The sequence below is a fragment of the Equus asinus genome, chromosome 6 (genome assembly GCF_041296235.1).
Source record: "Equus asinus isolate D_3611 breed Donkey chromosome 6, EquAss-T2T_v2, whole genome shotgun sequence".
In the NCBI taxonomy this organism is placed as follows: domain Eukaryota; kingdom Metazoa; phylum Chordata; class Mammalia; order Perissodactyla; family Equidae; genus Equus; species Equus asinus.
Window position 1 is genome coordinate 62,990,298 of NC_091795.1, and position 232,114 is coordinate 63,222,411.

The 232,114-nt window shown below is 48.8% G+C and overlaps 3 protein-coding genes across 6 annotated transcripts; 2 read left to right on the top strand and 1 right to left on the bottom strand.

The window, feature by feature from the left end:
• Positions 1 to 10,130: 10,130 nt before the first annotated feature.
• On the top strand, positions 10,131 to 24,321 carry CALM2 (calmodulin 2). The gene is made up of 6 exons (XM_014833107.3): positions 10,131 to 10,264; positions 16,062 to 16,092; positions 22,268 to 22,411; positions 22,507 to 22,613; positions 23,031 to 23,166; positions 23,673 to 24,321. Exons 1-6 carry the CDS (start codon positions 10,262 to 10,264, stop codon positions 23,699 to 23,701), a joined length of 450 nt encoding a protein of 149 aa, XP_014688593.1. The 5' UTR covers positions 10,131 to 10,261; the 3' UTR covers positions 23,702 to 24,321.
• Positions 24,322 to 24,431: 110 nt separating this feature from the next.
• Positions 24,432 to 75,547, top strand: STPG4 (sperm-tail PG-rich repeat containing 4). The gene is made up of 7 exons (XM_070512141.1): positions 24,432 to 28,490; positions 30,471 to 30,530; positions 31,727 to 31,984; positions 42,636 to 42,700; positions 42,919 to 42,973; positions 71,754 to 71,781; positions 74,376 to 75,547. Exons 1-7 carry the CDS (start codon positions 28,455 to 28,457, stop codon positions 74,459 to 74,461), a joined length of 588 nt encoding a protein of 195 aa, XP_070368242.1. The 5' UTR covers positions 24,432 to 28,454; the 3' UTR covers positions 74,462 to 75,547.
• Positions 75,548 to 85,465: 9,918 nt separating this feature from the next.
• TTC7A (tetratricopeptide repeat domain 7A) lies at positions 85,466 to 206,493 on the bottom strand. Of its 4 annotated transcripts, none has more exons than XM_014833136.3 (20): positions 206,034 to 206,493; positions 198,464 to 198,627; positions 192,703 to 192,871; positions 177,339 to 177,469; positions 174,673 to 174,788; positions 160,228 to 160,306; positions 159,252 to 159,409; positions 158,591 to 158,654; positions 148,787 to 148,924; positions 147,179 to 147,262; positions 142,909 to 143,013; positions 133,414 to 133,531; positions 131,302 to 131,359; positions 130,018 to 130,090; positions 126,812 to 126,972; positions 111,336 to 111,452; positions 107,668 to 107,765; positions 105,838 to 105,972; positions 98,132 to 98,334; positions 85,466 to 87,543 (listed from the first exon to the last, which is right to left on the bottom strand). In XM_014833136.3, the coding sequence occupies exons 1-20, from the start codon at positions 206,215 to 206,217 to the stop codon at positions 87,322 to 87,324; spliced, it is 2,577 nt and encodes an 858-aa protein (XP_014688622.1). In that variant the 5' UTR covers positions 206,218 to 206,493; the 3' UTR covers positions 85,466 to 87,321. The 4 variants fall into 4 exon arrangements, with proteins under 4 accessions (XP_014688622.1, XP_044628306.1, XP_070368243.1 ...); XM_044772371.2 differs by lacking the exon at positions 206,034 to 206,493 and adding an exon at positions 191,046 to 191,103 and having other exon boundaries at positions 198,464 to 198,603; XM_070512142.1 differs by lacking the exons at positions 174,673 to 174,788; positions 177,339 to 177,469; positions 192,703 to 192,871; positions 198,464 to 198,627; positions 206,034 to 206,493 and adding an exon at positions 161,407 to 161,497.
• Positions 206,494 to 232,114: the final 25,621 nt, after the last annotated feature.

Genomic DNA, 232,114 nt, shown 5'->3' on the forward strand with positions numbered 1-232,114 from the left:
GTCCAGGCGCTACCTGTATAGGCCTTTCACCCGCAGCTTCCCTATGGGCTTTGTGATAGTATCCATTTTCCACTTTGACCCACTGCTCACTTTTTACATCCAAAGATATGACACCTTGGGGAAGGACTGAAGGAGATGCTAAGAACTACACAAAGATAGCGCAAGGAACCGAGCACTGAGAACAAGGGTCTGGGATAAAGTCTGCATTGAAAAGAAAAACTTCTGAGAACCTAGGGAAAACCGCTGAAGTGTTTATGGAAAGGCTGACAACAACAAATACAGAATGATGACTTTTTAAAAAGTTTGGAATGCAAAACAAAAAAGGATGCATCAAAACCTCTGAGGATCCTTGAATAAAAATGGCTGATTCCAGGTCTGGGCAGAGAAAGTACAAGGTGAGCCTGGAACATTTTGTGCCAGAAAGCAAGAAACTACTCAAAAACTTATGGAGGTATGTGGAAAGGACACAGGAGCTGGCCTGAACAGTACATACTGGCCAAATTTGGGACAACTGGTGCACCAAAAACTAAAATAAATGTAATTGATTTATAATATACTGAATTATTTTTTTTTAAAAAATCCCCCAGTTAATAGTAACACTCACAAATGGAGAGAAAGGGAGAAGAAAGTACTTCTTTACAGAAAGAATGCCAGCTGGTACACATAGAAGGGGTTTTAGAATTAGAAAAACCACCATTTTGCAACCCCCAATATTATTATTAGTCAAGGATCATCAACGGATGATCAAATCACCAGGTGAAGAGTTGTTGGGAAACAGGATATTTACATGGTGGCAGAGTATTGTCCCATACATTACTTACTAATTAAAAATGGAAAATGTGCCTTTATAACCGTGAGGTCTAGTAGATGCCATCTTAACTAAGTGGTCAAATTTATTATTTCTAGTAGTGAGACAATGGTTATTATGTGCTCTTGACATGATGCAATGTGAAATATACGAAACTACTTGTGAAACTTGTGAAGTATTTTTGCTAAGTCTTCAACTTAAATCTTGTCATGCCTTTAAACCCAAATTGTAGTTTATAGGAAATAAGGGGATAGAGGAACAAATTAAATGACACTATGAGGAAACAGACAAATCTAGAATATGGGCGTTGTAAAAAGAGAACTGCCTTGGATTCTTCAAAATATCAAGGTCATGAACAAACAAAAAAAGGTAGGGAAACTGACCTAGATTAAAAGAATTAAGAATCTAAGGAGATATAACCTTGCAAAGCACAACCCTTGTCAGATCCTAGTTAGAAAAAATAAAAGAGCTCTAAAAAACATTTTGGGGACAATTAGGGAAATTTAAATGCAGATTAAATCTAACACGATATTATGGAATCTTTTTTACAGTTTGATGAGCGTTTTGGTTTTGTAGAAGAATATCCTTACTCTTAGAAGAAATATGCTGAAATTTAAAGCCAAAGTATTATGTCTGAAACTTTCGTTCAAATGGTTTAGCCAAAAATAATTGCACGTGTTTGTGTGTGTGTGTGTGTGTGTGTGTGTGTGTGTGTGTGCGTGTGCGTATGCAGTGAGAGAGCGAGGGATGAAGAAAGAAAGCAAATGTGGCAAACGTTAGCCATTGCTGAATTGGAGTGGACAGGATTTGAGTGGTTTATTGTACTATTCTTTCAACTTTTCTGTACATTTGAAATTTTTCAAAATAGAGAACTAAATTTCTGAGGCAATATTTGCCAGTTAAAAAAAAAAGGCTTATATGTGGAAAAACAGAAGCTCTTTCATTCCTAATCAATCCTGTTATTGTAATAGGGGCACATCTATGTCTCCCCCAGCCCCCGCATGAATGGCAGGGGCTGTGACTTATTTCACTTTGGGCTCAGTGAAAACAAGAATGTGGCAGTAAGATAAAGATGTTTTCCCTAAGCAACACCCATTTTCTCACGCAGAGGGGAAACGGAGCTCTCTCCTTTTAGGAAAGACCCTCTGCAGATTTTCTGAAGTCACAATAAATACACTTTCTTTTATTTATACGATTTCAGAGCATCAAAAATAAAAACAAATAACATGAGTGATTTAGAAAGCCCAGAAACTAATCCACAGCCTTCCAATCAAGCTTTAATAGGGTGCATTTGATTGCATAGCCTCATCAAATTGTGAACCATCTTCTTAGACTGTCTGGCTGCTAGTTCCTGGCTTCCCTTCAGAAGAGAGGTCAGTACACTGCAGAGGGCAAAACGGTAGACGAGCTTCCAAACTGATATGTTACAAAGAGTTCCATGGAACACAAGGTAGACAACGTGATCCTAAGCACAGAATAAAGAAGATTGAGGTATGGAAAACGAAAGAGAGAAGGAAAGTAGGTAGGTAGTTTAGTTTAGAATATTTTAAGATAAGCAGACAATGATTTACTCCAAGTTTCATGAACAGAACCTAGAGATATTGGCTAGATAGTTAAATAGGGAACAGAAAACAATGAGAAGAAGGGAAGAGAGGATCTCAACAATGCTGACTTACCATCTTGAGAATGGAAATCTTGGTTTTATTCTTTTAAAGATTGGCACCTGAGCTACAACATCTGTTTCCAATCTTCTTCTTTTCCTTCTCCTTCTTCTTCTTCTCCCCAAGCCCCCTAGTATATAGTTATATATTCTAGTTGCAGGTGCTTCTGGTTGTGCTGTGTGGGACACCCCCTCAGCCCGGCCTTGCCAGTGGTGCCATATTGGTGACCAGGATCCGGACTGGCAAAACCCTGGGCCGCTGAAGCAGAGGGCATGAACTTAACCACTTGGCCGTAGGGCCACCCCCATGGGAATCCTGATTTTTACCTTTTAAACCAGCCAAGTGATATTAAAAAAACCAAGCTAACATGAAGAAAATGAAGTAAAAATTTGAGGTGCCATTGCAGAGAATTCACACCTCCATGTAGCTCCCCACGCTGCCAACACAATACCAACCACAGCATCAATCACCTCTTTTATGTGAAAACATTCAGAGTTGAAATTACAATTTTTTTTAGCTTAATTATGTGGTGGTTAATTGCTTTAATGCTTAATTTCATCAGGCTGTTATAGTCTGAACTATAAATTCTCTAAATAAGAAGAAAAAAAATATGGGGCCGGCCCGGTGGTGATGCAGTTAAGTTCACATGTTCCGTTTCAGCAGCCCAGGGTTCACCAGTTCGGATCCCAGGTGTGGACATGGCACTGCTTGGCAAGTCATGCTGCATCCCACATATAAAGTAGAAGAAGACGGGCATGGATGTTAGCTCGGGGCCAGTCTTCCTCAGTAAAAAGAGGAGGATTGGCGGTAGATGTTAGCTCAGGGCTAATCTTCCTCAAAAGAAAAAAATAGTTTAAAAATTGTATAAACAATTCTCGTACAATGACATAAAAAAAAATCTTAAGTAGGGGCCAGCCCCGTGGCCGAGTGGTTAAGTTCACATGCTACGCTTCAGCCGCCCAGGGTTTTGCTGGTTGGGATCCTGGGCGCCAACATGGCACTGCTCATCAAGCCATGCTGAGGTGGCATCCCACATGCCACAACTAGGAGGACCCACAACTAAAAATATACAATTATGTACCAGGGGGCTTTGGGGAGAAAAAGGAAAAATAAAATCTTCAAAAAAAAAAAGGAATCTTAAGGAATGTAAAAATTATATTTAAGTACATATTTATCATTTTCAAATTGATTTAAATAATAACTTACATAAGAAGATCAGAATTATCCTGTTGGTGACTTTCTCTGATAAGAAAGATCTTCAGTATGTATAAAACAACTCATACTTTGTAAAAATCTTCTGAGTGTTTATTAAGAGCCACATGAAAAAGGCATATGCAAAACAATAATATCTTTGTCCATTCATCCATCTATTCATTCAATAAAATTCATTGAGCATAAACTATGTCCCAGTACTAAGCAAGGTGGTGAGAGTACAAACATAAGTAAGGTCCCTCAAGGAACTCAGTCTAGGTAGGGTGACCAATCTGTAAGGAAATAGTACCTTACAGCATTACAAGAATATTTTGACAGAGAGTGATTATTTTTCTTTAGGTCAAGGGGACAGGGCAGGTGGTGGGGTTAGGAAGACATCACAGGGGATATGAGGCTTGGGCCAAGTATGAGCAGATGTGCAACAGCCAGTGGGAAAGGGAGGAAGAAGATTCCAGGCAGACGGAGCAGCAGGAGCAAGGCATGGAAGTGGGAAACAGCATAGCGCATCCAGATATCTGCAACTAGTTCACTGTGGCTTGGGAGACAGGGTAGAGGGAGGGACTTTTCAAAGAGACCAGAATGGAGGAGAACAGGTCTGGGAGAAAGGACGATGGATTCAGTTTTGGATGTAATCTTGGAGGGCCTGAGGGCCTCAGGAGGAGTAGCTAGTAGGCATTTTCAGGACTGCAAGAGAGGACTCTGCTCTAGCCTCAATTTAAAGGGCCCAGCTTTGGCCCTCCTCCAGATGCACCCTTTCACACAAGGCCAAGGGGACCTCCCTACCCGGAGCCCACACTCCCTCCATCCCTTCAAGACTACTCTAGGCCCCCAGGTCACAGAATTCCTTGCTCAAATAGCACCAAGCCTGCATCTAGGGCCTGTGTAGGCTTCTTCCTCAGCTCTACTCTCCAGAGAGCAGACTATATCTCTAGGGTGCATGTCCATAGGCCCTAAAGGATGGTTGAGAAGAAGCTATTTGTGGGGCTGTGGATGGAGCTTGGTATGAGGACTAGAGTATGCACACATGTGAATCAAGGCCCCTTGCAGTGTAGATAGAGCAGGGGTGAGAAGAGAAAAAAGTGGGCTATGGGTTAGAGGATGGCTTCCTTACACTTCCATGATCTGGTGTGGAATCCAAGGTTCTAAAATTGACCATGGCCTCCCAGGTTGTTATGAAAGTTTATTTGTCCAGGTAGGAGGATAGAACATATTTTATTTGCTTGTTTTCTTGATTTATAACTTTAACACATTTAACATGTGCTATGTAAGCCTCCAGTTGTACTCTTGACTGAGCCCACAAATGTTAGGGCAGGCCAGAACAGCTGAAAATACTGCTCAGGAGTTTAGGAGAGACTTTAGGAGAGAGGCCATCCATTTTTGTAGGTCATCAGCACAGAGTGAATGCTGTGGAATAGGGAGAGTGCCTAATGCAGGTGTCAAAAGTCACAAGAGACCCATGGCCTAAACCTGGAGGCACACCATCTTTTAAGCAACAGGTGAAGGAGCCCACAGTGGAGCCTCCAAAGAAGCTGCCAGAGAGGTCGGAGAAGTACTAGCAGAGGGGTGTTCCAGACGCCAAGCAAGAAGAGTGTTTCAAGAGGAACGGAATGGTCAAAAATACCGACAATGTACGTAAAGTAATCAGCGCAGAGCCTGGCCTGTGGTAAAGACCCAATCACGAGTAGCTGTGAATATGGTGATGATGATGTCAGTGATTGGGGTGGTACTGATGACATATGTCTCTGTTCCTTTGTGCTTCTTCTTTCTGCCTCAAACACCTTTTCCTCTTTCTCTACCTCTTCTCATTCCTATGGATCACATTCTCTAGGAAGTCTTCCCCTTGCCTGTTAGCTTGTCCTCCTATATGCTCCCATGGTCTCCTATGACCGTTCTAATCATAGGAAATTTATTGTACATAATAGGCTACTGGTACTTTTTGAATGAGTGGTCACGGTTTCTAGGATGACCAACTACCCTGGTTTGCCTGGGACTGTCTGGTTTTAGCACTTAAAGTCCTGTGTCCCAGAAAATCCCTAAGTCTTAAGCAAACCTAGATGGTTGGTCACCCTAAATTGACATTTCAATTTTTTTGAATGAGCAAATGAATGAATGTCAGGGTGTCAATATCAAAGCTAATGACCCTCAACTTTTCCTGTGTGTATATGAGCATGAGCCCATTCAGGATGTCTGGAGGATTCAGTTCTTTCTCCACACTCTTCACCCCTCATTGAACTGAGGATGCTATGGGCAAAACATTCTCATGACCTGGTTGAATTCATGTCCCAGCTCTGTTTTTCCCCATAATCCTGGAAGAGGATAGCTTCACTTTCTCAACCAGGGCTCCTTATTTGAACCACAGAACAAGAAAACGATTTGTTATTTTCTCAATTCTCTTAAGGTTGGCACAAAACAAGTACCATTCTAGATGCAGAGGAGAGAAGTTGCTGCATGCTATTGATGCCTCAGGGCATTTAGGGCTTAATGCCTTCACCTGTCAAGAACCGCATAGGCCCTACAATCAAGAATGCCACTGTGATTGTCCTCTGCCCTCGTTCTTTAGCACAGCTGGCTGGAGGAGAGAAGCTGTGGGAAGGAAGTGTCAAGGGATGGAGTTTGTGTTAGCTCTGTTCTGCAAATCGAGGAACTGAGGCCAGGAGAGGAAGTACATTCTCATTTTCCCAAGACAGACAAAGGTAGAAAGCTCTAAGATCTCACCCGTCAGGAGGGGCCAACAGAAAGACAGCCAACCACCTCCTAAGCCTTGATGTGGTGGTTGTCACCAACTTTGCTTCTCAGCTGGCAATTGCCAAAGTCAGGCTGCATCTTGTGGAAGACAAATGCTCTATAAATAAATTGACTTGGAACAGTCTCAAATACACATAAACCACAATGGCTTTAAAGCAAGTCTTGACTTTTTCTCATTTTCTTTCTCTTCTCAGAGAGGTCAGCGAGGAAGTTTCTGAAAGAGAGGCCTTGCTGAAATTCAATCTAAGAAACAAGGAAGAACTTTTCTGTATTCTCTTTAACAGATATATTTCATTACCGAATGTTTGTTTAAAAATTCCTTAATTCAAGACATACATCTCTAAGCATGCACCTGTATATTAGACTTAAGCTCATGCTTGTTGTATGTTACGCATCAATCCTTTTAAAAATTCATTTTCCAGAGGAGGTGATTATTCATTTTGTCATTCAATTTCCCATCATTAAAAATTTCATATGTGAAATCACTGCACACTGATGGGATACTGTGTAAAGAGAGAATATTTTTAGTCACTAAGTTGAAAGAAAGGATTCTTGGTGGCTCTTCCATCCGAGAAGGAATTAGAGACAAATTTCTGAGGAATACCTTAGAAAGACTTGAGAACTACCAGAATACAAAGTAATGGAACAGTGGCCTAGGGCTCTGTTTTCAGCTCAGATTCTGAAGCAGAGGTACCCACTTTTAAGAACCATTCTCAATGGTTTTTCATTTATGGGATAATATTAACTAAATCTCCCCCCCCCCCCCCCCCACATCGCCATGCCATCATTACATCACCAGATCAGCAAGGACAATAGAAGCACAGCCTCCTGAGTTCATTGAATAGTCATTCACCTGAAAGGAAGGTCACAGGATTGCCAATACTAACTGAAAGAGCACTCACTTTAAATCTGAATTGCATGACTGAAAGAAAGAGGATGCACCTCTGGCCCAATAAAGGAAATACTTCTGATGGCACGAGAAAATGTCTAACTTGGCTAAACGGAGGTTAAATTCCACTGAAGCCTTACAAACGGGTGCAGACAGCCATTAGAAAGCATCTTGGTTTTGCTGGGCAGGAAGATGTTGCGGAGGGCACCTTCTTCTCAGTAGGCAAGATTTCACCTTGGCCTGCTAGAAAGGCTGTTCCCTAGGTTTCAAGGGTCCACATGCCTGTGCTTTTCGCTGGGAAATTCTAAAGCCTTGACAGGCCTAAGAGGATTCTTTCTGGACTGTGGTTCTACCAACAACCTTCTTGAGGAACTGCAGTTTGAGCACTAAACTCTAGTTTTTTTCTAACTTCCCAGCATCCTCTCCCATGCTCAGCTGCTATAGTAATGCCTAACCACTGGCAGCTCCTCCACTGTGCCATGCAAGTGCATGCCTCTGGACTTTTGCTCTGTTCTTTCTTTCATCCAGAACTTGCTTCCCTCTTCCTTCCTTGTCTTTTCCTAGCCCATTTATTGTGTCAGACTCAACAGAGGAGACATCTTCCTTAGGAACTCGTTGTGGAACCTCTGTGGTGAGCTAAGGTCCTCTCTTCTGTGCCTTGTAAGAGCCCTCTGTGGTAACAATTACAGTATATTCAAATCGAGTCACACAGTAGGTGTTCACTATGTGTACTATATTTGTTAAATATTCCGGGTTATGCATACCCTTGCTTATTTATGGTGGGACCAAGGAGCTAATTAAAAAAATTTTGTGTGTGATAAAAATGGTTACCATCTTGACCATTTTTTTTTTTTAAAGATTTCATTTTTTCCTTTTTCTCCCCAAAGCCCCCCAGTACATAGTTGTATATTTCTTGTTGTGGGTTCCTCTAGTTGTGGTATGTGGGACGCTGCCTCAGCGTGGTTTGATGAGCAGTGCCATGTCCACGCCCAGGATTCGAACCAACGAAACATTGGGCCGCCTGCAGCGGAGCGCGTGAACTTAACCACTCGGCCACGGGGCCAGCCCCCCATCTTGACCATTTTTAAGTGTATAGTTCACTGGTATTAAATGCATTCATAACCTTGTGCAACCATCACCACTATGCATCTGTTAACTCTTTTTATCTTGTAAAATGGAAACTCTGTTTCCATTAAACAATAACTCCCCATTTTCCCTCCTCCCAGCCCCTGGCAATCACCATTCCACTTTCTGTCTCTATGATTTTGACTACCCTAAGTACCTGACTGAAGCAGAATCATGCAGCATTTGTCTTTTTGTGACTGGCTGATTTCACTTAGCATAATGTCCTCAAGGTTCATTTAGGTTATAGCATATTACAGAATTTCCTTCCTTTTTAAGGCTGAATAATATTCCATTATATGTATATGCCACATTTTGCTTATCCATTCTTTCATGGATGGACACTTGGGTTGCTTCCACGTTTTAGCTATTGAGAACAATGCTGCAATGAATATGAGCATACAAATATCTCTTCGAGACGCTGCTTTCAATTCTTTTGGGTATATACTCAGCAATGGAATTGTTGGATCATACGTAATTCTGTTTTTAATTTTTTGAGGAACCGCCATACTGTTTTCCACAGGAGCAGTACCATTGTACATCCCCACCAACAGTGTACAAGGGTTCCAATTCCCAGGAGCTAATTTTTCGTGGTTTTTAAAACATCCAGTTAAATCTGTGAGGTTAGAGACCCAAAGGGGCAAATTCGCTATGATGAGAAGGTATATTATAGTGACCACTTGTTGGGTGCCTGTGTCAGGTACTTTCACATTTTACATTAACTCTATAATCTTTACATAATTCTAATTCTTACAATAACCTTTCGATAGGTATTATTACCTCCATTTCACAAAGGAGACTAAAGATTAAATGACTCATCCCAGGTCGTACATCTAAGAAAGTAACCCAACCAAGACTTATACGGAGGTCTGACTCCAAGTCGAAACCCTATTATTCCACAATATCAAGGGGTTATTGGGGGTGACTAATCCCACAGAACCTCGGACATCGTGGTTTTTGAGTGACTTTTTCTCTCTGGTAACTGACCCTTGGCAAGGAACGCGAAGGGGAAGTATAAACGGAAGACCCTTTCAGATTACTCTGTCAGCTGGGCAGCTGCGTTTGCCATTTCCCAGATTTTCGTGGTTTTTACGAGGGAGCGAAATGGGAAATGTGTGGCCTCCACGAGGAAGAAATACGAGCTGAGAAGCTGAGCGCGGAGGACGGGTTTACTGGGGTCTTTCTGCTTCACCCTTGACCAGCCTGAGTTGTTCTCGTCGACCCCCTCCACAAGAGGCGGGAAAGCGTGTGTGTGACTGTGGCAGGGAAGGATGGGTGGAGGAGGAAGATTCTCCAGCCAAGCGCAAGGCAAGCGACTCTGCCTACTGGCGCAGTTGCCAGGACAGCGCGAGCACAGCAGCAACGGCAGAAGCCGCACCGCGTCCCGGCAGCGGCTGCGAGCCCGAGTGACGCATTGCAGGTACGAACCAGCCAATCAGAGGCCGGCTCAACGATCATCGGCGTTCGCGTCGCCACCACAGTGTTCTTCCGCGCCGCAAATTAGCGCCCCACAGGCGCAACTCCACCGGCCTTTCAACAGCTCGCTGGAGAGTGAAACCCACTGACGTCACCCGCTCGCTCATTTCCCTTTATCTCTTGCATTGTCGACCAAATAACTGTGGATATAGGGGTCTCGAGAAGAGTTTGAGGGGAGGGGGTTGGCCGGGACTCGTTCGTGATGTTCCGTTATCTGGCGTGCGGCGGAGGGATCTGGCGGAGGGAGGTGTTTATGAGGCGCTGGGGGCGGAGGCGAATTAGTCCGAGTGAAGCGAGCGAGCTGAGTGGTTGTGTGGTCGCGTCGCTGAGACCGGTAGCGCTAGCAGCATGGTGAGTGCGTCGCTAAGCTGCCGGCGCTTGGGCTGTGGGGGGAAGAGGCTGAAGCGAATTGACCAAAGAAAGGGAAGTCCCCTCCCCTCCACCCTCCAGGAGTGGTCTTCGCCAGAGCGCTAGCGCGGAAAAGGCTGGGGGCGCCGGCGGCGCCTGTGTCGCAGGTGCTCCCCCACCCCCATTCTCCTCAGGGAGGCGTCCCCGGGTGTGCTGGGGGCCGGCGCGCTGCCCGGGAGCCCGCGAAGCTCCTCAGGGCGCGGCGGGATGGGGATGGCTCCGGGGTGGGGGGCAGCCCGGCACCTGGGGGCGGCGAGAGGGCGGAAGGGCGGGGGAGCGGGAGCGCAGAAGCGCGGGCCGGGGCGTCTGGGAAGGTCAGCCCCGGGGCCGGATTCAAAGCCCAACGGACGTTAGTGCGGGCGCCAGGAAGCGCCTTTGTCCGCGGCGGCCGCCATGCGCCGAGGGGCGGGAGGGCGCGCGCGAGGCCCGGCGAGTGCCGGCGCCGCCGTTAGCCCGCATCTCCCGCGGGCCGGGGGGGTAGGGGGCGCCGGGGCGGGCGCGCGGTGGGGGCCGAGCCCGCGCGGCGCGGGGAGCGGCCGGGGGCGGGGCGGGAGCCGCCCGCTCGGCTCGGCTCGCGCCCCAGCTGCTGCGCTGGCACCTGCAGGGCTGCGGAGGGCTCGGCGGGCGCGGCGCGGCCTGGCCGGCGGTGGGGGGTGGCTGGGGGAGGGCGGGTGCGGCGGCCCCCATCCCCCTCTGGCGGCGAGAAGGAAGCGCGCCGAATCCTTATCTGTCGACTCTCTCCGGGCCCTTGTTACCCCACCCGGGCTGGACGCGGGAAAGAAAAAGAAATATTTGTGAGCAGCTTTGTCTTTGAAGGCAGTGAGCTTCATCCCCCGAGTCAGGCACATCCTCGCGGTACACATCTCGGTAGACAGCCGTCGGCTGCGGCCGGGGTCTGAACGGCGTTCTCTCCCCGCCGCCCATCGAGAGCCAGCTGCGGGGTGACTGCCTGCCGGGCCGTGGTGAAAGTCGGTCTTATTCTCATGTGACAATGGGACGGCCCTTTGAAGAGGGCCACTCTCTGTGTCCTGTTCCTGCGTCCTCACTCGCACCCTTAATGTTACAGGACCACTGCTAGACACAGCGTCGCCCCCGCTCCAGCCCGGTTGAAAATGACTGGTGCTTCCGTAGAGGAATTGCCAGATTGTCTAACATGTAGTTCAGTTCGTTTGTGCAGTACTGGCTATCAAACTCGGTAGTGAGATAGGAGAGTGTATTGGAGGGCAGGGAATTTTAAAAGCGTTTTCCTGTCCCTTGAGAGCGGAACTCCTGTTCTTTCCGGTAAAAAAATAAAATAAAATCGACTGAGGGCGGTAATTTGCAGTACTCATTTTGTGGTTCCTTCTGCCAAGTGGTTACGGCGATGGGTGTGTCCAAGAGGCAAGGTGACATCTTAAACAGGAGTGGGGAATCCTTGCCAGCTGAAACCTCCGGCATGCGTGGGTGTGGGGAGAGGAGTTCACCTTGGATGAAACGAGTGTTCATTTAAGTCTGATGCGCTCCTTCCATCTTGATATTTTAGGTTATTTTATTCTGATTTGAATATGTTGGTTAGATTTACTCTTGTAGGTGGAACGGTGTACATTATAGGCATGTAATCAACGTTCTAAATTGGAGGGTAAATTTTTAAAAATGTATTTACATTAAGGATAAGGTTTTCCCTTAATCAGTCTGATAATTGAATCAAGAACTGGAATAGATTTTCTTGCATAGAAATTTGCATCTAAGCTTTCATAGTCTTTTTTCAGTGAAGTTACTGTTTTTATTATAGGTGCTTTGGCATTTTCAGTTTGTTAAATTGACAGTCACCGTTAACTAATTAATTTGGAAATTGTCCTCAGGTAACTTCATAACTATAAGACTTGGAGATTTAAAATGAGGATTCCATGAAGTTAAAGAATAAAAATTTGATATAGAAGTGGAATAAGATTGCTCACAGAGCTTTTGGTTTACATTTAGTCAGTGTATGCTCATTGAAAGGGGGGTTGCTTTAAGAAGACTTGAGGCCAAACAAAAGATATGAAGAGGTAGAAAATTTTGTCACTTGATTGTAAACAAACATTTCATGAAACTGCAAGGAGATCTGTTTCTGTTAGACTGAGAAAATTCACCCTGGCTCTATTAGAATGTAGAAGGTTCTAGATTCAGCTGGTATGATCAAATTAGGCCTTTATTAAAGGTCTTAATTTTTATAAAGTAATTTGTTCTAGTGGTCTCTCTTTTGGTCCAAGATGCTACATAGTAAATGGTGTTTTACCAGAATTAAGGTATCTTTTAACTCTACTAAAATCATTTAGAGACTGCTTTTCATACATACAGGTAAAACAACAAATACCCTGACTTCTGAAATTGTAGGAAAAAAATTTACGTACAGAGCCTTTGTTCTATCTAAGTAGCACTGGGAATACACAGGAATGAATGAAGGATAGAATTTTGTGTTCCATTTAAAGCCTGTGGATTCATACATTTATTCGGATAAGAACTTGGTGTTATTTTTACATCACCCTTCAGTAGATAAGCTCCAAGACTATCCATACCTGCTTTTGAATGCCCTGTAGGAAATGTTTAACAGGTACATAACGTATGCACTCGAGGTCATACATGTAGTCTAGGTTAGTGTTTCTTGATATTTACAAATCACCCTTGGTTCTCCAAAACGCATATTCTAGTTTGGTAGGTCTGAGAGTGTGCTGATGCCTGGAGCTTTGGAGTGACAAGAGCGGTAGGGATCATATCAATTGCTGCAGACGTAAAGGAGTAAGAACTAGTCATCTCTCAAGTGAATTATTCCTCCCTTTAGTGAGGTAAACACATGTTAATGAGCTTGAGTTTTCCCAAAAGTATAATTCTTCTAGTTCTACTAAGAAAATGGCACTCTCCATAGACAGAAATAAGAACCAAATTTTTGTGTATGTAGTTGGAAAAGGCTTTCAAGTTAAAGTGCTAGGGAGTCCTGTGTTCTCTCTTTTACTGGGCTTCAATGTGAACGTTGTTGGTATTGTTTATTTTAAAACCTTGAACTGTGGACTAGTAGTAAATATAAAAAAGTTCTTAAAGTCAGGGAGCGCTGTTAGGCTATGTGAGTAACTTAGTTTCTTGTGTGCTTAGTTCATTCCTTGAAGGTCATTTGTGGTCTTTTTCCATGATTGCCTGGAGGTAAGGAGCTAAACAAAATGACGTGGGCCTATTAAATTTTGATGTTTCCAAGCAAAATTAGGTAGTTTGAAAGTTTTCTTTTATAGCTAATATTATTTCTTCCTAAAGTCGTCTCAGCTTTCATATGAATGAGCCTTCCCCAAATCTCCCCCCTCAACATGTTGAGAGAACAAACCCCGCTGTCTCTCTGCATAGCAATCATTCCTTCAGCTTTCACACATGCTGCAGTGTATTCCACATGTTTAGCTTAACGTTTTTAGTCCTAAATTGATTTCACCTGCCACCCTGGGCTGCACCTTCTGGTTTCAGTTTGTGGAAATGTATTTTCTCAGCTTAAATAAAGTTTATATGGAACACGGTAGGCTTGCTGTCAAAGTTGAACTAGTCAGGTTGATATTTAATGTTATAGGTTCTTTGATTAGTTACTTTACATAAAATAATTAGCACAGAAGTCTTCAGGCTAGCCATTTACATAGCTTCTCACTTACTCTGTACAATAACCCTGCAAGGTAGGTATTAGTATTTTTGCCTTACAGATAAAGTTGGCTATGAGAGGTTGAGTAATATGTCCAAGGTCACACAGCTGTTAAGTGGCAGAGCTGGGATCCTAGTCCAGCGGTGACTCAAAACACCATGCTTTTTTCTCCACCATCCCTTGTTGCCTTCCTTCAGAAATGATAAAGTCCTGCAAAAACGGAATCAGACTAGAAGTAAATCCTCATAGGCTCCTAACAAAGTAAACATCAACTGAGTGGATTTACTGAGTTTTAAATCTTATTTTTAAGGAAAACAATCTATGACTGATTTTATACCAAATACTTGGTGGAGTATTGGGATTTCTAAATATAAAAGTACATAATTTGGGGGATGGCCCCGTGGCCGAGTGGCTAAGTTCGTGCGCTCCGCTGCAGGTGGCCCAGTGTTTCGTTGGTTCGAATCCTGGGCGCGGACATGGCACTGCTCATCAAACCATGCTGAGGCAGCGTCCCACATGCCACAACTAGAAGGACCCACAATGAAGAATACACAACTATGTACGGGGTGGCTTTGGGGAGAAAAAGGAAAGAAAATAGAGTACATAATTTTTTATTTTATTGACTTCTGCATTTGAACTTAATTATTGGCTCTCCAGTTTTAAGTTACCAGGCCTTCGCTTTTTTTTTTTCTTCTTTTTTTTTTTAATAGAAATGAGTTTGTATCGAGGTCAAATCAAAATTGTTGAGGAGGGAAAGAAACTTCTGCTTTCTGGGTTCCTTCTCAGACTTTCTCCTCCTGTTCCCTAGAGAAAATGTGATGCTGTTCTACATTAAGGTGTTATCCTTTCTAGGGATGTGTTCATTTAAAAATCATGAAACCAAGTAGCATTTATTCTTCTTTTAATACCAGTAAATGAATGGATTAATCATAGTACTCTTGACTCCATGTAGGTAGGAATGTTAGCTAGGAGGTTATTTCTTGTCAGTACCTCCTAGTACTACATAAGCAGTTGCTTTGTAGGTATATGTACTAATAAAACAGAGAAGATTAAGGTCACGTGAAGAACAAGGAGCCTTGATATTTTGTAAATATCTTTATATATTATGATGCTCTGAGTTTAAAACTTAACAGGCATTGGCCATGTCTAACACCTTAGTGTTACTAATTTTGTACTCCCACTTCCCAAAATTTAACCTTGAGCCTCTTTCCCTATCTATAATACAGGGGATAATATAGAGTTATTGTGAAGATTGAATAAGAACAGCATATATAATGGCTGTTAGCAAATGCCTGAAGTCTCTTTTTTAAAGCAAAAACAAGTAACTCTTCTCCATGTGCTAAAAGAAAAAAAAATCACAAGCATCAGGCTCACTTTGGGATTTCAAAAGTAAAGAGAAAATGGATGGCTTGGGAGTTAACATTTGGTAAATAATGTAGTTCAAATGTTCAGAATCCTGGATTCTCTGCACTTGCCTGGCAGGTTAGGAGGAGTAAAAACTGGTAGCTTTCCTGTTGCCCCAACTAGGACGGTTTGGATTTTTATCTTTTTAGTAGATGGGAGTTTTGCTTAGTTCTTTTTTTTTTTTTTTTGAGGTTTGCAAAATCGATTTCGTGTTCAAATGATGTGTTTAACCATTTATAGTGGTAATTTTGCATGTAGTCCTGGGACATTATTTTTGGTTCACTGGAGATTTCTGATACTGGTTTCTCTTTACCAGAGGAGGTGAGCTTAAGTTTGGGTATCCTAACTTTGAAAAAGGAAACAATGTTTCTATTGGATTCTAGCCTTGCTTTAGAAGAATAACAACTCCAATTAAACTTTCTAGTATGCCAGATACGCTTTTTTTCAATTTGTGCAAAATCTAGATTTTCAAAGTATTCTGACATATTTTCGTGTCTTAAACTTGGGGTCAAGCCAGCTTAGCTTTGAAGATAGGTCAGATGTGTGCATTTTCTACCCAACTGTGTTTGTTGATGGTACTAAGGAGTGTTGAACTAAATGAAGTTGATGGTACACAGTGAACCTTGAAAGTTTTTAAATTTTTTTCTCTGACTGCTAATCTACATACTCTCAAGTCACTTACCCATCTCTTTGATCTCTTTGTAGGCTGACCAACTGACTGAAGAGCAGATTGCAGGTGAGAAATACTTTGCTAGATTATATCCATTAGATTTTATTATAAATTGAGTAGCCAGCCTCAAGACAGATACTTGTATGAAAGAATTGACTTTTTGATCTTTGTGGTAGATGATAACACATGGGTGTAATATAATATAGTAATTAAAGCTGCTTTGGCAATTGAGAAGGTAAACTTGCCTGTGAAAGATGTTTAGGGCTGATTTAATTAAAGGCATGTTTTTAGGCTTTGTGGATATACTTTGGAGCCTGGTGGTTGTGGTCTTTGTTTTTGTTGAAGATTATCTTACCCTAAAACATGAATTCTGCGCAGTTTTTAACACTACGTCTCCAAATCAGTCTCCACAAGAAAAGTGGGCCAAGTAGTAACTAATAGGTAACTTGAAATGTAGAATCAGAAAATGAATGTTGAATTTACCTCGGTTTAAAGTACCAAATATTTTAACCTTAGAATTGTATATATAATGAGGGAATAATCATTTCTCTAGTGAAAAATTTAGATAAAAAAGTTAGCATTCTCTTTTACAGATGTAATTTCGATTTTGTCTCAGAAAGCAGTGACAGCCTTTGAAATGAGCTTCTTAAATCGTCTCCTTTGGTTTGCTATGGAAATATGTGAAATTGTTATGTAAAACCTGTTATGTCTCTTTATGCCATACCATTAAATATTAGTACTTTTGATTTTATTCTAACACTTTGAGATGGCTAGTTAACATCAAAATGTTGGGAAAGGTTGCTAAAGGTGTTTTGTTTTTTAAAATTAGTTATAGTGTTGAAATGCTTTTCATAATCTATTCCTTTGTTTTCATTAGAGACTTAATTACACAAATGTCAACCACGTTTTAACTGCCACAGATTTCCTGGTAGGCAAGGCTTTTGAAGTGCTCAAAAGCACTAAAGCTTTTTTTTTATGCTAGAGAAAACTGAAGTCCAGTTGGAACTCAAATATATAGCACATTTAAAGTAAGCTCCCTCCCCCAAACACACAAATTTGAAGGAGCCAGCAATCATTAGTCTCCTCAAATACTCATCACAAATATTATTTGATAGGACTATATAAACAGAAATCTGTTAGCATCAAGGACCAAATTTAAGCAGGTTTTATTTTTACTTCTCGTTGTGTGAATTTGACTTAAACCTGGGATTTGCTTTCTAGGGTTGGTAGATTACATGAATTGAGTGTGTTGAAGTAATCAAGCAGAGCTTTGGAAATAATTTCTTTGTTCATTTATACTATTTTATGTGTATCAGTGAAATGTAAATTATGCTGAAATAGTTTTTTATATAATGCCTCCTTCAGGAACTGACTTGGGCTATCTAATATTTCTGGTCTTACCTTCTCTAATACCCCTGCCTTCCTCTCTGCCTTTAATTTTTGGGTATTCCAGCACTGCATGTTCACTTTAGGGTGGAAAATGTATTACTGGAGGTGCCTGTCACATAGTTGATGCTCATCACTGCCCTCCCAAACACGTACAGCTCTTTTAAAAAAAATTGTTTCTGTTAAATACAAGAGGATCAATTTTCAATGACTGGTAGTATTTTTATAAAGAATATTTGTAGTTCATTGGAATGTTGTCTTTAAGATATATTTTGTCTTTTCATTGACTACATACAATTAAATTTGTAGTGGGAATGGGAGAAAACTATTTTACGTTCTCTCCCTACCCTGCTTTTTATTAGTCTTTTAAAGTCATTTTTTGTGCCCCACGTTTTGGTGAACCTTTAGGGTAGAAGCTCCAAAGTTTTTATGCTACTAAAATAAAAATACTGTGAGATCAGGGACCTTTTCATTTCCTCTTATATCCCCAGTGCCTCCCACATAGTAAGGACTGAATAAATATTTCTTGAGTGGATAAATTTCATTTTCGAAGAAGTGTGCCACACAAACTGTTCTAGAACACTACCTACGCTATCCTGAGAATAATTCTGCCTCCTCTCAAAGTCCCTTCCTTCTAAATTTGGTATGTTTCAATATCCACCTTTGAGGTGAAGGCAAATTTTTTCCCTCATCTGGTGAATTGTAATCCTTGACCAGTGACATCTTAGAGTCTAAGACCTACTTGTTTTTACCAAAAAAAAAAAAAAGTTAACAAGCTTCATACATACAGTGTAACGCTGAATATACTAAGGTATATTTTTATCTTCATATGATAATCATTACTATTTCAGATTTGTTTATAAAGCAAATAACTTGGTCTACAAAAAAAGATGCTTATTATTAAGGTAAAGTTACTACAATTGTTTACATTACCTGGTCTTAAAGAGAAATCCAGAACAACATGACAGCACTAACACATTAATTTTCTTGATGACTCTGCCATGATGTCATTAGTTGTTGGTGTTTGACATTGAGAGGACTAATAGGAAAAGCATACAAGAATTTTTCTTTCCTGCTTTTAAAGAAATTTGTGCCTAAGCCTTCATTAAACTTTCAAGGTCCAGTGTAGGGATAAAACCTACTTGATAAAAAATATTAACCTCGCTCAGTTTATAGCAACAATTATATAGTGCCAACAAAGGTCTGATACATGACCTTTAAGAGATTATTAAGTTTAGAATTTTCTAAATAAATAGAAGCTGGTGAACATTTGATTTTTCTTTTGTTGTATTTGTTTCATGATAACTTATTTTAATAAAATTATAAATTTATGTAATAAATAATTAGAAAAGTATCTTGGGGTTGCTAATGAATAAATAAAATTTGAGTATGACTTTTTGAAGTTTCAATTTAGGCATAACCAGAATGGATTTGGGGAGGTCCTGTCAATTATGTTGAAGATAGTTGTTCTGTGACATTTAGGACCTGTTGTTTTCGTACTGTGTTATTTAGGTTTTGACTCCTGGGTTTATATTTCAAGTCATTCCTGGGAATTACTGTTTAAAATGACATGCTCTTCTATACATGCAGACTGTACTAGTTCTGAAGTATAGGTGGTGCACTATAAAGGCAGGTGAATTTAAATTGCACTTTTGAGTCTATTCTTACTTGAAGGAATTTTTACAGGTATTTCAGCTCTTTAGGGTAAAAATACAAATAGAAATTTGGAATAAACGTTGACCTTTAAAATATTTTCATTTGTTCGTTCCTTGTATACATAAAGTAAATTGATAGATACTGTTTTATTTTCTGCTTTTCACTTAATTCCAGCAAACATTTTAAGAGTTATTAGATTTTAAAACTTCTTCATATTTAGAACACCCATATATAACTTAAACCATGCATGTCGCTTTAAGTTAAATCATATAGTAGAATGATTATAGCTAGTTACACATTGGGGATTTTTGCACATAAGAGTGGTGTTACACAGTTCCTATGGCTGAGCGTTGTAGCAGAGAATGTAATGTAAATAAATACAAATGTCTAAGTACTTTAATTTTCTTGTAGCCTAAGTTGTTAGATGATAGATGCTCTGTGTTCAAACCCTAATAGTTTATATTTCTACATCTTGTTTAAGGAAAAAAAAAAAACCTTAGTGAAATGGCAGTGTCTTCATCAAATTCTGCTATTTGTAGGACTTACTAGTCTATTTTTGTCATTGGGTTGATCTAGGTTAGTACTGTATACTATTTTCCTAAAATCAATCAGTAGTTTGGTACTAAGCTTCTGATATCAGGTGAGTTCCTATGAAAACAAATATTTAAACAAAATGAAACTGTTATTTACTGCTGAATGTAGCAAACTACAACTAGTTAGTGATTCCTGGTCTAAAGCTAAAGACTTTAAGCAGAAGAAAGTAAGGTGGTGATCCAAAAGGATAATAGGATCCAGGTAGTTGTGTGGATGATTTTAAAAGAAGAATCCAGTTAGGAAGCTGTCGTAATAGTCTAGGCAAAAGATGATGGGGCCATGAATCAAAATATTGATTGTAGAGATGAAAAAAGAATCAGGCAGTATTTAAACAGAATTCAACAGGACTTGACAGATTTCAGGGGGAAAGAAAAGTGGCTTTTACTTGTGTTCTATGGTTGCTGGGGAGTACAGAATTCATTTTTACAAGTCTTGTTTGAGATCAGCCAGGAGAGATGTCCTATAGGAAGTCAGAAATAAAGGTATGTTAATGAGAGAGATGAGTAGACTAAAGATAGGAAGTCTTCTTTATAAGTGGGCATAGATGAAATGGCCAAGGAGAGAAAAAATAAGAAAATTGATCACATCTACATGTAAGAGACAGAGCAAGAGCTTTTGGCACTGTAAGGTAGGAGGTAAATTAAAGTACCATTGTGAAAGCTAGCAGAAGTCTAGAGTTTTTCAGTGTAGTTTTAGATGCTGCAGGAAAATGAGATCATCTCTTTCTTGACTTTTACTAAGTACTTACTTGCCATATATAGTTCTCCGTGCTTTTACACATAGTAATTAATTAAATTTAGGAAGTAAGTACAGTTATCCCCATTTAACAGAAATGAGGAACCTGAGACAGAAAAGGTTTAGTGACTTAATTTGCCCAAGGTTACATTACTACTAAGTAGCAGAGCTGGGATTTTTTTAGCACAGGAAGTTGAGTTCCAAAGTCTGCTTTTAGTTTCTGTGCTATATGCCCTTACATACTGAGGCATATACTTGCTGGATTGGGCAACTAGGTCGTTATTGGTGAATTTAGTATTTTCAGTTGATGTGCTGAAGCTGGAAATAATTTTTAATAGTGGGTTGATAGAGAAGAAAGAGATGTGAGTAGTGGTGCCTTCCAAAATTTGGGGAGAGAGATGTTTAGGCATTTAAAAGATCTTGTGACTGTTTGAATTTAGTTTTAGGCCAAGAGACATGAAGATAACTTCTATGTTAATGGAAACATCAATGGAAAAGTACTTGAGTCCAGAGAAGAGATTATGATGTAATGAAACTGGGAGGTATATGTATATGAATTAGAGCAGAGATAGACAGGCAGGGAATAAATAGCCTTGGACTTGGACTGTAAGAGGAGGTGCACCATTTCTTAAACGTGTCAGGTGTACATTTTCAACTGTATTGATTTGTTGGGGGAGCTTAATGGTCCCATGAACTTTTTTTTTCTGCTTTTGTATTTGCTTGTTGATAGGGGCTAATATCTTTTAGAAACTAGCTTTGTTACTAGCTCATTTATATAACCTTGCACTACCAAATTTAATCTCTGCTTTAGTTTATCTGTAAAATAAATGGTGAAGCCAGGAAAGCTGTTTCTCCAACAGCTTTCTGTATAATCTAGTGGTGAATTAAAAGCAATATAATTCTGCAAAAAGATCTTAAATATTTTAGATAGTAATATATTTCATTCTATTACAAGCTTGAGATTTTATCTTCTAAAGAAAGATTTAAATTATCTTCTTAGTGATATAGCACTTAACTAAAAGTTCATTCATATCTTGATCATCCCATTGTTTACGTCATTTTAGATTATTTGGTGATAGTCCCCTCTATCTTCCAGAAAAGGGAAATAGCCTATTGCATATTGCTCTAAAGTTTAAAGTTTTTTTGTTTTTAATTTAGTAGGTGACATATAGACTTAATTTTAGCTTTTGAAGGTTACTGTAAACCTAATGCAAATAGTATAGTTGCTCTGTAGAAATAGGTATTTGGCACCAATAGTCTTATTTTTCTATTCTGAGTGTAGGTTAGATCTGTAATTTTGAATTGTGTTCCACAGAGCAGCTTCAACAGAAAATAGAGAAGCCAATCATCTGGAGCTTTGATTCTTTTTCCCTTTGAACCCAGAATAATTTGACTTTCATCTGGTCTAGATATTAGAGTTCCCTGTAAGATTTTAGATGAACAAACTACCTGGTATGATTAGCTAAACATGTTTGAAATATCACAAGGTTGCCCACCTAATCCTTCAGGAATCAAAATCCCATTTAGGTGTTGTCTTCTCCATGTGTATCTTTGCTTTAAGAGTTGATTAATACAGGGCTCCCCCATGGCTGAGTGGTTAAGTTCTCGCACTCCACTTCAGCAGCCCAGGATTTCGCTGATTCGGATCCTGGGCACAGACGTAGCACCGTTCATCAGGCCACGTTGAGGCAGCGTCCCACATGCCACAACTCGAAGGACCCACAACTAAAAAAATACACAACTGTGTACTGGGGGGATTTGGGGAGAAAAAGCAAGAAAAAAATTCAAAAAAAAAACGAGTTTAATACATTTCATTTAGGAGGATACTTTTTTATTGTTAACCTGTACATTTGGATTCTCTCTCATACAGAATTCAAAGAAGCTTTTTCACTATTTGACAAGGATGGTGATGGAACTATAACAACAAAGGAATTGGGAACTGTAATGAGGTCTCTTGGGCAGAATCCCACAGAAGCAGAGTTACAGGACATGATTAATGAAGTAGATGCTGATGGTAAGACTTTTTAATTTGGGGGTTGGGCGAGTGGGCAGTTGAAGAAGTGGCATTTAAATTCTGTTGTAATGTTTCAACTAAACAAACCATTTTAGGTAATGGCACAATTGACTTCCCGGAATTTCTGACAATGATGGCAAGAAAAATGAAAGACACAGACAGTGAAGAAGAAATTAGAGAAGCATTCCGTGTGTTTGATAAGGTAGGTATTCAAGGACTGGGTTTGTTAAATTTTAACTTGGGGATGAGATGAAGATATCAGCATCTTATTCTTTGAAGACTTGTTTTTCTGATAACTTACTGTCATACTTTAATATCAAGTCAAAGCTTTTTAAGAGTTCTGTATAAACTGAAATTTCCTGATAGGTATTGCATTAATCTTGTGCCAAAGGAGACATCATTTGAGTTTGGAACTAAGAAATAGTGATTTCCATATAGGATATCTTGCTTGGCTCTTAGTGACAATTTATAGGTCAACTATTTGTGCATTCTCTTTAGTTTGGATGGATTTCTAAGTTTTTTTTTCTCCCTAATCTGAAGTTTAGTAAGCTTATTGAACTTCCATTCCAACTCTTAAGCCTATGATTTTACTTAGAAATTTTACTACATTTTTTTCTAGGATGGCAATGGCTATATTAGTGCAGCAGAGCTTCGCCACGTGATGACAAACCTTGGAGAGAAGTTAACAGATGAAGAGGTTGATGAAATGATCAGGGAAGCAGATATTGATGGTGATGGTCAAGTAAACTATGAAGGTAAGTCTTTCACTCTCACCATCTTTTTGGAACTATTTACTATCAGGTCTCACCCCTAAACCTAGAATCTGCATTTTAATAAAGTTCTTGGGTGATTTCATAGGCACATTAAAGTTTGAAAAGCACTGTACTCCAAACTGTGCTAAAACAATTTTTGTGTAACAATTGTGGAACAGTTTGAAAAGCTTCAAACTTTCTCAAAATGAAGTTAAGGTGACTTTCTTTCCTTAATTGGATTTTATTTCCCTCTAATTAGCTATGCTTTGATTAAAAAGTATCAAATGTGATACTAAATTAAGAGCAAGAATGCTTTTTATACTAGCTTATCTAAAGCATTAATTTGGTTTATGAAGTTCCAGCCTTGGCAGTAAACTGGTTTTCCTCTGTACATTATGATAACTTTGAGCAAAGAAAAGGGAATGGAGACTGCTTAGTGATTGAGTGAATTTAATTGGTTTTGCCAGTCTTTTCCCATTGACTCAACTTTTTCTGTACTTCTTTTTCAGAGTTTGTACAAATGATGACAGCAAAGTGAAGACGTTGTACAGAATGTGTTAAATTTCTTGTATAAAATTGTTTATTTGCCTTTTCTTTGTTTGTAACTTATCTGTAAAAGGTTTCCCCTTACTGTCAAAAAAATATGCATGTATAGTAATTAGGACTTCATTCCTCCATGTTTTCTTCCCTTATCTTACTGTCATTGTCCTGAAACCTTATTTTAGAAAATTGATCAAGTAACATGTTGCATGTGGCTTACTCTGGATATATCTAAGCCCTTCTGCACATCTAAATTTAGATGGAGTTGGTCAAATGAGGGAACATCTGGGTTATGCCTTTTTTTTTTTAAGTAGTTTTATTTAGGAACTGTCAGCATGTTGTTGTTGAAGTGTGGAGTTGTAACTCTGCGTGGACTATGGACAGTCAACAATATGTACTTAAAAGTTGCACTATTGCAAAACGGGTGTATTATCCAGGTACTCGTACACTATTTTTTTGTACTGCTGGTCCTGTACCAGAAACGTTTTCTTTTATTGTTACTTGCTTTTTAAACTTTGTTTAGCCACTTAAAGAAAATCTGCTTATGGCACAATTTGCCTCAAATCCATTCCAAGTTGTATATTTGTTTTCCAATAAAAAAATTACAATTTTACCCAACTGTTGCTCTCAATCTGAGTCATTTAATTACTTGAGGTTGAATGATTTTGAGAATCAAATGTGGAGGTGGTTTCTACTTTTAGATAAGTATTTTTTTTAACTATTTAAGATTGTGTTTAGTTTTTAAATTACGATACTTCCTTCAAAAGGTCTAAGTAAAAGATTAAAAGGCCTTTTGCCAGTGTACCCAGCATGGGACGGCCTAAGGTGGGTGTTGGGTGTTTCCTGCCTTTCTAAAATATTTGTCAGCTTTGGCTTCAGTTTGTCCGTATTGACTTCAGCCGTATAATGATTATTTAAAAGTGTTAAAAACACAACAATCCACATCTAGGGGTGAGGGTCATTATGTTTTTACCTCTGTTTCCTAATGTTTTACTCACAGTGCTCTTTAATTCTTATACCATAAGGCAAAGGAGAATTTTCAGTTGTGCCTGCCTACCTGCAACATGTTTTACAAAAAAGGTATCTTTGGGAGTGATTGGCAGTAAACTAAATCTTGTTTTGGTTTTTGCTTCCTTCTAAACCATTGCTTTCTCTATAATTTAAGCTACTTGAAAGGTGGTTATCAGGGTTTTTGTTTTTTAACTACCTGTTAAATACTTAATGAAAGATTCCATAGCAAACCAGAGCCAAGATTAAAACATTAGGTATAATTATTACCTGATTATTATAGCCACAAGGCTTTTCATTTCTCAGAGGGCAATTCATTTCACTAGTTACTGCCTGTTTCTGACTGTTTTAATACTACTGTTTTTGAAAATAGAAAACTGGATGGTTACTGAAGGAAAAGAGTGATAAGTATGTTTTAGATAGGACAAGGGAAGTTACAGGCACTGATAATCCTAACGGGTATTACATTATTACATATTAGGTAGGCAATCAATTAAATAGGAAGACCTTCATTAGATACAGGAGTTTAGTAAAAAGGAATGCCAAACCAAGGGTATTTGGTGGGAGAAATTCATGTGTCTGGCAGTTGAGGCACAGGAATCTCCAGAGTATTAAAACATGGGCTTTGGAGTTATTGCAGCAGTGTTCAGATCACTGCTGTGTATAACCTTGAAGAGGTCAATATTATCCAAGCCTCAGTTATCTTACCTGTAAAATGGGCATAATTTACCCAACTGGTTTCTAGCTTTGATAATAATGAAGGTAAGGCACTTAGCATAGTCTTCGGCATTTGCAGTAAGTGTTCAATGATGTTACTAAGCTGTTAAACCAATTACGACCGTATAAAATGAGGAAATTGGGCAAAATTGGTCTTGATGTTTTTCCAGTTTCATCAGTTTGAAGTTTATCTAAGTTGCTGACAACAAGGTGGAAGGGGTAAACAGATTTTGGAGTACTTTTGTGTGTCCTATTAATTGCTGATTTTATAATCTTCACAAAAGTCACAAAGTAGGGATTGTTTTGATTTTACTGGAAGTTGAACTATAGAGCAGTTTTATATAACTAGTCATATTGAGCACATACTAAGCTAGGTTCAAGTTTCAGTTCTACTTCTATAACATAATCTTACTCAGACCCAGAACTATAATTTTGAAACCTTCAAATCTTAACCATATTACCTCTTTCCTACTAGCAAGATCATGGTGATTGATCATTCTTTCCTCAGTACTATGTGTAGCATGTTTGCTCTCAGACAATTCTAACAAAAACCATCACTATTGCAGTTAAAATGATCCTAGGATGTGAAGTATTTTACCTAGAATTTTTATTAAAGATATGATACACAGCAGAGGCACTGTAGAGCTCTACTTAGTATATAGTTCTGGATTCTCAGAAATGCCTTCCCCCTTTTTAAAACTGGTTATGATAACCTAAAAATAAATCTGAAACTTTGATAACTGTATAAAACAGTGCTTTCTTAAGAGGACATTTTGTTTTTCCTACATGCTTAAATCTGTTTCATTGGTAAAGTCCTTGAAATCATTGACCCATGCCGTTTCTATTTTTGAGATACTCAAACTATTTTCTCACCTAGATGTTCCCTTCTATTTCACATTTTGTATGGGTTTCTGGACTTCTCTGTACCTTTCATCATATTCTTTTAGTCTCTAGGGTACCAGTCCCTAGTCTACTGAGCCAGTTTTACAGGTTCAGCCAAAATAAGAAAATGAAATGAGGCACAGCGATGGACTTGATTAATCTCTTAACATTTGTGAAAACTCTAGTTTTTACTTGCCTCTTGGCCTTATAATTTCACTTCTTAATTTCAAACCCAGTACCTGGTGGTAGTGGTGGTTTTCTTTTTTTTTAAGGCTATGTTACATGAACTTAGAACCTCAGTATTTTAAGAGAAATTAAATGGCGTCCTCTAGTGTGCTACTCAAAAAGTTGCCCACAGAATCACTTGAGAGTTCATTGGAAGTGTGAATCTTAGTCCTTGCCCCAGAATCTGAATCAGAATCTATTTTAACAAGATCCCCAGATGTTTTGTACACATTAATTTTTGAAAAGCATTACCGTGGTCCATCCTCTGGTTTTATTTGTAAAGAGGAAAACTAGTCAGTCATTTATTCAACAAATGTTTTAATCCCTCCTGGTTTCAAAGGGCTCAGGATTAAGACAAAAACCTGTGATTTTGGATATGTTTAAAATTAGAGGAGAAACAATTTGTCAAAGACCTCCAACCAAGATAAGCACAGGGTCTTTTGGGGTCAAGGGATTAGGCTTAGGAGGACTTCGCAGAGGAGCTGACCCCTGGGGTTTGGCAGGCCATCAAAGAAGGGAATAGTATCTTAAGCAGAAGGGCTGGCATATTCGGGGACAATAGGGTGTGAAGATGGCATGTTTGGCGTTTGCAAGTATACATCAGGGCATGAGGTTCTAGTGAAGGAAAGGAAATGAGATTGGATTGTAAACTTTGCTTTTGTCCTAAAGACAATGATAGTCCATATTTAATGCATTGTGCCTGACATGGTTCTAAACATTTCACTCAAGTTAATCTTGATAATCACCCCATGTGGGGTACCAATTTACTATCAACTTTATAGACAAGCACAATAAATCACAGCAAATGCAGCCAGTGTTTAAATCCTAGTCATGGGAGGAGAGGGATTCACGAATGAGGGAGTGGAGTGGAGTAATAGTGCAGTAATGACAAATGGAGGTCAAATTTGATAAAAGCTGAAAAATCCCCATTGGTTTTGGCAGTTGGATCACTGGCTAGTTTAGCAAGTGCAATTTTAATTGAAGGGTGTGTGCACATGTCAGATTAAGATGGTTTTAGGAAAGTATAGGAGATGAAAGAATTGAGTCCCCATTACTCTTGAAATTTTGTGAAAAGAAGCAGAAACTTTATGGCGTAGTGGACAGTGGGGTGCTGGATCTAGCCCTGGATTTGAACTCTGTGCCATTTCTGTATGATGCTGAGTCAACTGTACTAAACTGTCCAAGGAAGCTTCTGTTTGCTCATCCACAGAATGGGATTAATACCTACTTCACAGGATCATTGTGAGGATTAAATTAGGTTAATGTATGTGAAGTATCTGGAACACAGCAGGTACTCTATAAAATGAAATTATTAAGGTTGAGGGGAGGGTTCGTTTTTAAAGATGAGAATGTTTATAGGTTGATAAGCTATAGCCAAGAAAGATTGAAAGTGAAAAAGGTCTATACAGATAGGAAAGAGGGTGGTCCGCGGTTTAATGCTCACTCCACTTCTCAAATCAGAGGCAAGAGAAGTGACACTCCCAGAATTTCCATCTGGAGTTTAGAAACTAATCTAAGGCTGATTTTTTGCCTTAAAGCTCAGTATGCCTCCCAAGCACGGGGTCTCCCTGCCTGGGGGTGTGGGATGGGGGGCGATGGGGAAAGGGCTTAATTTAGATTCCGGTACACTCAAGCCTTTACCAGCCGCCTTTACGAGCCTCCCTTGGCGCAGGTACTTAGCGAGGGCTCTCTGGCGACTCTAGAGCCCTCTAGATTTTCTTACCACACGTGTGCGTGACCGTCTCGAACGATTTCCTCTGCGCGAGGCTTAGCGCGGGGCCTCAAAGCGTGCGCCCGCCTCCCTTCCCCCACCAGCGGAGTCAGACCTTGGCTGGTCCCCCGCGCACGCTCGGGAGAGGGCCCGAGGTGCCTCCTGGCAACCGGACGCCGGCCTGGGCCTCGGGAGCGAGGAGGCCGCAATGGAGCCGCCAACCACCGCCATCCCCGCCGCCTCGGTAAGGCAAGACGTGGGGCATGGCGGTTCGGTGGTCTTGGCCCCGGCACCACCGTCCTCCCCTGGTCCCCCACTACTGTTCCCCTCGCCGGGCTGCTCCGCCAAAAATCCCACCTCTCTCTCATCCCGGGCTCTTGCGCCCCTCCGGTTCTCTCTTCCTACTTTTCTCTCCCTGCCCCACATCTACACCTGGAGTCCATTCTTCCTGATCTTTATTTGAGCTCTTCGCTTTATTTTGTCTTCCCTTGCTACTCCCTTATCCTTCCCATTCGCCCTCTGTTTTCCTTCCTCCCTGCTGCTGATTGCGCTGGACGACAGCTTTCACAGGGTGACTGGATTTCTTTCATTTTCTCCTGTCTGCCTAGAGAATGGGTTTTTCTTTCAGTAGTCTATTAGACACGATTTTGCCTCACCTTTTTTATAAATAGAAATGTATTTTATATATTTATATTTTATAAAATATTTGAAACTACCGTTGCTTAGTTTTAAAATAAATTTGGGCGAGGGATGTTTAGCTTATCTTTTGTAAAGCAATTCACCCCTAAGGAGGATTTGAAGTGGTAGGTGGGTGTTTATATCACCTGCCTTGGACGAAAGAGCAGCTGCCAATTACTTTCCTTTAGGCTATCATGCTGACCTCCTCCTTCTCCCCGCCTCATTTTCCCCATCCTAGATGGAGGTGGGAGACCTGTCTTGACCTGCCTGCATGAGAAAGTTTGATTTCTGTGACTATAAATGTGCAGCATAGAAGATTCAACATAAACCTAATAAAGGGAATATATTGGAAGAAATTCAGACTTAGCAACATGTATGAAACACATTTTTTAGAGAAACGCACGTATTTCATAGTAAAACTAAAGCCCAGGGGTACTCATAAGTAGAGTGGATATAAGTTGCTAAGACAGGAAGAATAAATTATATCAGTTTTACTGATGAGATGGTTTATTTTTAATCCATTATTGCTTGAGATAACCCATGTTTCTTAATAATAACAAAAGCATTAGAAACTAGAACTCACTATTTTAATGATTTTACCTAGTGGAAAGAGAACAAAAGGAAAAAACTAAACAACTGTGTTCTGATGACAATGAGGCTAAAACAAATGTGGAATAAAAAAAAATGGGTAGAGAGTACTTCCTATGGAAGACAAGAGTGTCCTTGGACACTGAGGAATACCAAAATAATCTGCTTCTTAACTTGGCAGATGAAATGTCAAAAATAAAAGCTACCATTTATTGAGCACTGGTTTTGGTTGCAGATCTTTATGTGTACAATGCCTGATTCTCATGCCAACCCTGGTGGTGCCTGATTTTTATATTCCCAAGAGGAAGCTGAGACTCATAAGGGTTAAGTACCTCGCCTAGTGCTGCTAGCTGCTAAGTGGCAGAGCTGGAGGTCAAGCCCAAGTCTGTCTGACTCCTCTAACATTTTGTCTCTGTAGTGTCACAGCATGCTGGACGAGCTGAGAGACCTGGCTGTATCATATTTATATGATACATATTTCATAATATATATAAATCTAGGAAATGGCAGTTTTCAACATTTGCCGTATTGCCAGGGATTTGTATCCCAATACATTAATTTGATGACTACACTTTTACCTTGAGCTCTCAGCACAATCACTTGAGCCATAAATCTTAATAACAATGATAATAATACAATTTTGAATTTATACAACTCTTTTCTTCCTAAGAACACCAAACTTTGTCATAGCTAATCATCCTGTGACATCTCTGTGAGTTGGGGATATTTATGCCTCTAATTTTCCCAAAGGGAATTTAGATATTTAAAAAGCACTTGAGATAATAGCAATTTAAGGAAATATTACAGGCAAAATTTGTCATTATGTAGGTTTTATTTTAATTCAGGCTGATCAATTTGGTGCAAGTATTAATTTCTTCAAGTAAATGTTTTATAAATTACATTTAACTTCCAGGGATCACCTCTCAAATGAATAAGCATATTTTATGTTTGTTAATAGAAACTAACCCGGAAGACGTCATCTTTGGAAAGAGAAGGATGGTGGAGAACGGCTTTAACAGTATGTGCATTTCTTTCTTTCCTACTTAGATCATTATTCTTCTCATTAATATTTTAAGCAGTCTTACCTTTTAAGTCACTAACACTTTTTGTAAGAAAAGTTGTTTTTCTTTTTACAAAAAAGTTGCTTTTCTTCCTAGAAAGAAAAAGTTTTCTAAGAAAACAGTCATTCAAATCTACGTAGGCCTTATTTCATACTTATAATTTTAGTATCAGCATATGAATGAGAAACTAACTTTAAATTTTGAATGCATTAAAAGCTTAGAAAAGTAAAACTTTAGAAATCTAGCTACTTCACAGAGTATCTGGATAAGATCAGCTTAGTTTATGATGGTGGTGAGATTACACAAGGAAGAAAAAGCATACATTCTGGAAAGGTGTTTGGGTTTCAGTTTTTCTCTTACTTGGATGGCATAGAGCCTATGATAACTTCTGTTAACATGGCCAGTGTATAAAAACAAGATGGTAATATATGAAAGAAAAATGACCAGATGTTTCCCCTCTCAAGACACATAGTTTCTGTATTGCAGAAATATTTTTCTCTCAACACCCTTCAATAACACAGGGAGCCCGTGGGCCAAAGCCTTCTTGGAATTGAACTGATTTTAATGGTGGAACTGAGCTTGAATGCTCAATGAAGGATGGCCACAAAAGCAGCAGTGACTAAACTTTCGGGTCTGGCCATTCAGCCACATTGGGTTGTGGTTTGAAAGTACCAAACCTCTTATTGGTCCAGTTAGACCCTAGGCTCTGCCAATTCATCTGCAGTCTCATGTTAGCATCTGTTAGCTGCGCACTTGAGAGCGAGAAAGGAGCGTGTAGTATCTACTGAGCAGAAGGAGGATAACTTCCATTTAGTCAAGAAACTTAATCCCGAGTGGTCTCACTAGAGGCCTAAGATTTATAGTCAAATTGAATCTCCAGTTTAAGTACCTCTGGAGCTACTTTTTAAAAAGTTAAAGCTTCAAGTATGGCTATAACCCATTTGCTGTAACTCAGCAGTTGTCTCAGAAAGGGGATAATCATGATTCTCTTGAAATATTGTTCTTTTGAGAGTGTTTAGTATGTTTGATAGAATTTTATTAACCTTTAAGACAAAGAACAATGCTGCTTAGGCGTGATCCTTCTGAGAATGAGGCTTTAGGAGATGTTACGGGTTTACATGCTGATCTGAAAAACGATGTCGGTTTTCCACAGAGTACTCCTATCCCTGGCACTTACCACTTGAAAACTTTTATTGAAGAATCCCTGTTAAATCCGGTGATAGCAACCTACAATTTTAAAAACGAAGGAAGGCGAAAACCACCTCTTGTGCAAAGAAACAATCCGGTAGTAAATGACCTTCCCCAGTACATGCCTCCTGACTTCTTGGACTTGTTAAAGAAGCAGATGGCCACTTACTCGTTTAAGGACAAACCACGGCCCAGCCCCAGCACACTGGTTTACAAAGATAAGGTAAAGTGCTCCCAGCAGCTGGGTTTTTGTGGGAAAGCTACCAAGAGCACCTGAGGAAAATATTTTATATACTTACAATGTGTCTTCTCCAGGAGAGATTGAAAACCTTTAGGATGCCTTATTTTCTACAGAAATCAAATACGGCCTGCCTGATTTGCAAACATATGCACAAGAGTTTTCCCTGTGAGGCCTCTCTAACCCAAGGAGGGTCCATGGGGGAAAATTCTCTCTCTGGGGACACTTGGCAGGATTCCCCTGATTTGGGGAGCCTCTGGGATCTTCTCTGTGGTCAGGCCCTGCTTCTGGTGTCTTCAAGCGGCTGTCTACAGTGTATTCTCTTCTTTTAAAGAGAAAACTCTGGGGCCAGCCCCGTGGCCGAGTGATTAAGTGCGTGTGCTCTGCTTTGGCAGCCCAGGGTTTCGCCGGTTTGGATCCTGGGTGCGGACATGGCACCGCTCATCAAGCCATGTTGAGGTGGCGTCCCGCATATCACAACCAGAATGACCTACAACTAGAATATACAACTATGTACTGGGGGGCTTTGGGGAGAAGAAGAAAAAGAAAAAAAAGGATTGGCAACAGATGTTAGCTCAGTTGCCAATCTTTATAAAAGAAAGAAAATTCTGCCTTTTGGTGAGTAGTACCCTTATTAGTGTGTGAATACAACTGTATACCATAGGGAAACTTTTTCAAAAATTTCTTGTAGAGACTCGGCTCTCAGCTCCACCAGTTCATTCATCACCTTGGCAATACAGGCACTGCTATGCTTACAGCCCTGTGCCAGGTTCTGTGGAAGGAAGATGTAAGTAAAATACAAGAGCAAATATATCAAGTGCTGAGATAAATAGTGCAGTAGGAAATGCCGGGGGAGGGTTCAGTGTAGGCTGGACTGAAAGGCTGGAAGGCTCCCTGGACTAAGTAGGATGCAAGCTGGACCTTGAATAATGCATGACATTTATGTGGCTCTTAATAGTTTCCTGTGAACTTCTGCATATATTCTCTTAGGTGTTCTTCCCAAGCATTCTGAAATAGGCAGAACAGATGGTATCCCCATTTTACAGGGAGAAAACTGAGGTGAAAAGAGACTAAGTAACTTATTCAGAGCACATAGCTACTGAGTAGGTGAGGTGGTACTTTTTTTTTTTTGCTGAGGAAGATTCGCCCTGAGCTAACATCTGTGCCAGTCTTCCTCTATTTTATATATGGGTCCCTGCCACAGCATGGCTGCTGACGAGTGGTATAGGTCCACACCCAGGAACTGAACCCAGGCTGCTGAAGCAGAGTGCACCAAACTTAACCACTAGGCCATGGGACAAGCCCCAAGGCAGTACTTTTAACTGAGGGCTCTGAGCCCATATTTAGTGCTCTTTCCAGTTTACCCTGTGCCTCTGGCCTTGAATGAGGAGCAGGGTTTGGATGGGTGGAATCTGAGGGAGGTGTTTCAAGGGAGGGGCATAGCATTGTCAAAGGCCTGTTCAAGGGACAGAGTCCTGACTTGGACTTTGTTACTTGAGACTTTGGACCTTAATATCTCCCATTTATAGTGAAACTAGTAATAGTATCAGTCTTCCCAACCTTATCAGAACATTGTGATAATCTGAGAAGAAATGCACTGCAGCTGAAGGTTGAATGAAATACAAGGGGTTGTGGTTATTAGGATGGACCAGAAAATTTCAGCCAAACAAGTACATGTCGTATCCAACAGGTAAACCCTTCCTACTGCTTTGCAAATTACAGCTTTGAAACAGGACAGAATGATAAATGTTCACTGGGTAAATCTTGTCCTGTTGGCTTCAGTGGATGAATGACAGACACTTAGACTTTTGCAGCCGGGTATCTGGTAACCACGCTGTGTGTGAAATCGTCCTGGCCGCCTCCACTGCAAAATCATTCTTCTTCATCCACTGCTCTGTTTACTTCCCTTCTGCTTCCTCTCTTCTTGCTCTTAGGGGTTTCTGAGGGTAGGCCAAAGCCCACTGTTGAAAGAAGAAAGCATGGAAGGTTGCTATCAAGCAAAATTTAAAGCTTTAAAAGACCAAAAGAATTTGGCTTACCCAGAGGGATGGATAAAACCTTCTGAAAACATACTTTTTCTGTTTCTTTCTTTTCTTTCTCCTCTCTCTCCCCACCTCCCACAAAGGATTGAGCTCCAGAAACTGGAAGAATTAAATGTTTTCCTAATTTTATGTTTCAAAGGTATATGATAGTACATTCACAAGAGGAGAGATATTCAGGCGTAACATTGTTCACCAACAAAATTCGTAATTCTGGTTTTTTAAAAGCAGAACTCAGTAAAATAATTTGAATTTGAAGTCAATATAGTATACATTATTGTTATTTATTAAGATAAAACAACATTCTCAAGCTTCATAATTTTTAATAGAATATTCACTTTATACCTATTAGTGCTGCTTTTTATTTGTAAGAAAGTTTTTACTATTTTTAACACCTTTATTCTGAAGCATGTAACTCAACTGGAGAATCTGTATCAAAGAATCTCATCATATATATGCATGTATATATTTATGCACATTTCAATGTGTGTATGTGTGTGTGTGCTCATCTATATCTGCCTCTTTCCAAAGATTATTTGAGATGGCCCTACAATTTTTACAATAATTTTTTTCTTAACAGAGAAGCATTTTTTTTTCATAGAATATATGTACAAAAGTGGGACCATATTTATATGTTTTTTATATATTTATATATTTATATGTCTCTCCATATTTATAGTTTTATGACCTGCTTTTCCCCCAATGTTGCAGTCATCCACTAACACCTGGTTTGCTCCCCCTTATTTCTGGATGATTTTAGCTCCCTTTGCTCCCTGTCGCTCTTTCCACTACTACTGTCATGATTTCAGTACACCCGTAGATCCTGGCTTCTCAGTTTCTTGAATTCTCCTCTACCTCAACAACTCACTCCTTAGATTTTTTCAACACCAATTATTTCAACCTTCCATAATCTCAATTGCATGCCTCCCACTCTGATCACTCTTTCCCCTTTTTTTTTCTTCCCGAGGAAGATTAGCCCTGAGCTAACGTCCACTGCCAATCCTCCTCTTTTTGCTGAGGAAGACTGGCCCTGAGCTAACATCCGTGCCCATCTTCCTCTACTTTACATGTGGGACGCCTAACACAGCATGGCGTGCCAAGTGGCGCCATGTCTCCACCAGGGATCCGAACTGGCAAACCCTGGGCTGCTGAAGCGGAACGTACACACTTAACCACTGCGCCACTGGGCTGGCCCCTGATCACTCTTTCTTAATCTGCCTTACACACTCTAGTATCCCAATCCCAACAATTTTTCCATTCCCCCAGTCTATAATCCATCGATCCCACCACCTTTTCAGTACCTCTCAGCTTTCTGATGTTTTCCTTCCTTGCAAATCTGGAATTCCATAGTTAATCATTAGTTAGTCCCTGCACATGCCCTCGATTCCCTTGTCTCTGATGGCTCATCTTACTTGTTTGGCAAAGCGACAACCCTGGTTAAATCTAACTGTCTGGGAACTTTGTACCTGTACCCATGTAGCTGAATGACTGGTCTCATTTTAAATTCTTCACCTCACGTGGGCACTGAATGGACTTCCCTAGCCTGTTTACTCTTCCACTCTCCTGGGTGGCTTTATCTCATGTCTCCCTTCTTTCCAAACCCCTGACACTCCGCCCCCCCCCCCCCCCCCCCCAAATCCTCATTCTTGTTTTCTCGTCTCAGCCTGTTTGCTTCTCCCTGACCTCTTCACTCGGGAGGGCCCCAGACACTCAGACCTCCTCCCCATCTACGCTCACTCCCTTGGCGATCTCATTCAGTCTCAAGGCTTGGAACACCACCTATTTGTGATTTCCAAATTTATATCTCCTGCCCAGACTTCTCTCTGGATCTCCAGACTTTTATCTCCAGCTGCCTTTTGACTTCTCCATCTGTGTGTCTAATTCAGGGTTTGTCAACCTTGGCACTATTCACATTTTGGACAGGAGAATTCTTTGTTGTGGGGGGCTGTTTTGTGCTTTGTAGGTTGCTTAGCAGCATTCCTGGATAATTATTAGATGCCATTAGCTAATTAGAGGCCATTAGCAATCCCTGCACCCAGTTATAACAACCAAAACTGTCTCCAGACATTGCCAAATGTCCTCCGGGGGGCAAGAAACCCCCAACAACAACAGCAAAAATCCCACTCCTGATTGAGGAACACTGGGTTAAGGCTTTGTGATAGTGGGTGTGGTCTCAGAGTGGTTGTTCTCAGGGTCAACAGGCTTATTGTGAACTGGCTTCATTTGTGACCTCATCTCTTACCACTTCTCATTCTTTTCCTGCCCCACTGGCCTCCTCGCTGCTTCTTGAACTTGCCACTCCCACCTCAAGGTCTTTGCGCTGGATCTTTCTTCTTCTGGAATGTTCTTATTCCAGATATCAGCATGACTCACTCCCTCTCCTTCTTCAAGTCTTTGTTCAAGTGTCACCTTCTCCATCAGCCCCATTTATGTTGACCACCTGACACTCCTGACCTTCCCTACCTGCTCCTGTTTCTCTTTCCTTAGTACCTGTAGCAATCAATATACTGTAGAATTTACCTGCACTTTGCATTTATTTTTGTTGTCTGTCTTCTCCTATGAGAATGAAGGTTTATGAGGACACGAATATTTATCTGTTTTGTTCACTGTTCCATCTTGGCCTCTAGAACAGTGTCTGACGGGTTAATATTTGTTGAATATGTGAATGAATTCATAATTGCTCCAATATCTGAAATCTGACTGGGCTTTACTCAATTTGTTTCCTTGTATGTATGAGTATCTTTGACTGTTTGTTGCTCATTGCTCCTGAAAATTTATCTTCATGAATTCCCCAAGGCCCAAGATGAAAGTGTTTTCTTTCACAGATGGTTTGCTTTTGATTCTGCTAATACTTAGGGGACCAGCCAGCCTGGTGCCACTTGAAATGCACTACTTATGTATTCTTAGATCACTAGAGTGACGGACATTTGGACTGGAATCCCTGAAAGGGACCAGCCCATGGTTACCCTCTCTCAAGCATTGGTTTCTTCCCCCTCTCCCAGTTCTACTTAGCACCAGGACAACTCTTTCTGCGTCCCCTTAGCATTGGGGCGAGGTGGGAGGGTTTACTTTCAGGAAGTGCCCTATTAGGGTCTCCAATTCCTGTGCATAGGACTCCCATTAGACCACCATGATTGATGGGCCCAGGCTTTGACCTCCGGATCCTTCTAGGGCTCTGAAGTTCCCTCATATCCAGCTCTGTTCTTTTGCTGAGTTTAGTCTGGACCAGCAAATATCCTCTGGGAAAAACTGGGCTACTTGCCTCTCTGGTTTCTTGCTATCTCTTGGTTTGGGGGGGTCTTATAATTTCTTATTATCTTATAAGCAACTTCATATCTTTTTAAAAACCCTTACTTGCTTTTAATATTTTATCCTTCATTTCTGTTAGTTATCATCTGCAGTGGAAAGGTTCTTCATCCAAATAACATAGCCTGACATTGGCAGAAACCAGAACTTTTTTTTCCTTAGAAATATATTATGAATCTTTTCCACGCCATCATGTATTCTCTACATCATTTTAAATAGCCGCATCGTATTCTACTGTACAGACACGTCCTAATTTATTTGACCATTTCCTGCTCTTAATCATAGATCGGAATTGTTGGGGAAAGGGTATGTAGACATCTAAATCTTTTGAGATGCATTGCCAAAATGCCCTACAGAAAAGTGATTCTGTAATGCAGCTCCACCTTGCAGAGTATAAGTCCACTGCCGTTTTAAATGCGCTGTTAATGTTTCCAACTGGAAATATGGACCAAATGACTTAAATGGGAAAGTTCAAAGTATAAGCTTGAAATCAACATGCTAGGGGAACTTCAGAACAACCTGAAGTCAGCTAAGTTGGTGCCAGAGTCTCCCTACAATGAACGGGACAAGGTGAAGGTGGTGGCTCTGCCCCAGTCTGTAGCCAGAGGGGCAGTAGTGACAAGGTCAGTCAACCCTAAGGAGAGAAGTGAGCTACCATTGTGAAGATGCAAGAGAGTTTCAAGAAAACGCCAACCACCAACTGTGTGGCTTCAACACTCTTGCATCAAAGGGTAAAAATGGGTCATGTTCTCTTATAATCCAATTGAAATAGACATTCTGATTTTAAAATGAGCAAAGGATATGAACTAGAAGTTTACAAAGAAATATACCAGTTACTAAAAATCGTAAAGCGGTGTTTGACTTCAACTAATAATGTAATAATTACAAAGGAACAAAAGCAGCTGGATACAATTTCTCACCTGTCAGATGATCAACAATTTAAGTTTGATAATACCCATTACTAGCAAAGGGGATACAGAAACAGATATTCTCATACACTGTATGAACACAAATTGTTACAGTTTGGCAATTCGTAGCAATATTTTGAATGCATGTAGTATAACTCCACTGTCAGGAATTTACAAATGGTCTTACAAAAGTACAGTGAGGGGCTGGCCCAGTGGCACAGCGGTTAAGTTCACACATTCTGCTTCTCAGTGGCCCGGGGTTCGCCAGTTCGGATCCTGGGTATGGACATGGCACCGCTTGGCAAAAGCTGTGCTGTGTTGGGCATCCCACGCATAAAACAGAGGAAGATGGGCACGGATGTTAGCTCAGGGCCAGTCTTCCTCAGCAAAAAAAAAGAGGAGGATTGGCAGTAGTTAGCTCAGGGCTAATCTTCGTCAAAAAAAGAAAGTACAGTGAGATATTTATACGTAATACTGCAGCATTGTTTGTAATTTTATTTAACTAGAAGACTAATTATATAGTGGTGCATCCATACAATGACGAAGTGTGCAACCATTAAAAACAATAAGGTAAATCTGTATGTGTTGATGGGGAACCATCTTCACTTCCTAAAAGGGAACATTTCAATGAAAATCACAATTAAATAACATTTAAAATTGCCTCAAACTTCTATCCAGGTTAGTGTTAGCATTGCCTTGCAAGCTCATATAAAATGAAACAAATTTGATGATTCTGCCTCTCCCACTCCTCAGTATCTGTTTTATGTCAAAAGGAGGTAGCGGGGCTTGAAAGTCACCCCTATAAACTTAGAGAATGAATGAATGAATCAAAGAGAATGAAGCAAAGAATCCATTTTATTGTGTTCAAAAGACAGCCTTGAACAGCTGATTGGGAGACTGAAGTTGAGAAAACCTGGCTGGTTCATTGATCTTTGTTAGCTGTGTTTATAGCTGTGATGATGACCTCTGAAGAGACGTTAACTTGCAAAGTGCTCCACGGTAAAATAACGGCTGAAGGAGTTTTCAGCAGGATGGTTTTCCAGTGAGTGAGGTATCAGCAGAGAGAAACCTTGTGCCCGAAAAGGGCTGGCAAGTAACACTGCAGGGAACTCAAGACTTCAATGTTGGGATAATAAAGAGCAAAACGTAGACAAGAGAGAACAATTCATTGTGCATTTAAATGAAAAAAGTGACCCTCAAATTTGGCTCATTTAGCAGATACTTTTTGAGGCTAAACTCTCAAAAGGCGACTTCAAGTAGGACAAATATAGAAGCCACAGGCAACCAATCTTCTTTCCTAGACTAATGCTGTCTAAGAGTTTTTCCGTCAGTATTTCATTACAAAAACCGTATGTGATTGCCAAGTATAGATAAATAAACAGCTGCTTTAAGGATTTTTTTTTTCACTTTTCAGTTGTCTTTCTCCTTCTCCTCCTATGTATGTGCATATATGTGCATGAGAGAGAGAGGAAGAGAGAGAGCAAGAGTGAGAGCAAGGAACATAAAACATGTGTGCACAATTTAAAGTAATAGAAAGCAAACACCCATGTAACCATCATCAAAGTCAAGAAACAGAATGTGGCAGCCCCCCAAAAAGCTCCCTGCTTAAAATACATTTCTGTACTTCCACGGTATGATAAAAAATATCTGTGTTTCCTTAGTCTTTATTATGTCAAGTGAGCAATTAACAAGGCACAAGTGCATCGAGGCAATATGTGTATTTCATCATAAAATTTGTATTTATTGTTGTTATCACTATATCCACAAAAAGCTCCCTCTGTGATCAAAATTGTGTGTTAATATGTGAGACTACTGCCGGGTGAAATATCATAGCTGAACTCCCATGTGGGAGATAATGCCAGGGTACGGATGCCTCATTTTCAACAAAGGCAGTATTGTATTTTTAAATCTGATTTTAAAATAATAGTGGGTGGGGGGTAATTGTTCCCTTTGGGAAGGCTTCTTCCCAGGATTTTGTAATGTAACTCTTCCCTGCCAGCTCCTTCAACGTAGGAAGTTCTGGAACTCCGGACAGTCTTCCTCTGGCTTCTCATTCTCCTTCCTTCTCTCCCTCCCTTCCTTCACACATCCCACTCTCTATGCTTTCCAGTTCCTGACCCTGCCTTACTTCGTGTACCTCTGGGCTAATAACCACAGACCCAGGGACAATGGAGCCACCCAGGTAGTTTGCAACAAGTTTGACAATGGGCAGAGAGATAGTCTCTTAGAATACCCTCCCTCTCCCCTCAAAGAGGTCTCGCCTTCCTTAAAACCCTACTCAGATCTCACTGTCTTTACCATCTTTACATCGCCCAGTTGGATTTATTTTTTATTTAATTATTTACATTCCCACCAACAGTGCACAAGTGCTCCCTTTTCTCCACATCCTCACCAACACTTGTTATCTCTTGTCTTTTTGATAACAGCCATTGTAACAGGTGTGAGGTAATATTTCATTGTAGTTTTCATGTGCATTTCCCTCATGATTAGTGATGTTGAGCACCTTTTCATGTACCTGTTGGCCATTTATATGTCTTCTTTGGAAAAATGTTCAGGTCTTTTGCCCATTTTTAAATTGGATTATTATTATTATTTTACTGTTAAGTTGTATGAGTTCCTTATATATTTTGGATACTAACACTTTATCAGTTACACGGTTTGCAAAGACTTTCTCCCTTGCCTTAGGTTTCCTTTTCATTTTGTTGACGGTTTCCTTTGCTGTGCAGAAGCTTTTTTAGTTTGATGTAGTCCCACTTGTTTATTTTTTCTTTTATTCCCTATGCTTATGGTGTCATATCCAAAAAACTCATTGCCAAGACCAATGTTAAGGAGCTTTTCCCCTATGTTTTCTTCTAGAAGTTTTATCATTTCGGGTCTTACATTTAAGTATTCAGCCCATTTCGAGTGAATTTTTGTGAGTGGTATAGGACAGGGATCTAGTTTCATTCTTTTGCATGTGGATATCCAGTTTCCCCAATATTATTTATTAAAGAGACTATATCCTTTCCCTGTTGTGTAGTCTTGGTGCCCTTGTCAAAGATTAGTTGACTTTATATGCATGGGTTTATTTCTGGGCTCTCTGTTCTATTCCATTGGTCTATGTGTCTCTTTTTATGCTAGTACCATTCTGTTTTGATTACTATAGCTTTGTAATATAGTTTGAAATCAGGAAGTGTGATGCCTCCAGCTTTGTTCTTCTTTCTGAAGATTTCTTTGACTGTTTGGGGTCTTTTGTGGTTCCATATCAATTTTAGAATTGTTTTTTCTGTGTCTGTGAAAAATGCTATTGGAATTTTGATAGGGATTGCAGTGAATCTGTAGATTGCTTTGGATCGTATGGATATTTTAACAATGTTAATTCTTCCAATCCATGAACATGGAATATCTTTCCATTTATTTGTGTCTTCTTCAGTTTCTTTCCTCAACGTCTTGTCGTTTTCAGTGTACAAATCTTTCACCTCTTTAATTAAATTTATTCCTAGGTATTTTGTTGTTTTTGATGCTATTGTAAATGAGATTGTTTTCTTACTTTCTTTTTTTAGATAGTTCTTTGTTAGTGTATAGAAACACAACTGACTTTTTTGTGTTTTTTTTTTTTTTGTATCCTGCAACTTTACTGAATTTGTTTATTCTAACAGTTTTTTGGTGGAGTCTTTGGGGTATTTTATATATGAGATCATGTTGTCTGCAAACAGGGCAGTTTTACTTCTTCCTTTCCAATTTGGGTGTCTTTTATTTCTTTTTCCTGCCTAATTACCCTGGCTGAGACTTCCAGTACTATGTTGAATAGGAATGGGGAGAGTGAGCACACCTCTCCAGTTCCTGATCTTAGAGGAAAAGCTTTTAGCTTTTCACCACTGAGTATGCAATGTTAGCTGTGGGTCACCCAGTTGGATTTAATCTCTTCCTACCCTCCAAACCTCCCTAACCCCCAAATCTGTTCTTGAGCATTGATATAGTGTTTTATATTAGAATTGTTTATGTATGTGCCTTCTCACCCCTGCTGGTTAGTGACCATATCTCTCTTACTGTTGTATTTTCTACCACACGTAGCAGAGTTCTTTACCCACAGAGCAAGCTCACTAAATGGTGGTTAAATTGACTTGTTGAATCTAGTCTACTTAAAATATGATCAGTTGTATAGCATTTTTCTACATATAATCTCAGGCCTACTGTCATAAAATTCACCAGGAAAAGTGAATATCTGTTGAACACTTTGAAGCTCCACCTCTGAAAATGTACCTTTTCCCTATTAAAATAGAGAATAAATTATATAGTATCATATGGTCATAAAATAAAGGATTATGAGTGACAGATAATAAAATAAAGTGTATTTAAGACCTGTATTAATCTATGATTGGTGTTCTTGTCCATTCTGTGTAGTCACTTGAGCTTTCACCAGGGCAATACGAGCTACTTCCTGCTCCAGTTCCCAAGTATGCTTCCAGGTAATTATCTACTTATTAAGTTGCTTTTAATAATTGCACTCATGCCTTTCTATTTACACACTTAACAACCAATACTAATGGCTTTTAAACCTACTTTATGCCCATCATATCCAAATTAGCATTTTAAAATATTTAGTGAGAGATAGGGAATAGATTAATAAAGATCCTCACATTAAAAAATGGATTTAGCAAATCATATCTTTTTTTTTTAAATATAGGAGCTTTGTATTTCGTTCTTCAGTTCAGAGATTTCCAACAGGCTGCTTCACTCCTGTAAGTATATTGTAGACAATTAACTCAGGATGTATTTGATGTTTAAAATATGCAATGATTCCTTTTGATATATCAAGATTAACATTTTGCTCATTGTAGTAGATAAGTAATGAATGATTGGTGTAACTGACTTAGGATAAACTAAATCAATAAATCTGAAGGGGCCAGCCCGGTGGCGCAGCGGTTAAGTTTGGGCGTTCTGCTTCTCCAGGGTTCACCAGTTCCGATCCTGGGTGCGGACATGGCACCGCTTGGCCAAAAAAAAAAAAAAAAGACACGCTGTGGTAGGTGTCCCACGTGTAAAGTAGAGGAAGATGGGCATGGATGTTAGCTCAGGGCCAGTCTTCCTCAGCAAAAAGAGGAGGATTGGCAGTAGTTAGCTCAGGGCTAATCTTCCTCAAAATAAATAAATAAATAAAATAAATCTGAGGATATACTAGGGATTTCAATGTAAATAATCCATTTGTGTCAAGTTATAGAAGAAAAATAAAGGTTCGTTTACTTTTTTTTTTTAAGATTTTTTTTTTTACTTTTCCTTTTTCTCCCAAAGCCCTCCAGTACATAGTTGTGTATTTTTTTTAGTTGTGGGTCGTTCTAGTTGTGGCATGTGGGATGCCACCTTCAGCATAGCTTGACGAGCAGTGCCATGTCCGAGGGGGATCCGAACCGGCAAAACCCTGGGCCGCTGAAGCGGAGCACACTAACTGAACCGTTTGGCCACAGGGCCAGCCCCCTCCTTTACTTTCTTTAGGTCTTGACTCTTATCACCTTCTTAGTGAGGTCATTTCTAGTCACCTGTTCAGAATTTCCTGGCCCCCCCATCCTTGGTTTAATTTTCTCCATAGCGTTCATCACTGTCTGATACATTATTTAAGTTTTTACCTTTCTTGTTTGTATCTGTCTGCCCCACTAGAACGTAAGCTTTCTGAAGGCTGGAGTTTTTGTCCTGTATACCTAGTGCCTAGAAAAATGGCTGACTCATAGTATTTGTTGAATTAACTAATTAGTTAAGTCATCAGAGAGAGTCCATAGATCGTTGTATTAACAACAGAAAAGGGAAAGTGTCTCTAGTTTCTTTCCTTTCACAAATGTGAAAATACTTTCCTGTTTCTAAAAATTTCCAGATACATGTATATGTGTTATGATAAAAATGAACTCTTTTGGACAACTGATCATTAGAATGCCAAAAGACAAATTGTTATTTATATAAACATTTTGAAAGAATGAGAAAATATGAAATTATTTTGGAGTGGTTAGATAGATTATAGTTGTTTATTTGTAACTAGAAACTCAGTTGGAAAAAAGACATACAGTGAACATCTGAAAGAGAAATTGAGATAATTGAACAGAGCTCAGAAACAGACGCAGAACATAAGAGATTTTTATATTTGATAAAGATAGTATGACAGATCAGTAGGGAAAGGAAGAGATTTTTTTTTTAAGATTTTATTTTTTTATTTTTCCTTTTTCTCCCCAAAGCCCCCTGGTTCATAGTTGTGGGTCCCGTTAGTTGTGGCATGTGGGATGCTGCCTCAGCATGGCCTGATGAGCAGTGCCATGTCCGTGCCCAGGATCCGAACTGGCGAAACCCTGGGCCACCAAAGCGGAGTGCATGAACTTAACCACTTAGGCACGGGGCTGGCGCCAGGAAGAGATATGTTGTGCTAGAAAATTGATTAAATACCTTGGAAAAATTAAGTTATATTCTTCATACCACATATTCAAATAAATTTCTTATTGATTAAAGAATTAAATAATTTTAAAACCATAAAACGAGGAGAAAATATATTAGCGTGCACCTAATTTTAGGATAAGGCAGATTTTCTGAGATACTAGCAATGGATGAATTGCAAAGGAGAAGAAGTATTCAATTTTATTACATAAGGTTTTAATTTTTTTGTATATCAGAGAACTATAAACAAAGTTAATAAGCAAACGCCAATTAGGAAAACTATTTTCAACATATGTGACGGGTTAATGGTCTTATCTAAAATTCTCTTGGAGCCAGCCTGGTGACACAGAGGTTAAGTTCATACGTTCTACTTTGGCAGCCCGGGGTTCAGATCCCTGGTGTGGACCTACGCACAGCTTGGCGCACCATGCTGTGGCAGGCGTCCCACACGTGAAATAGAGGACGATGGGCACGGGGTTAGTTCAGGGCGAGTCTTCCTCAGCAAAAAGAGGAGGATTGGCAGCAGTGTTAGCTCAGAGCCACCCTTCCTCAAAATAAATAAATAAATAAACAAAATTCTCTTAATGTAGAAAAAACATCAATAGAAAAGTAAAACAGATAAAGGCCATGAGTGGACAATTCATAAAACAAGAAATTCAGATATCCAATAAAGGTGAAAAAATTTTGATCTCACTAACACTTAAATGTGAGAAACTAAAAGTCTGATTGAAAACTTTCTGTTTGTGGGTGGTGTGGTGGGCTAAATAATGTCCCCCAAAGATGTGTCCACATCCTAACCCCGGAACCTATCAACATTACCTTCTATGGCAGAAAGTGTGCAGATGTGATTACATTACGGACTTTGAGAGGGAGAAATTATCCTGGGTTACCCAGGCAGCGGGGGATTTGAGGAGGGAGAAGGCAGTGTGGCCACAGACCCTGGAGTGATGTGGCCACAAGCCAAGGAAGACAGCCACCACCAGAAGCTGGAAGAGGCAGGCCATGGATCCTGCCCTGGGGCCTCCAGAGGGAGCATGGCCCTGCCGACATCTTGATTTTGGCCCAGTGACACTGATTTTGGACTTCTGACCTCTAAACCTATGAGAGAATAAAATTCTGTTGTTTTAAGCCACCAAATTTATGGTAATTTGTTACAGCAGCCACAGGAAATTAATATAGCTGAGGATTATTTCCAGGTCGATTTCACAATAGACTGATGGAATGAGGACCTGGCTTTTCCTTTCAGTAGCCCATAAATGTCTGCATCTGTAGACTTGATCTCTTGGACACATCAGTTGCTTCAAAATGACTCTTTGGCGTCCCGCCTGGGGTATAAGCCAGTTGCCAGTATTATCTTATCTCTATTGGCTGTTGTCGCTTCTCTTGGCTCTTTATGTGCGTGTTTGTGTGTACAGGTGTGTATTGTGAAGGGGAGGAGATAGTTATGCCCTATTTACTTGATGGAGAGGAACAGAGATAAATGCATGCATACAGTTGGCTTTGGCAGCAAGTAGTCAAGACATCAGGTTTTTTTTTCCCCTCCACTGGGTGATATTGTATTTCCTTTGAAATATATGCTTTAAATGAATCCCGTGAGTTACAAATGATTTGTTTACTGTTAGTAAAGACAGATTCAATTAAAAATCATTTGCTTTAATTCAGGTTAGGCATCTTGCAGGATAAGCAGCCTGATATGGGAAATAGCACAAGGCAGTTGCTTCTGACCATTTTTGCCTTTGTTCTCATTGCTTTTATGGAGGAGAAGGTTTTTGGAGATCCTATTCTGCCATTTCCATCGATGTCACCTCATCCATTCCATTTTAAAAATAAAACTGTCTCACCGATTTGGAACATCCTGTCCTTCAACAAAGTGAAAAGAATACTTTCATGGAAAATGTTCCGAGTCAAAGAAATAGCCCAGGGCTGTGATTCATGTCTGTTCTAAACACGCATTCCCAGAGCAGGCTTGTGGGTTTGGTTTAGATCCACAAGCTTATAAACTGCAGAGAGCAAACTCCTTTGATACCAGCAGTGGGAGACGGTGGCGCACAGTGTGAGTTTGGTGAAGAAACGATGCTTGCTAGGGGAACATGATCTCAAATCTTCTTGAGATAAACACATTCAATCCTTAGACCACTCTAATATGCCATTCAGCCTTTATCTGAAAAACTCATTTGATTGATTTTATCATTCAATCTAGTTGTTCTAGAAATTAACGTCATAGTCACGGGCCTGTTAGGACTCTTACAGCTGGAAGAAACTTTATGAATCAACTGCTTTATCAGGGTCGGCTTTGGTGATGACCATCATTCATCGAGTGTTTTCCGGTGCCAGGCACAGTGCTCCGTGACTGACATAGCCTCTCATTTAATGCTCACAGCAACTTGGAGGGGTAGTAGTTATCATCTCTATTTGACAGGTCGGGAAATTGAAGTTAATTCCCTGAGGTCACACAGTTATTAAGAGGTACAGCCAGGACTTAGACCCAGTCTATGGTGACCTCAAAACCTGGGCTTTAAGCTGTGCTGCCTAGTGAGTGAGCACAATCAGGTGACTTAATGTCTTTGGACGTTTAGAGGTGATCTGGGGTCAAATCCAAGCGGCAGACTTTGTGCTGTCTCTGGAGTCACAATTCCCCACTGATGCCTGAGGCTTGCTCATGGGGCCAGGTTGGCCTGCCTAACCCCCTTTGCAGTGGGAGGTTCATATGAAGGAGGCTTCTCTCTCGTAGGAGGGCTGCCAGCCTGCCTATTGGGCCCTGATCATCTAAGTCCCTTACAGTGGATGGACGCAGCTTAGGTTCCCACTGGGAGCCTTGCTACTCTGGCTTTTCTTAATTGGCCGATCTTTTCCCTGGGATACCTTTAGGATGTTAGAACTTCCAATCTTTTCTCAGCAAAGCCTCTTTGTAAAAAGTTGGGCTCCACGGAGTCTGGCTGACTTCAGTAGAAGTTCTTTCATCTAGTCTGAAAATCTTCTTTCAGTGGTTATGTGTGTGAAGCTCTCTGCCAGGTAGGCATTGTTGAGCATTCGAAGACAAATGAGACATTCTCTCAGTGCTCTCCCTGCCCTCTTGAAGGGTGGGGATGCTCTAAGCTCAATAACCCAACCAACATGTACACATAGAAGCACACACAAACCTACACATGTTAAACGAGAGTCCCTGATTCACAGTGCATGTGTCTGACTAGTGTGGAACGAAATGGCTTAGCACACACAGCTTTAAATATGGCACCCAAAATTAGACACTGACGGCTCAAGTTTCATATTATCTGTTGATGGAAGCACATGTAACTTCTTCCTTCCAGCAGCCACCTCTAAAACTTTCTGGTAACATTCACTTGTAAGCTTCTGAGCAAATGCTGACCAGGTGGAGGAAGGAGCTAAGGGCAGAGTGAAGAAAAGGCTTGAATGAGGAAAGGGACACCCATCCCTGTCCCTTGAGAGCCCATGTGCTAACCAAAGAAACCCAAGTACTAGTTGTCCTCTCAGCTTCGGGATCCAAGGGCTTTTCCATGAGGCCTTCCTTATTGGAGGGCCCCAGAAGGGAATTTTGTATTTATACTCCCCTGCTCACTGCAGCAATGCCGGAGGGTCCAGAGGTGGGATTTTGAGATGAGAGCGTAAGAGATGAGACATGAGACATGTGTCACTCTTGATTTAACTGTCGAAAAATCTTTGGGGGGACTTTCTCCTTGTAACTTATCCCCTTTTAAATGCAAAAGCTCCTAGAAGGAGAAATATATTGATCCAATTCATACTAAGGTATTAGTGACTTATTAGGTTCTCTTTCCTCCCCCAGCATCCTCCTAGGAATATAGGTGAGACAACAAGAATTAGGTACCTGGGATCAAGGAAAGGAACTGAAAAGAGGGAAAAATGTGAGAAGGAGTCCCAATATTTAGATATTTATGTCATCACTAACTGTTCATTCTATGCAGAAATCAATGTGTTTTATTTTTAGACATTAGCCTCCAGATAATTCCAAAAAAACATTTGCAAAATAAGAAAAAATAAAGTTTACAAAGAGTTCCTATGTTGGGAATTTTCACAGACGTTTTCTTATAAAATAGATAAGTCCGTTGATTCTTATGAAAGGATCCAATTTTGCCATAAATGTGAAGTAGCATAGTTTCAGAGAAAATCTACAAGAATGAATGTTAAATAGATGGAGTTCCTGTATATGTGGGATAAACTGATAATTTGCAATTTGAATATCCTTGCTTTATGTAATTATGATCCTAATAGCTATTTGAATTTAAAGTTTGTATTTTCTATTCTAAAAGTAATACATGATTTCTGTGCAATGTGGTAACTGGCCACATAGATCAATCTCCTCTCCCTCTTGAATCCCAATAAAATGGTAGTAGAAGAATAAATAAATCCACATGGATAAAAAAAAAAAGAGAAACATCGGCAGACAAGAGACTTCACCAATTTTTGGACCATAGAAAGAAGAGAAAGCCAAGGGCTAAAAAGCAGGCAGGGGGGATGCCGAGGGGATGGGAGCCTGTTTGTCTCTTAGAGTCACAGGGAGGCTCAGGACTTGGAGGGAAGGGAAGGCGAGGCATAGGGTTCGATACCAGGGAATTAACGGAAACTGTGCATACAGAGAAATTTAGGTCTAGAGGCCACCTTTCCTCTCCTAAGGTGGAACACTGGCCTTTGGACATCCGCCCCTCAGGCAAAAGATTAGTGGAATTTATCCTGGGAAAAATTCAGTGAGCCCAGAGAAAAGAGAACCACATCCTGACAATTTAGGGAACCCCAGGAAAAAGACTGGCTCGCCATTCAGTTCAGTCCACGTATCTCAGCCGCAGACCTGAGCTTCCACCAGGCAAGTGAGAAACGCCTCTAACATGAATGAGAGATGGAGATAGACAGGCAGAAGGATGGAAACCTGGTTGAAAACAGAATGCAGGGAATAGAAGGGCAAGATTTTTTTCCTTTAAATCCAATTAGTATCCACAGAGAGAGGAAAAAGGGAAAAGTTTCAAGTTAGAATTCTCTGTTCGGCCAAACTATCACTCAATTGTGAAGACAAAATAAAGGCATTTTCAAACATGCAAAACTCATGAAAATTACCTCCCGAATACCCTTTTTAAGGATGCTACTGGTGATAAAATACAGCATAACAAGGAAGTAAACCTAGAAAGAGGAGAGCATGGGACCTGGGAGAAAGTGGATCTAATCTGCGAGAGTAGTTAGAAGATGTCCCAGGTGACTCACTGTGCAGTGGCTGAGAAAGAAACCAGTCCACATTGAGAAAGAGACTGAAGAACTCCAGAAGGAACGTTTCTAAGGAAAAAGGGACTCTGAACAGCTGGTATGATGGGAAAAATGAAGAAAATATGCATAGCAAAATGTGCAAGTGAAAAAACAAGGCACTAATTAACTCCACATAAAACAAAAGACTGACTGTGCAAGACAAGAAATTTGCCTCTGCAGGGAATAATATTTATTTTGTAGACATTGGTTAGTGATTTAAAATGGTACTCTGAGCAGATGAGGAGAGAGGAATGGTGGATAAACCAAGAGAGCCATATCTCCATTTATTCCAGGAAGCCATCAATAGATCATTTCTAAAATATAAATTAAGATATAACAATATAAACATACTATTTAGTGATAAAAAGATAACTACCAGAAGAACAGCTAAGAGTTAAAAATAGTTGTCTTAGGCTCTTCAGCACCTACTCAAAGACGTGTGTGCCCAAGACATATGTGTAAAAGATGTTTTGTAAAAGAAGTTTTTATGGATATTATCCATACTCTTAAAATCAGTGTAGTGTTATTTCAGTGAAACAGTGTGCTCGCCATCCTGTACTGCATGTCACACACCCTTAAAAACAAAAACCTAAAAACACTTGTCTTAGGGAATGAAATTGGAGAGGGGTGAGACCAAAGTCTTCTGTTTTTCATTATAAAGCTTTTGGTTCCACCTGATTTTTAAACTATGTTTCTCTATAAATGCAATAAAATGTCTTAAAATTTAAGTAAAAATATATTTTAAAAATTTTAAATTAGAGTAAAAATTAAAAATAAGATTATAGAAAATTGGAAAATATAGAAAATTATCTTTTAAAAATTTCTCATCAACCATATGCAACCAATAATGTTAACTTTCTCCCTTTTTTTCTCTGCAGTTTTAAAAACATAGTTTTGATCCTGGCGCACTACAATTTCATATCCTTTTTTCACTTAGCATATGTTTCACTTTCATGTTATTGAAATCCTTTTAAACATTATTTTTACTGGATAAACAACCAAGTTATTGCATCATAATTTATTCAACTTTTCCCCTTTTGATGGTTATTCTCGGTTTCACTTATTCCATATACAAGAGTCTTCATTATCCAAGTATAACTTGATCCACAAAAAAGACCTACTAAGGTGAAGTCACTTTAAATGGACTCAGAATTTCAGAGCAGTCAGTAAAGTTTGGTTTGGACTTTAAAAAAAATTAAACTAAAAATTATGAAAATATCTTACAATTGCAACTCTGTACTAATTCTCAGATTAAAAAAGGAAATTGCGTTGATTTTAGTTTATTTTTTCTGACAATATTTTGTGATAGTATAGTGACATCCTTCACTTCATGTTTGACATTCTACTGAAATCACAGAGGACAAATTTTAGAGAAAACATTTGAAGCTTCATCAGTTTTCCCAAGCGCATCTCCTTTCTTTTTTAAATCATTCTTTACTGAAGTGCAAAGAGTGTCACAATCCTTGTTTGTCTTTTCTTCTTTCTTCTTAACTAATCTAACTTTGCCAGATCCTCATTGGTCAACCGAAGACTTTTCCTGTGATTTAGGCACTTCTCCATCACTTCTATCAACTTCATGAAATCTTGCCCTTTTTTGGTTAAATTTGCATTTTCACTTTGAAATGGATTTGCATTTTATTTGCAACGTATTGTTGAATATCATTTAATATTGAAGGAGAGAAACTGAGTCACAAAGACATTGACTGGTCTGCAATGGTGAATGCCAGTCTTAAGCAGGGAAAGATGTTTGAATAGAATATCATTTTATAACTGGTCAGCTCATTGGGAGAATTCTTTTGTGTTACGACAACTTTTGTTCACATTCACAACTTTGTTATGCAAGGACAATGATACTGAATATTCAGATCAAAAGACTAATGCTATGATAAGACTCAATGCATAGAGTCTTTTCTAAATGTGGGAGTCATTTTTTGTGGATTATCACAAATGGGATTTACTAGAATAGAGATTACATACAGGTTCTCGATCTATATTGCCAAACCTTTTTAAAAAGTCTTACATTAATTTACATCTCCACCAGCAATCAAGAGAGTGTCCACTTCACAAAATCTGTATAAATCTTGTTAATCGTTGTTTTTTAAAATATTTGTTAACTTGATAGTAAAAGAATGGTGTCTCGTTACTTTAATTTAATCTGATCTGACGATACACATTCTAATTATTTGTTAACCAGTTGCTTGTGGTCCTTCCTGCATAATTTCTGGTCACAGTCTTTACCCAGTTATCTGTTGGGTAGAGTTTTAACATTCTTTTATGTTGATTTGTATAAACTGTGTAGTGAAGAGATGTTAACACTTGTATTTGCTGAAGTTTCTCAGGGATTTTGCCTTTTACTTTTGTGGTTTTATATATAAAGTTTAAAATGTAAAATATTTATGTTGTCAGAATTAGAGAGTTTGTCATCACCTTCTGGAATGTAAGTTCCATGAAAGAAGAGACTATCTTATTCATCAATGCCCAGCACCTAGTACACTCCTCAAAAAATGTGTTCAATGAATGAATGAAATCTGTGTATCCTTTCCTTTTTTTTTCTGAGGAAGATTTGCCCTGAGCTAACATCTGTGCCAATCTTCCTCTGTTTTTTTGTATGCGGGACACCTCCACAGAGTGGCTGGTGAGTGGAGTAGGTCCATGCCTGGGATCCAAACCCACAAACCCAGGCCACCAAAGCAGAGTGTATGGAACCGTAATCACTCAGCCACGGGGCTGAGCCCTCTTTTCCTATTTTTTTTTTTTTAAAGAACTTTGTGCTTTTATTTTATTTTTTATTTTTAAAGATTTTCTTTTTTTCCTTTTTCTCCCCAAAGCCCCCCCCAGTACATAGTTGTATATTCTTAGTTGTGGGTCCTAGTTGTGGCATGTGGGACGCCGCCTCAGCGTGGTTTGATGAGCAGTGCCATGTCCACGCCCAGGATTCGAACTGACGAAATACCGGGCCACATGCAGCAGAGCATGCAAAGTTAACCACTCGGCCATGGGGCCAGCCCCCCTCTTTTCCTTTTTTATTCCTCCTACCACATAAAACATTTCCTCCAGAGATAGGACGTTCATTTTAATTTTCTTCCATTTATTTAACATTTGGATTTTTTTAAAAACTTAGAACTCCTTAATTCTTCCGAAATGTGTTTTGTGTGTGGTTGCATGGTAAGGTCGTGGTGTCATTTGAGCCCTACTGATTTAGGAAAGTTGCCTCATTGTTGGTATACGTGAAACCTACAATCATGAGAATTCTGACCTGTAGATCCGGTGCAATATAACATGACCTATAAACATTCACTGAGTCACGTTAAACCCTTTTGAGAATGAGGGAGGTTATAAAAGATGGATACATACAGGTATGCATCTCCTCCTTCCTTCCTTCCGTCATCTGTGAAAACTAGCTCTTTGAAATTTTTTAATCATTTATGTGTAAAATCTCCAGGAGCAGTCTATTAAAAAAGTGAGTAGATGATCATGTGTAGGCATAGTGAATTACTACATGATTTTTTATTACAAAAAGAATATTAACTTGGAATTTGAAAATCCTCTAGGATCTTCTATGCCTGAAGCCTCTCAGTGTGGAGGAGGCCTTCTCACTTTTAAAAAAATGTAGGCTTGAGCCAGCGCTGATGGCCTAGTGGTTAAAGTTCGGCATGCTGTGCTTTGGCGGCCTGGGTTCACTTCCCAGTCATGGAACCACACCACCCATCTGTCAGTAGCCATACTGGGCCAGTGGCTCACACAGAAGAACTAGAATGACTTACAACTAGGACATACAATCGTATACTGGGATTTTTAGGAGAAAAAATCAAAGAGGAAGATTGGCAACACATGTTAGCTCAGGGAGAATCTTTCCCAGCAAAAACAAAACAAAACAAAACATAGCCTTCTTGTTTGTGTCAGGGATTCAGTTGGTGAATTACATTTTGTCCCCAAGGTGTAGGTGGCTCTCAAGAGAAGCAGTTGGCAAGACATTTGGCTGGCTGGAAAATGGCTTTTAATCTTTATTTTTTATTTATTTTTTTTCTGATTTACCTATTTTTTTTTTAAGATCATGATAGATTACAACCTTGTGAGATTTCAGTTGTACACATTATTGTTAGTCATGTTGTAGGTACACCACTTCACCCTTTGTGCCCTCCCCCTCCCCCTCCCCCCCTTTTCCCTGGTAACCACCGATCAGTTCTCCTTGTCTATATGTTAACTTCCACCTATAAGTGGAGTCATATAGAGTTCCTCTTTCTCTGTCTGGCTTATTTTGCTTAACATAATACCCTCAAGGTCCATCCATGTTGATGCGAATGGAACAATTTGGTCCTTTTTTATGGCTGCGTAGTATTCCATTGTGTATATATACCATATCTTCTTTATCCAGTCATCAGTTTCTGGGCTTTTAGGTTGGTTCCACGTCTTGGCTATTGTAAATAATGCTGCGATGAACATAGGGGTGCATAGGACTCTTGGGATTGCTGATTTCAGGTTCTTAGGATAGATACCCAGTAGCGGGATGGCTGGGTCATGGGTATTTCTATTTTTAACTTTTTGAGAAATCTCCATACTGTTTTCCGTAGTGGCTGCACTAGTTTGCATTCCCACCAACAGTGTATGAGGGTTCCTTTTTCTCCACAACCTCTCCAACATTTGTCACTCTTGGTTTTGGATATTTTTGCCAATCTAACAGGTGTAAGGTGATATCTTAGTGTAGTTTTGATTTGCATTTCCCTGATGATTAGTGATGATGAACATCTTTTCATGTGTCTATTGGCCATCCTTATATCTTCTTTGGAGAAATGTTGGTTCATGTCCTCGGCCCATTTTTTGATCGGGTTGTTTTTTTGTTGTTAAACTGTGTGAGTTCTTTGTATATTATGGAGATTAATCCTTTGTTGGATAAGTAGCTTGTAAATATTTTTTCCCAATTAGTGGGCTGTTTTTTTGTTTCAATCCTGTTTTCCCTTGCCTTGAAGAAACTCTTTAGTCTGATGAAGTCCCATTTGTTTATTCTTTCTATTGTTTCCCTCATCTGAGGAGTTATAGTGTCTGAAAAGATTCTTTTGAAACTGATGTCTAAGAGTGTACTGTCTATATTCTCTTCTAGAAGACTTATTGTTTCAGGCCTACTCTTTAGGTCTTTCATCCATTTTGAGTTTATTTTGGTGAATGGTGAAAAGAATGGTCAATTTTCAATCTTTTGCATGTGGCTCTCCAGTTTTCCCAGCACCATTTGTTGAAGAGACTTTCTTTTCTCCATTGTAGGCCTTCAGTTCCTTTGTCAAAGATTAGCTGTCCATAGATGTGTGGTTTTATCTCTGGCTTTCAATTCTGTTCCATTATCTGTGCACCTGTTTTTGTTCCAGTACCATGCTGTTTTGATCACTGTAGCTTTGTAGTATGTTTTGAAATTGGGCATTGTGATGCCTCCGGCTTTGTTTTTCTTACTCAGGATTGCTTTAGCAATTCGCGGTCTTTTGTTGCCCCATATGAATTTTAGGATTCTTTGTTCAATTTCTGTAAAGAATGTCCTTGGGATTCTGATTGGGATAGCATTGAACCTGTAGGTTGCTTTAGGTAGTATGGACATTTTAACTATGTTTATTCTTCCAATCCATGTGCATGGAATGTCTTTCCATCTCTTTATGTCGTCGTCAATTTCTTTCAAGAAAGTCTTGTAGTTTTCATTGTATAAATCTTTCACTTCCTTGGTTAAATTTATCCCAAGGTATTTTATTCTTTTCATTGTGATTGTGAATGGTATTGTGTTCTTGAGTTCTTTTTCTGTTAGTTCATTGTTAGTGTATAGAAATGCTACTGATTTATGTATGTTGATTTTATACCCTGCAACTTTGCTGTAGCTGTTGATTGTTTCTAGTAGTTTTCCTAAGGATTCTTTGGGGTTTTCTATATATAAGATCATGTCATCTGCAAACAGCGAGAGTTTTACTTCTTCATTGCCTATTTGGATTCCTTTTATTTCTTTTTCCTGCCGAATTGCTCTGGCCAACACCTCCAGTACTACGTTGAATAAGAGTGGTGAAAGTGGGCACCCTTGTCTTGTTCCTGTCCTCAGAGGGATGGCTTTCAGTTTTTGTCTGTTGAGTATGATGTTGGCTGTGGGTTTGTCATATATGGCCTTTATTATGCTGAGGTACTTTCCTTCTATACCCATTTTATTGAGAGTTTTTATCATAAATGGGTGTTGGATCTTGTCGAATGCTTTCTCTGCATCTATTGAGATGATCATGTGGTTTTTGTTTCTCATTTTGTTAATGTAGTGTATCATGTTGATTGACTTGCGGATGTTGAACCATCCCTGTGTCCCTGGTATAAATCCCGCTTGATCATGGTGTATAATCTTTTTGATGTATTGCTGTATTCGGTTTGCCAGAATTTTGTTGAGGATTTTTGCATCTATGTTCATCAGTGATATCAGCCTGTAGTTCTCCTTCTTTGTGTTGTCCTTGTCAGGTTTGGGGATCAGGGTGATGTTGGCTTCATAGAATGTGTTAGGGAGTACTCCATCTTCCTCAGTTTTCTGGAATAGTTTGAGAAGGATAGGTATTAAATCTTCTTTGAATGTTTGGTAGAATTCTCCAGAGAAGCCGTCTGGTCCTGGACTCTTATTTTTGGGGAGGTTTTTGATTACTGTTTCTATTTCTTTACTTGTGATTGGCCTATTCAGATTCTCCATTTCTTCCTGGTTCAGTTTGGGGAGGTTGTAAGAGTCTAGGAATTTGTCCATTTCTTCTAGGTTGTTCAATTTGTTGGCATATAGTTTGTCATAGTATTCTCTTATGATCCCTTGTATTTCTTTGGTATCTGTTGTGATTTCTCCTCTCTCATTCCTAATTTTATTTATTTGAGATTTCTCTCTTCTTTTCTTGGTGAGACTGGCTAAGGGTTTGTTGATTTTGTTAATTTTTTCGAAGAACCAACTCTTTGTTTCATTGATCCTTTCTACTGTCTTTTTTGTTGCAATATCGTTTATTTCTGCTCTTATTTTTATTATTTCCCTCCTTCTGCTGACTCTGGGCTTTGTTTGTTCTTCTTTTCCTAATTCTGTTAGGTGTCGTTTGAGGTTGCTTATGTGAGCTTTTTCTTGTTTAGTGAGGTGAGCCTGTATTGCAATGAATTTCCCTCTTAGGACTGCCTTTGCTGCATCCCAAATGATTTGGTATGACGTGTTCTCATTTTCATTTGTCTCCAGATAATATTTGATTTCTTCTTTCATTTCTTCAATAATCCATTGTTTGTTCAGTAGCGTGTTGTTTAGTCTCTACATTTTTGCACCTTTCTCTGCTTTATTCTTGTAGTTGATTTCTAGTTTCATAGCATTATGATCAGAAAAGATGCTTGATATTATTTCAACTCTCTTGTATTTATTGATGCTTGCTTTGTTTCCCAAAATATGGTCAATCCTTGAGAATGTTCCATGCACACTTGAGAAGAATGTGTAACCTGCTGTTTTTGGATGAAGTGTTCTATATATATCTATTAAGTCCATCTGGTCTAGCTTTTCATTTAATTCTATAATTTCCTTGTTGATTTTCTGTCTGGATGTTCTATCCATTGGTGTTAATGGGGTGTTGACGTCCCATACTATTATTGTATTGTTGTTGATGTCTTCTTTTAGTTCTATTAAGAGTTGCTTTACAAATTTTGGTGCTCCTGTGTTGGGTGCATATATATTTATAAGTGTTATGTCTTCTTGGTGGAGAGTCCCTTTTATCATTATATACTGTCCCTCTTTGTCTTTCTTTATCTGTTTTGCTTTGAAGTCTACTTTGTCTGATATTAGTATAGCGACACCTGCTTTCTTTTGTTCATTATTAGCTTGGAGTATTGTCTTCCATCCCTTCACTCTGAGTCTGTGTTTGTCTTTGGGGCTGAGGTGTGTTTCCTGGAGGCAGCATATTGTTGGGTCTTGTTCTTTGATCCATCCTGCCACTCTGTGTCTTTTGATTGGAGAGTTCAATCCATTTACATTTAGAGTGATTATTGAAATGTGGGGGCCTACCACTGCCATTTTATGTCTTGTTTTCTGGTTCTCTTCAATTTCCTTTGTTTCTCGTCCCATGGTTTAGTCTGTTCTGATGGAGAGCTGCTACTCTCTGTTGTTGTCCTTCTACTTATCTCCTTTGCTCTTGGTTTTGTAGCCCCTTTCCTTTTTTTGATTTTTCAGGAATGAGGGTTTTCCTGAGCATTTCTTGAAGAGGAGGTTTTGTGGCAATGAATTCCCTTAATTTTTGTTTATCTGGGAAAGTTTTTATTTCTCCATCATATTTGAAGGATATTTTCGCTGGGTAGAGAATTCTCGGCTGCAGGTTTTTGTCCTTCAGATTTTTGAATATATTGTTCCACTCTCTTCTAGCCTGTAAAGTTTCTGCTGAGAAATCTTCTCATAGCCTGATGGGGGTTCCGTTGTGGGTTAATTTCTTCTGCCTGGCTGCCCTTAGTATTCTCTCCTTGTCGTTGACTTTTGCTAGCTTCACTACTATATGCCTCAGGGTTGGTCTTCTTGCATTGATAAAGTTTGGAGATCTATTGGCTTCTGTCACATGAAGTTCCATCTCTCTCCCCAGGTTTGGGAAGTTCTCAGCCATTATTTCTTTGAATAGGCTTTCTGCCCCCTTCTCCCTCTCTTCTCCCTCTGGTATACCTATAATCCTTACGTTGCATCTCCTAATTGTGTCTGATAATTCTCAGAGAGTTTCTTCATTTCTTTTTAGTCTTACTTCTCTCTCCTCCTCTGCCTGCAGCATTTCTATATTCTTATCTTCCAAATTGCTAATTCTTTCCTCCATATTATCAGCCCTACTGTTCAGTGCATCTAGATTCTTCTTAATCTCCTCTATTGTGTTCTTCATTTCCAGTATTTCTGTTTGGTTCTTCTTTATAGTATCAAACTCTTTTGTGACATAGCTCCTGAACTTGTTGAGTTGTCTATCTGAATTCTCTTTTAACTCATTGAGTTTTTTAATGATGGCTGATTTGAAGTCATCATCATTTAGGTATATTTCATTGTCTTTGGGATTGTTTTCTGTGTATTTGTCATTTTCCTTCTGTTCTGGAGATTTAATATATTTTTTCATATTGCTTGATGGTGTAGATTTGTGCCTCTATATAGAGATAGAGTTTAGTTACTGCTTCCACTTGTTTCTACTGGTGTGGTGGGGGGACAGCTGTTTATACTGCACCAACCAGGAACCCTATCAGCTGTTGCTAACTGGGCCTGGGCCCCTCCTCGTAGTCACAGTGGTCCTGTGGGTTCCCTCTTCAGCTGTGGGGGCCGTCACAAGGGGGCTTCAGGCTGCTGGTGCCTACTGTTGCAGCCCACCTAGACGTGCTCCCTCCTTAGGGTCTGCAGCGGTGTTATGGGCTTTCCCAGTGGCCAGGGGCAGGATCACTTATATTTGCAGCTCTGTCACTGTCGGCACCCACAAAATCTCACTTGTCCACTATGGGTCACAGCAGAGCTATGGGCATCTTCTGCAGTCTGTGGTTAGCTCACCTAGCTATGCTATGTTTGTCTCAGGGTCTTCCAGCCTTGTGGTTGCCGGGTGGGTGCTCTCTACTAGTGCTGTGCAGAGGCTATCACTGAGGCTGCTGTGAGACTGTAGAGTTTCCCCCTGGGCCACGGAGCTGGGTTGCTGGAACTCCACCCAGCCCCAGTCCTCTCCCCTAGGATCTTGAGGAGCCCCTTGCCCTGTCTGGGGGATAGCCGGAGACCTTGAGTTCAGTGGCAGCTGGCCGGCTGCTGCCTTGCCTGGGATTCTCCTCTTCGTGACCCTCCCGGCGTTGTGGATGCTGGGCGGGGCCTCTCCGCTAATGGCAGGTAGAGACTTTGCCTGCTGCCAGGGTGGAACTCTGGAGTATCCCCCCCCAGGCCGCAGAGCCGGCCGCTGGAGCTCCACCTAGCCCCAGTCCTCTCCCAGGAGATCTCCGGTAGCCCCAAGCCCTGCCCAGGCAAAAGCTTGGTCAGTGAGGCTGGCGGCGGCAGCTGGCGGGCCGCCGCCCTGTTTGGGATTCTCTCTGGGAGCCTCCCGGCGTTGTGGATGCTGGGTGGGGCCTCTCTGCTAATGGCAGGTAGAGACTTTGCCTGCTGCCCGGACGGAACTCTGGAGTTTCCCCCCTGGGGCTGCGGAGCCAGCCGCTGGAGCTCCATGCAGCCCCAGTCCTCTCCCAGGAGATCTCCGGTAGTCCCGAGCCCCTCCCGGGCGATAGCCCGGTCAGTGGGGCTGGGGGCAGCAGCTGGCAGGCCACCGCCCCATTTGGGATTCTCTCCAGGAGCCTCCCGGCGTTGTGGATGCTGGGAGGGGCCTCTCCACTAATGGCAGGTGGCTTTTAATCTTTAAATACCAATGGAAGGTTGTATACTTATTGGCTATTTCAATTATTGTTGAAATGATAATAATTGATTATGGATCAGCAGAATTGTTTCATCCGTAGGAAAGATTGTGACAAGAGTATTTATGTGAGGATTCTGGGATAGATGCCAGAAGACATGTGCTACCCTAAGAAAAAGGCCTTTTTGCACCCACAGAAAAAAACTGTATTGGAAACTTCTACCAGCTGTTATTCCCTTTTAGCACCTTGGTAATAATAACTATGCCCCACAAATCCCAAGACCCAGAGGTCGGGTTCCCTCATCGCAGGATTTTTTAAAAGAGGAGAGAACAATCTGTAACAAGGCCCCACTCATTCTTATCCAAGCAAATCCAGTAAACTGAAACTCGTCACTTGTGGTTTCTCTTCCCCTCCCCTCTCTCTTTAATTGATTTAATTGTTTTAATAAATTACTCAAATAAACCTCTTGACCTACCAAAAAATTGCATGAGTTTCGTTCCCTCCTGAATGTGTTTCAAAATGCAGGCATTAAGGATATCAGAGATTCTGCACAACTCCTTTGAACATGTAGGGACCACTGATGACTTTAATACTCCCATTAGGGTAAAGAGGAGTAAGGAAGATTTTATTTTGCTAAATCTTTTTTCCCCAGTATCGACTTGGTGTGTGGACTATAGAGACCCGGGGCTCTTCCATCTTTTGCTGGGGGGAGCATACACTAATACAGCCCCCTGGAAAGCAGTTTGGCAGCATATGTTGAGCTATAAAAGCTGTTTATATGTTTTAGCCCACTAATTCCATTTTGAGAAAACCCTCCTAAAGTGATAATCTCATATATAACAATATTCATCTATACAAAGATATCATCAAGGGATTATTTATAATAGCAAAGTAACCACAGCAAAAATTTAATATCCAGTAGAAGAGAAATAGCTAAAAAAGAATATTACATATTCACTCAAAGGAATATTTTACAGTCATTAGAATTATTGTTAAAATTATAAAATAGTGCCAAAAATGTTTATGACCTAAAGTGTAGAGAAAAAATGCAGGACACAAATTGGCATGTATATTATGATTAAAATAATGTAAGAAAAATCGTGTATAAAAAACAGGAATGCACCAAAATGCTTTTTGTGCCTATGCTGAGGTGCTGTGATTAAGGGTGATTGTTTACTTCCTTTCTCTCTTTTCCATTGCTTTTATAATTTTTCAAAATATAATTTTTTTTTTTTGCGGAAGATTAGCCCTGAGCTAACTACTGCCAATCCTGCTCTTTTTGCTGAGGAAGACTGGCCCTGAGCTAACATCCATGCCCATCTTCCTCTACTTTATTTGTGGGATGCCTACCACAGCATGGCTTTTGCCCAAGCGGTGCCATGTCTGCACCCAGGATTTGAACCGGCGAACCTGGGGCTGCCGAGAAGTGGAACATGTGAACTTAACTGCTGCGCCACTGGGCCGGCCCCTGAAAGTATAATTTTTTAAGGTCAGAAAACAAGTAGTGTTTGAGCAAAAGAGCCATCAAAATGGTCAACATAAAAATATTTTGTTAAATAAAAATAGTGACACTTATTACTACATAATTAGGACTCAGTCATTCATAGGATTTGAGACTTCCAGTGATTTGCTGAGCAGATCCTTTGCAGTTATTATTTCTCACAGTTGTATATAAAGTGAAAAATGAGACATGCACGTCTTTCCTGACAGTAGGAATAACATCTTACAATGTCAAACGAAAATGGGTTTCTTTTATTGCATGTCAGAAATATTTCAAGATGTTTCTGTATTTCTTAAAGCCTGACAAGCCTATAAAAAATAAGGAAAGGATTAGATAAACAGGAATGAGTCTGTACAGATACAATGAGCCTTATATGATTTGTGCGTTTTAGTCGCGTTTAATAATAGGAGTGTGAAAGGGGGATAGCAGGTCTGTGGCGTAGTGTCTGCATCAAAACTGGTGTGATGAAAGAATGCTGAATCAGTCCAGCTTTTTTTGTATTTAAGGAATTAGTTCTATTAAAAACTAAGCTGATAGTTTAAAATTCCATGAGGAAGATAATCAGTAAACATGGTCAGATTGAATGGAGCCAAACATAAATTGACTTCTGCTTGAATGGAATCTGAAAGTTAAGATGATGAAAGTAGGTCCCAGCCTCAATCTCCTCAAAGACGAGTTCACTTGTAGGTAACATTTTTGGAAAAATATAACCTTTCAAATGTAGCTACAGATGTACTAGATATATTTAAGAAAAAGATACCCTAGCAATTTTTCTCTTAAAAAAATCTGTGCGACTTTCCCAGTGCTATTAACACCAGCAGAGTCATATATCCCTGTCTGGCTGTGAGTGTGAAGAATTTCCTGCCCTCCTTTCTTATAAGAATATCTTGACTGGGATCAGGAAAAAGAGAATGTATTAGGATTTTTTCAGTTGCAAGCGACAGAAACCCATCCCGAATTAGCTTAAGAAACAATAAAAGCATAATGGTGGGATGGAATTATTGGTGCACATTATTGCCTCTGGCATGTTGGCCACTGATTTCTCTTTCTCCATCCTTTGGACGTACTCTCTCCATGAGCTGGGCAAGACGGCCATCAGCATCCGCAGATGCACGCCTGCCTGCTTAGCTACCGCAGTGTGAAAAGTCAGGCTCTTCTGATTGGCCAGGTGAGGGTCATGTGCCTGCTCCAGACCAGCCGCTGTGACCAGAGGTCGTGGGTTGCCAGGTCGGCCCGAAGTTCTGGGGCAGAAGTACCACCTCAGATTTCTAACGACGATGGGGCGGTTATCTAGAAAACGGAGGATGGGCCAGCGAACACCTGCAGCAATTCTGAATTACCTGGGGGTCCCTAACACTGCGTTCCTGTAAAAACTGAACTTTTAGGGTGGGCAGGTTTGTGATCCCTCAGTGTTGGCCCGACCACACGGCCCCCTACCTGGAAACCCAGACGGTCACAGTTTCTGTCCCGGCAGAGATAAGCACTACCCAGCCAGACTTCAGAGGTACGGTCAAGTCTTAATTTCACAAATGTGAAAAACTTTTGGGCCCTGACAGGTTTGCTTCTACCCCGCCCACCAGCATGCATGTCTCCCTTCTTTCCCCTTTGAACCTGTAGACCCAAAGTTAGAGAATTCTGGAATTCCCCGGGCTGGGTGTGCCTTGCCCCATGCCTCCTCCAGAATTCCCGGGGAGGCAGCTGTAGCTTCCCTCTGTGCTGGCCTCCTGTGGGCTTCTACCCTCCTTGCCAGGGCGTCTGTTTTCTTTTGGGGGCAACGTATTCCAGCTGTCACACCCATGCCACCAAATATTGGGGAGATCATTTTTATCACCCCATCTAGTAATTTCAGTTTGTGTTGCTTATTGCTTATGTTTTACACGTGTATATATAGACATTTGGGGCCATAAATTTTATTTCCGACCCTTTCTCTCTTCAAGTATGATTCATTGGAAGTTGTTTGTGCCTAGGATCAATAGGGATGGACGATGTGCTCTCTCTAGGTTCCCTTTACCCTTATGATTTTAAAGAAAAGTACCTTAGAACTAAGTGACAGGGGCCGGCCCCATGGCCGAGTGGTTATGTTTGCGCGCTCTGCTTCGGGAGCCGGGGCTTCACAGGTTGGATCCTGGGCGTGGACATGGCACTGCTCATCAGGCCATGCTGAGGCTGCATCCCACATCCCACATGCCACAACTAGAAGGAGCTATGACTAAAATATACAACTATGTACTGGGGGGATTTGGGGAGAAAGAGTAGAAAAAATAAATAAAGACAATTTAAAAAAAATAAAGGAACTAAGTGATACCTCCCAGCATCGAGAGGCGAGGTCAGTAACTGGCTCTGGCTCCCACTGCTGAGGTGCTAAGTCATTTGTTTTTAACCCCGCTGAGCCTCACTTTCTCATCCATTAAGTGGAGGGAATTGTGTTTCCCTGCACGAGGCTAGTTTGAGCCTCAGAGGAGACTGGGTATGTGCAGGGAGGCCAGGAGCTCGAGATGGCGGGGGTGGGGCGGCTCTCTGGCGGTGCTGAGGGTCGGTGGGGAGCTCACAGGGGGCAGCAGTGGAGACTGTCTGCTGAGCCTGCTTGAGACGAGGCTGGAGAGGTGCCCTGGAAGACCAGGCCTGCAAACGAGAAGGCTTCAGAGCGCTGAGTGCTTGCAGAGATTGGAAATACAAGGGTGACACTCAGCATTTTACATCTGCAATTAAATTGTAAAATCATCCTAAGTGTTAATACATGTGTAAACAAACCAACACAGGGGTGACTGTCATGAGGAAGTTGGATTTCAGGTCCCTGACTCTATTTTTTGACAGGAGCCCCTGCACTTTTTATTTTGTTTTTGGGACGCAGTGAATTTGTCCCAAGAGGGTTACAATGAGTAACATCCTCCTCGCTAGGCTCGCCTACAAGGCGCTGTGTGTTTCGGCCTTCCTGGTCTTTCCTATGACTGCTTCCTACACAGACCCTTCCTCCAGCCCTTTGCCTTGCAGATTCCCCTCCTCATTCTTTAGGTCTCAGCTCAAATGTACTTCCTTTAGGGGCTTCTCAGGCCCCTCAGACCAGATCAGTTTACCCTCTTATATGCTCTCCATAGCACCCTATATGTCCCTTTGTATACTCCACACATTTGTCATCATATTTTTTGGTAAGGTGTATTTTCCCTACTAGAATGTAAGCCCTGTGAGAGTAGGAAACATGTATCTTGTCAATTAAGACTGAGTTCTGCTACAAGTAACAGAGACCCCAAATAACAATACCGTTGTCCCCCGGTATCCGTGGGAGATTTATTCCAGGACACTCCATGGATACCAAATTCCACGGATGCTCAAGTCCCTTACTGTAGAAAATGGTATAGTACCATGTGCATAGTTGGCCCTCTGCAAAACCCATGGATACGGAGGGCCAACTGTACTATTATAAACAGGATAAGAACATATTTCTCTCTTGTATAAAGTGCCTGCAGCAGGTGGTTTAGGGCTGGTGTGGCAACTCCACAGCATCAGATTTCTGCTGAGCACGAGGCTCTGCTCAGTGTGGCTTCCATTCCCATGGTCCCAGAGAGCCGACAACATGGGACCAGCTAGCAAGCAGGAGGGCGGGGAAGGTGGTCAAGCTGCCCTCTCCATAAGGATGCTCCTTGGAATTTACATCCATCTCTTCCACCTCCATCCTGTTGGCCAGAGAGTAGCCATGTGGCTACCTAGCTGTAGGGGAGGCTGGGAAATTTAGTTTTTATTCTGGGTAGACATAAGCCCAATTAAAGATTGTTCTAATACTAAGGAATAGGAGAACAGACATTGGGAAACAATCACATACCCCTGTATTCTCGACTCCCGGCGTGCTGGCTGGCACATTGTATATTAGTTGAATGGAGAAATGAGCTGAACATGTCTGCACTCATTTGCTAGGGCTGCCGTAACAAAGCACTACACACTGAGTGGCTTAAACAGCAGAAATTTATTGTCTTACGGTTCTAGAGGCTACAAGTCCAAGACCAAGGTGCCGGCAGTGTGGTTTCCTTCTGAGTGCTGCGAGGGAGAATCTGGCCCGTGCCTCTCTCAGAACTCCTGGAGGTTTGCTGGCATCATTGGCATTCCTCGGTTTGTAGATCTCTGCCTTCATCTTCACGTGGTATTTTCCCTGTGTGTGTGTCTCTGCGTCCAAAATTCTCCTTTTTATAAAGGACACCATTCCTATTGGATTAGGGCCCACCCTAGTGATCTCATCTTAACTAATTACATCTGGAATGACCCTATTTCCAAAAAAGAGTTCTGAGGTACTTGGGAATTCAAAATTCACAGGACTTATGAATTTTGGGGGTACATCATTCAACATTCAACATAATTTAACACAACAGAAATTCATAGGATTTATGAATTTCGGGGAGACAGAATTCAACATGTAAAAACTTGGGATAACTTCATCTCTTCTCACACAGTCTTTCAGAGGCAGCTGGCACCATTTAATTCCTAAGCAGTGTTGTATAGATTAGCCAGTCCTATCCTCTCAGCCCTGGGGGAGGAGTGTGTTCATTGGGGGGGGGGGGGGGAGACGGGGGGGCGGGGCAGAGCAGGGCTTACCAAGACCTATTAGTGTGCAGAGTGTTATTGCGCGTTAGGGCTTGAAACCAAATATGCAAGTCAGGCTCCATCATGGTATGATGGGGACCCAGGAACACTCCAGAAAAGTGAGTGGGGCCCATGCATTCTGAGTCCTTTGCAGTAGGTGGAAAGCTCCCTCCAGTAACGTCCTGTGGCCCACTGAGATCATACTTCGGTCGTACAGGCCAGATACACCAGGGCCTGGTTTAGGATCTTGACGCCATGCAGCGAGCTCAGCCCTCACTCTGCACCATCCCAGCCCCTCACACCCTCACTGATTCTTTTGTGGTGTCTTTGATGGCTCTGTCTGTGCCCCTCACCGGACAGTAAACTCCTCTGAGGTGGAAGATAGTGTTTTATTCATCTGTGTAATCCCTGCCCCTCCTGCTGGTTCAAGTTGCCCTCAAGGAGAAACTCAATTAAACAGGAATTTTTCAAAGGGAAAAGAAAGATATTATCATGTCAGGAGAGTTGAGATGTAACCATGCCCCAGAGTAGAGGAATGGTGACTATAAAGGTTTCCTGTAGTTTCTTTTGGCAGCAGGTTCTGGGATACTAGGAAGGTGACATTTCTATTCTCTCTTGGCACCAAATGCCAATGGTCTTTGAAAGGTTTGGCTTCGGGAACCCCGGAGTTGCCAAAGCATGGCCCTGACAATAGCAGAGTTTAAGAAATGGCCCATCTGACTTGTGCAAGAGCTGCTTAGTACCACCTGATGAACCCGGGCGCCACCCTTCACCCGCGCATCCTGCACGATGCGAACCAAGGCTCTGGGGCACGCTCAGTGATCCCCAGTGAATGAGGGGGAAGAATCCCCAACTTCAAGGAAGACTAGTGCTCAGTTCAAACGTCTTTCTTGTTTTAAACACCCTCTCAATGAACCAGGTCCATTCTCGACACACCTTCAGAGGCATCCTGGGCCATGTCCCCTTCCCTCCGTTCTTGCTCTGCCCACTCGTGCCATCCTCGGATGGGGCGGAAGTGGGAAGCTGGAGCTGCTTCGTACCCATTGCAGGACTCTGCCCTAATCATTACTTCTACTTAGAACAGCATTCCTCTTGCTTCTGGAATATGAACTTTGGCCTGTCTCCACTTCCCTAATGTTCTCGCTTAAAAGATTCCATCTGACACGTGTGGGGCAAATAGCATTCAGTAATTTCTTTCTGCCCTAAGTCTTAGTCCCTTTGATTCAGATGACCAAGCCCAGGCAGGGAAGCTGCTGGAGGGCACGGGCACACATCAGTGCTTCGCCAGGCCTGGCACCTGGACTCCCAAGGAGCTCATGACTTGAAAGCTTAGAAATGAAAGCCACATTAGGCCTGGGGGAAAAAGGTGCAGGTTGTAGTGTTTCTTAGCCATCCTGCAGACAGCTGGGCTGTCATAGGCATGGAGTCAATGGTAGCACACTCAGCAGCATCTTTTGCCCCAGCTACCATGCTGGCTTGAGAACCCTGCATTTATGATGGCCAAACCAAAGGGACGTTGCACAAACTGTTCCTGTCCAGATTCCCCTGACTTTTTATGCCTTTGTTTTTATGGTGGCTCAGATTTCTCCAGTGGGCGTGCAGATGTCACTCCATAGAGAAAACCTCACCCTGATAGTAATCTCTGCCCTATGTATGCATTAGTTTAAAAACATTACTTCTCTTTTCATCATTTTCATCTTTCTGCCATGAGTTGTAAAATTATGAGGCGCATCCATCTCTTGATTATCAGACTTGTGCTTGGTGTTAATAACAGACTCCATTCATGGTGGAGTAATTGAGAATGGCAGCCCTAATTACACTGCCATGCCACCCACAGGAGCACGTCCGTGGAGGGTCTGCAGTTGGGTGCTTGATCTGCCAAATCCGTTGGGCTAATTCGTGGCCCAGCCTTACCTATGATAAGGATCTTACAGTATATATTTCTCCGTTCTAACCTTCCTATTTGTTTCATCTTTTTTCCCCTACCTCCTTTTTTCCTTTACCCAATTTCCATATTCATTTATCTATACATTAGATATATATTTTTTCATATTTCAAGAGCACTCAAGTCCATTGTAGAAAAATTAGGAAATGCCTTTAGTAAAAAAAGAAACAAAAAAAACTGTTTTATGCACTCCAGTTTTTTTATGCACTTTTTTTTTATTGAGTTAATGATAGGTTACAATCTTGTGTGATTTCAGTTGTACATTAATGTTTGTCACTCGTGTTGTAGGTGCACCACTTCACCCTTTGTGCCCACCCCGCACCCCACCTTTCCCCTGGTAGCCACTAAACTGTTCTCTTTGTCCACATTTTTAAATTCCTCATATGAGTGGAGTCATACACAGATTTTCCTTCTCTAACTGGCTTATTTCACTTAACATAATTCCCTCAAGGTCCATCCATGTTGTTGCAAATGGGACGATTTTGTTCTGTTTTGCAGCTGAGTAGTATTCCATTGTATATATGTACCACAACTTCTTTATCCATTCATCTGTTGATGGGCACTTAGGTTGCTTCCATGTCTTGGCTATTGTAAATAATGCTGCAATGAACATTGGGGTGCATAGGACTTTTGGGATTGCTGACTTCAAGCTCTTTGCATAAATACCCAGTAGTGGGATGGCTGGATCGTATGGTAGTTCTATTTTTAATTTTTTGAGGAATCTCCATACTGTTTTCCATAGTGGCTGCACCAGTTTGCATTCCCACCAGCAGTGTATGAGGGTTCCTTTTTCTCCGCAACCTCTCCCCAACATTTGTTGCTATGAGTTTTAGATATTTTTGTCATTCTAATGGGTGTAAGGTGATATCTTAGTGTAGTTTTGATTTGCATTTCCCTGATGATCAGCGATGATGAGCATCTTTTCATGTGCCTATTGGCCATCAGTATATCTTCTTTGGAGAAATGTCTTTTCATGTCTCCAGCCCATTTTTTGATTGGGTTGTTTGATTTTTTGTTGTTGAGTTGTGAGAGTTCTTTATATATTATGGATATTAAGCCTTTGTCAGATATATGACTTGCAAATATTTTTTCCCAGTTAGTGGGTTGTTTTTTTGTTTCAATCCTGTTTTCATTTGCCTTGAAGAAGCTCTTTAGTCTGATGAAGTCCCATTTGTTTATTCTTTCTATTGTTTCCCTTCTCTGAGAAAACATGGTGTCCAAAAAGGTCCTTTTAATACTGATGTCAAAGAGTGTACTGCCTACGTTTTCTTCCAGAAGCCTTATGGTTTCAGGTCTCACCTTTAGGTCTTTGATCCATTTTGAGTTTATTTTGGTGAATGGTGAAAAAGAATGGTCAATTTTCATTCTTTTACATATGGCTTTCCAGTTTTCCCAGCACCATTTGTTGAAAAGACTTTCTTTTCTCCATTGTATGCACTCTGCTCCTTTGTCAAAGATAAGCTGTCCATAGATGTGTGGTTTTATTTCTGGGCTTTCAATTCTGTTCCATTGATCTGTGCACCTGTTTTTGTACCAGTACCATGCTGTTTTGATTACTGTAGCTTTGTAGTAAGTTTTGAAGTCAGGGATTGTAATGCCTCCCGTTTTGTTCTTTTTTCTCAGGATTACTTTAGCAATTCGGGGTCTTTCCTTGCCCCATATAAATTTTAGGATTCTTTGTTCTAATTCTGTAAAGAATGTCATTGGGATTCTGATTGGGATGGCGTTGAATCTGTAGATTGCTTTAGGTAGAACGGACATTTTAACTATGTTTATTCTTCCAATCCATGTACATGGAATGTCTTTCCATCTCCTTATGTCGTCATCCAATTCTCTCAGAAAGGCCTTGTAATTTTCATTATATAGGTCCTTCACTTCCTTAGTTAAATTTACCCCAAGGTATTTTATTCTTTTTGTTGCTATTGTGAATGTATTGTGTTCTTGAGTTCTTTTTCTGTTAGTTCGTTGTTAGTTATGCACTTTTTTTTAAGCTTGCATTTTTCTCTTCACAATATTTGGGAATAACTTTTATGTCCATAAAAATTCATCAACATTGAATGGCTGGATAGAAAAATCACAGTTTATTTAACTGGGCACACATCATTAATCATTTAGTTTTATTTCCAATTTTCAACTTTTAGAAACAATGTTATAGTGAATGCCTTTGTGGCTAAATATTTGCACACATTCTCAATTGTTTTCTTAGGACGAATTCCTGAAAGTGAAATCACTGGGTCAAAATAATAAATATACATTGTCTTTAACTTTATATTGTAAAAACTTTAAAAATATATACCACACAGACAGAATGCTGTATTGAACCCCCCGTATACCCATTCAGTAATGGTCAGCTCCTGGCCAATCTATACCCCCACCCACTTCCCCTAGTCCCTGCATTATTCAGAAACACATCCAAGACATCATGCCAGAAAGACTCATTTCTGTCAGGTAGCACAGGTATTTGAAAATAGGAGAGGAAAAAAGTGAATTATTAGAAAAAAACACAAAGGTTAACATCTTGTCTATATTATCTACTGTGATGTTTGAGCTGTTTCCATTTTCCCTGTCATATCTGGGCATAGCACTCATTTGTCTTCTAGATTCCTGCAACTATCTTGTAACCAGTCTCCTTTCTTCTTTCTCTCCCTTTGGATTGGTATATATGTTTTAAGGAGTTTCATAGCTTGCCAAATTGTGCTCCAGAAAGGCTGATCAAATTTATACTTCCATCAAAATCGTATAGGAGCATCCATGCTAATGGTTAACGTTTTGGTTTCCTTCTTTTTCTCTTTCTTTCTCATTCTCTCTCCCTCCCTTTCTTTCTCTTTTTTTTTTTCGTTGGTGAGGAAGATTATCCCTGAGCTAGCATATGTGCCAATCTCCCTCTATTTTGTATGTGGGATGCCACCACAACATGGTCTGATGAGTGGTGTGTATGTCAACACCGGGATCTGAACCTGTGAACCGGGGCCACTGAAGCAGAGCTGCCGAACTTAACCAGTACCACACGGCCGGCCCCTGTTTTCTTAGAATAAGTGTGTTTTATAAAGCTAAGAGCTCAGAGCAGCAAGTCACTGTTAACAGTCAGAGGGACAAGTGTGCGGTGAGGCATGGCAGTGTGGGGAGGGGGCCCAGGGGGGGACAAGGGGAGATGTTGACAGATCCCTTCATCTCCAGTTTTCACGGTCATCCACGCGGCGGGTAAAGCAGGTATTGCTCCCGTTCCACAATGACTTGTGCCAGGGCACACCTAAATAAGACTGTCCAAGCCCAAAGCCAGGGGTTCTTCTACTGTATCACACTGATTCATGTGTTTATTCGTGGAAGGCAAATAAAGCACTAAAATATTTCAAATGTGAGTAATTATGAAACACTCTTTTTTTTTTTTTTTTAATTTTCTATAGCGTGAGGGCCCAGGGCCAGGTCATTATGATTTGAAAATACCTTCAGCAAGTTCTGTTACTTCTTGTTTTCAATCCAGAGTACCTCGATTCTTGCCCGCCTGTTCAGTAAGTATTCTACAAGACAGGTTATGGTTGTAGGTTTTGTGGTTGTATGTATGGTTTTGTGGCTGCAAATATATATAATTTCTTGTCAAGGAAGCCAAGAGTGTAGAGCTCACACACCAGCAAGCCCTTGGCCAGCGTCAGCCTCAGAGTGACTCCAGCCCCAAAGACTGTAGCTGAATTATGAATCCAGTTGAGGTTGGCCAGCACAGTGATTAGCCATCAGTGTTATGACCTGGATGCTTTGTGGGGAAGCACCTTTAATGAATCGTGGCAAGCGCTGAGCCGTGGCTGCCCCCACCATCCAGAACTGCTGTCCTTGGGTGTGTGGCTTCTGAGAGCAAAGAGCCAGAGCAGAAGCGTTATTATTGAACCAAAGAGGACCATTAAGGCATGAGCATTCATTCTGCCCCCAAGGACTCAGGACAGACAGGGAAGAGGCTCAAGTCCCCGGAGAGATACAAAGAAGGTGGCTTCTGGGACCATGCAAGAGCCTCAGAGGCCTAGCAAAGACCAAGAAAGATCACAAAAGTATAACAGGGAGCCTATGAACGCCGCTGGTTTTTTTTTTTTTAATGCTAAAAGACAGTTTTAGTTCCCTTGGTCATATTATCCCCAGCCTCCACTCCAGTCTGAAATCCCCAAAACTTGCTGGTGTGTAGCCTTGTTTGAGATGGTTGGGGAGACAGAAATAGAAATTCTGCCTGTAAGGAAGTGGGCGCACCCCAGGAGATGAAGGATGGGTGGGAGAGGCTGGGACAGTGGGTAGGAGACGCCCAGCACTGCTGCTGTCCAGGCCTGCAGGGCACCACCACTGCCCCACCTGGGGTGCCTGGCCATCGCCTTCAGGATCTCGCTCCAGACATGCCAGCTGCGGTGTGGGGGTAGTGTGGTCTTTATCTGGAGGAATACTGGGGAGGCCTCTGGCGGTAAAATTAAAAACAGACCAGCAGCAGGAGGCTAGTGGATCCCTTCAGCCGATCCTCACACCCTAGTGGCATCACCAAGATCCAGACACAGATTTTTGAGAGCTCACAGGGCTGAGCATCCTCAGGAAGTTGGAGTTGTGTTAATCAAACTCCCAGGAAATTGATAGGGAAACCAGAAGGTATAGTCTTAATTTACAAGTGTCTACCAAGGGGGCTGGCGTCTGGGGCCACTGCTCTGTGGAGTGTCTCCTCTTAGAGGAAACTCCATGGAAGACAAGGACAACCAGAAGTTTGCTTGGTGACAGTGAAATCGGGGCTTGGGGATGGAACTGGATGTTCTCAAGGTCTGGGAACCACAACTGCTTGAGGCAGCCTCTTGAGGGGGTGACCTTGGGGGGGCCAGGCCCATGAACCTCCTGCTCTGTGGGCTGGTCTTCCAAGACTCCACATGCTCATTGCTTCCTCATCAATAGCACAAATAAAGGCTCCCACTTCCTTTGACGGCTGGCCAGGGCTTGATTAGATTTCCAGGCTGCTCCTCTGCTTTTGGCAAGGGAAACATCCTGTCATTTAAAGCGGCTTCTGCAGGCAGCTGATCTCCTCCACTCTGGGCTGACTGCTCTGTCCCACCCTGAGGGTAATCCTCTTTCCACTCTCACTGTCTCCTGGAGAGATAACAAACTGCAGAAAGGATGAAAATGACAAGTAGGTGATAATGGGGAATAATAATAGTGGTGGTAGCTACCATGTGGAGTGCTGGCTGCCAGCCTGGCCTAGTGCTGTCTGTCCTAGAGGGCCTCCAGTGAGCCTCAGAACCTCACTTGTGGGGCGAGGCCTGGGAAGCACACGGCCCAGGGTCACACTGAGCCACTGGTGGTGGGACTAGAACTCAAACCCAGGTGGCCTGTGTGACATTTAAACCCTTCCCTTAACCACACACACAGACACTGGTGTCTCCCCAACAGACTCCAGATAAAATTCTTGTGGGTTTCAAGAATATGTGCACACAGCCCAGCGTGGGAAACACTGACCTAAGACATCGAAGTCTTAGTCTATGAAAGTGACACATTTGCATTTTATCACTACAGAAGAGAAGCTTTGTTTAAATAATTGGCACAAGAATTTTTTTTTTTAAATTTCATCAAAATGAAAATCTGACTTTTAAAAACTAGAACTTGTAGATCCCGTGAGCATGCTTTTGATCCTGGGGTCCACAGACCCTTGTAGAGAAACAGCTTACTATATTACACTGGGTCAATGTTAGAAGCACATGGGTTTGGGCTTCTGAGGTCCACCACCCAGGTCAGAGTCCATTCTCTCCAACCTCTTACCACTAGACTGAGGTCATTAGAGGGGAGGACAGTGGCATTCCCAGCGACAGTGCTTTGAGCGGATGTGGGATGTGAGCCCGCCTCCCCTGCAGGTCTAGGCTGTTACTTGCTTGTCCACCCTTCTCTCAGCCCCTCTGCAGCTGTGGGGAGAGCCTCTGACAGGAGCAGCCTCAGCTCCAAGGACATGCTCCGATTCTAGGCTGCACCAGCTTCAACCCAGGCCCTTGTCTCCCTCCGTGGGATTTGCCAGCCACGTCTGAGCCAACATCCAGGCTCAGGAGGCTCCAGGGTTTGGTGTCACTATCTCATCAGTCTCTGTTTTCTGTTCTGTTTTCAGAAAACCCCGGGCCCAGGAGCGTACACAGCTTCAGCACAATTCCCCAAGCAGCCCGGGACCATAGCCAAAATGGGCCGAGAACATAGCCTTTTCTTCAACAACACAATTGGCTTTTAAAATAAAGCCATCTTGGTCCTATGCTGCTTTGAGTTTTAGCAAGTTCTTGTGTTTAGACAACTCTATTTTGTCTATTCTTTAGGAGGGTTTGACCACAGAACATAATCAATTGCCAGGGTCACCATCTAGCCCTCTCATCTGCAATAGTCCCAGCATAATTTCCAATTCACTCTCAGAAGTGTCCTAGTTTGAATAATAAATTATATGTCCACCCTGCTTATTGTCAAAGGGTGTATTCCACGAGACTGTGCCTCCAGGCTTCTCTTGCAGCAGCTCCCCGGGCCCTGATAAGTCCAGGCTGTGCTCTGTGTGGCCTCGGGCTCTGCAGCTGGGTCTCAACTGCACTAGGACCCTAGGGTTGTCATCCCTCCTGGCCTCGTGGAGACTTCCATGGGGGGTTGGCATTCAGCTGAGGCCAAGCTGAGCTTGACAGGATCCCAACAGGTAGTTCGTTCTCTCAACTCCCTGAAAAGAACAATATTGATTCAACCTGATGAGTGTACTTTCAAGTCAACAGAAGTGTTTTGGGTATCTGCTCTGTACCAGGTGCTGTGCTAGGGTTGGGGAGTGGGGGCTTAAAAGAAAGATGAATAAGGCATGTGACTGAGTTTGGGGAGGGTTGGAGGAGAGAGAAGGCCAGAAAGGTAGTTTATGGGAGTTCCTGGCTTGAGGAAAGCTTTGGCGGCTGTGCCAAGCAGCTCCTTCTGGTGGCCTTGTGTTTGAAGCTCAGTGGCTGCCCTCACGAGGGTGACAGTTCCACTGGGAAGACAGGCCCTGGTCTCAGGAAGCTGCAAAATCGCTGTGCCCGGTACACAGAGGAGCAACATCTGACAAAGAAGGCCACAGGTGGTCAGAGCAGGGACGAGGCAGCATGGTCTGAGTGGAGAAGGACGGCCAATGCAGGAGGACAGCTTGGCTGGCACCCAAGGGACCAGGAGGCCGAAATGGGCAGAGAGGAGAGAAGGAAGAAGATGGGGGGCCAGGAACCCTGTTTGGGCGAAAGGCAGGAATAAACATTTGCTGGAGGGGAAAGAGGGAGCCTGGCCCAGCTAGAGAGGAAGGTACTACTGAGACTGGGAGGGTGGTGGGGTGGGGCTCGGTCGGAAGGCCAGAACGACATGCAGACAGAGATAGACAGACCCTATGCATGACAGCGGGTGTCTCACAAAGATTGGGGAAATTTCAAAGTCATTAACAAATGATTGGAAGGAATCTTTTTTTTTTTAACTAAAAAAAAAACCTGATATAAACGCTTATACTTTGTTATATTTTAAAAGGAAAAAAAAAAACAAAACCCACCTCTCTAGTCTTGTGAGCCCTTATAAAATGGGTGCTGGGGGCAAGGAAGGGAAGGCCGTCGTCTCACTGAATTTATTCAGGTTTCACGTTTGGGGAAGGAATACCCTGCACTGCGTTCCTTCAGAGCAGAAAGCCGCCACTTGGAGGAGCAGACGGGAGTCTCAGGAGGTGGCAGCTCTTGTCCCAGCTTGATCAGGAGATAGTTGCAGGGCAGATATTCCAAACTTTATCCTTCAAGTGGGTCGAGGGCTCCTGCAGGATCCCCATGTAATGGCTGGGGCTTCTGACAGAGGGTGCGTTCTCTGAGGTTGCACCTGGTGCTCAGGTAAGTGCTTCTAGAGAGAGAGGCAAGAGGTGGTCGTGTCTGTCCCAGTCAAGGCTCATGGATGGAAAGGTTGGGGGAGCCCTCGCACTGGCAGGGGGAAGAGGAGATTGTGTTGTAAGCATGTGGGGGCATCTCCTGGACAAGGGTGTGAACCAGGGCCTGGCTGGAACCACCTCTCTCTCCCTTTGTGTCCCCTCTGCTTCTCTCTCAGGCCTGCTTCGCTTCCCTCCAGAGGCTGGCTTTCACTGCCTTTTTATTTGTCTGGGATCTCATGTAGCTACCTCAGCATCTCCTCACGTCGTTTCCTGAGTCAACACCCTAAAATAATGTGACCACCCCAATTTGACTTGGTTCCAGTGTCAATTCCCAGGGGAGAGAATCCAATTGTCCAGTTTGGGTTAGGGCTTAGACCCTCAGTGCAGACCCAGCTGCAGGGGCCCGGCTGTGTGGGGTGCGTATAATTGGGGTGGGAGACAACTCCCTGGTGTTCTAGAAGAGAATGAAGACACTTTCAGAGGAAGAAGGGGAGGGTGTCTGGACTGGCCTGCAGGAAGGGGGTTTGGGAGGCCTGCAGAGTTCACCTGGAGATAGACCCGCTAGATAACATTCTGCAGGGCCGTCTGGACACCCTTGTGTCTTGTGTCCATTCACTAAGCTTGGCCTTTGGCTCCCATGACTTCCGTCTGTCTTTCTGGAGCTGGGGGTAGCTCAGCCCTGTCTTCCTTCCCCGTCTTGCCACTGCCTATAATGCAGCCCTCACCCTGCTCTGTGATTCTGGATGGTGTGACAGAGTCTGGCCTAGGTGTTAGCAGAGGGGGTGGGAACTGGGCGGTGAGAAGGGCGATGTTTTACTTCTCTTTGGCACATTCCAATATTTTTAATGGTATTCATACGGGTAGGGAGAGGCTTTCCCAAACAGACCAGAGGGATTCTGGATGGCTTTTTCCTGCCACGAGCCTAAAACTGGGACAATATTTGAAGAGCAGGGCTTCCTTCTGTCCTTTTCAAGATGGAGAGAGTGGACAGACCGGGTTGACTTTGAGCATGAGCTGTGAGATTGGGATATTAACACCTAGCCGCTGGGGCTGTTGTGTGCATCAAATGACATTTTCAAAGGGGCTTAGAAAAGCGATAGAGCGCACAGCTGCAGATGGAAGGGACTTGGACGTTTATCCTAAGTCTTTGAGGGGTCTTTCCTGCAGGATCCCTCCTCCCAACCCCATTGACTGCTGTGACATTGGCTTCTGAGTTCCCTGCCCTGGCTTCCCTGAGCATCCCTCCTTCTGTTCCTCTCCCCTCCCACCCACTCACCCCCAACTGCCTCTGAATTTGGCTTCAACCAAAGGGAATGGCTCTTCTTGGCTGCAAATATCTTCTGCTGTTTCCATGCAACATTCCCTCTCGGTTAAGTCAGAGCGTGTTAAAAGTCACAGCACTGAGGGGGACAGCTTATCCCCCTCCCTTCTCTTCTCTCTTTCCCTCCTTCCTCATCCCCACCTGCATCCCCTCACTGCTTTCTGGACCTGCAGGTGGCACCGTTCAAACACGGAGGCCAAGGGTCACAGGTTGCTTAGGTGACCCACCCTGTCTCCAGCGTCATGTCTCACCTGCTTGATGACACCTACCTTGATGCAGCACAGAGCTGCCTGGACTCAGGTCCCTGTGCCTAGGATTACTTTGAAAGCCCTATTATCTTGAAAACACAGTTCAAAATCTACAAGTTCAGAATCAGTGATTCTAAGCTGCACTTTAGATTCCCCTGGAGAGTCTTTAAAAATCTCCTTGCCTGGCAGCTTCCAGACAGATCACATCAGACTCTCTGGAGGTAGGACTCAGGCCAGTGTTTTTTTTTAAACTCCCCCTACTCCCTCCCCACAGGAGATTCTAATGAGTCGCCAAGGTTAAGAACCCCCGCTGAGATGGTGTGAAGGCACCGATCACCAATAACTCTGGGTGGGGGCACAGGTGGTTCTCCCAACCCTGAAGGTTTAAGAAGAAGATGGGACCTTGCCCTAGGGAGGCACTCTCCAGCTGCAAAGAAGAGGTTAACTCATGTTAGCATCTGGCTGAGTCCTAAGGGAAGAGGATGACACAGGGCAGGTTTGTCTGGGTGAAGCCAGTGCCTGGAAGCTTACCAGGTGGAGCTTTTCTGAGTAGAAGGGACAGCAGGGGCCTGAATCCAGGCACCTCCCGCCAGCCTGACTCTTGGCTGGGCTCCTCAAGACCTCCTGCCCCTGCCTAGCCCACTCTGGGGACCAGAGATACAGTGTCACTGGAAGAGGAAGTGAGCCCAGTGCCGCATCCCTGGTCCCCGGAGTGGGCTGGGTCGGGGTAGGAGGCAGGGACTGACAACACATTCCATTCAACTCACCCCCCCTGGAACTGAGTGGCCAGTGGGGAGGGGGCAGGGTGGGACAACGAGGTGGTGCACTGGGAGCTGTGCAGGTCACAAACAGAGCTCAGGGTTTGAGGAGGACTGGCCATTGCCCTGCGTCCCCTTTCTGAAGTCTCAGAGCTCAGAGATCCTGCATGGTAACTGAGGGCCATCAAGGAGAAAGGAAGTTGCGGGAGCTTCCCTTATTCCACAGGGCCAGATGCCAGGTAGGGTCCCACCTGTTTAGGCTTCTAATCCCCAACTCCTTCTGGGCTGGGCATGGGAGCCGGCCTGCAGAGTCCCCTGAGCCCCAGGTGCCCAACCCTGAGCCCGGCATAGCTCTTTTTTTTTTTTTAAGATTGGCTCTGAGCTAACATCTGTTGCCAATCTTTTTTTCCCCCCTTCTTCTTCTTCCCAAAGCCCCCCAGTACATAGTTATATATTCTAATTGTAGATCCTTCTATTTCTGCTATGTGGGACACCACCTCAGCATGGCTTGATGAGTGGTGCCATGTCCATGCCCAGGATCTGAACTAATGAACCTTGGGCTGCTGAAATTAGCCCTTAACCCAAGGGCTTGCCCAAATTAGTCTCACTGAACTAAAGTCAAGGTGTCAGCAGAGCTAGTTCCAGAAGGATCCTCCTTCTGGAGACTCTGAGGGGAGAATTTATGTCGTTGTCTTTTTCAGAATCGAAAGACCACCTGCATCCCTTTGCTTATGGCCCCTTCCTTAAATCACACCAAACTCCTGCTCCCATCGTCATATCTGCTCCTGAGTCTGACCCTCCCCCTTCCTGTGAGGATGCTTGGGATTATATTGGGCTCCAGATGATCCACATCTCAAGGTTCTTAACTTAATCACATTTGCAAAGTCCCTTTACCCTGTAAGAGAACACAGTCACAGGTCTGGGGATTAGGACATGGACACCGTTGGGGGGACACTATTCAGCCTTCCATCTATCTAACCTCTAGCTGGGAGAGGGAGTGAGGTGTCCTTCGGCCTGAAATACTAGCCTTCCCCCAGCCCAGGGTGTGTGAACTCCAAGCCCCCTCCCCAGTCTCCCCAGGCTGGCTGGGTGCCTCTCCTAAGTGCTCCAGCAGCCCCCAGATCCTTGCCTGAGGCAACGTTGGACTGTGGGCTCTGGGATCGTAGGGTTGGGACCCACTGGGGCATGGGTGGATTTCCCAGCACCTAGCACATGTTAGCACATGATAGATGCTCACTGAATACTATAGATGCTCCAAGATACACCATTATCCTTTAGGAAATGGAGAAGCTTTTTATAATGTCTTCTGTATTGTACAAGTTCCTTTAATTATTTTGAACCACAGAGAATTGTTTAGGGAAGGGCTATTAGCCTGAGTAACCTCAGTCAGGTTGCTCATGTTGGATACTAACAGAATTCATCTGATAAAATGAGGGTTTTTTTTTTTTCTTTTCTTTTCTTTTTGAGGAAGATTAGGCCTGAGCTAACATCTGTGGCCAATTCTCCTCTTTTTTTTTTTTGCTGAGGAAGATTGGCCCTGAGCTAACATCCGTGCCCATCTTCTTCTACTTTATATGTGGGACACCTGCCACAGCATGGCTTGATAAGCGGTGCATATGTCCACACCCGGGATCCAAACTGGTGAACCCCAGGCCGCCAAAATGGAGCGTGCAAACTTAACCGCTGTGCCACTGGGTGGGCCCCTGACAAAATAAATTTTTAAAAAGAGGATATAAAGAAATTTAGTACTGATTTGTTTCCTTGGGGTTGGATCTTAAGATTGCAGGTGTTAGATGTTATAAACAGGCTCTCTGTGGATCACTTAAAAAGTAATCATGTTAAAAGTTGTATTATGGGAAATGGTTAGCTGAGAGGAGAGCTCGCCTAATGTTTTACAAATCATACTTATGGTTCCCCATAAAATCTCCAGTGGCCACATTATTCCAGGATTTTTAAAGTGCCCTATTTTAACTAACATGGAAATGAAAATGAAGCTTCTGGAAAATTGTGTTCAATGATCCACTTATCTATAGTGTAGATGAGAATCCTAATGGTGAAGATGCATATTTCAAAGATAGTTTATAGGGAAGGATTAAATATATGTGTAATTTTGTTAAGAAACTATAATGGATTGGGACCAACTGCAGGCCCTTGAGCAGCCATAATAGACTCACGGGGGCTGTGGCCTCTCCGCAGAGCCCCCCGGATACCACAAGGGTAAAATGCTGGGATGGCGTGTGGGTTGGGGGAGAGGGGAGGCTCAGGTCAGCCTGTGGGTGGGGACAAGGTGGCCTCACTCCACATTTGTACTTCAAGCCTCCAGTGGCAGGAGAGCCCCCTAGAGCCCAGCTGGTGTCCCACTCAGGAGGGCACACAGGTGTGGCTGAGTCCAAGTGTGTGGGATATGGGGGCTGCACCACAGGGTGCAAGAGTGCGAGAGAGTGAGCTGGCCTGGATGTTCTGACAAAGACTAAGGATCCCATAAGGTGAGTAGGGGGAGGGGAGGAGGGCGGAGAGAGGGATACTTCTGGAAGGCATGGGAAGTGGGTCTTGAAGAGTGAGGGGCATGGAGTGAGCCCCAGCAGGAATTCTGGGAAGAGGCCCTGCAGGGGTGGAGTCGACATGGGAGGACATGGGTCCTTGAGGCCGTAGGAGATCCAGTAGATTCACGGGAGGAAGAAAAGGGGAGGAGGAGGAGCAGGGAAGGAAGGCAAGGCCCCAGGGGGGTGTTGCTCCCAGCTCAGGAGAGAAGCTGTCTGGAGGGAGGAGGCGCCCTGGCCCCAGCCTGGCACAGGCGGCAGGGGCCCTTGTGGGCTCACATTCGCTTGCAGTGGGCCAGGCTGTCAAAGCCCCTGTACCCTTGAGGGGTGCTCTCAAGAGTGCGGAGTGTGAATCATGTAGGATGCCGCCACCCACAGCCACAGAGCCCTGGGCCTTGTTGGGGGTGGGGTGGTGAGCTGTGAGCTCCTGGACACAAGACAGGTGAGAGGAGCTTGCAATGGCCTCTTCTTTCTGGGCCCAAACTGAAGCGATTGAGAGCAGAGTTACAGAGACTGCCCAGGGGACAGGGAGCTGGGGAAGCCATCTGTGCTCTGACCTTCAAGCAGGGAAGGGACCCATCTCAGGTGTCAGCTCTGACATCTGAGGTCACTTCCCTTTTGCAACAGTGTCCTCATGTCTGCCCTGATCTCCATTTCAGCATATACGTTCCTCAAGGCGGCAGGTTTACCTCGCAGAACGCAGTAGCTGTGTAGCCCCCTGGTACACAGCTGTGTATTCTTCGCTGTGGGTTCCTCTAGTTGTGGCATGTGGGACGCTGCCTCAGCGTGGTCTGACGAGCAGTGCCATGTCCGCGCCCAGGATTCGAACCGACGAAACACTGGGCCGCCTGCAGCGGAGCGCGCGAACTTAACCACTCGGCCACGGGGCCAGCCCCAATAATATGCATTTTTTAAAAGAGGTCTCCAATGACTCTCTTCTTGCTAAATTCCAGAGACAGTTAAGGGGGAAAAGGAATGAGGGAGAGGGCGAGAGAGTGAGCAGTGACAGTCACCACCTGTCTGGGGGGCCTCTGCACAGGGGTGCCCAGGCCACCTTGTAGGCTGTGGGTCAGTCCAGAGGGGAGGAACTTTGGTTCTGGAACCTACTCATTGTCCAGTCAGCTGATGGGCAGGACAGTGGGGTCACATGGCCCAATGCAGAGCTCCCGTGGTGACCTTTTCATGTTTCTGGACTGTGTGGCATCTTCAGAACCCCCTTGCTATTTGGGGGACCTTCTAGCCTCGTGAGTGACCTCCACTTCCGGAACCTCCTTACTGGCTGCAGAAAGGGTGAGCACTGGCAGGCAGCATCACCCATTCCAATCCACTGAAGCAGGGGCCCAAGCCTGCAGCCAGAGGGGCGAAGCTGCCGGCAGAGGGGGTGGGCTTCTGCGCACCCAAGGGCCCCTGGACCTGTGTATCTTCCCCTGTGACACTCCAGTAGAGGACTTCGGGTGATGCATGAGTCCATGGATCCCTGAGGGGTCAGTCTGCTGCCGCCATGACGGGGGCTTCCTGCCTCTCTCCCCGTGTCCAGTGAGCAGGCTCTGTGGGTGAGGACCTAGGTTCCTAGGCCTTGCCGTATACCAAGTAACTGGAAGTGGAGAAATCATGACCTCTTCACGTTTCATGGGGACAAAACCAACTTCCCAACGTTGTTGACTACCAAAGGAGCAATGTCGGAGAGAAAGTTCACAGAGAAGTGCCTTCTACATAGTATAGTGCAGCAAGAACGTTAGATTGTCATTGTCATCTTCATTCCAAGAGAGGAGCCAGGACAGGAGCCGCCCATGGGTGCACCATAAGGTGACGATGACAGGGAGGGAAAGGGATGGGTGTTCAAAGGAGTATGAGTTCTGTTGTCTGCCTCTTCCAGAGGGATCAGCATTGTACCCAGTTCCCAGAAGGGCAAGGCTTGCGGGAATGAGGGGCTGATGCAAGGTGTTAGAAGGGGCCAGGTTATTGCCCACCTGGAACTCTGGCTGCTCAAGCAGCCACATTTTGTGTCCTGAGGCCCATGTCCTCTGGTCACAACTGATTACTCTTAGTGATCCATGAAAAAATGAGTGGGGCCAATGGGATCCTCTCGTCCAAGAATCTAAACTAAGATGCTCAGAGGGGAGTTGCTGCCGCACTGTAGGTGGTAGGTCAGCCAGTGGTGGGGCTGGAGCTGCCAGCGTGTGTAGATTGAACGTGGTCCTAGTGGAGCACACCTCTGAGTGAGCAAAGCCAGCTGGCAGGGAGAGGAGGAAGGAGCAGACAGAAGCAGAGAAAAGAATCGCACACACGTATTGAGTGTTTACTATGGGCCTGGCACTGTTCTAGGCTCTTTCCATGTTTTTCCCACTTAATCATCAAAGCAATCCACAAAGCAGGCACTATTTCAGTATTCTTCTTACTTTACAGATGAGGAGACAGGCACAGAGAGGTTAGGTGATTTGCTCAAGGCCACAGGGCCAGCCAGTGGTAGAGCTGGGCCTTTGAGCTCAGGCTCAGTGCTGACTCCATCGCAGAAGACAGACCCATGGCTGCTTTGGCCCTAGGTCTGTGCACTGTAGCTCCTGCCCCAGGGCTCCAGGGAGCTCCCTGTCTCCTCCTGGAGCTACCTTCAGTGCGTCTCTGTTGTTTGAAACTGGAAGAGCTTGATGAGAATTTGAAGGAATTTCTGGCAGGGGATGGCAGGAGACTTTCTGGTCAAGACCTCCCCAGCCTCCAGAACCCTCTGGGTCAGCACCACGTGGGTTGGTCCCATGGATTGCTTATGCATGAGGCTGCCTGACTCTGAGTTGCCATCAGGAGCCGGTAGCATGCACAGGGGGAGGTTTGTTTAGCTGGATGCTTCCCAAGCAAGGCCAATAAATATTTGCACGGTGACAACATCTGAGTGCCTGGGTAGGGGATGTGAATGCAACAATGGGCACTTTGGTACTGAAAGGAGTCTGGGTGGTGGTGGTTGGAATTCCATTCATATTTGTGCCTGCAGATAAACATTATTAATACTAAAGGGCTGTGTCCTAGAGAGTGGCGGGTGGGCTGGAGGGCCATGGGGGTGACAGTGCAACCCGAGTCTTGGCCCCAGACTTCAGCCCTTGTTCTGGCTCAATGGGTTGGACACGGGGCTGTCTCCCTCCCTCTCCAGTGAGGGTTTGTGTGTGAACGAGGGGTCTGCAGACTGGCAGCCGGGGCTCAGGAAAGGCCTGGGTCTCCACCATTGCTTGACCTTCCAACATCTGACCAACTTGAGGTCAGCCTCCCCTTCCTCCATTTTCTTCCTTGTAAGATGAGCCTTCTAGACCTTTCTCCTAGGCTGGCAGATAATGTAACACCACCTATGGCTTTTAATCCTCACCCCAGGGTCCGTGAGCTGGGGGTGAGTGTTCGTGACAGTAATCAGATGCTAATTGTTAAATCACTGAAGATTGTGAACATGTTTCCTTACATAAAGTATCACAGCGAAAGAGAAGCTGGGCACTCAAAGACCCTTCCTCACTAGGACAGCAAAACCGTAACCGAGACTAGGGCTGGGGGGGAATGGGGAGTGGGGGAGGCCAGGCCACAGGGAGGCCGCAGGCGTGCCAAGCTCTGTCTAGGGCGGCCGTGAGTCCTAGGCTGTCTTCAAAGTGGGTGGGTGCAGCCCTGGGGGTGGTGCCAGATGATCCCTTGAGGTGCACGAAGAAACTAGAGCCTCTGTGTAAATTTAGGTCACCCTTTAAAATGTTACTGCACCCTCTATCCTATAGCATATGAGCCTGTGGTATCACACATATCAGGAGTGTAGTGGCATGGACTTCTCAGTGCAGGTGGCCCCTCTGGATGTGGCCAGGACCCCTCCCCCCAGGCCTCGCCCTCAGGTGCTCCATGGGCAGTGCCGGTGGCAGGAGCTTCTCCTGTTCAGATGTTCAGACCAGTTGACAAGTTCGGCCCTGGAAGCAGCAGGGGGCTCAGGCCCATCTGAGGGACAGGTGGCAGGCCACAAAGAGGCCTGCTCTAGCCAGCCGCCCTGCCTGGACCCCTCACTGCCTCCTCCCACTCACCTCCAGGATTCAGCACTGACCTCAGTACCCTCTCCGGACCCTGCCTGCCTCTCATCCACTCACTTGGCTCAAACCACAACCTCCTCAACGGGCCCCTCCGTCCCCTCCTTCCTCCTCCACACCTGCCCCACCTGTGTGGCCAGGCCCCAGGCTTCAAGACTTCTTCAGCCTCTCTCCTCCCTCAACACCCCCTGAAGGCCCGTTCCGGGGCCACCAGCCTGCTGAATGGACACGCTGCTTCAGACAAACCTTCAAGGGGCTCTTTATTCAATTTGCGAACTGTCAGCAACTCGGCCAGCCCCTCTGGGGGCTCCTCCAAGGAAATGCTTCAAGTTGAGCGCGTTCAGTGCCTTTCCTGTTACCAAGAACTGACTACCCACATCTTTGGGCCCCCCAAGGCAAAGCAACAGCACTTGTTTTTTCTTGTTTACTTTTTTTTTAAACAGAATTCCAGAATAAAAATAGATCTATATCATATATATATATTTATACATAGACATACACATAGAGAGAGCCTTCAACCAAGAGGCAAAGGATCTGGTGTCTCCCAGTGTCCCCTGGCCGGGTGGGGGAAGGCCAGGGGTGCAGCCTCTCCCTGGGAAGGAGCATCTGGGCATATGCAGCGCTGAGCCATTGCGGCCAGGAGGGTGGGTCTCTAACAGCCCCTGCTCCGAGGAACAGACTTGGGCTACGACAAACCAGGGCAGCCCTTGCCCGACCTTTCCACACACCTTAAAATGGGACATGTACCAGATGGAGCTTTAAAACTAAAACCCGAGTGCAGATCAAAAAGGAATTTCCTGATGGGCCCACGAGGGGCTGACTTCTTGGGGAGAATTCCAAGAGCATTGTGCAGCAGGGCTGGGGGAGCCAGCAGGGAAGACACCCACCCACTAGCCCCCAGGGACCCCTGCAGACAAGGGTGTCATGTACACAGAGGCCTGCGCAACCAGAGAGGAGGGGCCAGGCTCTATCCTCCTTGGGTCTCCAACCACAGTCCCCATTTGGCCCCAGGCAGGGGGTGGGGAAGGGTGGCTCAGGTCACCCAAGAAAGCCTGAGCTGAAAATGGGCTGTGGGTAGTAAGATGTACTGGGGACAGTCCTAGAGACTGCCTATCTCCACATCATAGGCCTTAGAGGATCTGCATTGTACCTATTGCCCAGAAAGGTAAGACCTGAAGGAATGACATGCTGATGCAAGGTCTGAGGGCTGGGTCCAGCAGCCCTGTTTGTATCCTGAGGCCCATCCTGAGGGCTATGGCCTAGGGCCTAAGGAGGCTGCTTGGGCTGGGGCACACTTCCAGGGAGATGGGGTAGGCAGAAATGGAAGGTTAGTTAGGGCCGGTGCTCAGTGGCCCTGGCCAGACCCCAGAGGCCCCAAAGGCACTTGGCAGCAGAGAGGAAGAGCACAGTGGGGCCCAGCCGGCCTCCTTGGGCAAAGAGGGGCACCACCAGGCATCATCCACTAAGTCAAAGTCTGGGAGAAGGACCCAGAGGTCCATCCTCCTCCCACCTGCCAGCAGATTCTTCAAGCCCTGACCGCCCTCGGCAAAACCTGAGAGTGATCCCAAACCCTGTCTAACCGAGGCGTGCGAACCATGGGGCTCCCTAAGGCTCAGAGGCAGGGGTTGGGGTGCAGCACAACTGCGAGGCTCCCCTGCCAGCACTCTCGGGAGCAGGTGCAGTCACCACAACTTAAGTCACTTAGGGTTCAAGCAGACTAGACTGTCTCCTGAGGTGCCAAGGAAGGAACCCAGGAAAACCCTCTTGGCTCCGTCAGAGGGCGGCTGGTGGGGTTCATCTTTGGTGTTGGAGGGCAGGGAGCTGAGGTTCAAGCCTAAAGCTTGTGCAAAGCCGGGAAACCCAGCGTCAGGGATGTTAGGGAGGGGCACGTACATCACAGGGGCTTCTAGACGGGCAGGGGAGGTACCCAAGCCACACTGACCCTTACTGCACACTTAGAGGATGCACGTATTCTCTGGGGAGGGGCCCCTGTGCTGATGTGGCCTCCCAGTTACTTCCTTGCTCACGAATGCCATGATGTCTGTCTAAATCCCAAGGAGCAAGGGATTTGCTTTTGATGCAAATCTGGTCCACCCAGCTCCAGATGAGCAGCTCCCAGAGCCAGCTGGCCCCGGAGGGAATACAGGGGTGGCTGGGAGAGGCGAGGAGAACTGGGGCCGCAGCCTGCAGAAGTGTTCCCTAGAGATGTATTTCCCTGAGGCCCCAACCTCCCCTGACCCAGGCTCCCTGTGGCCGCAGGGCAGAGTCAGAGCTCTCTCGGGATGATGGAGAAGGGCAGCACCGGGCTGCTGGCCTCCAGCTCGAGGGCCGTGAGGAAGCAGTCAACAGCCGCCTCGCTCTGGCCCTGGGCCTGCAGCACCTCGCCCAGGCCCTGCCATGCGTTGTGGCACGTGCTCTGCCTCTCCACGGCGTCCCGCAGCACCTTCTGGGCCAGGCTCTTGTGGCCCAGTCGACTCAGCATCAGACCCTGGGGAGCAAGCACAGGGCGGGTTAGTGAGGGTGTCTCGGGAGAGGGGCATCTTGGCCATCGGGGCAAGGAGTGGGAAGCAGCCTGGCCACCAGCCAAACAGGGCCTTGAGTCTCAGGCTTTGGTAGGGTCAAGTGACTGTGCCCTTTACCCATGCAAATCCAACCTGTCCCCGCCCAGCCCTGCTTCCAGCCCAGCCTCCCAGATCACCCACTGTGGGAGCTCTGTCCCTCCTGGCCCCGAGGGACAGGCTTTCAAGTCAGCAGACCTGGCTGTGAGTCTCCCCATTACCAGCTGGAGGATCCTGGGCAACTCACCACTCTCTGGCCCTGTTTCCTAAATGGGAAAGATGACAGTACCCGCCTCTAGGATTGTTGTGAAGTTTACAGCAGTCAGCACATGTAAAGCACCTGAACAGTGTCTGGCACACGTGAACCCTCAACCAGTGGATCTGTTACTCCCAGGCCTTACTGCTGCACTACAGAACTGCCCTTCTCCCCAGGGACCATGAGACCCAGGGATGTGCGCTACCAGCTTTGGACTCTACAACCAGAGGGAAGAACCTCAAGCTTGGGGGTGGGTGGGGGCAGCTCCTTTGTCTGCATCAGCAGCTGGCCTTCCTGCGGACGTCCGGGGACCAGGGACGGGTGCTGGGTGAAAGAAAGGGCTCTAGGAGGAGGGGTCGGGGGTGGCCACGAAGCTTGGCCCCTGCTGTTTGCCTCCAATACCCCAGTTGCCAGGGAGATAGAGGAAGTGACAGGAATTGTCACAGAAAGGAGTTGGGAAGTGAAACTGGCACCCTGTCCCTTCTACATCCTCTTCCACTCCCACAGGGAAGGGTAAAGAAAGGGTGGGGGGACAAGGTGGTGAGCAGGGGGAGGGGCCAGGACTCCCTTTCAGCCTCTGGTCCCAGGAAGGCTGCTTTGCACCATCCCACTGATCTATGTTCCCGCCCTCAAAGGTGGCATGGGATGGCAGCATGGGGGGGCCCTCCTCTCATTCAAAGACATGAGGTAAAGCAGGAACAACACTGACTTCCTCGACAGGTTGGGGATGGGGAGGGGGTGGGGAGCTGCCTTCTATTTGCCTGGAGCCCCTTCTCGGGTGCCCGCCCACTGATGGCCATGTACAATTTTAGCTGGAACATTTTCCTCCTCACCGAGCTCCCCAGAGTTAGGCTCTCTGTTGCTATGGAGACCCACCAGGGAAGATGCACAAGCCTGATTTCATAAAGTCCTCTGAGAGCCTGGAACATGACCAATTAGGCAAGAGTGAAAGATGGCGCTCAGGAAGCCCTAGGAAAAACTTCTCCCTCTCCAGAGGCACTGGCTGGTGGTCCTGTGGCCAGTGGGGCAGGAAAGGACAGGGGAGTTGTAGTCACAACGCCTCTTCAACCCAGAACGGAGCTGTCCCCAGGGAACCACACGGATGGGGCGGAGGACAGGGGAGCCGTGGCAGGGCAGGGCGGAGCCTCAGGCCACGGGGGAGCAGTGCTGACTCAGGGCTGCCCAGGACCAGAGGGCAGTGCCCAGTCTGGCCAGCATGGCTCCAGGCCAAGCTGTTCTGCCCGCACGGCCTGGGAGCTGGACCCCGAGGAGCTCACGATGGAACAGGGCCCACAGGGAGGGAGGGAAGGAAGGCGAGACGACAGGCAGCCAGACACCAAAATTAAGCACCAAAAATGGAAGGTTTGAGCCTGCGAGTGCTGCCCATCGGGGAGCGACAGAGGACAGAGGCCGAAGGCCAGCAGGGCCTCCCAGAGAGGGGGCGGGGCCGCAGCGGCCTCTACACACTTTTTCTATATTGAGCTTCCACATGAGATTTTGTTTGAAAAGAGGGCTCAAACAAACTGCTAAAACCCAGTTTGAAAACCCCTGATCTCAAGAAGTGTGTGGGTGTTGGGGAAGGAGCCAGATGTGTCTGAACAGGGCGTGCACATGTGCATGCACGCGTGTGCGCGTGTGTGGGTATTACTCTCGGTCTGGAAGGTTTGCAGCAGGCTCCCTGCATGTTCTGTAGAGGAAAAAGCCCAGGGCTCCACAGCCAGAAGACCTGCTGGGTTGGAATCCTAGCTCACCACCAACAAGTGCAGTGACCGTGGGCAAGAGGCCCATTTTCTCTGATCAGCAGTTTCCTCCTCTGTAAACCGGGGAACAGAATAGTCCTCCTTCAATGGGCTATTGTGAGGACTCTGCAATGATGAATTTGAAATTGTGCAGCTGGGGGACACAGTGGGCAGATAGCAAATGGAAGTGTCCCCAGGATGAGCGGAAGGTCCTGTAGGGGCGAGGAGGGGGTGGAACAGCTGATTTCTCTAGAGGGCAAGGCTCTCTGCGGGTGAAGACTGTGGGCTGGGGTGGGGTTGGATCACGTCCCCCCACCCTGGGGTGCTGACCTTAGAGCCTGAAAGGAGACACCGGGCCAGGTCAGGCTGGGGCCTGGAGGCCCAGGGCCTGTAACAGGATCTGCTGCCACCTGCCCGAGACAGCAGCTTGTTCATGTTTGGTAGCAACTCAGAGCTGTTTGCTGCTTGACAACTGGGTGGGGTCCACCCCAGGAAGATGCAAGGTCTCACCTGCTCTGCCCCCAGGCTGGGGCTGTGCTGAGGGCCCACTGTGACCCTCCTGGCACCCCCACTCCCAGCTGCCCAGAGAACAGGTCTCCAGCGAGATCGTGGGAATACAATTTCATCCAAATGTCCCTGCTGACTCCTCTCCACTCTGGCCAGGGGACACCCTGCACCGAGAGAGACTCAACCAGATACTGGGGTCTCTCAGCATCTGACCCTCACCTGGGAGATGCCAGGGCTGTGCTGCCCACCCACAGGGACTAGAAAGCCATGTGCAAGTCGCTTATGGCGATCAGGCACTGCGCCTATAAGAGGGGGCCAGGGTTGATTACAGCTGCTCAGGGAGAGGCAGGGCTATGGGGCAAGTCCCCCAAATTCCAACTTCACCCATTTCTTCTTCCCTCCTTCCTGGATCTCAGGGAGGAGAGAGCATCTGGCCACATCTCATCCACCTGGGAGCCTGCTCCCCAGGAAGCCTTCCCCGAGGACAGCACCTCCTGCCTCACCATCGCCTTGAGATTGTGCTCCATTACTGCAGGCTCTCATATGCGACCCCTGCCCTGCCCCTTCCTGGGCTGAGGGACAGGGTCCCTAGCTCCTGCCTGCTTCGCTGTTCCCCACAGGGCAGCAGCTCAACAGAGCTCAGGTGGGAGGGTCCTAGGCTCAAAGCCAGCTAATACACCAGAGGCACTTATGCATGCTTAATGATCTGCTTATGGCCACAAAGGCAGGCTGAGGGTCCCAAGGTCCAGCTGCGATATGGTCTCAGGTTTGGATGGAGACTCTGTGGGGGACCCTCCCCATTAGGAGACCAGGTTCTCTGTGGAGGTACCAGCTGGGGTCAGAGGCTGCAGCCTGGGATGGGAATGAGGGGGAAGAAGGGTCCTGCCTTCCTTTTTCAGAATTGCCACTGCACACCATCTCACTGCATTAATTCAGTGCCTGACACTGTCCCCCACAGGGGAGGGGCCGCAGGCAGGTCCTGACTCTGTGCGCCTGATTATTCTTTTGTGGGGAGGCCTGCCCTGGAAGCAGCCCCTAGTGCTGGGCCAGCTGCAAGCCAGGCTGCGAGCTGCCTCCCCGCCCCTACCCTCAAGTATTTATAGAAGTTATTTTGGGAATTTTCTTTCTGAGCTCAAGGCACATTCCTGGGATTCTGTAACAGCCTTTCCAGCTGGGAAGCCGGGAATCAGCTGGAGGCTGCTGGAACCTCCTGGTCCCTGGAGCCCCCTGCTTGGGGACTGTGGGGCTGCAGGGAGGAGCCCATGGTGAGGCTACCTCTGAGGCTGCTCCACAACACGGCTTCCCCGTTCACCCCTCCTGGGGCGCCGACACACCCTTCGAGGGAGGTCCACATTCCAGCCCCAGCCCAGGCTCTCTGGGCATTCCGGATCCTCATAGGTGTGTCAGCCTCAACCTGTCCAACCAGACTGGGAATGAGGTGGCTCTCCAGCTGAGAACCTAGCTGACTCATCACTGTACCCCTCCTGGGGCTGGGGCCACAGGCGGGTCCTACTTTCCTGTTGTGGAGAGGAGCACAGATTCTTCTAGACCCACCCATATGCCTGGCTGACAAGCTCCCCCCAGATCTCCCGTACACCCTCACAGGAAGAGACCCCTGCTGAGAGAGCCCCCAGACTCACTCAGAGCCCAACCTGGAGGAGGGGGTCTTCTGGGGTAGCAGAGGTGGCTGTGCTCCTCATGTGGAAGAACCCACACCTGTCTTTCCTCTTGGGGCCTCCAGAGATGAGATGCTGAAGAACACCAGTGGGCCTCTAGGCTGGGGTGGGGTTGTCTGTCTTCAGAGGGCCATGGGCCAGGCTCAAGGGTAAGCACTGGCTTGACAAGAGGACAAATCACATCATGGGGGCTCCCTTGCCAGCCCAACCTCTAGGCAGGGGGCTGGCCCTTTCCTCCTCCCACTTTCTGGGCTGGTTTCAGGTTCTGGGCCGGCTGGAGGCTCTGCCCACCCTGGAGCACGGCTCAGTCTGGGGGGCTGGGTCAGGAGGCTATAGTGAGGCCTCTGGACTTGAGGTCTAGAAGCGTGTGCCCTGTGATAGGCAGCGAGCAGCGGGCCTCACGGCAGAAGCTCCCTGACACTGAGCAGAAGGCAAAGCCTAAGGGGGTGGTGATGGCCTATTTGGGGGGGTGTGCTGGCCTCCTGGACAAAGGGGAAAGGGCTGGACCCTGCTAGACCCTCCAGACACATTGAGTCTTTCAGACCATTGATTCTGGGGCTACATTAAGCCAACAGTGCTTAGGTCTAGTTCTGATCTGAATCTATGACAGGCAGACAGAAAGCTTCCTGTCTACTTCCTCATCAGGGCTGGTATGGACTTCAGGAGCCCACACGCCAGCCTACAGCTATCAGCTAATGTCATCTGGGCCTTGCACTGTGTATGCTCTTGTCCCGGCCACAGGGCAGCTGGGGCCGATGTCCTGCATGTGTGTGCCTTGGCCAGAGTCAGCCCACACGCCAGCCTACGGCTATCAGCTAATGTCAGCTGGGCCTTGCACTGTGTACGCTCTTGTCCTGGCCACAGGGCAGCTGGGGCCGATGTCCTGCATGTGTGTGCCTTGCCAGAGTCGCCGGGTGGCTCAGTGAGGACGCAGCGGCTCTACCACAGTGAGTCTGGGGCTTGGCTCTGGGCTTCCACTTCCCTCTATAAACCAAGAGCATCTGAACCTGGCCTGGGAGCAGCACTTCAAAATGAAAAGGTCAAAGTAACCACAACTACTGGGCTGTTACCTTTCAGATTTAACCTGATTCTAACAAAAGCCCTCAGGGCCTGCCATTGTGCTTCCCATTCTACAGAGAGGACACTGAGGTTCTGAGAGGTTGGGGAACCCAGCCAAGGGTGAACAGCGAGTGCAGGCAGTGGGACTCAGGCCAGGGCAGCCAGACTCAAAGGCTATGCTCCAGCCTCTGGGCTGATACTGGGGCTTAAAAACCATCCCAGCCAACCAGCCCCAGAGGCAACCCCAAAGGCAGCTCTGAGTGCCTGGTCTCTTGTCACACTCCTCCCTGCCTTCTCAGCACGCTGCTGGTACCAGGGGCCACCTGGCAGCAGAAGGACATGTGGGCCCGTGACCCTTGCCCCACCACAGAGAGGTCAAGCAGCCTGGTGGAAGGTGCGGCTCAGGCTTAGGCCACCTGCCAACAAGTTTTCTCCATGAACAGTGCCAAAAATGCCTGATGTGGACTTATCTTTTCACAGTTCATCCGAGCCCTAAACTACCCCTTGAGGTCACCAGGGCCTGAATTATTATCCCCATTTGATAGAAAACCGAGCTAGTGAGGGGAGGTCATCTCCAAGTGCCCCCATGAACTTGAAGGCTGGCAGGGCTGGTTGTCTGTCTCAGGTGTGTCACCTCTCCTGTCCAGTCCTGCCCTCCAAGACTGGGGATGGGGCCAGCCAGGGGAGGGGGAGCGGGAAGCTCTGTGCAGCCAGAGTTCAGCTCTTGGGCCTCAGAGAGCACAGCCTTCTTGCTGGATTTCTGGAGCACGGCAAAAGGCCCCACCCAGCACCTTAGGGCTGGGTGGGGCAGGGAGGGTGGTGGGGAGCTGCTGGGGACTTGAGAGGAGCTGTGGCAGGTCCAGCCTGGGGAGAGGGGGCGAGAGGTTCTGGGGCCATCTGAGGGTGGCTGCATGCCCTGGCTGTGCCCTTGATCCCCCAAACCCACTTAAAGGATGAGACAGCTCACTCCACGCTGGGAGCGAGACAGAACTGACGCAGGGGAATAATTCATAGTCACACTCTCATCAGAGGGCAACGGATGACAGAAATGCTGTCTTCCTGTCTTTCCAGGGGCATATGGAGAGAGAGGGGGTAGGGTCACGTGGTCAGGATTGCACCAGAAATTGCATCACAGGGAATTATATCACAAGCCAAAGCTCACGCAGGGCAGTCTCCTTTGCTGCTGGGGAGCCTGAGGACGAAAGGGTTCTGGGGAGACGGGGCAGCAAGAACCTGGAGCTCTGTTCCAAGATGACCAGGGGCAGGCGCCAGCGAGGAGGAGGGAAGCCTGGCCAGAGAGGGGCCAGGAAACCCCTACCACGAGTCTGTCCCTGGGAGAGGAGGGTGGGGCACCACCCACAAATGAAGGTGGCATGGATGCAGGCGCACCTGCCCACTGAGGGCTGAGGCTTTCAAGTTGTCTTTTCTAGTGAGAAAGGCTGCACCAAAGCATCCATCCTGCCAGCTCAGCCAAGTGGAGGGCAGTGAGAGTGAGTCAGTCAGTGGCCAGGGTTAGTGACACTCCCACCATTAAGCTCAGATGACCTCAAAGGAACCCCCTTTCTTGAGAAGGCTCTCAGTGACTTGAGCACTCCATCAGTCGCCTCCTGGCCTTCCCCAGGCATCCCTGCTCCCTCGGAGGTGCAGAGAGGCTCCTGGGAGGTGGCAGGGCAGAGACAGGCTCAGAGAGATGGGTGCAGGCTGCCTGAGGTCCCTTCTCTGCCAACCATCTCTGAAAAGCAGTGTTACCCGGGGGCCAACTCCTCTGCTGATCTTGGGGACCCTGCTTCCTTTCTCACGTTTCCTCAGGGGCAGGCAGGTAAAGTTCAGGCTTCCCCTTCTTAACTAGATTCTTCTGCAAGTAAATTAAGTTCTCAACACCCAGGCTGAATGAGTGGGGTTTCCAGCTACCTGGAGGGGAGGCTGAGACGGAGCTGGCCAAGACTGTCAGGACCTGTCCCTGAGGTTTCATTGGGAACCTCCATCTGCAGAGAGCGTGCCTTTTTCCTCCCACACTTGGCAGTCTCCTGAAGCAACTGGCATCCTTGAGCCTGGTGGAGGCCCGTAAGACCAGAGCCTAACGGCGGAGACTCCTCTGGGACACTGCTGTGACACGGTGGACACTCTTCCCTCGCAGAACACTGCCAAGGAGACGTCCCTTTCCTGCCTGACCTGGGTGGAAAAGCCTGAGCTGAGCCCAGGGTGGAGCCAGAACCATGGAAACGTCTCCCCTCACATCCAGGGCAGGGAAGGCGGCAGGATAGGGAGATTAGAGAACCTGCTTCTGGACCAAAGTTCATATTCCTGGAAATGCCTGAACCGTGGCTCCTGAAAGCAATAGCCTTCCACTCCCAGAGGCTTTCTCCAGCCTGTCCCCAAATCTCCTGTCCCACGTACACAGCTCCAGGGAGAGGCTCTGAGACCAGCCTCCCAATGTTTGACAATCCCACCCTAAGGACTATAGGGCTGAACCTGGCACCCACAGAGCTCTCTGAGTCTATCTCGGCCCTCCTCCTTCCAGCCCTTAGGGAGGGGACTCGACCACTACCACAGAGGGCTAACGGAGGGGTCCAGAGCTCTTCCAGCCCAGTGCTCTTAGGGGAGGGATGCCTCTCCTCCCCCTGGACCTATCAGAGGCCGAGGCCCTCATAGAGCCGCAGTGGCGTGGCAAGGCCAGGACGTCCTTCCTGGGAACCTGCCTTGGCAATGAGTCTATGGGGGGATACCAGTTCCCCTCCAAGTTCATTTCTCTGGATAACTTTCTAAGGATGCACCAACCTCCGGAGCTCACAGGGGCTGAGACAACTAATGTGTCTCTCTCATTCTCTACTGACTGTTTTAACAATGAATCCCTTACATAAATGTCAAGCTGACTTAGACTGACAGGTAGTGGCTCCCATCATGTTGTACCACGGTGGAAAGGATCCCAACGTCACATCTGTGCTCACTGGGAAAAAGTGCTGTGCTTGATTTGCAATGTCTGTCATGGGTGAGGGACTGGACAGTGGCGGCATATATGCTGTGTTTTGCCTCCCTGGATATTGCATTGCAGACTTTTAGAAGCACTTTTACAAACGTCACCTCATTTGATGAGAACAATGCTGGTCTAGGAATTATGAAGATTACTATTTATTTGCAAAAGGAGACATCAGGAGTGTGGAAGTTAATGTGTTTTTTCCTAAATCACCCAAGTGAATTAGGGTCAGAGCCAGGATTAGATCCCAGATGTCCTGAGTCTGAGGCCAGGGCAGGGGAGCCACTTAGATCAGGGAATGCTGAAGATCAACACGCCAAAGTCTTCATGGGTCTTTGGGAAAAGGGTGCTTAGTAAATCTTCCCTAGGCTTGGAATTTGCTATTGTTTATGCATATGTGTGGGATGCTGGCAGGAGCAGAGCGTGTGGACAGAGGATGGGCTGCCCACATCAGAGCCCAACTGCCCCTCTGGGTGCCTGTAACTTTAACGGTGGGCAGGCCTGGTTCCGACTTGCTCCAATTTCATCAGCATCAAATCAGCAAGGTACCCCGGGAAGAGAAAAGGGACCATTTCAGAAACATCTGTAGGGAGCCACTCTGGATAGCTATTCAGTTACCATGGAAACCTACCCTTAGAAACTGCTTCAATTTCAGGAAAATAGCTACAAACAATAATAAACATAAATGAAAAATGGTACACTGTAACTTCAAAATTGTAGTCATTATTGGATTTTGACAGGCTTTCGGGACCAAGACGGCAGGCTCACATCCGTGAGCACAGTGGAAGGCAGACATCTCTGCCTGGCTGTGGGCCTAATGACATAGCCCACATCCTCCCTCCCACGTCCCTAATCAAGTTTCTGGATGTGACCTCCGGAGAGGCATTTATCAGGGGGGCTAATGTCTGAATTGCAGGAGGAAGGAGGAGGTGCCTCGCGAAAAGCAAACATTTGCTGAGCAGAGTGGAAGGCAGCAGGGAGTCATGTGGAAGGGCACATGTGTGGTGGCTGCATGAGCCTTCTTCAACTGACGCTGAGCATTCACATGGGTCTGGGCTAGAAATCCTGTAAGAAATCAGGCAGCGGGAATAATAGGTGAGCTGGGAGTCTCTGTTCTAATCTGTTTTCAAGGCCTCTCAGAGTTGGAAACATCATTAGAAAGATGACCTGGTCCAACTCCTCCCCCACGTGATGTTTCCATTCTCCTGGCAACATCCTCGCTAGCTGATTCCTGAGTTTGTGCTTAGACTATTCCAAGAGTTAGACTGTTTTTCCTGACACTGAGCGGAAATCTAGCTCCCTATAGCTTTTACTCATGAACAATCAGACCCCCTTTGGCAATGATAACCCGTTAGCCACCTGGAGTCATTCTCCTGGTCCTTCTGTGTTCTCCATGTGGCAGACGTCAGTGATACCCTTGTAGCCACTGCCCTCAAAGAGCCCTCAAAGGGGGATGTCTGAGGTGGGATCTGGACCCCAGCACGAGAAGACTGTGTCACTAACTGTTGGCTCCTAAATTATACTTCAAAAATCACTGTGCATATGCAGGCCTGTACACGTTCAGATCATTACACTTATCCTGTCCCCTGCTCTCTGAAAGCAGCTAAAGAAGGCAGGGAAGAAACAGTTATCCCAGAGTCTACTACACCACCTGTCACAGATGGTACTCAATAAATGTTTCCTGGACCAGAGAATGCCCACTCACAGAGAAGTAAAACTGGGGTGCCGAGAAGGTGGCTGACTTGTCCATGACCACCCAGGAAGAGAAGGGCAAGGCCAGGACAAGGGCACCAGCATCCTGCTCCCAGCCTCTGAACCTCCCAACGGAAGGTCACTGAGCCCTGGGCACCTGAGTCCTGAGCTCCACATCCTAGGATTGGAGATTGCTGGGGCCTCTCACCACCCCGGGGCATTCTCAGTGTGAGCTCAAGTCAGGCCGGATGTGGCAGCCCACCCCAGAAAGAAGAGCATTTTGGTATCTGCCTCAAGCATCCAGGGCAAGGACCTGGTGAGCAACAATGAAAGTCCTTTGGGGCTAGACTGCCTTACAGAAATATACAGCCGAAAGGAAGTCACAGAGGATGTCAACCAACCTGCCTAGGTATTTCATCAATGCACGCGGGCTCTGACTGAAGGGGAAAGGCCTGCCTCTATAAGAAAGAGAGCTGTCTCTCCCAATAGAGCAGGGAGGAAAACATCTCCCCCTACACACCAGGGAACAGTGGCAGCAAGGCACCTGCAGGCAGGGGATGGGGGGAGGCGGGAGCAGGGCCCTGAGGCCTTTCGCTGGGTGCGGGGCTGACTCACCAGGCTGTGCATGATGCGCACGCCATCGGGGTTCACCGTGAGTGCCTCCTTGTACAGCTGCTTGGCCTCCTCCAGGCTGCCCTTCATCTCGGCCAGCCGGCCGCGCATGTAGAGTACCGAATGCGAGGTGGGGAAGAGGCCTGCTGCCTCCTGGATGCAGAAACCCGCCTCCTTGAGGTGCTGCTGCTCCATGAATAGCTCAGCTGCAAAACCAGAAGGGCGGTGGGAGGTGAGTGGTGGGACGAGTCAGAGGCAGCAGCCCGCTCCCCGCATCCGACCAGCAGCCCCCAGAGTTCAGGAACTGGTCTTAGGTGATGGAAGCCCTCCCACCGAGTCACAGCATGGGACAGGCTCACTCTGGGGTCAGTGGTAACACCAAGTAATGGTGTCTGAGTGCTCTCTGTGTCAGGCACCGTGCCATGTACACCACACAGACTGTCTCAGCCAACACTCTCAAAACCCTGCAGAACAAGCACTTTTAGGACCCCGCTTCAGGGAGGAGAAACTGGGGCACAGAGAGGGTAAGGAACTTGCCTAAGGACACAGGGAGGGTAAGGTATGGAGCCGGGGTTTGCATTGGGCTGTCTAACTTCAGAGCCTGGCAGTGGGGGCACGAGTGGCGTCCCCTGAGCTAAGCGCTTTCCCAGTGTCCTTTCTCTTCACTTGTTCGCTCTGTGTCTGGGGTAGAGGGTGGGAGCAGATGTGGGAGGCTTTCCTCAAGGCTCTCAGTCTCCAGGGAAGGAGGTTGACTGTGAGTTAACGCCACCCGCATGGTCAGCACGATGGAGAGCCAAGTGGTCCTGCCAATGATGGGGTGGGAGGATGAGGAGAGGAGAGGCCCAGGAGCAGCTGCAAAGGGGCAGAGCTGGGGCTCACACTGAGGAGTGTGGGCAACAGCTACAAAACCACCCGTACTATTAAGAGCTGACGGTGGGCCAAGGCCCAACTGCATGAACTATCTCCTCTCATTGAATCCTGAAGACAAGCCTGGGAGAGAGGCAGGTGCTCTCCTGTGCTCCATGCTGACAAATCAGGATGAGAGAGTGGGGACCTCGCCCCAGCCCCTCCATGGGAAGGGGGCAGGCAGGGCTCCCAGCCTTCCTCCAAAGTCCAGGACTTCCCGCCGCCCGCACGCACCTTTTGGCCAGCAGGCAGGAAAGGATCCGCCCCACAACTGGTTTGCCTTCTTCCCCTAGATCAGTGGACACAGGGTGGTTTCTCTGATCCCAGGCCAGCCCACATACACCCACATTTCAAACCCATGCTCTGCAGGTACACACACACCCACAGCCAGCACTTTTAGAAAAGCGGCTGGGGGTGCAGCTCAGCCTCGCAGCCCACTCGGTCCTCCTCTCATGCAGCCCTGGCGCAGCTGCACCTCCCCGCCCCCACCCCCGGGCTGGTGCCCACATGCAGACAGGAGCACAGAAGGGCAAACAGAACCTTGCCTGTGACTCTGCCAAGAGCTGTTCCTAGCAAAGGCCCAGAGCTGAGGTCACACTAGTTCAGATTAGGTCTGGGGTGGGCTGGATAACAGACAGCCCAGAGGAAGCTCCTAGAAAGAGGTGGAAAAGCCAGGCCCAGGCATCCCATCTTCCTATTCTGACAAGGAGCAGGAAGGAGGCCTCATTAAGGCCTTGACGGTGGCATAAGCACTTGAGGTACTTAGCATGAATTGCCTAAGGTTCATTGTGCAATCAAAGTAGCTTGCCACATCCTAAAATACTACAGAGGCCTTTGGAGCAAGGCTACTCTTCTCTAGTGGAGAGGAGAATTTGGGAGAATCAGAGAATTAAACACAGAGTAGCCAGGCTCCCATGAGAAGGTGACGGAGAGAAATGCAGGCTCTTGTCCCTGGAGACAGCCTGAACTGGAGATTTCCAGGACGGAAAACACGGGAGGTGAGGCCAGAGAGGGCTGCCCAGTGGTCAGTGCTTTCGTGCTTCCGGCCTGGGCATTCCTCTGCTCTGCTGCTGTATTTCCTTCTGGAGCTGCGGCCTGGGGCTCTAAGCAGGCTGCCTTCATAACTGAGGGTAAAATGTGCAACTACTGAGTACTGACTGTGTGTCTGGCCCTCCTACCAGAAGGAGAAAGAGCAGAGGTGGGAGGGGTGGGGCAGCTAAGCCACCAAACCAGTGGAGTGACCCAGGGCAATGGAATGACAAGTGCCAACTCTGAGTGTTCTGGGCACTCAGACGGGGCCAGGTCAGCTGTGCTAGTGTGGTCAAAGAAGTCTTCCTGGGGGAGGTGGCATTTGAGCTGGGGCATGAAGGCATGGGGGCACTTGGCCTAGCAGAGAGGTAGAGAAGGGAGGCTGTGCTGACCTGGAGGGCCAGGCTCCACCGTGGCAGAACTCCCCAGGGTCACAAGAAGAGAGGGGAGAAGCAGAAGGAAGTGTGTGGTGTGAGTGATGGGGGGTGGGGAGGCCTGGCCTGCACCAGCCCCTGTGGCTGCTTCCGCCATCGCCAGGAGCTCAGCTCAGAGGCTAGGCTGTCCACTCCCCTAGACCGTGGCCCAGCAGGCCTGGCCCACCTGCCCACCTGCCCACCTGGTCCTGGCCCAGCTCATTAAGCTGTTTACAACTTGCTGCCTGTCTCCCGAGCCCCCTCTCTGGAGGCTGTCCCTGCTCCCTCCACTGGGGACTCCTCACAGTGCCTTCACATCAACAGATATCAATTACAGGGATCCCCACCTCCCTCTTTCCTTGGGGCCTGGGGCCTTGTTGGGGTGGTCATATGCCAGAGAACATGTCCTGAAAAATAGGGCTGCTCCGCTCCGATGGACTTCATTACCAGTTAGGCAGGAAACCAGATGACATAGAACAGAGCCAGAGAATGAGGTCTCCAAGGGCTCCTGGCTGCCTGGCAGACAGCCCCTGGCAGGCCCAGCCTCCAGGGCGGGGCCTCTGACCTGCAGACAGGCCCACAGGTCTGGGGGCTGCAGAGCGCCCCTTCTGCCTAGCCTCCGCATCCCTGGGCAGTTGTTTTACCAAACACGGTGCTCCGCAGACGGCCGCCTCAGCTGCAACAGGAGCCACATGGCACCATGCCCATCTGCTGCCCTGATCCTCTACCTCTTGCCCTGGCTGCCGGACCGGAGGTGCCCACACCCATCCCGGCCTCTCCTTGCCAGGGCCGGCCAGATGAGCACTGATGGCTACTAGCTTTTCCTTGAATTCCCATAGGCCTTGCTATCCCCTCAGCGTCGGGCCCCTCTCTGATCCCCTCGGTTCCTTCACTCTCTCTCCCTCCCTCGTGATTTTCCCACTTCTCCCAGCTTCCTCTCTGCCTACTTGACCTCCTCACTGCCTGTCTGTCTCGCTTTTCTTCCTCTTCCCTCCATCCCTCTCCACCCACCCCTCTCTGTGCTTTCTCCCACAGGCTCCAAATGGAAAACATCTGTTCCCTGGAGCTTTGCAACAGTCCCTTTTATTATTTTTTCTGAGGCATCCTGATCTAACCCTGCACCCAGAGCCCGTTCCAGTCTTCCTGCCACTCCTGCCAATGCCCAGCACCCCACCACACTGGGGGATGGACTCACTCTTCAGGGACTACTTGCACACTCTCTGTGCAGGGAGGGCCTTGCCCTCGGGCTGGTCCTGAGCTGAGGAGCAGGGTGAGGGAGGGCCCAGGGCCATGCCTAAGGTCTTTTAGGGGCCTCCCCAGGTGAGATGTGCTTCCTAGAGACCCTCAGTGAGACCTGAGAAAGGAGGGGAGCCAGCTGGGCTAAAAGGGCACAGGCCCCCCAGGGCAGGAGAGAAGTTAAGGTCACACCCTAAACAGAATCCACCTTAGCTGGCTTTGAGTGCCAGAAGGGTCACCAAACTGCTTCCTAAAGGAAACAAGCATCCTGCCTGTGGAGCAGACCCTCCGGGCATATGGACACCCAGAACACAGGAGAAGGAAGGCTGGGGGAGGACAGGAGAGGAATGAGACACTGGGGGCCAGAAGGGAGAAAGACCAGGAAAGTAACAGGGAATCCAAAGGTCTAAATGGATTTTTAGGTTTGGTCTGAGACCCTCCACCCTGGGACCCTGAGAGGGGCCCAATTTGCCTCTGGCCACCAGGGGGTGGAGGCTCCGGGGCCTGGGCTCCCACTTCTTGTCCTGGAAGGAGTGCTCTCCTCACTATCTCAGGACACTGGGATGAGGGGATGCTGGACAGAGAGGAGCAAGGGAAGAGAGGACAGGGAAGAAGGCACAGAAGGCAGGAGGGAGAAGGGTGGGGAGTGGGGAAAAGAGGGGAATGTGAAGGAAGATGAGGAAAGGAATGAGGAGGAATGAGGGAAACAGAAGAATGAGGAGCGTGCAGGACCAAGGGTGAGACAGCTTCTCCCTCGACTATGATTTGATCATAAATATGACCTTCAGACACAGCTCTGGCTGCCCCACCCCAGTCCCCAGTCTGCCCAGCCAACAGCTGGGGTGGCTCCCACTGAAGGGCCGCTGAATGAGCCAGGGCACCGGGTGAGACAGTGTCAGTCTGCCTCTTGGGAGCTGAGACTCAGGTCAACTGCCCCTGACCCATGAAAGCCCATGGCCCTTGGACCTCCAGGGCAGGGTGACTCTCCTGACATCCATCTCCCTCTCTCTAGAACACTGTTAGCTCCGAGACATGAGCTGCAGTGAGAGAGAAGGGTGGGCTGTCTCCTCTCCTGGAAAGCATCTCTTGACACTCAGGACCCTGGAGCATCTATGGGGCTGAGTGCCTCTCCCAACCTCACACAGACCCGCTGCCAAGAGGCAACATTCCCGAAACTCATCTCTCCAGCAGAAACCCTTGGTGAGGCTTCTCATATCAGACTGGAATGGGAAGGAAGTTTGGGGAGGGGAGGGGAGGAGGACAAGAGTTGGGAGAGGAAGGATACAACATAAGAGTGGGTTCATGTTGGAAATTACTGCCATAACAGACTGGGATGCAATTTATCTTGAACCAAACCAGGGGGATAAGCTCATTCCAAAATGATAAAGGGGGATATTTTTCCTTCCTGCAAATTTGCTGCAGCTGGTGGAATCATTAGGTGGGATGGGTGTGTGGGGTTGCTGATGACAATACTCTTAGTCTGGGTCAAGTTGGGGGCAGGGGTAAGGGGTTATTGCTTGGTGATCTGCTCCTGGCAGCCCTTCACTCAATAACTAGGTACTCAGCACTTGTTTGCTGGTGGTGATGGTGGCCAGAGGAGGGGAGAGGGCTCATGGAGTACAGATTGCTCTATAATCCTCCCGTGCCCGGAATGAAGGACCTAGGACACCTTCTCACTTCCCTTTCTGGCTGTGGCAGCTATCCACCAGTCTAGCCCCACTTTCTTCTATAATGACAGATCTCCTGATTTTTAATAGGGCATTGGACACACAGAATCATGACATTTCCCAGAGGCCTTTGCAGTTAGGGGTGGTCACATGACTAAGTTCTAGCCAATGGATCCTGAGGAGGAGTGATGTGTGCAAATTCCAGGATATGTCCTTATAGGGAGGGTGTGTTCCCTTCTCCCACACTTCCTAGTTATGCTTTGGAATGTCACAGGGATGAGAGTGACACCCCAGGGAGAGCAGAGCCAACAAGATGGAAGGAACCTGGGTCCCTGGACCAGGAAAGCAGAAGTCACCCCAGTCCAGGCTGCTATCTCTGGAGTGTTACATGAGACGAATGAAGTGTGTACCTTGTAGAAGTCATTGCTATTCTCGATTGGTCACACACACCCAAACCTGTCTCCTAATGCCACATTGCCCAACCCTTAGCTGGCAGCACATTCAAAGCATTCGGATTCTGTTCTCAGAGTTCTCTGTGAGCGGAAAATCTAGGATAACGTCCAGAGAAGAAAGGGTGATGTGCAAATTACTGAAGGGTGTGTGTTTATACCACTATTCCCAAGTTGAATTACAGGCTTCAGGAAGGCCTTTAACTGTCCTTGGAGTTACCAGAACATACGAGCATCCCTAGCATAGGGTGGGATATCTGAGAAATGCAAGCACCTTGTGAAGCTCAAACACGTTTTCCTTTGCTGATGGTAGTAAACAAGGTATACCATTAAAACGAAAGGCCCCGGGAGCTCCAGAGCAGACCGCACACAAGTCTGGAATTTGATGCCCATGTTACTGACACAGTCCTTGAAGTTGGTTAAGGCCCCAGCGTGGGTGCAGCTTTCTAGCCCAGGCACACGTAGGGGCTGGGGCCCCAAGAGTCCCTCGGGAGCCAGTATGGCTCCACGCCTTGGAAGAAGACAGGGGAATCTTTGCCTAAGAGGAGGCCTTGTTTATTATTCCTCCGGATTTTTCAACATTCCTCTTCCTATTTAAGATGCAACAAGCTGACTGTGGAGCACAGCCCCCACACATCCTTAGCATCCTAAGAGACCCTGATATGCTAACTGGGGCAATGTGTGCATTATTAAAATGCTTCCATGTCTAGCCTGCCTTTCTGTGAATCCTGGTCCAATTTTTTTTTTTTCCAGATTCAGAACTTATGGTGGGGAGAGTGGGGGCGTACTGCATACTAATGTGCCCATATGTGAAATCCACGCAGCGGGAAACCTTAGATTCCCAGTTAAGCACCATCTAACTCTGACTTGCAAAATCTGCATGTCCCAGGAACTGATTATCTCCTTTCAGTCTCTTCTCAATCTCCCCTGGGGGGCTAACGGCAACACCCCCTCGGGAGAGAAGGCAGATAAGAGGGTCATCAGAAAAAGGTGAGGAGCTTCTCTGGGCAGTTCTCCATCACGGGGCATGCTGGCCTGGAGCATTTTTAGGATCCTACCCATTCTATCGCCTTTCTCTCCCTTCTTCTCCTGCTGCCATTTTCTCTCATTCAAGCACATCATCCCATTGACTGCCCCTAATCCACCTCTCACACCACAATCATATTAAATTTTCAACTACCCCAGCAAGTCACTTCTTGGCTCTCCTTAGCCAAGCATCGAGGACACTCACTGTTGGTGGGGCCACGCTGCGTCTACCCCAACCACAACCATAGTGGACGGGACAGAACTGAGCACCATTGACTGAGCACTTTCTATGCACCCCATACTGCACTAATGGCTTCACCCCCCTTACTCATGCTAGATCAGGATGGGCAGCAGTGAGCTGACCTTAGAACCCACCTCTAGGGGACTCTGAAGCTGCCTGCTCCCCAACATTAGCTCCCTCAAACTCCATGTGGCAATGGTGCCAATTACTATGAAGAGGGACTGTCACCTGAACAGCAACCTCAGTGTTACCAGCCTTCTGCCTTTCACGAACTCCCCCACCAGACCTCACTTTCCTGGGGGCCGCCATATCTCACCTCCCCTCTAACTAGTGCGTGAGCTCTCTGGGGTTTGAGTCCTAACTAGTTTTACTCAGGAGAAAGTGAGCAAAAGAAGGAATGGGGCTTGTTTTTGAGACAGAGAAGACTATCCATCTGTATGGCCTTTCCTCAAATCCTCACATTTCTATTTGCTGCCAGAAAGCCTCTCGTAAGTGGTCAGGCGGATGTTTTCCCTATTTGGCAGAGAAGGAAATCCACAGCCAGACAGATTAAGTGACTTTTTCCAGGCCTAGCAAAGAAGAAATAGCTTGAACTGGAGCTCTAGGTTCCTGATCCCCAAACCTTTCTGCAAGTACTGTAGCCCATGTGAGCCTTGTCAGGGGTCTCCACAACCCCACACCTCCAAACTCTCTTCTCCAGGGCAGGACACAGCTCTGAGTCAGTGGGGCTGGGGACACTCACCAGCCTGAAGCCAGATCTGTTCCAGCGTGGTCCACAGCTGCATGGGGCCCTGCTTCAGGACTGAGCTAGGCATGGTCAGCTCCGACATGGCCTCCTCCAGCCGGGATGCTGCAATGGATGATGCCCGCCGGGAGCCTGCAGAGCAGAAGGCAGAGGCTGAGCAGCAGAGACGGAGTACCACACGCGGCAGGCCCCAGGAGCAGAGACTGAGCAGCCCCACGGGGAGAGACAGGGCATGCTGAGTCAGGACAGGGTGGCTCGGTCGGGCAGATGCAAAAAGGTTCACAGATCTACTAGGAAGGGCCCGCCTCATACCTTCACCCATGGCCGGGGAGAGGAGCTTATGGAGGGGCAATCAGGCAGCAAGCCCACTTCTGGGGGTCTATCACTAAGGAAGACAATCATAAATGTCAGCAAAGGTGCTGGTTCTGCCACTGCCTGTAACACCGAGAACAGAAATGACCCGAATATCCAACAATAGGGAGTGATTAACCATCAGTGAGGGTACAGTCACACAAGACTAAGCCGCCATTAAAATAACGATGCGCAAATATAAATATCAATGCGGAAAGATGTTCCCATTACACAGTTACGTGAAAAAGAGCAGGTTGAAAAGGAGGATGATCACATTTTTATAAAAAAGAAATATTGGTGTGGAAACAAGTCTGGAAACTCGTATATTAAGGTCTAGGTGGTGAAATTATGGATGATTTTTCTTTTCTTCCTTTTGCTATTTTGACTTTGTTTTCATAAGTGCATATTATTGTTTCTTCTTTATATAGAAATGTCCCCTTTGAGGTTGTGCTGTGAAGGATCCTTGGGCAGCAGCTCAGGTCAGACCCTGTGCCCTCTGGGGACCATCTCCCCATGGCAGTTCTGGGTGACGCGGTGCCTGTTCAGGACACACCGGCCGTTGACATTCACATGCAGGTGAAATGCAGCACTTTCTCTCTGAGGCCATAAAGGCTCCAACAATCTCAGGAGACCTTGGGGCAAACTGCAGATGATTTCCATTTATAAGACGAGTGCACACGGAGCCCTAATAATCTGTTCATGGTTCTTCCCTCTTTAGTTGTAAGTGCCCTCTGCTCTCCTTAACCAGGCCCTCCTGGGCGTCAGCAGCTCCACGTTCGGCCCAGTACTCCTCACAGGCACCTCTCCAGTCAGGTGCCAGGCTTGGCACTAGAAACCAACTCTGCCACTTGACAACGGAGGCATAGCTTGGTTCATGTCCACGGAAGTGGAAAAAGTGAGCAATGCCACTAAACACAACACCCTCACACTTTCATTCCCGTGACTAATTCTTCTTGTGTCTCTGAGGAAGGGATTCTGCTGTCATCAGGTCCTCTTTGAATCAGTCAGCTCTGGGCTTAGAGTTGTAAATATAAGCGCAGCTCATGCCTTTCTATTAGACTGATCCACTAAGGACATTATAATGCCAACACTGGCCTGGGGCTTTAGCCTAAGGGGAAACAGTTTCTGGGCTCCACAGCCCATATTTCCACCCCAGGCTCCCCTCTCTCTTCATGCTTCACCCCCCAGCCCCCGCCCCGGGGTTCAAGAGTGGGGGTTCCTCCCTTGCCTACCCCAGCTGCCCACTTCCTACCCCTGGGCCAGCAGCCATCCCACCCCAGAGCCAAGATGGGCCCTGAAAGACGCCCGAGGGCAGCTCCTTAGCTCCTTAGTACAAGGCCCTTGGGCAGCAGCCAGCAAGGAGCAGGGTGGGTTTGGCCAGCCAGACTGGGCAGATGCCGCTCTCCCCATTCACGTTCAGGCTGGGAGAGTGAGCTGTGGAGCCACGTGGCCAGCTGCCCAGGGGCACGCTCTTACCAGAGTCTGCATCATGGGCGTCGGGCAGAGTCAGGTGCATGCCACTCTGCTTCTTCAGTGTGAGGCCCTCGCCGAGGCTGCCATCCTTTTCCAGGCCTCTGGAAGGCAAGGGAGGGCCAGGCCCTGGTGAGGCGTGGGGGCTGGTAGGGAGAACAAGGGAGCCTCATGGCCGGCAGGCTCTGGGGCTGAGAGTCCAGGCCAGAGAACAGAGCCAAAGCCGGGACCACTGGGAAGGATGGAGACAACCAGAAAGGCAGGACAGATAAGAGCTCAGGCTCGGGATTCTAGAACCTGGCTTGCCCTAGAGGCTAAACTGACATGTTACTCCCCATCACTCACGCACATACACACACTGCCCATTGTGTGCCTGCGGGGGCATCAGTCTCCTCACTTTTCCCTAACGCTGACACATTTTGTTCCCAAAGCTACATGCTTGCTCATGCTGCTGCCACCAAGAATGTTCTCACTGTTCTTCTTGGCCCACCCAAATCCTCCAAACCCTCCATCCTTTAGAACCCAGCCGGAGTGCCCCTTATCCGTCTAGAAAGCCTCCTGAGACTCCCCTGCCCATCACGGCTCTTCCTGCTCTCTGTGAGCACAGATCCTGGCGCCACAGATGCTGCAAATTAGGAGCTCTCCCTTTCCGTCTACTCCCTCCTTGGAAGTGGGCGATGCTAGAAGCTCCCCAGGCCAGAGGGGTCTCTTCTAACTTTTGTTGCCCTCACAACATCTAGCAGAGTGCCAGGCACAGAGCAGGCACTGTGGACTGGCTTCCAAGGAAAGCCAGGTCTTCACAGACTACCAGAAGTGCCCCTAGTCCGCGCTCCAGGAAAGGAAGGTCCAGATGCCACACGATGCCTCAGGCACCCTACCTCAGGCTATCAGGGTGGCCTCAGAGGAGCCAGAGGGGGCCCCGGGGGTGGCAGACAGAGAAGCATGGTGATCCCAACCCCCCACTTCCCCAGATCCCTGCAGCTCCCACACTGCTAGGGAGGTTCCTCTTTTCTCAGAGTGGGAGGTGGGGGGAGCCACCGCTCAGAAAGGCAGCATAGCCTCTGTGCCCATGCTGGAGTGCACACAGCCCCCAGCCGCCCCTGCCTGCTACCCAGGATGCCTGTGGTCCTTGAACCTGCTGACCGGGGAAGCTTAGAGGAGGACGGAGGTGGACAGGGCAGGAGAGAAGGCAGGCCCAGTGTGGGGCCAGAGGCTTCTTCCCTTCAGAGGGGCGCTGAGATGATGGTGCCACAAAGAATGCCAGGACCTGGGGAATCCTTGCCATCCTAACGTAGGCTCTCACTGGCCTGAACTTGGGCCTGTGGATGCATAGTCATCTCTGTGGGCATTAGGGGAAACTGTCCTCAAAAACACAGTGTGCCCGAGCAGGGTGGGTCCTTTCCTCTCCCATGCTCTTCCTAGTCCCTGGAGGCAACCGAATGTGGTACCGAAGAGCCAGAGACACTGGGTTAAAACCACAGGGCCACCCCTTCTCAGCTCTGTGACCTCAGTAATGCTATATAACCTTTCTAGGGCTTAGTTTTCTCATCTTGAAATGAGCATGGCAATTATGTGAAGTTCCTGAGCAGGAGAACGTCGATCTCATGAGGGAGGTCATTGTGGGGAGTACATGAGACAATATGGGCAGGTTCCCAGTACATGCTGGCCTGGAGCAGATGCACTGATACAGCTGCTTGTCCCAGCTTCCCTCTCAGCCCCTGAAGGGGCCTCTCCTAGGGCTCCAGAAACAGCCTCTCTTGGAGACCTCTTACCACTTGGTTCTAGGCCAACTTACAGCATTGCTCCTACCCTGAAGAACCTGACAGCCAGATGGGGAGAACAGACAGTCCAAGTTGAGCAATTAGCAAAGACCTAGATCAAGAAGGTTAGTGGAAGCATCAGAGGCTGACTGAAGGCCCCTGAAAGAGGGGCATCTGAGCAGGGCCTGCGGGGCAGTGTGGGCTGGCCCAGGCAGAGCAGAGGAAGGAGGGTGCCAGGGAGTACGGGGTGGGGTGGGGTGGGGGGGACTGCTGTACAGGGCAGATAGCCTAGACCTTCAGGGTGTGGATTCTGGCCTTGTTCCTCGGCACCAAACTAGATTTTACAAGCCCTAGTTTCTGCTTTATGGCTCCAGGTTCAGAAAGAATGCTCTCTATTCTTGGGAAAGCCAGGATCCAGCCCTCTGGTCCCAACAATTGGTGGGGGAGCTGTGGGGAGGTTTCCAGGAGAGGTGCCTAGGGGATTCCTATTGTGAGGAGCTCTGCTGGACCCTCAGATCAGAAATGAGTGTGCGGGCAGTGACTTGAAATGACCCCAAGGCCAACCCCACTGCCTGGCCCCTGTGAGAGCACTGGGCAGCCAGACAGTTCTGCTGCCTGGAGGGGAGGCACAGGCCAGGGCCGGGAGACAAGGCTGCAGTTCAGAGGGGACCCGCAAAGATCACCTGGATGAACAGCCAGCCAGCCAGCTAAGTGGCGGTCCCTGCCAGCTCTGGGGACAGCTCCTCTCTGTAGGAGGAGCCAGGTGTGCACCTGCCCGAGTGGCCACAGCCAGTGATCAGCAGAGCGAGGAGCGTCTGAATGCAGGTCCCTCTCACACCAGGGTCTGGCCCTCACCCTCACATCACCCAGCTGCCAGGCTCCCCATTCCCTTTCTGAAAAGTCCCTCACCCCAGAGCCACCTTCTGGCAGCTTCCACCCACTGGTCCTGCTCTGCCTTGGAATCTCCCAGGCCCAAAGGCTGCAAAGAAAGGGCTGACCCTACCCTGCCCCGGGGCCTGTTCTGTAACTTTCACCATTTGATCCATGCCTCTGGGAACCAGGAAGGCCTTCTGGGCTCCCAGAGTGCCTGTGAGAATGCGAAACATCCACCAGAGTGGGGGTCCTTGAGGCCCTGGGGAGATGACACAGCCAGCAACTCCAGAGAAGGGGCAGGGGTGGGGACCAGAGGACCAGGAAGAGGCAGTGCACCCACCCAGAATGAGGCCCTTTCCCGCTTTGGGCGGCACAGACTGAGTCCCGGCATCCCAGTGGGTTGGAGCAAAGACTTTCTGCAGATCCAGACTGGACAAGAGTGCCCTACTCTGCCCAGGAAGACCCCGGGGCCCAGGCTGGGGACTGCAGCAGGAGACAGGATGCATGGAGACAGTGGGTGAATGGGCAGAGTGGGGGCCCTTCAGGAACTCTGCTTCCTCCTCCCTTTCTAGCTTCCAAATAGAACCAGGAAAGAAGTGACAGGCTCCATGAGACCAGGTTCAAGCCCCAGCATTACCATTTACCAGGTATGTGGCTCTGGCAAATTATACAAGGCCTGAGTCTTGGTTTCATCCCCTGGGGTGAGAATAAAATCTGATAGTGTATAAGATATAAGCAGCAAGCCCAGCATCTGGTCTAGATGCTCAGTAACGATTTCTCTTCCTTCTTACCCTCTGAACTTAAGTTTCTTAAACAGGTTCTTTATGTACTTCAGAGGATTGTCAAAAGCTTAAAATTAGACCAGGGATGTCAAAGACCACAGGGGCAGTAAGGGCCACACCCTCATTCAAACATCCTCACCATCCCCCACCCCACCAGGTACCATGGCCACTCAGCTGTGGGCTGTTGCCCTAGCAACCAGCCCCTGCCTATGCTGCCCTCCACCCTCTGGCAACCCCAGAGAGGATGAAGGCCACTCACCCCAGCTGGGAGAAGCTGTACAGGGTCTGCCACAGCCGCAGCATTTGTCTGCAGGTCACGAGGGCTTCCTCCGGGCCTTTCAGTACCTGCTCCAGCTTCACCTTGGTGAACATCAGGCTGCAGGGAGGGAGAGCGGCAGTCAGCATACCTCTGTGAGGGCCCCCTTTCCCCTGGCATTCCTCCCAGGCTGGGACCCCCAAGGGATTCTGCCCTCCATTCTGCCATACCGCTCAAGCACTTGTCCCCTGATCAGTCCTGCCCCACCCTCTGAAGTGCTGTCAAGTGTGGTTACTAGTCTTGCTTTGTTTGCTCCTCCTGCCCACATCCTCAGCTCCACAGCATCCTCAGTGAACATGTGGTTATCACATGCGCTGCAGGCCCACGATGAGGCCTTGTGTAAGAGACAGACCCAGAAAGCAACTCTGAATCAAGGAATGAGGCTAAGCAGGGAATGGGTGAAAAGGTCACTAAAGGGCAGAGTTTGGCTTCCCACCTTGCCAGCACATAATAGGTGTGCAGTTCACATCTCCTAAATTGAACTGCAGGCTTTGTTTCCTGACCCTGGATATGTGAGGATGGTCGTGTTTTACTTTATCAAAGGATTCTTCATTGAATTTCCTAAAATAGCCAGCTCCCCTTATATGTTCAATAGGATTAGAGCGACAAAAAGTCCTATTCAGTCACCATTTAGGAACACAGTTACTGTGCAAAGGGAGAGAGCAGATTCAGAGTCTCTTTCAACCTGAAACAGGAAGTTCTCTGAGGTAAAAATGGTAAGAGGATGCGGTCCTGAGAGGGGCTGGCAGGAGAGGGAAAGGGCTGGTCCCACTGCAAGGCAGGACCACAGGAGAGGCCGAAGGCTCCCTCCCTCTGCCCTGGACACAGCAGAAACCATTAGAACAGCGGCTCACCAGAACCGGAGCAGGGGGTCCTGGACACCCTGCTGTGCCAGGTGTCGGCCCTTCAGCTGTTGAGGTCTGGGGCCCTGGGGGAGGTTTTAGGTAGCTGGGGACACTTGGAGGGTTCAAGGCAGCAGTAAATACCAACGGGCATGGAAGTACTGCAAGCTTTTCTCCAGGGGTACTGCCAGCCACGCTGATGCACACCAGCTGCTGGGCAGCCTGCGGAGAACTTGGCTGAGCCACTGGGTCCCAAACAAGGCTGCAACTCTGGTTCTCACTGGGTGCTGAGCAGTGAGGCCCTTCTATTCCTGGCATCACTGTTGGGCGAACCCACATGCCTGTCAGGCCCTGAACCCGGTCGCTGCCCGGTGGTTCTGCCGGCCCATCTGAGGGTGGCACACACGTCCTCATGGGAGCTGAGTCCTGCATCGAGACAGGAAGCAGCCTGGGGATCTGAGGCTGCAGCAGGGCAGATCCTGCACAGGAAGGGCAGCCTCCAGCTGGCAGCTTTCCCTCTGACCTTCTCCCTCCCTCAGGGCCCCGCCTCCCCGGCCTCCTAATGAGACCTGGGCCTCCAGCCTCATGACGGGTTTTGATGGCCCCACTCTGCTCCTTTCTTCTCACATCTTGTTTTTCTTAGATTGTGACTTGTTGGTAGAGAATGAAGGAACTTGCCCTAGTTCTCTTTTCAGAGGAGGGGGTTTGGGTTCTGGGCAACTATTATTTTTCTTCCTCACTTTTCCTCAAAAATCCCATGTGACTTTTTTACCCCTGCGCACAGCCCCCCACACCCCTCCCAAGCCTCTCCTTTCCATTTTCATCCATTTTCATCCCCAAGTCTGACTTTAAATCCCACCTTCCCCAGGAGGCCTTCCCAGACCCCCAGGATGCCCTGCACCCTTCTTGGAACTTCTACTAGTGAACGGCCCAGCGGCCTACAAGGTCCCAAGGGCAGAAACTGTGGTCCCCACAGTGTGGCTGCATGGGCCTGGGTAGGAACATGGTCTCAGCACCCCGGTGGGTAGCTGCTGGGGAAACTGGTCCTGCTATCCCAACCCTCATCCCAATTCTCCTTTCCCAGATTCTCGAAGGGTCCATCACTCCACAAGCATTAGGAGCCTCTGCTTTAAGAATATGAAGTAGAAGACACAATTTCTGCCTTCAAGGTAACAATTAGCAACAAGCTAAAAATGACAAATTGCCCAGAAAATCAAGGGCATATTTTGGATCAGACTTAGTGCAAGAAAAGAACAGATAAGGGGTCCTGCTGGGGCTGGAGTTTGATAAAAAGGAGGGTGGGGTGGGATATGGTTGGGAGTTGGGGGAGAGAGGAGAAGTGTGGGGTGGGGGGACCAGTGCTGGAGCAGCAGGTGTTGGTGAGGTGTGAAAGGCCCTCCCTGGGGGGCAGGGAACACCCAGGCTCAGTCCATTCCAAGGGTGCCCCTCCCATCAGGCAGCCAGAGCAGCATACCCCCCTGGGCAAGAGTGGCAGGGTGACTCCGGGCTGGGCCAGTTCCCGGGACAGTTCCCAGGGCAGACCAGCCCTGCAGCATTCCCCAGGTACCCACTCTCCCCAGACACACTGTGCCTGCTCTTCAGCACACCTCTGCGCCTGACCCCTTCCCCATCCTGCTCCCTGCAACCCTGAGAGCCAGGATGGGTCCATAGCAGACCTGACCACACCACGTGCCTGGAAGAGAAGTGGCCGAAAGCTGAGCTGGTGGACATTGACTTCTCCCAACTCAGGCTGTTATCCTTGCGGCTGCTGACATTCCATTAGCATGAGTGACTCAGAGCGGAATTTCTCACCCTACCACATCCTTTCTGGGCTGGGGAAAGCGCTCCAACAGCCACCCTCTGGTAGGATCCTTCACTCCCAGAGGCTGGGAGGCTCCAGATGAGCTCCTGAAGAGATTTCCTTGGTCTCGCAGTTCAGCCCTGCGAGAGGGATCTTCCTCAACAAAGAACCCTGCCCTGACTATCCGTGACGTCAATCCAAATGCCTCTGTGTGGCTGCATCTCTCCATGACCTTGAGCACCTGTGCGCTGCTCACATGGGTATTAGCAGCCCCCTGAACTGCAGGATGAGCTCCTGGACTCATCTATGCTCTCTGTTATGTTGTTGCTCCTCCTGGGACTTGCACTTCCCCCTCTGACATCCAGCCCACTAGGAACCAGATGTCACCCTCTGACTTTCTGTGTGTCCCCACGGGGGATGTACACACACCCCTTCTAGGACAGCCTTCACTGTGTGGGCTGGTGGTCATCTGCATACCTGCTGGCGCACCTCTAATTCTTGGCTACACTCTCTCCCCTCTCGCAACAGGGAGCAACACCCTACTCGCTCTTCCGCTCCTCCAGGACAACGTGGCCCCAGCATGTGGAGCACTGGGCTCCCTCTCCATCCTGTCTGCTGGGAGTGACACAAGGCTCCCTCTCTATCCTGTCTGCCAGGATGGGTGGCCCAGCTCTTCAAACAGTATGAGAGGCTGGCAGAGGCCTGGTGTGCCACTGTGGCTGGTGGGCGACACTTTTGGGCCCACATGATGGGCTGCAGCCTCATCAGAACGCTGTGCCTCCTGGGTGGGACCGTGGGGAGGCTGCTGGCAGTGGGGCTGGGGGATAGATGGGACAAGCCCGGGCTCCCCACCCGCTTTGACAGCCAGCCCCTGGCACACCTGTTTTCTACACTGAATGAACCTAAAACGTCATTTGAAGAAAGGATTCTGAGACTTTAAAAAAGCCCACTATTTTAATCCAGTGGCTCCAGCCCTCCTCTAAGAAGCTTCAGCACGACCACCCTTGCGCTTCTCTGAATGTTCAGGACAGTCTTTAGTCAGCACTTAATTACATTCTTTCTATCCAGCCATCCATCTATCCATCTATCTTTTTTGCCACATAGGCTTAATGAGTTTAATAATAAAGATAAACTCTAATCAAGCATTTTTAAATTCAGATGTTCTAGAAACAGTCTGCGGCCAGCCCTGCCTACAGACAGTAAAATCCCCATTTATCTTGTCCTGCGTCCTGCCATGCGTCCCCACCGGGATGGCAAGCGCCTGCAAGACAGGCTCTGCCTCCCTCCACGTCAGTGTCCTCCTCGCCTCTCCAGGGCCTGGTACAGAGCTGAGCACAGTGTCTGCTCAGTACTGTGAAAATGTGTGTTGTCACAACCATCGGCTACGTTTTGGGTCTCAAAATCCATGTTAAATCAGAGCCGATTTTGGACACCACCACTTCCCACTGCTGGGTCCTCGCTAGGAGGCGGGAGAGCAATCTGTTTACTTGATGCCGCATAACTGCAGAGTGGGCTGGACTCCCGCAGCCAACAAGCAAAGTGCTGGCCAATTCCATTTTAAACTGTCCAGAAGCAAAGTTTCACAGGGTCTGGGGCGGAGCAAGGAGTTCTGCGCAGGACATGAGTGCATCTGACTCCTTGTGACTTGGGGTCTTCAGCCCAGAGGACGGTCACCCAGGCAGAGCCAAAAGTACAACTGAGGAGTGTCTTTGAGACTAGAAGGCCTGGAATACCCAAACCCAGCAGCTCTCTAACACCCTGACAAAAGCCACTCTGGGAGAGGAATGGCCACATTCCTGTCCTCAGACCCTGCACTGGGATGTCACTCAGAGTGAACAGACACTGGAACAAGACTGAGAAACGAGCTAAAGTCCCAGCACTGTTGCCATCCAGTGGGGCATGTCACAGGTTCCAGACCTGTGAAACAGCAGTGAAGTCTCCCACCCTGTCTGCCCAGGGACTCCCAGAGGATGAATTGCGATGAGCTATAAGCAGCAGCTGAGAAACACATGCTGCATTCAGTCCTGGAGCACAGGCCGGCCTGAGGCTCAGGGAAGGGACTCCTGCTTTGAAAGAGCAGGCCTGGCAGACTTCAAGAAGCAATTTCCAAACCAGGTGCCTCTGAAGGCTCTCAGAAAGGCCCAGAGCTTCATGGCCTGTTTGGCAAGGCAGTCGGTCCCTCTTGTGGCTTCTGGGACCTAAGATGGGCATGAGAAAGGAAGACAATCAGAGGGGATGGACAGAGCCACAGCTGACTGGGTCCGGGCAAAGCAACCTTGGCTGTAAGCCCCTCTTGCAAGCGCTTTCCTGATTTTTAAAGCCATGGAAGCCCATGTGGAATAACACTGAGGTCTTTTACAGCCGAACACCCTTGCCACACTATCGCATCTGAGGGCTCTCTCTGGGGAAGGGGAAGGAGCCAAGGTCACGGTCAACGTGCCACGTGTTCCGTTCCCACCACAGAGGTGAGGCTGCAGAGGCTTCAGGGAGGAGAGTCCTGGGTCCTGGACTCTCTGCAGCCCTGTCCAGTCAATGTAGCATGCATGCTCCGGTCTTAGCAGGGAGGCCTGTGCGGCACAAGCCCACTCTCCCGGAGCCCACACCCTCCCAGAGAATGCCACCAGAGCCTTGGTGGTCCACGCCGGCCACCCGACACCCAGGCGTGGTGCTCCCGTAGCCACTGTCCTCACCACACACCTCATCTACCACTGCGCACTGGTTAAGGCAGGGACCTGCCACCTCCCGCATCACCTGGCCAGCCCAGCACCCCAGGGGGCACAGACAGGCCCTCAGCCGACATGAACAGAGCCACCCCTGCTGAACTGTGAACACCTCAGCCTTGCAGAGGCTATCTGTCTGTCTGTCTGCATCTGGGCCAGCCCCCGTCTTCTGGAGGAAGATAGATCAGCAAGGTGGGCATCTCTGGGTATCACCACAGGCCATCATCTCTGCCAGTCTTCTGCATCACTCAGGCCAGGGGCTGATGGTGGAGGTTCCCAGGGGAATGCAGGGGTTGGCCTGGGATCCACCTCCTCTTCCTCCTTTTCTTCCAAGGGCTGGCCTGGCCTGCACTCCTGGGGCAGGATCAGCTTGCTAGCTACTTGTCAAAAGGATTAAGACTTTTGAGGCAAAGTCTCATCTGAGGCAAACAGATCATTTCTTTCCACTGCTATAAAGAGGAAATATCTTAGGATGAACCTCCTCAGAACTGGGTGAGCATGAGTCTTTCAAAAAAAATTTTTTTAAAAAGAATTATTTTGTAAATAGGGAATATTTTTGTGACAATGGCTCTGGCAAAGCAAGCAGTGTCCTGGGGTCAGAGGTCACCTCATCCATGCCCCCTTTGCATGTCTCCCCTATTCCCCTCCCTGACTGCTCGCCCCAGGAGCCCAGTCTTGGTGGAGAGGGACGGAGGCAGAGCAGAGCTGGCTGCAGGGAAGGACATGGGCTGTGTCAGCAGCAAGCACAACGGGTACACATTTTTATTTTCATCTTCTGAATCCAGCTCCCTGTAAAATGACTCAGCATGTGCAATAAGCACTTCAACATGGTAACCGCCGTGTACCTGAGGGAGCTGCGTCTGGCCCCTGGCTTACTCCCCGTCACAGCCTTTGGCATCAGACGGTTCGAGTACACTTCTAGGCTCTGCCACTTCCTAGCAGTGCCTTCCCCTCTCTGAGCTCTACCTGCTGTCTGTAAAGCAAGGACAGTAATGGCACTGCCCAAAAGAGCTGCTGGGAGGACTGAGGGCAACAGAGCCTGTGAAGGCAGCCCTGGCCCACGGCCACCCCGCAAGAAAGGTCAGTGTCATCCCCAGATGGCTCCATCACTCCTATCTTCCCTACCAGATCCTACACTCGGGCAGGGACCACGTCTTTCTTACCCTTGTATCCCCAGTGCCTGACCTAATGTCACTCAACAGATCTTTGCTGAATAACAGAAGGAAGTTGAGTGACAAGGGCTCACTGAGGTCTGGAGAGCCACAGGCACTCCCAGGATCAGAGAACTCCACGGAAGTAAAGCTGCAGAGCGTCTCCCAGACTCTCCACTCTTCCTGGTCCCACCGGCCCCATCTGTGGGTTCACCAGGCCCTGGGTGGCTCTGCCCCATCCCTCTGGCTCCTGGCCATCACGGGAGCCCTCCATGGTGGGGGAGGGGGTCGCAGCAGGTGTGGCAAACACACAAAAGTGGATATTATCTCTTTAAAGGACAGTAATTAGTAATTCCAGCTGACGGCCGTGCCGGGCTGTTTTAATGAAGAGTTCTATTTTTACAGGAAACACATAATTGAGTGAAAAAGCAGGTTATTCTCTAAGTCAGGCGGCCATGCCTCTGGAAAGTCTAACTCCTCGGCCAGGAGGCCAGAGCCTGCACACAACATGGGGATCCACAGGAAGTGGGCCCTGTCCCTGGTCATCCCAGGTCCAACTCAGTGGTGAAAAGCAGGGTCCAAGTCTGACGACCTAAGTTCAAATCCCAGCTTCCCTTCTTCCAGCCATGTGACTCCAGGCAAGTTGCCTTAATGTCTCAGAGCCTCAGTTTCATATCTGTAAAATGGGAATGACGGTATCTGTATGCGCCAGTGATTGTTACATGAAAAGAATATAAATGAAGGCCCAGCTAGGGGCTGGCATTTGACAAAGGGTTCATCCACGTTGGCCTCTGCCATCATTATTTACCTAGCCTCTACTATGTACAGCTGCTTGCTTCTGCCCTCCATGCCTCCGTCTCCTCATCTGCAAAGTGGGAAGAATGGTAGTTCCCATACCTCCTACGGCCGCTGAGGGGATTGAGTTAATGCACGTAACGTGCTGAGAGCAGAGCCTGCCAGAGCAAGCACTAGAACTGCTGTTTTGCTATTATCGAAGCTCATGGGGTTCAAGCATCCCAGCGTTGTTCAGCCCATCAGCTGGCTTGGGTGCTAGTCCCTGCTCTGCCACTCATCAGCTATCTGACCTTGAGATATCATCAAGCTTTCCTACTAGTTTCTTTAGCTTTTCAAGTAGGAGGGTTGTAAAGACCAAAAAAATAAACAAACCAAAACAACAACAAAGCAGGGTGAGGGTGCAGTCTGAGGACTGTATGGTGGCACCATCCCGTATGTCCCTCCTCCCCGCAAAAACAAGTAAATCGACTCCCGGGGTCTGCCCACCGGAGGGTCTACTGGGGCGTGCTGTGTGCCCTGCTGTGGGTTCCCAAGCGGGGCTGGGGGGTGGGCTCCCTCAGACATGCAAGGGCTTCAAGGCAAAGTGGAGCCCGAGGGGAGCCTGAGGATGGGCAGGATTTGGAAGCAAAGCGAGGTGAGGAGGGCACCGCAGAGGGCTACACTGGCAGGGATGGAGGCCGGAGGTGGGCGGGAGGGGCCAGCCCGACCAGGCGCAGAAGCCTTCCCCCTAGGACAGGATGGTGGGCAGGGGGAAGGGGGGAGCAGCCCTTCTGAGCAGGAGTCAGCCCACCCTCTGACCCCTATTCAGGCTGTAGTCACCTGGCTCTAACGAGGGGCCCAGGCCCTGGAGGGGAAGTCCAGGAAGCACAGAGCACCGGGGCCTCCCAGACTCCTCCAAATTCCATGCCTCTGGGAGAGGCTCCACCAGGGCAATCAACCAGCTAAACTCACACACGTGTTCTTGGAGGGTATTATTTTAAAGCAACTCTAACAGGCGTGACCTCCCTGAAAGGGAGAGGGCCAGAGAGAGGCCCAGCTCTATTACCTTCTGACGGCTGACCCCCAACATGGAAAGGACCCTAAGGCATCTCTTCTTAGCCCTAAAAACCAATGATTTCTCCTTGGATCCGAAGGATTACACTGACCCACGTACCCTAACGTTTGAAGGCTCAGGCTGATCCTCCAGCTCTTAATGAATTCATTCAAAGTGAGCCTACTTTGAGGAGGCTGGCCCAGAGGCGTAGAGGTTAAGTTCATGCACACTACTTCAGTGGCCCGGGGTTCGCGGGTTCAGATCCCGGGCACGGACTTACACACTGCTCATCAAGCTGTGCTGTGGTGGTGTCCCACATACAAAACTGGGGAAGACTGGCACAGATGTTAGCTCAGCGACAATCTTCCCCAAGCAACAGATGTTAGCTCAGGGCCAATCTTCCTCACACACACACAAAAACAAAAACAAAGTGAGCCTACTTTGAAGCTTTAAAATCACCAGCCCCCAAACTTCTGCTTCCTGAAGTTAGCCCCTCCTTGCTCAGAACGCCCTACCCCTCCTGGAGAACAGACTCAGGGCCGGTCTGAGAGCGCTCATGGCCCGCCCTGTGGCTGCTGCACGGCAAGGCTTTCTCATCTGTGCTGACCCACGGCTGACCTGGCGGGCCTGGGCCTCCAGCAGTGGGCCCCGCTTTTCTCAGCTGTGGGCCACCTCCAGTTACCTCCAGGCGACTCTCCAGACACAAACTCTCGATCTTGAAAGACATGAACACAAGCCACACAGAGCTTTTCCATAAACACTCAGGGGTGGAAGAACTTCCAGAAAGAAGGTCCTCAGGTAGAACAAAGGCTCCCAGCCCGGTATAAGACACCAAGAAAACACACCTTGGTCTTGGTCTGTAATCTCTGCCCAGTGAGCAGACCTTGGGACCTGAAGACCACCCATGCAGAGGGGAGGCCAGCCCTGCTTCATGGGCATGAATGCCCCTCCCCGACCCTTGCTCCCAGGGGCAGAAAAGCTTTGTCTTGGGGCAGGGCCACTCCTGCTGGAGAATAGTGCACCCTGGGCCAAGCGCCTGCCTCCAGCTGTTACAAGCAGGGGGTCAGGGAGTGAGGACCAGGAGGCAAAGGGCTAAAACCACTTCCAAACAAATGAAGAATTCCTTTTGGAAAAACCTGCAAATACTTGCCTGCTTTTCTTTCCCCTCTCTCTTCCCCAAACAAACAAAATAACCTGGGTCATCTACCCTCCTGGGCTGAGGGTAAGCAGACCACTACAGGGATACTGAGAACTCCATCCAACAGCAGGGTCACACAGAGTGAGATCACAGGAGGCTCCACAGAACAACCAGCGAAGTGACATGCTGAATGTCAAACCAGCTTAGCCGACGAGGAACTGACCTTTGGGGAAGAGAGCACGGGTGCCAACGATCATGCCTGGCTTAGCGCTTCCCTCAACCACGTGGCCTGCGAGTTTAACCATGGCTCTTGTCCTCATGGGGACTGTGGCAGCCAAAAATGCTTAGTGAACCCAGCAAAGTGATGAACTATGTCTGTGCTAATACCTTTGATTCCAGCCCCTCACTGAAGCGTTGGTATTTTAAGCATCCTTTTGATCTACTACAAGTCTCTAATAAGAAACGTCCAATAAACACACCGGGTTTCACTCAGAAATGTTAACAGAAGCCCAGGACTCTGATCCCTTCTGCTTGGCAGAATGCACGAGAAATACATCACACGCAACCTGAGAAGAAGGTGAGGCAGGCCAGGTAGATCAGAGAGGTGCCCTTGAGGCCAACACTAGCCTTAACCGGATTCAGTCAAGGTCTGGCCCAGCTAATGCCTAGTTATCAGCTCAAACATTTTCCAAAACAGCCTAGTTTCCTGAGGGAGATGGCTGTACCAGTTCCATTTGTTTATACACAGCGAAAGCCGGCTTGTGGAGAGGGCCGTATCGTTTCTGTGCTGGGAGTGTTCCCTGGGGATCCGACACACCTTCCTCTAGGACCTTCAAGTCCCCCAGGACCTGGGCTGGGCGGGGCAGAAACTCCTAAGAGGAGGTGGCCTTGCCACCGTGGAAGGGGATGGGCAAACCAGTTGGCTCCTCTGCCTCCCTCCAGCCAGCCTGATGGCCTGGGCTTTCAAAACCAGTCTGGCAGGCTGTCAGGCATGGGGTGGGGGCAGTGACTGACAGGCTGGTTATTGGAAAGCTCCCATCATTAGCCCAGGAATGTTGTTTGGTTACCATGGTGACCTTCACTACAAGCAGCCTGACTAAGGCAAAAGGAATCTGTTACCTAAAACCAATGCCCCACGGAGCCCGCAGCTTCAGGGACCATGCTTATCAGCGGCCTGTCCCCCTTGACCCCATATTCCTGCCCCTCCCAGGCTGGGCCTCCCAGCTGCCTCCCATACCCAGGATGAGGAGAAAGGACCAGTGAAGGCATCTCCAAGCTTGCACGAGACCTCTTACATTCCTTGGCCTCGCCTGGCTTGGAACCCAGGTCCAAATAGGGAGCCTGCTGCCCCCCTGAGGCCCCCTTCAGGCTGGCCAGGAACAGGCCGGCCAGCACATGTGTCCAGGGCTTAGTCGGAAGCCCTCAGGATTTCAGGAGGCTGTTCAGGGTGTCTGGTTCCTACTATGCCAGGTTCACACTGTTCCTGCGGGGCTGTCACTCTCTGCCTCAGCACGTTTCTGCTTTTTAAACCCAAGCTCCACTAACTAAAGGTCATCCCACAGCACGGAAATCAAGATCCTCTTTGCTTTGCTTTCTAATCCTTGAATTCAGGAGGATTTTCAAAAGTTCAACTCCACGAAAGCTGGGTTTTCCTCCAGGAGTCTTGAGACTGACTGTAGGAACGGTGGCCTCCTGCGCAGCCAAGGGGCTTAACCACCTTTGCACGGGGCTTCCCCGCTCCGCCTCCCTGCCATTACGCATGGGGCGCCCTCCTCCACCTCTCGGCCCTCGGTGCACACTGCTCCCCTCGGGTCCCATGTTGCAGTCTTATACTGTTTGTGGGCCATCTTCCAGACCCCTCCACACTGCTGCCCTTGAACACAACTATAAACCGACTGTGAGACCTTCTCTTGTCTGAGTCTCACAATAGACCTTGGAGGCAGAGGGGCACGAAAGATGTCAGTCTTTTGGCAGATGAGAAAACAGGGTCACAGAAAGGAGGAGCAAGCTCCTGGAGGTGGCACAGGTAAGTGACAGGCACGATCCCATGAGGGCAGGGACTTCACTGTGGCCCTCACATGGGGAAAGGGTCCATTCCACCCACCAGCATCCTCCCGGGCTAGACCTCCTCCACCCGACACAGGCCTGCCAGCCTCTTCCTTCACAAAGGCAGGCTGTGCAGAAAAAAAAGGCTCTCAGAGGCCTCAGCCACCTGGGACAGGCGTTGGGGAGGCACTCGCTGGCAGACGGACCCAGACCTTTAAGTGCCCCAGAACGCAGACTTTGTTGGGGACACTGACGTCAAGGTGAAGGGAATCTGATTTTTTTGTTTTGTTGAAGTGATATTTACTGGACCGGTCATTTAATTAATTGCGGTGGCAACAGCTGGAGCCACACACAGCTTGTCCTCAATGCAGGGAGCAGCTGGAGAAGCAGGATGCAGTTTCAGTTGAAGAGCAATGACATTTTTCAGTGATCCCTGACCGGTAATGGACTCTGTGACATTTCCTGCTAATCCATGGGCTTCTGTACTCTGGGGCTTCATCTGTGGTGAACAGTATTGACTTATTTGCAAAGAGCCATGGTCATATCCTATAGTCACTCCACAGAGCTGTGTGGTAGGTGGATTTTCCACCCACTCCCAACCATAAATATATATATATATTTTTTCTTAAGGTGATTGTTTTTTTCTTAAAGTAACGGAAATGTATTCTCTCATAGTTCTGGAGCCCAGAATCCCCTATATTTTTTCCAGTTACTTTTGTAACCTTTTAGGGCCAGCTCAGGCCAAGACAGAGCTCCTTACAGTCACAGAGGTGAGGGTGGCTCAGAGGTAAAGAACCCACCACTGCTTCTCCATCACCTGCTACCGCCTGACAGGCAGACTGTGCAAAGCGAGGCACCCCTGGGGACGGGATGCTCTGATCCCCAAATGCTCTGCAGCCGGCCTCTCTGCAGTGACAGAGGAACAGAAGAACGCTATGGAGGCCTCAGGAGCTGGCACTCACTTTCCTGCCCTGGGTTCTGACCTCAAATGGGTCTCCCTGCTGCCAGCCCACGGCCCTGGCCCAAGAGCTCCTGAGGCCCCTGCAGCGCCTCTGTGGTGTCTGTATGCAGCAGCTCTGTGCCCATGTGGAGGCTACCCATTTAGAAGGCTCTAGCCTGCAGAAGTAGGGGGGACATAGCCAACACAGAGGGGCACAGGTACCCTGCAAACTGACAAACAGCACAATCTGTACTGAGGCTTCTCACTTTTTTTGGGTTTAGGGCCCTTCTGAGGATCTGCCGGAAGCCATGTCCCTGAATACATGCACACAGGAACAAATGCCATAGCTCAGGTCCAGGTGTTCTTGGAGGCCAGCAAGTCCACCCACGGGCCTCCCTGGGAGAGTCACCAACCTCACGGCAAGGCCCACGTCCCCCGCTCCCCTACGAAGACACTTGCCATGAGTGAAGCATTTCCTACTGAAGGCACTTGAGTGAGCCAGGAGGAAAGGGTAGAGAGTAGGGGGAAGCCTGGGGGGCAGAAGACGGCTCCTCACCCAGCCCAAGAACCCGGGAGGATGGAGGAAGAAGATAGGAGGCACCTCCCCTGGGGTGGGGTCGGGGAGCTGAGGGAGAGCCAGAGGGATCCACGCACTGGACAAACCCATTCCCGCTGTGCCTCACACAGTGTGGGCTCCAAGCAGATTTTCAAAAAGGGGTGTTAGTCTCCCTACATCAGGCCAGGGGAGATGATTCTGCTAGCAGAAAACATTCAGCCCAGGAGTTAGGACAGGACACTGCGCAGTAAGACCCAGATGCTGGAAAGGGAGGCTCCGTCCCTGGGCACAAGGGTCCAAGGAGGGGCCAAGTGGGCAGTGTGCGAGTCCCCTTCCCTCGCTTCCATTGGGACAGCTCTGCTCCCATCTGTTCACATTCTCAACTTGCATGTGAGATTTCACTTGGAAAAAGGACTTGCTGATAAAACAATGTCTGACACCTAGCCTAGACTCTTGTTTCTTCTGTGATATACTCTGATTCAGGGGCTGGGCGAGGAGCACCCCCCTGCCGCCCTGCAGGATTCTGAGCCTTTCTTCATGACAGCGTCTGTTTCCATGAAGCCTGACAACAGAGTGAACACACACATACACTCACACACAGGCACACACACTCTCATACACACACGCACACGCACACAGTGGCCAGCAGTGGCCAGCAGGTCAGATCCTGCCAGACAGGCGTGAAGATGGAGCTTGGAAGAAAGGTGACTGTTACTGGAAGAGCAGGACCTTTGTCCTTCGTGTATTTTCATAGGCCCTGCTATACTGCCCTCGGGATTACCCCAACAAGGGAACTAATCCGTTGTCCACACAGCTGTGTTTTAGCCCGCCCTAAGCTACCTGCCTTTTAAAGTGAAGTGATTTCAATTTTACTAACCTCTCAAATGCAGGGTGGAGGCCAAGAGTCGGGGCAGAATCTTGAGCACAAGGAACGGGCTATGCGGAGCCGGCCACGCCCTGTCTCTGCTCACCCCTGGCTGTGGGCAGCTGGGACCTCCCTGGGCCAGGACGGTGGGAGATGGGTGGTGCCAGGGGTCAGGTGCTGGGGGGTGGACGGTCAGTCTGGACTAGGGTAGCAGGGCTGACCTGCAGGATGAATGCCTGCCCTTGGCCTTATTCCCTGGGGCTCCCTCTCCAGTGGGGACCTTGTGGTTAGCACACTGCCACTCTCAAAGCACCTTTCTTGAGCCTTGGTGATGACAAAGCCATCCCCAGCAGTCCAAGCCCACAGGCAAAGCCACTTGCGGGGCCCTCTGAGGGAGGGCAAAGGCACAGGAAACTGGAGCCTCACCCCAGGGGTCAGCTCTGTCCCTGACGGTCTGGGGATGGACAGAGGGGAAGCCCAGGCTCCCCACGCGAAGGAACCTCCCTGGGCGGGGACAACTGCAGCTTCCCTTCATCTCCCAGCACCACTGCGGCACCCACCAGTTTCACCAAGTTCCTGCAAACCTGTTCCCACTGCCAGCACAAGCACCTCCCAGGATGACCAGGGCCACACTTCTCTGCTGTCTGAAGCAGGACAGCCTTTGGCTGGTTCTAAATGGTTTCGCTTCAGACCCTGAGGTAGAATGGGGCAAGAGTGCAGGTGCTCAGGGGCCCCCTCATCCTGGGCTCACAGTATCCAGAGAAACAAGGTCTGTTACACCCAAGGTCACCTGCCCCAGAGGGGAGGAGGGCAGAAATCAAAAGTCAACCTCCCCCTCGTTCCCTCCCGCAGAACATCGCACCCTCTTGCCTCAGCTGGCCCAGCAGGGCTCTTGTTCCCCAGTGTCCTGGTTGGGTGGAGCAGGGCCTCTGTGTATAGGTGGGGGCAGGAGGGTCTAGTCTTACCTACTTGCCGTGGCCTGGGTCAAGGATAGAGTGAACCCTGCTCCAAAGAGAGGGGCATGGGGTGACATGGTAAACAGGGCATATGGAGGAGCTGAGGATGGAGGGAGACAGGACCACCCTGGACTGCCCGTGGCCTGCTTGGAGGCAGGATGGCTCACCTGGCCTCCGCCAGCCTAGCGAGTGTTAGAATCCTGTCCTTGGCTGGCTGTGCCAGGGTTAACATTAAGTCACACGAGTTGGTGTGAGACAGTGCAGAGCCCGGGATGGGGTGGGAGCAGCCCAAGCATGTGTATTTGAGCACAGTCTCCTCTGTGGTCTAAGCAGCCGCTGTGGAGCCTGCAGTTGTCATACAGAACTCACCACACACCTCCTGGAGCAGAACACCAGAACCATTCTCCAACCCTATGGGTCCTCACCCTGCCTTGTCTCTCCAGCCAGGGAGTGTGCATGCAGTGGGCACTTAATCAGTGTGTGCTGGCTGGCTACGTGGCAGGGTGGGACGTGCACGGGCACCTGTGTCTGTGGCCTGCCAGCCCCCCAGCCCAGCAGTATCCACAGGGAACTCACTTGAAGTTCTCGGGATACTCCGTGATGGCCATGTTGACAACATCCAGAGCATGCTGGTAGTGTTTCTGGGCGGAGAAGAGGAGTGCCAACAGGTGGAGGGCGTTGGCATCATCCCGGCACATTTTCAGGGCCTCCTGCAGCTGCTCCATGGCGCTGGAGATCTGCCAAAGAAAACTGCCACCTTAGTGACCTTCCCCAAGGCTCACACCTCCCCCCGGACTTCAGTGCCAGGCGCCAGCCATGGAGAGTGCACCAGACTCAAGTGAGACCCCAGGCACTGGGGGGCAGGGCTGGTGCTCTGATGAGAAAGCATACCCCAAACACATGGTCAGAGAGATCTGCTGTCCCAAGTCAGGCCCAGGAAGCCACTGCTGTCCCCACTTTGGAACTAAGAGGAGCAGGTTTACAGGGCAGCATGAAGAATTTGGAAGACACCAGGAAGCACTTCCTAAACTGGAGGAGTGGGGGTTGTCTGGAGAGGCCACCCAGACGACTAGTTACAGACCCAGAGGTGGCCAGGCCAGCCTGTCTGAACGTGTCCCTGTAGTGATGGGGAAAAGTCACCTGATGTGGGGCTGACAGATAAATACCCTTCCTCTCAGAGGCTCACAGTGGCACGAGCTTGGGCTCTGGGGTCAGATGAAGCGTGGATCCCAGCTCTGCGACTTCCTAGCTGGTGCCTTAGACAAGGTACTTCACCTCCCTGAGCTGCAGAAGGAGGATCATGGCCACCCCATTACAGGGGCTGAGAGCACAAGACGATGTATGAAATGTCCAGCAGAGGACTTACCACACACTTTGAAAACGTGAGTCTCCCTGTCAAGCCCCTCAAAGCCCAGGCAGCTAACAAATAGGTCTCTCCATGTCAGGGGCCCATCTTCCCAGGACCTTGATGAGTCTTTTTTAGAAAATCTTGCTCCTTACCAAACCTCAGACACCAGCCTCCCATGATCCTTAGGGGCCTATGGTGCAGGCCAGCCGGGACCTTGGGTCCCTGGTGTCCCTGGCTCCTGCCTGGTCTCCACCTGGCCTTGGCACGGGCTGTGGGCACTAGTGCCAGGCCCAGAGTCCTCCCACCTTCTTTAGTGGAAAGGTCAAGGAAAGTGAAGGAGGAAGCTAAGGTCAGTGTGGCTGCTGGCTTAGCTTGTCCATGTCTCCCCAAGGCTGCTCCTGCCCTGGTGATTCTCCAGAGCGGACCCCATTATCCTGAGCTGGGTATCAAATCCAAGCTGTCACTGCTCAGGCAGCCATACGTGCTCTGGGCAGGATGGGCCAGAGGGCCTCAAAGACCCAGCAGGCCAGGTCTAGCTTACAGTCCACTCAGGGGCCCTCGACCCATGAGGCAACCCAGATCTGGGGGCCCCAAGGAAACGGCACCAGGCTCCACTGGCCTGGCTCAGCCATCTCTCTGGGAGGACAGTCGCCACTCATTAGAGGTGGCTGAATAATTAAAGATATTAAAAAATGCATCACCAAAGGTTTATTATGAACTTGATGGCAAGAAAAGCACTGGTTCTTTTACAGAGGGCTAAAAATAAAGTGGTCTCAGGTATCTTTCCGTCCATGTTCCTGGGAGCACCAGAGCAAGGTGAGGCTCCTTGGAGGGAGTGGCAGAGAGGTACCAAGTGCCTCATCCAGGACCAGGAAGTCAGGACCCATGGCATAGTGGGGGGGGGGGGGGGCGGGACAGGTGGCCTGGGGGTGGAGGAGGGGTGGGGTGGGTATAAGAGGAGGGGAGAGAAGCAGAGAACGACAGCAGGGCTGCTGGGGAGAAAATGGTGGAGAAGGAGAACTCAGAGAGGGAGACAGAGTGAGTCAGGAACACAGTGACAATAAAGGACAAATCAGGTGAGGGCAGACACAGGCACTGGCACAAGGGTTTGGGCACGGGGTGAGTGGGAAGGGGTCCCAGCGATGAGAATAAGAGTGCAGTGAGGGGAAAAGCCAGGCCGAGGCAGGGCTTGAGGGGAAGGTGAGGCAGGCAGTGACGGGGAGGCAGAGACCCTGGAGGCAGAGAAACAGCTCACTGAATTAACCAAAGATGAGACCACAGGCCAAAGGTTGACAGAGACCAGTAAGACCAACCGCCAGGCCGGCGGATGGCTCTAAGTGCCCTGTCCATACAAGTCGGGGCAGCGAGATCCCTAGAGCCCATAGGTGTCTAACTGGGGCAGGGTGGGGTCTGGGTTCAGTGCTGGTCCGCCAGTCCCCAGTCCCCAAGCTCACGAGCGCCTCTGTCCCTCAGGTTATAAAATGGGGCCAATAGCACCCTCCTCATCAGATGTGGGGCTCATGCAGGCCAGTGCGGGGGTACAGCAGCACCCGTGTTAGCCAGGGCTGCCCATCACCTGGCCATCCCCAGAGGCTGGGGGCTCTGCTGACTTCTCTACAACAGTCCACAGCCCAGCCTGGTTCCCTGCCGGCACAGGTGAGGAGAGCTGAGCTGTGGGAGTCCAGGCTTGTCTGCAGTCCCCAAGCAGTCCCAAGGCCACACTCACTGGGTCAAGGCCACCGAGAGGTCCTGTTTCAGAGGCCGGGTGTGTGCACAGAGCATCAGCCTGAGGGCCGAGGCACACTGTGAAAGCAGAGAGTCTAAAGGGCCTGGGGGCCGGAGCCCTGGCTCTTTTCTGAAAGGCAGACTGCTTGGTGGGCGACTCTGGCCTCACTCCCTGGACAGAGCAGTGTCCTCTTGGCACCAACAGCTCAGGTGCTCAGCTTGGGGAAGGAAGGCAAGTCGGCTTGGAGAGCCGTGGGTGGTGGTGGTGGTCCCAGTGGGGTGAAGGGGGCAGTGGATGGGAGGCCCCCAACAGATCCTAGAGACCAAGGCTGAGAGTGGTGTCCACAGGGTGAGGGAAAAGCTTTGGGATCACACAGGAACAGTTCCATATGCCTGTCACTCTGCTCCCCACTCGGAGGGGTCACTCATCAACTTCTCGGGAGCCTGAAATGTTCTAGAGGGAGTGAGGGCAGAGAATAATCCCTTCCTGTGGACCCACCATGGGCCAAAGCTTTACCACATTATCTGACTTGATCCTTACGAGGTCCTTCCAAAGTGGAGTACAACGGTGCTCACATAGCAGATAAGGAAATAGAGGCTCAGAGAGGTCAAATCACTTGCAAAGGGCCACACAGCCAGTAAAAGCAGTGGTGCCAGGAGAAATCAGTAGCCCCCAGGAACCTGGAGGATAGGAATTGTGAGGACCCACCTGGCGGACGAGGGCTAGCTGCAGGGAGACATAGAGGATGACCTGCGGGTCGCTGGGCGCCAGCTGCTGGGCTCTGTATGGGGAAAGGGAGTGACAAGTCAGTCACTAATGGTGAGCAACCAGCGTGACCTGGGCCTCCAGCATGCCAGCCCTGTGCTGGGCTGCTGCAGGGCAAAATGTCAGGGATTCTGCCCTGCCCCACCTTAAGGATGCCCAGCCAGGAGACGATGGCTCAGGCAGAGAGCCCATGGGCAGCAGGCTCTGAAAGGGCTGGCTCTGCTGAAGTGGGGGGCCGTTTGGGAGGGTAGGATTTGGGGGTGTGTGCGGGATGCTCCTCACCTCCGGGCAGCTGTTAGCCTGGCTGTGACCCTGCTCTAGCCTCATATAGAGTCTGCCCTCTCCACCCTAAGACAGAAGGGAACACCTCCCCGAAGGTAGAGAGGCTGGGGATGGTCTCTCTGGGCAAGAAGCCTCGGGAATGAAGAGCTGGCGCTGGGAACTCAGAGGGTGTTGGCCAGGCTGGGAATCCTCCACCTCCCTGGGTTCGGGAACAACCTGCCGCAGAGCAGGGTTGAGCTACATGTTCCCATGAAGCCGGCACAAGGAGTCCAGGGCAGGTCCCTCCCCGGCAGCTTCACCTCAGTGCTCGGAGGGAGCAAGACACACGGGGATCAGAGGGAAGAGCCCTGCACTGGACCAGAGGAGAGAGCAAGGAGGGATGCTCGGGGGCGGGTGCCCAAGGCCATGGTGGGGAGAGGGGCTCAGCAAGGATGGGTCTGAGGGACGGAGGCTGCTGCTAGGGGAGGGACTTCCTCTGCCTCCTGCCGCCCACCCCCCGCCCTGACCCCTGGGCTGCCAGGAAATCTGTGTGAGGCCTGTGGGTGGTGGGTCCTCACAGCCCTTGGGTGGGGAGGGCCTAGGAGGAGGTGAACACCATTTTTGAGCCCCTGCTACATGCAGGGCACTGTGCAAGGCACTTATCCTGCTTTATCTCACACAATTATGACAACAATAATCGTTCTTATTCCCATTTTAAAGCCCTGAGCTCAGGAGCAGAGGCTGAGTGTGGGGCGGAGGGCGGCTCCACCAGTGTTGAAGGGCTCAACCCAGCCACCCAACCCCAAAAGCCTGTCCCTGCTTCCCATATGAGCTCTCAGAGCCTCAGTTTCCTGGACAAGAAAAAGGGGTTAGAAACCTGTGCTCTGTCTATACCAGAGGGTCCACTGAGATAAAGCACGTGAATGGGCCACCCAGTGTCTCTGCTGTGACTCGGGTCCTCCTCACCTCTGCAGGGTCTGCAGTGCTTTCCGGTGCAATTCATCTTGCTTGGATTTCAGAGTTGCTGCAGGAGACAGGATGGGGACAGAGCCATGAGGGATGCTGATGGCATGCCGACCCACCTGCCCCATCCCAGGGCACACAAGCTCTGCAGGAAGAGACCCCAGCAGGGCCCTGTCTGGCAAATGCTTGTACTCAAGCAGTTCCAGAGTGATGCCACTCACTGCCCCAGTCACCAGGGGAGGGGGTGGGGTGTCCACCTGGCCCCAGCCTCCTGGCTTGTTTCTTGGCACAACAGGTCCTTCTACTTCTTTGCCTTCTTTGCCACCTGGGCCACCGTGACCCTCTGAAAGGCCCCAGCCTTGAGAGAAAGGTTGCCACCTCTGTTCTGGTCATACGCCTCCTTGAGCTTCCTTACCCACAAGGTTGCTGCTTTTTTCTTTTTTTCTTTTTTTCTTTTGCTGAGGAAGACTGGCCCTGAGCTAACATCCGTGCCCATCTTCCTCTACTTTATACGTGGGACACCTACCACAGCATGGCTTGCCAAACGGTGCCATGTCCACACCCGGGATCTGAACCAGCGAACCCTGGGACTCCAACGTGGAATGTGTGCACTTAACCACTCTGCCACTGGGCCGGCCCATTCTTCCTCTTTTTTCGTATGTGGGATGCCGCCATAGCATGGCTTAATGAGTGGTGTATAGGTCCATGCCTGGGGTCTGAACCGGTGAAACCCAGGCTGCTGAAGCGGAGTATGTGAACTTAACCACTACACCACCGGGCCGACCCCATTCTTCTTTCTTTAATGAATCTTAAGTGTACAATTCAGGGGATTGAGTACATTTACAATGCTGTGCACCATCACCACTCTCCATCTGCAGAGCTTTCTCACCATCCCAAACAGTGTGCCTGCACCCACTGAACACTATCTCTCCTCCCCCCAGCCCCCCGGTCACCTCTACTTTCCCCTGAGGCTTCTTGCTTTAACTGGAACCAGGCACCTTTCTGGTAAGCTGAATCCTACTTTAAACGCGGTGGGACAGCGTTCGAGGCCTGAGCTGCACGGTGCACCACCTGGGAAGCTTTCAAACACCTGTTGTCCAGGCTCTAGCCAGCCCAGACCAGTCCTGCTGCAGGAGCAGCAGGAAGGTTGTCAGAGGTGCCAGCACATAAAGCAGCCCTGGCCCGGGGTGTGTGCAGCAGGGCTGAGAATGCAGTCCACAGAGGGTTAAAGGCACAGGAGGACCCTGGCTCAAAGTAGACCCGACTCTGACCAAGGGGCGACAGCTCCCTCTCTTGACCAGTGTGGAGAGACCCCACTGTTCCCTGTTGCAGGCTCATCAATACCCGGAAGAAACAGTGACCATTGTCTCCAAAGAACAGGGAGCTGGCTGCACCAGGACCTCTCACCTCTTCTTCCCCTTTTTGGGCAAGCACCACGTGCTGTCACCACTGGCTGTGCGGAGCCTCTGCAGCCCGCGCCCAGGGCTGGCATCCAGGGAGTGTGGGTGCGGCCAATTTCTATTCCGGGTTTGCTCTGGGTGGGGCCATCACTCCCTTCCCTCAAGCGGCAAAGATACAGAAGCAGAGGGCTGCCTGACCCATGGGGGGACACGCTGCCCAGCGGGCAGGGCTGGGGACAGAATGCCAGGCTCTGGGAGACAGGAGTGGAATCTATCCGCCAAGCACAAGAATTTATTAAACACCTGCTGTGTACCCAGCTCTATGCCATGTGTTGGAGGGGGTTTCAAAGCCCCAGAGGATCAGAGCCAGGCCTAGGGTAAAGGTGAACCAGAATGAAGACGCTGTGGGTCAGGGCTGGTGGCGCGTTACAGACTGCAGGCCCCACAGGGGCTCCCGGAGGCAGAGACCAGCACGGGCTCCGCAGGAGCTGGGCCTGGGCCTGGAGGGTGGGAAGAACTGGGTCCACAAAGAGGGCATGTCTGAGAGCGATGAAGTCTGAGCAAACTGAGCGGGCAAAGTGTATGTGCATGCACACAACTACCCCAGGTTGATGGAGGTCTGTTGGAGGGTGGGCACTGGTGGGACAAGATGCCTGGGAGGCCACTAGAAGGCCTGGGTCACCCTGAGCAGAGGCTCCTCGGCCCTGGCACTCACCGTCGGTGGCTTGCAGGCTGTAGGTGAGCCCCAGCGCCAGGTAGCCCTTGGAGAGGAACTCACCAGCTTCCTCCCCGAGGTCGATGACTATCGTGGCAAAGTGCTCCGCCTCCTCCAGCTGGAAAGAGGAGAGGCAAAGGTCACTGGGGAGGGAAGCTGCTCATAGTCGCCGGCCTAGGACACTCAGAACTGCAATTCCTCATGGGTGGGCAGCATGACCACAGAGGCCAGGTGGCTTGTCCAAGGCCACACAGCCACTGAGTGGGAGGATCAAAGCTGTTTCTTTGACCAGTGACTCCCTGGACCCCTTCCCCCACTGAGGGGCCTTATGTTCAAGGTCACAGGGCACTACCTCTCACAAAGCTTGCCCCAGGATCCCAGCTCCCTAACCTTTCCTCTGCTGAGAGCAGGGACCCAGGACTAGACCAGCCTCTTTCCTCATCTGGCCTCTGGAGGTACCTGTGTCTGTCCCTGCCCAGCTCAGCAGAGACAGGGAAGCTGGGATGGGGGGGCAGGCAGGGCTCTGGGCTTGGGCCTCGGGGACACCACCAACGCCGCAGATTGGGTAGGCTGCCACTCTGGCTCCCTCTGTGAGCTCGCTCCCTGACACAGGGAGCTCAAACTTTTCAGGGGAAAAAGGCCTCGGGCTGTTTTTGTACTGGGAGCAGGAGGGACTGGAAAGGGACCAGCTGGCGTGGGTCATGTGCACACATAGCATCATACACAACACGTGACACTAAGAGAAGGGCACACATAGGGCAGACCTCACGAGCCCTCTGGGGCACCCACAGCAGTCAGGCCTGTTGGGGAGGCAGAGCACAGCTGGGGGCCTCAGCCCTGCCCATCACGGCCCACAGGCCTCCAAGAAATGCCCTCTCCCTCCTACTGAACCCAGGAACGTCATCTGCCCACATGCCTGGCGTGGCAGTATACTGGTTATTCATGTCACCAAGCACAAAGATCGGACGCACACCACAGCAAGGAGGCTGAGGCAAGCACACCCAAAGCCCCACTGCCACCCGGATGTCAAGGCCCCTTGTGTGGGGTGTTTCCCCCAGTAGAGGCCCACACAGTCAGCCAACTGGGGAGCTAAATTCAAGCCCAAGTTGGCTTCTGGCACCCAAGCCAGTGTGCCCCTGCCCAGGCCCACCCCACCCAGCATGAGAGGGGCACTCTGTGCATCTGCGGCCTGACCACGGGCTGCAGCTGGGGCACCAGTGGACTCTCCCTCCCTGGAATGTGGAGTTGAGATGCTGAGACAGAGGCCATCAGCCATGGGGAGGCGAGTTGGGCCGAGTCCCCAGTCTGGGCTCAGTGGTGGTGAGCACTGTGCAGGAAAAAGGCTGAAGGAGCAGAGAACCGACTGAACAGAAAGGGAAAAAATAAAACCCAAGTACAGGAGAGGCAGAACGGTGAGCTGACAGCCCAAAGAGATGGCAGGAGGGGGCTGCATCCCTCTGTGGCCCGACCACCATCCCTGACAAATGCTGGCCAAGGCAGTCCTCAGGCCCCTCATGGTCGAGCTCAAGCTGCCGGCCTGGGCAGCGGGCCACCTTCAGGTTGGTGGGCTGGTCACTGAAAGGACAAGGGTGTCTGGGGAGCGGGGCCTCTGACACCACAGGCCTGAGGACTTGGGGTTCGGGAGAGGTAGTGGCTCAGGAAACCCCACAGCTGCCTGCTGCCCAGCCTTGGCTGGCTGGCTGGGCCCAAGGCTGCAGATGCTAAAATCCGTCTCCTGGAGCACCTGGCCCAGCAGGACTTGGGAGGGCTGTGGGGGCCTGAAGTCAGAGCCAGGGTGAGAGGAAAGAGCTGGAGGACAAGCTCCCACACACAGGCTCCCATCCCGGCTCAGTGCTGATAGCCATGGGGCCTGGAGCAAGTCACTCAGTTTCTGGGCCTCAAAGGTCTTCATCTGCAGAATGGGGAGTTGGAGCCCCTGCTCCCACTGCTCCTCCCTGCAAAGCTCCACTGAGGCTTCCGAAGTACCAGGCTCGGTGCTGGGCCCAGCTTGGGATGCCCAGTGACAAGGGGGCAGGAAACCTGGGTGAACAGGCACAGAATCCCTGTGAGCTGACACAAAGGAGGGTGAGACCCCACAGGATGAGGTGGCTCTTAATTAAGGCTCCCTGTGTGGTGCTGGCAGGGGGTTACGGGAGCTCCAAGAAAGGGGCAGTCATGTGGCTGGGGCTGTCCAAGAAGACCTCACAGCTGCAGGGGGGACAGGAGGCGCCACGGGAGGGCAAGTGAGCAAACAGCACGTGTCCTCCCTCACACCCCATGCTGATGTGGCCCAACTCACACGCCGTCCTTAGGCGTCACCATTCAAACAGGGGCCAGCTTTTTTTATAAACCATCAAGTACAAGTTATAAAAAGAATCCAGAAACCTACACACTCTTCCCATGGCCATGTCCTTCTACTCAGCAAACGCCAGCTTCTACCTCCTGCAACCCATGTAGAAAGGGCGCCAGGAACAAGGCTCAGCAATTACTGGAAAGAGGGAAAAGTTACTCCCCAGTTCATACACGTTATATGCTAGATTAATAGATCTCACCATCTTTTAGCTTTAAAAAGTGAAAACACACATCCTTAGCTTGTCTAACTTGTGGTCCACTCTGATCCCCAGATCAGTAGCCTTCCTTGGCCAGTAATTGCCCGCCTTTGTCTATGTAATTTAAAATGATCTCTATGGATGGAATCAGGATTTGTCTCAAATAAAACTCATAAGGCTTTAATGTACCATTTTCCTACATGGCCAACACTATTTGGATTTCTAATACCTATCACAAAGCAGCTTTCTGCACATGAGTCAGTGCAGTGATTATGAAGGAAAAGAAATACTGTCAATTCTATTAAGTATGACAGTATACAATGCAATAACATACAGTACTACTATACATGGGTGCTCTAGCCACAAAAGGGAAAAATGCTGTCACAGCAAAAATAAAAACACTTCAAAACATGTATGTATTTTAAATATAAAATATTTTTAAAACAAAAAAATATATATATTAAAGGGGCTGGCCCAGTGGCGCAGCGGTTAAGTTCGCATGTTTTGCTTCAGCAGCCCAGGGTTCACCAGTTCGGATCCCAGGTGCAGACATGGCACTGCTTGGCAAGCCATGCTGTGGCAGGCATCCCACATATAAAGTAGAGGCAGATGGGCATGGATGTTAGCTCAGGGCCAGTCTTCCTTAGCAAAAAAAAAAAAAGAGGAGGATTGGCAGCGGATGTTAGCTCAGGGCTAATCTTCCTCCAAAAAAAAAAAAAAGCAAGAAAACACTATATATATAATGCACAGTTCCCCTTCATCCAAGACAAGAGTGGGAATCCTAAAGCCCTTGGGAATGTAGCTTTGCCACCTTGGGTCTAAAGGACTATAATCCCACCAAGTCCAGACTCAGCTCCACACCCATGAATAAGCTCTCCACACAGAGCAGGGCAGCCTAGTAGCTAAGAACACAACTTCTGGGGCCAGATTTCCTAGTCTCAAATCCTGGTTTGGCTACTTAGTAACTGTGACCTTGGGCACGTCACTCCACTTTGCTGTGCCTCAGTTCCCTCCTCTGTAAAATGGGTATAACAAGTGTCTGCCTCATAGGGCTGCTGGGAGGACCGAATGAGAGGAAGACATGGTGAATGCTCAGAGTGGTGTCTGAATAAATGTAAACTATTATTATTACTAGTTGCAATTTTATACCTGTAATTAGTTTAATTTTCCAGAATGTTTTTAAATCTCAGCCTAACAGGTGTGATAAGTGCCATGTGAGTCCCTCTCCCGTAGCTACATGACCTCAATGACAAATTAAGAAGTGGCATCAAAGACCTTCTTGGAATCCAGAGGGGACACTATTACCTGCCTTTTGTCTCTGGCCTGAGCCTTAGTTACAGAAAAGGAGTGAATCTACTCAAGGACAACCATGCAGGCCACCATGCCGAGTTGGTCCAACTCTCTGACCCCGACCCATGGTCCAGGACACACATACAGGGAACCACTAAAGCGCCCTTGTCACAACGCGCACCCCCACCATGGGGAACACTCTCGGATATTTTCCAACCTAATCCCTGATCGTCAATTTCATTTTTTTTTTTTAAGAGTTCCATTTTACAACCCAGTGACGGGGCTTACTCGCAATCTGGAAACCAAATGGTTGGCTGAGCAGCCCAGAGCCTGCCCATCTATGAGCACCCTAGACATCTTCTCCCTGCCTGCCACCTCATTTGCCCTTTCCAGTCCCCAGACACTTCCTCCTGTGGCCTCAAAAGTCAACAGTTGGTGGCTCTGTAGCTGTGGCTGCTGCTTCTGTAAGACTAGCTCAGGTTGCAGCAGGAGGCCCTCCTTGCTCATCAAAATACTTCTGGGGTGAGGGGTTTTCAAAGCTCTTCTCAACTGTTCCCCTCCCAGGGAGACACTGCTTTGAACACCTCCCTCACCTATGGCAGCCATGTTAACTGGCACAAAATTCAGACGGAGAGCCCCTCTCTCTCCCTCCCTTGCAATTCTAGAGCGATATATGCCCAACTGACCTTTCACGGCCCTGCAGCCCCCTGATGGAGTAAGTGTTTCACAGCTGAACGGTCTGAGGCACAGGGAAACTTGGGACCTATCCAAGGTCACCTGGCTAGTAAGTGGCAGAACTGAGTTTCCGACCCACATCTCCTGAGTCCACCTCTGGAGCTTTCTAAGCTGCCTGATTCACAGCTGCTGTCTCTGGTTCTTCATTTTTCCCCTTTTTGACCCTTTGGGAAAAGGGTGCATTGAAGGGTATACAGTTTCGACCCTTTGCTTTTGCTGTCCATGAGTAAGGACAGTGTTCCCGTGACCTTACAAGTTCCTGCATCTCTCCAGTTTTCCTAATTTGGTTCCCACATAGACAGGCTTCTGGCCTGCACACTTTGCTCAGCTCGGGCTGCCTTCCACTTCAAGGGCTGTCTCATTCATCTTGCAGTGGGCCAAAGAGGTTGTCCCCCTGGAACCTTCACCTCTTCCTCCCTGCCTGGGAACCAGAGAAAGGTCCTTTCTGAACCCAGAGCTCTGTTTAAAGAGCGTCTCCAGTTTCTCCTGAGTCCCTTCCCACAGGGCCCAGGACCTCTTATCTGCTCTACTGAGAAGGAACTTTTTTTTCTCCTGGTAGCACTTTTCCTAATTTCCACAAGCTAGTGGCAGGACAGCTGGCATTCTTTCTTCCTTGCCTCATAAATACTTAATCCATCTGCCTACCCCCGAATCTGAAAAATGAAGGCAAAAACACAAAGCACATCCTTTCTGAGAGCATGCTATTTTGAAATGGCTGTCACAGGGACACCTGCCATCTACCAGGTACCTACAAAATGCTAAGCAGGGACACTCCTCAGCTCTGGTGTTTGCAGCCACCCGTAACAGGAGATCTGATTGTTTCCAGGTTACAGATGAGGCACAGAGGGTAAATTACTCTCCCAAAGTCACCCGGCTGCTAAGTGCGTAGGCCAAGATTTGAACCCTGTCCTCTCTGCCTCCAAAGCCTGCTCTCTTCCTACTACCCCCCTCACGGGAAGAGGCCAAGACAGCATTTCCATTTCCCAACCTCCTCTCCTCTGTGTGTGACACACAGCGCACGTGCACACCCCCATCTCTTATCCTAGGAGAGGTTCAACTTTTTTAGTTAAATGAATTTTAAATAATTGTGTTTGGAGGGATATCAAAAAATATTTACATCTCTGGGGCTGGCCTTGTGGCGCAGTGGTTAAGTTCTGCTTCAGTGGCCCAGGGTTTGCCAGTTCAGATCCTGGGTGCAGACATGGCACCACTTGGCAAGCCATGCTGTGGCTGGTGTCCCACATATAAAGTAGAGGAAAATGGGCACAGATGTTAGCTCAGGGCCAGTCTTCCTCAGCAAAAAGAGGAGGATTGGCAGCAGATGTTAGCTCAGGGCTAATCTTCCTCAAAAAAAAAAAAAAATTTACATCTCCTTTTCCTCCTGCCCTAAATAACTGGTTGGGGACCCTGGCAAGGTGCTGGCCAGGTGGAGGCAGGAAGCTACCACACACTGCCGTCATGGGTCAGAGCCTGGGACACCCTCCCCATGTAGAGGAGCTTCAGGCTAGGCTGGGGGCCAGTGTTCTCCCACCCGCTGCAAACTCCATGTCAGCCAGGACGTGACCCTGCAGGTCCCTTTGTCCAGCCCCTCCCTACTTACTCTCACCCAGGGACAACCTTGCTTTCAGACTCAGACCCAGCCTGGGGCATCCCACACTGGCTCTGGGCACGAGGACAGGATGTAGGGACAGCAGGTGCTCCACCTCTGGCACGAGGCCACCTAGTTCTGTTTCACCCAGCACAACTCGTTTTTCAAATGTCCTAGTTTCAGCCTCCCTTCCTACAACCTGGGCCAAATCGTCCACCCCCAGATTTCTGTCCCCTGCTCCTGGGCTTGGCTGGGCAATGGCTGGGCTGCTGGAGGCTGACGTGAGCCAAGAGCTATGAAGGCAGGAGACGGAGGTGGCATCAGACGCCTTTTGGGATCTGTGCCTGTCCCAAGCACTAGCACCCCCCTGCCCGCCACAGTCAGACCCATTCTTCATGCTTGTGGCCTTGAGAACAGAGAGTGCCTGGCTTCCTTGGAGAACAGGCTGCCCTTGGCTACCCACAGCCTGTTCTCGGCCCAGCGCCAACCCAGGGAGCCAGAGAGAACCACCGAACCAGATGCAGGCCTCCCACACCCATCCCTTCCAGCCAGCTGGGGCTGGCGCCATTCTATAAGATATGGACAAACACCTACTGTGTGCAGGGTTCTTTGTGGGGGAGAGGGGCTCAGGGTGCAAGACATGGTAAGTGAAGAAGCTCCCCGTCTAGTTGGGAAGACAAGTACCATATAAGGCAGTATTCATTGCCGAGGGATTGTGCTCATTGGCAAGCAGACCTACCCAATCAGCACCAGGCATTAAAACTGTGCTGGGGTTTCAAGAAGGAAGAGAGCGCTCCTGCCTTCAAGAAATACACATACAACAAGAAATACAATGCAATGTGCTGCGCGTCCAAGGCAGGTGGAAACGGGGCTTTAGGGAGACGCAGAGGGCGAGGTTCCTGGTCAGGGAAGGCTGCCAGGAGCCCACCCCATGGCCCTCCTGCGGGACCTCACTCTAGCCTGTACCCAATTTAAACCTTGGCTCCCAGCAGCCGCCAAACCCAAGTATGCTTCCCAGCTGAGCTTAAACAGCTCCCCCTTCTCCCCGATTCGGATGACAAGTCTGCGTGTTTAAGTTTCCTTTCGGGCTTTTCTATTTACGTTGTCATTGATTACTTTGCTCCTAACTCCTCTGATTTCAATTTGGACTGATTTGATCCTAATTTTATTACCATGTAATCTGAATGTGCAGAATTACTGTAATTATGCTGCTGAGGGAAACAGCTCCTCCATGGCGCGCAGACCTAAATTTAGGGCTTCTTGGCGAGGGCAGCCGTTGGCTGGGTGGACCCACAGCCGTCACAGAGCCGGCGGCCATTGGAAGCACAGACGCCCTCCCCTGCCTTACCCTTGGCGAGGTGGATATTTGGGGCTTCATCTTAGTGATGGGCTTGAGGTCCCTCTCAGGAGCCCCGGGAACACAGAGTGGTGTGAGCTGGGGGGTGGTGAGCCCACCCTCTCTGCATCCTCTGGCTCATACCACCCTCTCTTGCATGTGCTCAGCCTGGGTGTCTCCTCTCTGCCAGTACCCACGTCCCACCCACATCCCAAAGGTACCCTCTAGGGTGCAAGATGCTAACAGTCTCCCTAAAAACACTTGGGGAACAAGAAGTTATCCTGCTAATCCTGGGCTGAGGAAAGCAAGCTGACAGAAGGGCCTGCTGCTGGCCCACTGGGATCCTTCCCAGACTTACAAGCCTAGTCCAAGGCCTCCTCCTCCAGGAAGCCTCCTTGACCCGTCCAGCCCTTCTCATATTTTGTATCATTTATACACATATGAAAAAGAGACTACTATTATTTCTACTTTACAAATGAGGAAACCGAGGCACAGCAAGATTATGTACCTCACTCAAAGCCACACAGGGGGGCGGGCAGTGAAACTCCTACCCCCCTCATCACACTGCCTCTTCCAAATGCCTAGAGCGTGTTAGAGATCAGTCTTATAGAACATTGCACAAAGCCTGGGGCCAGCAGCCATGCGGGCACTGCAGACATGGGGTTCTGAGGACCAGCAAGTCAGAGGGGAAGGTGCTGTTTCCCTACCCTCCTCCTGCTGAGGAGTCAGTCCTCTCTGCAGCAGAGGGGACGAGGCCCACGGGGGCGCTGAGGCAGGGACCCAGGAGGGGGTCCTTGAGAGAGCTGGTGGGAAGGGTTAGAATACAGGGTCTCCCTTCCCAGGGCTGGACACTCAAGGAGGGGGGAGCGGCTGGAGGAGCTGGAGAGGCTGCTAATTCTGAAGCGCCTGCTGTATGCACCTGGTGCCTGGCACCTGCTGCCTTGGAACAAGCTGGACACACAACCGCAGGGGTAGGCAGGGGTGTCAGGACAACAGGAAGGGGAGGATGGTGTATGGCAGAAGCTTCCTCTTTGGGAGATGCTGGGCCCAGAGGCCACATGAAGGAACTGGGCCTATTTAGCCCGAAGAGAGGCGATATGGGTGGGGCTGACAGCCAACTCGTGGGAGAGAGGATGCACTGTTCTGTGCTGCTCAAGAGAGTGGAAATAGGACCACCCCTGACATCAGGAGGCTGATGTGGACCTGCAGAAGCCAGGCTGTCAGGAAGTGGGCTCCCAGTGAGAGGAGAACCCATGCAGAGGCCCCTCCACGAGAGCCGCCCCCAGGCCTGGAGCAGCAGCCCAGCGGAGCCGGGGGGAGGGAGGTACCAAGGCAAGGCCTGGGGGTCTGGGCTCCCAGCCCAGTGCTCTTTTGCCACTCCATGCTGTTCATCTCCAGCGCTTCAGGAGCCTGCAGTAAAGCCATGGCTGTGGACAGGGCACACCTTGCGCTTTTCTCCTAACAGGTCAGCTGCCTCTGCTGGGCCCAAGGCAGGGACCTGGGGGCTAGAGCCCAGAGGAAGGAGGGGGCTGGCAGAAGAGGCCACCTTCCCATTCTGCTGAGAGCTGGTTCTGACCAGTCAGAATGGCACCTTGCAGGCCCTCATGTATTGGATGTTAGGGAGTCTGAAGCCCCCAGAACAATGGATTGGCCCAGGTAACTCCGAGGTCTTGCCTACTACCCCACTGCTGGGCAGGTGGGGACACTTCTATGTTTGACTCCACATTTGGCTCCCTGGAGACCACATTTCAAGGCAGAATCACAAACCCAACAGCAGCCTGGGTTGGGGACATGCTGTTGGAGACAGAGACTGGAGTTTTCTCAGAAGCCTTTCTCCACACAGCTTCCCATGCTCCCCTACCCTATACACACTGCACGCACCCTCACATACAAAGCAAGACATGCACACCCCCAGCTCATGCCCCCTGCCACCACCCTCCTGCAGGAAGCCAGCAGGACCTGGGCCCTGCCCGCCTCTCCTCCTGCAGCTCACTCACCCAGTGCAGGGACCCGATGCAGACCTTGGCAGCCATCAGGGGCACAGTGGGGTCTGAGGGCCGCAGCTTCATGCACTCCCGCAGCAGCGACACGGCGTAGGCTGACTGCGGAAGAAAGAAAGGCAACACCATTACTCGCAGCCCTGGGTCGTGACAGACTGGGCGCCTGGTGCCTACAATTGGGGGAGCTCCGTAACAGCCAGTCCTTGCTCTGCACTCCTTCCCTCCCAAGATCCAGGAAGAGGGCCTAGCAGCAGGAGCCCAGGTGGTGCTGGCAGGCAAGTCCCTCCCGGGCCTCAGTTTCCTCGTCTGGAGAATGGAGGCTGTGACCCTTGCCCAGAGGTGATGTGACAACAGCTAAGGTAACAACAGATGGAAGCTCTTCAAAGGGAATTCAAAGGCGAACCACAGAAATCTTAGAGGTAGAAGGGACTTTCCAAACTTCTGAGTCAACACCTTTAGTTTACAGGTGACAAGACACGGCCCAAATCACATGGAGACCATGTGGAGGAGGCTGGGCTAGTGGCAGGGGGTAGGCAGACGCAGAAAGGCTGGCAGAGAGGGAAGAGGAGAGAAGCTAAGCTGGCAGAGTCTCCAGACAAGAATCTGGGGACGCCCTAAGGCTTCAGGGCTTCAGCCACGGAGACGGGGCCAGACTGGACCAGCTGAGGATGGCCAAGTGTGGAGGGAGGGCCAGTATGGGAGAGCATCCAGAGCCAGGCAGGGACATTACCACTAACAATAAGAAGAACACCAGCTAACACTTATCCAGATCATACTATGCTCCAGGCATTGGTGTACGTCAGAGGTCAGCAAAACACAGCCCACAGGCCAAGTCCGGCCCTCTGCCTGCTTTTGTAAATAAAATTTTATTAGAACTCAGCCACACCCATTCATGCTAGTATCGCCTATGGCTGCTTTCACGACGCAAAGGCAGTGTGGAGTAGTTCCCAGAGACTCTTTGCCCTGCAAAGTCAAAAATGTCTACTACCTGGCCCTTTACAGAAAGTCTGCCATTTTAAGTGCTTTATAAATATTAAATCATTTAATTTTTACAGCTTTCCTATAAGGTAGGCGCTATGTCTCTATTGAAAGAGAAAGAAACTGAAACGCAGAGAAGTAAAGTAGCCTGTTCAAAGCCACACTGTCCATAGGCCACTCAGCTGGCGTTTGAACAGTTAGGCTCCAGGCTCGTAACCACTGCCTTATCCTGCCTCTGTGGTGACTACCTAGGTCAGAGAGGAGGCCTCTGTCTCCCTGATACACACACACATACACACAGACACACTCAGGGCTGGAACCTTCTGACTGAGTCCAGTGCTTTTCCACCAGCACGCACACTTCCATCCCCGTGTGACCTCCAGATAGGCAGGGGCGTGTGGGTGTAACCACGAGGATTCCCACAGGCCAGGCCCTACTGTGGCCGAGCTCCCCACCAGTAATGACCTCGCACCCTCCCCAGCACTCCGGTGGTACTACTGCGGAAATGGGGGCTCGGGAAGACAGCACACAGCACGGTGCGAGGGACCAGAAGACGCAGACCTGGGACCCCACTGGTCTGTGTCCACTCTGGGCCCCCTGCCTCTCTCTAGCTACCCCTCCTTTCTCTGCCAGCTAAGGAAGAGATTTTCTCCACCCAGCTGTGACAGACTTCCCTGGGCTCCGACTCAGACTTTCAGGCCAATTCCGGGGCTCTTAGCCAGGGCCTGCTCCGTGCCCAGTGCTGGGCTATAGGTTGTGGGGCCACTGCGGGAAGGGGAAGCAGCGGTGGCTGGAGCCTATCAGGTGCCACAGAAAGGCTGAGGAGAAAAGACAGACGCCACCCTCCCCCACAGCCTTCAGGAAACTAGAGGGTGTGAGACCAAGTCCTGGAGGGTGTCAGCAGGCCACCCGCTCCGGGAGACTGCACTGGGTGCCCACGTGAGCTGCAGCGAGGGAGGCTGCATGAGGGGCTGCAAGGAGCTGCCGACCCCCCCAACTCCTCCTGAGACCCTCTCCTGTGAATGCCACTCCCAGCGCCCCCACCACGGCCCCTCCGTCCACACATCCCAGCAAGCCTCGCGCCTCTCCTTGGCCTCCTTCCCTGGGTGGCTGACCTTTGCATCCTCGAAATACAGGCTTCTCTAACCCTGACCCTCTACGTCCCACCCCCACACAGACCACAAAACGCTGCTATTTAAGGAGCCATCTGAGGACTCCGCTGTTGGAGCAGCCGGCTCTTTTTTTTTGTCGTGCTGGTTACCTAGCAACACAGCCAATCCGCCTGTCTGCCGGGAGACCAAGAGAAAAAGCGCCCTAAATCATGCCGTGGGACTTCCTGCAGGCTGAGGTACCGGATATATTTATACGGCCCAGCCTCACCTCCTGGAAGACCCCTTGGGCACAATCACAGGTACAGAACCCTGATTCCCACCTTAGGCTCTTGGCAAAGGTGACGTCTGGCCCCTCTTCCGAGGGCTGAGTGGGCCAACCATGCAGACTGACGTGGTGCGCAGGGTTCCCGAGGGAAGTGGACAATGAGCTTCCAGAACAACCTCCGGCACTGAATGCAGGGGTGGGTACAACCCAGTGTCTCCAGCCTATGGGGCCTCATGTGTGAAGAACTCACATATCGCCCTGCCTGTAAGTCCATTCTTGTGCCCTCCTCGCTCATCTGTGAAGGTGTTAAGCTGGAATGCCAGCTCCCCGGATCCTAGGATGTGCCAGGCTGTATCTGGACCTCTCTGAGCCTGGCTACTTCTCAGTAAGGAGGCGGACGCCCCCCCACCCCAAGCTAACGGGACCCCTTCTCCTGAGACTGGGGGACTTCCAGGAGCATTCCTAGAAACTAAAGCTAACTTCCATGTGTGATGCATTCTTCTGAGGAGGGGTCCCCAGCTTTCCTCATCTCCTCAAAAGGTCCACAACCCACAGAAGTGGGGAAGTCGCTGCCCTGGCTCTGGGCCTCTCCTCCTGGTCCAAGCTCACTGTTACTAGACTAGAGGCACTTTCTCCGTTTCCAGGAGGCAGGAAGAAGCTGTCACATGCCACTGTGAGCTGTCTGCCTGGGCTCTATGGAAGCTCCAGCCCCACCCTCTCCCCTCCCCTGGCCTCACCTTATCTCTGTTTTGAACTCTCCCTGAGCCTTGACAGGACTGCTGAGCACAGAGCCAGGGTTCACCATATCAGAATTTCAGGATGCTCCAGGATGCTCCGGGAGGTGGGCAATGTGATGGGAGAGGGGGAAGAGGTTTGGGAAGACAAATGCTCTGCAGGCCGAGGGGTCAGGAAGGCTCCTCACTTGAGTCTTGGCTGTACTCCCCTTGGCCCTTCCCACCTGCCAGGCTGCAGCACCTGCTCTCCCTCCCTGGCCGCCCCGCTCCCCCCCCCCCCCCTTAGGATGGGCCAGCATGCTCTCCATTCCTGGAGGAGGCTCCAGCAAGCCTATGAGGGCCCTCCGCGGAGAGACCAGAAATGGCAGGTGGTACAGATGGGCGGGGGGCGGGGGAGGAATTCCCTCAGCCCCACGAAAGGGCTCTGGGTGTTTACAGCTCTTGGAACGATCTGCAAACTCATGCCACCTTATTTCCTGCATTCATGGCATTCTCAGCCTCAACACCCTCGGCACCCAGCTCCGGAAAGGGTTTCCTTTCATGCCAACGCTTAAAATAGAGGCTTATGTAAGTGTAATTCTCATCTGAGGAAAAACCAGGGGGTGCTTGGACAGGGCTTGGTGGGTGGAAGCAGATGCAGTCTGGCGACCCGGGATAAGGTCAGCCCCCGCTCTGCGTGGAGTCTCTCCTGCCCGAGCCCACCACCGCGTCCACCACGCAGTTGTTCCTCCAAACTCCCCTGGGGGAGCTGCTGCTCCGCTACCCCCAACCCCTTCCTCCGGACTCACGGCAGGTCCCTTCCTGATACCACACTCGGTAGGCAGGACGCGAGCTACAGCCCAGCGGAAACAGTGTTCTCGCCTGGAACCCACGTCCCATCCCTGTCTCGTGTAATTCACCCAGAGAAACGCTACAAGGCCCCATGTGCGCACACATACTCAGAAAAGGCTCATCACCCTTGCACACTGGCACACTCGTAACTCACACATGGATGCTGGATTCACACAGGGGTCTGTGCGTGATCCTCTTGTGCCCTTACTGTCCTGGAGGTGAAAATCAGCTGCTGGGCAACATTTCTGAACCAATCCCCCCGCCCTCCCCTCACCTCCAGAGGGATTAGAGGAGAGCAGAGCCCCCTGAGGGTGGGTGTGCAACCCCCAGCACACCCAGGGCCTTACCTTCCCACACGCCACCATGGAGAGGGCCACTTGGTACCAAAGGTGGAATTCTCCGAACGCAAACTTCATGGCTCGCTCCAGGCACTGAGGAGAGGGAGGTGGTCAGCACTTCCCCGCCAGGGGTCCCACCCTGGTCTTCCCACCCCCAGCCCAGCCCAGCCCCTTCCAGGGTAACCACTGCCCAAGTCACTTTGCACAGGAGGCTGTAGGAGGCCCAGACTACTTGGTTCCCGTCAGAAAACTCCAGGGCTAACATGTCCCTGCCAATGGCATGCTGTGTGACCCTGTGCAAGTATCCCACCCTCTCTGGCCCTGGATTCCCACCTCCATAACATGTGAGTGATCTCACGGGTGATGGTGAAAAGCGAATGAAATGAGATTTTCGAACGTGCTTTCAAAGTGTGGACATCCAATAAAAAGAATAGCAGTGACATTCATCCTTATTGTGCAAGGCCCTGTTCTCACCTTTTTACATGTATTAACTCATTTACTCCTCTCAATGACCCCTTGAGGTGTATTTTCTCATCAGCCCCATTTCTCAGATGAAGAGGCTGAGGCTGAATGACTTGCCAAAGTCACAGGGCCTGTAAGTGGCAGATGAGGCTGACGGCAGGGCCCACGGAGAGGATGCCGCCCAAACCTAGAGGCTTTTCTTTGTTCTCTTGTTCTCCACCACCACTGAGGACATCACCTGCCCCACAGCCTGTCCAGTCCTGGGCAACCCCGCATGTGTGGCCAGGAGTCACTCTGTGGCCATGGTCAGGCAGGGTTGGGAACAGAGGGGAGGGACCAGATGGCACGCACCTTCAGAGCTCAGTGGCGTGGGTTCACGCGCTGGCTCAGCAGCACTTCCTGTGCCATCTCGGGCAAAAACCTCCTCTCTGGGCCTCACCTTTCTCATTGGTAAACGTGAGAGATCACTGCTTATCCCTCCCACGTTAAGGAAGGTCTCCTCTGAGATAGCACCGTGCATGGTGTCTGGTGCGAGCAGGGGCTCGGCAGATGTCACTGTCCCTCCCCTCAGGAGCCCTCCTAAACACATGGAAAGAGCATGTACTGCCAAGAGGCCCAAATCCCATCACAAGGGCCCCAAATGTGTGTGCCCACGTGCACTGTGGCAGGGGGCAGGAGAGAGGGGCAGCTCAGGACCCGTGGTCCCCCCAGTCAGAGAGGCACACCCCCAGGCACAGCCCACAAGGCGTTGCCCCAGCAGGGTTGGCCCAATAGAAACGGGGGTGTCTGTCGGCCGGGCGGGAGGGGTCCCAGCTCCCAACATACACCCAGCTCAGAACCCTGCCAGAAGAGGCAGTCACAAAACGCCAGTGTTATCCCTGGGAGAAACTGAGGGTGGGTAATTTTCCTCTTGTGCTTCTCTATACAATGCCATGTGTTCTTTCAAAAGAAAAACACATAAAAATATTAGTAAAACCAGAAAATGCCCTGCCAGTGAAGGGCAGCACTGGAGGTGGAGCAGTCCCAAGGCCAGCCTCCCAGGAAATGGGCTCAACCCCCAGGTAGAGGCAGGGATGGGACAGTGAGGACAACTGGTGGCTCCATCTGATTTCCTCTGTGCGCCACCAGACTCCTGGGTGGGTGGGCCGGACGTACCTCAGAGAGCATGACGTACTGCCCCCTCCTGCCCAGCGTGATGCTCAGGAGGTCGTAGATGGCCGCTGCGTTCTGCAGGCTCACTGCCCGGTCCTCTGCCTGCTCCGGCGCCCGGCTCAGCACCACATCCCGAGTAGCCTGTGGGGGACGTGGTTTGGGAAAGAGTGAGGACAGAAATAAGCAGGTGTCTGTGCCCACAGTGCCCCTGCCTTGCAGGCCCAGCAAGTGTCACCCTTCCGCTGCTGATCCACACTCCCAGAGACAGCCAGAGCCTTTCCCATCCCTACAAACACCTTCTCAAGAAAGAAAACCCTCCACCCTTAGCTCAGCTTGCAGTAAGCGAGCAGTGGTAAGGACTCAAGCTCCAGGTGGTCAATATTTTATTCTGCAAAATTTCAAACCCGCAGGAACGTTGCAATAGGACCACAGCAGTACACCCAATTGTTAACATTTATCACATCTGCTTTGTCTCTCTACAATATATAATAATAATAATAATGTCAGGGCAACATGACCCTTCACCCCTAAATACCAGAGGACATTCTTTTCATAACCACAACAGAAATGCCAAATTCAGTGACTGTAACACTATTACTGTCACCTAACACCAGTTCATATTCAGATTCTGCCACCTGTCCCACTGATGGCCTTTCTAGTAGTTTACTTTTTCTCATCCCGGGATCCAATCCAGGATCATGCCTTGCATCCAGGTGCCATGTCTCTTTAGTCTTCTTTCATCCAGCAGAGGCCCTCAGCCTCTGTCAGGACAGCGGTGTTTTTGAGGAATACTGGCCAGCTGTTTTGTGGAACCGCTCCTTGTGTGTTTGTGACTGTCCACTCACAAAAGAGATCAGGGGCTTGACTCATGGGAGGGGAGCTCAGGCTGTGGCCCCTCGGTGCCCTCTTCTTTTCCTCTGCGGGTCCCCCAAGTCCCTCTGATGAGGACCCCCCATATCTCCTTCCCATCACCCCTGTGTCCAGCCCAGACCCTATCCTTGACTCACTCCAGTCACAGAACTCTCCTCTCTGTCCTCCCCAAGGAATCTCCCAACACTGGAGGCCTCTGTGCTCGGCGTCCAGCATCCGGGAGTTCAGTAGCTCAGAGTTGCCAGGTGGCTGCTCAGGAAGGGGAGGGGCGAGGGAAACCGTGCTTCAGGAGAGGCGATTCTGTGCAATCTGAAGCGGGGAGCTCTGTACCACCAAGCCTGGAATCTCACCCTCAGGGATTTGGGACCCTCTCGTTCCGTGGCCTGTACCATGCAGTCCTAGTCCCCGCCCCCACCCCTGTACACTCATACCCTGGGGACAGAGCTCAGGCTTGGGAGTAGCTGACCAGGAGTCAGGACACAGGGGGCTCTGAGCTGAGCAGTAACAGGGCAGGGACGGGGTTGGGGATGCACTGGGACCCCCATCTCCCCCTCACCCACACACTCTCTCAGGGCTGTGCCTGAGATGAAGCAAAGCTGGGTTCTGGCCAGATGCTCCTGCTGGCTGCTCCAGCATCCTCTCCTCTCCCATCTCATCTCCCCTCTGCCAAAGGGGTCTCTTCCCAGCATCCTCCTCCCTGTGTAGTGGGGTCTGAACCTCTCCATGTGTTGGGACTCGCCTTCTTCTACTTCCCCACACAGGACCTCAGAGCCAAGAACTCGGCCTTCCCGAGAGTAAAATGGAGTGCTGGCCCTGTAATCCCACATCTCACTGGTCAGATCCAGACAATCCTTTCCGTCTACAGATGGTTTTCTCATCTCCCCTCTGGACAGGACTACTACCCCTCCTCCAGGTCAGGAGAAGAGGTTTCCAAGGGCAAGTAGCTGCAGAGGCAGGAGCCCAGTGGCCTTCACTGTAAGCTCTGGATGTGTCCTGCGTGCGAGCCTGAAGCGCATTTCCACAGAAGCTTCTGGAAGCCAGAATGCCTAAGACCCAAGGAAGTGACTCACCCATGGGGGCATTTCAGGCAGTAAGGCGGCAGTGGCCAGGCATGTCCTGACAGCTGCCTCTCCAGCCACAATAGGCCAGGGCTGCCCACCACCCCCACGGACATGGACCAGCCCCAGGAGAGGGGCCTGGGGATGCCAGGAGATCCCCAGAAATGCTGAGCACTGGTGCCAGAATGGTAAACAAGAGTCGGCTAGGAACTCCAAAGGGTTAAGGAAGAGGAGTGGAGAAGGAAAGTGCCAGAGAAATCCCCCTCCTTCCTGGTGAAATCCACCCACACAGGCACCAACAGGAAGAGAGAAGAGATTCTAAGGAGAGGCATGGCAGGAGCTATTTCACTGAGCTGAATGGGGACACAAAACTGGCTCTGCGCCTGGCCATGTACCTCCCCACTCCTCCACCTCCAGCAACTCCCCAGCTCCCCATGCCCAGGGTAGCGCCTGGAGAGGTGCCTCCACTGGCAGCAATGGGGGCATGGGCCAGGGAGGTTACTGACACCTACGGCAGCAGTACACAAGGCGTAGACTGAGCGAAATCTGACCCAGAATTCTGGTAGGAGAAGGTCCTGATGGAAACCGGGGCAGGCAGCCTGCAGGGGTGGCTTTCCTGTGGGGTGTGGGCAGAAGCTTGGCTGGGCACATGCAGGATCTGGAGACCCGCCCATGCAGACCAGTCTCATTCAGGGGCTGGTGAGCAGCAAGCTGTCACCACAGGCCTCAGCATGGGTTGGCCTGTCCTCGATGTGTAGCCCCTGCCAGACCCCAACTCCCAACCCCCTCCCAGACTGCCCAGGATAATGTCTAAACTCCTTTCTGTGGCTGCAAAACCAGCCTCTTGACCATGAGGCCCTGCCCTCGTGGCTAGCTTCTCCTCCTCACCAGCTCCCAAGTCCTCCCCTGGCCACACTGGACGCCCTGCAGCTCCCTGTCCCCACCCTGGCCTGTCTTCATTCCCTGTCAACTTGGATGCCTTCTGGCTCCTCTGTGAAGCCAGGAATCTGTCCCTTCAGTGCTGTCTCTGACTTATCTCGCCAGGCGAGGGAGGGTTCCCATCGTCCTCTCCCAACACCGGGGACATACTCTGGCCCCCCGAAGCCCAACGGGTTCACCAGTTCTTGGACAGTGACGTGTCTCGCTCGACTCTAGACTCCCAGCCCTAGCACAGGCTCACACACAGCGCTCTCCCCGGTCCTCGTCTGTAGAACAAGTAACACACGAGAGAGATTTCCGGGCCTGGTGTGGAAACTGCCTCCTGTCGTCCTAGACTTTGACCTTTAAGAGAACAGTATCTCTGAACTTGTGCCCGGTGTGAGGGAGGGGTGGATTTCCAGCACTGGGCGTGCAGGAGGTCAAAGAACAGGAATGGAGGAGAGGATGACAGCAGCATCTCGGGGCCTGGGGACCGAGCTTCCCCAGTCAGCAGACAGCAGGGAGCATCTTCTCAGGGGTCCTCAGGACTTGACACCTGTGCCGAGAGGGAAGCGTGGTTCCCCAAAGGAGAGCCAAAAGCAGAAGTTTGCCCAGCGGTTGCTATGGCTTTGGGGCAGGGCTGCGGGGCTGGCTGGGCAACACCTAAGTACGCAACCATGGTAACAGGGTGGGGTGGAGGGGGAAATGAGGCAGAAAGAAGGAAGTCTTGGGGGTTGGTGACAGGGTAGGAATTCATGTGCAGCTCAGGGGCCAGAGCAAGCCTCAGAGGACAGGGCCTCAGACACCCTGAGGCTTCAAGTCCCTCCTCAGGGCGCGCCAGCTGTCCTGCTCGCCCTCCCTGGGCTCACCTCCCTTAGGCCACACAGTGCTCCCAGCTCCATCAGCTGCCTGCCCTGAACTAGTCCCAGCCACACACTTTCTCTTCCACCATTTAAACGGTCTCACTAGGAAGTCCTCCAGATCAAGTGCAGTGACAGATATGCAGGCACCTATGACCCTTAAAACAACGTACAGACACTAAATATCCTTCTCACCACCATATTCCTTACTAGTCTTGGAATCATGGCAGGATACTCTCCCCTGATTTCTCCCCGCCATAACCTCCAGGCCCACCCCCAGGCCTCCCACCTCTGGGGCGCAGGGCTCTTGTCTAATCCACACATTTAGTCCCAGGCCCAGCTCAGCAGTTGTCCGGGCTCCCAGCCTTGGCCCCTCTGGCTGTCCTCCCAGTGGCAGCCTCCCCCAGACCAAAGGACGTTCACCCCAGGCCTCTCGCAGGTCAGAAGGGGAAAAGCCAAAGAAACATGCTCCTCTCCATCCCCCTCATCCAACAGCTCATGACTGCCTGCAGGACGCAGTAGGGGTCTTTGGACAAGCATCCCTGAAGCAAACATAGGGCCTTAGGAAAAGGGCCGCAAGGGAATCTCCATTTCCCCAGGCGGGCCAGCCCGTTCGAGACCAAAGGCAGGCCGACTCTTGCTCAAATAGACGTCCCTTAGGTGTGTGCCATGCATTTCAGGAGCTGAATTCTCACTGCCATCATCTCATCTGGCCTCACAGTGACCCCAGGGAGGGGCAGGATGAAACCACTGACACCCCCTTTGCAGATGGGGAAACTGGGCCCCCTGAAGGTGAACTAACTTGTGCTAGGTCCCTGGGAGTTAAGGCTGAGCCTCCGACGGCCAGTCCCGGGCGGCTGCACTCCTGCTGCCTCGTGGGCCTCCTCCATCAGCCCCAGTTCCGACCCTCTGCTGACTGCAGGGCCTCGGCCGGCACTCAACTTCACTCCCACCCAGCCCTGTTTCTCCTCTCTAATCCTGGACACACACAGGGTAAGAGATGGAAACGAAACTAACTTGAGGGGCACTTGGTCAGTGGCATTTCATAGTTCTCACAATGACCTTCTCACACACTGTTGTCCTATTTTACAGATGAGAAGACTGAGCGAGGCCTATGGAGGCCAGGTAGGCTCCCTAAGGCATACAAATGGGGGGTTGGGACCCAGAGCAGAACTTAGACATTCTGCCTTCACTCCTTGCCTCTTCCCTTGCCTCCAGGTGCCTCCAAGGAAGTGTCCTGTAGCCTTGTCCGTGCCATCAGAGGCCCTGGGATGGCTCTGCTTGTGGAAGAACCAAAGAAAGACACAGGCTGGGCTTCCCCATCAGGCCCAGGTGCTGTTCTTCTGCAGAGAATCAGCTTCCTGGGCAATGAGCCCAGGGCCCCGCTCAGCTCTGCCCTCAGACAGACCATCTCCACCCACCAGGGACCCAGCCTCAAGGCCTGCCGCAGACCTTCCACAACAACCACCCTGCAAAGGAGTCTCCTGGCAGCATCCGCGCCTGGCGCTTCCCCTCCCTGGAGGATGCTGTCACGTTCCGCTCGTGCTGTCGTCCTCCACCAGCAGACATAATTACCACCGCTCTCGGGCTGCCAGTCCACAGAGCCAAGAAATAACAGGCTCCGTGACATGTCCCAGCCAGCCAGCCAGCGACCTGGGCCGGGCCCACGCCAGCCCCCGCTCTCCTGCCCCGTCGGGCTCCTGCGGCAAATATCACAGCTCCTCCTGCCAGCCGGGGGAGAGGCTGTCCCACCTCCGCTGAACCGAGCGTCCTCAGCCTGCAGCGTTCTCAGACCCTTTACCATCGCAGCACAGCAGAGCAAGGCCTTGTGTTAGAACTACCCAGGTGCCAAACGCTGGAACTAGCTGTGCTCATCTGCCAAGACCCAAATAGAATCTAGCCCAGGAAGCACTTTTTTTTTTTAACCGACTGGTATCCTCAAACCAATTTTTCTCCCAACCAGATCCAAACCTAAATGTTTTCTAAAATGACCGAGTCAGAACCAAGTATTTACCAGGATGAAATGAACACGTGCTGAACATCCACAATGTACCAGGCACCTTCATGTTCGTTTTCTCACTTAATCTGCCCAAACCCTGCAAGAGAGGCCTTATTAGCCCCATTTTACAGGTGAGAAAACTGAGGATCAGGGAGGTGAGAAACTCGCTCAGGCCGCACAGGACGTGAATGGCCAATTCAAGATTCAAACTGCCGGGTGCCTGCCATTGGGTATGGCACAAAGTCAGTTTATTAACCTGCAGGGACCCAGTACCCAGAGGCTCCCCAACCCACCTGACCCTAGCTCACCCCAGGCCTCAGTGCCTTCCAGTTCCCATGAGCCTGACACCAGCAGCAACTTCTCCCCCAGCTGAGTGAAACAGGGACCCAAGGATTCGGTTTGCTGTAGCACATATTTTCATGTCCCAGATTGGTATTTTAGAAATGGCCAACATTCCCGTAGCTTCTGGTTCCCCAAGTGTTTGAGAAAATCAGCCTGGTTTTGATACATGGTTCTTCCAAAAACTAGAATATGCATTTGGGGTTCAGCAGATCGAGGTAATTCCTTCTGATTTGGGGACCAGGATTTCCTAGAGTCCCTGGATACCTACTCCACTAGGCAGGAGTCCCCCTGGGACAGGGGCTAAGATTGAATCACTCACCACTATCTCCAGTGCTATCGGAGCTGCTCAAACAACACTGGATGGATGGACAGATGGTTAGATGGGCGGGTGGGTAGCTGGATGGATTTTAAAACGCCCTTTTGGCTCCAAAACTCAAAACTGGGTCCAAAACACAAATCTTCAACCAGTTATAGTTCATATCCCTTGCATTTCTGTGAAAGCATGTGTAAGGTTTCTATTTCCCTCTAGAAAGACAAAGACTCCCCCATTCATTCTCATCACTCAGTCAGCCGGTAACAAAAACCATATCCAACATACATCCCCACACCCAGACCCCATGCGGGCTACTCTGCTGAGTTCCAAACCACAAAATAGGGGCTGACGTGCCTAGGAAACCTGTAAACACCATTCCTGGAGCAGCTGCTCTGGCGATCCTGGAAGTGGAGAGCTGTGATGATTATGCTCCTGGGCCGGCTGTGCTGGAATAGCTTTTCCTGAAGCATAATGAATTCTGCAGGTCTTAGGGGAACCCAAGCAACAGCCATGGCCGCCAGCTGCTATTCTAGAGGTTTCTCCTTATCATCTGCAGCCAAACCCAGCCAACATCAAAGGGAGATGAGGAAAACCCCGCAGATAACAGAGGCCAGGCTGAGCCTCAAGGTTCAGCTGGCGGGGTCAGAGCAGGAGCCTGGGAAGCTGGCACAGTGGCGCCCACACCTGATGAAGAATGTGACCCGCAGAGAAGGAGGGTGTGAAACAAGGGCAAGCGAGAAGTCAGAGGTGGTCTGGTCACTGAGAAACTGCTCTGAGCCACAGCGGCTAGACCCAGGTGGAAAGCTAAGTCCAACGCCAACGCTCTCCTCCAAATTCCTGAAGTTTCTAAATGTGTGACAGGCTGGGTGTGAGCAAGAGGAAACAAGCCAGCCAGTCCTGGAAGAGTGCCTCCTCCCAGGGACAGTGTCCCGGCGTCTGAGCACTTCCTCTGCTCTGCATGCTACAGGGAATTCCCAGGACACTGCCTGGCCAGCTGGCCTGGACCCCCCTAGTCTCCTGGGCAGGTCAGACAGCCACACAAAAGGGAAAGAGCTGCTTGAAAGGAAACCACATATTCAGGAAAATTCACCTTGGCTCCAAGTGTGGACCACCTTTTAGAAAAAGGCCATTCTCCACCTTGAGATATAGGGCAGCTTGAGGGTTGGGGCAAGGGGCTGAGGGGAGAACAATCTTAATGGAAAGGTATCTGAACTCTGGTCCTGGGCACCCAGGTCAAGCAGAGGCTAGAGAAAATGGCTTGGGGAGACGAGCCCCGCCTCTATCCCTGCCAAGGAGAAAAATGATGACCATTCTCATACTGACAGGCATGTCCCTGTTTACAAAGCCCATCCCGAGCCCAGTCTCATCTGATCCTCAAAATTAGCCCCTTCCCCCTTTTACAGATGAGAAAACCGAGAATCAAAGCAGATGGTAAGTGTAGAATCAGGACTGCGACCCAGGCGCTCAGGGTCCATGGCCTGTGTATTGCAAGCTACCTGGGGAGATGGACGTGATTCAGATCATGGCTGCAAGGATTATTAGTGTGTGACCTTGACCAAGACATGTACCTGTCCTGGACCTTACTTTTCTCATCTGTGAGATGGGAACATAGTATTAGACTGAACCATATGGAACTGTTATTTTTCACATGGCTCAACATAATGCCACTTATATGAGATAATCAGCTTGGAACCTGGCAGAGAAACGATCTAAGAAACGTTCCTGTTTTCACCCTTTTACCTCTCACCTGTGGACCTCACTGTAACCCTAAGCACAGGAAGGTGACAATAATGACCTGTGTTTCCTGAGACAGGTGACTTTAGCACAGTCTCACCAGAGGTTGTAGGTGGTAAGATGACCAAGTGAGGTGTGTGCAGGGCCAGGGAGGGGGTATGGTCTACGTTGAGGTGCCGTAATTAGAAACTGAGGTTCAGTCTGTGGTCAGAATGAGGGCCCTTTTTCTGTGAAAAGCACACTGTGAAAAAGCACATTGCTTCCTATGAGTCAGATCTGGCACTTGTCCACACTGGGCTAACCAGCTAAATGTCCCCTCCCCAAAGCAAACACCTCCCCCTCACAAGCACACACTTGCACACCTTTCAGGACCACACCCTGGCCGGTTTGCACTCGGGATCCAACTGTCCACGCCCCTTCACGGGAGCTCTTCAATCCGAATGGACCAGGCCTGGCTGAGGAAGGACACAATCTCCCGCCCCCAGCCCGGCGTCCCTCCTCCTGTCTCCCTGGCAGGGGACCTGTTGAGCCAGAGGTAACCCACTGACCAAAGTTCTCTAAACAAGCCCTGGCATCACATGGTCCTAAGTGTCCAAAGGAATACTCATTTCCAGTTATTCACGGACCCAACTCGTGGGGTCTTGGTTTCTTAACCTTCACTTCCACACACTGCTCCCAGATGCCTTGTTTTAAAAAACCTAATTTCCAACCTGGGGGTTCACAGCTCACAAGCTCTGAAGGGCCCTTCCGTTAGAGGACACCCCACACCACCCCATGTGGACAGCTCCCCCACACCTAGTTTCTGCTTGTCCTGCCTACCCCTCCTCCATCGCCCTCAGACCAGATGAAGCCATCCTGCATCTCACCTCCTCCTGGACCACCCAACCACACCTCCTTCACTGATCCTCCAAAGCCCACGTGTGTGTATGTACATGAACGTGTGTGTGTGCCTCATCTCAGGGCAGAGGAAATGGGTCTTGTGAAAAAATCTAAAGAGCATTCCATGCGTGCTTTTTCCAGCACACCTTACCCACTCTGCTTTATTTTCCATGGCACTCAAACTCTGACACCAGGATATTTTCATAGTTAGTTAATTTATTGCCCACCTCCCTCACTAGAATGTATGGTCCACAACGGCAGGGACTCATCTCTGTTTTGTCTGCTGCTGCGTCTCTGGCATCCAGAACATGGCCTGGCACAAAACAGTTGTGTGAATGAGTGAATTCCTTCTGCAGGCACTTACCTCTGTGAGTTACTCTCATCTTACAGGTGAGGAAACTGAGGCTCAAAGGGATTAGGCAATTTGCCCAGGGCCCTCAGCCAATGAGTGGTAGAGCCGGAACCTGAATCCAGGCCTTCTGCCTTGAAAGCACACGCTCCCTCCACTCCCTTACATCAGTCACAGAAGCTGGCATAGCGCTGCTCAATGCATACTACTGGCTTGCTAATATCACCTTTTGCAATCCCAGAAGAGGTAGGTGGGGACTCCTTAGCTCAGTCCCTATTCCTTTGGGAGCAGGCTCCAGACCCCCAAATGCAGCCTTGTGCACCAGACCCAAACCTAATGAGTGAGCCTCACCCCTCTGCGGGGAAGCAAATCCGAGAACCCGACTTCAGGGACATCCCTGGGAGGCTGAGCTCAACGAGGACCTAGTGGCCTGTGCCTGAGCCCCAGCCCTACCCCACAGGGTGGAGGAAGGCCCTGGAGCTTACCATTGACTCACTGATGAGCAGCAGCAGGAGGGCTTCCTCAATGTTGTCCTTCGGGCAGTAGAGGCTGAAAGACACAAGCACAGGGCCCTCAAGAAGTAGCACAGCACCGGACACACTGGCCCTTCTGCCCTGGAGTCACACCAGCCCTGGTAAGGTGACCCTCTTCTGCATAATTCACAGGCACTGGATACCACCTGCAGCTCATTATCGTGTCTGAGTTTTGGGCCTGAAAGGCTGCGGTGGGTGGGAAGCCGGAAATACTGCAGATGCTCCAGGGAAGGAAATGGCTCTTCCAGCACCCAGTGCTGAGTGAAGCAGCGGGACCAGGAGCAGGGAAGAGAGAGAAAGAAGCTCTGCTGGGCCCGTCCCAGACCCCACCTTCAATTATTGGCACTAACAAGAGAGAAGGTGTATTAAGACTATTAGGAAGGCAGGTACTCCCCAAATAATTTGTGTGGCCTTTGGAACCCTTACAGGATCCTCCCCGCAACCCTCTCCCCGAGACCTGCCTTCTCTAGTCTATTTGGCTCCTGTTGATACCGAAGAGCCTGCCCAGCAGTGACCTGTGGTGGCTGGAGGAGAGCGCGGGGCAGAGAGAGGGGACCCAGCAGGATGGAACCCTGGGTGTGGCGTGAGACTGGCGTGATCCGGCAGAACTTACTTGTCTCCTTCGTAGAGGTGAGGTTTCCGCAGGGCCTGCGTGATGAAGGAATTCTCCTCCTTGCTCATGAACTCAGGCAGTGGGTGGGACAGGGGGCTCCAGTAGCACTCCTCGCTCAGGGAGTGCAGCAGGACCCCTGCCAGGTGCTTGGCGGCCATCTGGCAGAGAGGGAGGAACTCAGACCCAGGCACACGTCGGCTCTCCCCTGATATGGCCTAGAGTGCCTTGCACTCACCACCCAGCCTAGTCTGCCTGCCTGGCAATGTGCTGCCCCTCCAGGGGGCCCACCACCCCACTCCCAAGGAGCCCCCTCGCTTCTCCATGTCTCCAGCACTGAGGCTACCCAACCCCTTCTGTTGGCCTTTGATGGCTCCTACTTAATCCTTTATCCTCTCCCCTCTCCCAGACAAGAGGTGCCTTTCCTCCTTCTTCTGACCCCATGGAGCCCAGCACAGCTCTGAGGATTCAGAGGCCCTTGCAGAGCACCAAGCCACAGGCACAGGCAGCTCTCTACCAGGTATCTTTCTGATATTTGACCGAATATTGTAGACTGAGAAGCAGCTGTGGCTCTGATTGGGGGTGAATGAAAGCCTAAGAAGGCAGGCCTGAATCAGGGCAGGAAAGCAGAGTCAAGGGTATTTACTAAGATCATAAACGAATCCCTAAGAAGGAGCACACCACTTTGCTAGGAAAGGATGGCTGTAGTATTCAACATGATCTAACGCTAGGGGCTGTCTGCAGGGCTGTGATGAGAAAGACGCTGAGGATGCTTCCTAGGCTTAGTGGGAAAGATGCTGAGACTGATTAACAATGTCTGCCACAAGCATGGATGGGCAGAGTAGAAGCTTGCATGCAGTACATTGCCATCCCTGATGCAGGGGCTGCCTGCTGGGACCTCCGTTGTCTCCCACTGAAATCGACCCCTGAATAAACCAACCACAGCCAGCACCCAGCCCTAGGGCCTCCCATGTGTTACCACTTTGAAGTTCTGAGTTGCTTTGGTCTCCACCGTCCGTAGGACCTCCCGGAGCTCTCTCATGCCTTTCACGATGTTCCTATTGGGAACACAGCAGAACCAGGGTCTTTACCAGCCTGGTTCCCACGAAGACATCCTCATCTAACCTGCAGACACTAGGAGAAGCCTGTCTGACTTTTACTTGAAAACATTCCATAATTGGAATGAAATGAAAGGTCAGAGCTGTAACACCAGGACCTCAGAGGGCCAGGACATCACCGATCAAAGAACAGAAGAATCCTTCCCCCGCAACGTCTCCCGGAAACTCAGGCTTCCAGTCTCCACCAGAAGGGAAGTAAGATTGAGTATTTCAAACAAGATGTTATCTTGGTTTAACAGACCTGGGCTGGGGTCAGACTTTCTGACCTGAGTCGGCCTCAAATTCTCCATCTGCATCTACCACATCTAGTCAAGACTAGAATCCAGCCTCACCTCTTGGTCCCTTCCACCAGAGCCCTAGATGGGCCTGCATCACTGGGCCTGGATGACCACATAACAGTCTCACCCCCCTCCAGTCAGCCCTCTGCACCTTGAAGTAGTTTTCAAGCTTTTTAAAGTGTGACCCATAGTAAGAAATACATTGGACACTGCAACCCAGTATACACATCCACCCTCCTTATATAAAGCTGAAGTTTCTTGACGCATTACTGATCTCACTACGTGCAGTCCACTCTGATATTTTCTATTTGATGTCTCCCCTTATTCCTCTTTTTTAAAATGCTGGTTGTAGCCCTCAGCCCTCTAAGCAGACCTTGTAACCCACTGACGGCTTGTGGCCTGCAGATTGAAAAACTGCTCCCGCTGCCCCTTGAGGAGTCTACCCGACATGCAAAAGTCATCTTGTTCCTCCCCAGGGCGGCCCCTTTATCGTCGGTGGCCCCAGGGCTTACAGAATCCAGTCTAGGCCCTCAGTAGGGTGTCCTGGGGCTAGCGAATGTGCCCCTTGCCTCCCTCCCATCTCAGCTCCCACCACTCAAGTCCTTTCTGAACAACTCACCACAGTTCCCTATGTCAAAGCTTGGCACAGGCTTCTCCCATGCCTTAAACAGCCTTTCCCCTATTCATCCTTCAAAACTCCTTCCAACATCACTTCCTCCTTGCAGCCTTCCCAGACCCCTCCCCATGCCCACCCCTACTAACCGTGTAGCTCTTATACCCTGTTAATTCCTCTTCTGAAGCAAGCACGACACTGTGTGGTCATTTCCTGTTTACAGGCTGAGCCCTCAGGTTCTGTGTGTCCCCCTGAGGGCAGGGCTCCTGACTTGTTCCTGAAGCTCAGCCCCAGCACAGCTCCTGGCACACGGCTTCTGCTGGGCAAATGTCAGAGGACTGCCTTTCTTATTTGCTCTGGGGGTTCCCCGGATTATAGTACACAAGGGAAAGCAGAGGCTGCCGGGCCAGTAAATTTAGAAATGAAAGATCAGAGAGAGTGAAAAGCCAAAGCTGGCCACAGGAAAGCCACATGAGCCCACCCTGCAACATTCATGCACAAAACAGACTCCTGAGGGCATTGGGACCTGGAGCTGTAAAAGGACAGGTTTGTAGATCAAGTCCCTGCCTTCTGGGAACCTTTGGTTTCAGACAAGCAAGCCCCAGACATGCAAACTACCAATATTATAAACACAGACCCTTGTTTGTAGGGCTGAGAATGGAGACAAACACTCCCGGGACAGAGTCAGAGCCAGAACGACCTTCCCTAGTCTACCCAGAGCTTCTGAAGAGCTGGGAGGGGCAAGCAAGACAGGGCACCAAAGCACCCTTAGAGACGGTTCAAGTCTGGGCACTGCTACTGACGGGCACATGGCCAGGGAGGCTGGCTCACCTCTGTGGGCCACACATGGTCTCCTGCTCTATAAAATCAGGCCTTCAGTTGGGATCAGTGTCTCCCAGACTTCTGTCATCTGCACACCACATTTACAATGTTTGCTACTAGCTGCACACCATCAGTGTTATTATTTAGGTAATACTTTTCTTTATATCTTCTCTCTTTTTACTTCAGTAGATATCTCACCTCAAGCAAAAATACCTGAGATTATGGATTCGGCGTGCTGGTTTTCTTTTTGCCAATAGATATTAAATACAGAAGTACATTTAAAAAGTTATCTGCATATCACTGAAAACCACCCTGTGTATCACTAGAGATACTCACCCCACACTCTGAGAAACAATAGTTTAGATAGAAGGTTCTCAAAGTGTGGTCCTTGGACCAGCAGCATCAGCATCCTGGGAACTTACTAGAAATGCAAATCCTGAGGCCCCCCACTCCAGACCTGTTGAATCAGAAACTCTGGGGTGGAGCCCAGCAATCCAGGATTTCTCAAATTTCCAGAAGGTTCCAACGGACACTCAAGATGACTGGTTTGGATGATCCTGTGTCTTCTAGTTCTCCTATGCTAAGAAGCCAGCTTCCACAGGGACAACCTGACACGGAAACCCCAGCTTTGCAGACAGATCCTAAATCTGTCATCTTGGAAAGCAAGGCAGTCTCTGAGTCCTAGTCTCCCCGTCTGTAGGAGGAGGACTCCTCATTGGCTCATAGTGCTGTCAGGAAGACAAATGTACAAGAAGCCCCAAGCACCTCCAGGCGTGTAGTAGAGGCTCACTAAATATTAGTTATTTTCCATTCCCCTTCTAATTCTGGTCTTGAAGATCATATTATTTACCTTAATTTGCCACATTATTTACATGGAAGGTCAAGAGCTAACGAGTAGGGGGAGGGACAAAGTCTGTGAGGGGATCCTTCAGCCTTGTGCCCATCTTTCTTCTTCCATCATTCTCTACCCCCACAGGGGACATAAGAACAGGATTCAAGAGGAAGATAGGCACGGATGTTAACTCAGGGCCAATCTTCCTCAGCAAAATAAAAAAAAAAGAAAGAAAGAAAGAAAAGAGAAAGATTGGTAGCAGATGGTAGCTCAGGGCTAATCTTCCAAAAAAAAAAAAAGTACTAGCAATAACAGGATTCCCTAGTAGACAAACCACACCTGGGGACAGGCTGGGAGCCCCACAAGCCTGAGTAGGAAGAGTCTGCAGCAGAGGCCCTTCAGTCCCACTGAAGGCCCCGCCTTAGAAAAGAACCCAGAGTTGGGTAGCAGGCCATAGGCCATAGGCCAGCCAGCTGAGGGGAGAGCCCGGCACCAGCCACTTCCAGGAGAGAGGAAAAAGACACAGACAGCATGGGCTCCCAGCAGAGGAAATGGCTGGCTCTGGGAACTCACCTGCAGCAGAGCTCTGCCGCAGCAGCTGGGCCAATGGCCACAGGATGAGGCGGGGCTACTCCACGGCCCTATGGCCCAGAGGAAGCTGGTGGCTCCCGGCACCTATGGGTGACTTTCCACTCTGTGGGCTACCTGCCAGCCTCCTCCCTGGCAGCCTGGACCAGGAACCAAGCTGCAGCCATGAGGGGCTGTGGCCTTTCTTCCCACTGCAGCACACAGACTGTCCTCTCTCTGCCCAAAGTCTCTACACCACCAACTCTGGAAGAGCCTCCCACCCCAGCAGCCCCAGCATCGCCTGGGGACTTGGGAGAAGCGCAGACTCTCAGAGACCCTGCTTGCGTCAATACACACACACAATTAAGGAATCAGAACTGCATTTTAACAAGATCCTATGCCCAAAAAGTTGTGTATTTTTACTATTTTCAAATCTATAAGGGATTTTGGTAACTAAATAAGCTCCCAGGAATTCATTAGCAAAGTAAATAATCACCCTTAGGCATCTTTTGGGCAAATCTCAATTTTTATTGAATGCCCGTAAAGAGAAAAACCAACACAGAGGTTCCAGTGTCCAGGGCTGTACAAGGAGAGATTCGGGGTCCCAGCTGGAGCTGACCTGTTCTGAGATGTTGGGAACACCCCTCTACCTCAGCTTGCCCCCCTGGGAAACGGAAACCAGACGGGGTGTCTCACACCAGCCTGAGCAATCCTGCCCCAGGTCTAAGGCTGCCCCTGCCAGGTAGAGTTAACGGCTTTTCCGAGCCCCGTGAGAGGCCAGCTGAAAGATCTCTTTGTTCTGGTCTCTCACACTGACCTTCCTGAGCAAAGCTGCCACTGTTAACAATATTCAAACAGGGCCTCAGACAAACCCTGGCCCAGAGTCAGGCTGCGTGTGGAGAAGCCAGGAGGCCATTGACTCCAACTCAAGTACAGCCTGGCTGGCCAGGCGCAGAAAGAACGAGGAGGTGTGCGAGCCAGGATGGGTCAAGGAAAGCAGCTCGCCTCAGGAGGCCTCCAGGTGGGATGTGCAGGGAGGTGGCACGCTCCCCAGGTCCCCTAGTCAGCAGCTGGCAGCCATGGAGATTTGTCAAAGTGCTTCGGCTCATTCAGTTCTCGCAGCTTCTAATGAGGTTGGTGAGGCCAGCTTTGTTCACCCAGGTACCAGCACAATGCTGGGCATATAGAAGGCACTCAAGAAGTCATTGTGGAATGAATAAACCGCCATTTCCCACGGGAAGATGAAAGCCTGGCAGACTTTGTGATGGCATGCCTGCCCAGGCCATCAATCACCCAAGGGGAGGTGGGCTTACGGCAGGCACCAAGGAGTTCCAATTTTACTCTCTTTTAACTAAAAAGGCTCCAGAGAAAGACACCTGTTTTGGGACCTGGCACGGCTACACGTTTCTTTCCTGGCCATTTGAACTCTAAGACTCCCAGGACTCAACTGACCAAGGCCTTACAAAGTGCCTAGTGCCGGCAGTCCTTGTCCTCAACAGGAATCTGATAGACACTGGTGGAACGAACTAAGAGACCGAATGAGTGAATGAATATCTTACTCATGGCTCTGCACAGAAGGTCTGTTAAATTAGGCCACACTCTTGATTTAATCAGAGCTTAGAAAGTGTTCTGTACACAGTAAGTGCTCAAGACATTTTTTTTGCTGGGGGAGGGGTTTGGTTTGACTTGAACAGAGAATGAGAAACTGCATGGAATTTATGGCTGAATGGAACCTAAACAGACACTGGTGCCTACAACCCTGACCAGAAGTCCCCGTTCCAGGGCTGGCACTGCGAAATGTGAATGAGAGGTTTCCGGTCAAAGACCCAGAAGAGCACAGCCAGTTGGCAGATTCCAACAGCTGGAGGGTTGAATCAGGAGTCAAGGTCAGGTGAAGTTCAAATGGTTATCAAGCTGTCCGCTGCTGCCATAGACCCACGTCACCAGTTTCAAAAACTAAAGCTCTTCCTCTTCACCCCCAGCCACAGAAAAAGGCTGTGACACTTCCCCTGTGGGGCACCGGGGATGTCCAGGCAAGGGGATCTTTCCTTTCCAGTGAGGTGGACAACATGTGCTACGGGCAGTAGGTACCAATAATAAATAAAGGCTGTGCATTAAGAGAGGCTGGGAGGGGCCCTAATGGGCCTCAGAGGTCTCCCTGTGTGCCAAAGCATGACACAGACCACCAGGAGGATCTCCTGGACTTTGCTGCTGGGTGATTCCGGCCCCTGAATCCCCCTTAAGGCAACCTGTCCCCTGTCCTCCCCCAGCGCTGCAGATACGGGGCGGCTGCTGAGGATAAGACAAAATTACTGCTGAGTGAACACACCCACCACAGGTCATACGAAACAGCAGGCTGGGTTTTCTAAGGCACCTCCTCATTCAACAGAGCCCCCCCCAGCATTGCCGCCTGCAACCTGGCTGCCTTTGCTGCCTACCCGACTCGGCACCAAGCTGGCAAGGTAGAGGGCATGTGCACACACACACAGAGCAGAAAGGGAGAGTGCTTTCACAAGGCTGAACAAGCTGCCAAGCCCTGGGAAACTCCCTTAGGAGATACACACGCTCCCTTCTCTATTGTTTGGTTTTGGTACAATGAGCACATATTGTTTTAGTAATTAAGAATTTTTTTTTTTATGCCCAAAACATACAGCCCACCTGGTTCAAAACACGTGGCCCAAGCTCACTCCCAGCCCTGAGCCAGCAATGGGCTCTGCCAGGCCTGGGCAGGAGGAAAGGAAAAAACCACCCCAAAGAGAAATGGCCCCTTGCCCACTCCAGGGGGAGGAGCCGAGTCGGCTCACATTCTTGTTCTTGGGAGATGCCCAGAGACTCAGTCTCAGTGAGGTCAGGGCCACCGACGGGACAGTCAGCTTCCCCGGCATTGCATCACTCCCTGCTCCCCGCTCCCCTTACTGCCTTACTCCTGGAGCTGCTTGGTGCAAAGGAGAACCAACCCTCCTCCACAGCCAGGACCCCGGGCCCAGCTGCCATTGCCCACCCAAGAACACGTCAGAAATGGCGGTTTATTCATTCCACAATGAACTGCCTGGGTGGAGGCTCCGACCAGAGTCCGTGGCTGCCCTCTGGTGGCAGCCAGGGGGAGCAAACCCCAGGCATCCCAGGCCCCTGCCCTTTGGGAGGGGGCCTCCCGATTCCTGACCGTCCTTTCAGGCTAGCAATTTCAGTTCCAGGTCAATCAGAAACCCTGGCATCAGCCACAGAGCAAGGGGCAGGAGTCATCGGGGGGAATTCACTGCTGGATCAATAGGGCAAGGCCCTGGAAAAAATTAATGTCCCCTTGACACACCGAATGAATAAGTGGGCAGCGGTTTCGGGCTTTGCCAGCACGAGGGAGGCCCAGGCTTCACTGAAGCTCAGAAGCAAAGGAGAAGAGCTGTCCAGAAGTAAGCAAACGCCACCCACTTTACACAGTGGAGAACACCACACCCCTTAAATCATGTCAAATTCTCAAGTGGAGAGATGAGGCTGGACCCTGCAAGCAGGCAGTGCTTGTGGCCATCTGGCCCCAGGGGCAGAGCGCTCTATTCTCAGCAGGGGCTCCTCAGGCGCCTCTGGAGCCTGGTCCACCCCAGGCCCACACGGGCATGAGCTCTGGCTCTCAGACTCTGGCCCGGAAGCAGGTCCTACCATCTCTCCCCATTCCCTGGGCCCTAAGGAACCCCTTCTTACACCCGAACAGCACCTCAGCCCCTGGCTCCACGCCACCTGGACTCTGGGATGAACTGTCTCCTGCGAGCCCACCCTGTCCCAGGCAGCACCCCCACCTCCCTGCCTTCCCTTCCTCCCTACACTGAATACTGTCTGAACATCTACACTTGGCTCCTTCACTGTCTGCTGGGATGTAAGCTCCACAAGGAGGGACCTCATCTGTTCCCAGCTCCAAGCCCCGGAGCAGGGCGGGGCGCCTGGCTCACAGTGGGCTCTCAGAGTGAAAGGAAGTGCTGGGCTGTTCTCCGGGCTGTTTCACCTCAGCCCCATTCCCCCTCTGAACATGAGGGAGGGTTTCCCTCTTCCCCAACACCCCAAGAGCCCAGGGGAGTGGTGGTGAGTTTAACCAGCAGGAAATGGCTCCGGGGCTCTGAGAAGACTTTTCAGAGCCGTCCTAGGGAAGACGACCCGATGTCAGGTCCCCCTGATCTGCTTCTTACATCTTAGGCTAAGACAACAGTTCTCAACTGGGGGCAATTTTGGTCCCCAGGACATTTGTCAATGTCTGGAGACACTTTTGGTTGTCACACTTGGGGGCAGTAGGAGCTACTGGCATCTAGAGGATGGAGGCCAGGGAAGTCGCTAAAACCTACGAGGTACAGGACAGGCCCCCACAACGAAGGGTGTCTGTCTCAAAATGTCAACAGTGCTGAGGTTGAAAAACCCTGGCCTAAGGTGACTTTATATATTGTTTAACTTTCTAACCACAAATGTACAAGAAAAATACTGGAACTGGTGATTCACCTAGGAAGATGTAACTCTGACCTGAAGACATAATGTGTAATGACAAGAACTCATTGACAGGGACCCACTGTGGGCGGGTGTACAGTGGGCCCGGGACTGTGCAATGAGCATGACCTCGGGCTGTGGGGCTTGACAGACCCAGTTCAGCACAGGTTTGCTGGCCATAGTACCTGTTAGCCCTGTGACTTTGGGCAAGTTCTTCAGTAAAATGAGAATGTTGGTTCCTACTCCACAGGATTACATGTAAAGGCATTAGCATTCCGCCTGGCACCCAGCAAGTATTCAACAAATATTAGCTACTATTAAGAGGAAAGGTGTAAAGAAACTGTTTAAAGCCCAACCAGGCACACAGGGCTATAGCCCTGCTTTACATATCTGTCACAGCCGGGGCCACCTCTGGGCTGGATGTGGCCACAGGGAACCGAGAGAGGGGCTGAGTGGCTGCCACGTGTGCTGGGACTGCTGCTCACACTGAGGCTTTCAAATGTTTGGGCCGTTTGCTTGGAAAGAAATGATGATTCAATTTCCATTCCTCTCTATCTGGGAGGCCAGGCGGGGAGGCGGGGAGAGGAGTCAGCATCCTGGCTTCAGGAGGAAAAGAGGATGAAGGGAGGGGAGCAGAGTGAGAGGAACAGAAAAGTAACTGAAATTACTTGGGCTTTCCCGGAGGGGTGATGGCCGGTTAATGCCTCTGCCCACCATTGGCACCACCACCATACACACACACACACACACATACACAGCCTGAGTGTGCAGAATGCAGACAGGGGAGGAGAAAGGCCCCCTCTGGGGGGAAGTGGGACCAGCTTCAGGAAGAGGAGCCCCCCTGTGAGAATGGTGACTTGTCACAGAGGGACAAAGAGTGCCCTGAGTCAGCACACCAAGGATCAGCCCAACCACATCGGGGCCCTGTCCTTCTCTAACACCCCACAGGCTGCCCAAGCTGCCCTTCTATACTCCGAAAATTGGAAACGGCATGGGTTTCCAGGCCACTCAGATCTGAAGCTGGAATCCCAGCGGATGAGGTCTGGCAAGTTACTCAACCTCTTTGAGCCTCGTCCCCTCGCTAGTGAATTGGGGTCCCACGACCTCCTTTGCATAGCATTGTGCACTGAGCACGTGGTCCAGCCCGGCACACAGCAGGTGCTCAATAACCACTGGTCATCTCCCTCCTTCCCTCCTGGCTGTCCTTGACGTTCACCTTAGCTTCATCGCACCTGCAGAAAATGTGTGGGGAAGGGAGCAGACAGCCCTGAGGGGTGGAGGTAGGGGGAGCTCAGTGGAGAGGGAGTTCACAGCAACGTCTCCCGTGCTGAGTTCTGTACTCAAGTGTCTCTGCATTCCCTCCCTCTCCTTGGACCCTCACCGTCCCCTCCCCCATCTGCCATGCAGGACAAACAGAGCCTCCTGTTACAGAGCAGGGGCAGAGGAAGAACTTGCTCAGGGTCGCTGAGTGGCCTCCCACTCCCAGGCCCTGCCCTCATGGCCTCCAGGCGGTGAGGGCACCTACGAATTCTTCAAAGCGCTTATGACGCACAAGCACACTCACACCAAGGATCAGCCCCAACGTCACCAGGGCCCATCCTTCTCCCACACGCCTTGCAGGCTGCACAGGCTGCCCTTCCACACTCAGGCGAACAAATGCTAGGCTGGGAGCATTTGGAGATGTGGAACAGGGTTGTAGGCAATGTAGCCTAGTGGTCAACAGCATCAGATGGGACCTGTACACATAATCCTGGCTCCACCCAGAACAAGTCACTTATGTTCTCTGTGCCTCAGCTCCCCATCTGTAAAATGGGGATGCTAACTAACAACAGCACCTACTGCAGAGGGCTGTTGGGAGGACTAAACACACGTGCAAGCAAAGCACTTAAGTGCCTGGCACAAATTCAGCACTTTTAAGCGGCACCTATTAGTACAGTATTAGTTAAATAAATGAATGAAGGGGACGGAGCACTGAAATTAGAATTGTCCCCTTCCCACAAAATCTACTCCACGGGCTCCCACACAGAAGGAGAGCACCTCCTCTCCTACAAGAGGTTGGGAGGGAGGACTTCTTAAACACAGAGCGGGCGTCAGCAAACTCTTCTGTAAAGGGCTAAAGAGTAAATATTTTAGGATTTGCCGTACATGGTCTCAGTCACAACTACTCAGCTCTCTGGGTGAGAACAGGTGCAGCTCTGTTCCAATAAAACTTTATTTGCACAGACAGGGTGCGGCCGACCCCTGCTGCAGAGGCTCAGCTTCCGCAGGTTCACCCTGGGCTTCACGGTGTGGACGAGCCTCTGGGGAACAAGCCTTGCCCCTCCTTCTAACCTCTGCAGGCAGCGGCTGAGGCTGGCATCTCTTCAGGACCCTCATTCATCCCAGAGAGCTCACAACTGCAGATGGAGGGGTTCCCCAGGGGGAGGGGGCAGAGCCAAGGCAAGGGCAGTCACCGGCTAGAGAGCAGCAGCCTGGTGGCAGCTGCCTCACCAACAAAAACAGGAACCAGCCCGCTGGGCCACCGTCTCTCTGAAACTGAAGTTCAGCAACCGAAAAAGAACAAAAAAAAGCAGATGGTGGAACTGGAGCACAGGCAGGATGCTCCCCAGAGTCCCTGTGACATCCCCCAGGCCCCCCCTCTATGGCCACAGGGTGGCCTGGGGAGCCCGGGCTCCAGAGCCAGCCCCACTTTTGTGGGGTGAGCCACCTGGGCTCTCTGGGCGTCTCGATCCACATGTCCCAAACAAGGACACCAGTGCCTCCTTGGCCCAGCACTTGAGAAATAAAGAAGGAAACAAAACAAAAGGTATCAAGTTCAAGCTTGGACCAGCAGCCTGTCCAACTGTGGACTGCCACAAAAAATAGAAATAAATGATAATAATGCCTTTCATTTTCTTTTTTTTTCAACCAAAGAAACTTTTCTTTTTAAGATCGCCCTGAACTAACACCTGTTGCCAGTCTTCCTCTTTTATTTTTTCTTCCCTAAATTCCCAGTACATAGTTGTATATCCTAGTTTAAGTCTTTCTAGTTCAGCTATGTGGGACGCCGCCACCTCATGGCTTGATGAGCGGTGTGTCGGTCTGCACCCAGGATCTGAACCAGCGAACCCTGGGCCACCAAACTGGAGAGTGCGAACTTAACCACTACACTGCCAGGCCACCGCCCCCCCAGCCCCCTACCCCCCGCTTTCGATTTTCTAAGCAGCTGTGATGAATCGGGCGCCGTGGTGGGTGTTCAAGTCTGAGGAGAGAGTAGGGAGACAGCCTGTTCCTGGCTGGGACCTTCCTCCACCTGTTCTTACCATGTGTGCAATGCCTCCACCTCCTCTAACAGCTGGGCCTGCCCACCTACAGCCATCTCCATCACCTCTGCCTCCTGGGAGTGGCCTCGCCATGGCGTGCTCCGAATCCCGGACAAGCAACTCCACCTCACTCTCTTGCAGGCAGTTGAGGACGGAAGCTCAGGGCTTCCAACACCCCAAAAGAGATGGAGCTCTGATGGGACAGGGCTGCTGGCTGGACAGGGATGGCTGCTGGATGGAGAAGCCACCTGGGCCAGAACCTCGAGTTCCAGTCCAACTGCTTCCCTCGGGGGCCCAGAGCACTGGTTCCCGAAAAGTGGTCCCTCAGAGACCCACCTCCAAACAAGGGCTCCACGTCAAACCAAATCAGAAACTTTATATGCCTTTGCCTCCTCCTGGAAATGCACTACTTTCATTCACGCTCCTTCGAGTTCCTGTTCTGGAGGGGGGGAGTCTTTAACCAACTGTTGCCCAAACTTATTCGGCCATGGACCCTCCTGCAGATGCTCATCCTAGAACCTGGGCCTCCTCCTACCTTGTCCTCCTCTCCCAGACTCCTCCTTCCTCTGGGAATCTCCCCTTCCTCAGGGCTCAGCTCAAGGCCAATGTCCCCATCATAGGACCCACCTAGCCCTGAGCCAACCTGCAGGAGAGGCACCATCATGGGGAAGAGAGATGAGCAGGAACAGGCAAGAGGCTCACAGCCCAGCCCTGAGCAGAACGAGCAGGCTGCCAAGCAGCATCCTTACAGGATACTATTTATTGTTGCTGTTTAAAAAAGAAAGGAAAAAATACACCTGTATATCTTTACATAGAAAAACATCAAAGATACATCGAAATTATCTAGAGCACAGGGTATCTAATTTTTTTCTGTAAAGGACCAGATCGTAAACATTTTGGGCTTAGAGTCACATAACTCTGCAGTTTGCTCTGAAGCAGTTGTAAAAATAGATGATACCTAAATGAGTGGGCAAGCTGTGTTCCAAGAAAATTTTATTTACAAAAGCAGGCCACTGGCCAAGTCAGAATTTGCCAAACCTTGATATAAAAATTGAATGTGTGATTTTTATTTTCCTATTTTATATTTGTACGTATTTTCCAAAGTTTCTACTATAAACATTACTATTACATTATTTATGTAAACTGGGAGGGGGAAGGGATCAATAAATTATATATTTTTTAAAGGCGCAAACTGTTCTTAAAACATGAAAATATATTAACCTCACTCTTGAGAAAAATGCAAATTTAAAATGACACTGAGATGTCATATTTGACCAATCAAGATGGATAAAACATCAAAACACTTGCACTGTGTTGCGAGGGTTTATGAAGCAGCCTCTCTCACATCCTGGTGGAACAGAAGTTGGCACAGCCTCTACAAGACCCAAGTTGGCCATCTCCATCAAAACAAGCTTTTGACCCAGAACTTCCCTGTCTAGGGAATCACCCTACAGACTCCCACTGTGAAACAACACACAGGCATGGTTCTCTTCTGGACTCAGGGCCACTGAAAAGAGCTCGAGTCTGGAAAAGACCTAACTGTCTATCGGTTGAGAACTGAGTAAACAAATTAAACAACAACTGTGCCACAGGATACTACGGAATATTACGCAGTGCTGTAAAGGAAAGGCAGCTCTGGTGTGGAATAATCTCCAAGAGACGTATTCTAAATAAAAAAAGGAAAGGGGAAGAATATGTGTAGAAAAAAGGAGGAAAATAATATATGCATATAATTGCTTGTGTATACTGCTGATTATCTTAGGATGATATAGGAGACTAGTGACGCTGACTACAGAGGAACCAGGAGGTGGGCGATGGAGGCAGAAGGGAAACTCTATACTGTCTATTCTTTCGTACCTTTTTAATTTGGTACCATGTGCAAGAATCGCCTATTCAAAAAAAGAATGTTAAATTAAAGGAATGAAGGGCTGGCCCCGTGGCGGAGTGGTTAAGTCTGCATACTCTGCTTCAGTGGCCCGAGGTTTGCTGGTTCAGATCCCGAGCACAGACCTACACACCGCTCAAGTCATGCTGAGGCAGCATCCCACACAGAAGAACTAGAAGGACTGACTTACAACCAAGATACACAACTGTGGGTGCTAGTACTGAGGCTTTGGGGAGAAAAAGAAAAAAAAAAGAGGAAGATTAGCAACAGATGTTCGCTCAGGGCCAATCTTCTTTACCAAAAGAACAAAAAAGCATACCTTAAAATAAAAAATTAAAGAATAAAGTGAAATTTAACAAAACAAATTATACCAAAAATGAAATTTGGGCTTCAAGGGACTCTGGTCCATCAGAGCAAAGAAAGCTCCATGATCCTGAACCTGTTTCCTCACCTGTGAGGAGGAGGTAATACCTGTTTGGCTGACCCACTGCCACCTGGGAGGCTGGAGTGAGTGACAGATGTGCCAAGGCTCCAAGTGACTGGCTGCACTCAGCACATGGGAGTCCCTCCGCTTGCCCAGGATGTCCTCATGGCCCCAGCCCACAGTGTCTGCAGAGGGGGTAATGACACCGAGGTGGCAGCCGATGGGGCACAGGAATCCCCAGCCCCCACCTGCTAGTCTCTGGACTGGTAGAGGCCTTCCTGGCAGGCAGGACTGACCACTGCGGGACCACCTAAGAGCCATGGTTGCCTGCAACGCGCCCTCCTGATTGTGTGGCTTCTCCCTGCCTCACCACACCCCCCATGAGGCCCACTCCAGGCCCAGTGCCCGTACCACCACCCCCTCCTGCCCAGCTGGAAGCATGCCCTGCACTCTTCACAGAGGGAGGGTGCCCTGCTTAACTCCAAGGAGCTAAAGAGTAAGGAAGGGGTTCCGGGCACCATGGTTTTTGGGTCTGAAGGAGGCGAGTATTCGCAGGACCCTCCAGTCAACGCATCGGAATACGAGCTTTCTGCCACCTTGTCGGCAGGGACAGTCGCTCCTCCAACATGAGGCCAGCCCTTTATTTTCACATCACTTCCCCTTGCATCTCATTGCTCCTTGAAAGTTGGGATAAGCAGGAAATGCCTTTTCCATTTGATTTTTGGGGAGAATGAGGCTCCAGGAAGTGAAATGACTTTACCCAAGGCCTGAGTGACAGTGACGACCCCCAGACCAGCACCCACGGCCTGCTCCCTGTCCTTCCTCTTTCCACATCATCCCCTGGGCTCCCAGACCTCTCCCTTCTAAAGATAACCGCTCTCACTCCTCTTCTCAGCGGTGCTCCCTCGGCAGCTTCCTGAAGCTCGGCCCCTCCCTCGGAGAGCGCCTGGGCACACCTTGGTCTGACAAGACGTGAACCAGCCAGCACCCATGGGTCCTGAGAGGGCGCGCACGCACACACGCAGGCCAGAGAAGAGGGAGGCCAGACCTAACACAGCCCACGTCACAGCACCCCAGCCCAGAGAGAAACGTCCAGGTCCCGCCTGGCCGCCAGCGACCTACCCCTTCTTCAGGTTTGTCACATAAGCGCTCTGGAGGGCGGCTTCCAGGAAGTAGGTGAGCTCATAGTCAAGCGGGTGAGAGCCCTTCAGATGCCGTGATGTCGTGTTATTTGTTATCTGGGAAGGGGAACACAGAGAGAGCCACTGTCTCAACATCCCGAGGCATGGGGCCGGGGTGAGGGTCAGCCCAGGCAGAGGGAGCGACCCCATCAACCCCCCAAGTCCCCAGCCACCTCAGGGACCCGTGGGGCAATCCTTAGACCAAAGTCAACTTAACTTGCTTTAACTAAAATATGTCTAAAGCACTCTCCCCAGCCAAAAGCTGGAAGGTCACAGCAGCCCTCCAAGGTTGGTTTGTCTGCATTTTGTAGATGAGGAAACTGAGGCTCAGACAGTGCCTGTGTCACAAAGCTGGTGTGCACCTGGACCTCAAACTCAAGTCTGGCCAGCTGCAGATTCTAGGCTGTTTCTAGTACTTATTGGTTCACTCATTCAACAAACACTTGAATGTCTACCAGAGGCTAGGCACTGCACTGCCCCTGTCATAGGACCACGAAACATTGAACATCCCAATGCCGGGACCCCTGGTTCCAGAAAAAGCTGAGGAACAATTACATTATTAACTGAGCTATCCTTAAGCGTCAGCTCTAAGAGGGTCTCCCAGCCCCACCACAATAGCCTGCCTTTACTGTGCCATCTCCCTTCTCTGATCCAACAAAAAAACCAATGAGCCATCTACCTTATCTTTTGGAAATTGAAGCAGACTTGAGAGAGGTTCTTAGTTCCTCAGAGGTTGGGGCTGGGTCTTAGGAGGGAGACACAGCATTTCTGAGAATGCACAGGATTCCATGGCCTACCCTCCCTCCACCCGAGATAACCAGCTCTCGGGGACCATTTGTCTGCCCACTGCCACTGGCATTGGTTCCAGCCCCGGACATCACTACAGCTCATCACTCTAACCCCCTTTTAAGAGTCCAAAGCCAAGGCTTCTAGCTGAATGGGAGGCTAACTTTTTCATGAAACTTTCCTCCAAACCACATGCAATTCAAATGTGAAGAGCTCCTAAAACACTGCCACCTTGCAGTGATCCACGTGATCCTGGCGGAGGTCAACTTAACCCCGTCAGGTCTCCATGTGGACCTGAGAATGAACTCAAGTTCTGTTTTCGCTGAGCCCCTCCATCACGTCTCCAGTCCACTTGAATCCACCCCAGCAGAGGGACTCCAGGGCAGTGACTCTCAACACAGGGCAATCTTGCCCTCCAGGGACACTGGCACTATCTGGAGGCATTTTTGGTTGTCACAATTGGGAGGAAGGGGCTGCTGTCATGTAGTGGGAAGGGGTCAGGGATGCTGCTGAACATTTTACAATACACAGGGCAGCCCCACAACAAACAATTATCTGGCCCCAAATGTCGACAGTGCTGTGGTTGAGAACCCCTGCTTTAGGGGAACTGGCCCGGCCTGAGGAGGAATCCGAAACGGCCCTTCACAGAAACAGGCGTGAGGCCGACATCCCAGCATTCATCTCCTGGGCTCTGTCTCTAAGCTCACGACTACCTCCCCGCTCAGGACACCAATCCTAATCCGCTCTGCCATAGCCCCTAACTCTGCCCTGCCCTGCCCTGCCGTCTAACAGCTATTAAACATCTACTAAACAGAACGCCTAAGACCACTCCCAGGTTCTCCCCCACAAGTAATCAGAGCCACACTCCCAGGGTTCAAATCCCACCAATGCCACTCACTCACTGTCTGAATTCTGGGAAGCTTTGTAACTCCTCGCCAAACCTGAGTTTCCTTGCTTGTAAAATGGGAACCTCAACAGTGCCTGTTGCAGCCGGTCGTGTGAGGGGTGAACGAGAGAATGACCGAAAGTACTCAGCGCAGAGCTGCCCCCGAAGCAGGCGCTCAGGAACTATCAGCAGTACTCTGTGGAAATGGCTGCCTGTGCTCCCCGCATTGAACTAAGAGCCCCCAGAAGGGAAGAACTGGGGCACCATCACAGTACGCTGCTGACACCTGAAACTGCTGTCGGGCAGACGGTGCACACAGGCCCCCCGAGGGGAGCTGGGAGATGAGGAGGCCAGAGAATTCCCAGACCCCTGCTGGCTGGCTCTTCGTTGGCCTCTGAAAGGCTGGGAGAATGGGTCCCAAGACCTCAGCTCCCCTAGGGCGTCCAGCAGGGGGCTTCCGGGACATCCAAGAGCAGGGAAGGGTGTCTAAGTGCAAGGAGCAGCCCCACTGCACCCTCCCCCCAAGGGAGGGTGGTGAGCACCGGTTTCACCTTTCTAAACCTCATCTATTCAACAGGGATAAACACAATACCTATTTCACAGAGTCGCTGTGAGGAGCAAACAGGTGAACAGATACAAACAACACTGTCACATTTGGTCGTACAAGCTGAGCTTACCAAGGAGGTTTCCGGTCCCTCACAGATGGCGTGCACTCATCTGTTTATTAAAACTATTTTCTGGCAGGAGAGGGTCTCGTTCTAACAGAATCAGCATACTATAAGGTGTTTTCCAAACCACAGATAGAACGTGTTTGGAGGGATGGGGGAGCCTTTCTCTAATCTGCACAAGGGTCACCTAGGGGCTTAGTGGGGGCCCGTAGATACGGTGCTCAACAGAGGGCAGCTATGAACACGGCGCTGCGATGCCCAGCTCACCTTCTCCAGCTCCTGCAGGAACACCTGAGCGATCCAGGAGGCCCTCTCGAAGCAGGCGATCACCTCCTCCTCCCTCTCGGTCAGGCGGTGGCGGGAAGCGATGGAGTTGGGTAGGCGTTCCAGGGAGAGGCCTGCAGGGGGAGGAGAGCATCTCAGACCTGCCCTGCTCAGGCCCCCCAATTTCAGGCCCTTCCCACAGGCCCAGGGTGGGCTCATCTGAGGAGACCTACACTCTGGAGCAGCCAGCAGGAGGCAGAGGTCCATGGAAGGGAAGGAGGAGGCCAAGCAACGGTGGTATTAGTGGCAGCGGGGATCAAGCGGTGGGAGGACAGTGGGCACCCATGTCCCACATGAGGAATCACACTGTGGCGCCCTCATGTCCAACGCCCGCCTATGCTTCCAGGCCGGCTCCTCCGGGAAGCATTCTTGACCCCCTTTCTGTTGCTAGAAGAAAACATTCATTCCCCAGGCGCTCACCATCTCTACATCATATAGTGGTGGTTTAACACAGCTCTTCTCTCCCAGTAGCAGAAAGCTCCATATGGGCAAAATGTGAGCCTTTTGCACGGCCACAATCCTGGCACACAGTAGATGCTCATGTTATGCAGCATTTTATACACACCCTTCCCGTGGAACCAAACAGTAAGCTGAGTTATCTGCATGCAGGTCTTATCTGCCTGAAGTGGACATCTGCTGATTCTGCCTCCCCAGCATCAACTTCCCGTTCTTTCAGCTGCAGCACCTCACCTTCCCTTTGAGCACCCCTCCTGTAGTCTCAGTCTGCATGGTTCGGAGGGCGATGACCCCGCTCTACCTCCAGGGCAGGCACATGGCCCGGACTAGGCCAAGAAGAACCAAGCCCAGAACTTTTACATTTTCCACTGGGCTTGGTACGCCGGTAAGAGGCCAGCCTGAAAATGTTAGGGAAAGCCTGGCTTAAAACGAAGCTACAGGGCTGGCCCGGTGGTATTGTGGTTAAGTTCGTGTACTCTGCTTCAGCAGCCCAGGGTTTGCAGGTTCGGATCCTGGGTGTGGACCTACACACTGCTCATCAAGCCATGCTGTGGCAGCATTCCACATACAAAATAGGGGAAGACTGGCACAGATGTTAGCTCAGGGCCAATCTTCCTCACCAAAAAAAAAATTAAAAATGAAGCTACACAATATGAATGCAGTTGGCACGACTGAACTGTACACTTGAAAATGGTTAAGATGGTTAACCTTTTATGTTATGTGTTCTTTACAATTAAAAATTTTTTTAATTAAAATAAAGTAAAAGCATCACTCTAAAGCCAAAAAATACCCCAAACCCAAAAAAGCCGTAAGAAGCCAAGAAGGGAAAGCATTGTTATAATTATTAGAAGCAAATGCTATAAAGAAAAACAACTCTATTTTTATATCTTTTTTTAAGACAGGAAAAAGATTGAATAAACTCTTAGTCATGGAATAAAAAAATGAGGCCTACACAGAGTAAAGATGAGCCATGATGGAAAAGGGCAGCTTCCTAAAGACATTGAAGTGCTACCCACTGACATTTTCCAGCACATGAGCCAATAAACACCCCCTCCAGCTGCTTTCTGGGTCAGTTTAAATCGTGTTTCTGTCACTTGTCACTCACACAGACCTGACCGGAGAGGGCTGTCCTTCTGGGCGGTCAGTTCTCACCAGGCAGAACCCAGGTCTCTCATCTTTGTGCCTCACACAGGACTTTACAGGAAGTAGGAGCTCAAAACGAATTTACTGAGGGAACTATAAGAACAGACCCCTCAGCTCTTTCCTGCCCCGTGGCCCCAGCGTCCAACTGAGGACCAAGCCCTTATCATTTCAAACCTCCCTCCCCTCCCCGCTCTGACCCCCTCATTTCAGGCTTTCTCTCTTGAGTGGACGAACACAGCAGCCTCTTAACAGGTTTCTCTGCCTCCAGGCTCACTCTAGCCCATCCTGCACATGGCTCCCCGGGTGATGTCTCGAGAACTCCACCCCTAGAAACCCTCCAGGGGTCCCCACCACTATAGCGTAAGGTCCAAACTCCTGACGCTCCACGCCAGGCCCTCCAAGATGCATCCCCTGTCACCTCTCCAGCCGTGTCTCCCACCATACGCTGTAGACTGTATGTTTGTGTCCCTCCAAAATCCTTATGTGGAAATCTGGTGCCCAAGGTGACGGTATTAGGAGATGGGACCTTTGGGAGGTGATTAGGTCTTGAGGGTGGAGCCCTCATGAATAGAATTAATGCCCTTATCAAAAAGAGCCCAGAGAAATCCCTCACCCCTTCTGCCATGTGAGGACACAGGGAGAAGTCGGCAGTCTGCAACCTGGAAGGGACCCTCACCAGAACCCAACAATGCTGGTGCCTTGATCTTGGACTTCCAGCCTCTAGAACTGTAAGAAACAGTTTCTGCTATTTATAAGCCCCCCAGTGTATGGTACTTTGCTATAGAGCCCGAGCTGACTAAGACTCCACACCTGTCCCACGTACCCCCAACCTCCCGCTCCCAACTGCTGACCTTGTTCAAGTTGCTCCTGCTGCCTGGAATGCACCCCCGCCAAGTCCACCCCAAATTACCACTCCCCTTCTGCCTGAGTGCCACCTCGTGTATGGAGCGCCCCAGTCCATAGTACTCCTGCCCAAACATTTCTTATACTTATTTGTTCACACGTTCACCCAGCCAGACTGTAGGCTCCTTACAGACACCCACTTTATCATGTCACCCCTCTACCACCTGGCACACAGTAGACACTCGACAAGCAGCAGCTCATGGGCTGAAGAACAGCAAGCCTGAGCACGTCTGACAGAGTACAAAGGGCTCTGCAAACACAGGGAAGGAATTACTGTTTTCCTTGGCTGGATTCCAACTCATACAGCTTCAGTGACCTTGCCCTCTGCCAGGCTAGGGTGTGAACAGGTCCAAAGCTCAGGGTGCCTCGGCCTGGGGGAGGACAGGCACAGAATGTGAAGGCCCTTGCTCAACACAGAGACTCAGTTACCCGTTCAGTGAGTGTCAACGTGGCTCCTGCCAAATGACTCATGACCGAGAGGGAAGAGCTCCTCACCCAAGAGGATAAAGGGGGGAGGAGGCATGGAAGGGGCACCGGAGGAGACGCAGAAGGCAGGCAGGAGAAGGCAGGCCCTGCTGCTCACCGCTGACCCAGACTCGTGGCCTGTGCACCCTGCAAGAAGGCAGGACAAACACACAAACTGTTCAGAGGCCTGGCCTGGGAGACCAACTGTGGATGGCAGGAGGACACGGCCAACTCCAGAAGACACAGAGCGGACTAGTTTTGACACGGCTGCCCTGTGGCCCCTAAGAGATGTGCTGCTGGCCGGGTTCCCTCCTGCCCCACCTCTGGGCCCAGAACTGGGATGGACAATGCCAGCTGCCTGGCAGGTTCAGCCAGCCCCAAGCCTCCAGCGAGCTGGCCACTGCAAACCGGTGGCTTTAGCGTCTGTGGGGTCTCTGCCGTGTCGTGCTTCACTTGTTCCCTCTGCTCCCAGCAGGGGCCCTCCACCATGCTTCTCTGAGAATCCTGAATCGGGTCCTTCTTGAAAGCTCCCAGCAAAACCACCTGCTCTCTGAAGCCTTCAGCCTCCTGACCTCAGAACCAGCAGAACGTTTTAGATGCGTCTCCTTTGCGTGTGCCTTTTTCCTGTGTTGAAACCACCTGTCTGCCCACGTCTGACTGATCTTCGCACTCAGCGACAGCAGGGCCTGGTGTTCGGTGAGCGAGTGGACAGACGCATAGACGAACGCGGGCACTCACTCATGCTGCGTGCACAGCCCAGTGGGGTTTCTCCCTCTCCATTTAAAAAACGGTTCTTGCAGAATTCATAAACAACCTGTGGTACATTTATGCAATGGAATACTACTCAAAAATAAGCCAAAGGACAAACTCTTGATATACAGGCGACGTGGACGACTCTCTCAGAAATTATGCTGTGCAGCAGCAGCCAGACATCAAAAAGTACATGCTGTATGACTTCAGTCACATGACATTCAAAAAAGGGCAAAATTGCAATTATTAATAGAAACCAACCCGTCATCGCCTGGGGTCGGGGTGGGGAGAGGATCAACTGGGAAAGGGCCTGAGGCGACTTTCCGGGGTGATGGAAATGTTCTTTGTCTTTATTGGGGCGTTGGTTACATGGGTATTTACACTTGTCCAACTCATCAAATTATACACTTAAGATCTGTGTACCTCGCTGTATAAAAATGTATCTAAAAATAGTAGATATAATGTCTTTTTTTAAAGGAAGCAGTTATGATTCTGGAGAACTAAAAGATCAAAGTAGAGAAGCTACACTCATTGGGGTGGTCCCAACATACCCAAGGCTGAAGAGCTTCCGGTAGCTGGCAATGGCTTTTCCTCATGAGGGTCACAGTCTAGGCACCCAGTTCTGCCCATAAAAGGGGGCTTCGTTACCTTATTTTCTCTTTGATTCACATGAAGGTCCATTTGCCTGTCCACAAACATCTGATCAGAAGAAACCTACCGGGGTCTCCAACCCCTGGGTTCCTTCACCGTCTGCCCCATGAGCATTTCTGCACCAGGGGCCAGCCACAACACTAGATCCAAGATGGAGACAGGGTGCTTCTGAGCTCGGCCCTCAAAGGACCCCCTCCCAGTAGTTGTAACACAGCCCCGAGAGTGGGCAGGAAGCCAGGGGCTGCCAGGAAGCTCCAAGCACTGCACAGGATTCCCACCAGCAGAGAAGCCTTTCTGTGAAAAGACCCAGCTCTACAAGCCAAGGGAGGGCCCCTTTCAAGATGAGCGCTTGCTTTTTCATTAACTCCACACTTTCGGTTTGGAGGCCGATCCTGGCACAGCCCCGGGCTCAACACCCAAGCTGGTCCAGCCTCTTCAGTCAGAGATGACTCATCACATCCCAGACAGCCACCCTTCCAAGAAGCCCTGCCCTTGGAGCCCTGGGCCCTGGACGCAGAGGTGGAGGACACAAAGCTTCCTCTGCAATGGAACTTTCCAGATGGGTGGACCCCCTCCCTCCTGCCTACCCATCTGGTCCAAGACCACAGGGCACCCACAGCAGGCTAAGCCCAGGTGGGTACTCCAGGTTGAGCGGGGGAGCGGAGAGAAATGCAAGTCACTGCTGCAGCCCTCAGGGAGGAAGCCTTGAGGACAAGTAGGGAAGAAGCCCATAAATCACACTCAAAGTGGGCAACTGTGGGGATGTAAAATGGTGCAGCTGATGTGGAAAACAGTCTGGTAGTTCCTCAGAAAATCAAAAATAGAATTGCCATACGACCCAGCAACTCCACTGCTGAGTATATACCCAAAAGAAAGGAAAGCAGGGTCTCAAAGAGATATTTGGACACCATGTTCACAGCAGCATCATTCACAAGAGCTAAAAAGTAGAAGTAACCCAAGTGCCCATTGATGAATGAATGGATAAAGAAAATGTGGCATATGTATACAATTGAATATTGTTCAGCCCCCAAAACTAAGGAAATCCTGCCATATGTGACAACCTGGATGAACTTTGAGGACATTATGCTAAGTAAAATAAGCCAGTGACAAAAAGACAAAGTAGGCGCTGGCCCGGTGGTGCAGCAGTTAAGTTCGCACGTTCCGCTTCTTGGCGCCCCGGGGTTTGCCGGTTGGGATCCTGGGTGCGGACATGGTACCGCTTGGCAATAAGCAATGCAGTGGCAGGCGTCCCACGTACAAAGTAGAGGAAGATGGGCATGGATGTTAGCTCAGGGCCAGTCTTCCTCAGTAAAAAGAGAAGGATTAGCAGTAGTTAGCTCAGGGCTAATCTTTCTAAATAAAAAAAAATTTTTAAAAAGACAAAGTATTACTTCTATGAGGTATCTAGGGTAGTCAAACTCATAGAGACAGAAAGTAGAATGGCGGTTGTCAGGGGCGGGGGGAGGGGTAAATAGCGAATTTCAGTGGGTAGAGTTTCAGTTTCGCAAGATGAAGGTTCTGCAGACTGGTTGCACAACAATGTGAATGTACTTTACACAACTGAACTTTACACTTAAAAATGGTTAAGACAGTAAATTTCATGTTAGATGCATTTACAACAATTAAAAATAATAAGAATATTTTAATGGTTAAGATGCTAAATTTTATGTTATGCATATTTTACCAATTGAAAATTTGAAGGGAAAAAAAAAGCAGGCAATTTGACTCCTTGTATCAAAGTCTTCAAAAAGTATATACACTTTGATCCAGTAATTCTACTTCTAGGACTTGATCTTTAAAAAAAAAAATTGTAATGATGTACACAAAATTTGGCTGCAAGGATATCCACTGCAGCATTGTTTATAATGGCAAAAAAACGAGATTTAACCCACAGGCCAATAACAGGGCACAAGTTTGCTAAACTACAATAGATTCTTACAATGAAATGCTATGAAGCCACTGTAAGTAGTGATGTAGATGTATATATTGGGAAATGGTTCATAAAATATCCACTTTAAAAACAGGTTATAAAATATGATTGGGGGCTGGCCCGGTGGCGCAGTGGTTAAGTTCACACGTTCCGCTTCTCGGTGGCCCGGGGTTTGCTAGTTCAGATCCTGGGTGCACACGTGGCACTGCTTGGCACGCTATGCTGTGGTAGGCATCCCACATATAAAGTAGAGGAAGATGGGCATGGATGTTAGCTCAGGCCAGGCTTCCTCAGCAAAAAGAGGAGGATTGGCAGCAGATGTTAGTTCAGGGCTAATCTTCCTCAAAAGAAAAAAATGATTGTATGAACTTATTCTTGTTTAAAAAAACACATATAAACCTACAGGAAAAAAGACTGGAAGGATATACCTCAAAACGTTTACAGAGATCTAAGTCTCAGTTTCTCCAAGCACAAAATAGGATACTAACAATGCTGAGCTCACAGGCTGGCCATGAAAGTTAAATTAGATGGCATTATAAAAAGCAGGACGTATGGTCTCAGAAAACATTTTCAAGTGATGCTCACAATGACCTCTTAGTGAGAAATCTAATTCAGGGAGAAGAGATTATTCCAACACCCCTCAGGTAAAGGTGCCAGACAACCGACAAGATCCAGGTCTTCTGGCTTCAGCACCCTCTGCTCTCTCCACCCAGACTCCACGTGTCTTCCTTACCCTCCATGACCCACCAGGGGTTCCCAAATCTCAGGCTTCTGGTCAGTCCAGAGTAGCTCATCTTTCACGTGTCTATCTGATGGCTGAGTTATAGCTGTCTACTCTGGCAGGGGATGGGCCCTCGTGTCAATGCTGGTTCTTCAAATTCACTCCTCACAGCCCTGTCCACACACCATACCCCCAACCAACTACTTTCCGGGGTAGCCTCCAACGATGGAGAAAGGGCTGCCAGGAGAAGATGTGGGGAGACCACACCAACTTCTTTCTCTCCAGCCCTCAGGTTTTCCTCCTGTGAGTCTATTTATCGCTTTGCCCTGCTTTGTATCCCGCAGCCCAGGAAGGCATTCAATGAAGGTTTGGTGAACACACAATTAACACACCCAGCCTCCTCCCAAGACACTCCAAGAGCAGTCTGCTCCTCCCTCTGCATCGGGAAGCCAGGTTCTCACTCTGTGGAGGACCACAGTCTGGGGCCAGGGCAGCAGGACCAGAAGAGCTGACCCGCTTCCCCACAGAGCGAACAGCCCACACCCCTTTGAGAAGGAAGCCAAAATAAACAGCTAATTCCTGCCATACCAGGACTGAAACAAGCAGAAACCAAATATGCCACCAGATCCCGCCCTAGGAGCAGCCTGGTGTTTTTTCTTTTATTTTTAAGTTTTAATAAGCCACAAAATTCCAGGTGAAATCAGAATAGCTTGGGGTTGCATTGACTGAAAGAGAACAGGAAAAAAAGGGAAAGAAACCTTGAGGGGTGAGGAGAAGAGAATTTGCAAATCATAATTCTCACAGCTGCTTAATGTGTTTCACATTTTTACTTTTCACAGCACCTTCACAATTTAGCATCTCGCTGCAGTATTTTGGGTGAACTGGGCCATTTTTCTCCACAGCCAGGCCAATCTTCTACCAGGCAGCCAGCGAGCGAGCCTGCCCGGAGCATGGACCGCGGCTTCCCTGGTGCTGGGCTGTGAGCGAGAGGAAAAAGGGGGTTGGCTAGGCTGAAACACAGGGCAGAACTGGTGTTCAAGGGGCCCATAGCCCATTGCGGGGCCACGATGAGCCCCAAATTAGGCACCAATGACTAAGGTCTGTGGGGATCAGGGCAGGACTCATGGCTGGAGAAATGGGCCATCATTCCCCACGTTATTACCACATTGAGCTAGCGCCAGAGAAACAGAAGCCACACAGGCCTGAGAGAAGAGGGAAGCCATTTGCCACGGAACAGCCCTCTGACAGGTGGACTGAGGCACTGGGGCTTTTAGGGGCTGAACTGGCTAAGGCTTGAGATGTCGAAAGAGCGGGCCCTGATGCACCCTGCTCGTCTGTCAAAGCTGGGGATACCCCTTAGAGCTCAGACCAACAGAAAAGGGGACAGTTTGTCACCAGGATCCACAAAGCCTTCGTCCTAGTCTAGGGCCCAAGGCCCCTCAGCTCCAGATGGGCCCAGGCAGCGTGTTGACCAACAGGTGAGCCCGATTTTAGGGGAAACAGGCTGTGCCACACTTCGTGGTGTGGCTACCAAGGGCCAAAGTTCTAGAATACCAGCAAAGGGACTCCCTGAGTCTCACTACTGGGCTCTCAATGCCCCTCATTTCCAAGTCTCTCCCACACACACCCCCTCTTAGCTCCAGAAAGGTGTGATTACACCCCACCTCCAAACAAGCCAGCTCCATTTCCCCAGGGCTTCCCTTTGAACTTTCCTTTCCCTGGAAGGCACGTCTTCCACCCATCTGCGGACCATTCCTTCTCAAGTTCCGGCTCACCTCCCAGTTCACCTGGGAAGGCCCCACACTCACTTCCCTCTTGGGAACAGAGCAGGTCAATCAAACAAGTACTCCTTGGGCATCAGGGATGAGCCCAAAAGCCAAAACCAGAGAGAGCCGAGTTCAAATCCCATCTGGGTCACTACTGGTGTAACCTGAGGTGAGTCAGTTCTGCCTGAGCTCCAGAGTTCTGCCCTCTGTACCTTTCACCTACTTTGGTAACAGCACCCTGATTTTACTTTGAGGAACTATTCCTCCAACTCAGTCCACAAGATTCAACTGGGGAAATCCCAACCCTGGCACCAACCCAGCCACCTAGATGCTGGTCACCGTAACTGGTTCCAGGGTGGGCATAAGATCAAGCCAGGTCAATGAGAACCCTCCCCGAGGCCCTCTCTCCTTCTGAGGTTGTGAGTGCTATGCTGCAGGACCATGTAAACCTGGAGCTGCTGAGAAAGACCTCAACACACGCAGCCTCTGGATCCAGCTATACCTGATGCCACCCACCCTGATGACTTTCTAATTACATGGGCCCATAAATTTCCAGTCCCCGCCCCCTTTTTGTTGTTGCTTTTCCAGCTAGTTGGAGTTGCATTTTTGTCATTACAACCATAAGTCTAGTTATACGGAAACATCTGCAGAAGCATGATGTCAGAGGGGACAGCTCCTGAAGTGCAGGACTGGCTGAGCTGAGGTCAGGTATGGCAGTGAGGATTTGGAATCTCCCAGCTAAGAAAGTGTAATTCCAGATACACAGCAGCATCCCCGGCTGAAATGCAGCCTCTTTTGTCTTGAGGCAAGACCTTGGGCCATGGAGGCTGGAGCTTTAGGGCATCTGGCAGAACACTTCAGGATATCAGCCTGTGTTAGACACTTTTTAGGGCCTATAGTGAGGCCTACAAAAAGGGGCCAGCTTCACTCTGGCAGTCCCTCTGGGCAACACGATTTTACTAAGGGGCCCTTTCTGCCTGTGGACAACAACCCAAGGTGGCTGAGGGTCAATGCAGATAATTGGGGTTGGAAATCCTCTGCACCTGCTGAAGGTAGTGGCAGAGAAGGCAGGAAGACCGGACCCCGTTAGGAGCTAAGGCTGGGGCCTGGGAAAGGCCTGACTTGCCTAGGATCTTACAAGGACCCTGTGCTGTGGCTCTCATATGCTGCTAGAGAGCCAGATGCAGCTTGGGGGCAAGGGGCATGTGCACTCCCAGCCCAGCCCATTGCTTACCCACTAAACTGAGGGCTGGGGAGCTGAGAGGAGGCCTCAGGGACAGAAACTTCTAGGCCTGGATCTAGAGCCAAGGGCTCTGAGTCACACAATCTTTGGCTCTAGTTTCTCATCCGTGGAGAAGAGCTGATACCAAACACCCAGAGGCTTATGACTAGGGAGCTCTGGGGAACTGTAGGGCCAGATGGACCCCAAACCTGGCCAAGAAGCCCTCTGACTGCTCAGCTCATAAGACCATCCCAGGCATGACACCCCATTTGGAAGTGGGCTGCTGGGGAGCTGCAGCCCCAGGGGGGACTTGGTGAATGGTCCTGCCAAGAGGTCAAGGCGGAGCTCCCCAGTGAACAGAATTAGGGGCAGCCATGTGGCTGGGGCACCATGGCCAGGCAGGAAGTCTGCTGTCCTGCCCCAGCGGGCTGCAGTAATAAGCTACAGACCAGGCACCTGGGGTGTTTCCATTTCCTGCTTTTTCCAAATGGAAGACTTCACCAACACCATGGCCTGTCAATCAGGGACTAGGCAGGAAGGTGTGGCACCAGGGAGCTTATGACTCATCAGTTCTGCCAGAGCAAACTGCAAGCTTAGCTCCTCCTCCAGAGCCGCTGCTTCTCCTCGAGCCGCTCACCTGCCTGCCCCTGCCTCAAGGAAGGGACCCTAACTGTTCACTGTGGCACCCCCAGCCGGCACACACTGAATCAACTGCTGGGAAATTTTACTTTCTCCTGTAGAAGCTGGGCCAGGGACCTTGAGGGGTACAACTACGAGAGACCAGACCCCTGGCAGGAGAAACACACTGACCTCTAACTGGGGAGACCAGGCCAAGGTGCAAATGAGCTTGAGGAGGAAGTGAATGCTACAGGCTGTAGCTGCAACTGAGGGAACCTCCTGGTGGACGAGGCACCCGACCTGAGCGTGATGGGAGTGTTAGGGCAACCTGCGTGCAGAGTAAGGAAAAAAGGGCATGTTAGGCAAGGACAGTGGCTCGAGAAAAGGTGGAGACAGAACTTTGTAGATCACGTTGGAGTCTAGGAGCAGACCTCATTCGGCTGGAACACAAGGCTCTGGGAAGGGAGAAGAGGGAGAGAAGATTAGGGGTGCAGAAGAAATGACCACCTGTCCTCCAGGGGCTTCAAGTTCAGAGGGGAGAGAGGGCTGACAGCCGGGAGCAAGCAGATCAGACAAGCAGGCTGTGCCAGGGACTTCCTGAGAGCAGGTGGCACTGTGGACGGGCCTTCTGAGGAGGACCTTGAAACCAAATGACTCTAGGTTGTTGTTTTCCTTTTATTTTTGGTGAGGAAGATTTTCTCTCAGCTAACGTCTGTTGCTAATCCTCTGTTTTTTTGCTTGAGGAAGATCCACCCCAAGGTAACATCTGTGCCAATCTTCCTCTATTTTGTATGTGGGTCACTGCCACACCACAGCTTGACAAGTGGTGTAGGTCCATGTCTGAGATCTGAACCTGCAAACCCTGGGCTGCCAAAGCGGAGCATGCTGGACTTAACCACTACACCACAGGGCCAGCCCCTCTAGGTTGTTTTTTAATACAAAGTCCATGGAAGATGTTCCCCCCAAACAAACCAAGACAGTGGTGGGGCTGTGCCATCAAAAACAGATATTTATCATCTGCCCCGGAAATGGGCAGGGAACATTTCCTTTCCAGGGCCTTCCCCTGGTCTGACACACTTGGTCAGGGGGCAGTGGGCTGGCAGAAGTCACAATGGGGCCACTGCAGCACCTGGGGAATGGGGCAGGAGAGGGGCAGACTCCCCATTCTGGACCAAAACGACTGATGTTGACATATGAAAGCAATTTTCTGAACAACTCGCGCACCAACATCACTGGCTCTGGGCTGCTTCCACACCAAGCAGGCCCATGGGATGGTGGTGCGGGACTTCACCAGAGGCCACGGCTCCTACTCTACCCAGGGCTGAAGGAGGTTGGAGAGGCTGAAGTCCCCATCTCCCTACTGCCCAGTTAGGGGCCCCTCTGACTACCCTCAGGGACAGAATGACCATGCCAAAGGCATCGTCCCTCCAGGAATCAGAAAGCATCTTCTGGTCTAACCTACATCCTCCCAACTTCAGAGGAAGGCCGAGTCCTTGTGAGTGCTGCCTCAAAGGGACACAACACCAAGTCCCTCTGCTCTGCAGGGGAAAGCGGGTGAGTCGAGTGTGTTTTTCTGTCTTTTGGGAGCGGGGGTGAAGAGACGCAGAGCCTGCTCCCACTCCTCCAACAAGAACAGGTGCTCCATAATGGAGACACCCACACCCACGCCCCAACTGAGCCTCCAGGCCTGCCTAGCTCAGGCTCCCCCACGACGCAGGGCTCCGTCCTCTTCCCTCCGGCCAGGCGTGCTTGAGAACCAAACTCCCAGCCCCACTGGATGGTACCAAATGGAACCATGGAGCAGAATCCAATGAAAAATGGTAAATAAGCTGTGGTGTACTGGCCTGGCCAGGCGGAGTCCTCGTGAGGAGGCCGGGAAGGCTCCAGGGGGAGGTCACATGGAGTGTGACACCATGAACCTGAGAGGCGGCCAGGGCTGGAGCATTCCAGTTCAAAGGCAAGCTAACCGTCATCTCAGGTAAGACGCTTGACTTTTGCCAGCCTCAGTTTCCTCATGTGTACCGTGAGGGATTGGCCTAGATCATCGCTATGATTCCTTTCAGACTAGAATCCTGAGCAGCACCATCACAGGGTGTTTACAAGCTCTGGATGCCTGGGTTCAAGGCTGCCCCACTCGCAGTGAAATGCACATGAGTCCCGTCAGCTCTTCAAGCCTCACTCCTTATCTATAACACGGGAATGAAGAGAATACTTACTCAGGGGCTTGATGTATGCATTCAGCAGGGGTACACTGGCACGGAGTGAGGGCTTAATAAGTATTATTCTGTGAACTCTGTGGCCTCCTGCTGCCACCATCCTTTCTATGGACTGAACGTTTGTGTCCCCCCAAATTCACATGTTGCAGCCCAAACCCCCAATGTGATGGTATCTGGAGATGGTGCCTTTAGGAGGCGATTAGGGTTAGGTGAGGTCATGAAGTAGGGACCTCATGATGAGATTAGTGGCTTCGTAAGAAGGGAAAGAGAGAGGGATCTCTCCACGCGCACACATGGAGGAAAGGCCATGCAAGGACACAGTGAGAAGCAGCCATCTGCAACCCAAGGAGAGAGCCCTCACCAGACCCCAACCCTGCTGGTCCCTTGATCTTCGACTCCCAGCCTCCAGAACTGAGAAACAAATTCCTGTTGTTGAAGCCAGCCAGTCTCTGGTGTTTTGTTACGGCAGCCCAAGCCGATGAAATCAACCCCCTTGTTCATAAATGGAGTCAGGACCAATGACCAGCCATCCCCATCCCCTACTCTCTTCATGGGGAGACCCACTGGATTCCCCCAAACCCAGGAAGGTCAACCTCATGCACATCCTGGAGGCCACGTGCAAGTCTCAAGCACACGCAGGGTCGGGTGAACCTCGGCATGCCAAGCAGCAGGGCGTGGTCACTGCAACAGGACACAGAGAACAGGCAGAGAGGAGAAGGGAGTGGGAGGCCACGTGCAGTCAGTGTGGGACAGGGAGCTAGCGCAGCCCATGACCAAGCAGCCCACGCCAGTGGCGCCTGGCTCCTTACCTCCCCTGCAGGACCTCTGACCACCGGCACTGTGCTCCCCCAAGAAGCTGGAGGCAGGCTGGAAAGAGTAAAGAGCAGGAGACAGGGAGCAGTGGGTACTGAGCCAGGTCTACAGGAAAAAGTGCTGGAAAGGACCCCTACGGAAGGGTGTTAGGTTCACGGAGTCGGTGGCAGAAATGGTTTCCAAGAGGCCCAAGAAACCCAAAGGCCAAATGAAGATCACCCTGAAGACAGGCCTATGCCAGAGAAGGGAAAGGGAGAGCAAAGGGACAAGACCCCACACACTGGACCATCCCGGGTGGGCACCTGCCCTCCCATAGTCTGGCGCCGAGTCTGTCCAGGGTGGCAATCTCAGCAGGTTTCCTGGGATGGTGTGAACAGTCTCTCAACAAGGAAAGGGGCTCAGGGACCTAGAGGTGGACAAACAGCCCTGGGTCCCACCAGCCAGGGTCAAAGGAGGCTGTGCCCTGCACAGATGTCACAGTCAGTCCCCCAGGACCTAAAGGAGACAGAGGAATGGGGGTGGGAGGCTCATAATCCAAGGCCCATGTCAGAGAGTAGAGGTTCCAATCCTGGCTCCACCATAAATCTCTGGGTAACTTTGGGGAAGGTACATATCCTCTCTGGGCCTCAGTTTCCCCATATATAAGATGGGGAGAATGTCCCTATCTATAATGGAAAAGAAGGTGACAAATATTCTACCAACGCCAGACCAAATCCCCACAGGGCCACTTGCATTTCTAGACTTTTCTCTCCGGGTTGGTTTGTGCTGGAATAAGGAGATGATCAAAACATCCAAGGTTCCTGGCAACGGTCTGGTCTGAGGCGCTCTGAGACGTCACTGCCACCAAGGGTCACCCCTCAGGCTACATGATCCCAGGGTTCAGGGATCCAGGGAAGGAGCCTGAAGTGCAAAGTTTGGGGCAGGTCTCTTACTAACATGTAACACCATCAGGGGCGGTTCAACAGCACTGTTTCCCCAGGTGGGCCACCCACAGTCCGTATCGTGAAACTTCTACATCACTGACCCTGTGTGCCCAGGTCCCCACCAGAGCATCCTTCACCCTGGGAACTGGTTCGGACCTGCTCATCACTGGATCCCAGCACCACAGGTGCCCACAAATACCTGAGGAGTGACAGACTGCTCTATAGCATAGAACACCCGATTTGTAGCCAGCGTCAGTCACCAGCACCAGCCTGACAAGGAGCTGGCACATTTTTTACGCCTTTCTCAACGTGGTTACACAACTGATTCCTCTTGGTCATGGTAACCCCGTGAAGGCAGGTATTACAACCCTGTCTCACAGATAAGTCAGCTGAGGCTAAGAAAGGTGAAGATGTAATTCACCCAAAGGCACTCAGTTGGGTAACTAGCTGTTGACAGCGCCAGGGTGAGAACCTGAGTCTTCTGACATCCCAGCCTGGTGCCTGCCATCCGTCAGTATGCACTGGCATGGCTGGTTACCACTGGAGTCCCCTCGGCTGGTCAGTGCCTGGGCAGTACTAGGGGATAAGTATCTGGGACATCAGCCCTGCAGGCCCATCATCAACAGAGCATCCACTGCCCTACAGCTGCCACCTGCTCCTGCTACATGGGGGCCAGAGAGTAATGAGCCAGGCCTGCTGATGGGGAGCCCCGTCCGGCGCCCACACTTACCTTTGATGACAAAGGCCTCTGCCAGCAGCCGCATCTGATACAGGGGCTTGTTCTCCATGCACATGTCATCAATCCCAGCCCGCGCATACATGCTGATGGCATCTCGGTACGAGCCCTCCACGTAATGCAGCTTGCCCAGGATCAGCATGGCCTCACACATGTACTGTGGCTGAAAAGACAAGAAGCACATTAGCAGGCTCCTGCCCCCATCTCCACCTTGTACTGTGGAATGAATTATCCCCCAATGAACCATGATGATTTGCCAAAGACTCTGCTCAGAACTCCCTTCCTCCTCCAGGAAGCTTTCCATGACCCTCAAGCACATGCCAACCACTCCCTCCTCTCCACACCTGCAGTCCACGGCCTACATTGTGGCTCTCACTGAAATTCTTCCATGAGGCCCTAATTGTTTCACATGTGTCTATCTTATGACCCCCCCCCACCCCCCCCCGCCCCGACCAGACTGCAGGCAGCTTGCAGACTGGGCCGTCTTCCCTCTCCTGAAGCCCCCAGAGGCTGGACTCAAGGCTGGTGCTCAGGAGTCCAGGCACTTATTCTCAAGACAAGTGGGGAGTCAGGGACCCAGGCAAGTTTGGTGAGGCCTAAAGCTTTATATTTGGGGGGTGGGGGGTCCTCTTCATACACATATATGTACAAATATACAACTAGGTGAAAGGCCTCAGAAAGAGCCCATGCAGATGAGGGGCCTGGAGCTGAAGCCCCCCACCCACAGCAGCAGGACCCTTGAGGGGAGAATGGCCACAGCAGCAGCATGGGACAGAGACAGGAGAGTGAAGGCCAGCCGGGCCACGGTCCTCGTCTTATCAAAAGCAGGTGAAAGTGCAGGATCCAGGATGCCAAAACGGCCTAAATTCAGACCTGTTTTCACTCCCCTACTTTCTCAAGTGCTGCTGACACCCAATCTCCACCCCATACAAGGACTCTCACGGCCTCCTTCAGGACCTGAGGGGGTCTGGCCAGCCCTGCCCGAGAGCCCTGGCCTTGGATTTGGGCCCAGCCTGGCTCCAAGATCTCCCACCTTCTGAGGCCACTGGCTCCAACCCACTGCCTCCGTTTCTGTGCTCAGCCGGCCCCCACCCCTTTAGGCCAGGCTCTGGGCACCACCCCCACGGCACAGCAGCAATTCTGTCCACAAAGCTCCCTGGAAACATAGCGCTGGCCCCCATCCCCCACCTCTGTCACTGGCAGGAAGGTGCTGCCCCGACGCCCTGCGGGGAGAGCAAAGTCTGGGGTACCTGTGACCCCAGGGAAGCCTCCACCACTCCCACCATCTACTGCCCTCTCAGAGGCCAACTAAGGGAAATGCAGCCCAGCAAAGCCAAATTCTCCTTCCTCACGGGTCCTTTCAGTTTTTGTAGATACACATTCCTCCTCTGCCTTTGCTCACACAGGTCCCCTCCCTGGAACAGTCTCCCTTCCTCTCAGCCCACCCAGATCCTCCTTCATCCTTTGGGGCCCTGCTCGGGCCCACCTCCTCCTGGAAGCCTCCCCGACTACAGGGAGCCCCCTTCTGCTGAACTCCTACAACGCCTCTACCAAGTGCACCCAATCGGCCCCTGCACACCTGCCCTGCTAACCAGTGATGACCTCTCAAAGGCTGAAGTTTTCAAGGGCATTTGCCAGTCTCCTCGAAGAGGCCACCCACTCGCTGGGCCAGGGCCACAGATCACACCTGCCGAGGCATGCAGCCCACGGTCCCTCCAAGCTGGGCAACGACTCTGCCATTCCCCCAACACGGTCTCAAGCCACAGGCACATTTCCTCCCTGCTTGGGCCTTGTCTTCCCCTTGTGAGGGAGAGAGAACAACACTCACCCCTCACCGCCCATCACAGTGATGCCAAGAGCATTAATAGGGCAAAGTCCAGAAAAGAGCTTTGAACTTTTCTTTAGAAAGGAGTTAGATAAATACAGGGCATGAGTAATCATTATTATTATCCTGTCCTACTGTAAATGGGGAAGAGGGCAGCTAGGTTCAGACGGACGATGAAAGGCTGTAAATTACAGTGAGCGGTTCCTGGTAGACCAATGACAGTCTACAACAGGACTTCCACCAAGCTGGGGAAGAATTGAGAACAATGTGGTGCATGTTTCATAAAGCCAAATTTATACCATTTTTTTAAAGTTGCCCTTAATTCTGAAAGCATATCTGTCTTGCTTTTTGGTATTAAGATGTATTTTCTTTTATGGAGTGATGGTACTAGACAATGGTACAGTTTTGCTATTGTTTTTATTTGCTTTTTTAATGGCCCTATGTGGCAGAATTAAAAGTTGGCTACACTCTGCAGGACTCCTGCATTTGGATTTGAAATGTTCTTGGCCAGTCAATCCAACAGTCAGGGAACCACAGAGCCCTGGCCCTGTGGAAGGATGCTGTGCAGGAGGTCACTCAGTGTGGGGAACCATCCCTCCATTGTGTGGAGCCAGCATGTCACCTAGTCTCTTGGTACCTCATTGTCTCTGTCAATAGAAAGGAAAGAATGACCTCATGTGGATACCCAGGAAAGAGGAGAGAACAGATGAGGAAATAATTCACAGATGCAAAATAGGACCTCTAAAAGCAGGCATGTCATCATTGCTAAGATTAATCCAGTTTCTGTGTCATCATTTTATCTCTATTCCAGTACGCTGGGAAATAGCACCAAGAAGTGGCAAAGAGCATGAGAACTTGGGATGTGGAGGCAGACAGGCCTTCAAGTCCTGCACCTGCTACTGTGGTCCTTGGCTAAGTGACTAACCTCTCCTGGGTCTCAGTTTCTTCACCTGGAAAATGAGGGAAATGGTAAATACCATTGCAGGTTACCGTGAAGCACCAAAGAGATGGCACAAGGCCTGGCGCTCAGTGGATAAGTTATGACAGACGATTTGTTTTCACCAACCTCCACAGAAGGGAGCTGGACAGGATCCCAGAGTCCACTGAGAGAAGAAAGTTTCAGACCACCCTGAGGACATGCCTCAGGACCCACCTCTCCTGCCTCTCATCCTCATCCCATCAGAGCTACTCAGGATACACGGGAATCTGCCTGAGATTGCATCTGTTGCCCGGAGAGATCGCCGCCCACCACACCCTGGCCTTTGGGGTAAGACAGAGAATCCCACAAACCACTTTTAATATTTTATTTTGCCTGATCAACATCAAGTTTTTAGCTTTGGCCTAGATAACAGTGGATTTCTCAACGTTATTGGTGCCTATGTACATGTTTGATTAATAAAGCACAGTAAAATCTGTACGTAATAAATGTGATTTGGTAGACAAAACAGTTGTCACAACAATACATGTGGATACTCTTTGGCCAATACAAAGAATGAGGTATTGGCATGGAGAAAGCTCCAAGTGAAAGTTCTCGGTGCAAAAGAGCAACTTGTGAAATATGTATCCTGTGAATTAATAAGAAAACAAAGCTGTATATGTGTCTACGTGTGTTTGTTAAGGCAGAGAGAAAGGAGTGTGGGACACACACCAAATGGTGACCAGCACTCAACTCTGGGAATGGGGGTGGGGGTGGCAAACATGGCAAAAATTATTCAAACGACTTGTTTATTTAGTGAATTTTTAATAATAAGCCTGAGCCATTTTTATTCTAAAAACAACTTTTAAATATTTAATGGAGTCTACTGGAAAGAAAAAAATTAAAAGAGGTCTTGGTAGGAAAAGCTTGGGACCTACCAATCAAGTCTAACTCTTTCGACTGGCAGATGAGGAACTGGAGGGTCCGAGAGGTCAGGGAACATGCTCAGGGTCAAGGAGCTATTTAATCCAACACAAAACCTCCCAAAGCGACAATAATCCCTGCCAAGGAGTGTAAAGGCAGTAACCCTAGGCTTCCAGTCCTCTCCCCCCTCTGCTTACAGAAAAAGCCCACACTTCTTGGCCTGGTGTTCCAGCCCCAACTCTGGCCCCAATGCACTTTGATAACCTAATTACCCACCATTCCCTTTCACTCCAGTTCACTGACCTACTTTAATGAAATTCTATTTTTTTTTTCCTTTTTCAAAGATCGGCACCTGAGTTAACACCTGTTGCCAATCTTTTTTTTCTTCTTCTTCTCCCCGAAGCCCCCCCAGTACGTAGTTGTATATTGTACTTGCAGCTCCTTCTAGTTGTGCTATGTGGGACACCACCTCATCATGGCCTGATGAGTGGTGCTAGGTCCTTGCCCAGGATCCCACCCGGAGAAACCCTGGGATGCTGAAGCAGAGCGTGCGAACCTAACCACTTGGCCATGGGGCCGGCCCTGTAATGAAATTCTTATAAGAGGAACCCTCAGACTACACTCTGCTTCCTTAGTTTGGAAGGCCCTGTCCTATCTCTCTATATCCAAATCCCTCCCCACTTCAAGATCCAGCCCCCACAAGGGTCTAATTCTCATACTTGCATCACCCTGAGTCGATCCCCCACCTCACTCCAGGGAGTGTGCCCCTCAGACTTGCCGCCTCATGGACACCACTCGTGCTGCATGTGTCACAGCCCACCTTGAACAATTTGCCAATGGGAATTACTTTCCCAGTAGACCTGCAAGCTCTTCAAGGGCACGGTCCATACTGAACTCATCTTTATTGCCCTCAAAATACAGAACACAATGCCTTGCGCATAGTAGGTTGCAATATAATGTTTAAGTCAGTGAATATATTACATTACTTTGGAACATCGCCTGGAAAATCACATCCTCTTTGGGTCTCTAATAACATACCCATACCTCTATTATAGCTCAGGATACAATGTAATCTAGAACAGTCTCAAACTTTAATGGGCACATGAATCACCAGGAAAGCTTGTTAAAATGCAGATTCTGATTCAGATTTTGCATTCCTAACCAGCTCGCATACTGTGGATAGGTAGACCATGCTTTGCATAGTAAAGGTCTAGAGAAAGCTGTGATTATACTTCCCTGTATACCTCCTCTTGGTGCCTTGCATACAGTAGGTGCTCAATAAATGCATATGGACTTAAACTGGCTTGCCCTGTTACTGAGCTCTTCTGTCGCTAGCCAACTCTGCACGTTTGCCTGTTTCCAACTAGATCACGGGTTCCCTGAACTTTTATTTCCGAGACCGTCAAAGAGCCCAAAGGAGCAGGCACACAGTAGATCAACCAAGCACTATCTAACAGAAATATAACTTCAGCCACATGTGTAATCTAAGTTTTTCTAGTAGAATTTTCTAGTCACATTAAAAAAGGTAAAAATAGGGGCCGGCCCCATGGCCTAGTGCTTAAATTTGGCATGCTCTGCTTCAGCAGCCCAGGTTTGGTTCCCAGAGGCAGACCTACACTGCTTGGTGGCAGCCATGCTGTGGTGGAAACCCACAGACAAAATAGAGGAAGACCGGCACAGATGTTAGCTCAGGGCAAATCTTCCTCAGCAAAAAAAAAAAAAAAAAAAAGGTAAAAATAGGTGAAGTTAATTTTAATTAACATTCTGTTTAACCCAATTTATCCAAAATATTATCATTTGAACATGTAATCAAGGTAAAGAATTAATGATTTTTTACATTCTTCATTTTCTTCTAAGTCTTCGAAATCCAGTGTGTTTTCACACTTACAGCACATCTCAGTTTGGACTAGCCACATTTCAAGTGCTCAAGAGCCACACGTGGCAAGTGGCTACTGTACTGAACAGAACAAGGCCAACCCTTAACAGAGACTTGCTGCTCAGGTCACCAAATGACCCAGGGAGGGCTTGACCGCAGACAGGAGGCAGGAGAAAGGAGAGAAGGCCCCAAGCCTGGGGGGCTGACAACTTACCAACAGCCTCCCCTGGTTAAGGATACTACTCAGATAGTTTCTGGCTTCATTTATCTTCGGCTCATTCTTCTCCAGCAAAGGGATGGAGTCTTTTATCTTGGCATGGTTCTCCTTCAAACACTGCTCCAGGAGGGCCTCGGCCAGCAGCAACTTCCCAAAGTCATCTGAAAAACAGGGCGGCGATCCCCTGAACACAGCAGATGTGCAGACTGGTACCCGCCCCTGGACCCACCAGAGCACCCCACCCCCGCAGGCGAATGGTCCAGATCCGAGAAAAGACAGAAAGACACGGCTTCCATAAACTTCAATAGCTTAAAAAAACAACAGGTCACTGTACAAATGGCCCCTTTGGGTTTATTTTCTGTAGTTTAGTGGTTGGGGAGGCAGAGTTCCCAGGACTTGGGACAAATTCCCCAAATTTCAGAATTTAAAATGAGGGACAAAGTTACACGCAGGCCCCACAATGGGTAATAAGTTCTTAAACCAAGGAGGATTCCCCTTAAACGACTGAAGGGGAAAAACATACAAACATGACTGAAGGGGAAAAACATACGAGGTGGCTTAACCATGCATTTTCACATGCTCCTAATTTCCGTCTAACCATAACCGGTTTTCTAGGTTTTAAGGTATTTATTTTAACATAATGAGGGATAACCTAGCAACCAACATGAAGAGCTAAGGTGGGAAGTGGATTTACCTGCGTGACAAGGAAAATCCTTGACCACGTTTGGTACGGGCACTCTCCAGAGTTCTCTCACATATGTTAGCGTATCTGCAGCCCTCACCACCTGGCAGGTGAACTTAGACTGCTTGGTTTAATTTGCTGCATCCCCCACAGCACTGAACACTCCAGTCTTGTCCCTATATTCCTGCTACCTACCCAGAGGCAACCTGGCGGGGGTGGGATGTGGGTGCTCAGGGTGCAGGGTTTAAGTCGAATGTGGTTTCACAACAACTTCAGCTGGCTGCTGCTGTGTGTGACTGCTCACTGCTCCTCCCCTGCAACCAGGATGAGGACCAGCCCACCATTCAATCGGACGTCCAGTAAACAGCTGCTGAGCGAATCGGATCCTCTCCCCACCCCGCGAGGAAGCCCGAGGCTCAGGGAGCTCCCTGCCAATCCAAAATGACTCCAGGAATGTGCGCCTGGTCCTGTCTCCGCACAGAGCTCTTTCTGCTGCCAGGATGGCCTTCTCAGACCTACCCGAGGATGCCACTCACTCCTTACTCTCAGGACCATCACCATTTGCTCACAACTCAAAGCCACTGGTACCAAATCGCATGCCTCTGAAGAATCTCCCTCCCTGCATAAGGGAGATGCCTCTGGGAGAGCACCCCCAAGGCCCAGGGAGCAGTCACAGGAGAGTCTCCCTCTGAAGAGGCCACAGCCTGTTAGCGGTTGCCTTTGCTGCCTACCTTATGATTTTTAAAATTAACATTTGGAGGAAATGGCCCAAAAAGTACCTGGTTCAAACCATCATCCATTGCTGGTAGAGTAGAAGTTGGAAGAACGTTTATAAAGGGCAACCTGCCAACATATATCAAAATTACTATTTTTGTGTGTGTGACAAAAGTTGGGGCTGAGTTAACATCCATGCCAATCTTCCTCTATTTTATGTGGGATGCCATCACAGTGTGGCTTGACTAGTGGTGCTAGCTCTGCACCTGGGATCCGAACCCACAAACCCCAGGCCACTGAAGTGAAGCGCCTGAACTTAACCTCTATGCCACCGGTCTAGCCCGACAAAATTATTTTTGTACAAACCCATCGACTCAAGAATTCACTCCTACAGATGTGACATCCCTGCACATGCATAGAATGACCTATATCGAAGGTCATTCCTGCGGTATTCTTTATAACAGCAGAAAATTAGAGACAACCTTTATGTCCTTCAACAGGAGGCTGATTAAATAAGGCATGGAAGATCCATAAAAAGGGACGCCACACCGCCATAAAAAGGAATGAGGAAGCTCTGGATGTGCTGTTATGGAATGAACTCCAAAAAATGATAAGAAAGCAGAGCGCACACAGTGGATGTCACAGGCCACCGTGTGTTTATGCATAAAAATATGTGAAAGGACAGCAAACGTCTGAGAACCTTGCTGGCTTCCGGGGAAAAGGAGAGAAGCCGAGAGAGGCTTTCCACGCTTTACTTTTTGATACCTTTGGAATGTCGACCCATGTTAATGTATCACCTAGTGAAAAATAAAGTCAAAATCAACTGGGAATAAACGGCACTCTTCTCCTTCATTTCCAAACCTCAGCCAGGAGGAGGGTGGGCTGCTTAGGAGTGGGTCCCTGAGCGGCATTCCTGAGCTGCGGGCCTCTGCACAAGCTGCTTTCTCCCCTAACCTGCTCTGCATCTGTAAAACCAGGGGTAGGAGTAGGAACCAGCAACTTCCAAGGGAACCGCCCCTCCCCAGGCTCCGCCTCCCGGGCTGGTCCCCGCCCTCGGCCGTGGGGAGCACCTGCGCGCGGGGTTCGCGGCAAAGCCATTGGGCTACCAGGCCCCGCCTCCGCCACCCAACCGCCCCGCCCAGAGCTCCCCACAGCTCGTTGGCTCCATTCCTTTCAGGCCAAGAGAAACCAGCTTCCTTCCGGGGCAACCCTCAGTCTTGAAATACTCCCCCGGGGTGCGCACGCCCCTCAAAATCATGGGAGTGTCCTCGAAACGTGCGCACTCACAGTGTGCTCCGTGGAGAAGGGGGGAGGGGGGAGGGGGGAGGGGCGGCCTGCGAGCGTTTGTGACCCAGTCCCCGGAGATGAGTGGAGAAACTTAGAGTACACGTTCAGAAACGTGGATAATAATGTGACAGGATAATTACGAATCTGTTGGATGGAATAATAAAAATTCGGGGGGTAACAGTTTATGTATTTTATGGAAGTATCAGAGCGTAATAGATTGGGAATTTAAAATAAAACCGATCCTTCACCACAGATCTTTTCAGAAGCACTGCTCTAAACCACAAGAGTGCCTTTTAATGCAAAAGGGGGACTAAAATTTGCTGAGGGCTTACTGAGTGCCAGGTACTTTATTATATAGTATCATTTTATCTGCATAGTCCTAAAATGTAGCTGTTATTCTCATTTTATAGATGAAAATTAAGATAAGCAATATTGTTATGGTAACAGCCCATAACAATAACATAACACAGCCAAAGAATAGTCTGTCTCCCTTGCAGCCCATGCAGAGCAGAGCTTCTGGTAGTTTAGAAATAACGATCCATCTAAGAGCTGTAAACAGTAGGTTACATGCTAAGAGTACGTAATTGTAAGGACAGAGATAAGAACTGTTCTTGGTGAGTTTTAGACCATTTTGTACACTAACACTTCGGGTCCCTCTCCCTCTGCACTCCCCACTCAGTCTCCGCTTTTTGTTAGGCAGACACTGAGCAGGCATTGGGAACTTACCTTCTTTTCTTCCTTGACCAACTCTCCTCCCTGCTCCACTCTTCCTCTTCCTTCCCCTTTTCTTTCCATCCCACTAATCTCATCTGGCCCGTCTGTGGAACTGAAGGATGTTTTGGAATTCCAAGTGCTAGATTGTCAGTTGTTAAATAGGAATCCAGATAAGGCTTTCCTGTCCTTCTCCAAAGGTAAAACAAATTGCTTTTTATCCTCTCGTCTGAAACCTACTCTTATCCCAGTTTGGGTAAAATGTTTCTGCGTCTCCCCTCCCAGGGGCATTAGGAAGATGTTCCTGACACAGTGAAACAGACTCTGGGAGCTGGGTGCTGATTCTGGCAGCCCAGCCCAGCCCCCTTCCCTTGGCAGAGGCCCCACCCCTCTCCAGGCCTCTCTCAGGGCACCAGGTCACAGGGACCCACTTCAAGGACACTTGCCTCCCCCTCAGAACCCACATTTACAGGGCAGTGCTCCCCTCTCCACAACCCGCCAATTCACAGTCAGGAAACCTGGGTCCAGCCAGCTGCGCCCAGAGCTCAGAGCAAGCCCTTCCCCACTGGGTCAGATGGGGACACAGTGGTCCCTGCAGCTGCTCACCACACAGGTCTGCAGAGGGCTGGGACCTCCCACCCACAGCGAGAGCCACCTGCCTCAAACACTTTCCCACTAACGTTAACTGAAGAAATGCTCAGAACCATCTCCCGTTCGAAACAAAAAAAAAAATCATTTGGCTAAAAAACAAAAGATGGGGGATGAGTACAGATTAGGGGAGCCTCAAGATGGATGGAGACAGGGCAGACACATGATAAAGCAATACAGTAAAAGAATATCAGAATCTCGTTGACGAGTTTCCCGCAAAATTCTTTCGGCTTTGCCGCATGTTTGAAATTTCCATAATAAAACGTTGGAGAGGAAAATAAAAGACCCAACCTATTAACCAAATGCAAGGTGTGGCTGCATTTGGATCCTGAATCTAACAAAAAAACTGTAAAATTTAGTCATTAGACTTTGGGGGGGGGGCTGTGATAATGGGATGGTAGTTATATATTTTTCAAGAGTTCTTATTAATAAAGACATACTGAAATACTGCAGTGTGGGGCAGAAACAGGTCCGGGTATAGCTCACACAAGATAGTTCGTGAGTTCACAATCACTCACGCTGGTTGATACTTGGGATTCATTCTTCTCTCTACTTCTTTGATGTTTTCCAAATTTTTCATAATAAAGTTTTCTTTCTGCTTTTTTTTTAACCCCTTGGATGGGCTCTTTGTTTTTACACAAACAAACCCCATCTCAGCCAGCAGCACTCCGGGGTTCCCCTGCTCCATTTTGACCAAATCTAAACCGGATGTGAGTTTGAAAGAAAATGTACAAAGAGTAGCAAGCACCTTCCCCCTGGGTGGGTGGTGGCTGGGGAGCAGCCTCCCCAGACAGGAAAAGGGGGTAGAGGCCCCTTCTGCTAGAGCATCTCCTGATCCTTATCGCCCACCGACCTGTAAGAGGCCCCCCACAGCTGGGTCCTCCCCTCCTACTCCCTGTCTTGAAATCAATGCTGTGGGAGCTATTTTCAGTTTCTACAAACCCCACAGACACAGCAAGGCCTCGGTGTGTAAAATAGGGCTCCACTGGGATTCAGCTCCCTCCCTCAGGACTTTCCTCCCCTCTCCCAAATTATGGTACTGTTGAAGCTTCCAGTCACTGACTCTAAGAGTCTCTTCTAACAGGCCAGGTGGGACTTGGAGAATCTTGCTCCTGGGCTGCAGGGGGTCAGCACCGACACCCACCCAAAAAACAGGCTCTCAATCCCTCGAGTGATCCAGGAACCGCGTGGAGAGAGAACCAAAATAGCCGACAATCCAAAAAACGCCCTATGCACGGGCTTTGGGGTCATTTGCTTTCCTTCCTCATGTGCGTGTGTGCATACGCGTGCGTTTTGGGATAGTTCATCCGGATTGAACAGTGGGAGAAAAACTGCTCATAGAACCAAACCCAAAAGTCGGCAGGAGAGACCCCACTGTCCCTCCATCTCCTTCCTAGTGCTGGTCAGTTCCCATAGCAAAGCCAAGCCAGGCTGCAGGACCCCCTTCTGTCATTTGGTGACAGGGACTCAGGCCTGGGTACAGGCTCTGACACATACATATTACATGACCTCTTTGGGCCTTGGTGTCCCTATGTCTAAAATGGGGACAATAATTCCTGCCCTCCTCACAGGCTTGTTTACAAGAATCAAAATAAAACTGAGAAAGCACTTTATAACTATACCATACCATTTATAAACTATGCCATACCAGTGCTTCCCAATAGCGCTTCGTAGAATATGATCAAAGTAAGTTTGAGAAATGTAGTATTTTTATTCTAACCTTGGTTTGTACATCACAGGCAGGTGAGCATATTAAAGGCTCTGAGAAGTCCTGCAGTTTTTTAAAAAGCCTGTTTAACCATACTGATCCATTAAGTTCAATTTCTTAACTTTTTTGGCTCCCTAAACCTTTTCTTCCTGGGATACCAATTAATTAATTACTCAACTTCCTTGAGACCTCTAAAGAACAGCTTAGGAAATACCGTCCTGTACAGACTTGAGGAGGCCCTGGTTCCTATCTTGGGCCCAGAGTGATTCTCAGTGGTGCTAATGTTACTCAGATTCCCATACCTCGCCCAGGTCCCAGTGCCCTCTGTGGGGGTCAGTTTCCTTTCTTACACTCACCAGTCCCACCCCGCCACATCAACCCACCCAGGCAGGGAACAGAGGGGAACCTGTAATTTTGTCCTGGAAGAGGGGCTCTCCCCAGCTTCTCCCACACATGCACCTTTGGCTCTGATCACTGCCCCTCACCACCACACTCAGACCTACCTCAAAGCTTCAACCGGACTGTCAGTCCCCAACACCTGGCCAGCCCCCTGGGTATCCTTCCATCCTTCCTCCTCATTGGGCAAACACGCTCTGCCCCTCCCAACACCAGTCAGAAGCCAGGACACGTTCGGCTGCTTCCCGAAACCTTCTCAATTGCCCTCTGATCACCTCCTTGCCTCCCCATCCATTTTGGCAACAATTCAAGCTGGCATTTTGTGCTACACATCTTTGAGAGGTAAGAATGCAAGTGGTTAAAAGGATGAACTCAGAAACCTGGGTTTAAATCCTGGTTCCATCACTTATTGGCTGGATGATCAAGTTATGTCTCTGCGCCTCAGTTTCCTTATCTCTAAGTGGGGCAGACAAGAGTACCTGCCTGCAGGGGTTGTTGGGAGGAATCAATGAGTTGCTTAAAATGCTTAGAACAGAGTCTGGCACACAGTGAGAGCTAGATAAGTGTCAGCTATCACTATCACTATTATCATCCCGCCTGCCCTGCAGAGTCTTCGCAGGCTGGGCGGTCTTTAAAACTCTTTCTATCTGTATTTATTCACTGTCTGCCTCTTTCCACAGGGCTCTGAAGTGGCTTGAAAGAGGGGGCTCAGGGAGGCCTCTCCAGGCTGAGATGAAGGCTCCAGAGACAGGATTTGAGGTTGGAGACTGGGATGGGGTGTTCCCCACTGCCATATCTGGGTGCTTTCCTACCCCAGCACGAGAGCCCAGCCCAGCCAAACCAGCCCTACTGCTAAAGCCACCGACTGCCAGGGCCGGATGGGTCCCGAGTCCGACGACAGATGAGAAAACTGAGGCTCATTAGGCCTCGTTCCCACTTCTCCACCACCCTCGCCGGCGCCCGTCAACCCCCACAACCATGTCTGCTGTGGACAGGGCTCCGTTGTCAATTTGACTTGGGGAAAGAGAGGGAGGGCAAGGAGAGACAGATACAGCCTTCACCTATGGAGTTTAGGGCCGGGGTGCTGGTGGCGGGGCGGCGCAAGAGTCCAGCCCATGCTTTGATCTGATACGTGCGGATAGCACCATTTCACAGCAGACACAGTTGCCCACAAGATCCTGAAGGGCAGACAGCAAAAACCGTTTCTCTCTCTCTCCCAAAGCACCCAACCTGCATGTGACTTTTCTACTGGGGCAGAAGAACCTTCCTAACCACCCTGGGAACTCCTAACACCAGCACTACAGGAAGGGTAATACCGAACGCGGCCGTCGCCGACGGGGGGCAGTCGGGGCGCGCTTCCTGGAGGAGGCGGCGCGTTTCGCGCGCTCCGTCCTTAGGAACCATCCCCTTCCCTCACTTACCGGTGTCCAGAGAGGTGAACGCGGCGCTCGGGCTGGCTCGCCGGCCGCCTCCGCCGCCGGGCACGACCAGCGTCTGCATCTGCCGCACCAGCTCGGGCATGCGGTCCCAGTGGCCCTCGGCGCGGCAGCGCTCCAGCTCGCTCTCCATCTTCAGGTGGGAGCCGTGCGCGCCCTTCGCAGCCATCTTCGAGCGGGCGCTGTCATGGGAGGTGCGGCCGAGAAGTGGAGACCTGGCCGGGGGCGGCGTCCGGGCTGGGGCACACTCGCGGGCGGGGTCGACGGGGGCGCGGGCGGCGGCCGGGGCCCGGGGGGCAGCGGGGGCCCAGGCGGCGGCGGGCGGGCGGCAGCAGCAGCACCCAGCGCACCGCCCGGCGCCTCCGGGCTGGGGCTCTGGTTGCGCGGCGCGGCCGCGTCCCGGAGCAGCCTCCGCCTCTGCCGCAGCAGCTCTAGGCGCTGCCGCCGCCGCCGCCGCTGCAGCTGCTGCCACAGCCCCCGCCCCGGGCCCCGGCGCCGCCAGCTGCGGACCCGCCCCGGGCAGCCGCTCCACCCCCGCGGGGGCGTGGCGCGGCCTCGGCGAGCCGGGCGCGCGGGCGGCCAGCGCGGCCACAGCAGCCAGGCGCGCGGTGGGCGCTCGCGGCCGCCCCGGCGCCAGCCCCCCGCGGCCCCCGCCGCCGCCTCGGCGCTCACTTTAATGCTGCGCGGAGCCCGGGCGCCCGGGGGCACCTCGCTCCCCGGCCCCTCCCCATCCCATGGGGGCTCTCGGCCTGGGAGAGCCGTGCCTAGACGGGCCGGCTTTGTGTGGTGGCCCCGTCACCGCTGCTGCCCCCGGCACGTCACAAATCCAGGCAGAGGCCGGCCGGCCAGTTGCCCCCAACTCCGACAGCGAGCCTCCCCTGGAGCCATCGGCCGCCGCCCGCTCCGGCCCTGCCCTGCCCTGCCCTGCCGGGACACGCGGGCCTGGCGCGCCCCGCGGGGACTCGGGGGAAAACAGGCCGGTGCCGGGGCCCTCGCCTCCCGGGACGCCTCCCCTCGGAGACTTCTTATTGACTGTCTTCACAGCGGAGTTCCTCTTTCCAGCCTGACTCCCCCCCATGCTAACTGGCTGGCCTGTCCTTTGCGGAATCCCGTTGCCCTGGATTTCTGAAAGGGTTTAAGCTGTTTGTCCAACTTGGTGTTTCTTTCTTTCTTAATTCTGATGTCTAAAGACTGTGATCAAGCTGCCCCGAGCTCTCGGCAGGGCTGAGCCGGGCGCGTGGGGTGCTAAGAAGTTCAAAGGATTACCGGGCGGCCTGGAGGAAGGAGCGGAGGGACGAACACCCCCTGCTGGAGACGAACACCCCCTGCTGGAGACAGTTTATGGTAGCCCCGCCTCCGGGGCGACAGTGCTCACAGGCCGGTGTGGGAATTGAGGCTATCACGCAAGAAATCACTGTCAGGCCAGAAAGCAAAAAAACCCTCTGTATTTGAAATATATTGCATGACACAGACGGAAGACTCCAGAAGACAGGAGAGTCAGGGCAAGCTTTTAAGTAAAGACTCCTGAGAGTTAGAAGGTGTCCGCATTCCTTCCCAACGTGGAGGTCTCCGCCACTGCCTGACACGTGACCTTAGAGTGCCCTTGACCACTTTCAGTGTCAGGAGCCCCACTCCTTTGTGCTTCTGGACATCTGTAACCGCGGGAAGGTTTTTGTCAAGCGGAGCCCAGGCTCCTGGTGCTTAGTCCTCTGCAGCCTCAAGGGGTTATCTGGTGAAGGCAGTCTTCCTGGCACCCCTCACCCCCAGCTGCCCCATGGATACCCTCCTGTCCAGGTTACAAATGCAGCTCCAGTCCTTGCTGAGGGGGAGGAGCGGGGGACAGGATTTCCTGACCTTGGGTGCTGCTCTGAGCACCTGAGGTCTCTTCTGAACTCCCAGAGGCCAGGAGATGGGTGAAGGAAAATTGAGGCAGCTCTGGCAGTTGGAATTGAGAGCCAATTTACTCAGTTTGCACAAGTTCCTCTGGCCTACCCCTGTCAACTCCTCTAGCTGGCTTTGGGTTACCCTTTGGCTGCCCTTGCTGGTCACCAGAACTGGATTTGACTTGGAGAGAGCCATGCTTGTCCTTTCAGCGAAGGTGGCCTGAGAACTTGGTGTGATTTGCCCCAGATCTGGCATTCCCCAGAGTCACCCCTGGGGCAGGCAAAGAAAAGCAGTGTTGATAAGAGGGGGGCCATCCTGCCCTCCTCCCTCTTTTTGCCCCAGTCCTTTGCCAACCCCGCTCCCAGGTTGCAGGACTCCAGGGAACTAAGCAAAGGGAATTGCTGCTTGTTTTTTTGAGGGGTGCACCAATATTTCTGTGGGCATGGGTGGGGGGGAGGGGGTAACAGACTATTATGTTCAAACTGTAAGGAGCTTCTCCTGGACACTGCGGAACACGTACCAGACCCCTTCATGGCTCTTTTCCGGCAGAGACGGGAACCCAGCCGCCAGTGAGCAGCATTTTTCGGGGGTGTGAGAGACTGCGAGAACAAGAACAAAGAACAACCATGATTGTATCAGTGATATTTGCCAAAACAAAAGACATATAGGAAGTGTGGTGGTAGTTTTCATTTTTTAATAATCTGAAATCTCTCAGATGAGAGTTTAGGATGAATTCTGATAAAGACAGCTGTCATTTGCCAGCTCAAAAGTCCTACCAAGGGGCCGGCCCAGTGGTGTAGTGGTTAAGTTCACATGTTCCGCTTTGGGGCCAGGGTTTGCAGGTTCAGATCCTGGGAGCAGACTTAGCACTGCTTCTCAAGCCACGCTGTGGCAGCATCCCACATAAAATGGAAGAAGGTTGGCACAGATGTTAGCTCAGCAACAATCTTCCACAAGCAAAAAGAGGAAGATTGGCAATGGATGTTAGCTCAGGGCCAGTCTTCCTCACACACGCAAAAAAAGTGCTACCAAAATAGCTTGATCAGGTGAAGCAGAGTTCAATGCTTACCAGAGTGAGGGAGGGCACTGCCTTCACAGTCTGAGGAGCATCTCAAAGGAAGTAATGACCTTCATGGGAGGTAAATTGACTTGCTGAGAAACGTGTATCTTCAAGGAGCAACAAAGATGGTACAGCATGAGGGACCATCTGGTTTAAAGGGGACCTTGAAACCAAGCCGACAGAGGACTCCACGAGTTTAGCTGCTGCCCCGGACAAGGTGGGGAGGCTCTTGCCACCGGATCCTGAGAGAGGCTGTGTTAAGATATTGGTCTTGGTTCTCATGAAGTTAAGGGCTTGGTGAGATCTCTCATATATGTATAGGTGAAAGGTTTATGATATTTAGTTAGGCCCAGAATGGGAGGGTATTGAAGAGCTCATTTGAACTCACAAAATGTCTGCTCAGGGGCTGGCCCCATGGCCAAGTAGTTAAGTTCACGTGCTCCGCTACAGGTGGCCCAGTGTTTCGTTGGTTCGAATCCTGGGTGTGAACATGGCACTGCTCATCAAACCACGCTGAGGCAGCGTCCCACATGCCACAACTAGAAAGACCCACAACGAAGAATATACAACTATGTACTGGGGGTTTTGGGGAGAAAAAGGAAAAAAATAAAATCTTTAAAAAAAAAAAAGGTCTGTTCAGGGGCTTGCCCAGTAGTGCAGCGGGTTAAGTGCGCACGTTCCGCTTCGGCGGCCCGGGGTTCGCCGGTTCGGATCCCGGGTACGGACATGGCACAGCTCGGCAAGCCATGCTGGGGCAGGTGTCCCATATATAAAGTAGAGGAAGATGGGCACGGATGTTAGCTCAGGGCCAGTCTTCCTCAGCAAAAAGAGGAGGATTGGCAGCAGATAGCTCAGGGCTAATCTTTCTCAAAAAAAAAAGTCTGTTCATGTTTGAACATGAAAAGCTTTGGTTATCATGGCTCCCAGAGAAAAGCTTTGGTTATCATGGACTAGGGTAAGTCACGTGATGGCACGGGAATTTCAGAAAGTTGGGAACGCACTGCCTGCAGTGGCCAGTGAGACCCAGGAATCCTCATCGTTGTCTCAGTTATCGTCCAGGGACCTTTTGCACAGCTGGGTGTCTGGAGTAAGGGACTTACCTGCATGAGATCAGTCTGGTCTTGGGTCGTGCACTTTCCTCTGACAAATTGTTAACTTCTCTATGTAACCTGTATGCCCCCTCTGAGCTGTAAGAGTAAGCAGACAGATGAATCAGTCTTAGAACTCACTTCGTCTTTGCAACACAAAAGATCGTCCACATGTTGGATGAGAATAGAATCACAGGGCAGTTTAAAGCACTCGAGGTCCTGGTTGAGGACCTGTGAAAGGTAGCAGGGCAGCTCAGTAAACTGAGGCATAGTGGGCCAGGGATGTTGTTGATTTTCCCTGGAGTAGACAAACAGGCATTGACTTTTGATTTAAAGAGATGCCAAAGAAAGCACAACATAGATCTATAATTGCAAACATGTAGTCAGGCTCCTGAGGCCTTGAAGATAAAATAGTATTTGAGTGTGGTTCTAAAGGGAAGTGCAGAGGATTTATTCATGGCTCCGGGGTCCTAAGCGAATCTATAGTCCTGCCCACTTGCTTTTTGACTAGGAAGATAGGAGTGTTACAAGGAAGGGGACAAGGTATGAAGACTTTTTTCTCTTTAAAGCTTTGGCTTATTAGTTTTATTCCTTCTTTAGTGCGTTGTTGTTGAGGCTATTGTGCAAATTTGGGTACAGGTTTAGTTGGGTCAGTTTGAACGTTGATGAGTTTAGAATTGTTTGCCCACAAGAGAGCTTCAATTTACACACAAAAGTACTGGGAAATCAATATCCAAATTAGCCAGGACCTCATTACGAATAGAGAGATCCTCGGGGACTGGAAGGAAGAGACTGTCAGGAGAGCCTTTAAAGTGGCAATTCCGTTCACACAGTAAGTCCCTTGCTGGTAGGTTAATGAGTGTAGTGTCACAAAGGAGAAAAGAACATTCCTCGGTTAAAGGGTGCAGGCGGACAGTTACGGGCTGGGCCTGGGGAAGGTGTGCTGAGGATTGTTAGGTAGATGCGTGACACGGAGTCTCATTTGACTCCAAACTACCCAGAGTAGTTTGTTGACTCCAAAGCTTGTATAATAGTGCCTGGGTATAAGATCGATGTTATTTGCCCATATCAATCAACATTTTGTAAGGTTGTCATTTAATTTTTAGAGAAATGTTTCCTTGTGCATTTAAGAGTAGAATGAGAAATTGAACACCTGCATTGATAACTTCTATTTTTCATTTTCCTTTAGTTTCTTAGTTCTAGACCTCTTTCAGTGTTTTGGAGGTCTGGCCATGGGGCTATTTCCCACTCTACTTTTTGCTTGCCTGTTAAATTCCCTGTTTCTCGTTTAAGGCCATTCACGAAAGGCAAGAGAGAGCCAGAGTCACATCTGCTTCAGGATCCACTCCTGCTTGCTGTCCCTGGTGGTGGGTGTTAAAGAACCTATCCCTGAAGTCTCCATCAGACTTCTTTTTTGGCCTGAAGAACTGAATCAGACCACGAATTATTTTCACAGGAAAGACAGAGGTTAGCCTCCAAAAGACCCTGGCCAGCATCTACAGCTTCTCTAAACCTCTGTGCTTTCTTGTGCAATTCAAGATCTTGTGTGTCACCATGGAGGGTTTTCCTATTCTGACTTTTTCATTGAACTTTTCGCAACTGATGTTCCTACTGACACATGAACTGATTGGTATACATCTGGCCACTCTGGATTATATGTCTCCCACACGATTCTAAATTCCTCGGCAATGTTCTCTCTGTCTTGTCTAGGTCTTAGAGAATCTTTGATAGTGACTTTCAGCTGAGAATGAAACCAGAGCTTAAAATCCACCATAAGAGGTCTTCTGTGTGCTGAAGGAGGTTTACCTTAAGGAAGTAAGTGAGCTTGGGGGTATCTGACTGGCCCAGAGGGAGAGGCAGTGGGTCAGAGGGAGAGACGGGGCGGCAGGAGATGGAGGAGTGTAGGATGGGAGATGAGGAGAGTAGGTTAGATGGTGATTTGGGGAGATCTAAAGACAGATAGTTTTAAGTTGTTCACAGTTTCCTTTTGCTTTGGCCAAAGAATCTGTTAAGGAAGTAATTTTGGAATCAAATTTCTTTTGGATGCTTCCTCATGCTAATAAAAAAATGAAGACCATTGGATGTTTGGAATTGTGTTTCCTTTTCATTCTAAGGCACTTCTCAAGTAAGTAACTTTGTTCATATCAAAAGTTCCTTGTAGTGGTCACTGTCATTCTAAATTCTCCTTGGTGAAATGATGCTATTTAGAAAGATAAGTGCACAAATTTGGGCTATCGCATAAACACACGTAAGAAGCAGAAATCAGGCCCAAGGAAGGCATGCACTGAGATTGATACCATGAGAGAACCCATGAGAGACTGGGTACAGTCAGTCGAAAGATGCTTGTGCATCCTGTGGCCCAGGGCCCCCCCAGCCTCACAGCTAGAACTTATCCCACCACAACTCTGATAAATTTACAGTTCCCAGAAGATGGAGGGTGTGCAGAGATCTGCTGGACCAAACTCTCACAGACAAAGTAAGTTTGAGGAAAGTTCTCATAAGGTGTCGATCAGTGGCCCAAGACAGAATTTGTCCCTGGACCGGCTTAGGGACAGACTTATTGGACCTACACTTGTCCTCTTCACTATAAACTTTCCTCTTGTAGATGCACAACAATAAATGACCAGGACAGACATAGAAGAGTAGTAGCCTTGTTAGTAATAAGGCAGATATCCACCGAGGAGAAAAGACTTTCAAATATGGTGAGATCTTCAAGGGATTCCTAAAGAGTGTTTCTTATTGCTAGGAGACAAAATAGACTCAGTGTTTGGGAGGTCAATAAAAAGAAGAATCAAAAAAAGGAATTTGAACCCAGGCCCAAGGCAAGCCTACATCCCTCAGTGGTGTGGTCTGAGAGACCCCGGATGGGCTCGAGGGCCTCAGAGGAGAACACTGTGTGTGAGTCAGGAGTCTTGCGCCAGAGTGGTGAGGAGTCTTGTTTGGATCTCAGTGTTCCTCAGTAATCGAATCCTGGCTCCCTGAAAATATCATCAAAACAGCTTTGTGATGATGCAAAGCTGAGTTTGTTCTCACTGCAGGAAGAGAGAATACTGCTCTGCAGAGCCGTAGTAGCATCTAGAATGGGGAGGCGAAGTCGGGACATTTAAGAAGTGTTGGGATCTGTTTCAAGGTAGCTCTTCCAGTGAGGGGGCTTAATTAGGACTGGGCAAGAATCACGACACGATAGCTGAGGGTGGGGACAGGGCAAGAGTTTCAAAGACTCAGGAAAGAGTCGTTGACGCAATCTGTTGAAAAGTTGCAAAGTTCATTTAAATGGTTTCTGCATGAAATTTCTGCAAAAGACAATAGTTAGTTACAACTTTTATCACCCCAGGCAAGAGTTTCCTGCAATAGTAAAGTCAACTCAACATCAAGAGTAAGTTGTTTGGGTATAGAAAGTTTTGGTTCTTCCTGTGTCCTGATTCCAAGATGTGTTGTGTATGACTCTTACCACATCCCCTTGCCCATATCAGATCACTCTTATTTACACTGGCTGTCACAGTGGCCGTGAATAGACAGGCCATCCAGAGGCGGAGACATCTTCTACTCCAGCCTCTTCTGTCCTACTGTTGTATTTGCCTTTTGGAGTGCCCAAGAGCCCTGTGTTCCCAACAGGAACCCTAAAAATCCTAAATTGGAATCTGAATTAAACCTTTGCTTCATAGTCCTTTCATCCACGCAGGTCATCAGGGTGTGTGATGTGGAGCAGAATGACAAACTGCCTCCTCAATCTTCTGTAGTCACATGGCCCACAATCCTGACATTCGGAAATCACCTTTGACTTATCACCATGATTATTGGCTCATAGCATTTCTGGCCCATGGTGTCTCATGCCTTACTTAAATATCACTGCTGTGGACTGGCTGCCTGTGTGGTCAGTCTTTCCCTTTGACTGCTGCAGGAAAACTGGAGCTAATCATTAGGCAAGGGCTAAGGCCCTACAAGGGCAAGCTTCAAAGCCATGAAATCCTTGTGCTTGTGCATTGTAAGACTCAGTAGTTATTTGTTGTGTTAATTTTAGAATCTTAGAATGTTAAGGTTTCCCCAGTCCCGGGAGGTGAGAGCTCTGGGCTGTCTCCTGTCCCAAAGACCCACTTCATCATTGAGATGGCAGCACCTCCCTCCATGCGCTGACGTTCCTCCCCTGTCCCCGTCCCTTCTGTTCCCTGGGGCCTCAGGTGACTCCTGCTTCTCCTTGGTGGCTTGTGTGTCATCTTGCAGGACTGTTACAATGGTTCCCTTCCAAGAGTGGGAGCCCACGCTTGCTCCCAGCCTTGGCCAGTACTGGTTCTCTGCCGATACTGCCATCCTGGTGGGAGGGAAGTCAGCCCAACCCACCAGAGCTCAGAGCCTTTTCAGCTCACCCCATGCTGGTCTGATTTTAAGCTCCACCCTCCCAAGGCCAACCTGAGTGTCTGCCCTTCAGTGATTATAGCAGTGTTAGGCCTTAAACTTTAGCTGTGGTCTACTAACTTTTCAAAATTTTTTTCTTTCTTTTCTATCTTTTTAACACATTTTTGTGTGTGAAAAATAAGATAATTAAAGGAAAGTGCATAAAACATAATTATTATGAGGCAAATTCTTGTTAACCACAAATTACGAGTCAAGAAATAGGGCTTTACTGGCATCCAGAAGCCCCTGGTACATCCCTTCCCAAACACAGCCTTCTCCCTCCTACAGGTAACTGCTGGCTTTTGTCCTACTTTTCCATTGCTTTCTGATATCCTTTATCACATTTAGGAAGTTCCTTCTATTCCGAGTTTGTTAAGAGATTTTTTTTTTAATTATGATTGAAATTGAATTTTTGAAACACTTTTTTACATTTATTGCGATGGTCATGTAATTTTTCTCCTTCAAATTTATTAATATGGTGAATTACTTTGATTCTCAAATATTAACCATCCTTGCATTTCTAGAATAAGATCGGTTTAGTCGTATTATTTTCCTATTGCTTCTGTAACAAATTACCAAATACACAGCGGCTTAAACCAGCACAGATTTATTACCTTACAGTTCTTGAGGCTGGGAGTCTAACGTGGGTCTTGTGAGCTAAATCCAGGTATTGGCAGAGCTGCATTGCTCCTGGAGGCACTAGGGGAAAATCCATTTCCTTGCCTTTCGCTGCTTCTAGAGGCTGCTGCATTCCTCGCCTGATGGCCCCTTCCTCCGTCTTCATAGCTCTCACTCCAATCTCTGCTTCCATGGTCACATCTTCTCTCTGACCCCGACTCTCCGGCCTCCCTCTTGTAAGGACTCTTGTGATTACACTGGACCCACAAGGATAATCCAAGATAATCTCCCCATCTCATGGTCCTTAATTTAATCACCTCTGCTAAGTCCTTTTTGCCGTGTAAGATGACATATTCGTAGGTTTTGAGGATTAGGATGTGAACATCTTTGGGGGCCATTATTCTATTTCCCACATCGGTCATAATCTATTTTCCTCTCTATATATTGCTTGAATTGATTTGCTAATATGATATTTTATTCAGAATTTTTGTATCCATGTTCTTGAATGAGATTTGGCTAAATATTTGCTTCTGGAACTATCTTCATTGGCTTTGGTATCAAAAGTTATGCTAGCCTTATAAATGAGTTGGAAGGTATGACCATCTTCTTTCTGTTCTCCAGACAGTTTGTTTGTGGTAGGCGTTATTTTCCCTTAGCTATTTATGGGAAGGTTTTTAAATACTGATTCAATTTATTTAAAAATTATAGGACTTCAAATTTCTATTTCTTCTTTGATCAATTTTTAGTAGGTTATATTTTCCTGGGTATATATTTGCTTCATCTAACTTTTCACAATTTAAGTGTGAAGTGATTCATAAAATTCTCTTATTGTCTTTTTAATGTTTATAGAATTTATAGTGACATCTGCTTTTTCGTTCCTGCCATTGATTATTTGTGCATTCTGTTTTTTATTTTTCTTGACAGTTTGCAAGGATTTATACATTTTTTTCAAATTGTATAACTGCTCTTTTCAAAGAGCCAACTTTTCTTCTTTGAAAAAACCAACTTTTGGTTTTATTGATCCTCTCTATGGCATGTTATTTTCTATGTCATTGATTTTTGCTATTATCTTTATTATTTCATTATTTTACTGTATTTGGGTTTCTTTTGTACTTGTATAACAGGATAGGCCAGATTATGCTGCAGTAACAAATGGTCCCCCCAAAATCTCAGGGCTTTCAACAACATAGTTTATTTCTCACTCAGGTTGGCTGAGTTCTTTTCCACAGTGTCTTCACTCTGGGGCTCAAGCTGGCAGAACAGCCACTGTCTAGAACATTGACGATCATTATGGCAGAGGGAAAAGAGTATGGTAAGCCATATGTTTGTTGGCTCTTAAAACTTCAGCCTATATGTGACACCTCACACTTCTGTACACATTCCATTGACCAGAGCAAGAAATACAGCTAAGCCTGATGCCAGTGCCTAGAGATGGGCAGTGAATCTTTGTGAATAATAATATAGTATTCCATATCTTATTTCTCTAACTTTTTGAGATAGAATCTTAGCTCATTAATTTTTAACCTTTCTTATTTTCTTTTTCTTTCTTTCTTTATTTTTTTTTTTGCTGAGGAAGATTCGCCCTGAGCTAACATCCATGTCAGTCTTCCTCTATTTTTTAGTATGTGGACTGCCAGTAGACTATGGCCACTAACAGTGGTGCAGGTCTGTGCCTGGGAACCAAACCCGGGCCGCCAAAGTGGAGTGTACTGAACTTAACCACTAGGCTACTGGGGCTGGCCCTTATTTTCTAATATATACATTTAAGTCTATAAATTTCCATGTGTCAGCTGTATCCCATGAGAACTGATACATAGAAATTTTGTTAACATTCAGTTCAAAATATTTTCTAACTTCCTTTGTGATACCTTATTTGACCTATGTGTTATTTAGAAGTGTTTCTTAATTTCCAAATAGATATGGAGTGTTTTAAAGTGTTTTATTTGTCGGGTGTAACTGCAGTGTATAAGAGAATATGCTTTGTGTGATTTCAAGTCTTAGACATTTTTTAGACTCGTTTTCAACCACATGATCTTGGGAAGAGGACCTTGAGCCTTAGAGGAGACCCCAGCCCTGGCCAGCACCTTGATTTCACCTTGTGAGCGTCTGAGCAGAGAACCTAGTTAGTCCCCACCTGGACTTCTGGTCTACGGAGCTGTGAGGCAATAAATGCGTGTTGTTTTAAGCTGCTAAGTTTTAGTAATTTGTTATGCAGAAATAGAAAACTATTACAGTGTTTTTGCCAGTGAATAAATCACTCAGTTTTTGTCTGAAAAGGTCTTCTCATGCTTATTCTTGAAGGTTATTTTAGGTGAATATAGAATGTTAGACTAGCAATTTTCTTTTAGCTCTTTGAAGATATCACACTGTTCTCTGGCTTCCATTGTTGCTGTTGAGAAGTCGGCTATCTGTCTGACTGTTGCTCCTTTGAAAATAATTTCTCCCCCCTCTCCTTATCTTTAATATTTTTTCTTTTTTGCAGATTTATTTTAAGGTGCCAAGAATAGGTTTCCTTAAATTAATTTTGCTTGGGATTTGTTGTTCATCTTGATTCTGAGCTTGAAGTCTTTCATCAGTTCTGGAAAATTCTGTTATTATCTCTTCAAATATTATCTCTGCTCGTTCTCTCCTCTCCTCCTGGGACTCCAAGTAGCTATAAATAAGATCTTCTCACTGTATTCTCCATGTCTATTACCCTTGCTTTTGTATTTTCCATCTTGTCTCTCTTTACTTCATTCTAGATGGTTTCCTCTGCCATATTTTCTTTTTTTTTTTGAGTTCATAATAGTTTACATCATTGTGAAATTTCAGGTGTACGTTATTTCTTGTCTGTCACCACATAAGTGCTCCCCTTCACCACCTGTGCCCATCCCCCAACCCCTTCCCCTGGTACCCACTGAACTTTTCTTTGTCCATGTGTTTTTTCATATTCCACATATGAGTGAAATCATCTGGTGTTTGTCTTTCTTAGTCTGGCTTATTTCACTTATCATAATTCCCTCCAGGTCCATCCATGTTGTTGCAAATGGGATGATTTTGCCTTTTTTGTGGCTGAGTAGTATTCCATTGTAAATATATATACCACATCTTCTTTATCCAATCATCAGCCAATGGGCACTTCAGTTGCTTCCATGTCTTGGCTATTGTGAATAGTGCTGCAATGAACATAGGGGTTCATATGTTACTTTGGATTGTTGATTTCAAGTGGTTTGGGTAGATACCCAGTAGTGGGATAGCTGGGTTGTATGGTAGTTCTAGTTTTAGCTTTTTGAGGAATCTCCATACTGTTTTCCATAGTGGCTGCACCAGTTTGCATTCCCACCAGCAGTATATGAGGGTTCCCTTTTCTCCACACCCTCTTCAACATTTGTTATTTTTAGTCTTAGCAAATAGCCATTTTAACAGGTATATGGTGGTACCTTACTGCAGTTTTAACTTGCATTTCCCTGATGATTAGTGATGTCGAACATCTTTTCATGTATTTATTGGCCATCTTTTTTTTTTGAAGAGGATTAGCCCTGAGCTAACGTCTGCCACCAATCCTCCTCTTTTTGCTGAGAAATATTGGCCCTGAGCTAACATCTGTGCCCATCTTCCTCTATTATAAATGTGGGATGCCACCACAGCATGGCTTGATAAGTGGTGCATAGGTCAGCACCTGGGATCCCAACCCACAAACCCCAGGCCAATGAAGCAGAGCCAGCAAACTTAACCGCTGCACCACAGGGTCAGCCCCTGCTATATTTTCTAATTCATTGATTCTTCCTTCTCGTGTGTCCAAACTGCTACTGAACCCATCCCTTGACTTTTTAACATCTCTTAGTATATTTTTCCATTCTCAGATTTCTATGTGATTCTTTTTCCAGTCTGCTATTTTATCGCCGAGGGAAGTCGTCCTTGACTCCCCGCATCCTCACCTCAGGCTTGTTTAAGTGCCCTCCCCAGGGGCTCCCATGGCAACCTGGGCTCTCACAGGCATTTGCTACATTCTCCTACATTCTCTCCCCAACTAGACTATAAGTGTCTTGAGGACAGTGTGTATCATTTGCCCTGTGTCTCCAGTGTTTAGCACGGTACCTGGATAATAGCGGCCACTCAGTCAGTGTTGTGGAACTCAACTGAGCTTTAAAGAAACTCCCTAACCATCTCACACTGCCCCACTCTGAGGGGACGGAAAACCCTCAGTAAAGTCTCCAATACTCCCAGCTGCACTCTGTGTGAAGCGATTCTTCTGTGGAGGGAATGCTAAGAGATCCTGATTTCTGCATCCAGGCTGATGCAGGGAAAGAGTGAAAAGCAAAACAGACACAGAAATAAGAGGCTAAGGGCACCTCCGGTGAGTAAGCCTCTGGGAATGAGCAGGAATTATTTGACAAGCTCGAACTTTTCCAGGCTGTGGAATTGGCTAGTGCTGACTCCATTATACCCAGACCTTCAAGGACTGAGGGGCTCCCAGCTGACATCTGGGTGGCACTGTTGCAGGGTATCTGTGACCTCAAGGCAGGGCGGTTTTTAAGGAAGGAATCTTGTACAACCAGTATGCTGAACACAACAGGACTTGTGGGTTGTTGGTACCAAAGCCAATTTATTTTTGTCTTCCACTGCCTTGTAATCCCTTCCAATGGGGGTTAGGATGGTCTTTTCCCTGGCTGTGTGTAAAAATGCCACCAAACTCATAAATTTTTCTGGGCACCCCTAGGTAAAAATCCATGGGTCACTTTAAGTCACAAATGCAGACTTAATTGCCGTCTAATGTACTAATCAATATTTAAGTCTTCATTCAAAGATAAGATTTCTCTCCCGCTCCCCCAAAGCTAGGGCCCATGGCAGGTGGGCTGTCTGCAGCCCGGGAGGGAGCTGTGTTCCTCTTCTTTGCTTTCTTATTAATTTCCTTCTTGTTTTGCTGATGTTTCTGATGTTTAAGGCTGAAGTGGGGATAGGAAAGTTCCTGGTAAAGTGGCTTTATAGGTCCTACACCTGGGGACCCATCGGTCCCCTGGCAGATGTTTAAAGCTGACTTCTGGGGGCTTTCCTGGGGTCCTGGGAGACTCCTCTGCTGGGTTCTTCTGACTCAGTTCCCTCTCCTTCAGTGGGCTCCTCCTGCTCCTCTGCTCCCCACAGCCTCTGCCATAGCAGTCACCTCCCAGCCTCTAACCAGTGGGACCCTGTTGTCCTCACCAGCTACCCTCTTGATTAGCCTCTACCCCAGGTGGATGTTGCCTCTGCCCCTTCCTCATCTGGTCCCCAGGATTCTTGTCTCATTTGACCTGTGCTCAGAGGGTAGAGCAGTTCATCCCCAGACACTGTTCTCTTGGCCGAGGTTGCTTAGCCTTCTGGAGCTAGCCAGCACCAGGCTATTGTGTGTGCCCAGCAGCAGGAGCCAACCATCTAACTCCCCTAGCAGTCAGTCCCCTTGAGGGGAGGGAGCAGATGACCCCTCAGATTTCCCCAAGAAATCCTCCCTACAAAATCTCAGCTGAACTTCCCCTTTTCTGACTCCTATTTGCTCTGAGTGAAGGATTCCCTGGGCGAGAGGACGAAGAGACAGGTAACCAGGTTTTGAAAATTCCCTTTGAAAATCTGCATCTTTGTGGTCTGCTCACACCTTACTTTGATGCTCAATAAATATCATATCTTGGCATCTCAATCAAAACTTCCAACTTAACATCCTGTTGCGCTGGTTCGTTTTTTTACTGAAACGAAAACTTCATTAGTGTTTTTTCTGATTATAAAATGAATGCATGCTTCTTATAAAATTAAACCAACACATGCATATAAAAGAAAGTAGTGGCCCAGTGCAATCACATCTCCCAGGGATAACTCAAAGATAAGACTTTGCTATGTACCTCTCCAGACTCTTTCTCTTTGACACACTTGAACTTTTTTTAATAATGAAAATGGGATTGTACCACCTATGAGCTCCAAGGAGCCTTTTCCCTACTACTGATGAATGAATGAAAATCAATAGGATATATTGGAGTATATGAGAAAGCCTTTTGGTTTAAAATTAATTCAGCTTGACCTTGTTTTTCCAGAAAGGCCTGATGTGGCCTCTTGAGCATGCAGTGTACATCTGCTTTAAACATTTACAATGTCCCAAAGACAAGAATGATGCCCTTGAAGATAGGGATGTAGCTTCCCCCCATTTCGGCATTTCCTTAAGGATACACATCCCTTTCTAGAAACCAAGGATTAATTACTGGGCTGCTGTGCTCACATTGTGACCACTGACCTGCTGTGCCAGCAAAGTAATCTCATGACTGCTGTAAAAGGGCTATCCCTGTCATAGGTGATGTGTGTGCTCTTTGTTCCAAGCCGGTCCATAACCACTCTGTACACCCCACTTCTTTGGTGCCCTTCCTTCCTGGGGAAGGAAGGCCCTGGGCTATAGTCCTCAGACCTGGCTCATAATAAAGTCACCCCAATTTTTTTTTTTGCTTTTTCTCCCCAAATCCCCGCAGTACATAGTTGTATATTTTAGTTGTGGGTTCTTCCAGTTGTGGCATGTGGGACACCGCCTCAGCATGGCTTGATGAGCAGTGCCATGTGCACACCCAGGATCCAAACCATGAAACCCTGGGCCACGAAAGCAGAGTACGCGAACTTAACCGCTCAGCCATGGGGCTGGCCCCACTCCAATTTTGATTCAAAAATTGGTTACAGGTTATTTGCATCGACACTACCATAAGGATAAGTAAGCCCTACCATCTCATATATGCCTAAAACTATCTTGGAGTGGAGTAGAAGAGGAGAGAATAGCTGAGAGACTGAGCAATGACCTGGGTAGGCTGAGTATCTAATGGACAGTTTACCTTATGGAATTAAACTGTGATTTAGCGGAGAGGACTAAATTAAGTTTTCTCTCACTTCCCATCAAGATGGGTGCTTTAGAGGAAATAAGATCTGTTATAGAAAGTCAAAGAGCTGCATTTGTGTTTTACACCAGGAAGTTATTGTGTAAATTTGTGACTCCCCACTACAAATGAAATCGCTGGGTTGGAGGGAATGCACCTCTTTAAGGCTTTTCATATGCATTTCCAGTGTGTATGAGCATATACCCTCTCATACACTTTCCCTATACCCTCAGTAACACTGGATATTTACATTTTTGCTAGTCTAATAGGCCAAAAATAATAATTAAGCCTTTCTTTGATTTGTAATAGGGTGAGCAAATCTTGCTTTAGGATAGGACACTTGCTAGTCACTAAGGCAATATGCTCCATCCGTTTTGATGTCCCAATAGCATTTTAGTAAGTTTTGCCCCCGGCTCAGTTTTTAAAGAATCCAGGCTGAAACTAGTGGGCTCCAGGGTGGACTGCAAGAGGCCTGTTCCTCCCCCAGGCCCTGGGGGGAGAAAAGGCTGAAGGAGATCCTTCCCCGAGGGACTTTGAGAGACTGCCATCAAGGCTGCTTGAGGCCTGAGAGTCACCCTCCTCCCTTCTAGGAAAATCTGCCCTATATACTCATAGCCCCAAACTGTGCCTAAGCAGTCTTATTCCATGTCAAGGGACCCTGTCCCTTTAGACACTAGTGACCACAAGACCAAAGTGTGTGTAGGGGGTTCCTGCCCCTAGGGAGGCCAGACCACCCATGGACCAATTAGCTGTTACAGATGGCTTGGCACAAAAAGATGGGCTCAACCAGATTCTTCTTCCCTGGGATTTCAACTAAGAAACTCAGAAAGAATTTGCTTGTAAGCAGTGAGGCTAAACTTGTAAAGATAACGAGAAAATAAATTGAGCCCTGGGCAAGCCCAAGCCCGGCTGAGTCAGCATGGAGAGGAAGATATGCAGAGTAGAAGAGCTGCTCCCCTTGACATAGGGACCTCTCCCAGGGAGATGCTGGTCTCCTCCTGCAAGTGGAGCTGCAACCTTAGAGCTGCAGCCACCCTGCCTCACTGAGAGCCAGGGGCAGCCCAGCCCTCTGCTGCTCTGTCCCAGCTTCACACTTGATCTTGGGCATGGTACCTAGCCGTTATGCAGATGTCATCTATGTCCATCACAGTGGGCAGGTGTAGACTGTGGATGCAAATAATCCATAACCAATCTATAAATGAAAATTGGGGTGAGTTTATTCTGAGCCAAATGTGACGACTAGCTTAGCCCGGGTCCTTCCCCAAGGAAAGAAGGGCACCAAAGAAGTGGAGTGTACGGAGTGGTTACATACCCTCAAAGAGTATGTTTCAGATATGATTGAAATGTCCCTTTTATAATAGTCATGAGACTGCTCTGTCGGCACAGCTATTGATGGGCACAGCAAGGTAGCAGGTCTCTTGTCTCCAGCTGGGTGGTCACAGGGTGGGCGCAGCAATCAATTCCCAGCCTAGGGAGAGATGCTTATCCTTAAGGAAATGCCAATGTGGAGGAAGTTGCACCTTTATCTTAAGGGCATTTGTTCTTGCCTTTGGGACATAGGAAATGCTTAAAGCAGATATACAATGCATGCTAAACAGCCCTTCAGGCCCTTTTGGAAAAACAAGGTCAAGCTGAATTAGGTTTACACCAAATGGCTTCCTCATATACTCCAATATATCGTATTGCTTGCCATTTATTTGTCAAGATAATAGATTCTTCTGATAGACTCTCTGGATTGGGCTTCCCAAGGCACTCAGAACATCAGAGAAAAGGTTTTGATTATAAAGGACAAAGAGTATGCGAGCTTTTCTTGAAACATTTTGAGTAGATACAGAACAAGTTTATATGGATCTTGCAAGAAAAATAAGACAAAGTACACAATAACATTTTACAGTAAATTCTCATCTTAATCTTGGATGAGAGAGGGTTGTTTATTGAAATCCTCTTGGAAATTCTGGTAATAAACCCCTAAGATGGCATCTAAGATGGACCTGCCTTATCCTCCCTCCTCTTCCCCTAGTCTACCTCCCAACTGTGGATGGTGAGCCATAAATCAGTACAGAGAGGTTTATATAAACACTCTGGATCATTCTTTGGATATAAGGCAGCTCCTAAAACCTAATATTCTTCCAGAAGGATCAGTTTCTATCATTCAAACATTTACCCTTTTCTGAAAAAGGATGCTCTGTCGAAAGAAGTCCCTTTTAATTTTAATGTGTTCCTTTTCTCCACGTCAGGTGTGGTCCTCGAGTGTCCCATAGACCCTGAGAACACTTATCCTAATCACTTACAGAGAATAATGAACCAATTGATGGCTAAGCAGAGGGACTGAGCTAATTCTTGGCATAAACACTGTAGCTGGAAATACTCCAGAAAAAGTAACTACCTCTGTTCATGCAGTAACTATGACGCTGAAAAGTAACATGCCAATTGAAGTTTTGTAAATTAAATCTCATTAGAAAGGCAGAAATGATCGTCATAGAAAATGTCCCCCAAGTGAAGAGACTTCATAATGTGAGTAGTCAGACTGGAACCCATAGTTTATTGTGTTTGTTTATCTAATGGCCTGAATGGATCCCAGTGTCATGACTCAACAGCCAGTGCTCCAGCCCAACTCCCACCTACTTGGTGAAGCCTTCCCCTTCCACGTAGGTTTAGAATTCACTTTCACTCATCTCTGAACTAAGTCTTAACACTGTCTCTGTCATACAGCTCAGCTCTTTTCACTTTCAATATTCAATTCCTTTTTTTAAGAAAGAGGTACAATATTCAATACATTTTAAAATGCTTCTCTTGCATTGTCCCCTCTTTTTTTTAAGATTTTCTTTTTCTTTTTCTCCCCAAAGCCCCCTGGTACATAGTTGTATATTTTAGTTGTGGGTCCTTCTAGTTGTGGCATGTGGGATGCCGCCTCAACATGGCTTGATGATCGGTGCCATGTCGGCGCCCAGGATCCAAACCAGCGAAACCCTGGGCCGCCGAAGCGGAGCGTGTGAACTCAACCACTCGGCCACGGGGCCAGTCCCGCGGCCTCTTCTTTTCTATGTTTCTATCATTGCATCTTCACTATATTTATAATGATCAGAATTCCAGGTGTAGGTCAATGGGTGTCACTATGAAAAATAAAAAGCTTACTATTCTTTTAAAATTGATTAACTGATTCATTTACTCATCCGTCCGTTCATTTGTTATTAAAATTGTGTTGGACGTTGGGTAGAGAAGGGAGAATAATTATTAATGTTGCTTAGAGAAAAATAAAACATAATGGTGGGTTTTTTGGGGGAAGGTGGGAAAGAAGTCAGGAACTGGTTTGTGAATTGCCTTTTCCCACCATTCATATTACATTTATATATGAATATGTTCAATAAATGTATTCACTTCTGTTTCTTTCAAAACATCTCAAAATGATGGTAAAATAAATCAAGATTTTAGTTAGTTGGACAGCTGAGCTCACAAGAAATTAGGGAAAATCCTCAGTGGTCAAAAAATTAAGAGGGAGCTAAATTGAGGGGTCGGGGAGGAGTGTGGATGAGCTGATACAGTAGTTCCCTGGGGTTTTACCGGTCTCAGGAACTAAGGACTCTGAGTTTGACTTGACAGGAGGAGAGACCTTGGGTTAACAAGAGTGAAGAGATGGACTTGATACTTTGACATTAAATCTAGCACTCTCAAAGGGCTGGACCTTTGGTGAAAGTATGAACCAGAAACTAAATCTGCAGAGATGCAGAGGGAAACACAGTGAAGCTGTATCTCTTGGTCTAGGCTCTTGACTGGGAAAAAACATGTCCCCCGAGAATTTACAATTACATTCTATCCTTATTCAAGTCTGGAGTTCAATCTTATACTACCTGTAGAAAACAGGGACTCACAAGTTGAAAATTAACTTAAAAAGGGATAGCAAGCAGAAAGAAGCAAATATAAAATCTCCTTGAAGGAACATACCCTCCACCCAGGCCACACAGGATTCTCATAGACAAAGCCCCACTAAAGATGAACTCATCACCCAAAAGTATAGAATGCAGGAGGAAATTCGGAGGAGGGAAGTGGTACAGACCTGCCCTAATATTATAGCATCAGCCTGGCACAAATATGCCACAGTTAAAATCTCCAAGTTGACAAAGACTCTGTCAGTCACTGAAATTGTTCCTTTGCTCACTCTAGCCAGCCTGTTCCAGAGCCCACTTCATAGACTAGACCCTCTGCTAGATGCCAGCTGATCAGTTAGCCTCCACCACTCAAATACCAAACCAGAAAATCCCAAAACTTACTGTTCCCAGAGCATTTTTAGTTTTTTCTTGTCTCTTATAAATCCCTTTTTGTTGACAACAGTCTAATGACGGTTCTCTTTAGAATAAGTGAGTACATCATTTGCATGCAGATAACTCAACATCTCTGAGTTACAGTTTGACAGAGTCCAAAGAACAGATACAACAGCAGGATTGGACCGTAGTAACTTCAGATAATAGAATTACCAGACTATAAAAAAACTGTGCCTAAAATTATTAGACTTATCTCTAAGTGTTTTATGTTTTGTAGTGCCTTTGTAATGGTATTTTGCAAATTTCATTTTCCATGTGTTCATTGCTAATATCTAGAAATACCACTGATTATCGTATACTGACGTGTAGCCTGTGGTCTTGCTAAATTTACTTGATAGTTCTAGTAGCTTTTCGTATATTCTTTAGGATTTTCTATGTATGTGATCATCTGTGAATAAAGACTGTTTCCCTCTTTCCTTTCCAATCTGTGTGCCTTTTACATCTTTCTCTGCAGTGGCTTGAAGCTCTCACATAATGGTGAAGGGAAGTGTTGATGGTGGACAGCCTGGCTTTATTCTTGATGCTAGGGGAAGGTATTGAGTGTCCCACTGCAAGAACATTATCTGTGGGTTTTTAATAGATGCCCTTTATCGGGGTGAGAGACTACCCTTCTATTCCTAGTCTGCAGAAAGTTTTTATCATGAACAGGTACTGAATTTTGTCAAATACCTTTTTTCCCCTCATATTTTTAGAGGATCATATAGCTTTTCTTAGGATCAATTCTTTATTTCTTTATTTAGATACTGAAGGAAAAGAATTCTGAAGCTGAAGTTTTATATACAGCCAAATTTTCATTTCAATGAGAGAGAGTAATAAAATTGTTCTCAGGCACACAAGGCCTCAAAAGTTTACCACACAAAATCCACAATGAAAATACCTTTAAAGGAAATGTTCAAGTAAGAAAAACAAACCCGGGAGGAGCTTTGAGAGATACAGGATGTCAGGGTGATCAAATATTTTGATAAACTTATTGCTGTTAAAGAAAAAAACCCAGGGTGGGCCCAGTGGCACAGTGGTTAAGTTCGCACATTCTGCTTCAGCGGCCTGGGGTTCGCTGGTTTGGATCCCGGATGCAGACATGGCACTGCTTGGGCAAAAGCCATGCTGTGGTAAGCATCCCACGTATAAAGTAGAGGACGATGGGCACGGATGTTAGCTCAGGGCCAGTCTTCCTCAGCAAAAAGAGGAGGATTGGCAGTAGTTAGCTCAGGGTTAATCTTCCTCAAAAAAAAAAGCAAAAAAACCCTAGGACTAAAGAAAAGGTTTATGGAGAAGAAATAATTTCAAAAATTCCAAACAAGACAACATGATGGGGGAGGAGAGGAAGACAAAAGGGATATTAAGGATTGCTAATATATTTAACTGGTTGGGGGAAGGTATATATATTTAGAAGTTTAAGAAATCAGCAGTCATGAGGCTTCTCATGGGAGTGATGTGTTCTTTGATAACAGCCAGGGATGAGGAGCGAGGTCATTAAATACAAATGGTCGTCATTTCCACTGCCCCAGTTTACAGTATATCTGAATTCAGAACATCCCAACAGAAGCCAAAATTCGAAGCTTCTGGCACCATGTTTCACCTTTCTCAGAAATACGAATAAGAGAGGGAGACACACGAAGCTCTACCCCAGTGCCTTGATTAAAGCCGATTTTACTGACATCAGTATCTTGAGTTGCCCCTTCTGTGGTTATCTTGAGCTTTTTACACCCTGAGACAATGCACCTTAGTGAGATTCTGGATGGGATCTCATTGTTTAAAGGCAGGGAGGGAACATGATTGTGAAAGGGTCAAGTGGCGTGATGTTCTGAGGCAGACCCTTGTCAGGCAGGTCAATTTTGCAAAGAGTATGCATGAAAATGGAGGATCTGGAATATAATCTCTAAAGCTACCTGTGCCTGGGCACCCCCTGGAAGTTCTCACGGACCCTCAAGTACTCGTGCTCCAGATGAACAGTGACGGGTCGTTATGATGGAAATGAGGAACACAAAGAATGTAAGATAGGCTAGCTGGCTAATTCTGATGGCTTTAAGCATAAGAGAGCTTTAAAAAATTAAATTAAAAACATCGTCAACTCAGAATTTTAAATTCTTGGTTTGAACCACAGTCAGAGCTTCTAAAAGTGTCCTAAAAGATCCCTTTCCTCTTAGAGTGGCTGAATATAAGCAGCTAACATCCAGATGCAGTGTCTGATACTGTGGGAACCTGTATTACAACATAAGATGAACTTACAAATGAATCATGTCTCTTATGAGAAATTTGTGGCATTGACTAGGAACATATGGGCCCTTGGGAATTAGAATAGGGGAATCTAGGTGGATTTCAATAATCTGAGTACCTGGAATTCCTAAAACTCACTGGGTCTCCCTTGCTCCTAGAAGCAGCTTCATTCTTCCTTCCATCCTCTCATCCCTTGCTGGTGCCCTCTGTTAGCTGAGCCAGCAGGAAGCCAGCTGAAAGGGGAGGCTAGGAAATACAACCCACCGGAGTCAGCGCCCTTGCAATGCAGAACCCAGTGAGAAAGAGTGAGGAATGAATCTGAAGGCAAGTACACCTAGGATAGGACACCCCCTGTACTTTCTGTGATACTAATGTCCCAAGTCCCACTGTAGGCCTCATTGTCAGGTAGACGTACTTTGCATTCTCCTCAACCCAATCACCAGGTCTCATCTAGTTTGCTTTGCTCTCACACCTGGCCCCCTTGGAGGGCTTAGGAGTTCTTGCCTTCTTTCACTGGACCATGCTGGGGATTGCAGGTCCCCTGGAGAACGCTCTTAGGCCCATCTTCCTAGACATCACCCTCAATATGGCTTCTCCATTGTTCAGGTCCCTTATTGGACCCCAAGGCGCTTGCCATCTCCTGGAAAACACCCAAGGAAAGATGGGACTCTACCCTGGACTCCTCTTAAATGCAACCCAAGTCATGAGCCATTGAAGCAGCTTGGGATCATTTTTAAAGGGATTCTGCTCCAAAGGGTGTCTGCTGGAGTGCTAGGGGAAACCAGGTATTGAGAGAGGTGCTGCCCATGGCAAGGGAACTGCATGCAGTAAGGGCTCCAACAGAGGAGCCACACAAAAGCCTCTGGGAGTCAATCAGCATTAAACAGCAGTCAGATGGAGGGTGGAAGGAAGAGCCAACTTCTACTGGTCAAGTAAGAACTTCCTCATCCCCCTTACGCTCTCCACTCCTCCCCACTTCTTAACCCCGGTGTAGTCATAAACAGCAGCTAGTAGGAGAGGCAAGACTTGGTAATTGAGAGAGAGGAACTTGGTTTTTTATTAGACAACTTTCTGTTTTTTTCTAGCCATGTCTTTGTGTAACTTAGACGCAAAAAAATTTTTAATTAAAATTCAAGAAATGTACATTAACCATTGTATATAATCAAATAATTATGTGAACGGTACCATTATAAATGAACATTCTCCGATTTCAACTGGGCCTTCAACTCGGGCCAGAAAGTCTCCTGTCTCCCCCAGGCAACTTGCTTTCCCAGTTACACAATGATGATTTCAAACTTTGACCCACTCAGTGTCCCCACCCCTCCCTCAATCACGGCACTCTCAGAAAATAGCCGTGCCTCCCAAATCTCAGGCTGACCCCCATCTGGGCTTTGGATCCATTCTCTCCTGCCTCCTCAATAACCTTATCCTTTCAATTTTGTGCACTCTGCTGTCTCTTCAATCTCATCTTTGCTGTTCCTCCCCCAAAGCATCTAGACATACACAAGGCCCTCATCTTGAAGATAACTCTTCCTGGATCCTGTGTCCCGCTCTCCCTCTAGCTACTTTCCTTTCCCTTCACAACCAGTGCTTGAAAGACTTGCCCATTCTTGCTGGGCCCTGGGCTTACCTACCAGCCAGTGATCACCCACCGTAATTTGGCTGCTGCCCAGTACTCCACATAAACTGCCCTCTGAGCCCTCAGTGACCTCACATTTATAAACTCAGTTCCTATTTGAGTCTACATCTTGCTTGACCTCTGTGTCACTTAGGAATGCTTTGGAGAGCAAGCAACTGTCTTAGAGTGGCTTAAACAAACAGGAGTTCTCCCCACATCACAGGACATCTGGAGGCAAGCAGCTGCTGGTGCTGGTTCAGCAGCTCTACAGTGCTGGGGAAGACTTTCTGAAATTCTCCACTTCCTTCACGGTTGAGGATGACTGCTGAGGCAGTACACAGCCATTCCGGGCTGGGACAAGGGGAAAGGTCTGCCCCAGTCACTTGTCTCTTTTATAAGAAAAGCAAAAGAATTCCCACGCACCTTTTATGTCTCATTGCCCAGAACTGTGTCACGTGGCCATCTAGCTGCAAAAGAGATGGGAAAGTGAGTGTTCGATGTTTTTTAGCCTTTATTGTGTAGATAGACAAGAGAGGAGGGGGTTGAAAATGGAAACTGGGCTACCACCCGGTCTACTCACCAGAGTCGGCCCGGTACAGCTCTTTAGTTACCTAAAAACCATGCACACCCCTCTTTCCTATGTACACATTTGATACGGGGTGTACTCACTCCATAACGGAGATAATCCTAAAGTCTCAACCAGCTCTTACATACAGCTTGGAGTCCAGGTACCATGTGCAGGACCCTCTTTCAGGTCCAGATGTGGCTTCTCATCATCCAGTGATTTAAGCTAAAGGACAAGTTCATTTTCTGCTAAAATGAAAAAGAGGGAAAGTACCAAGTGTAGGGGAGAATAGAGAACAATAGAGCACTCATATGCTCTTGCTGGAGTATAAACTGACACAGCACCTGGGAAAGCTTTTGGCAATATCTAATAAAGATGCACATCTGCATTCCCTGCGAGCCAGCAGTTCTACTCCCAGGTCAATCCCTGACAGAGCTGTGAGCAGATGTGCAAGAAAAGACATGTTCCACAACGTTCCAGCAGCATTGTTTGTAACAGCCTAAAACTGGAAACTACTCAGATGTCCATTGACAGCAGAATGGAACAGCATATAGAAAGGAGAATGAATCACCTAAATCTACACGCCATGGATGAATCTCAAAATAATGCTGAGTAAAAGAAGTCATAGACAAAAGAGTATGTGGTGTGTGATTCCACTTACAGAAAATACAAAAACAGGCAAAACTGCTCTATGGTGTTCGAAGCGAGGACAACCGTTACCTTTCCGGGAGAGGGTGGTGCATGGAAGGGAGCACAAGGGACCCCCAGGGTGTTGGTAATTTTCTGTTTCTTGATCTGGGTGCTGGTTATAAGAGTATGTTCATGGGGCCAGCCTGGTGGCGCAGCAGTTAGGTTTGCACGTTCTGTTTCGGTGGCCCCAGGTTCCCCGGTTTGGATCCTGGGTGTGGACATGGCACCACTTGGCAAGCCATGCTGTGGCAGGCATCCCACATACAAAGTAGAGGAAGATGGGCATGGATGTTAGCTGAGGGCCAGTCTTCCTCAGCAAAAAGAGGAGGATTGGTGGCAGATGTTACCTCAGGGCTAATCTTTCTAAAAAAAAAAAAGTATGTTCAATTTCTGAAAATTCACTGAGCTACATGCTTTTCTATGTGTGCACTTTTGTGTATACTGTTGTGAAATAGAAAATACATATATATATTGTTCTCTGCCTCCAGCTCCTGGCACAGAGCCCCTAAAACCCCTGTAGTTTCCTAAGTGATAAGAGCACTAGGAGCACCTTTTGTTCTAATATTTGGTCTTTGACCCTGGTTCCAGACAGTTCCTAAATCCCTTGGAATTTCCTGGGTGACAGGAGTGTCCTTTGTTCTAATGAGGTGACTCCTTGGCTCCTTGATAGCTTCAGGATGGCTCTGGTCACCAGAAACCAAGCCATGGTTAGAAGCTTGGAAGTTTCACCTCATCCCCCATCCTCCAGGAAGCAGAGAGGG

Coding starts and splice junctions, on each gene's coding strand:
- CALM2 (XM_014833107.3), top strand. Junction 22,412..22,506: donor TAATGAAGTAGATGCTGATG/GTAAGACTTTTT, acceptor AAACCATTTTAG/GTAATGGCACAATTGACTTC. Junction 23,167..23,672: donor TGGTCAAGTAAACTATGAAG/GTAAGTCTTTCA, acceptor CTTCTTTTTCAG/AGTTTGTACAAATGATGACA.
- STPG4 (XM_070512141.1), top strand. CDS start 28,455: ATGGAGCCGCCAACCACCGCCATCCCCGCCGCCTCG. Junction 42,701..42,918: donor GTTCCCAAGTATGCTTCCAG/GTAATTATCTAC, acceptor TTTTAAATATAG/GAGCTTTGTATTTCGTTCTT. Junction 42,974..71,753: donor CAACAGGCTGCTTCACTCCT/GTAAGTATATTG, acceptor TTTTCAATCCAG/AGTACCTCGATTCTTGCCCG.
- TTC7A (XM_014833136.3), bottom strand. CDS start 206,217: ATGGCTGCGAAGGGCGCGCACGGCTCCCACCTGAAGATGGAGAGCGAG. Junction 148,925..158,590: donor TGCTCATCAGTGAGTCAATG/GTAAGCTCCAGG, acceptor CGTCCCCCACAG/GCTACTCGGGATGTGGTGCT. Junction 143,014..147,178: donor CCATGGTGGCGTGTGGGAAG/GTAAGGCCCTGG, acceptor TTTCTTCCGCAG/TCAGCCTACGCCGTGTCGCT.